Source organism: Pseudophryne corroboree, chromosome 1 (assembly GCF_028390025.1).
Source record: "Pseudophryne corroboree isolate aPseCor3 chromosome 1, aPseCor3.hap2, whole genome shotgun sequence".
In the NCBI taxonomy this organism is placed as follows: Eukaryota; Metazoa; Chordata; class Amphibia; order Anura; family Myobatrachidae; genus Pseudophryne; species Pseudophryne corroboree.
In genome coordinates, this window is record NC_086444.1 from 310,407,417 (window position 1) to 310,673,707 (window position 266,291).

At 46.8% G+C, this 266,291-nt stretch overlaps 1 protein-coding gene across 2 annotated transcripts; it reads right to left on the reverse strand.

The window, feature by feature from the left end:
- Positions 1-21,463: 21,463 nt before the first annotated feature.
- Positions 21,464-132,872, reverse strand: TCTN2 (tectonic family member 2). Of its 2 annotated transcripts, XM_063964484.1 has the most exons (18): positions 132,592-132,871; positions 132,323-132,424; positions 132,119-132,198; positions 122,754-122,949; positions 110,085-110,185; positions 108,801-109,000; positions 90,374-90,506; positions 89,581-89,722; positions 74,708-74,764; positions 74,464-74,595; positions 69,325-69,399; positions 58,397-58,477; positions 58,198-58,306; positions 50,491-50,594; positions 38,718-38,868; positions 24,163-24,273; positions 23,903-23,991; positions 21,464-21,740 (listed from the first exon to the last, which is right to left on the reverse strand). In XM_063964484.1, exons 1-18 carry the CDS (start codon positions 132,674-132,676, stop codon positions 21,619-21,621), a joined length of 2,070 nt encoding a protein of 689 aa, XP_063820554.1. In that variant the 5' UTR covers positions 132,677-132,871; the 3' UTR covers positions 21,464-21,618. The 2 variants fall into 2 exon arrangements, with proteins under 2 accessions (XP_063820554.1, XP_063820555.1); XM_063964485.1 differs by lacking the exon at positions 69,325-69,399 and having other exon boundaries at positions 132,592-132,872.
- Between the last annotated feature and the right edge of the window lie 133,419 nt (positions 132,873-266,291).

Consider the following 266,291-nt stretch of genomic DNA (forward strand, 5'->3'; position numbering starts at 1 on the left):
CGGTGGGGGGTCGCCTCAAGAATTTCAGCGCACAGTGGGCTCACTCGCAGGTGGACCCCTGGATCCTGCAGGTAGTATCTCAGGGTTACAGGTTGGAATTCGAGAAGTCTCCCCCTCGCCGGTTCCTAAAATCTGCTTTGCCAACGTCTCCCTCAGACAGGGCGACGGTATTGGAAGCCATTCACAAGCTGTATTCTCAGCAGGTGATAATCAAGGTACCCCTTCTACAACAGGGAAAGGGGTATTACTCCACGCTAATTGTGGTACCGAAGCCGGACGGCTCGGTAAGACCTATTCTAAATCTGAAATCTCTGAACCTGTACATACAAAAATTCAAGTTCAAGATGGAGTCACTCAGAGCAGTGATAGCGAATCTGGAAGAAGGGGATTTTATGGTGTCCTTGGACATCAAGGATGCTTACCTTCATGTCCCAATTTGCCCTTCACACCAAGGGTACCTCAGGTTCGTGGTACAAAACTGTCATTATCAGTTTCAGACGCTGCCGTTTGGATTGTCCACGGTACCCAGGGTCTTTACCAAGGTAATGGCCGAAATGATGATCCTTCTTCTAAGAGAAGGCGTATTAATTATCCCTTACTTGGACGATCTCCTGATAAGGGCAAGATCCAGAGAACAGCTGGAGGTCGGAGTAGCACTAACTCAAGTAGTGCTCCAACAGCACGGGTGGATTCTGAATTTTCCAAAATCCCAACTGATCCCGACGACACGTCTGCTGTTCCTAGGGATGATTCTGGATATTTCTTCCGGAGGAGAAAGCCAGGGAGTTATCCGAACTCGTCAGGAACCTCCTAAAACCAGGGACAGTGTCTGTGCATCAATGCACAAGAGTCCTGGGAAAAATGGTGGCTTCTTACGAAGCGATTCCATTCGGCAGATTCCATGCACAAATTTTTCAGTGGGATCTGCTAGACAAATGGTCCGGATCGCATCTGCAGATGCATCAGCGGATAAAATTGTCGACAAGGACAAGGGTCTCTCTACTATGGTGGTTGCAGAGTGCTCATCTGTTAGAGGGCCGCAGATTCGGCATACAGAACTGGGTCCTAGTGACCACGGATGCCAGCCTGAGAGGCTGGGGAGCGGTCACACAAGGAAGAAACTCCCAGGGCGTGTGGTCAAGCCTGGAAACGTCTCTTCACATAAATATACTGGAACTAAGAGCAATCTACAATGCTCTAAGCCTGGCAAAACCTCTGCTTCAGGGTCAGCCGGTGTTGATCCAGTCGGACAACATCATGGCAGTCGCCCACGTAAACAGACAGGGCGGCACAAGAAGCAGGAGGGCAATGGCAGAAGCTGCAAGGATTCTTCGCTGGGCGGAAAATCATGTGATAGCACTGTCAGCAGTGTTCACCACATGATTGTAGTCCATTGGGAAAGACCAATGGTGGACATGATGGCGTCCCGCCTCAACAAAAAACTGGACAGGTATTGCGCCAGGTCAAGAGACCCTCAGGCAATAGCTGTGGACGCTCTGGTAACACCATGGGTGTACCAGTCAGTGTATGTGTTCCCTCCTCTGCCTCTCATACCCAAGGTACTGAGAATTATACGGCAAGGGGAGTAAGAACGATACTAGTGGCTCCGGACTGGCCAAGAAGGACTTGGTACCCGGAACTTCAGGAGATGCTCGCGGAAGATCCATGGCCTCTACCTCTAAGAAGGGATCTGCTTCAGCAGAGACCGTGTCTATTCCAAGACTTACCGCGGCTGCGTTTGACGGCATGGCGGTTGAACGCCGGATCCTAAGGGAAAAAGGCATTCCGGAAGAGGTCATCCCTACCCTGGTCAAAGCCAGGAAGGAGGTGACTGCACAACATTATCACCGCATTTGGAGAAAATATGTTGCATGGTGTGAGGCCAGGAAGGCCCCGACAGAGGAATTTCAACTGGGTCGATTCCTACATTTCCTGCAAACAGGATTATCTATGGGCCTCAAATTAGGGTCCATTAAGGTTCAAATTTCGGCCCTGTCGATTTTCTTCCAGAAAGAATTGGCTTCAGTTCCTGAAGTCCAGACTTTTGTAAAAGGAGTACTACATATACAGCCCCCGGTTGTGCCCCCAGTGGCACCGTGGGATCTCAATGTAGTTTTGGATTTTCTCAAATCCCATTGGTTTGAGCCACTCAAATCGGTAGATTTGAAATATCTTACATGGAAAGTAACCATGCTACTGGCCCTGGCTTCAGCCAGGAGAGTGTCGGAATTGGCGGCTTTATCGTATAAAAGCCCATATCTGATTTTCCATTCGGACAGGGCAGAATTGAGGACGCGTCCTCATTTTCTGCCTAAGGTGGTATCAGCGTTTCACCTGAACCAGCCTATTGTGGTGCCTGCGGCTACTAGCGATTTGGAGGATTCCAAGTTGCTGGACGTTGTCAGAGCATTGAAAATATATATTTCAAGGACGGCTGGAGTCAGAAAATCTGACTCGCTGTTTATACTGTATGCACCCAACAAGCTGGGTGCTCCTGCTTCTAAGCAGACGATTGCTCGTTGGATTTGTAGCACAATTCAACTGGCACATTCTGTGGCAGGCCTGCCACAGCCTAAATCTGTCAATGCCCACTCCACAAGGAAGGTGGGCTCATCTTGGGCGGCTGCCCGAGGGGTCTCGGCATTACAACTCTGCCGAGCAGCTACGTGGTTAGGGGAGAACACGTTTGTAAAATTCTACTGGTTTGGTGCCCTGGCTGGGGAGGACCTGGAGTTCTCTCATTCGGTGCTGCAGAGTCATCCGCACTCTCCCGCCCGTTTGGGAGCTTTGGTATAATCCCCATGGTCCTGACGAAGTCCCCAGCATCCACTAGGACGTCAGAGAAAATAAGAATTTACTCACCGGTAATTCTATTTCTCGTAGTCCGTAGTGGATGCTGGGCGCCCATCCCAAGTGCGGATTGTCTGCAATACTTGTACATAGTTATTGTTACAAAAAAATCGGGTTGTTTATTTTTGTGAGCCATCTTTTCAGAGGCTCCTACGTTATCATACTGTTAACTGGGTTCAGATCACAAGTTGTACGGTGTGATTGGTGTGGCTGGTATGAGTCTTACCCGGGATTCAAAATCCTTCCTTATTGTGTACGCTCGTCCGGGCACAGTATCCTAACTGAGGCTTGGAGGAGGGTCATAGGGGGAGGAGCCAGTACACACCACCTAGTGGTCAAACTTTTAAATTTTGTGCCCTGTCTCCTGCGGAGCCGCTATCCCCCCCATGGTCCTGACGGAGTCCCCAGCATCCACTACGGACTACGAGAAATAGAATTACCGGTGAGTAAATTCTTATTTTTTCCCCGCATTTTTAGAACCAGGACCAGCTCGAAGAGCCCGAGGCTGGATATGCTTTGGAGGGGGGACCCCACGCCATTTTTTTCCGGGTTTTTCCCATTTTTCCCCATTTTTTTTAATTCGCGGCAAAATCCGGCAAATCGGACGTTTTTCGCCCGCGGGACTGTCGAATCCGTTTTTCATTGAATATGGTGAATTCCGGCAGCCACCTGCCGAAATTCACCTGTCGAATTGTGTCGAATTAAAAAACGGCGATAATTTGCCGCGATTCGCCGTGAATTGCATATACCCCTATGCCTGATATCTATTTTGAGACTGTAACATCTTATGCATTATGATATATGTTTGATGCCATCCCATCTGGTTTGCGCTTACTGGGACCATCATTTGTTTTTCAACAAGACAATGACCCCAAACACACCTCCAGTCTATGTAAGGGCTACTTGACCAAGAAGGAAAGTGATGCAGTGCTGCGTCAGATGACTTGGCCTCCACAATCACCCGACCTAAACCCAATTGAGATGGTTTGGTATGAGTTGGACTGCAGAGTGAAGGAAAAGAATCCAAGTGCTCAGCACCTCTGGGAACTCCTTCAAGAATGTTGGAAAACCATTCCAGGAGACTACCTCATGAAGCCGAGAGAATGCCAAGAGCGTGCAAAGCTGTCATCAAAGTAAAAGGGGGCTACTTTGAGGTTTCTAAAATATAAAACATATTTTGAATTGTTCAACACTTTTTTGTTTACAACATAATTCCATGTGTTCTTTCATAGTTTTGATGTCTTCAGTATTAATCTACAATGTCAAAAATAATTAAAATAAATAAAAACCATTGAATGTGGTTTATATATGTGTGTGTGTGTGTATATATATATATATATATATATATATATATATATACCCCAATAGTGAGTTGGCGCCCCTCTGGTATTAGTGAAATTTATACCACTATAATAATTTGTTAAATGTGGTACACTAATATGGTACCATTTCATACATAAAAAAACATGTTTATAATCACATACATTTATTAAAAATGTTAGCTTATAAAAAAACAATACAGTGTCCGTTAAATACAGGAGTTCCTTTTCATATCCTCCTTTTTTCGAAGATCAGAGATCACAGTAAAAGCAATAACCCCAACGGGTTTCGTCTCGTATAGAGACTTCATTGGGGGTATATCTCTAATCATTCAACCAAATGTGAAATTTTGATTAAATGGGCTCAGAGTTATTTGATATGTAGCCCAATTACCTGGTTCAAAAGAATGACCCGCAAACAAACCAGATAATTGAATTAGGGGGGAAATCCGCAATGGAGCCAACCCTCCTAATAGATAGTAAGAGTCCTCTCACAGATCCAATCAGTCTGGTAACATATCTATCTATCTATCTGTCTGTCTGTCTGTGTGTCTCTCTCTCTCTCTCTCTCTCTCTCTATATATATATATATATCTATCTATCTATCTATATCCACAACGGATCTTGACTGTCTCAATATTCATTTATTTTCAGGCACAGCGTATATTTCGTATATTGATCAACACACTACATAGCTATTCAGATTGGTTTATCAATTCTGACAGTCATGTTGACAACTGTTGTTTTATAGATCCTTCCGTCAGTTGCAGTATTACTGTGTGTTCGCATGGATTAATCCTAGGGATAAACTGATGGGACATTTGTCAACTGTTGTGGTTGAAAAGTTTTTTGGACAAGATGTGGTTAATTTACTTACTTAGGCCAAGGTTTCCTTATCTACAGAGGAACAAATTTCCAAGTATGAGCAGCTTTGGTTAATGAAACATATAATCATGAATGTTTTGTTGACACCAGTAGATATGGGGATTCCAAGTTCTGATTCTCTGCACGTTCAGCTCTGTACTTCATAGGGGTATATCAGTTTGCCGATCCGACAGCATTCAACTGTTGAATCCCTCCTTCCCGATCACTGAATTAGACATATTCAATTTGAAATGGATTCAACACGCCTCCTGTCGGAAAATGACCAATGCTTGGATTGTGGGCGGCCGTGATTCGACTTCCCGCACTCCTTGACAGCTTAAAAGGCTTGTTTGCTGCGTGCTCAGCAGCCATTTTGGGGACCTGCATTATTGTAGTCAGTGTAAAAAAAATATTAAATATATGTTAAAAACGCAGATTGCCCTAAAAACATGATTCCACAAGACAGCTGACTGTAATGGCTGCTCTTCTCCCTGAAGTCTCAAGCATAGGAGTGGCTTTGGTGAAGTATAACCCGGGTAAAAATGTGTAATCATGGGTACATTCCTTCACTCAGCCCAGTAAAGAAAAAAATATTTGGAAAAAAATCAAAATTATATAATTACTTAAAATATAAATATATTTGCTAGGAGAAATAAAAAAAAATTAAATTCAAGTATTTAAAATTCCTTGTCAGCTCAAGACAGAAAAACTTGTCGGAGTAAAATTGTCGAAAGTCGCATCGAAAACCACCGACACCGATTCGACAATCTTCAGTTGAATATGGTTTTGTCGAAAATCTGTTTTTTTACCATTACAGACACTCAACTGTCGTAAAGTCAAAAGTCGGAACGGATCAGACAGTAATTTTGTCGAAAAGTGGCGTATTGAATTGTCGAATGCAATTCAACGGGTTTTTTTGGTCGGAAAAGGCCCATTTTCTGACAAAATGAGGGATTCCACACCAATTGAATATACGTCACAAGGCTCTGTCTTTCTAAAGATTATACTTGCTTACTCTTCCGGATGGTGCAGAGGACTCCCGATTTTTCGGGGTCATCCTTCACACCCCAAGAAGAGTGGGTGGATATGTGCATCCCACCCACACACTAGTGAAGTGAGCAGGATGGGGAGATAATACCTGAATTCAGATACATAGCTGTAGATTCATCCACACTGACCACCAAGATGTCGCCATACTATTGGATTTTGTCCAAGATTAAGGGTACTGTTGTTCTGGGATTAATTGAATATAATAGATCTTCAGTGAAGGTTATGATTTTGACCTGTCATGCACCCAGGTCGGTAGTGGGGGGTGGGGCTAAAATGAAGCAAATCTAATTTTTAGCTCCACCCCCTCACCTCAGACTCTCACAATTTGCTGAATTTTTCCGTGATGGGGCCTAATGACTTGAAGCCCGGTGCCAACCCCCAAAGTAATGAAATGCAACTCCTCTCTGGGCTTCTCTCAGCAAAGGGGGAAATCAAAGTGGGCAAGTATGCTATAGATAAGCAATTCAAATAATTGCTGGTTACCAGTGGCAGAGTTTCATTACTGAATACCTTGAACATTTGTTATGATAGAGAAGCATGCAGAATTATATACCCTTTTGCATTATACTTTACGCTGTTTGGCTCCTTATCTTGCTCCTCCCGATGGTAGTTTAACCTGCTTGCTCATTCTCCTGGAGTCATTGTGTCAGTTTGTGATAACACTTGATAAAAGGCTTTCTTGCATATATTTTTATTTGGTCTACTTTAAAAAAATATATATATATTTGTCTATTTAGGAGCCACAAGTATTATTTAATATATTTTTTAAAATAATTTTTTTTTTTACTGACTAAAATAATATGGAGAGATCAGTGCATGTTTTTTGGTGGGAATGGGTTAAAATTTCAGAAAAAAAATGCACGGGGTCCCCCCTCCTAAGCATAACCAGCCTCGGGCTCTTTGAGCCGGTCCTGGTTGTAAAAATACGGGGGGGGGGGGGGGAATGACATGGGATCCCCCGTATTTTAACAACCAGCACTGGGCACTGCGTCCGGTCCTGGTGCCAAAAATACGGGGGACAAAACACGCAGGGGTCCCCTGTATTTTTCACACCTGCACCGGGCTCCACTAATTAGAGAGAAAATGCCACAGCCGGGGGACACTTTTATATATGTCCCTGCGGCTCTGGCATTAAATCACTAACTAGTCACCCCTGGCCGTGGTACCCTGGAGGAGTGGGGACCCCTTAGATCAAGGGGTCCCCCCCTCCAGCCACCCAAGGGCCAGGGGTGAAGCCCGAGGCTGTCCCCCCCATCCAAGGGTGGCGGAAAAAATAGGATTTTAATACCTACCGGTAAATCCTTTTCTCCTAGCCCGTAGAGGATGCTGGGGACTCCAAAAGGACCATGGGGTATAGACGGGATCCGCAGGAGACATGGGCACACTAAAAAGACTTTGACTGGGTGTGAACTGGCTCCTCCCTCTATGCCCCTCCTCCAGACCTCAGTTATAGGAACTGTGCCCAGGGGAGACGGACATTTCAAGGAAAGGATTTATGTTAAACTAAGGGCGAGAGACATACCAGCTCACACCCCAAACACACCGTACAACTGGGTCAGCAGGAAACCAGATAACAGTATGAACTAACAACAGCAACAAGCTGAATATAACTGATACACAAAACTTGTGTAACCGAAAATAACCAGTATCAATACATCTGAAAGTAACAGTCCGCACTGGGATGGGCGCCCGGCATCCTCTACGGACTAGGAGAAAAGGATTTACCGGTAGGTATTAAAATCCTATTTCTCGAACATCCTAAGTGGATGCTGGGGACTCCGTAAGGACCATGGGGATTAGCGGCTCCGCAGGAGACTGGGCACAACTATAAAGAAAGCTTTTAGACTACTGGTGTGCACTGGCTCCTCCCACTAAGACCCTCCTCCAGACCTCAGTTAGATTCTTGTGCCCGGCTGAGCTGGATGCACACTAGGGGCTCTCCTGAGCACCTAGAAAGAAAGTATATTTAGGTTTTTTATTTTCAGTGAGATCTGCTGGCAACAGACTCACTGCAGCGAGGGACTAAGGGGAGAAGAAGCGAACCTACCTAACAGGTGGTAGTTTGGGCTTCTTAGGCTACTGGACACCATTAGCTCCAGAGGGATCGACCGCAGGACCCGACCTTGGTGTTCGTTCCCGGAGCCGCGCCGCCGTCCCCCTTACAGAGCCAGAAGCACGAAGCAGGTCCGGAAAATCGGCGGCAGAAGACTTCGGTCTTCACCAAGGTAGCGCACAGCACTGCAGCTGTGCGCCATTGCTCCTCATGTACACCTCACACTTCGGTCACTGATGGGTGCAGGGCGCTGGGGGGGGGGGGGGGGCGCCCTGAGGGCAATAAATAACACCTTGGCTGGCAAAATATACATCATATATAGTCCTAGAGGCTATATAGATGTAAAATTACCCCTGCCAGTATTACAGAAAAAGCGGGAGAAAGTCCGCCGAAAAGGGGGCGGGGCTTCTCCCTCAGCACACTGGCGCCATTTTTCCCTCACAGTTCCGCTGGAAGGAAGCTCCCTGGCTCTCCCCTGCAGTCTGAGAATACTACAGAAGGGTAAAAAAGAGAGGGGGGCACTAAATTTAGGCGCAGTATAGATATTATAAGCAGCTATAGGGAAAACACTCATTGATAGTGGGATCCCAGTGTTATATAGCGCTCTGGTGTGTGCTGGCATACTCTCTCTCTGTCTCCCCAAAGGGCTTTGTGGGGTCCTGTCCTCTGTCAGAGCATTCCCTGTGTGTTTGCGGTGTGTCGGTACGGCTGTGTCGACATGTTTGATGAGGAGGCTTATGTGGAGGCGGAGCAGATGCCTGTAAATGTGATGTCACCCCCTGCGGGGTCGACACCTGAGTGGATGATGCTGTGGAAGGAAGTACGTGATAGTGTCGACTCCTTACATAAAAGGTTCGACGACATACCAACTGTGGGACAGCCGGCTTCTCAGCCTGTGCCTGCCCAAGCGTCTCAAAAACCATCAGGGGCTCTGAAACGCCCGCTACCTCAGATGGTTGACACAGATGTCGACACGGATACTGACTCCAGTGTCGACGACGATGAGACTAATGTAACTTCCAGTAGGGCCACACGTTACATGATTGAGGCAATGAAAAATGTGTTGCACATTTCTGATGTTACCCCCGGTACCACAAAAAAGGGTATAATGTTTGGAGAGAAAAAACTACCAGTAGCTTTTCCTCCATCTGAAGAATTAAATGAAGTGTGTGAAGAAGCGTGGGCTTCCCCTTATAAAAAGCTGGTAACTTCTAAGAGGTTACTAATGGCATACCCTTTCCCGCCAGAGGATAGGTCACACTGGGAAATATCCCCTAGGGTGGATAAAGCGCTCACACGCTTGTCAAAGAAGGTGGCACTACCGTCTCCGGATACGGCCGCCCTGAAGGAATCTGCTGATAGAAAACAGGAGGCTATCCTGAAATCTATATATACACACACACAGGTGTTATACTGAGACCGGCTATAGCTTCAGCCTGGATGTGCAGTGCTGCTGCTGCGTGGTCAGATTCCCTGTCAGAAAATATAGATACCCTAGACAGGGACACTATTTTGCTAAACGTAGAGCATATAAAAGCACTTTTATACATGAGGGATGCACAGAGGGATATTTGCCGGCTGGCATCCAAAATTAGTGCAATGTCCATTTCTGCAGGAGAGGGTTAGGGACTCGGCAGTGGACAGGTGATGCAGATTCCAAACGTCACATGGAAGTTCTGCCTTATAGGGGTGAGGAATTGTTCAGGGATGGTCTCTTGGACCTCGTTTCCACAGCAACAGCTGGGAAGTCTACATTTTTACCCCATGTTCCCTCACAACCAAAGAAAGCACCGTATTATCAGGTACAGTCCTTTCGGCCCAATAGGGGCAAGCGGGTTAAAGGCGCGTCCTTTCTGCCCAGAGGCAGAGGTAGAGGGAAAAAGCTGCAGCATACAGCCAGTTCCCAGGAGCAAAAGTCCTCCCCCGCTTCCTCTAAGTCCACAGCATGATGCTGGGGCTCCACAGGCGGAGCCAGGTGCGGTGGGGGCCCGTCTCAAACATTTCAGCAATCAGTGGGCTCGCTCACGGGTGGATCCCTGGATCCTTCAAGTAGTATCTCAGGGGTACAAACTGGAATTCGAGACGTCTCCCCCCCGCCGTTTCCTCAAATCTGCCTTGCCAACCACTCCCTCAGGCAGGGAGGCAGTGTTACAGGCAATTCAAAAGCTGTATTCACAACAAGTGATAGTAAAGGTGCCCCTACTTCAACAAGGAAGGGGTTACTATTCCACAATGTTTGTGGTACCGAAACCGGACGGTTCGGTGAGACCCATTTTAAATTTGAAATCCTTGAACACATATATAAAAAAATTAAAGTTCAAGATGGAATCGCTCAGGGCGGTTATTTCAAGCCTGGACGAGGGAGATTACATGGTATCGCTGGACATCAAGGATGTTTACCTACATGTCCCCATTTACCATCCTCACCAGGAGTACCTCAGGTTTGTGGTACAGGATTGTCATTACCAATTCCAGATGTTGCCGTTCGGTCTCTCCACGGCTCCGAGGGTCTTTACCAAGGTAATGGCGGAAATGATGATACTCCTTCGAAGGAAGGGAGTTTTAATTATCCCGTACTTGGACGATCTCCTGATAAAGGCGAGGTCCAGAGAGCAGTTGTTGGTAGGGGTAGCACTATCTCGGGAAGTGCTACAACAGCACGGCTGGATTCTGAACATTCCAAAGTCACAGCTGGTCCCTACGACATGCCTGCAGTTCCTAGGGATGGTTCTGGACACAGAACAGAGAAAAGTGTTTCTCCCGGAGGAAAAGGCCAAGGAGCTGTCATCTCTAGTCAGAGGCCTCCTAAAACCAAAACAGGTGTCGGTGCATCATTGCACGCGGATCCTGGGAAAAATGGTAGCTTCCTACGAAGCGATTCCATTCGGCAGGTTTCATGCAAGAACTTTTCAGTGGGACCTGTTGGACAAGTGGTCCGGATCGCATCTTCAGATGCATCATCTGATAACCCTGTCTCCGAGGACAAGGGTGTCTCTGCTGTGGTGGCTGCAGAGTGCTCATCTTCAGGAGGGCCGCAGATTCGGCATACAGGACTGGGTCCTGGTGACCACGGATGCCAGCCTTCGAGGCTGGGGAGCAGTCACACAGGGAAGAAACTTCCAAGGACTATGGTCAAGTCAGGAGACTTCCCTGCACATAAATATTCTGGAACTAAGGGCCATCTACAATGCCCTAAGTCAGGCAAAACCCCTGCTTCAAAACCAGCCGGTACTGATCCAGTCAGACAACATCACGGCGGTCGCCCATGTAAATCGACAAGGCGGCACGAGAAGCAGGACGGCGATGGCAGAAGCCACGAGGATTCTCCGATGGGCGGAAAATCACGTGTTAGCACTGTCAGCAGTGTTCATTCCGGGAGTGGACAACTGGGAAGCAGACTTCCTCAGCAGGCACGACCTCCACCCGGGAGAGTGGGGACTTCATCCAGAAGTCTTTCAAATGATTGTAAACCAGTGGGAAAAACCACAGGTGGACATGATGGCGTCCCGCCTAAACAAAAAGCTAGAAAAATATTGCGCCAGGTCGAGAGACCCGCAGGCGATAGCTGTGGACGCTCTGGTAACACCGTGGGTCTACCGATCGGTTTATGTGTTCCCTCCTCTTCCTCTCATACCAAAGGTACTGAGGATAATAAGGGGAAGAGGAGTAAGAACTATACTCATTGTTCCGGATTGGCCAAGAAGAGCGTGGTATCCGGAACTTCAAGAAATGATGTCAGAGGACCCATGGCCTCTTCCGCTCAGACAGGACCTGCTGCAGCAGGGGCCCTGTCTGTTCCAAGACTTACCGCGGCTGCGTTTGACGGCATGGCGGTTGAACACCGGATCCTGAAGGAAAAGGGCATTCCGGAGGAAGTCATTCCTACGCTGATAAAAGCTAGGAAAGAAGTAACCGCGAACCATTATCACCGCATATGGCGAAAATATGTTGCGTGGTGTGAGGCCAGGAAGGCTCCAACGGAAGAATTTCAGCTGGGCCGATTCCTGCACTTCCTACAGTCAGGGGTGACTATGGGCCTTAAATTGGGTTCCATTAAGGTCCAGATTTCGGCTCTATCGATTTTCTTCCAGAGAGAATTGGCTTCACTACCTGAAGTTCAGACTTTTGTTGAGGGAGTGCTGCATATTCAGCCCCCTTTTGTGCCTCCAGTGGCACCTTGGGATCTCAACGTGGTGTTGGATTTCCTAGTCACATTGGTTTGAGCCACTGAAAACCGTGGATTTGAAATATCTCACGTGGAAAGTGGTCATGTTGTTGGCCTTGGCTTCGGCCAGGCGTGTTTCAGAATTGGCGGCTTTGTCATGTAAAAGCCCTTATCTGATTTTCCATATGGATAGGGTAGAATTGAGGACTCGGCCCCAGTTTCTCCCCAAAGTGGTATCAGCTTTTCATCTGAACCAACCTATCGTGGTGCCTGCGGCTACAAATGACTTGGAGGCTTCCAAGTTGTTGGATGTAGTCAGGGCCCTGAAAATCTATGTTTCCAGGACAGCTGGAGTCAGGAAGACTGACTCGCTCTTTATCCTGTATGCGCCCAACAAGTTGGGTGCACCTGCTTCTAAGCAGACTATTGCTCGCTGGATCTGTAGTACGATTCAGCTTGCACATTCTGCGGCTGGTCTGCCGCATCCTAAATCAGTGAAAGCCCATTCCACGAGGAAAGTGGGCTCTTCTTGGGCGGCTGCCCGAGGGGTCTCGGCTCTTCAACTTTGCCGAGCTGCAACTTGGTCAGGGGCAAACACGTTTGCAAAATTCTACAAATTTGATACCCTGGCTGAGGAGGACCTTGAGTTCTCTCATTCGGTGCTGCAGAGTCATCCGCACTCTCCCGCCCGTTTGGGAGCATTGGTATAATCCCCATGGTCCTTACGGAGTCCCCAGCATCCACTTAGGACGTTAGAGAAAATAAGAATTTACTCACCGGTAATTCTATTTCTCATAGTCCGTAGTGGATGCTGGGCGCCCGTCCCAAGTGCGGATTGTCTGCAATACTTGTATATAGTTATTGCTTAACTAAAGGGTTATTGTTGAGCTATCTGTTGAGAGGCTCAGATGTTATCATGCTGTTAACTGGGTATTGTATCACGAGTTATACGGTGTGATTGGTGTGGCTGGTATGAGTCTTACCCGGGATTCAAAATCCTTCCTAATTGTGTCAGCTCTTCCGGGCACAGTATCCTAACTGAGGTCTGGAGGAGGGTCTTAGTGGGAGGAGCCAGTGCAAACCAGTAGTCTAAAAGCTTTCTTTATAGTTGTGCCCAGTCTCCTGCGGAGCCACTAATCCCCATGGTCCTTACGGAGTCCCCAGCATCCACTACGGTTTATGAGAAATAGAATTACCGGTGAGTAAATTCTTATTTTTCTCTTACGTCATAGAGGATGCTGGGGACTCCAAAAGGACCATGGGGTCTATACCAAAGCTCCAGAGCGGGCGGGAGAGTGCGGACGACTCTGCAGCACCGATTGAGCAAACATAAGGTCCTCCTCAGCCAGGGTATCAAACTTATAGAACTTAGCAAAAGTGTTTGAACCCGACCAAGTAGCTGCCCGGCAAAGTTGAAGTGCCGAGACCCCTCGGGCAGCCGCCCAAGAAGAGCCCACCTTCCTGGTAGAATGGGCCTTTACTGACTTCGGCAGCCCAGCCGAAGAATGAGCATGCTGAATCGTATTACAAATCCAGCGTGCAATAGTCTGCTTGGAAGCAGGATTTCCAATCTTGTTGGAAGCATACAGTACAAACAGAGCCTCTGTTTTCCTAGTAAGAGCCGTTCTGGCGACATAAATTTTCAAAGCTCTTATGACATCAAGAGATTTTGGAACTGCCACAGCATCCCTAGCCACAGGTACCACAATAGGTTGATTTATGTGAAAATGAAGAAACCACCTTCGGCAGAAATTGTGGACGAGTCCTCAATTCCGCTCTATCCACATGAAAAATTAAATATGGGCTCTTGTGAGACAAAGCCGCCAATTCTGACACTCGTCTGGCAGACGCCAAGGCCAAAAGCATGACCACTTTCCAAGTGAGAAACTTTAACTCAACCTTACGCAAAGGTTCAAACCAGTGAGACATAAGAAACTGCAACACTACTTCAAGATCCCACGGTGCCACAAATGGAGGATGGATATGCAGCACTCCCTTCACGAAAGTCTGAACCTCAGGAAGAACGGCCAATTCTTTTTGAAAGAAAATAGATAAAGCCGAAATCTGCACTTTTATGGAACCCAATTTCAGGCCTGCATCCACGCCTGCATGCAAAAACTGGAAGAACCGACCCAAGTGAAACTCCTCCGCAGGAGCTGCTTTGGTTTCACACCACGACACATACTTTTTCCAAATACGGTGATAATATTTTGTCGTGACCTCCTTCCTAGCCTTAAGGAGAGTGGGGATGACCTCCCCGGGAATACCTTTCCGAGCTAGGATTTGGCGTTCAACTTCCACGCCGTCAAACGCAGCCGCGGTAAGTCCGGAAACACGCAGGGCCCCTGCAGTAGCAGGTCCTCTCTTAGAGGAAGCGGCCAAGGATCTTCTACTAGTAATTCCTGAAGATCCAGATACCAGGCCCTCCGTTGCCAATCTGGAACGACGAGTATTGCCTGAACCCTTGTTCGTCTTATGATCCTCAACACCTTTGGAATGAGAGGAAGCGGAGGGAACACATACACCGACTGAAACACCCACGGAGTTACCAGGGCGTCCACTGCACAGGCTTGGGGGTCCCTTGACCTGAAACAATACATCGGAAGCTTCTTGTTGAGGCGAGACGCCATCATGTCTATCTGAGGAATTCCCCAACGCCTTGTCACTTCTGCAAATACCTCTTGATGAAGAGCCCACTCTCCTGGATGGAGATCGTGTCTGCTGAAGAAGTCTGCTTCCCAGTTGTCCACGCCCGGGAGGAAGACTGCTGACAGAGCGCTCACGTGCTGTTCCACCCAGCAGAGAATTCTTGTGGCCTCCGCCATTGCCGCCCTGCTCCTTGTTCCGCCTTGGCGGTTTACATACACCACCGCTGTTATGTTGTCCGACTGGATCAGGACAGGGAGACCCTGAAGAAGGTTCTTTGCCGTTGTAAATGGCTCTTAACGCGAGAACATTTATGTGGAGACAAGATTCCTGGCTTGACCATTTTCCCTGGAAACTTCTTCCTTGCGTGACTGCACCCCAGCCTCGGAGACTTGCATCTGTGGTCAGCAGGACCCAGTCCTGGATTCCAAATCGGCGTCCGTCTAGTAGGTGAGAACCTTGCAGCCACCACAGGAGAGAAATCCTGGCCCTGGAAGATAGACTTATTTTCCGGTGCATGTGCAGGTGAGACCTGGACCATTTGTTCAGCAGATCCCACTGAAACACCCGGGCATGAAACCTGCCAAACGGAATGGCTTCGTAAGCCGCAACGATCTTCCCTAGCACTAGAGTGCATTGAAGAATCAACACTCTTGTCGGCCTCAGAAGCTCCTTGACCATGGACTGTATTTCCAGAGCTTTGTCCGCCAGAAGAAACACTCTCTGAAGCTCCGTGCCTAGGAAGGGCAGCCGTGTTGTTGGGATCAACTGAGACTTTGGCAAATTTAGAATCCAACCGTGAAAGCCCAAACGGCAACGTCTGAAATTGGTCATGACAATCCTGCACCGCAAATCTCAGGAAGGTCTGATGAGGATATATCGGGACATGTAAGTAGGCATCCTTTATGTCGACTGACGCCATAACCCCCCCCCCTCCCCCTCTAGGCTGGAGATCACAGCTCGAAGAGACTCTATCTTGAACTTAAAAGTTTTCAAGTATGGATTGAGGGATTTTAGGTTCAGAATCGGTCTGACCGAGCCGTCCGGCTTCGGCACGACAAAGAGGCTCGAATAGAACCCTTCCCCCCGTTGGGACGGGGGAACCGGCACAATGACCCTCTGTTGACACAGCTTTTGTATCGCAGCATTTACTACTACTCTTTCTGGAAGAGAAACTGGTAGGGCCCACTTGAAAAAGCGGCGGGGGCGGGGGGTGTAACTCCTGAAACTCCAGTTTGTACCCTTGGGATACTATGTCTAAGACCCAAGGATCCAGGGCCGATTGAAACCAGACCTGACTGAAGAATCGGAAACGGCCCCCCACCGGCACGGACTCCCACAGGGGAGCCCCAGCGTCATGCGGTGGACTTGGTAGAGGCGGGGAAGGACTTTTGGTCCTGGGTCCCTGACACGGCAGGCGACCTCTTTCCCCTTCCTCTACCCTTTGAAGCGAGGAAGGACGAGCCCCTTCCTTTTTTGTATTTATTAGGCCTAAATGACTGCATCTGATGGGGCGCCTTTTTCTGTTGTGTGGGAACATAAGGAAGAAAAGATGACTTACCCGCAGTAGTGGTAGACACCAGGTCAGCAAGGCCGTCACCAAACAAGACACTACCTTTAAAAGGGAGAGCTTCCATATTCTTCTTGGAGTCGGCATCAGCATTCCATTGATGAATCCACAGCGCCCTCCTGGCCGAGACCGCCATGGCATTGGCTCTCGATCCCAACGACGTGGCGCTCCCTGATTGGCTGAGGGGACCCTCTTTGACAGCAGTCAAGGGGGTTCCCGGCAGTCGGGGAAAGGTCCCATGTGTTTACACATGGGACCCCTTTCAGTGCGTGGTCCGTGGTTTCCGTTTTTTTATTTTGCCAAGTATGTGGATTACAAACTAAGAAGAGGACCGATCTACCCCGGATTGTTGGGAGTATAATTTTATTTACAGGTACCCCGTGGATTCTACGTGGAGAAGGGGACCGACACTTCGTGTCAACATAGGTAAGTATGTGTGTATGTTGGTGTGCATGTATGTAATAAAGTTATACTGTCACGGTGTGTGTGTGTACTGTTTTTATTTGAGTATTTTTTTTGTAGTAGAACTACAGGTACAAGCGGGCCCATTCCCCCCCCGCATGCTGGTACTTGTGGTTCTCCAAGTACCAGCTTGCGGGGGAGGCTTGCTGGGACTTGTAGTTCTGCTACAAAAAACATTTATTCTTTTTTTCTGACACATGGCTATCAGCCCCCCATCCGCCGCCCTTGGATGGGGGGGGACAGCCTTGGGCTTCACCCCTGGCCCTTGGGTGGCTGGAGGGGGGGACCCCTTGATTTAAGGGGTCCCCACCCCTCCAGGGTACCCCGGCCAGGGGTGACTAGTTGGGGATTTAATGCCAGGGCCACAGCGACCTATATAAAAGTGTCCCCCAGCTGTGGCATTATCTCTCTGACTAGTGGAGCCCGGTGCTGGTGTGAAATATACGGGGGACCCCTACGTGTTTTGTCCCCCGTATTTTTGGCACCAGGACCGGACGCAGAGCCCGGCGCTGGTTGTTAAAATACGGGGGATCCCATGTCATTCCCCCCCCCCCCCCCCCCGTATTTTTACAACCAGGACCGGCTCAAAGAGCCCAAGGCTGGTTATGCTTAGGAGGGGGGACCCCACACATTTTTTTTTCAAGATTAATGAACACTTTTGTGCCGTCCATGAAGTCGAATCCAGGACGCACACTATTCGTCAATTGGTCCGTTTTTCGACAGCGGGACTGTCGAATCCTTTTTTTATTGAATATGTCGAATTCGGGTACCGGTGGGCGGGATTCGACTGTCGAATTGTGTCGAATCCAAAAACCATCGAATTCCAGCCGGAATTCGACCGCAATTGCATATACCCCTTAATGGCCCTCATTCCGAGTTGTTCGCTCGCTAGCTGCTTTTAGCAGCATTGCACACGCTAAGCCGCCGCCCTCTGGGAGTGTATCTTAGCTTAGCAGAATTGCGAACGAAAGCTTCGCAGAATTGCAAATAGAAATTTCTTAGCAGTTTCTGAGTAGCTCCAGACGTACTCAGCCATTGCGATCAGTTCAGTCAGTTTCGTTCCTGATTTGACGTCACAAACACACCCAGCGTTCGCCCAGACACTCTCCCGTTTCTTCAGACACTCCCGCGTTTTTCCCAGAAACGCCAGCGTTTTTACGCACACGCCCAGAAAACGGACAGTTTCCGCCCAGAAACACCCACTTCCTGTCAATCACACTACGATCACCAGAACGATGAAAAATCCTTGTTATGCCGTGAGTAAAATACCTAACTTTTGTGTAAAATAACTAAGCGCATGCGCTCTGCGAACCTTGCGCATGCGCAGTAAGCGACTAATCGCAATATAGCGAAAATCGGCAACGAGCGAACAACTCGGAATGACCACCAATGTTACAATAACATCTTGTACGACCATGAATAAAAAATAAAAAAAAGGATTATTACACCATAGGAGGTCTCAATCTCAAATAAAGTAAGGGGAGAATTCAATAAGCCCTGATAATTTAAAAGTGGCATAAAACGAGGGTAGCCTCAAGCTTTTTTGCTTTGGGCTATTCAGTTACAGCCTATTTGTTTTCCCGTTAAATTATCTGTTTTCGGGTGTTAACTTATGGATTTATGTGTTGACACTGCCGCAGCTCGTGATCACAGCCTATTTAACGCAGGTCTGTTTGTTTTTCAAGCCTGGACCGTTAAGTGCACCCTGCGTGCTGACTTTATGAAGAATTGAATAGGCCCTGGGGATCAATTATCCCATGGAAAATTGCCGTTGCTATACAAAGAAAATTTATTGAAAGCGCTGTCTAGTTTTAAGGAAACTTTTATTTAAAACATTAAATCACCAAAACTATATGCATTCACAATTAAAAACCAATCCTAAGGTTCAATATATATATAAGAGATCCAGCTAACCGATAGACATCATAGTATTCCAAAGCATTTATGTCTTTGTAATACTTAGTTGCAACACAGCTGTGCACAGTGGATACAATTCAAATGTAGCAGATGCACCTTATTATACAGCAACAGCTTTATCAATAGCTCATATATGGGTAATTATGTAAATTTTCTCCCACACTGGGCATCAATACACAATCAACAGCCTTTAAATATAAAAGACAACCCCTTAAGGGTTATGTAATTAATAAAACACAATCCCAGACATATCTAGAAAAATATATATTAACTTAAATCCTCCTGCTGGGATAGTAGTATAAAACAAGTTTTAGCACTTTCACTGGAGATAAGCACTCTGCATTTATGAATGGAACAGTTACTCCGCCAGTTAATTATTCTCCTCACCGGGAGTGCTCAAAACCGGATAATTAGGATAGTCTCTCACGGGCGTCCCCGTGTATAATTTTTAGCAGAGTATATAATTCGGCTCCTTTAGTATTTATTCACGTGCTCCCCAGTGTCAGTGATACTCAGTATTTGGGCTGTATGACAGTTAGGATCAAATTGTATCTCACCACTAGTATCCGCGGTTGCGCCTCCTGCCAGGCGTTGGACTCTGTCCTGTAAATCACTCTGCCGCCTCACTGCCGTTGATGGTCCGGCAACTACCTCACGATACCCGGCAGGATAGTAGCGGCGGCTATGCCTCCCGTTTGATGTTAGCCTCCGTTCTTTGCGGCACCTTGCTGCCGCTTGAGATCTTATTAGCCCGCCTTCCGCTGTTCGAATCACATTACCAGCATTTGGCTGTGGTGGCTGTAATAGGCCTCTTCTGAGGAAACAGCCGCTGCTATTTGGCTGAGAAACGCGTCAAGAGTTACTCCGAAACAGCGTGGACACTAGTATCCAGAAGCTGCACACAAGTCCATATTACGGGCAACGTTCCTGATAATATAAGCGGACCAGCTATCATTAGCCCAGCTGAGAGTGAAGCCGACGGCCCCGAGGGCCTATTACAGCCACCACAGCCAAACGCTGGTAATGTGATTCGAACAGCGGGAGGCGGGCTAATAAGATCTCAAGCGGCAGCAAGGTGCCGCAAAGAACGGAGGCTAACATCAGACGGGAGGCATAGCCGCCGCTCCTATCCTGCCGGGTATCGTGAGGTGGTTGCCGGACCATCAACGGCAGTGAGGCGGCAGAGTGATTTACAGGACCGAGTCCAACGCCTGGCAGGAGGCGCAACTGCGGATACTAGTGGTGAGATACAATTTGATCCTAACTGTCATACAGCCCAAATACTGAGTATCACTGACACTGGGGAGCACGTGAGTTAATACTAAAGGAGCCAAATTATATAGTCTGCTAAAAATTATACACGGGGACGCCCGTGAGACTATCCTAATTATCCGGTTTTGAGCACGCCCGGTGAGGAGAATAATTAACTGGCGGAGTAACTGTTCCATTCATAAATGCAGAGTGCTCATCTCCAGTGAAAGTGCTAAAACTTGTTTTATACTACTATCCCAGCAGGAGGATTTAAGTTAATATATATTTTTCTAGATATGTCTGGGATTGTGTTTTATTAATTACATAACCCTTAAGGGGTTGTCTTTTATATTTAAAGGCTGTTGATTGTGTATTGATGCCCAGTGTGGGAGAAAATTTACACAATTACCCATATATGAGCTATTGATATAGCTGTTGCTGTATAATAAGGTGCATCTGCTACATTTGAATTGTATCCACTGTGCACAGCTGTGTTGCAACTAAGTATTACAAAGACATGAAAGCTTTGGAATACTATGATGTCTATCGGTTAGCTGGATCTCTTATATATAGAGAACCTTAGGATTGGTTTTTAATTGTGAATGCATATAGTTTTGGTGATTTAATGTTTTAAATAAAAGTTTCCTTAAAACTGGACAGCGCTTTCAATAAATTTTCTTTGTATTGCTATTAATTATTGGGAATCAACACCCCAAGTATTTGAGAACAGCAGTTCGTTTTAAGAGGAATTAAATTAAATTAATGGTAAAAAGTTTTGTGGGAACTGGATAACTGACACATACAATTTAGCCTAGCGCTTTCTTATATTTTGGTATTCTAAATTGCCGTGGCTAACTGAATCCCCCCCCCCCCCCCAAGAGATTGTAGCTAGTTATTACAAAATTGTGGAGTTGCGTTGACTGCTGAAATATTGGCTCAGTTACTGACCTATTCTCTATGTGCGGTTCAATGTGATTAATTAATTTTGCACTCAGCAATTTAACTGAATGTCTTGAAAGATCATAAATTCTTTAATTCTTGAAAAGCAAACACTGCTGCCACAAAACAGTGGCAAATGAGGCCAGAGCAGTATCTTGTGACACTGATCGTATTCCCCTATAACAGGCCTTGCCAACCTATGGCTCTACAGCTGTTGTGAAACTACAAATCCCAGCATGCCCTTCCACAGTTTTGCACTTAGGGAATGCAAAGGTTGTGGAAGGGCATGCTGGGATGTGTAGTTTTACAACATCTGGAGAGCCACAGGTTGTCCAGGCCTGCCCTATAAAATTAAATAAAAGCGTAACATCATATAATTTAGGAAAGAAATCTAAAATATTTCATTGTAAGCTGTGAAAATGCACTTTATAAAAGTATCCAAAACATTACAAATATTTACACCATTACATTCCAGAAAGAGAACGCACACCAATATTTGCAAAAAATAATAATAATTAGGAGTCAACTTCATTTAAAGTGTAGTTCTATTCCATGCTTTACGTATTCTGTTCCATGGATCTCCCAACACAGCAGCGCTGATAAAGAAAAAGACTAGGATCATTCCTTTAGCCAGAGTCAAATGATACGGTTCTCCTAAAGACAAAAATTGGAGAGGTGCATAAACAACTTAATATAATACATGTTATCATTGCAGCACATATAGGATTTATATGGAAACACACTAGTTTTACCCTCTGCCTTTTTATGCTGAGAAATTTGAAAATGGAAGAGTTTAAAAATCAGACTAATACAGAGATAAGCTGGGAATTTGCTGGGATTATTACAGTGAGGTAAGATGCAGTCTTTTGTAGGTACAGTTTTCAGACATTAGGGCCCGGATTCAGAGGTGGATGCTTTTGCATCTGCTCTACAGTCTATTGGCGGAATAGCAAATGGTAGTTTCAGCCTACACCTGGGCTGGTGTCCAAGCACTGAGATGCCCACTTTTTACATCTCTGCACGCTGCAACATCACCGGTAATCTATACCACACCACCATTGGCACACCTTCGACACTTGCACCTGTCCTTTGGCAAATGCAGTTTCTCTGTCTGAGCAAGATCTCTGCGTGTCTGAGAACGCAGCCAAGGTCACTTACACGCCCACAAGACAGACTATTTTTGCATTCACTTCACCCGCATCCCTGTCACCACCCAGAAACGCCTGTCACTTTGCCGCTCCATTTCTGATACCATTTGACCAGATTGCAGCATCTTTGTGCGTACACTATGTAACACATGCGCCATAGGCGTTTTCTAACTTTGTCATACAGTACACAGTAGCAAATAATCGCTCAACTACGTGATCATCAGCATTGCGTGTGCACCTGTGCATCAGGCCCTAGATCTCACTGCACATACTTCATTCTACGGGTCCAGGTAATAAACTTTCTTGCAAAGATTACAAAATATAAATCTCTATTGTCTACCAATAATGATCTAAAACATCCTTATACATGGTGGCAGATTTTACCCATGCAGCCCCCGCAGTAAAAACCTGCCACCTGCAAGCAGTGGCAGTGACTTCCCATTGAAGCACTCCCTACTAATCACAGTCAGACAGGCAGTCCCAGGGGGAGGCGTTTTCTCCCCCTGGGACTGCCAGTCCAGACTGCAATTAGCAGAGAACACTTCCCATGGCAATCAACTCCTCTGCTATTACGGCAGCCCTATCTGGTTTCAAGGGGCTGCAGCTGATACAGGCCCTAGAAGGGAGACTGTTTGCTATGTGCGCCAGACTTAAGTCCCACCCCTGATTTAACTCGGCCTCTCACTGTCCTCATACATCTTTGTTGCAGTCATGCCCAACAGCCCCTTTCGGCACACCAGGATGAATGAGAATCTTCCAGCACTGGGCACCTTTTTTTGCTAAAAATGCACCTAGGACGCACGAGGAGACTATGCTGATTAATTTGTATATCTGTGTGACTGAGTCTCTTAATGTGTAAATGAAGTGCTATAATGTAGCAGCTGCAGCTTTTTTCCAATTCAAGTTCTGTTCTGCTCCATATACAGACTCATCCAATATACAAGTGTCATATCAAATTAATCAGCAAAGTCTTCTTGTACGTCCTAGCCACATTGCGTTGTGTTTAAGACGCACTTTTGTAATAAAAAGATTTCAGATGTTAGCAATGTTACACAGGACCTGGTGCCCAAGTCACGCTGGGCATCTTGTACTGCATGGCGTACTGAGGCTAGATGTATGAGGACGCATTTGTATATGAAATGTGCAAGAAAATAGCACTTTCAATTGTGCAAAATTTGCACAAATATTTGTGTAAAAGTAGCATAATATTCGGGGAAAAGTAGCAAAGACAGAGAAGACTAATCATTGTCGTCTAGACAGAAGATTGACAATGCGGCTAAAATCTCCCTTAAAACCCAAAAAGTGAGAAGGACCATGAGGTTCCATTTTCAGGGTCTGTATTTATACTGACACACACGACTTGCTTCCAGATTTGTTAAATACAATACCCAGTAATCACTTGCCAAGAAATTAGTTTGTGTCACTAACGGTGAAGACTTAACTTGATGTATAAAGTAAGAAAGCTTGGAATTCCTGTACATATCCTGCTAGATCATGTCTAATATAACCTGGCATGTCTTCAGTAAAGTAAATGGTTAACCAAAGTTATAAAGCTGAATGCTTACCAAGTTATTGATAGGCTTTTTTGGTCATTCCTATCAAGTTCCAAAGTCTTAAGACTTCAGGTTTAGTAGTTCACAAAGCTGCCAGGACTACAAACATATGTACCTGTGTAGTACTTTGTCAGGGGATAAGCGAGTTTCTGCCAGCACACGTCATTCTTCTCACAATCATATTCTGTGTATGTCATCTGGAATCTAGAAGCACAAGCTAAATGAGCAACGTTGCGACACAGGAATGGCAGTTTTTAGGACACAAGTATTTTGAACAGTAATATCTGTTACAATATCATTTATGAATAGGGTGAAAAGTACTGTAAATGTTTTTAAGTAGACATACTGTATGAACTTGCTAGTTTGCCTGTTTACCTTGTGATGGCAGGAGGCGGCTGAGCTGGAACTTTGATAAACTGAACGGAGGTTGTCAATGGAAGTGACAAGTTACAGGCAGACACACAATTTATGTTAATAGTTGAGAAACTGAAAGAAAAAAAAACATTACCATACCATCATATATAACATACAGTTTAAAAATAAATGGGATTATGTTGTTATCTGTTAAATCCTTTTCTCTGAGTGGAGGACACTGGAATCATGGGTATAGGTGAATCTGGAGGGGTCTGGACAACAAAGGGTTAATGTTTAAAGCAGCACAGGCTCCTCCTCCCCTCTCCCTGCAAGAGCCAGTTAATACTAACAAAGCCCAAGGACACAGAGTAGTAGGAGAGGAGGAAAAGATTAGGCACACAGAAGACAGCCATACAAGAGAGGTTGGTGAACCTGAATTTCAGCTTGTCCTGGAAAATAACCCCCTGTTAGCCACGGGCATAATGGAGGGCATCCAGTGTCCCTCATGGTCTCAGAGAACAAGATTTAACAGGCAAGAAACAAAATCCTATTTTCCGGAATAAGTATAATCTTGCACTGGAACAAGACCAAAAGTGCAGTGACTTGTACTTTCAGAGAAGTGAGACAGACCTAAATCTAATCCAGCTTTTAAAAAAGATAAGACCCGGGACAGCCGGAAGGCATGCTGGATCTAGTTTCTATACTGAGCACCGGTCAAAACAGGCACCCCTCACTCGATAATAGGCTCTCGCTAACACCGGTTTTCTTTTGCAAATCACCATACACACCACCACATCCGGAAAAAAAACTAGGTTTTTGGAGGGTTGCTTTAACAACCACCCCGCCAAAACCAGTCGGGTGAGATGTGAGTGTAGGCATGGACCCTAGGACAGAACATCCAAACGGAGAGGAAGATGCCAAGGCAACAATTCAATCCTTGGCAACAATTCACCAAAGATCTGCATACCATGTCCCATGTGGTCAGTCCAGAGCAACCAGAATGGACAATTCACCAGCTTGCGGAAGATTCAAGCTACTACAACACTGAAAGCAGAGGGAAGAGCTAAATGAGATGACAGTTTCATGGAAATGACAAAGCGTCTCCCAGCCGTGCTGCCGGATCTCGAGTTTGTAAGCGGTTTTGTGGAAGTTGTGATTGTGACAGGAGGCCAATATGGTCTGGATGAACCCGGCAGTCCACCAACATCTGGAACATGCTTCACAATTTTGGAGCCTGGGTTGTAAATTGCCAAGAGAGTGGGGAGAAATCATTCTGTCTAATGGAGAGTCCTGCTCATGTATCGCATGGGCTGGACTTAGGTTGCCCCCTTGATGGTTGATACACTCCACAGTGGTCGTGTTGTTTGACTGGATGTTTACTGCCTAGTCCTGAAGAATTGGCTTCGCCTGGCTAAGAGCTCGGTAGACTGCTGGAGCTCCAGAATGTTGATTGGAAGTAGGGATTCCTGTGCTGTACATCTATCCTGGAAAGTGTGATGGGAAGACACGGCAGTGTCATGAGTAGGATTCAGTCCTGAATTAGAAAGGGTCACCCCTTGTCCAAGTGGGAGGACTCAAGCCACCATAGCAGGGAATGGCATACTCCATGGGACAAAGAGAGAAGATGAGACAGCAGATGAAGGTGGGAGCAGTTTCACTTTGAAATTCTGACTGGAGAGGCCTGGAGTGAAACTGGGTATACTCTACCAAGTCAAAGCTGGATACTAATTTGCCCAGCACTCGCATGCATAGGTGGACCAACACCAAGTGCATCCAGAATAGAGACCGTACCCAGTTTTGTAAAGACACAAACTTGTCTCTGGGTAGAAACACTCACTGGGACTTGGAATCCAGCAAAACTCCCAAATGATACATCTGTTGACTAGATGGACACACATGTCTAATATGGCTGGTTGGAATGGAAAAATTGGTAATGTCTGGGAGCAAATGACAATCAACCATTTGTTCCTAAAGTCATAAAATGGACAAAAATGGTAATTTGGATAAAATGGCTAGGTTAAAAGGGTTAAGCCAATTTGTGTGAATGACCATTTCTGTCTGATTTCCAGTGTTTGAGGTCAAATGTTCAATTGTCATTTGCTCCCATAAATTACCAGATTTTCATTCCAACCAGAAAGGTTGGACAGATAATCTTATAGTGTATATCCAGTTTAACAGAAACAGGATGGACTGGAGCCAACCTTGATACTGAAGATCCTGCATCACCAGGAGGTGTTCCTTAAGGATGACAGGGAACTGGGCTGCAATAAGTATGTTATTCAGGTAATGGATGATCCAGATCCCTTGAAGATGAAAGTTGGGTGTCATCACATATATGCCTTTCGTGAAAACACGGGGAGTCATCAATAGACCAAACGGTAAGGGTCAAAATTGGAAATGATTGGAACTGCAAACCAGATAAACTGCTTATAGTCCTCTTGAATGGAAATATGTAAATAGGCATCCTTGCTATCCAGGGATGCCATGAAATCTCCCAGCTTCAAGGTGTGTATAATAGACTGGAGAGATTCCATACTGAAACTGGGAATTCTGAAAAATAGGATTTTAATTAACTACTGGTAAATCCTTTTCTCGTAGTCCGTAGAGGATACTGGGGTCCGTTTAGTACCATGGGGTATAGACAGGTCCACTAGGAGCCTTGGGCACTTTAAGAAATAAATAGTGTGCGCTGGCTTCTCCATCTATGCCCCACCTACCATACTCAGTCTAGAAACTGTGCCCGAGAAGATGGACATACCTTGAGAGAAGGCTTTAAAGGACAGTGGTGAGATTCGAACCAGCACACACAAACAAGAGGAAAGCCATGCTAACCAAACTTGACGAGGAACAGCAACAGCTGAACCAACAACAACACTTAACCAAGTAACCGTGCAGGAACACACGAAGCACTGGGCGGGCACCCAGTATCCTCTACGGACTGCGAGAAAAGGATTTACCGGTAGGTAATTAAAATCCTATTTTCTCTTACGTCCTAGAGGATACTGGGGTCCATTTAGTACCATGGGGATGTACCAAAGCTCCCAATCCGGGTGGGAGAGTGCTGAGGTTCCTGCAGAACTCATTGACCAAACTGAAGGTCCTCAGAGGCCAAAGTATCGAACTTGTAGAACTTAGCAAACGTGTTCGAACCTGACCAAGTAGCCGCTCAGCAGAGCTGTAAAGCCGAGACACCCCGGGCAGCCGCCCAGGAAGAACCCACCGACCTAGTAGAGTGGGCCTGTACAAATTTAGGAATCAGCAAACCTGCCGTAGAGTAAGCATGCTGGACAGTAAGCCTGATCCAGCGAGCAATAGACTTCTTTGAAGCAGGACACCCAGTTTTATTGGGATCATAGAGCACAAACAGCGAGTCTGATTTTCTATGACGCGCTGTCCGCTTCACATCGATTTTCAAAGCCCTCACAACATCCAAGGACTTTGAAGTAGTAGAGGTGTCGGTAACCACCGGGACCACAATAGGTTGGTTGATGTGAAACGCAGACACCACCTTTGGAAGAAAATGTTCTGAGTTCAGCTCTATCTTCAGAAAAAATTAAATAGGGGCTCTTGTGAGACAATGCCCCCAATTCCGACAAACGTCTTGCAGAAGCCAAGGCCAGCGGTGTGACGGTCTTCTACGTAAGAAACTTAACGTCGACCTCCTGTAAAGGCTCAAACCATTCCGATAGTAGGAACTGCAACACCACGTTGAGATCCCAAGGTGCCGTAGGAGGCACAAAGGGCGGTTAGATGTGCAGAACACCCTTCTAAAAATGTCTAAACCTCAGGGAGAGAAGCCAATTGTTTCTGGAAGAAAATGGATAAGGCCGAAATCTGGACTTTTATGGAGCCCAGGCGTAGGCCCACATCCACATTTGACTGCAGAAAAAGTCCCAGTTGAAACTCCACCGCAGGAAATTTCCTGTTTTCACACCAAGAGACGTATTTTCTCCAAATACAGTGGTGACATTTAGACGTTACCCCTTTTCTGGCTTGGATCAAGGTAGGAATTACCCTGTCCGGAATGCGTTTCCGGGCTAGAATTTGACGCTCAACCTGCATGCCATCAAAAGTAGCCACGGTAAGTCTTGATAGACGAACGGCCCCTGTTGCAGAAGATCCTCTTAAAGAGGTAGAGGCCACGGATCCTCCAGGAGCATTTCCAGGAGCAGTGAGAATTGCTTGAACCTTTTTCCCTTTTTATTCTTTTGAGAATTCTTGGGATCAATGGAAGTGGTGGAAACACATACACCATCTGATAGACCCATGGAGTCACCAGAGCATCCACCGCTACTGCCTGTGGCTCTCTCGACCTGGAACAATACCGCCTAAGCTTCTTGTTGAGACGAGAGGCCATCATGTCGATCTGTGGAATTCCCCACTGACGTGTCAAGCACCCGAACACCTCTGGGTGAAGGCCCCACTCTCTTGGGTGGAAGTCGTGTTTGCTTCCCAGTTGTCTACTCCTGGAATGAAGAGTGCGGACAATGCCACAGCATGTCTTTCTGCCCAGAGGAGAATCCTTGTTACCTCTGACATTGCAGCTCTGCTCTTCGTTCCGCCCTGTCAATTTATGAACGTTACCGCCGTCACATTGTCCGACTGAACCTGGATGGCCTGATCTTGAAGAAGATGTGATGCCTGTAGAAGGGCGTTGTATATGGCCTTTAGTTCCAGAATGTTGTATGGAAGAATGGTTTCCCGACTTGACCATTTTCCTTGGAAGTGTTCCCCCTGGGTGACTGCTCCCCAACCTCTGAGGCTGTGGTTAGCAGAATCCAATTTTGAATCCCGAACCTTCGGCCCTCTGTCAGGTGAGAAGTCTGAAGCCACCACAAAAGAGAAATCCTGGCTCTTGGCGACAGACGTATCCTCTGGTGCATGTGGAGATGCGATCCGGACCATTTGTCCAACAGATCCAGCTGGAAGGGCCTTGCGTGAATCCTTCCGAACTGCTACAATCTTTCCCAGAAGGCGAATGCATAGATGCACCGATATCCGGGTTGGTTTTAGAACATTCTGCATCATCGACTGGATTACCAATGCCTTTTCCAATGGAAGGAATACCTTGTGTGCCTCCGTATCCAGTATCATCCCCAGGAACGGAAACCTCCGTGTTGGTTCCAGGTGAGATTTTGGTAGGTTCAGAATACACCCGTGATCCCGGAGTAGTCGAGCTGAGAGGGCAATGTTGTCCAACAACCGCTCAGTGGATGGTGATTTTATCAGCAGATCGTCCAGTACCGGTACGGAATTATGTTCACTCCCTGTTTGCGGAGGAGAAACATCATCTCTGCCATCACCTTGGTGAACATCCTGGATGCCGTGGAGTGACCAAATGGCAGGGCCTGGAACTGGTAGTGACAGTCCTGTAATGTAAACCTTAGATAAGCCTGATGAGGCGGCCAGATTGGGATATGAAGGTACGCATCCTTGATATCCAGAGACACCAAGAATTCCCCTTCCTCCAGACCTGAGATCACCGCTCCCAGACACTCCACCTTGAATTTGAACACCCGTATATATGGGTTCAGTGACTTGAGGTTTAAAATGGGTCTTACCGAACCATCCGGTTTCGGTACCACAAACAGGTTGGAATAATAACCTTTGTTCTGTAGCTGAGGTAGAACTGGAACAATGATCTGAGTCTGTACCAGTTTTTGAATTGCATCCTGTAAAATTATACTTGCCTCCTGAGAAGCTGGTAAACCTGATTTGAAGAATCTGTGAGGTGGGAGTTCCTGAAACTCCAGTCTGTACCCCTGGGCAATGAGCTCTTTGACCCAGGGATCCTGGCATGATGTCGCCCATATGTGACTGAAATCTCTTAATCGGACTCCCACCTGCCTGTCTTCCAGGCAGTGCGGTCCACCGTCATGCTGAAGGCTTTGTGGAAACAGAACCTGAGTTCTGTTCTTGTGAACCTGCAGTTGCTTGTTTTCTGAGTTTACGTCTATTGCCTTTAAAGGCTGTAGAAGAATCTTTGGTTTTATTTTTAAATTTTGCTGTCTGAAAGGACTGCAGAGTCGGAGCAGAGTAGGTTTTCCTAGCTGGGGGGGGGGCTGCGGAAGGAAGGTATGTAGACTTACCCGCCGTAGCCTTGGATATCCACGTATCCAGTTCATCTCCAAACAGGGCCTCGCCTGTAAATGGTAGGCTTTCCACACCTTTTCTGGAATCCGCATCCGCAGTCCACTGATGTAGCCAAGGCCCCTGCGTGCTGACACTGCCATGGCCGTGGTGCGTGCATGGAGCAAGCCTATCTCTTTTATGATCTCCACCATAAAATTTGCAGAGTCCTGTATATGCTGTAGGAGTAAAACTATCTCCCCTCTGGGTAAGGAGTCTAACCCCTCAGTTAGGTTACCTGACCATTTTGCAATGGCCCTAGTGATCCATGCACAAGCTATAGTGGGTCTTTGGGCCACCCCCGAAGCTGTGTACAGAGATTTGAGAGTGGTCTCAATCTTGCGGTCAGCCGTGTCCTTTAAGGAGGCTGCCCCCGGGACAGGTAAGATTATCTTACGTGACAACCTAGATACCGATGCATCAACAATCGGTGGGTTTTCCCATTTTTTTTCTATCATCCTGAGGAAAAGGGAAGGATGCCAGTAACCTTTTAGGGATCTGAAACTTCAGGATTAATCAAAGTTTCTTCAAATACGGAATTTAATTCCTTAGATGCAGGGAAAGCAGCAGATTTCTCTGTCACTTTGTCAGGAATGTGCAGGACGTCTCTAATAGCTTCCATCAGGGCCTGTATTCCTTGTGACAGAGCTGCATCCCCCCTCCCAAGTCCACCTCACCCTCTTCTGCGTCTGATACATAATCATCAGTGTCAGCCTGCAGGATTTGGGCCAGTGTACGCTCTTGTGGACAAATGGTAGCGGTCTGAGACGCTGGTATGGACACTGAATCTCTATTCATCAGGTCATCCACAGACTGTCTTAAGTATTGCATCTCTTTCTCATTTTGGGACAATTTATGTGAAATATTTGAGATCATCCCTTTTAATGAATCCAACCATACTGGTTCGGACCCACTAGCCTGAGAATGTGTACTAACCTGAGTACACTGTAGTGATCCCCGTGGGGAAGATAAACACTCTGCCATGCATGAGACACACTCCTTTGACTTTGTAAAATGTGAAGAACACACCTACATAGGAGAAAGGTTAAAAGCACAGTTAACCCATACCGAGCCCTCTAGGGAGACACAGTGTATGATGGAGCCAGCCACACCGCGACCTTATAGCTATTCCCAAGCTTAGCTGGGTCGCAACTAAGAACCCTTAATAGGGGCTTAGTATTCTAATATTGCTCCCCCCCCCTTGCTATGGCACCCTGGGTCCTAGAGGAGGGCTGAACTCTTGGTTTGCTCAGAGAGTGAAAATATTGAAAGAAGAAGTCCTGAGCTTAGGAGCCTTTGAAGGAAAAGAAAAGTGGTTTTGGAGGCAGTCACTGCAATAATGATCTTATCTAATTCAGGACCAAACAGATTATCTCCATTAGAAGGAAGAGATTCCAGGGCCTTCTTGAATTCCGAATCTGCAAGTCTGGAACGAAGCCAGAGGGCTCACCTGGTGGTAACAGCTGAAGCCGAAAGCTTAGAGGAGAGGATGCTGGAGTCAATAGTTGCTTCTCCATACTGTATATTATGGACATGATTCAGAGACGTACGCTAATGATGCCACATGTGCAAATGGGGTTTAGTATTGTACTGGCGCTGGAATCCCGACCGCCGGCATACCAACAGCGTGGCGAGCGCAAATGAGCTCCTTGCGTGCTCGCCATGCTATTTATTCTCCCTCCAGGGGGGTCGTGGACCCCCAAGAGGGAGATAAAGTGTCGGTATGCCGGCTGTCGGGATTCCGGGGCCAGTTTACTGTGCGCCGGGATGCCGGCAAACTGAAGACCACCCGTGCAAATGTGTATGGAGGGACTGTGCGAAAATATGCAAATGCCGCGGCCACCTGGAAAAGTAATTATGTAACCACCGGTAGATTTAAGAGTCCCAGCAGTTTACAATGACGCAGTGTCGCTCACAGATCCGTGGATTATCGAACTTCTGAATAACACTATAGTAGTTGCACAGAATAGCTGCAGGAAGTAAGACACTGGAGGCATTGCAGCTGCATACGGGTTCACAGTCACAGGCTGAGATATGCCACCAAAATGGTAACGACACAACAGCGTTTCTCCTGCCACTCTCCGTAACTGCCATCCAAACAATTCCTGTCAATCACTTTGAGTATAAATTCTCTCTGCAACTGCTGTAGCAAGACCACTGGGACACGTGCGTAGTACGACTTAGACACATGCACAACCGAACTATAATCGCCCAATGGGAGAACAGAGAACTGGGCCGCCACTGAGCCCTCCCTGTGAACAACCACTGTGTTTCAGCTCCCACGGTGTGGTGGACCTGCTTACCTGTTGCCCCGATGGTCTGGCTGTGTGCATCGGTCACGGGAGCAGAGTCCCGGTGGAACGGCCGGAGAGAGTGCTGCGTCTGCAGCGGCACTGCTGGTCACTCAGTAGGTAAGAGTTAGAAGAAACAAAAACAATAAATGAAAAGCACAGCTGCATATTGCAGTACGAAAATCATGCCCAGCTCCTTTGGCACCAAAGAAAAAATAAGATTTTACTTACCGATAAATCTATTTCTCGTAGTCCGTAGTGGATGCTGGGGACTCCGTCAGGACCATGGGATTAGCGGCTCCGCAGGAGACAGGGCACAAAAATAAAGCTTTAGGATCAGGTGGTGTGCACTGGCTCCTCCCCCTATGACCCTCCTCCAAGCCTCAGTTAGGATACTGTGCCCGGACGAGCGTACACAATAAGGAAGGATTTTGAATCCCGGGTAAGACTCATACCAGCCACACCAATCACACCGTACAACTTGTTATCTGAACCCAGTTAACAGTATGACAACGTAGGAGCCTCTGAACAGACGGCTCACAACAATAACAACCCGATTTTTTTGTAACAATAACTATGTACAAGTATTGCAGACAATCCGCACTTGGGATGGGCGCCCAGCATCCACTACGGACTACGAGAAATAGATTTATCGGTAAGTAAAATCTTATTTTCTCTAACGTCCTAGTGGATGCTGGGGACTCCGTCAGGACCATGGGGATTATACCAAAGCTCCCAAACGGGCGGGAGAGTGCGGATGACTCTGCAGCACCGAATGAGAGAACTCCAGGTCCTCTTTAGCCAGGGTATCAAATTTGTAGAATTTTACAAACGTGTTCTCCCCCGACCACGTAGCTGCTCGGCAGAGTTGTAATGCCGAGACCCCTCGGGCAGCCGCCCAGGATGAGCCCACCTTCCTTGTGGAATGGGCCTTGACAGATTTAGGCTGTGGCAGGCCTGCCAAAGAATGTGCAAGTTGAATTGTGCTACAGATCCAACGAGCAATCGTCTGCTTAGAAGCAGGAGCACCCAGCTTGTTGGGTGCATACAGTATAAACAGCGAGTCAGATTTTCTGACTCCAGCCGTCCTTGAAATATATATTTTCAATGCCCTGACAACGTCCAGCAACTTGGAATCCTCCAAATCGCTAGTAGCCGCAGGCACCACAATAGGCTGGTTCAGGTGAAACGCTGACACCACCTTAGGCAGAAAATGAGGACGCGTCCGCAGTTCTGCCCTGTCCGAATGGAAAATCAGATATGGGCTTTTATATGATAAAGCCGCCAATTCTGACACTCTCCTGGCTGAAGCCAGGGCCAGTAGCATGGTTACTTTCCATGTAAGATATTTCAAATCCGCCGATTTGAGTGGCTCAAACCAATGGGATTTAAGAAAATCCAAAACTACATTAAGGTCCCACGGAGCCACTGGGGGCACAACCGGGGGCTGTATATGTAGTACTCCTTTTACAAAAGTCTGGACTTCAGGAACTGAAGCCAATTCTTTCTGGAAGAAAATCGACAGGGCCGAAATTTGAACCTTAATGGACCCCAACTTGAGGCCCATAGACAATCCTGTTTGCAGGAAATGTAGGAATCGACCCAATTGAAATTCCTCCGTGGGGGCCTTCCTGGCCTCACACCACGCAACATATTTTCTCCAAATGCGGTGATAATGTTGTGCAGTCACCTCCTTCCTGGCTTTTACCAGTGTAGGAATGACCTCTTCCGGAATGCCTTTTTCCTTTAGAATTCGGCGTTCAACCGCCATGCCGTCAAACGCAGCCGCGGTAAGTCTTGGAATAGACACGGTCCCTGCTGAAGCAGGTCCCGTCTTAGAGGTAGAGGCCACGGATCTTCCGTGAGCATCTCCTGAAGTTCCGGGTACCAAGTTCTTCTTGGCCAATCCGGAGCCACGAGTATCGTTCTTACTCCCCTTTGCCGTATAATTCTCAGTACTTTTGGTATGAGAGGCAGAGGAGGAAACACATACACTGACTGGAACACCCACGGCGTTACCAGAGCGTCCACAGCTATTGCCTGAGGGTCTCTTGACCTGGCGCAATACCTGTCCAGTTTTTTGTTGAGGCGAGACGCCATCATGTCCACCTTTGGTTTTTCCCAACGGTTCACAATCATGTGGAAGACTTCTGGATGAAGTCCCCACTCTCCCGGGTGTAGATCGTGTCTGCTGAGGAAGTCTGCTTCCCAGTTGTCCACTCCCGGAATGAACACTGCTGACAGTGCTATCACATGATCTTCCGCCCAGCGAAGAATCCTTGCAGCTTCTGCCATTGCTCTCCTGCTTCTTGTGCCGCCCTGTCTGTTTACGTGGGCGACTGCCGTGATGTTGTCCGACTGGATCAACACCGGCTGACCCTGAAGCAGGGGTTTTGCCAGGCTTAGAGCATTGTAAATCGCTCTTAGCTCCAGTATATTTATGTGAAGAGACATCTCCAGGTTTGACCATACTCCCTGGAAGTTTCTTCCCTGTGTGACCGCTCCCCAGCCTCTCAGACTGGCATCCGTGGTCACCAGGACCCAGTCCTGTATGCCGAATCTGCGGCCCTCTAACAGATGAGCACTCTGCAACCACCACAGAAGAGACACCCTTGTCCGTGGCGACAAGGTTATCCGCTGATGCATCTGCAGATGCGATCCGGACCATTTGTCCAGCAGATCCCACTGAAAAGTTCGTGCGTGGAATCTGCCGAATGGAATCGCTTCGTAAGAAGCCACCATCTTTCCCAGGACTCTTGTGCATTGATGCACAGACACTTTTCCTGGTTTTAGGAGGTTCCTGACAAGTTCGGATAACTCCTTGGCTTTCTCCTCCGGAAGAAACACCTTTTTCTGAACCGTGTCCAGAATCATTCCCAGGAACAGCAGACGTGTCGTCGGGGTCAATTGAGATTTTGGAAAATTCAGAATCCACCCGTGCTGTTGCAGCACTATTTGGGTTAGTGCTACTACGTCCCCCAGCTGTTCCCTGGACCTTGCCCTTATCAGGAGATCGTCCAAGTAAGGGATAATTAATACGCCTTTTCTTCGTAGAAGAAACATCATTTCGGCCATTACCTTGGTAAAGACCCGAGGTGCCGTGGACAATCCAAACGGCAGCGTCTGAAACTGATAATGACAGTTTTGCACCACGAACCTGAGGTACCCTTGATGTGAAGGGCAAATTGGGACATGCAGGTAAGCATCCTTGATGTCCAGGGACACCATAAAGTCCCCTTCTTCCAGATTCGCTATCACTGCTCTGAGTGACTCCATCTTGAACTTGAATTTTTGTATGTACAGGTTCAAAGATTTCAGATTTAGAATAGGTCTTACCGAGCCGTCCGGCTTCGGTACCACAAATAGTGTGGAATAATACCCCTTTCCCTGTTGTAGGAGGGGTACCTTGACTATCACCTGCTGAGAATACAGCTTGTGAATGGCTTCCAATACCGTCGCCCTGTCTGAGGGAGACGTTGGCAGAGCAGACTTTAGGAACCGGCGAGGGGGAGACTTCTCGAATTCCAACCTGTAACCCTGAGATATTATCTGCAGGATCCAGGGGTCCACCTGTGAGCAAGCCCACTGCGCGCTGAAATTCTTGAGTCGACCCCCCACCGTTTCTGAGTCCGCTTGTAAAGCCCCAGCGTCATGCTGAGGACTTTGCAGAACCCGCGGAGGGCTTCTGTTCCTGGGAAGGAGCTGCTTGCTGCCCTCTCTTACCCTTTCCTCTGCCTCGGGGCAGATATGACTGTCCTTTTGCCCGCTTGTTCTTATAGGACCGAAAGGACTGCGGCTGAAAAGACGGTGTCTTTTTCTGTTGGGAGGGGGTCTGAGGTAAAAAGGTGGATTTCCCGGCCGTTGCCGTGGCCACCAGATCCGATAGACCGACGCCAAATAATTCCTCCCCTTTATACGGCAATACTTCCATATGCCGTTTGGAATCCGCATCACCTGACCACTGTCGTGTCCATAAACTTCTTCTGGCAGATATGGACATCGCACTTACTCTCGATGCCAGAGTGCAAATATCCCTCTGAGCATCTCGCATATAAAGAAAAGCATCCTTTAATTGCTCTAAAGTCTGTAAAATACTGTCCCTATCCAGGGTATCAATATTTTCAGTCAGGGAATCCGACCAGACCACCCCAGCACTGCACATCCAGGCTGAGGCGATGGCTGGTCGCAGTATAACACCAGTATGTGTGTATATACTTTTTAGGGTAGTTTCCAGCCTGCTATCAGCTGGATCCTTGAGGGCGGCCGTATCAGGAGACGGTAACGCCACTTGTTTTGATAAGCGTGTGAGCGCCTTATCCACCTTAGGGGGAGTTTCCCAGCGCGCCCTAACCTCTGGCGGGAAAGGGTATAATGCCAATAACTTTTTTGAAATTAGCCCTTTTCTATCTGGGTTAACCCACGCTTCATCACATACATCATTCAATTCCTCTGATTCAGGAAAAACTACAGGTAGTTTTTTCACCCCCCACATAATACCCCTTTTTGTGGTACTTGTAGTATCAGAGATATGCAAAGCCTCCTTCATTGCCGTGATCATATAACGTGTGGCCCTACTGGAAAATACGTTTGTTTCTTCACCGTCGACACTAGATTCAGTGTCCGTGTCTGGGTCTGTATCGACCGACTGAGGTAAAGGGCGTTTTACAGCCCCTGACGGTGTCTGAGACGCCTGGGCAGGTACTAACTGGTTTGACGGGCGTCTCATGTCGTCAACTGATTTTTGTAATGTGCTGACATTATCACGTAATTCCATAAACAAAGCCATCCATTCCGGTGTCGACTCCCTAGGGGGTGACATCACCATTATCGGCAATTGCTCTGCCTCCACACCAACATCGTCCTCATACATGTCGACACACACGTACCGACACACAGCAGACACACAGGGAATGCTCTATTGAAGACAGGACCCCACTAGCCCTTTGGGGAGACAGAGGGAGAGTTTGCCAGCACACACCCAAGCGCTATAATATATATGGGAACAACCCTATATAAGTGTTGTATCCTTATAGCAGCTTAAATATAGTAATATCGCCAAAAAAAGTGCCCCCCCTCTCTGTTTTACCCTGTTTCTGTAGTGCAGTGCAGGGGAGAGTCCTGGGAGCCTTCCTCACAGCGGAGCTGAGCAGGAAAATGGCGCTGTGTGCTGAGGAGAATAAGCCCCGCCCCCTATTTCGGCGGGCTCTTCTCCGGAGATTGTGAGATCTGGCAGGGGTTAAATACATCCATATAGCCTCAAGGGCTATATGTGATGTATTTTTAGTCATAAAAAAAGGTATTATACATTGCTGCCCAGGGCGCCCCCCCAGCGCCCTGCACCCTCCGTGACCGCTGTGTGAAGTGTGCTGACAACAATGGCGCACAGCTGCAGTGCTGTGCGCTACCTCAGGAAGACTGAAAAGTCTTCTGCCGCCTGCTTCTGGACCTCTTCCATCTTCGGCATCTGCAAGGGGGGTCGGCGGCGCGGCTCCGGGACGAACCCCAGGGTGAGACCTGTGTTCCGACTCCCTCTGGAGCTAATGGTGTCCAGTAGCCTAAGAAGCCAATCCATCCTGCACGCAGGTGAGTTCACTTCTCTCCCCTAAGTCCCTCGATGCAGTGAGCCTGTTGCCAGCAGGACTCACTGAAAATAAAAAACCTAAAAACTTTTTCTAAGCAGCTCTTTAGGAGAGCCACCTAGATTGCACCCTGCTCGGACGGGCACAAAAACCTAACTGAGGCTTGGAGGAGGGTCATAGGGGGAGGAGCCAGTGCACACCACCTGATCCTAAAGCTTTATTTTTGTGCCCTGTCTCCTGCGGAGCCGCTAATCCCATGGTCCTGACGGAGTCCCCAGCATCCACTAGGACGTTAGAGAAACAGTTATAGGCAGAGGGTGGGGTGGAGGATTCTGTGATGTTTCGGACATTAACACTTTGGTGCCAGACTCCTCCAGCTCCACCTATATACATGGGTCCAGTGTCTCCCATGGATGAAAGAGAAGTGTAATTATATTGTAGAGTAAATGTAAGAAAGACCAGGCAAATAGACAAATTGGAGTACCATAACAGTTGGAGAATGAATAAAATGCAGCCTTAATACTTTAAATAGATTAGCAACATATACTGCAGACAACAATAACTCATAGATACTCACTTAACTTTGGCTGCTAGAACCTCTTCCTGAGGAATTCCCTCCACCACACCCGTCACAGCGGTTATGATCTGAATGTTCATGTTAGCTGGAACCTTTAAGCATACTGCATTTTCTATGACACAGTCCCCTGTACATGTTGTATTGGATTCAACTAAATAAAAAATAAAAAAAATTATTAGAAGAATATGGCATAATCAAAGAGTCCCTCCACAGTGGATGTGCAGCATGGCGCACCTGGTAGCAAGGGGAGTGGGTTTACAACACACATGTAATGGAGAGACACAGGCCCATGACGAGCATTGGTGCTGCTCTCCTCCAGTTATACAGCTGCAGAGCAGTAGAAGGTGCTGGTGACCACTGCCCGTGACACAAAACCCTTGAAGCAGCACTGGTGCAGGGACCGACAGGATAAATGAGTGGACCCCAGGAACGGGCGAGAAGCAGTGACTCAGGAGTCATTGTGAAGGGACTTTTTCAACTGTATACAGTTGCAAGAAAAAGTATGTGAACCTTTTGGAATTTCCTGGATTTGTGCATAAATTGGTCATAAAATGTGTTCTGATCTTCATCTAAGTCACAACAATACACAAACACAGTCTGCTGAAACTAATACCACACAAACAATTATATGTTCTCATGTTTTTATTTAACACACCATGTAAAACATTCACCGTGCAGGGTGGACAAAGTATGTGAACCCTTGGATTTAATAACTGGTTGACCCTCCTTTGGCAGCAATAACCTCAACCAAATGTTTCCTATAGTTGCATATCAGACCTGCACAATGGACAGGGGGAATTTTGGACCACTCCTCTTTACAAAACTGTTTCAGTTCAGCAATATTCTTGGGTTGTCTGGTGTGAATCGCTCTCTTGAGGTCATGCCACAGCATCTCAATCGGGTTGAGGTCAAGACTGGGCCACTCCAGAAGGCGTATTTTCTTCTGTTGAAGCCATTCTGTTGTTGAGCTACTTCTGTGCTTTGGGTCGTTGTCCTGTTGCATCACCCATCTTCTGTTGAGCTTCAATTGGTGGACAGATGGCCTTAAGTTCTGCAAAATGTCTTGATAAACTTGGGAATTCATTTTTCCGTTGATGATAGCAATCTGTCCAGGCCCTGAGGCAGCAAAGCAGCCCCAAACCATGGTGTCCCCTCCACCATACTTCACAGTTAAAATGAGGTTTTGATGTTGGTGTGCTGTGCCTTTTTTTTCTCCACACATAGTGTTGTATGTTCCTTACAAACAACTCTTTCATCTGTACACAGAATATTTTGCCAGTAGTGATGTGGAACATTCAGGTGCTCTTTTGCAAACTTCAAACGTGCAGCAATGTTTTTTTTGGACAGCAGGGGCTTCCTCCGTGGTATCCTCCCATGAACTCCACTCTTGTTCAGTGTTTTATGTATGGTAGATTCGTCAAAAGAGATGTTAGCATGTGCCAGAGATTTCTGTAAGTCTTAGCTGACACTCTAGGATTCCTCTTCACCTCATTGAGCATTCTGCGCTGTGCTCTTGCAGTCATCTTTACAGGACGCCCACTCCTAGAAAGAGTAGCAACAGTGCTGAACTTTCTCCATTTATAGACAATTTGTTTTACCGTGGACTGATGAACATCAAGGCTTCTAGAGATACTTTTGTAACCCTTTCCAGCTTTATGCAAGTCAACAATTCTTAATCGTAGGTCTTCTGAGAGCTCTTTTCTGCGAGGCATGGTTCACATCAGGCAATGCTTCTTGAGAATTGCAAACTCAAAACTGGTGTGTGTTTTTTATAGGGCAGGGCGGCTTTAACCAACACCTCCAATCTCGTCTCATTGATTGGACTCCAGGTTGTCCGACTCCTGACTCAAATTAGCTCTTGGAGAAGTCATTAGCCTAGGGGTTCACATACTTTGTCCACCCTGCACTGTGAATGTTTACATGGTGTGTTCAATAAAAACATGAGAACATATAATTGTTTGTGTGGTATTAGTTTCAGCAGACTGTGTTTGTCTATTGTGACTTAGATGAAGATCAGAACACATTTTATGACCAATTTATGCACAAATACAGGAAATTCCAAAGGGTTCACATCATTTTTCTTGCAACTGTATATTATAAACAATGGTGCTTATTTTACATTATGTTTATATTTGACTATATTTTATTCAATTACTTTTAGAATATTTCCCAAAATGTACATCTATCTATCTATCAGGTTTCACAATGAATCAGTTGGATCCAGCGCAATGTTATAATCTAATGGAGACATTCTTCAAAGGAAAAGAAGTATTAGAACATGAAGATACATGCTGAAACTGAGAGGTGGCAGGTTCAAAGGAAACTTGAAGAAAAAAAGACTTTGCAGAAAGGGTAGTGGATAGGTGGAATAGCCTCCCATCAGAGGGGGTAGAGGCTAAGACAATAGAGCAATTTAAACATGCCTGAGATAGACATAAGGATATCATTACAAAGAACTATGGTTTAAATAGGGTTGAAATTACCAAAAGGTAAAAAAGGGTTCAGACTAGATGAGCCAAGTGGTTCTTATCTGCCATCAAATTCTATGTTTCTACGAGACATTCCCTGGCCACATACACTACTGTTACAGAATCTGGTCCACAATGCTTTATTCTCCCTAGATCCACTTTGCCTACTCTGCTATCCACAGAAGCTTTTCTGTACTCCACCATAAGTACTGTATACATTAATTTAATGTGCATATTGTTTTTGTAATGTTATATTATTTGAATTTCATTTACACTAAACTGTATTTACACATACATGTGTGTAATATGTTGTATTGCTGCAGTTGTAACTGTGTTTCAAAAAGTAAAATAAATATGTTTTTGTGAAACAAAAAAACCCCCACATATACAGATTATAATGCTGGGTTACCGGGACAGTGATCCATTTGAAAGTTGTGCAACTAGCATGATTTGTTTATATTTAATGTTTTTGTTGTTTTTAAATCTCTTTATAGTCAAAAACAGGCAAAAAAATGCATATCGTATTAAAATATAAAGCAGAGAGGGTAAGGAAAACCTTGTGTATCAACAATAATAACAAAGTACAACAATCAGTGATCATAAAAAATAAGGAAGACAAGCACTAACAATACAACCAGGAGTAACAAGTAACTGGTTGGAAGTTAGCGGGGGCTGGAGTGATTAACATGAAGACGGTGGAAGGGGTATTAAGGGCAGGAGGTAGAGGGTAGGGAGGAGGGGGAGTTTGGGAGAGGGGTAAGTGGAGCAAGCCAAGGCGAGGAGAGAGCAAGGAAGGGATTAGCCAGGCAGGAATTTCCCATGGTGTGCAAACTACGGGGCCCAAACTGCATTAAACTTGTCAATGGTGTTGTCAATAGATTCCATTCAGGACATGAACCACACCTGATTCACTGCCTCTTGATTAGAGGAGGTGGGGTTAGGCAACTCCTGTATTAAATGTTGTTTCTTTATGATTCTAATATGTTAAGAACTTTTGGTCTCAGACTAATACCCCTTTTACACTGACAATTTTATCCTGGGATTTTGCACATGAACGCGCATCATCCCGGGATTTTTGTCAGTGTAAAAGGGTACACTTACAATTTCCCGGGATGAGCATCCCAGGATTTCAACCCAGGTCTCGACCTGGAATGAATCTGGGACCATCCTGGGAAGCTGTGCAGTGTGGACGGGTATACCGGGTCAAGGCGACCCGGCACCCGTTCTCTGCATAGGAGGAGGCGGTGCTTGGAGTAGATTATCTCCAAGCACCACCTCCGGTAGAGTCAGCGGTGACGTCACCGACCCGGCAATATGCCGGATCGGGCCACTAATGTAAAAGGGTCATTCCCGGGAAATATCCCGGGACACATTCCCGGTAATGACCCGAGCCTGCGAGTGTAAAAGGGGTATAAGGGGCATATTTACTAAGCAGTGGATTTTCACTTGATTTTTATATAACAGATATAAAAAGGGTAATAATACTTAGGCGGTAATTCAGACCTGATTGCTGCTGTGCGTTTTCACTTAGCGGGCAATCAGATCTGAACTGCGCATGCGTATGCACCGTAGTGCGCCGTCGCGTCAGACGACTGCACCAGGCATCCGTGCCTAGCGACGGGATGGTGCGAAAAAAGCGATCACACGGGTGATCGCAAGGTGATTGACAGGAAGAGGCCGTTTGTGGGTGGCAAGTGACCATTTTACAGGAGTGCCCGGAAAAATGCAGGAGGGACCAAGTGTTTGGAGGGAGGGTGTCTGACGTCAGCTCTGGCCCCGATCAACAGGAAACCATTGCAAAGGCTAAGTAAGTCCTGGGCTGAGCAGAGACTGCACAAACTAATGTTTGCGCAGCTCTGCTACAAATGCGAACGCACGCCTGCACACACCATATACTCTCCCCCTGTAGACGGCGACTGATTGCAGGCAGAGGTGCCGATTTATGTTTTTGCTGGTGGATACTCAAGCCTGTTACGCCTGTCGGTGAGGGGGCCTGGCCTCGCAGGAAAATACTTCCTTACACCCGTTTATGACCCTGCACCAACAGACTTTGGCCACCACAGGGAAAATAAGAATTTACTTACCGGTAATTCTATTTCTCGTAGTCCGTAGTGGATGCTGGGGACTCCGTAAGGACCATGGGGAATAGCGGGCTCCGCAGGAGACTGTGCACTCTAAAGAAAGATTTAGTACTATCTGGTGTGCACTGGCTCCTCCCTCTATGCCCCTCCTCCAGACCTCAGTTAAGGAAACTGTGCCCGGAAGAGCTGACATTACAAGGAAAGGATTTTGGAATCCCGGGTAAGACTCATACCAGCCACACCAATCACACCGTATAGCTTGTGATAAACTTACCCAGTTAACAGTATGAATAACCAACAGAGCATCAACCAATGGATGCCAACATAACATAACCCTTTATTAAGCAATAACTATATACACGTATTGCAGAAAGTCCGCACTTGGGACGGGCGCCCAGCATCCACTACGGACTACGAGAAATAGAATTACCGGTAAGTAAATTCTTATTTTCTCTAACGTCCTAGTGGATGCTGGGGACTCCGTAAGGACCATGGGGATTATACCAAAGCTCCCAAACGGGCGGGAGAGTGCGGATGACTCTGCAGCACCGAATGGGCAAACACCAAGTCCTCCTCAGCCAGGGTATCAAACTTGTAGAACTTTGCAAATGTGTTTGAACCCGACCAAGTAGCAGCTCGGCAAAGCTGTAATGCCGAGACCCCTCGGGCAGCCGCCCAAGAAGAGCCCCCCTTCCTTGTGGAATGGGCTTTTACTGATTTTGGATGCGGCAATCCAGCCGCAGAATGAGCCTGCTGAATCGTGTTACAGATCCAGCGAGCAATGGTTTGCTTTGAAGCAGGAGCACCCAGCTTGTTGGATGCATACAGGATAAACAGCGAGTCAGTCTTCCTGACTCCAGCCGTCCTGGCAACATAGATCTTCAAAGCCCTGACTACATCAAGCAACTTGGAATCCTCCAAGTCACGAGTAGCCGCAGGCACCACAATGGGTTGGTTCAGATGAAAAGATGACACCACCTTTGGCAGAAACTGCGGACGAGTTCGCAATTCTGCCCTGTCCATATGGAAAACCAGATAGGGGCTTTTACATGACAAAGCCGCCAATTCTGACACACGCCTAGCTGAGGCTAGGGCCAAACAGCATGACCACTTTCCACGTGAGATACTTTAGCTCCACCGTCTTAAGTGGCTCAAACCAGTGGGATTTCAGGAAAGCCAAGATCACGTTAAGATCCCAAGGTGCCACTGGTGGCACAAAAGGAGGCTGAATATGCAGCACTCCCTTAACAAACGTCTGAACCTCAGGCAGTGAAGCCAGTTCTTTTTTAAAGAAAATGGATAGGGCCGAAATCTGGACCTTTATGGACCCTAATTTTAGGCCCATAGTCACACCTGACTGTAGGAAGTGCAGGAATCGACCCAGCTGGAATTCCTCTGTAGGGGCCTTCCTGGCCTCACACCAAGCAACATATTTTCGCCATATACGGTGATAATGTTTTGCTGTCACGTCCTTCCTAGCCTTTATCAGCGTAGGAATAACTGCTTCCGGAATGCCCTTTTCTGCTAGGATCCGGTGTTCAACCGCCATGCCGTCAAACGCAGCCGCGGTAAGTCTTGGAACAGACAGGGCCCTTGTTGTAACAGGTCCTGTCTAAGAGGCAGAGGCCATGGGTCCTCTGTGAGCATTTCTTGCAATTCCGGGTACCAAGTCCTTCTTGGCCAATCCGGAACAATGAGTATTGTTCTCACTCCTCTTTTTCTTACAATTCTCAGCACCTTTGGTATGAGAGGAAGAGGAGGAAACACGTAGACCGACTGGAACACCCACGGTGTTACTAGTGCGTCCACAGCTATCGCCTGAGGGTCCCTTGACTTGGCGCAATATCTTTTTAGCTTTTAGTTGAGACGGGACGCCATCATGTCTACCTGTGGCAGTGCCATTGCCACCCTGCTTCTTGTGCCGCCCTGGCGGTTTACATGGGCCACTGCCGTGATGTTGTCTGACTGAATCAGCACTGGTTGGTTTCGAAGCAGAGGCTCCGCTTGACTCAGGGCGTTGTATATGGCCCTTAGTTCCAGGATATTGATGTGCAGACAAGTCTCCTGACTTGACCACAACCCTTGGAAGTTTCTTCCTTGAGTGACTGCCCCCCACCCTCGGAGGCTTGCATCCGTGGTCACCAGGACCCAGTCCTGTATTCCGAATATGCGGCCCTCGAGGAGGTGAGCACCTTGTAGCCACCACAGATGAGACACCCTGGCCCTGTGGGACAGGGTGATCATCCGATGCATCTGAAGATGCGATCCGGACCACTTGTCCAGCAGATCCCACTGAAAGATCCTCGCGTGGAACCTGCCGAAGGGAATGGCTTCGTATGACGCCACCATCTTTCCCAGGACTCGCGTGCAGCGATGCACCGACACCTGTTTTGGCTTTAGGAGGTCTCTGACCAGAGTCACGAGCTCCTGAGCCTTCTCTTCCGGGAGAAACACCTTCTTCTGGTCTGTGTCCAGAATCATGCCCAGGAAGGGCAGACGCGTCGCAGGAATCAGCTGCGACTTTGGAATGTTCAGAGTCCAGCCGTGCTGACGCAACACTTCCTGAGAGTGTGCTACGCTGATCAGCAACTGCTCCCTGGACCTCGCCCCTTTATGAGGAGATCGTCCAAGTATGGGATAATTGTAACCCCTTGCTTCCGAAGGAGCACCATCATTTCCGCCATCACTTTGGTAAAAACTCTCGGTGCCGTGGACAGGCCAAACGGCAACGTCTGGAATTGGTAATGACAGTCCCGTACCACAAACCTGAGGTACTCCTGATGAGGCGGATAAATGGGGACGTGCAAGTAAGCATCCTTGATGTCCAGAGACACCATAAAATCCCCTTCCTCCAGGCTTGCAATGACCGCTCTGAGCGATTCCATTTTGAACTTGAATTTCTTCAGATAAATGTTCAGGGATTTTAAATTTAAAATGGGTCTGACCGAACCGTCCGGTTTCGGTACCACAAACATAGTAGAATAGTAGCCCCTTCCCCTTTGAAGGGGGGGGGGGGGACCTCTACCACCACCTGCTGGAGAAAAAGTTTGTGAATTGCCTCCAACACTATCTCCCTTTCCATGGGGGAAGTTGGTAAGGCCGATTTTAGGTAACGGTGAGGGGGCATCACCTCGAATTCCAGCCTGTATCCCTGAGACACAATTTGTATAGCCCAAGGATCCACCTGTGAGCGAACCCACTGGTGGCTGAAAAGTCGGAGACGCGCCCCCACGGCTCCTGGCTCCGCTTGTGGAGCCCCAGCGTCATGCGGTGGATTTAGTGGAAGCCAGGGAAGACTTTTGTTCCTGGGAACTAACTGCATGGTGCAGCTTTTTTCCTCTACCCCTGCCTCTGGCAAGAAAGGACGCACCTCTGACCTTCTTGCTCCTCTGAGAACGAAAGGACTGCATTTGGTAATACGGTGCTTTCTTAGGTTGTGGAGGGACATAAGGCAAGAAATTTGACTTCCCAGCCGTAGCTGTGGAAACTAGGTCCGAGAGACCGTCCCCAACAATTCCTCACCCTTATAAGGTAAAACCTCCATGTGTTTTTTAGAGTCGGTATCCCCTGTCCATTGCCGATAAGACCCTTCTGGCAGAAATGGACATTGCGTTAACTCTAGAGCCCAGCAGGCAAATGTCCCTCTGGGCATCCCGCATATATAGGACCGCGTCCTTGATATGTGCCAGGGTCAGTAGAACAGTGTCCCTGTCCAGGGTATCTAACTCCTCAGACAGAGAATCCGTCCATGCAGCTACCGCACTACACATCCAGGCCGAAGAAATTGCTGGCCTCAGCAGTGTGCCAGAATGTGTATAAACCGACTTCAGGATAGCTTCCTGCTTTCTATCTGCAGGATCCTTTAGGGCGGCCGTATCCAGAGACGGCAGGGCCACCTTCTTGGACAAGCGTGTCAACGCCTTGTCTACCCTAGGGGAGGATTCCCAGCGTAACCTGTCCGTTGGCGGGAAAGGATACGCCATAAGTAATCTCTTGGAAACTATCACCTTCCTGTCAGGGGAATCCCACGCTTTTTCACATAATTCATTTAATTCATGTGAAGGGGGAAAAGTCACTTCATGCTTTTTCTCCCCATACATATAAATCCTCGTCAGGGACAGGATTTTCCTCAGAAATGTGTAAAACATCCTTCATTGCTACAATCATGTAGCGAATGGCTTTAGTCATTTTAGGTTGCAACTTTGCCTCATCGTCATCGACACTGGAGTCAGATTCTGTGTCGACATCTGTGTCAACTATCTGGGATAGTGTGCGCTTTTGAGACCCTGACGGCCTCTGCGCTGTAGGATCAGGCATGGGTTGAGACCCTGACTGTCCCCCGGTTACAGTTTTATCCAATCTGTTATGCAAGGAGTTTACATTATCATTTAACACCTTCCACATATCCATCCAATCAGGTGTCGGCACCGTCGGCGGCGACACCACACTCAGCTGCACTTGTTCTGCCTCCACGTATCCTTCCTCATCAAACATGTCGACACAGGTTTCGTACCGACACACCGCACACACACACAGGGAATGCTCTGACTGAGGACAGGACCCCACAAAGGCTTTTGGGGAGACAGAGAGAGAGTATGCCAGCACACACCCCAGCGCTATATAACCCAGGGATTACACTGTACCTTAGTGTTTACCCTGTAGCTGCTGTTAATATATATATATACTGCGCCTAAATTTATGTGCCCCCCCTCTCTTTTTTACCCTTTAATGCACCTGTATACTGCAGGGGAGAGCCTGGGGAGCGTCCTTCCAGCGGAGCTGTGAAGAGAAAATGGCGCTGGTGTGCTGAGGAAGAAGGCCCCGCCCCCTCAGCGGCGGGCTTCTGTCCCGCTTTAATGTGTAAAAATTGGCGGGGCTCGGGCATATATACAGTCCCAGACTGTATATATGCCTCTTTTTGCCAAAAAGGTACTTAATTGCTGACCAGGGCGCCCCCCCCTGCGCCCTGCACCCTACAGTGACCGGAGTGTGCGGTGTGCTGTGGGAGCAATGGCGCACAGCTGCAGTGCTGTGCGCTACCTTAAGTAAAGACAGGAGTCTTCAGCCGCCGATTTCGATGTCTTCTTGCTTCTGCTGCTTCTGTTCTTCTGGCTCTGCGAGGGGGACGGCGGCGCGGCTCCGGGAACGGACGATCAAGGTTAGGTACCTGTGTTCGATCCCTCTGGAGCTAATGGTGTCCAGTAGCCTAAGAAGCGCTACCTAGCTGCCATGAGTAGGTTTGCTTCTCTCCCCTCAGTCCCTCGTAGCAGAGAGTCAGAAGCTCTCTGAAAATAAAAAACCTAACAAAATACTTTCTTTTCTAGCAAGCTCAGGAGAGCCCACTAGGAGCACCCAGCTCGGCCGGGCACAGATTCTAACTGAGGTCTGGAGGAGGGGCATAGAGGGAGGAGCCAGTGCACACCCGATAGTACTAAATCTTTCTTTATAGTGCCCAGTCTCCTGCGGAGCCCGCTATTCCCCATGGTCCTTACGGAATCCCCAGCATCCACTAGGACGTTAGAGAAAAAAATTAATTACACCATATTAAGCCCTACACAGTAATGCCCCTTGCACCATATTATGCCACACACCGCAATACCCGTGATACATTATGCCCTACATTAAAGTTTCTAATTATTTTTAAAATACCTACTCGTTGCCAAGGGTTTCACGTGCTGGGTGTCATGCTCGTTGCCAGGGATTTCATGGGCAGGGTGTCCTGCTCGTTGCCAGGGGTTTCATGCACTGGGACAGCTATCATGCTTGTTGCCAGGGGTATGTAATGCTAGTAGCCAGGGTTAATGCTAGTTGCCAGGGGTAACGCTAGTTGCATTATAGACGAGTTTAATGTCAGCTATGGATTCATGTGTATAAATTAAATTAACTGTAACTTTCCTAATGAGCAGAAACCGATTTATTTTTAATATAGATGATTTTAATAAGGCTAACTGCTTATGTCACATAAGAAGTTAAAAGCATTATTAAGATCATCTGTTTTAAAAATAAGTTGTGTATTTCCTTTTAACATAAATATGCCCTTACATAAGCTCCAGCAGACAGCAGTCCCTTCAGCAGCAAAAAGTCCTGAGGACAGCGCAAGACAGGCGGACGCGGGCAGCACAGGAAGGACAGCGCAGGGCGGCGGCATAACAGCACAGGGCAGGCGGTGGGAGCGCGGTGTGATGTCAGCATGTCACATCGCGAGCCAGCCCACCAGTGGATGGGGGAACAGCGCACGGCGGACGGGAGGGAGTGTGGTGTGACATCAGCACGTCACATCCCGAGCCGGCCAGAGGGTTACGGGTGGGCAGGCTGTGCGGCCAGCCACCCACACAAGTAAGTGCCTGGACCTGGTGGGAGCTTGAAATTTTCTGTGGGTGCTCGGGCCCGGGAACACCCTCGGAATCGGCGCCCATGATCGCAGGGATGCAGAAAACGCACCCTAGCGATCAGGTCTGAATTACCCACTTGATGCAAAGCAAGCCTGATATTTGCATTTACTATGATTGTCCTTATAAATATGGCTAAAATCTATAAAAATCAAGGATTTGAAAAACCCACTGCTTAGACAAAAATAATAAACCTGATGACACATGTATCTACAGATCACAACCCAACATGAAAGAGTCAAGAGCTCAAAATCCCAATTACCCTCTTCCTTCACTGATATATATCCAATAAGTGCAAGGTGTGTGGTGCACACCGGCCCATACACCGCACATCCTGCACCCATTTCATTATATTTACTGCTCTGCTGGCCTACTGCTGGCTACAGAGCTGCAAATATCATGGGGAAAATAGCCACCACGGCCATTTTCCAGTGATTCGCACATGCACAATAGAGGTGTCCCCAGGAACGCAGCGCGGGCGCCATGTTCCCGGAGACCTGCTCATGCACAGTAGACTCTGGTACCGTCGTAGAGGAGGGGGCCCGATCGGAGCCTGCACAGGGGCCTCCTCCGCTCTTAAAGCACTTCTGTCTTCCATGTATATTCAAGAAGTATAAATAGTACAGAATGTTTTCTTGCATTGGCAAGTACACTTACTACCTCTACACTACATACAAAATAAAACAAATACAGATTTTTGTTCAATGGACTTTAGTTTTCACAGCATTAAAACTACACCGTAAAACTGCCATCCACTATTTCAACATGATTACAGCTAAACTGCATAGCCTATATTAGCCCAATTGATGTTCTGCTGTAATACAAGATTACTTACATATGATAGATACCCATTCACTTGGATCACTGACGTTAGAATTGCCTCTCATTGATACATGATCAACAGTAAGCAGTGACTTCAGAAAGGCAGCTACATTCTCCCTATAATAAGGAAGACAAGCTGATGAGTGTCCTGAAGTTACCATGCTACAAGAAGTTGCTTGCTACAAGTGCACAAAACAAGTCATTATTATTTTTATACAGTACATTCCTGATGTATACCGTCGTAATCATGTATGTGAGTGATATCATGGTATGCATGCATAATAGAGTAATACACAATGTAATTGTGTGACAAAGTATACACAGCAAAGTATATTCAAGAAAATAAAGGCACAATATACATTTGTGAGATTGTACCTAGAAAATGCAAGAAACCGTCTTGAAGCCTCCATTTACACTCTGTTTACCATTTTCTTTTTCCAGGGCTTTGTCTTTCATTGCAGACATTAGTAGCATTGAGATGAATCAGCATAAATAAACTAAGGGCCTGATTCATCTTTATAAGTAAAGCAAAAAAGCAAGCAACTGGGCAAAACCATGATGCACTACAGGTGGGGCAGAGACAACATGCACAGAGAGATTTAGATTTGAGTGGGGTGTGTTCAAACTGAAATCTAAATTGCAGTGTTAAAAAAGCAGTCTAACATTTGTTAGCTACATGCAGAAGCAGCCAGTATTTACCCTGCACAGAAAAATATATAACCCACCACATTCTAAATGTCTTTGCACATGTTACATCTCCCCACCTGCAGTGCAACGTGGTTTTTCCCAGTTGCTTTCTTTTTTGCTTTACTTACAAACATGAATCAGAACTTAAGTACCTTACTCCAAAGAACAATACTGATAGAAAATAAGAATTTACTTACCGATAATTCTATTTCTCGTAGTCCGTAGTGGATGCTGGGAACTCCGTAAGGACCATGGGGAATAGCGGCTCCGCAGGAGACAGGGCACATCTAAAGAAAGCTTTAGGATCACCTGGTGTGCACTGGCTCCTCCCCCTATGACCCTCCTCCAAGCCTCAGTTAGGATACTGTGCCCGGACGAGCGTACACAATAAGGAAGGATTTTGAATCCCGGGTAAGACTCATACCAGCCACACCAATCACACTGTACAACTTGTGATCTGAACCCAGTTAACAGCATGATAATAGAGAAGCCTCTATAAAAGATGGCTCACTACAACAATAACCCGAATTTTTTGGTAACAATAATTATGTACCAGTATTGCAGACAATCCGCACTTGGGATGGGCGCCCAGCATCCACTACGGACTACGAGAAATAGAATTATCGGTAAGTAAATTCTTATTTTCTCTGACGTCCTAGTGGATGCTGGGAACTCCGTAAGGACCATGGGGATTATACCAAAGCTCCCAAACGGGCGGGAGAGTGCGGATGACTCTGCAGCACCGAATGAGAGAACTCCAGGTCCTCCTCAGCCAGGGTATCAAATTTGTAGAAGTTTACAAACGTATTTGCTCCTGACCAAGTAACTGCTCGGCAAAGTTGTAAAGCCGAGACCCCTCGGGCAGCTGCCCAAGATGAGCCCACCTTCCTTGTGGAGTGGGCATTTTAAGATTTTTGGCTGTGGCAGGCCTGCCACAGAATGTGCAAGCTGAATTGTACTACAAATCCAACGAGCAATCGTCTGCTTAGAAGCAGGAGCACCCAGTTTGTTGGGTGCATACAGGATAAATAGCGAGTCAGATTTTCTGACTCCAGCCGTCCTGGAAACATATATTTTCAGGGCCCTGACCACGTCAAGCAACTTGGAATCCTCCAAGTCCTTAGTAGCCGCAGGTACCACAATAGGTTGCTTCATGTGAAATGCAGAAACCACCTTAGGTAGAAATTGAGGACAAGTCCTCAATTCTGCCCTGTCAGAATGAAATATTAAATAAGGGCTTTTATATGATAAAGCCGCCAGTTCTGACACACGCCTGGCTGAAGCCAGGGCTAACAGCATCGTCACCTTCCATGTGAGATATTTTAAGTCCACAGTGGTGAGTGGTTCAAACCAATGTGACTTTAGGAAACTCAACACAACATTGAGATCCCAAGGTGCCACTGGAGGCACAAAAGGAGGCTGTATATGCAGTACCCCTTTTACAAATGTCTGAACTTCAGGCACTGAAGCCAGTTCCTTTTGGAAGAAAATCGACAGGGCCGAAATTTGAACCTTAATGGACCCTAATTTTAGGCCCATAGACAGTCCTGTTTGCAGGAAATGGAGGAAACGACCCAGTTGAAATTCCTCTGTAGGGGCCTTCTTGGCCTCCCACCACGCAACATATTTTCGCCAAATGCGGTGATAATGTTTTGCGGTTACGTCCTTCCTGGCCTTGACCAGGGTAGGGATGACTTCATCTGGAATGCCTTTTTCCTTCAGGATCCGGCGTTCAACCGCCAAGCCGTCAAACGCAGCCGCGGTAAGTCTTGGAACAGACAAGGCCCCTGCTGGAGCAGGTCCTTTCTTAGAGGTAGAGGCCACGGTTCGTCCGTGAGCATCTCTTGAAGTTCCGGATACCAAGTCCTTCTTGGCCAATCCGGAACCACGAGTATAGTTCTTACTCCTCTCCTTCTTATGATTCTCAGTACTTTTGGTATGAGAGGCAGAGGAGGGAACACATACACTGACTGGTACACCCACGGTGTTACCAGAGCGTCCACCGCTATTGCCTGAGGGTCCCCTGACCTGGCGCAATATCTGTCTAGTTTTTTTTTTTAGACGGGACGCCATTATGTCCACCTTTGGTTTTTCCCAACGGTTTACAATCAGGTGGAAGACTTCTGGGTGAAGTCCCCACTCTCCCGGGTGAAGGTCGTGTCTGCTGAGGAAGTCTGCTTCCCAGTTGTCCACTCCCGGAATGAACACTGCTGACAGTGCTATCACATGATTTTCCGCCCAGCGAAGAATCCTTGCAGCTTCTGCCATTGCTCCCCTGCTTCCCGTGCCGCCCTGTCTGTTTACGTGGGCGACTGACGTGATGTTGTCCGATTGGATCAATACCGCCTGACCCTGAAGCAGGGGTATCGCTTGACTTAGGGCATTGTAAATGGCCCTTAGTTCCAGAATGTTTATATGAAGAGATGTCTCCAGGCTTGACCATAAGCCCTGGAAATTCCTTCCCTGTGTGACTGCTCCCCAGCCTCGCAGGCTGGCATCCGTGGCCACCAGGACCCAGTCCCGAATGCCGAATCTGCGGCCCTCTAGAAGATGAGCACTCTGCAACCACCACAGGAGGGATACCCTTGTCCCCGGTGACAGGGTTATCCGCTGAAGCATCTGAAGATGCGACCCGGACCATTTGTCCAGTAGGTTCCACTGGAAAGTCTTGCGTGGAATCTGCCGAATGGGATTGCTTCGTAGGAAGCCACCATTTTTACCCAGAACCCTTGTGCATTGATGCACTGAGACTTGGTTCGGTTTTAGGAGGTTCCTGACTAGCTCGGATAACTCCCTGGCTTTCTCCTCCGGGAGAAACACCTTCTTTCTGGACTGTGTCCAGGATCATCCCTAGGAACAGAAGACAAGTCGTCGGAACCAGCTGCGATTTTGGAATATTGAGAATCCAATCGTGCTGCCGCAACACTACCTGATATAGTGCTACACCGATCTCCAACTGTTCCCTGGATCTTACCCTTATCAGGGAATCGTCCAAGTAACGGATAACTAAAATTCCCTTCCTTCGAAGGAATATCATCATTACGGTCATTACTTCAGTAAAGACCCGGGGTGCCGTGGACCATCCCTACGGCAGCGTCCGAACTGATAGTGACAGTTCTGTACCATAACCTGAAATACCCTTGGTGAGAAGGGTAAATTTTGACATGAAGGTAAGCATCCTTGATGTCCCGAGACATCATGTAGTCCCCTTCTTCCAGGTTTGCAATCACTGCTCTGAGTGACTCAATTTTGAATTTGAACCTCTGTATGCAAGTGTTCAAAGATTTTAGATTTTAAAATCGGTCTCACCGAGCCGTCTGGCTTCGGTACCACAATAGTGTGGAATAATACCCCGTTCCCTGTTGCAGGAGGGGTACCTTGATTATCACCTGCTGGGAATACAGCTTGTGAATGGTTTCCAAAACTGCCTCCCTGTCAGCGGGAGACGTCGGTAAAACAGACCTTTGGAAACGGCGAGGGGGATACGTCTCGAATTCCAATTTGTACCCCTGAAATATTACCTGAAGGATCCAGGGGTCTACTTGCGAGTGAGCCCACTGCGCACTGAAATTCATTGAGAACGGGACCCCACCGTGCCTGAACTTGTAAAGCCCTAGCGTCATACTGAGGGCTTGGCAGAGGCGGAAAAGAGTTTCTGTTCCTTGGAACTGGCTGATCTCTGCAGCCATTTTCCTCTCCCTCTGTCACGAGCAGAAAAGAGGAACCCTTTTGTCCGCTTGCCAACCAGGCCTGCGCCTGATAATACGGCGTCTTATTTTGAGAGGCGACCTGGGGTACATCCCCTCTTTTAAGGCAATACTTCCAAATGCCGTTTGGAATCCGCATCACCTGACCACTTTACTGGTATAATTGGACAACGCACTTATACTTGATGCCAGTCGGCAAATATTCCGCTGTGCATCATGCATATATAGAAATGCATCTTTTAATTGCTCTATAGGCAATAATATACTGTCCTTATCTAGGATATCATATTTCCAGTCAGGGAATCCGACCACGCCAACCCAGCACTGCACATCCAGGCTGAGGCGATTGCTGGTCGCAGTATAACACCAGTATGTGTGTAAATACATTTTAGGATACCCTCCTGCTTTCTATCAGCAGGATCCTTAAGGGCGGCCATCTCAAGAGAGGGTAGAGCCCTTGTTCTTACAAGCGTGTGAGCGCCTTATCCCCCCTAGGGGGTGTTTCCCAACGCACCCTAACCTCTGGCGGGAAAAGGTATACTGCCAATAACTTTTTAGAAATTATCAATTGTTATCGGGGGGAAACCCACGCATTTTATTTCTCAGATTCAGGAAAACTACAGGAAGTTTTTCCTCACCAACATAATACCCCTTTTTTTTTTGGTGGTATTCATATTATCAGAAAAGTGTAAACTTTTTTCATTGCCTCAATCATGCAATGTGTGGCCCTATTTGGAAATCACGGTTGTCTCTTCACCGTCGACACAGGAGTCAGTATCCGTGTCGGCGTCTGTATCTGAGGTAACGGGCGCTTTAGAGCCCCTATATGAGACGTCTGGACATGCACAAGCTGAGTAGCCGGCTGTCTCATGTCAACCACTGTCTTTTATACAAAGCTGACACTGTCACGCAATTTCCACAGTACATCCACTCAGGTGTCGACCCCCCAGGGGGTGACAACACTATTACAGACACTCTACTCCGTCTCCTCATCATTTTTCTCCTCATACATGTCGACACAAACGTACCGACACACAGCACACACACAGGGAATGCTCTGATAGAGGACAGGACCCCACTAGCCCTTTGGGGAGACAGAGGGAGAGTTTGCCAGCACACACCAGAGCGCTATATATATACAGGGATAACCTTATATAAGTGTTTTTCCCTTTATAGCTGCTGTATTGTTTATACTGCGCCTAATTTGTGCCCCCCTCTCTTTTTTAACCCCTTTCTGTAGTGTAGTGACTGCAGGGGAGAGCCAGGGAGCTTCCCTCCAACTGAGCTGTGAGGGAAAATGGCGCCAGTGTGCTGAGGAGATAGGCTCCGCCCCTTTCTCGGCGTCCTTATCATCCGTTTTCTTGTATGTTTTGGCAGGGGTTAAATGCATCCATATAGCCCAGGAGTTATATGTGATGCATTTATTTTAGCCATAAAAGGTTTTCTAACGATTTATTGCATCTCAGGGCGCTGCCCCCCCAGCGCCCTGCACCCTCAGTGACCGGAGTGTGAAGTGTGCTGAGAGCAATGGCGCACAGCTGCGGTGCTGTGCGCCTACCTTTATCTGAAGACAGGAAAGTCTTCTGCCGCCGATTTTTCCGGACCTCTTCGCTCTTCTGGCTCTGTAAGGGGGCCGGCGGCGCGGCTCCGGTGACCCATCCAGGCTGAACCTGTGATCGTCCCTCTGGAGCTAATGTCCAGTAGCCTAAGAAGCCCAATCCACTCTGCACGCAGGTGAGTTCGCTTCTTCTCCCCTTAGTCCCTCGATGCAGTGAGCCTGTTGCCAGCAGGTCTCACTGAAAATAATAAACCTAAACTAAAACTTTCACAAAGAGCTCAGGAGAGCCCCTAGTGTGCACCCTTCTCGTCGGGCACAGAAATCTAACTGAGGCTTGGAGGAGGGTCATAGGGGGAGGAGCCAGTGCACACCAGGTGATCCTAAAGCTTTCTTTAGATGTGCCCTGTCTCCTGCGGAGCCGCTATTCCCCATGGTCCTTACGGAGTTCCCAGCATCCACTAGGACGTCAGAGAAAAGTGTAAATTTCACCTCAATGGGCTACTAACAACATATAAAAGATAACTGCGGATTATACTCACTGATAATTCTGTTTCTTCAAAATACTCCAAGGCAGCCATTGTTATGGGATAGTAAGGTTTAGACAGGAATTTTTGTTCCCAAAGGACCACCCAACTGGTGTATATACTGTAGCCCAGCTTGTCCTCTTCCTCTTCCTGGTTAAAGCTGTCTGATTTAACAAATTTCTCAGAACAATCATTTTTGTCCATTATCCAATGTTTGGGAGCAAATGGTTGATTGTCATTTGCTCTCATACATAGCAGGCACCATTAATAACCCCTCACCCTGCGTCAGCATGGGCTATTGCTCCTTAGGCTTGTTCCTTTGAACCGGGGCCATGGATAATATCGGTGCCTTAGATTGCTGGTGCCACCTCTGTACAGAACCATTCTAATTTTTGTTTCTTATTAATTGCATTTGCACTGCAGCCTGCACTAGCAATGCCCCGGGAGCCACCCAACCACAGACAGCGAATACAGGAGGCACACTGCTGGGCAATTGCACATAAGGTTAACCCTGAGCAGAAAATAACAAACTTTCCCTACACTAGTCTTACTAGGAGCTGAGCTATATACACCAGGTAGGTGGTCCCTTGGGAAAAGCTTCCTGTCTAAACCTAGGAGGATGGGTTACCAACCCATAGTAATGGCTGCCATGGAGGAGTGAAGAAGAAAGAAGGCTGTAGATTTATTTTTGTAGTCCAACAGAACACTTCTAAAAGTCTCTAGGAAAGACATCTGCAGCAAAGCAATGTGTAATATGGTGCAGTCAGAACTGAATAATAATGTGAATCCTAATTCTTCCCACCATACTGGTGTAAGAATGGCATTGCTACAAGGTGAGCATTTCTTAGGCTTGTATAAATGGGCAGTCATAGCGTGCATAACCATTCTTTTGGTTTAGCAGGTAGAGCTCAGCATTGTCAGTACATGGCTTGGCAATTAGCAAAAGTCAGAAATGTGAGCTCCAAAAATGCAGTAAAAAAAAACAATCAACTCATTAAAACAGCAGGTGGATAGGTGAAATATATATCACACCCTGGTTTGGTTTATTGGTTTATTATGGTGTGACATAGCATAACTCTTGATAGATTACATTTGGGATTGCTTTTTTTAGTTTGAAAACCTATTACTTTTGTTCCCAAAAAAATAATACATTGTAAATATGACTCCTTTACAAGTTGATACACAAAAGTTTTATAATAGTCAATCACATCACAAAGAGCTTGTAAAATGACAAGAATAGTGACCTTAGCTGTGTGCAATTCTCGTTGACCACATTTAAGAGACATCCAGAAAATGAGTTTTGTCCAAACAAAACAGGTGTCTGAGTAACTGCAGAACAAGAGCTATCCCCACCTGGAACACAAGCACATCCTTTACAACATGTTACTTGCAAGTTAAGAAAATCAGCAAAAATCAATTAGTTCTATAAAAACTCCATTTTACCAGGTTTCCAGACTTCCAAAGTACTTCTAACAAATGGTACACTACCATTGGCGGCTATTACAGGCTTGCCAACTTGGTAACCTGAAAGAGAGGGAAAAAAATTATTTAGTAAATTTAACAAGATGATTACTGGCTAAATGTGAATTTTCTGAACTCTGCGACGGCTAGCTGAGCTCTAATGCTTTTACAGACGAAAAGAAAGGGAACCGGAGTCCACATGTAGGGATCTTCAACTGGCCTATTTAAGCAATGGGTTGGAATCTTCTCACAATATTTATTTGACTTCCCAGAGGGCTTGGATGGACCATGTCTGTGATATGGCTAGATGTAGGCTGCTGTTTGCAACAACACTCTCACTACACCTACACTGATAGGACGGGTAGTTACTTGGCTCACCTTGTAAATGCTAACAGACTCTCTGTTACTGTAGCTCAACTTGTAGGCTATGCAGAACAGCTGCCATCAAGACAGCTCCTTTGTTGCTTTACACACTATGCTGGTTTCCCAGGCAGTCCCTGGTCACACTCCTCTTCAGGCCTTATCAAATGGTAGGGATATATGGTCACACAGACAGTTAAGGTTTGAAGATTTGGAATTTACTTACCAGGCTGTTACACTCCTCTGTGGAACGCTAGGTTCCTGTCGGAACTCTCCTCTCCCCCACCTAGGGGGATGTGGGGAGCAAGGAGGAGGTAAGGGGGAGGGGGGGGGGGGGGGGAGAGATCTATAGGGCAGCTCTATGGCAATGCAATATTAAAATAATTTGCTAAAATTTGTTTAGAATTTAAGTTACTTTCTACCCAGTTCTATAGATACTAGCAGCTCAATTCTTCAGACACAGCAGTAGATCACAGAAGCCATCAGGAGGTGTCTATTTACACAAGACACCTCCTGCGGCATTAGCATATTATCGTACAAAGACACAGCGGGTGTGCAATACTGTCCATCTATGAACCAGGCCCTATGACAAATATTTACCCAGAGATGATATCGGCTTCATTTACTGAGCTGCACACCCTACTATTACAGTATATTTTACTGTATGTAAAAAAAGTATTATCTTTACTTTTTATTGTTCAGTGTTGCAAAATTCAATAAAAAAAATACTCAATTTAAAACAAAGTGAAAGTTCCTGTAATAAGCCAGGCCTCATGGTTTTATACTTACTCACTTATACTCTGTACTTATTTATCAGCATTTACTCTTAAACCGGGTACACACTAGACGATATATCGCTCAAACACGGATTGGAACGATATCTCAGGTACATCGTCTAGTGTGTACCCTTGATATGCGCACTCCCTGCTTGTTGCTAACAGTTATATGCTGCAGAATGCAGCATTTCACGCGTATCCCTAGTCGGACTCGCCATCCGCAAGTGTGTACCCAGCATAAAATATGTAAAAACCATCAACTTGTTGTACACTACCAGTCAAAAGTAATCGTTTTTAACTGAAATGTATGCAGCTTAATGTCTCTATGTACTCTAAAAATAAAGCATAGAACAAATAAATAATTGTAAATAAAAAATAAATCCTAGAATCATGTTAACAAAATGTTTTTTATATTTTTGACTCAAAGTGACTAACATTTGCAAATATAACCGCTAAACACACTCACTGCATTCTATCTGCAATCAAAATCAAACAGGGAGAGGTACAAGAAACAGGGGGAAGAAGCTTAACAGATAGTATGAATATAATAGAGTACAGAAATGCTGGGCATAATAAAGAGGTTTAGCTCTGTATGGAATACAGAGGCCATGGAGATAATACAAAGGGTGTCAGCCATTTTGTGTCACCAGTTGCAAGGATTATTTATCCTACCCACAAAGGATCCTGGTGAGCCATTTTTGTGCAGAAAAGGCAATGCTTGGAACTGGTGACACATAATGGGAGAACCATAAAGACTAGATGAGATCCTTCCAAGTTCATCAGAACAATGATTTTTTTCATTCTACATAGGGCACCAGGCAAGGCAGCCATGTTGGGTGCACTATAGGTATGGGGACAGAGATGTGATACTGGAAGATTGAGGGGTGAGTGGGACTGAAGTGAGAGACAGGGACAATATTGCTGTGTTCTAAAACTTTTGACAGGTAGTCTATAAACACTTAAATAAGAGTATTAAAAGATTTTTTTCCTTATTAAGGAAAATAAATAACGCTTCCCAAATGGCTTAATTTGTTTTGATATACAGATTCCCAGACTACAGCATCTAGACCACAAAAGCCTTTCTAGGGCCTGAGAGACCTTAGATGCCCACCTTATAAAAGCAGCGGATATCCTAGATTTCCAATCGGGTGATTTGCATTGCTTTTAATATTGCTGTTGTTCGGGCCTAATTCAGGTGGTCATTCCGAGTTGTTCGCTCGGTAATTTTCTTCGCATCGCAGCGATTTTCCGCTATTTGCGCATGCGCAATGTTCGCACTGCGACTGCGCCAAGTAAATTTGCTATGAAGATTGGTATTTTACTCACGGCATTACGAGGTTTTTTCTTCGTTCTGGAGATCGGAGTGTGATTGACAGGAAGTGGGTGTTTCTGGGCAGAAACTGGCCGTTTTATGGGAGTGTTTGAAAAAACGCTACCGTTTCTGGGAAAAACGCGGGAGTGGCTGGAGAAACGGAGGAGTGTCTGGGCGAACGCTGGGTGTGTTTGTGACGTCAAACCAGGAACGACAAGCACTGAACTGATCGCACTGGAAGAGTAAGTCTCGAGCTACTCAGAAACTGCACAGAGAAGTCTTTTCGCAATATTGCGAATCTTTCGTTCGCAATTTTGATAAGCTAAGATTCACTCCCAGTAGGCGGCGGCTTAGCGTGTGCAAAGCTGCTAAAAGCAGCTTGCGAGCGAACAACTCGGAATGAGGGCCTCAGACCTGATCGCTGCAGCAAAATTGTTCTCTAACGGGCAAAACCATGTGCAGTGCAGGTGGGGCAAATATAACATGTGCAGAGAGAGAGAGAGATTTGGGTGGGGGTGTGTTTAAACTGAAATCTAAATTGCAGTGTAAAAATAAAGCAGCCAGTATTTACCCTGCACAGAAACAAAATAACCCACCCAAATCTAACTCTCTCTGCAAATGCTATATCTGCCCCACCTGCAGTGCACATGGGCCCTCATTCCGAGTTGTTCGCTCGTTCTTTTCCTTCGCATCGGTGCGATTTTCCGCTAACTGCGCATGCGCAATGTTCGCACTGCGACTGCGCCAAGTAAATTTGCTATGAAGATTGGTATTTTACTCACGGCATTACGAGGTTTTTTCTTCGTTCTGGAGATCGGAGTGTGATTGACAGGAAGTGGGTGTTTCTGGGCAGAAACTGGCCGTTTTATGGGAGTGTTTGAAAAAACGCTACCGTTTCTGGGAAAAACGCGGGAGTGGCTGGAGAAACGGAGGAGTGTCTGGGCGAACGCTGGGTGTGTTTGTGACGTCAAACCAGGAACGACAAGCACTGAACTGATCGCACTGGAAGAGTAAGTCTCGAGCTACTCAGAAACTGCACAGAGAAGTCTTTTCGCAATATTGCGAATCTTTCGTTCGCAATTTTGATAAGCTAAGATTCACTCCCAGTAGGCGGCGGCTTAGCGTGTGCAAAGCTGCTAAAAGCAGCTTGCGAGCGAACAACTCGGAATGAGGGCCTCAGACCTGATCGCTGCAGCAAAATTGTTCTCTAACGGGCAAAACCATGTGCAGTGCAGGTGGGGCAAATATAACATGTGCAGAGAGAGAGAGAGATTTGGGTGGGGGTGTGTTTAAACTGAAATCTAAATTGCAGTGTAAAAATAAAGCAGCCAGTATTTACCCTGCACAGAAACAAAATAACCCACCCAAATCTAACTCTCTCTGCAAATGCTATATCTGCCCCACCTGCAGTGCACATGGGCCCTCATTCCGAGTTGTTCGCTCGTTCTTTTCCTTCGCATCGGTGCGATTTTCCGCTAACTGCGCATGCGCAATGTTCGCACTGCGGCTGCGTCAAGTAAATTTACTAAGAAGTTTGGTATTTTACTCACGGCAGTACAAGGTTTTTTCTTCGTTCTGGTGATCGGAGTGTGATTGACAGGAAGTGGGTGTTTCTGGGCGGAAACTGGCCGTTTTATGGGAGTGTGTGAAAAAACGCTGCCGTTTCTGGGAAAAACGCGGGAGTGGCTGGAGAAACGGGGGAGTGTCTGGGCGAACGCTGGGTGTGTTTGTGACGTCAAACCAGGAACGACAAGCACTGAACTGATCGCACTGGAAGAGTAAGTCTCGAGCTACTCAGAAACTGCACAGAGAAATCTTTTCGCAATATTGCAAATCTGTCGTTCGCAATTCTGCTAAGCTAAGATTCACTCCCAGCAGGCGGCGGCTTAGCGTGTGCAATGCTGCTAAAAGCAGCTTGCGAGCGAACAACTCGGAATGAGGGCCATGGTTCTGCCCATTAGAGAACAATTTTGCTGCTGCAATCAGGTCTGAATTAGGCCCTTAGTCGCCATAAAGTGAGCACACCCATTGGCGTTCGGCTTCCTGGTGGCTGTTCTCTCTTCTACTATATTTTCACTTATGTATTTTCTCTAACGTCCTAGTGGATGCTGGGGACTCCGTCAGGACCATGGGGAATAGCGGCTCCGCAGGAGACAGGGCACAAAAGCAAGCTTTTAGGATCACATGGTGTGTACTGGCTCCTCCCCCTATGACCCTCCTCCAAGCCTCAGTTAGGTTTTTGTGCCCGGCCGAGAAGGGTGCAATCTAGGTGGCTCTCTTAAAGAGTTACTTAGAAAAAGTTTTTAGGTTCTTTATTTTCAGTGAGTCCTGCTGGCAACAGGCTCACTGCATCGAGGGACTTAGGGGAGAGATTTTCAACTCACCTGCGTGCAGGATGGATTGGATTCTTAGGCTACTGGACATAGCTCCAGAGGGAGTCGGAACACAGGGCTCGCCCTGGGGTTCGTCCCGGAGCCGCGCCGCCGACCCCCCTTGCAGACGCTGAAGATGAAGAGGTCCGGAACCAGGCGGCAGAAGACTCTCAGTCTTCATCAGGTAGCGCACAGCACTGCAGCTGTGCGCCATTGTTGTCAGCACACTTCACACAGCGGTCACAGAGGGTGCAGGGCGCTGGGGGGGGGGCGCCCTGGGCAGCAATGTATAATACCTGTATGGCGAAAAATACATCACATATAGCCCTTGAGGCTATATGGATGTATTTAACCCCTGCCAGATATCTAAAACTCCGGAGAAGAAGCCCGCCGAAAAGGGGGCGGGGCCTATTCTCCTCAGCACACAGCGCCATTTTCCCTCACAGAAAGGCTGGTGGGAAGGCTCCCATGCTCTCCCCTGCACTGCACTACAGAAACAGGGTTAAAACAGAGAGGGGGGGCACTGATTTGGCGATATGTATATATATTAAAATGCTATAAGGGAGGAACACTTATATAAAGGTTGTCCCTGGATAATTATAGCGTTTTGGTGTGTGCTGGCAAACTCTCCCTCTGTCTCCCCAAAGGGCTAGTGGGTCCTGTCCTCTATCAGAGCATTCCCTATGTGTGTGCTGTATGTCGGTACGTGTGTGTCGACATGTATGAGGAAAATATTGGTGAGGAGGCGGAGCAAATTGCCTGTAATGGTGATGTCACTCTCTAGGGAGTCGACACCGGAATGGATGGCTTATTTATGGAAATTACGTGACAATGTCAACACGCTGCAAGCCGGTTGACGACATGAGAGGGCCGGCGAACAAATTAGTATCTGTCCAGGCGTCTCAAACACCGTCAGGGGCTGTAAAATGCCCATTTACCTCAGTCGGTCGACACAGACCCAGACACGGACACTGATTTCAGTGTCGACGGTGAAGAAACAAACGTATTTTCTTTTAGGGCCACACGTTAAGGGCAATGAAGGAGGTGTTACATATTTCTGATACTCCAAGTACCACAAAAAAGGGTATTATGTGTGAGGTGAAAAAACTACCTGTAGTTTTTCCTGAATCAGATAAATTAAATGAAGTGTGTGATGATGCGTGGGTTTCCCCCGATAGAAAATTATTGGCGGTATACCTTTTCCCGCCAGAAGTTAAGGCGCGGTGGGAAACACCCCTCAGGGTGGATAAGGCGCTCACACGCTTATCAGAACAAGTGGCGGTACCATCTACGGATAGGGCCGTACTTAAGGAGCCAGCTGATAGGAGGCTGAAAAATATCCTAAAAAGTATACACACACATGCTGGTGTTATACTGCGACCAGCGATCGCCTCAGCCTGGATGTGCAGAGCTGAGGTGGCTTGGTCGGATTCCCTGACTAAAAATATTGATACCTTTGACAGGGACAGTATTTTATTGACTATAGAGCATTTAAAGGATGCATTTCTATATATGCGAGATGCGCAGAGGGATATTTGCACTCTGGCATCAAGAGTAAATGCGATGTCCATATCTGCAAGAAGATGTTTATGGACACGACAGTGGTCAGGTGATGCAGATTCCAAACGGCACAAAGATGTATTGCCGTATAAAGGGGAGGAGTTATTTGGGGTCGGTCCATGGGACCTGGTGGCCAGGGCAACTGCTGGAAAATCCACCGTTTTTTACCCTAAGTCACATCTCTGCAGAAAAAGACACCGTCTTTTCAGCCTCAGTCCTTTCGTCCCTATAAGAGTCATATCTGCCCAGGGATAGAGGAAAGGGAAGAAGACTGCAGCAGGCAGCCCATTCCCAGGAACAGAAGCCCTCCACCGCTTCTACCAAGTTCTCAGCATGACGCTGGGACCGTACAGGACCCCTGGATCCTACAAGTAGTATCCAAGGGGTACAGATTGGAATGTCGAGAGGTTTCCCCCCTCGCAGGTTCCTGTAGTCTGCTGTACCAATGTCTCCCTCCGACAGGGAGGCAGTATTGAAAACAATTCACAAGCTGTATTCCCAGCAGGTGATAATAAAATTACCCCTCCGACAACAAGGAAAGGGGTATTACTCCACACTATATGGTGGTACTGAAGGCTAGGTGAGACCTATTCTAAATCTGAAAAATTTGAACACTTACAAGGGTTCAAATCCAGATGGAGTCACTCAGAGCAGTGATAGCAAAGAACAAGGGGACTATATGGTGTCCCGGGACATCAGGGATGCTTACCTCCATGTCCCAAAATTTGCCTTTTCTCACCAAGGGTACCTCAGGTTCGTGGTACAGAACTGTCACTATCAGTTTCAAGACGATGCCGTTGGATTGTCCAAGGCACCCCGGGTCCTTACCAAGGTAATGACCGAAAGGAGGATTCGTCTTCAAAGAAAATGGACGACCTCCTGATAAGAACAAGGTCCAGAGAACAGTTGGAGGTCGGAGTAGCACTATCTCAAGTAGTTCTACGACAGCACGGGTGGATTCTAAATATTCCAAAACCGCAGTTGTTCCGACGACACGTCTGCTGGTCCTAGGGATGATTCTGGACACAGTCCAGGAAAAGGTGTTTCTCCCAGAGGAGAAAGCCAGGGAGTTATCCGAGCTAATCGGGATCCTCCTAAAACCAGGAAAAGTGTCAGTGCATCATTGCACAAGAGTCCTGGTAAAAATGGTGGCTTATTACGAAGCGCTTCCATTCGGCAGATTTCACGCAAGAACTCTTCAGTGGGATCTGCTGGACAAATGGTCCGGATCGCATCTTCAGATGCATCAGCGGATAACCCTATATCCAAGGACAAGGGTGTCTCTCCTGTGGTGATTACAGAGTGCTCATCTTCTAGAGGGCCGCAGATTCGGCATTCAGGATTGGATGCTCGTGACCACGGAGGCCAGCCTGAGAGGCTGGGGAGCAGTCACACAAGGAGTGTGATCAAGTCTGGAGAATTCTCTCCACATAAATATACTGGAGCTAAGAGCAAATTTATAATGCTCTAAGCTTAGCAAGACCTCTGCTTCAAGGTCAGCCGGTATTGATCCAGTGGGATAACATCACGGCAGTCGCCCACGTAAACAGAAAGGGCGGCACAAGAAGCAGGAGGGCAGTGGCAAAACTGCAAGGATTTTTCGCTAGGCGGAAAATCATGTGATAGCACTGTCAGCAGTGTTCATTCCGGGAGTGGACGACTGGGAAGCAGACTTCCTCAGCAGGCACGACCTCCACCCGGGAGAGTGGGAACTTCATCGGGAAGTTTTCCGCATGATTGTGAACCGTTGGGAAAGACCAAAGGTGGACATGATGGCGTCCCGCCCGAACAAAAAATGGGACAGGTATTGCGCCAGGTCACGAGACCTTCAGGCGATAGCTGTGGACGTCCTGGTAACACCGTGGGTGTAACAGTCGGTGTATGTGTTCCCTCCTCTGCTTCTCATAACCAAGGTATTGAGAATTATAAGAATAGAGGAGTAAGAACTATACTCGTGGCTCCGGATTGGCCAAGAGGGACTTGGTAACCGGAACTTCAAGAGATGCTCACAGAGGACTAATGGCCTCGGGAGCTAAGAAGGGATTTGCTTTCAGCAAGTACCATGTCTGTTCCAAGAGGAACCGTGGCATCGGCCTTTAAGAAAGGACCTGCTCCAGCAGGGACCTTGTCTGTTCCAAGACTTACCGCGACTGCGTTTGACGGCATGGCGGTTTGAACGCCGGATCCTAAGGGAAAAGGCATTCCGGAAGAGGTCATACCTACCCTGGTCAAAGCCAGGAAGGAGGTGACCGCACAACGTTATCACCACATGTGGTAAAAATATGTTGCGTGGGTGAGGCCAGGAAGGCCCCACGAAAAAATTTCAACTAGGTCGATTTCTGCACTTCCTGCAAACAGGAGTGTCTATGAGCCTCAAATTGGGGTCCATTAAGGTTCAAGTTTCGGCCCTATAGATTTTCTTCCAGAAAGAATTGGCTTCAGTTCCCGAAGTCCAGACGTTTGTCAAGGGAGTATTGCATATACAGCCCTTGTGTGCCTCCAGTGGCACCGTGGGATCTCAACGTAGTGTTGGGATTCCTCAAATCATATTGGTTTGAACCACTCAAATCTGTGGATTTGAAATATCTCACATGGAAAGTGACCATGCTGTTGGCCCTGGCCTCGGCCAGGCGATTGTCAAAATTGGCGGCTTTGTCTTACAAAAGCCCATATTTGATTTTCCATTCGGGACAGGGCAGAACTGCGGACTCGTCCCCAGTTTCTTCCTAAGGTGGTGTCAGCGTTTCACCTGAAACAACCTATTGTGGTGCCTGCGGCTACTAGGGACTTGGAGGACTCCAAGTTGCTAGACGTTGTCAGGGCCCTGAAAATATATATATATATATAATTCCAGGACGGCTGGAGTCAGAAAGTCTGACTTGCTGTTTATATTGTAGGCACCCAAAAAGCTGGGTGCTCCTGCTTCTAAGCAGACTATTGCTCGTTGGATTTGTAGTACAATTCAGCTTGCACATTCTGTGGCAGGCCTGCCAAAGCCAAAATCTGTAAATGCCCATTCCACAAGGAAGGTGGGCTCATCTTGGGCGGCTGCCCGAGGGGTCTCGGCTTTACAACTTTGCCGAGCAGCTACTTGGTCAGGGGCAAACACGTTTGCTAAATTCTACAAATTTGATACCCTGGCTGAGGAGGACCTGGAGTTCTCTCATTCGGTGCTGCAGAGTCATCCGCACTCTCCCGCCCGTTTGGGAGCTTTGGTATAATCCCCATGGTCCTGACGGAGTCCCCAGCATCCACTAGGACGTTAGAGAAAATAAGATTTTACTTACCGATAAATCTATTTCTCATAGTCCGTAGTGGATGCTGGGCGCCCATCCCAAGTGCGGATTGTCTGCATTACTTGTACATAGGCCCTCATTCCGAGTTGTTCGCTCGGTATTTTTCATCGCATCGCAGTGAAAATCCGCTTAGTACGCATGCGCAATGTTCGCACTGCGACTGCGCCAAGTAACTTTACTATGAAGAAAGTATTTTTACTCACGGCTTTTTCATCGCTCCGGCGATCGTAATGTGATTGACAGGAAATGGGTGTTACTGGGCGGAAACACGGCGTTTCTGGGGCGTGTGGCTGAAAACGCTACCGTTTCCGGAAAAAACGCAGGAGTGGCCGGAGAAACGGTGGGAGTGCCTGGGCGAACGCTGGGTGTGTTTGTGACGTCAACCAGGAACGACAAGCACTGAAATGATCGCACAGGCAGAGTAAGTCTGGAGCTACTCTGAAACTGCTAAGTAGTTAGTAATCGCATTATTGCGAATACATCGGTCGCAATTTTAAGAAGCTAAGATTCACTCCCAGTAGGCGGCGGCTTAGCGTGTGTAACTCTGCTAAATTCGCCTTGCGACCGATCAACTCGGAATGAGGGCCATAGTTATTGTTACAAAAAAATCGGGTTATTATTGTTGTGAGCCATCTTTTTTAGAGGCTACTTCATTGTTATCATACTGTTAACTGGGTTCAAATCACAAGTTGTACGGTGTGATTGGTGTGGCTGGTATGAGTCTTACCCGGGATTCATGATCCTTCCTTATTGTGTACGCTCGTCCGGGCACAGTACCTAACTGAGGCTTGGAGGAGGGTCATAGGGGGAGGAGCCAGTACACACCATGTGATCCTAAAAGCTTGCTTTTGTGCCCTGTCTCCTGCGGAGCCGCTATTCCCCATGGTCCTGACGGAGTCCCCAGCATCCACTACGGACTATGAGAAATAGATTTATCGGTAAGTAAAATCTTATTATTTATGCTAAAGGGAGGTCTATTAAAGAGGGAGGACGTCTGTTGTATTGGGAAGTAGGAGAATTACCTGAAATGAATGTGGATTCATTTGGACAGGAGGGGGAAAAAAATTCACAGTTGGTACAGTTTTCAATTTATTTCTCTTGAACCACATTTCAAAGACCATTTTCAGCACCTAGGGGCACTACTGGTTAAATGCACTCACTTTCCCAGTAGAGGGTAGGGACAGACATAAAAATAAACAGCTACAAAAAAATAACAGGGGTTGCTATTTCCTACCTGGATTTCCAGAGAGGACATCTGATGAACTGTTGTTGCTGAGAAATGTAGCAGAAAATCTTTGTGATAGTTTTGCTGTGAGAGCAAACAGAGAAAATAAAAATCACTATTTTTTTTTCTAGATAATGGAGGGTAATTAACTAACATAGGCACAAAAATATTTGCTGTACTTTGCAACGTTCATTCCTGATTAGTAGAGGCCAGTGGTTCCCCAGCTGAGTGAATCCAGGCACTTGCAGGTGTGCCTCGGGTTGGTGGTCCAGGACCAAATCAAATTATTTATGGTCAATGTAATAAGCAAAACCAGTGCTGGTGGCTGCCAATCACAAAATATGGGGACAAACAGAAGCAAATCCTGTCCCTCACAACATAACCGAGCCTAAGGATGACATATAAAAAATGTACTTTTATTTAATACGTTTTTCACCCCCCGAATTTCTCAATAAGTAACCTTAGGCCTAGGGGTGCCGCAAAAAAAATTTGAGTGACTACGGCACTGTGACTCAAAAAAAGCTTGTGAATAACTGGAATCGGCTCCAGACCTCAGTTTTAGAAATGTGCCCAGGCAGACTGGATGCACTCTAGCGGAGCTCTACTGAGCTTCTCTGAAAAGACTTATGTTAGGTTTTTTGTTTTCAGGAAGAACTGCTGGCAACAGTCTCCCTGCTTCGTGGGACTGAGGGGGCAGAAGTAGGAACCAACTTCTTGAAGAGTTTCATGGCTCTGCTTCTGGCTGACAGGACACCATTAGCTCCTAAAGGGTACTCAATGCTAGCCGTGTCTAGATGCTCACTCCCACAGCACGCCGTCACCCCCCCTCACAGAGCCAGAAGACAGGTGAGTAGAAGAAGACAGATCGTCTATCAAGAAAAGTGACGGCTGAGGTACAGCGCGGCTGGCGGGAGCGCAGCGTGCCATTGCTGCCCACACACACAGGCACTGCATGGTGCAGGACGCGGGGGGGGGGGCGCCCTGGGCAGCAAAAACACCTCTAGAAACTGGCAAAAAGGGGGCATAAGATGCCCAGGCACAGCCCTACCACCGCCAGTATAAATATTATGAAAAGTTTCTGAGGTAAAAAGAGCGGAACATCTTCCTCAGGCAGCCAGCACACTGCTCAGTGCCATTTTCTCTCTCCTCAGGCTGCAGAGACATCGCTGGTCCCCCTTCACTTCTGACTACAAGTATCAGGGTGCAAAACGGGGGGGGGGGGGGGGGCACAAGCGAATTTGGTGCTTTACAAGTGTGTTTTACTGTGTAAAAAGTGCTGCATGTCACTGGGCATTCTGTGTTCTCAGGCATTATATACTGGCGCTGGGGTTGTGAACTGGCTGCTCCTAAACTGTGTCCCTCTGACAGATTTTACTGTGGGTCTGTCCCCTATAAGTCCCAGTGTGTCTGTGTGTGTGTGTTGTACACGTGTGTAAGACATGTCAGAGGCAGGGAGTTCCTCCCCGGAGGAAACCATTTTAGGGACACAGAAGTGTAATGTGGTGGCGCTGCCGGAACACCAAGAGCCTGCATGGGTGAAAGAAATACGTGATAGTATGCATCATATCAATAGGAGATTAGATAAGTCTGAATCTCATGCTGAGTGATGGAGAAAATCTGTGGAGGATGTGGTTTTTCAGGGCTCTGTTCTTCCATCCGCAGGCGACCCCTCTTGGTCACATAAGAGACCATTTGAGAATATTATGAATACTGATACATACCACATCTATTATAACAAATGAGTGCTCCCAAACAAGGTTTTTTTGTCTTTTCTCTCCTCTCCAATTGTAGTCTAATCTACAAAGTTCCTGGGAGCACCGCCAATCATTAGCAGTTTAAGATTTACTTGATAACTGCATGTATATTGGTATTTCATCTGTAAACTTCATTTTCTGTACCTCAGTAAAATTGTCAGACTAGTGCGGATCCACACTAAATACATTCCAGAGTTGAGAACTCGTCAACGTTTTCTTCCAAAGGTGGTTTCATCTTTCCACATAAACCAACCTATTGTGGTGCCAGTAGTTACTGACACGTTCACTGAGTCAAAGTCTCTAGATGTGGTTAGAGCTTTGAAGATTTATGTCGCTAGAACAGCTCGAATACGGAAAACAGAGTCTTTGTTTGTCCTGTATGCTTTCAACAAGATTGGGTGTCCTGCTTCCAAGCAGACTATTACGCGTTGGATCAGAAGTACGATTCAGCACGCTCATACGACGTCGGTGAAGGCCCATTCCACTAGGAAGGTGGGCTCATCCTGGGCGGCTGCCCGGGGGGTCTCGGCATTGCAACTTTGCCGACCAGCTACTTGGTCGGGGTCAAACACATTTGCAAAATTCTACAAGTTTGACACCTTGGCCGATGAAGACCTTAAGTTCGGTCAATCGGTGCTGCAGGGTCATCCGCACTCTCCCGCCCTTACTGGAGCTTTGATATAAACCCCATGGTCATGAAGTGGACCCCAGCATCCTCTAGGACGTATGAGAAAACAGGATTTTGATACCTACCGGTAAATCCTTTTCTCCTAGTCCGTAGAGGATGCTGGGCGCCCGTCCCAGTGCGTACTTTACCTGCAGTTTTGTTTATTAGAGTTACACATGTTGTGTTTTATTAGTTTCAGCATGTTTGCTGTAATTGGTTCATACCTGTTGGCGTGTGTTATGTTGAATGCCATGTTGTGCGGCATGGTTGAGGTGTGAGCTGGTATGTATCTCACCATTAGTATTAAAGTAAATCCTTTCCTCGAAATGTCCATCTCCCTGGGCACAGTTCCTATAACTGAGGTCTGGAGGAGGGGCATAGAGGGAGGAGCCAGTTCACACCCACTGAAAAGTCTTAAGAGTGCCCATGGCTCCTGCGGAACCGTCTATACCCCATGGTCATGAAGTGGACCCCAACATCCTCTACGGACTAGGAGAAAAGGATTTACCGGTAGGTATCAAAATCCTGTTATCTAATGGGCAAAACCATGTGCACTGCAGGTGGCGCAGATATAACATGTGCAGAGAGAGTTAGATTTGGGTGGGTTATATTGTTTCTGTGCAGGGTAAATACTGGCTGCTTTATTTTTACACTGCAATTTAGATTTCAGTTTGAACACATCCCACCCAAATCTAACTCTCTCTGCACATTATATCTGCCCCACCTGCAGTGCACATGGTTTTGCCCATTCGAGAAAATTTTTGCTGCAGCGATCAGGTTTGAATTAGGTCCTATATCAGAAGCAGCGGAGCTTCAAATGTTCCCTGCAGTATGACCTCCAACTCTGCATGGAACCTGATCCATGGTAAAGAAAACTAATTTTCCCTGACTGTCTAAGCAGGGAGTGCATACAGTGTGTAAAAATGGAATGTTATTAATTTTATGTCTGGCTGATGGGGGAGGGGGAGATAAGACTATTAAATATGGATGCTAAGACCGAGGATTTATTAAATCTGGGCACTACTGATTCAACATTGCTTTTGGTTGGGGAGGGAGACAAAGTTTTCTCATTGCTCCACTTTCCATGAGCCGAACAGTACCTACTAATTTTTTGAAAGGGGGCCCAAATATTCCAGAATTTAGGCAGGCAGCAACTGATCTTAATACACCTCCACCAATATAGGTAATAAAAGCTGCAGTCTGATTCTGGTGAGAGTGCTGATCTTGGGAGGCTGTGGCTGGTTTCACGGGCAATCTAAAACAACGGTTCTCAATCTTTTTCCACCTGGGTATTCCCTGGCAGTGTTATTTGTACACCCAACATTTGCAAAACAATACATTTCTAATTAATAGAATTGCTATCAGATCAAATATTTAGGCACCGTTATACATAAAAGCAATAAATGTTCTATAAAGATTTTGAAAAATGACAGAAGACCAGACGGACTTGTACATATATATATTTCTCACATATTTGGGATTTCTAAAATATTAAAAGCGGACAATAAAACTAAAATACACATGATTTCTTTTACTAGGACAAATGGATACTTTTTAATTTCATTATCAGGGTCCTTCTGTGGTCAGAGATCCCGAGGACAGTGCTTTTCTCATGTGTCTAATTATCACTTGGATGTCCAGCCCCATTCAGCCATTGCAAGATATTTTTCAAGTACCCCAGAACATCACAGCAAGTTCCCCAGGTTGAGAACGGCACTAGTCTAAAGCAATAACCACACCAGCCTGTCAAACTGACCTCACCTACTATTCATTTAGCCACTTTCAGAATCTTTCCCAGGGCTACTTTAAATTTCCAATTCGTTTCTAATTGGCATGGAGTATATGCCCAGGTTGAGATCCTTGTGATCTGCAGTACAAAACCATGTTATTTAATATATTATATGTGTGGCAACATCTCCTTAAAATTGAATGTTCTAATCCTCTTACTATCTTGGAATGGTTGAAGAGAATTGAACTCTATGGGGCTGATTCAGTTACAGACCGTGTGTAGGCTGAACACTCTGCAGTGTTCGGCTGCGTTCATTTACTACTACTACTACTACTACTACGTTAATGTTTGAGGGATTGGTGCTTATCGAATGGTATTGGTAAAGTTATGCTTCATCATTTAATAAGCTTAACTTTACCTCAGTCATAGGATAGACGTAAGCTAACTGACTGCAAACCCTACTAAATTTACAACAAAATGTCTATAATTAGGCATCTAAAATTCACAGAACACACATAGTTAAAAGAAAAATATTTGCAAACAGAAGGCAAGAAGAGTGATCAGGGGCCAAAGGAAATGGGCCTCTATTGCAAAGTTGCATAAAAGTCCGTTATCTATATACTATTGCCACAATATAATCTTTAATATGATGGGAAAAGTAGGTTCTATGTTATTTGTACCATTATGAATGTAGTAGTATAACACTGTATTACTTGAATAAAAGTCAGTGACTAATGACACCTACTTCTTAAAATCTAATATTCACAGTAACTGCTAGAACAGATTATCAACCTCAGGATATGTACCCAAACCTAGAACTGTTCTACTCTGCACAACGCATGTTCCCAACGGCACAGAACCTTTAGTCATCCAGTATTTTGGGAGAAAATACCATCTGTTACATAAGAGGGCGATGAATTTCCCAATTGGGCACACAAAGTAATAATTATGTGAGAAAACAACCCAACTACAAGCAGAGAGTAATACAATATTGTTACCTTGATGCGTGAGACTGATGTTTGCAGTTACAATGGTGACCTGTATTTCTTTTATGCCGGTGGCTTCCCAAATAACTACGTAGTCAGCTGACACAATCACGTCACACTGCACACTTTGAGGCAGGGCGGCCCCTGCAGTGATACAAGTGTTGCAAAATAACAGTCATGAAAACATATTACTTAGGTTTTTACTCAATAGTAATGAATCAAATAGATTGTCTAGAATAAAGCAATAATAGCAAACCTGTAGCAGGGATGTCCATGGTAATATTTTGCATGTGTACTATGAGAGAAACAGTACCTAAAATAAATAAAATTGTGGTTTTAAACATCCAGCAAATATAAAACAATACAATATGAAAACGGCAGCCGCTCAAATGTGTGTTAGCATTTTAAAAGTGAGCATGCGCAAAGGCTAAATTGCGATTGCAATTTAGTGAAATGCAGGTAGTGATCGTTTGTGGATGTTAACATGGCGTTTGTGGGGAGTGGTTAGAAAAACGCAGGCGGATCATGGCCGTTTTCGGGGCGTGAATCTGATGTCAGTTGCAATGGATTGCGACTAAAAATATGGTGCCAGTGTGACTGCATTCTCATTATTCTGAGTAGCCCTGGGTCAACCGCAATTGTCGATGGTACTCGATTTCTCCGTATGCATCATAATTTTGCAATTGTATATGCAATTTTGCGATTGCATCGGTGGGAGACTTTTACTTTGCTGGGCGGCTCTTTACATGTGATTTTTAGTAGACACAGGAATGAGAAAAATCGCACTTTCTGTCTCAATAGCGATCAAAGCTGAATTAGGCCCTCAGACTGGATAATGAGTAATTGCCTGATTCTGAGTCGCACTTAACGCGGTTGCAGTTCTGGGCACCTACTGCAATTGTACGCCCTATACAACTATTCACCCGTATTCTGAGCAGCATAACTCTATGTGATCGCACTGCTCAAGCCCCTACCACCCCCGCCATGAGAGCAGCAGTCATCACTATCAATGTTTACGTACACATTCCTCATGCAAAGTGCAGATTATAATGGAGTATACTGAGTATACGCACAACTTGGAACAGGTCGACTGACCCATTCTCTTACAGACTACCACCCAGATAAAATGCAGTAAAGCCCATTCAGTTCTTGCAGAGAAGAGACATATCTGTGTACAAGTCTGACTTGCTAGTAAGTACCTAAAGATGCAGATGCAGCCCCCAACACATGTGCAGGTTGTTGAAAAAAAAATATCTCTAAGGGCCTAATTCAGATCTGTTCGCTCGCTAGCGTTTTTCGCTGCGTAACGATCAGGTAACTACTGCGCATGCGTATGCACCGCAATGCGCAGGCGCGTCATACAGGTACAAAGCGGATCGTTGCTGTGCACTGGTTCTAGCGAAGAATCCAATCGCACAGCCAATCGCAAGGAGATTGACAGGAAGAGGGCGTTTGTGGGTGTCAACTGTCCATTTTCTGGGAGTGTTTGGATAAACGCAGGCGTGTCGAGGTGTTTGCAGGGCAGGTGTCAGACGTCAATTCCGGGCTAGAATAGGCTGAAGTGATCGCAGCGGCTGAGTAAGGTCAGAGCTACACAGAAACTGCACAAACTGTTTTTGTACTGCTCGGCTGCACATGCGTTCGCACACTTGCAAAGCTAAAATACACTCCCCTATAGGTGGCGTCCATCTGTTCGCAGCGCTGCAAAAAATAGCTAGCGAGCGAACAGATCTGAATTAGGCACTAAGTGCGGCCGCATGAGCGCATTCAGAATTGTATGCAACTCAGTAACAGTGTTAACAATAGAAGTTTAATTCATATACCTTTTTCACATTTTATGTTAATAGTCAGGCTAAAGTCTATGAGAATTACCCCCCAAAAATCCCTATTCTGTATAATCAGAGTCAGATATAAGAGATCTCATAATGTTTAATGTGATAAAGTTCAAAATATAGGATTTTAATACCTACCAGTAAATCCTTTTCTCATAGTCCGTAGAGGATACTGGGAATCCATTTAGTACCATGTGGTATAGATGGGTCCACTAGGAGCCTTGGGCACTTTAAGAATTTGATAGTGTGCGCTGGCTCCTCCCCCTATGCCCCTCCTACCAGACTCAGTCTAGGAAACTGTGCCCGAGGAGACGGACATACTTTGAGAGAAGGATAGATCAGGAAAGTGCTGAGATTACGAACCAGCACACACAGAACAATAGGAAAGCTATGCTAACCAAACTTGAAACATGAACAGCAACAGCTGAACCAATACTTAACTAAGTAACAGTGCAGGAAGAACGAAGCACCGGGCGGTCGCCCAGTATCCCCTATGAACTACGAGAAAAGGATTTACCGGTAGGTAATTAAAATCCGATTTTCCCTTACGTCCTAGAGGATACTGGGGTTCCATTTAGTACCATGGGGAAGAAACAAAGCTCCCAAACCGGGTGGGAGAGTGCTGAGGTTCCTGCAGAACAGACTGACAAAACTGAAGGTCCTCAGAGGCCAAAGTATCGAACTTCTAAAACTTTGCAAATGTGTTCGAACCTCACCAAGTAGCTGCTCGGCAGAGCTGTAAGGCCGAGACACCCCGGGCAGCCGCCCAAGAAGAACCCGCCAACCTAGTAGAGTGGGCCTGTACAGATTTAGGAACCGGCAATCCTGCCTGGAATAAGCATGCTGTATAGTGAGCCTGATCCAGCGTGCAATAGACTGCTTTGAAGCAGGACACCCAATTTTATTGGGATCATAGAGAACGAATAGCAAGGCAGATTTCCTGAGATGAGCTGTCCTCTTTATGAACACCTTCAAAGCTCTCACAACATCCAAAGACTTTGAAGTAGCAGAAGTGCCGGTAAAAACAGGAACCACAATAGCTTGGTTGTGAAACGCAGACACCACTTTAGGAAGAAAGTGCTGACAAGTTCTGAGTTCAGCTCTGTCTTCATGGAAAATTAAATAGGGGCTCTTGTGAGACAACGCCCCCTGCTCTGACACGCGTCTTGCTGAAGCCAAGGCCAACAATGTGACGGTCTTCCACGTAAGGTACTTAACGTCAACCTCCTGTAACGGTTCAAACCAGTCCGATTGGAGGAACTGCAGCACCAAATTGAGATCCCAAGGTGCCGTGGGAGGCACAAAAGGAGGTTGGATGTGCAGAACACCTTTCAAGAACGTCTGGACCTCAGGGAGAGAAGCCAATTGTTTGTGAAAGAAAAGGGACAAGGCCGAAATCTGGACTTTAATGGAGCCTAGGCGTAGGCCCACATCTACATGCAAAAAAAGCAGGAGACGTTCCAGATGAAATTCCACCGCAGAATATTGTCTGCTCTCACACCAAGAGACATAGGTCTTCCATATACGGTGGTAATGTTTAGACGTTACCCCCTTCCTGGCTTTGATCATAGTCGGGATGACCTTGTCAGGAATCCCTCTCCTGGCTAGAATCAGCCGTTCAACTTCCATGCCGTTAAATGAAGCCGCAGTAAGTCTTGATAGACGAACGGGCCCTGTTACAGGCACTTCGAGGCCAGTCCGGAGCAATGATGATTGCTTGAACCTTTTCCCTTTTTATTCTCTTTAGAATTCTTGGGATCAAAGGAAGTGGAGGAAACACCTACACCAGCTGGTAGACCCATGGAGTTGTCACAGCACCTACCGCCACTGCTTGTGGGTCTCTCAACCTGGAACAATACCGCTTGAGCTTCTTTTTGAATCGAGAGGCCATCATGTCGATCTGGGGATATCCCCACCGACGTGTCAACTACCAGAACACCTCCGGGTGCAGGCCCCACTCCCCGGGTGCAGGTCGTGTCTGCTGAGGAAGTCTGCTTCCCACCTGTCTACTCCCGGAATGAAGACCGCCGACAACGCCACGTCGTTTTTTTCTGCCCAGAGGAGAATTCTTGACACCTCTGACATTGCTGCTCTGCATTTCGTTCCGCCCTGTCAGTTTATGTACGTTACCGCTGTTCCATTGTCTGAATGGACTTGAATGGCCTGATTCCGAAGTAGAGATGAGGCCTGCAGAAGGGCGTTGTACAGTGCCCTGAGTTTCAAGATGTCTATTGGAAGGACAGATCGTAATGTGAAGGTACGCATCCTTGATATCCAGAGACACTAGGAATTCCCCTCCTCCAGACCTGAGATCACCGCTCTCAGAGACTCCATTTTGAATTTGAACACTCGTAAGTACGGGTTCAACGACTTGAGGTTCAAAATCGGTCTTACGGAACCGTCCGGTTTCGGTACTACAAACAAGTTGGAATAATATCCCTTGTTGTGCAGATGAGGTGGAACTGGAACAATGACCTGAGTCTGTACCAGTTTTTGAATGGCGTCCTGTAAGGTTATACTTGCTTCTTGTGAAACGGGTAAGCCAGATTTGAAGAATATGTGAGGTGGAAGTTCCTGAAAGATCTATGACCCAGGGATCCTGGCACGAACCTGTCCAGATGTGACTGAAAATTTTTAGTCGGGCTCCCACCTGCCAGTCTTCCAGGCATCGCTGTCAACCGTCATGCTGAAGGCCTTGAGGAAGCAGAGCTTGAGCTCTGTTCCTGTGAACCGGCAGTTGCTGGTTTACCTCTAGGGCCTCTGGTGGCTGTAGAAGAACCTCTGGTTATGCCCTTAAACTTGGCAGTCCGAAAGGACTGCAGATTAGGTCCTGAGTAGGCCTTCCTGGCTGGGAGATCTGCAGAAGGAAGATATGTGGACTTACTCACAGTAGCTTTGGAGATCCATTTGTCTAATTCATCTCCAAATAAGGCCTCTCCTGTGAAGGGTAGGCCTTCCACACCTTTCCTGGAGTCTGCGTCAGTAGTCCACTTGCATAGCCATAAGCCTCTGCATGCCGACACTGCCATAGCAGTGGTGCGTGCATTAAGCAAGCCTATTTCTTTTATGGCTTCCACCATAAAATTCGCAGAGTCCTGTATATGTTGCAGGAGTGAAATAATCTGCCCCTGAGGCAAGGTATCTAACCCCTCAAGTAGGTTACCCGACCATTTGGCGATGGCCTTAGTAATCCATCCACATCCTATAGTGGGTCTCTGCGTCACCCCAGCAGCTGTATACAAAGATTTGAGTGTAGTCTCAATTCTACGATCAGCCATGTCTTTTAGGAAGGCTGCACCCGGGACAGGCAATACAATTTTTTGTGACAGCCTGGATACTGAGTCATCCACTATCTGTGGATTTTCCCATTTTTTCCTATCCTCGGGAGGAAAAGGAAAAGATGATATCAACCTTTCAGGGATCTGAAATTTCCTATCGGGATTAAACCATGGTTCATCAAACAGGGTATTTAGTTCCTTTACACAGGAAAAGTGGCTGAGGATTTCTTTTAATATTAAAATTAGATTCCTCAGTCTCCTCTGTCACCTTATCAGGGATATTTAGAACTTCTCTGATAGCTTCTATGAGAGCCTCTATTCCCTGTGACAGAGTAGCCTCCCCCACCTCTGAGTCCACTTCCCCCTACTCCATGTCTGACCCCTCATCAGAGTCAGACTGCAGGATATGGGCCAAAGGACGTTTTTGCGGACAAATGGCAGGGGACTGAGACACCGGTTTGGGTACTGAGTCTCTTTTCATAAACTCAGTCATCAATTGTCTTAAGTATTGTGTCTCTTTCTCATTGCGGGACAATTTAGAAGAGATATTGGAAATGATTCCCCTTAATGGAGTCCAGCCAAGCTGGCTCAGCCCCGCTAGTCTGGGAGGGTACACTGCAGTGAACCCCCTGGAGAAGAGGAACACTGTGCCTTACATGAAACACACTCTTTGCCTGACATACTGTGACAGTGACAGCACACACACACACACACACACACACACACACACACAGGAACAGGTTAAATGCACACTGGCCCTCATTCCGAGTTGTTCGCTCGCAAGCTGCTTTTAGCAGCATTGCACACACTAAGCCGCCGCCTACTGGGAGTGAATCTTAGCTTATCAAAATTGCGAACGAAAGATTAGCAGAATTGCGAATAGACACTTCTTAGCAGTTTCTGAGTAGCTCCACACTTACTCGGCAACTGCGATCAGTTCAGTTAGTTTCGTTCCTGGTTTGACGTCACAAACACACCCAGCGTTCGCCCAGACACTCCCCCGTTTCTTCAGACACTCCCGCGTTTTTCCCAGAAACGGCAGCGTTTTTTCACACACTCCCATAAAACGGCCAGTTTCCGCCCAGAAACACCCACTTCCTGTCAATCACATTACGATCACCAGAACGAAGTAAAAACCTCGTAATGCCGTGAGTAAAAAAACCTTACTGCATAGCAAATTTACTTGGCGCAGTCGCACTGCGGACATTGCGCATGCGCATTAGCGACTAATCGCTCCATTGCGAGAAAAAAAATAAGATTTTACTTACCGATAAATCTATTTCTCGTAGTCCGTAGTGGATGCTGGGACTCCGTCAGGACCATGGGGATTAGCGGCTCCGCAGGAGACAGGGCACAAAAATAAAAGCTTTAGGACTAGGTGGTGTGCACTGGCTCCTCCCCCTATGACCCTCCTCCAAGCCTCAGTTAGGATACTGTGCCCGGACGAGCGTACACAATAAGGAAGGATTTTGAATCCCGGGTAAGACTCATACCAGCCACACCAATCACACCGTACAACTTGTGATCTGAACCCAGTTAACAGTATGACAAACGTAGGAGCCTCTGAACAGACGGCTCACAACAATAACAACCCGATTTTTTTGTAACAATAACTATGTACAAGTATTGCAGACAATCCGCACTTGGGATGGGCGCCCAGCATCCACTACGGACTACAAGAAATAGATTTATCGGTAAGTAAAATCTTATTTTCTCTGACGTCCTAGTGGATGCTGGGACTCCGTCAGGACCATGGGGATTATACCAAAGCTCCCAAACGGGCGGGAGAGTGCGGGTGACTCTGCAGCACCGAATGAGAGAACTCCAGGTCCTCTTTAGCCAGGGTATCAAATTTGTAGAATTTTACAAACGTGTTCTCCCCCGACCACGTAGCTGCTCGGCAGAGTTGTAATGCCGAGACCCCTCGGGCAGCCGCCCAAGATGAGCCCACCTTCCTTGTGGAATGGGCCTTGATAGATTTAGGCTGTGGCAGGCCTGCCACAGAATGTGCAAGTTGAATTGTGCTACAAATCCAACGAGCAATCGTCTGCTTAGAAGCAGGAGCACCCAGCTTGTTGGGTGCATACAGTATAAACAGCGAGTCAGATTTTCTGACTCCAGCCGTCCTTGAAATATATATTTTCAATGCCCTGACAACGTCCAGCAACTTGGAATCCTCCAAATCGCTAGTAGCCGCAGGCACCACAATAGGCTGGTTCAGGTGAAACGCTGAAACCACCTTAGGCAGAAACTGAGGACGCGTCCGCAGTTCTGCCCTGTCCGAATGGAAAATCAGATATGGGCTTTTATACGATAAAGCCGCCAATTCTGACACTCTCCTGGCTGAAGCCAGGGCCAGTAGCATGGTTACTTTCCATGTAAGATATTTCAAATCCACCGATTTGAGTGGCTCAAACCAATGGGATTTGAGAAAATCCAAAACTACATTAAGATCCCACGGAGCCACTGGGGGCACAACCGGGGGCTGTATATGTAGTACTCCTTTTACAAAAGTCTGGACTTCAGGAACTGAAGCCAATTCTTTCTGGAAGAAAATCGACAGGGCCGAAATTTGAACCTTAATGGACCCTAATTTGAGGCCCATAGACAATCCTGTTTGCAGGAATTGTAGGAATCGACCCAGTTGAAATTCCTCCGTCGGGGCCTTCCTGGCCTCACACCACGCAACATATTTTCTCCAAATGCGGTGATAATGTTGTGCAGTCACCTCCTTCCTGGCTTTTACCAGGGTAGGGATGACCTCTTCCGGAATGCCTTTTTCCCTTAGAATTCGGCGTTCAACCGCCATGCCGTCAAACGCAGCCGCGGTAAGTCTTGGAATAGACACGGTCCCTGCTGAAGCAGGTCCCGTCTTAGAGGTAGAGGCCACGGATCTTCCGTGAGCATCTCCTGAAGTTCCGGGTACCAAGTTCTTCTTGGCCAATCCGGAGCCACGAGTATCGTTCTTACTCCCCTTTGCCGTATAATTCTCAGTACTTTTGGTATGAGAGGCAGAGGAGGAAACGCATACACTGACTGGAACACCCACGGTGTTACCAGAGCGTCCACAGCTATTGCCTGAGGGTCTCTTGACCTGGCGCAATACCTGTCCAGTTTTTTGTTGAGGCGGGACGCCATCATATCCACCTTTGGTTTTTCCCAACGGTTCACAATCATGTGGAAGACTTCTGGATGAAGTCCCCACTCTCCCGGGTGTAGATCGTGTCTGCTGAGGAAGTCCGCTTCCCAGTTGTCCACTCCCGGAATGAACACTGCTGACAGTGCTATCACATGATCTTCCGCCCAGCGAAGAATCCTTGCAGCTTCTGCCATTGCCCTCCTGCTTCTTGTGCCGCCCTGTCTGTTTACGTGGGCGACTGCCGTGATGTTGTCCGACTGGATCAACACCGGCTGACCCTGAAGCAGGGGTTTTGCCAGGCTTAGAGCATTGTAAATCACTCTTAGCTCCAGTATATTTATGTGAAGAGACATCTCCAGGCTTGACCACACTCCCTGGAAGTTTCTTCCCTGTGTGACCGCTCCCCAGCCTCTCAGACTGGCATCCGTGGTCACCAGGACCCAGTCCTGTATGCCGAATCTGCGGCCCTCTAACAGATGAGCACTCTGCAACCACCACAGAAGAGACACCCTTGTCCGTGGAGACAAAGTTATCCGCTGATGCATCTGCAGATGCGATCCGGACCATTTGTCCAGCAGATCCCACTGAAAAGTTCGTGCGTGGAATCTGCCGAATGGAATCGCTTCGTAAGAAGCCACCATTTTTCCCAGGACTCTTGTGCATTGATGCACAGACACTTTTCCTGGTTTTAGGAGGTTCCTGACAAGTTCGGATAACTCCCTGGCTTTCTCCTCCGGAAGAAACACCTTTTTCTGAACCGTGTCCAGAATAATTCCCAGGAACAGCAGACGTGTCGTCGGGGTCAATTGAGATTTTGGAAAATTCAGAATCCACCCGTGCTGTTGCAGCACTACTTGGGTTAGTGCTACTACGTCCCCCAGCTGTTCTCTGGACCTTGCCCTTATCAGGAGATCGTCCAAGTAAGGGATAATTAATACGCCTTTTCTTCGCAGAAGAAACATCATTTCGGCCATTACCTTGGTAAAGACCCGAGGTGCCGTGGACAATCCAAACGGCAGCGTCTGAAACTGATAATGACAGTTTTGCACCACGAACCTGAGGTACCCTTGATGTGAAGGGCAAATTGGGACATGCAGGTAAGCATCCTTGATGTCCAGGGACACCATAAAGTCCCCTTCTTCCGGATTCGCTATCACTGCTCTGAGTGACTCCATCTTGAACTTGAATTTTTGTATGTACAGGTTCAAAGATTTCAGATTTAGAATAGGTCTTACCGAGCCGTCCGGCTTCGGTACCACAAATAGTGTGGAATAATACCCCTTTCCCTGTTGTAGGAGGGGTACCTTGACTATCACCTGCTGAGAATACAGCTTGTGAATGGCTTCCAATACCGTCGCCCTGTCTGAGGGAGACGTTGGCAGAGCAGACTTTAGGAACCGGCGAGGGGGAGACTTCTCGAATTCCAACCTGTAACCCTGAGATACTACCTGCAGGATCCAGGGGTCCACCTGTGAGTGAGCCCACTGTGCGCTGAAATTCTTGAGTCGACCCCCCACCGCCCCTGAGTCCGCTTGTAAAGCCCCAACGTCATGCTGAGGGCTTTGCAGAAGCCGGGGAGGGCTTCTGCTCCTGGGAGGGAGCTGCTTGGTGCACTCTCTTACCCTTTCCTTTGCCTCGGGGCAGATAGGACTGTCCTTTTGCCCGCTTGTTCTTATAGGAACGAAAGGACTGCGGCTGAAAAGACGGTGTCTTTTTCTGTTGGGAGGGGACCTGAGGTAAAAAGGTGGATTTCCCGGCTGTTGCCGTGGCCACCAAATCCGATAGACCGACCCCAAATAATTCCTCCCCTTTATACGGCAATACTTCCATATGCCGTTTGGAATCCGCATCACCTGACCACTGTCGCGTCCATAAACTTCTTCTGGCAGATATGGACATCGCACTTACTCTCGATGCCAGAGTGCAAATATCCCTCTGAGCATCTCGCATATAAAGAAAAGCATCCTTTAATTGCTCTATAGTCAATAAAATACTGTCCCTATCCAGGGTATCAATATTTTCAGTCAGGGAATCCGACCAAACCACCCCAGCACTGCACATCCATGCAGAGGCGATGGCTGGTCGCAGTATAACACCAGTATGAGTGTATATACTTTTCAGGGTAGTTTCCAGCCTCCTATCAGCTGGATCCTTGAGGGCGGCCGTTTCAGGAGACGGTAACGCCACTTGTTTTGATAAGCGTGTGAGTGCCTTATCCACCCTAGGGGGTGTTTCCCAGCGCACCCTAACCTCTGGCGGGAAAGGATATAATGCCAATAACTTCTTTGAAATTAGCAGTTTTCTATCGGGGTTAACCCACGCTTCATCACACACTTCATTCAATTCCTCTGATTCAGGAAAAACTACAGGTAGTTTTTTCAGACCCCACATAATACCCCTTTTTGTGGTACTTGCAGTATCAGAGATATGCAAAGCCTCCTTCATTGCCGTGATCATATAACGTGTGGCCCTACTGAAAAATACGTTTGTTTCTTCACCGTCGACACTAGATTCGGTGTCCGTGTCTGGGTCGACCGACTGAGGTAAAGGGCGTTTTACAGCCCCTGACGGTGTCTGAGACGCCTGGACAGGTACTAACTGGTTTGCCGGCCGTCTCATGTCGTCAACTGATTTTTGTAACGTGCTGACATTATCACGTAATTCCATAAACAAAGCCATCCATTCCGGTGTCGACTCCCTAGGGGGTGACATCACCATTACCGGCAATTGATCCGCCTCCACACCAACATCGTCCTCATACATGTCGACACACACATACCGACACACAGCAGACACACAGGGAATGCTCTTATCGAAGACAGGACCCCACTAGCCCTTTGGGGAGACAGAGGGAGAGTTTGCCAGCACACACCCAAGCGCTATAAATATATAGGAACAACCCTACAGAAGTGTTGTTTCCTTTATAGCAGCTTAATTAATATATCAATATCGCCAAAAAAGTGCCCCCCCTCTCTGTTTTTTTACCCTGTTTCTGTAGTGCAGTGCAGGGGAGAGTCCTGGGAGCCTTCCTCGCAGCGGAGCTGTGCAGGAAAATGGCGCTGTGTGCTGAGGAGATAGGCCCCGCCCCCTATTTCGGCGGGCTCTTCTCCCGGTGTTTGTGAGACCTGGCAGGGGTTAAATACATCCATATAGCCCCAGGGGCTATATGTGATGTATTTTTATCCAGAACAAGGTATTATCATTGCTGCCCAGGGCGCCCCCCCCCCCAGCGCCCTGCACCCTCAGTGACCGCTGGTGTGAAGTGTGCTGACAACAATGGCGCACAGCTGCAGTGCTGTGCGCTACCTCATGAAGACTGAAAAGTCTTCTGCCGCCGGTTTCTGGACCTCTTCACTTTTCGGCATCTGCAAGGGGGTCGGCGGCGCGGCTCCGGGACCGGACTCCATGGCTGGGCCTGTGTTCGATCCCTCTGGAGCTAATGGTGTCCAGTAGCCTAAGAAGCCAATCCATCCTGCACGCAGGTGAGTTCACTTCTTCTCCCCTAAGTCCCTCGTTGCAGTGAGCCTGTTGCCAGCAGGACTCACTGAAAATAAAAAACCTAATAACTTTTTCTAAGCAGCTCTTTAGGAGAGCCACCTAGATTGCACCCTGCTCGGACGGGCACAAAAACCTAACTGAGGCTTGGAGGAGGGTCATAGGGGGAGGAGCCAGTGCACACCACCTAGTCCTAAAGCTTTTATTTTTGTGCCCTGTCTCCTGCGGAGCCGCTAATCCCCATGGTCCTGACGGAGTCCCAGCATCCACTAGGACGTCAGAGAAAATAACGAGCGAACAACTCGGAATGACCCCCACTGTGCCTTACATGAAACACACTCTTTGCCTGACATACTGTGACAGTGACAGCACACACACACACACACACACACACACACACACACACACACACACACACACACACACACACGAACAGGTTAAATGCACAATTAACCCACAAAGAGCCCTTCCAGGGAGACACAGAGATAGTATGGAGCCAGCACACAGCGCCTTTACTGGTAATGCCAAGCTTAGCTGGGTCACAGACTAAGTGCCGAGAATGGGGACTTAGTACACTAGTAAGCTCTCCCCCTCCCCCCTCGCTATGATCCCCTGGTACCGCTGAGGTAATCTGGAGTCTCTCCGGAGGAGCTGCGCGTCCCTGTCAGTCAGCGTCTGTGTCCACTGCAGAGGGAAAATGGCGCTGGTGAGCTGCTAGATCCGCTCATAGTTAAGCCCCGCCCCTTCAATGGCGCGCGGTCTCTCCACACTTTTTTATACTGGCTGAGGTAATTTGTTCCTAAAATGGAGTCAGCCCCCTTTTAAGTCTCTAATGCCAGTCTAGGTACTGTGTACACATATAGTGAACTGAGACTCAGTTCACCCCCTCAGAAGCCGTGCGTCTGCACTGTGTACTGAGTCTGGAGGCCCAGCCACCCCATGTAGAAGCCGCGCATCTCCGTACCCTCATGCCGCCATAATGGCCGGCGACCCACTAACCGGGACGCCGGCTGTGTACTCACCACTCTTCTTTCTTCTGGCTCTGTTAGGGGTGGCGGCGTGCTGCGGGAATGTATGCTCGCCGTGGTGTGGCTTGCGAATAGTTCCCTCAGGAGCTACAGTCCTGTCAGCGGGGAACGGGACCATTAACCCTTTAAGAGGCTGGGCTGTTCCTTCCCCAAGTCCCACGAAGCAGGCAGGCTGGTGCCACCCAGTCCTGCCTGAAAATAACAAACAGATAAAATAAATGCAGAAAACTCTTCAGGAGCTTCAGCGACATGACCGGCTCCTCCGGGCACATTTTCTAAACTGAGTCTGGTAGGAGGGGCATAGAGGGAGAAGCCAGCGCACAATATCAATTTCTTAAAGTGCCCAAGGCTCCTAGTGGACCCGTCTATACCCCATGGTACTAAACGGATTCCTAGTATCTCCAAGGACGCAAGAGAAACAATATATTTGTACTGTAAGTAACAAATAAACTGGAAAAAACAACAATTCTTGAGTGTACAGACATAGCAAAGCGTTTAATTCCAACAGTGAAAAAATGCAATTAATACTCCATGTTTTTCAGTCTTTCTAAAATTTCCGTTGCCACTCAGTACATAATCTCTTGTGACATGAACTGTCAAACATGGAGAAAGAAGCAAAATGGTCTGGGGATCTTTTTCTGAATCAAGTAAATTTTAAAAGTCAAATGAATAACATTGATTATCTTATTACAATGGCAACTGCCAAGGGGTGGGATATACTGTACTAGGCAGCAAGTGAACAATCAGTTCTTGAAGTTGATGTGTCGGAAGCAGGAAAAATGTGTGACCTTGACAAGGGCCAAATTATGACGGGTAAACAACTGGCTCAGAGCATCTCCAAAACGGCAGGTCTTGTGGGGTGTCCTGCTATGCAGCCACAACTTTTAAATCAACTGCCTAATACTGTGTAGGTCCTGCTGATCTTGCCGCCAAAACAGCTCTAACCCTGTTGAGGCATGGACTCTACAAGACTTCTAAAAGTGTCCTGTGGTGGCACCAAGTCTTGCCACAGATTGTGTAGACAGTCCCGGATTTGGTTTTCACGAGTGAAGTGGGCAGTTAAGTGTGTTTATTTATACAGGTTGAGTATCCCTTATCCAAAATGCTTGGGACCAGAGGTATTTTGGATATCGGATTTTTCCGTATTTTGGAATAATTAGATACCATAATGAGATATCATGGTGATGGGACCTAAATCTAAGCACAGAATGCATTTATGTTACATATACACCTTGTACACACAGCCTGAAAGTCATTTTAGCCAATATTTTTTATAACTTTGTGCATTAAACAAAGTGTGTCTACATTCACACAATTCATTTATGTTTCATATACACCTTATATACACAGCCTGAAGGTCATTTAATACAATATTATTAATAACTTTGTGTATTAAACAAAGTTTGTGTACATTGAGCCATCAGAAAACAAAGGTTTCACTATCTCACTCTCACTCAAAAAAGTCCGTATTTCGGAATATTCCGTATTTCGGAATATTTGGATATGGGATACTCAACCTGTATTGTATTTGAGTCATCAAGGCAATGTCACTTGCTGTAAGATGCCACAAACCCTACTGTTCCCATTTGTGGACTCCTTCCCTGGCTTCACTTATGCTCCTCCTCTGCTCCCCCCATTCACTCTCTTCCTGCTGACTCAAGAGGGTAAATTTACAAAAGATCGGTTCTGCAGGGGTTGGCAAACCAATGGGGGTCAGCTGGGGTCTGATGGAGGTTTCCAGGACCGTACTGGCCACCTGCCACTTCTGGAAAATGCCAGACGTGCCATAGAATAATGGTCCACTCTGGCCTGGAAACTTGGCCAAGCAGCTCCTCCTCCTGGTGCTCTGCTTGGCTGGGATGCAGGAAGAAGGGGGCATGATGTGAGGCCATGCTCCAGTGACTCACGTGCACATGCTAATCTATGCTCAAATGCAACCTCCAATGTATTGTATGTTAGATACACCCTGTAGCAAACAGGTGTCTGAAAATAGTATGATGTGAACATAAGTAAATATTCTTCTCTCCTCAGCGTAGTGGTTGTTAAATCTCAAGCACTCTAGGGATTGAACAATACAGATGATGAGGCAAGGAGGGCTTAATGTATTACAGAGACCAGATGATGAGGCCAGGAGGGCTGAATGTATTACAGAGACCTGTTAGTACAAATAGTACTATTCTGCTGTGGTGTAGACCAAGCCAACAAAATAACTTAGAAGGCACTCCTACTGACAAAATGATCTGTTAAACTGATAAAATACAATTTAGAGGAAAACATCAAAATTGATGATTGTTTTCTGGATTTTGTTCCCTGCTTGGATGAAATAAAATGAGATACATAGTAAATTCAGAACTTACCTCCATTTCCATTTGTTATCACTGGATTCAAGTCAAGAGTCAGAACATCTGAGCATGTCGTTATATACGAAACACATGTAGTGTTGAAATCCTGTAGATAAGTCACAGGGGCGTAGCCCACACATGTCCCAATCCCAGATTGCTGAAACAGACAGATGCTTTGTTTGGTCTGGATTTCGATTCTCACAGAGCAGAATGGGGACCAACTGAGAGTCACTGAGCATGCGCAAGCTATAGGCTTCAGTAACACCTCCTTTACTAGCAACAGCTTTTATTGCAAACTTAAATGTTTTACACAACAAGATCAGGCTTATCTTTTATTATTAAAAGCAAAAAGCGCAAATATGCTGTAGTCCATAATGACCAATTCAGTCTGGATACTGGTCATTTCCTATGATCACAGCACATTTGTAGTAAGGTAAAAAATCACATATGTGTATAATACAGTATATGGTCAAGAAGTGATGGGGAAATATGGGTTGTTCTGTCACAAATATAAGCATTATATGATATACTGCAGAAATAACTGATGCAAAGTTATATCTAGAAAAGCATTTACAGGCATCTTTGTCCATTATATAACTTTTTCACAAATATGGATATGTTAAATCAGTGATGTTTCTCACACCCTTACTTAACCAGAAATCTCTCACCAATTAAAGAACATTGCCATAGCAATTCAAGTTTAAATGGCCAAATTATCAGCAAGTGTATTTTTCTGCTAACACTAGGGTCTTTGCGCCAAACGCAACAGGATCAATAGTGTATTGAGGTGCTACAGGACATACGGTACCTGAGGGATTGTAAAGTAGTCACTGAAACCATTAAGATTTATTAAAATGGCATCCCCTTGTTTATAAGTGCCGAGAGTGCTTTCATAAATAGACTGGAAGCTCAGATTGAAAGATGGCGCCTGGGAGGGGATCCTGTGCACAGAAAGGAACAACAAATTGGTCAAAAAGTGTTAATAAATAGGGCAATTTAGGTAAAATATTTGAAGACAGTCTGTATAATAACAATGAATAGCATGCCCTGACACTGACGTGAGCAGTCTGAGCGGCGGCATGCACATTCCCATGGCCCAATATACTAGTAAATAAGTAAAATCAACTAAAGACGCCAAACACACCTAACATACCAATACGAGAAAGCATTGTGTAGCAATCCAGCGTATATGAAAAAGTTCCCATACCATGATGGATTTTAACATATCTGACAATTTAAAGCTGATACTTAATAACGGATTGTACTAAAGTTCCACCTCCCCTAACCGCCACCATTTGAAGGATGACAATAATTTGCCGAGCAGCAATACAGAATAGGCAGAAAGGGGAAAAAAACAACTGAATGTAGACGGTAACAAAGCTCAAGCTAGAAAAAAATAAGATTTTAAACCTACCGGTAAATCTTTTTCTCCTAGTCCGTAGAGGATGCTGGGGACTCCGTAAGGACCATGGGGTATAGACGGGCTCCGCAGGAGACATGGGCACTCTAAGACTTTAGAATGGGTGTGCACCGGCTCCTCCCTCTATGCCCCTCCTCCAGACCTCAGTTAGGACTGTGCCCAGAGGAGACGGACAGTACGAAGAAAGGATTTTTTGTTAATCTAAGGACGAGATACATACCAGCCCACACCATACATACCGTACAACCTGGCATACACTAAACCAGTTAACCGCATGAACAAAACAGCATCAGCCAGAGACTGACCACAACTGTACCATAACCCTTATGTAAGCAACAACTATATACAAGTCTTGCAGATGTAGTCCGCACTGGGACAGGCGCCCCGCATCCTCTACGGACTAGGAGAAAAAGATTTACCGGTAGGTTTAAAATCTTATTTTCTCTTACGTCCTAGAGGATGCTGGGGACTCCGTAAGGACCATGGGGATTATACCAAAGCTCCAGACCGGGCGGGAGAGTGCGGATGACTCTGCAGCACCGACTGAGCAAACATGAGGTCCTCCTCAGCCAGGGTATCAAACTTGTAGAATTTTGCAAAAGTGTTTGAACCCGACCAAGTAGCTGGCCGGCAAAGCTGTAATGCCGAGACGCCTCGGGCAGCCGCCCAAGAAGAGCCCACCTTCCTAGTGGAATGGGCCTTTACCAAATTAGGTAACGGCAATCCAGCCGTAGAATGAGCCTGCTGAATCGTGTTACAGATCCAGCGAGCAATAGTCTGCTTAGAAGCAGGAGCGCCAACCTTGTTGGCCGCATATAGGACAAACAGGGCCTCTGTTTTCCTAACTCGAGCCGTCCTGGCTACATACATTTTTAAGGCCCTGACTACATCAAGGGACTTGGAATCCTCCAAGTCCCCCGTAGCCACAGGCACCACAATAGGTTGGTTCATATGAAACGACGAAACCACCTTAGGTAGAAATTGAGGACGAGTTCTCAACTCCGCTCGATCCACATGGAAAATCAGATAGGGGCTCTTGTGAGACAAGGCCGCCAATTCGGACACCCGCCTCGCAGATGCCAAGGCCAACAACATGACCACTTTCCAAGTGAGAAATTTTAATTCAACCGTTTGAAGAGGTTCAAACCAGTGTGACTTAAGGAACTGTAACACCACATTAAGGTCCCACGGTGCCACTGGGGGCACAAAAGGAGGTTGGATGTGCAGCACTCCCTTTACAAAAGTCTGGACTTCTGGGAGAGAAGCCAATTCCTTCTGAAAGAATATAGATAAGGCCGAAATCTGCACCTTAATGGAGCCTAACTTTAGGCCCATATCCACTCCTGTCTGTAGAAAATGGAGAAAACGACCCAGCTGAAAATCTTCCGTCGGAGCATTCTTGGTTTCACACCAAGACTTATATTTCCTCCAGATACGGTGATAATGCCTCGCCATTACCTCCTTCCTAGCTTTGATCAGAGTAGGGATGACTTCCCCCGGAATACCTTTCCTAGCTAGGATTTGGTGTTCAACCGCCATACCGTCAAAAGTAACCGCGGTAAGTCTTGGAACACACAAGGCCCCTGTTGCAACAGGTCCTCCCTGGGAGGAAGAGGCCACGGATCTTCTACGATCATTTCCTGAAGATCTGAATACCAGGCCCTTCGAGGCCAATCTGGAACAATGAGTATTGTCTGCACTCTTGTTCGTCTTATGATTCTCAATATTTTTGAGATGAGCGGAAGAGGAGGGAACACATATACCGACTGAAAAACCCATGGTGTCACCAGGGCGTCCACCGCTACTGCCTGAGGGTCCCTCGACCTGGAACAATACATCCGAAGTTTCTTGTTGAGGCGTGACGCCATCATGTCTATTTGAGGAAGTCCCCAACAACTTGTTATCTCTGCGAAAACGTCTTGATGAAGACCCCACTCTCCTGGATGGAGATCGTGTCTGCTGAGGAAGTCTGCTTCCCAGTTGTCTACTCCCGGAATGAAGACTGCTGACAGAGCGCTTACGTGATTTTCCGCCCAGCGAAGAATCCTGGTGGCTTCCGCCATTGCCACTCTGCCCCTTGTCCCGCCTTGGCGGTTTACATGCGCCACGGCTGTGACATTGTCTGACTGAATCAGAACGGGTAGGTCGCAAAGAAGATTCTCCGCTTGTCGTAGGGCGTTGTATATGGCCCTTAATTCCAGCACGTTGATGTGTAGACAAGCCTCCTCGCTTGACCACAGTCCCTGAAAATTTCTTCCTTGTGTGACTGCTCCCCATCCTCGGAGGCTCATGTCCGTGGTCACTAGAACCCAGTCTTGAATGCCGAACCTGCGACCCTCTAGGAGGTGAGCACTCTGAAGCCATCACAGGAGAGACACCCTGGCCCTGGGGTACAGGCTTATTTTCTGATGTATTTGTAGATGGGACCCCGACCACTTGTCCAGAAGGTCCCACTGAAACGTTCTCGCATAGAACCTGCCGAAGGGGATGGCCTCGTAGGCCGCCACCATTTTTCCCAATACTCGAGTGCATTGATGAACTGACACTCTTTTTGGTTTTAGCAGGTCCCTGACCATGTTCTGGACTTCCTGGGCTTTTTCCGTTGGGAGAAAATCCCTCTTCATTTCCGTGTCCAGAATCATACCCAAAAATGATAGCCGAGTTGTTGGAATCAACTGCGACTTTGGTAGATTTAGGATCCAGCCGTGTTGCTGCAGCACTCTCATGAAGAGCGACATGCTTTTCGGTAATTGATCTCTCGATCTCGCTTTTATCAGGAGATTGTCCAAGTATGGGATAATTGTGACTCCTTGCCTGCGCAGGAGCACCATCATTTCCGCCATTACCTTGGTGAAAATCCTCGGGGCCGTGGAAAGCCCAAACGGCAACGTCTGAAAGTGGTAATGACTATCCTGTACAGCGAATCGCAGGTACGCCTGATGAGGGGGATAAATGGGGACATGAAGGTATGCATCCTTTATGTCTAGTGATACCATAAAATCCCCCCCTTCCAGGCTGGAGATCACTGCCCGGAGAGATTCCATCTTGAATTTGAACCTTTTCAAATACAGGTTCAGAGATTTTAGATTCAGAATGGGTCTGACCGAGCCATCCGGTTTCGGGACCACAAACAGGGTTGAATCGTACCCTTTTCCCTGTTGCATTAGGGGAACTTTGATAATCACTTGCTGTTGACACAGCTTTTGAATGGCAGCTAAAACTATTTCCCTCTCTGGGGGAGAAGCTGGCAAAGCCGATTTGAAAAATCAGCGAGGAGGCACTTCTTCGAACTCCAGCTTGTAGCCTTGGGATACAATTTCGATCGCCCAAGGATCCAAATCCAACTGAACCCAGACCTGGCTGAAGAGTCGAAGACGTGCCCCCACCGGTGCGGACTCCCTCAGCGGAGCACCAGCGTCATGCGGTGGATTTTGTAGAGGCCGGGGAGGACTTTTGTTCCTGGGAACTAGCCGTAGCAGGCGTTCTTTTCCCTCTACCTTCACTTCTGGCGATGAAGGAAGAGCCCCGACCCTTTCTGAACTTATGCGACCGAAAGGACTGCATCTGATATTGAGGTGTTTTCTTTTGCTGTGGGGGTAGCCGTGGAAACCAGGTCCGCGAGGCCCTCCCCAAATAAAACCTCACCTTTGTAAGGTAAAGTTTCCATATGTCTTTTTGAATCGGCATCACCCGTCCATTGGCGGGTCCACAGGGACCGTCTAGCAGAAATTGCCATGGCATTGGCTGTTGAGCCCAACAGCCCAATGTACCTCGCAGCCTCTCTCATATATAACGCTGCGTCTTTAATGTGATCCAAGGTCAACAAAATGCTATCCTTATCTAGGGTGTCAATGTCAGATGACAAGTTATCTGCCCATGCTGCAATTGCGCTACCCACGCATGCCGACGCTACTGCCGGTCTGAGCAAGGCTCCCGTATGCGTATAAATTGATTTTAAGGTAGTTTCCTGTCTGCGATCAGCAGGATCCTTGAGGGCTTCCGTGTCTGGAGATGGTAGCGCAACCTTTTTGGACAAGCACGTTAAAGCCTTGTCCACCGTGGGTGAGGATTCCCATCGTAACCTGTCCTGTGAGGGTAAAGGATACGCCATAATAATTCTCTTGGGAATCTGCAGTTTCTTGTTTGGAGTTTGCCAAGCTTTTTCAAATAAGGCGTTCAGCTCATGAGATGGGGGAAACGTTACCTCAGGTTTCTTTTCCTTAAACATGCAGATCTTCGTGTCAGAGACAGAGGGGTCCTCTGTGATATGCAAAACATCTTTTATTGCAATAATCATATAATGAATGCTCTTGGCCACCCTTGGGTGTAACCTCGCATCATCATAGTCGACACTGGAGTCAGAATCCGTGTCGGTATCAGTGTCTGCTATCTGGGAAAGGGGACGTTTATGAGACCCCGAAGGGCCTTGTGACACAGTCAAAGCCATGGATTGACTCCCAGCTTTTTCCCTGGACTCTGCTTTGTCCAATCTTTTATGTAATAAAGTCACATTTGCATTTAAAACATTCCACATATCCAACCAATCAGGTGTCGGCGGTGCCGACGGAGACACCACAATCATCTGCTCTGCCTCCTCCCTAGACGAGCCTTCCGCTTCAGACATGCCGACACACACGTACTGACACCCCCACACACACTGGGATATACAAATATGGGGACAGCCCCCCAATAAGGCCCCTTGGAGAGACAGAGAGAGAGTATGCCAGCACACACCCAGCGCCACTGGACACTGGAACAAAGTCCCAGTCTGTACAGCGCTTTTATAGATATATAATACACTTACTGCGCCAATTAAATGTGCCCTCCCCTCGTTTTTGCCCTCTGTACTTGTGTTCAGCAGGGGAGAGTCCGGGGAGCAGCTTCTCTGCAGCTTGCTGTGGAGAAAATGGCGCTGGTTAGTGCTGGAGGATCAAGCTCCGCCCCCTCAACGGCGGGCTTCGGTCCCGCTCAAATTATTTATACTGGTGGGGGTTTTGTAATATACTGCCTCCGCAGTATCTATTATGCTGGCCAGTGTCCCTTGAGGTTATTATTGCTGCCCAGGGCGCCCCCCCCTTTCCCCTGCGCCCTGCACCCTTACAGTGCCTTATGTGTGTGTGAGTGTGGGAGCAATGGCGCGCAGCGTGACCGCTGCGCGGTACCTCAGTGAAGATCTGAAGTCTTCTGCCACCTGTGAAGTCTTCTTTCTTCTTATACTCACCCGGCTTCTATTTTCCGGCTCTGTGAGGAGGACGGCGGCGCGGCTCCGGGACGAACAGCGAGGACGACACCTGTGTTCCGACCCTCTGGAGCTAATGGTGTCCACTAGCCTAAGAAACAGAGCCTATCACTTAAGTAGGTCTGCTTCTGTCCCCTCTGTCCCACGATGCAGGGAGCCTGTTGCCAACAGTGCTTCCTGAAAATAAAAAACCTAACAAAAGTCTTTTCAGAGAAACTCAGTAGAGCTCCCCTGCAGTGCATCCAGTCTCCTCTGGGCACAGGATCTAACTGAGGTCTGGAGGAGGGGCATAGAGGGAGGAGCCAGTGCACACCGATTCTAAAGTCTTAGCGTGCCCATGTCTCCTGCGGAGCCCGTCTATACCCCATGGTCCTTACGGAGTCCCCAGCATCCTCTAGGACAAAAGAGAAAAAATAAGAATTTACTTACCGATAATTCTATTTCTCGTAGTCCGTAGTGGATGCTGGGGACTCCGTAAGGACCATGGGGAATAGCGGCTCCGCAGGAGACAGGGCACAAAAGTAAAAGCTTTAGGATCAGGTGGTGTGCACTGGCTCCTCCCCCTATGACCCTCCTCCAAGCCTCAGTTAGGATACTGTGCCCGGACGAGCGTACACAATAAGGAAGGATTTTGAATCCCGGGTAAGACTCATACCAGCCACACCAATCACACTGTACAACCTGTGATCTGAACCCAGTTAACAGCATGATAACAGCGGAGCCTCTGAAAAGATGGCTCACAACAATAATAACCCGATTTTTGTAACAATAACTATGTACAAGTATTGCAGACAATCCGCACTTGGGATGGGCGCCCAGCATCCACTACGGACTACGAGAAATAGAATTATCGGTAAGTAAATTCTTATTTTCTCTGACGTCCTAAGTGGATGCTGGGGACTCCGTAAGGACCATGGGGATTATACCAAAGCTCCCAAACGGGCGGGAGAGTACGGATGACTCTGCAGCACCGAATGAGAGAACTCCAGGTCCTCCTCAGCCAGGGTATCAAATTTGTAGAATTTTGCAAACGTGTTTGCCCCTGACCAAGTAGCAGCTCGGCAAAGTTGTAAAGCCGAGACCCCTCGGGCAGCCGCCCAAGATGAGCCCACCTTCCTTGTGGAATGGGCATTTACATATTTTGGCTGTGGCAGGCCTGCCACAGAATGTGCAAGCTGAATTGTACTACACATCCAACTAGCAATCGTCTGCTTAGAAGCAAGAGCACCCCGTTTGTTGGGTGCATACAGGATAACAGCAAGTCAGTTTTCCTGACTCCAGCCGTCCTGGAAACATATATTTTCAGGGCCCTGACAACATCTAGCAACTTGGAGTCCTCCAAGTCCCTAGTAGCCGCAGGTACCACAATAAGCTGGTTCAGGTGAAACGCTGACACCACCTTAGGGAGAAACTGGGGACGAGTCCGCAGCTCTGCCCTGTCCGAATGGACAATCAGATATGGGCTTTTGTGAGACAAAGCCGCCAATTCTGACACTCGCCTGGCCGAGGCCAGGGCCAACAGCATGGTCACTTTCCATGTGAGATATTTCAAATCCACAGATTTGAGCGGTTTAAACCAATGTGATTTGAGGAATCCCAGAACTACGTTGAGATCCCACAGTGCCACTGGAGGCACAAAAGGGGGTTGTATATGCAGTACTCCCTTGACAAACTTCTGGACTTCAGGAACTGAAGCCAATTCTTTCTGGAAGAAAATCGACAGGGCCGAAATTTGAACCTTAATGGACCCTAATTTGAGGCCCATAGACAGTCCTGTTTTCAGGAAATGCAGGAATCGACCGAGTTGAAATTCCTCCGTGGGGGCCTTCCTGGCCTCACACCATGCAACATATTTTCGCCAAATGCGGTGATAATATTGTGCGGTCACCTCCTTCCTGGCTCTGACCAGGGTAGGGATGACCTCTTCCGGAATGCCTTTTTCCCTTAGGATCCGGCGTTCAACCGCCATGCCGTCAAACGCAGCCGCGATAAGTCTTGGAACAGACATGATCCTTGCTGAAGCAAGTCCCTTCTTAGTATCTCTTGAAGTTCCGGGTACCAAGTCCTTCTTGGCCAATCCGGAGCCACGAGTATAGTTCTTACTCCTCTCCGTCTTATAATTCTCAGTACCTTGGGTATGAGAGGCAGAGGAGGGAACACATACACCGACTGGTACACCCACGGTGTTACCAGAGCGTCCCAGCTATTGCCTGAGGGTCTCTTGACCTGGCGCAATACCTGTCCAGTTTTTTGTTCAGACGGGACGCCATCATGTCCACCTTTGGTCTTTCCCAACGGTTCACAATCATGTGGAAGACTTCCAGATGAAGTCCCCACTCTCCCGGGTGGAGGTTGTGCCTGCTGAGGAAGTCTGCTTCCCAGTTGTCCACTCCTGGAATGAACACCGCTGACAGTGTTATCACATGATTTTTCGCCCAGCGAAGAATCCTTGCTGCCATTGCCCTCCTGCTTCTTGTGCCGCCCTGTCTGTTTACGTGGGCGACTGCCGTGATGTTGTCCGACTGGATCAGCACCAGTTGACTTTGAAGCAGAGGTCTTCCTAGGCTCAGAGCATTGTAACTTGCCCTTAGCTCCAGTATATTTATTTGGAGAGAAGTCTCCAGACTTGACCACACTCCTTGGAAATTTCTTCCCTGTGTGACTGCTCCCCAGCCTCTCAGGCTGGCATCCGTGGTCACCAGGACCCAGTCCTGAATGCCGAATCTGCTGCCCTCTAGTAGATGAGCACTCTGCAGCCACCACAGAAGAGACACCCTTGTCCTTGGAGACAGGATTATCCGCTGATGCATCTGAAAATGCGATCCGGACCATTCGTCCAGCAGATCCCACTGAAAAATTCTTGCGTGAAATCTGCCGAATGGAATCGCTTTGTAAGAAGCCACCATTTTTCCCAGGACTCTTGTGCATTGATGCACTGACACTTGGCCTGGTTCTAGGAGGTTCCTAACTAGCTCGGATAACTCCCTGGCTTTCTCCTCCGGGAGAAACACCTTTTTCTGGACTGTGTCCAGAATCATCCCTAGGAACAGCAGACGTGTCGTCGGAATCAGCTGCGATTTTGGAATATTTAGAATCCATCCGTGCTGTCGTAGAAATACTTGAGATAGTGCTACTCCGACCTCCAACTGTTCTCTGGACCTTGCCCTTATCAGGAGATCGTCCAAGTAAGGGATAATTAAGACGCCTTTTCTTTGAAGAAGAATCATCATTTCGGCCATTACCTTGGTAAAGACCCGTGGTGCCGTGGACAATCCAAACGGCAGCATCTGAAACTGATAGTGACAGTTCTGTACCACGAACCTGAGGTACCCTTGGTGAGAAGGGCAATTTGGGACATGGAGGTAAGCATCCTTGATGTCCAGGGACACCATATAGTCCCCTTCTTCCTGGTTCGCTATCACTGCTCTGAGTGACTCCATCTTGATTTGAACCTTTGTATGTAAGTGTTCAAAGATTTCAGATTTAGAATAGATCTCACCGAGCCGTCTGGCTTCAGTACCACAAATAGTGTGGAATAATACCCCTTTCCTTGTTGTAGGAGGGGTACTTTGATTATCACCTGCTGGGAATACAGCTTGTGAATTGTTTCCAATACTGCCTCCCTGTCGGAGGGAGACGTTGGTACAGCAGACTTCAGGAACCTGCGAGGGGGAGACGTCTCGAATTTCCAATCTGTACCCCTGGGATACTACTTCTAGGATCCAGGGGTCCACTTGCGAGTGAGCCCACTGCGCGCTGAAACTCTTGAGACGACCCCCCACCGCCTTTGAGTCCGCTTGTACGGCCCCAGCGTCATGCTGAGGACTTGGCAGAAGCGGTGGAGGGCTTCTGTTCCTGGGAAGGGGCTGCCTGCTGCAGTCTTCTTCCCTTTCCTCTACCCCTGGGCAGATATGACTGGCCTTTTGCCCACTTGCCCTTATGGGGACGAAAGGACTGAGGCTGAAAGACGGTGTCTTTTTCTTTATACGGCAATACTTCCATGTGCCGTTTGGAATCTGCATCCCCTGACCACTGTCGTGTCCATAAACATCTTCTGGCAGACATGGACATTGCATTTACTCTTGATGCCAGAGTGCAAATATCCCTCTGTGCATCTCTCATATATAGTAATGCATCCTTTAAATGCTCTATAGTCAATAAAATACTGTCCCTGTCAAGGGTATCAATATTTTCAGTCAGGGAATCCGACCAAGCCACCCCAGCGCTGCACATCCAGGCTGAGGCGATCGCTGGTCGCAGTATAACACCAGTATGTGTGTATATACTTTTTAGGATATTTTCCAGCCTCCTATTAGCTGGCTCCTTGAGGGCGGCCGTATCTGGAGACGGTAACGCCACTTGTTTTGATAAGCGTGTGAGCGCCTTATCCACCCTAGGGGGTGTTTCCCAACGCGCCCTAACTTCTGGCGGAAAAGGGTATAACGCCAATAATTTTCTATCGGGGGAAACCCACGCATCATCACACACTTCATTTAATTTATCTGATTCAGGAAAAACTACAGGTAGTTTTTTCACACCCCACATAATACCCTTTTTTGTGGTACTTGTAGTATCAGAAATATGTAACACCTCCTTCATTGCCCTTAACATGTAACGTGTGGCCCTAATGGAAAATACGTTTGTTTCTTCACCGTCGACACTGGAGTCAGTGTCCGTGTCTGTGTCGACCGACTGAGGTAATGGGCGTTTTAAAGCCCCTGACGGTGTTTGAGACGCCTGGACAGGTACTAATTGGTTTGCCGGCCGTCTCATGTCGTCAACCGACCTTGCAGCGTGTTGACATTATCACGTAATTCCCTAAATAAGCCATCCATTCCGGTGTCGACTCCCTAGAGAGTGACATCACCATTACAGGCAATTGCTCCGCCTCCTCACCAACATCGTCCTCATACATGTCGACACACACGTACCGACACACAGCACACACACAGGGAATGCTCTGATAGAGGACAGGACCCCACTAGCCCTTTGGGGAGACAGAGGGAGAGTTTGCCAGCACACACCAAAACGCTATAATTTTACAGGGACAACCTTATATAAGTGTTTTCCCTTATAGCATCTTAATATGTAATAATATCGCCACAAAAATGCCCCCCCTCTCTGTTTTAACCCTGTTTCTGTAGTGCAGTGCAGGGGAGAGCCTGGGAGCCTTCCCACCAGCAGTTCTGTGAGGGAAAATGGCGCTGTGTGCTGAGGAGAATAGGCCCCGCCCCCTTTTCGGCGGGCTTCTTCTCCCGTTTTTCTGACAACCTGGCAGGGGTTAAATACATCCATATAGCCCCAGAGGCTATATGTGATGTATATTTAGCCAGCATAGGTACTTTCATTGCTGCCCAGGGCGCCCCCCCCAGCCAGGGCCGGCAACAGACATCTTGGGGCCCGGTACAGTGATATCTCTGGGGCCCCCTCAGAGCGACGGAATTTGCTGCGCTATATAATAATAAGAATTTACTTACCGATAATTCTATTTCTCGTAGTCCGTAGTGGATGCTGGGGACTCCGTCAGGACCATGGGGTTTAGCGGCTCCGCAGGAGACAGGGCACAATAATAAAAGCTTTAGGATCAGGTGGTGTGCACTGGCTCCTCCCCCTATGACCCTCCTCCAAGCCTCAGTTAGGATACTGTGCCCGGACGAGCGTGCATAATAAGGAAGGATATTGAATCCCGGGTAAGACTCATACCAGCCACACCAATCACACCGTACAACCTGTGATCTGAACCCAGTTAACAGTATGATCACAACGAAGGAGCCTCTGAAAAGATGGCTCACAACAAGAATAACCCAATTTTTGTAACAATAACTATGTACAAGTATTGCAGACAATCCGCACTTGGGATGGGCGCCCAGCATCCACTACGGACTACGAGAAATAGAATTATCGGTAAGTAAATTCTTATTTTCTCTAACGTCCTAAGTGGATGCTGGGGACTCCGTCAGGACCATGGGGATTATACCAAAGCTCCCAAACGGGCGGGAGAGTGCGGATGACTCTGCAGCACCGAATGAGAGAACTCCAGGTCCTCCTCAGTCAGGGTGTGCCCCTGACCAAGTAGCAGCTCGGCAAAGTTGTAAAGCCGAGACACCTCGGGCAGCCGCCCAAGATGAGCCCACTTCCTTGTGGAATGGGCTTTTACTGATTTTGGCTGTGGCAAGCCTGCCACAGAATGTGCAAGCTGAATTGTACCACAAATCCAGCGAGCAATCGTCTGCTTAGAAGCAGGAACACCCATCTTGTTGGGTGCATACAGGCTAAACAGCGAGTCAGATTTTCTGACTCCAGTCGTCCTGGAAACATATATTTTCAGGGCCCTGACAACGTCAAGTAACTTGGAGTCCTCCAAGTCCCTAGTAGCCGCAGGTACCACAATAGGTTGGTTCATGTGAAAAACAGAAAACACCTTAAGGAGAAATTGAGGACGAGTCCTCAATTCTGCCCTGTCAGAATGAAAAATTAAGTAAGGGCTTTTATATGATAAAGCCGCCCATTCTGACACACGCCTGGCTGAAGCCAGGGCTAATAGAATCTTCACCTTCCATGTGAAATATTTTAATTCCACAGTGGTGAGTGGATTACCAATGTGACTTTAGGAAACTCAAAACAACATTGAGATCCCAAGGTGCCACTGGGGGCACAAAAGGAGGCTGTATATGCAGTACCCCTTTTACAAACGTCTGAACTTCAGGCACTGAAGCCAGTTCTTTCTGGAAGAAATTTGACAGGGTCGAAATTTGAACCTTAATGGACCCTAATTTTAGGCCCATAGACAGTCCTGTTTTCAGGAAATGTAGGAAACGACCCAGTTGGAAATCCTCTGTAGGGACCTTCTTGGCCTCACACCACGCAAAATATTTTCGCCAAATGCGGTGAAAATGTTTTGCGGTTACATCCTTCCTGGCTTCGACCAGGGTAGGGATGACTTCATCTGGAATGCCCTTTCAGGATCCGGCGTTCAACTGCCATGCCGTCAAACGCAGCCGCGGTAAGTCTTGGAACAGACAAGGCCCCTGCTGGAGCAGGTCCTTTCTTAAAGGTAGAGGCCACGGTTCTTCCGTGAGCATCTCTTGAAGTTCCGGGTACCAAGTCCTTCTTGACCCATCCGGAACCACGAGTATCGTTCTTACTCATCTCCTTCTTATGATTCTCAGTACTTTTGGTATGAGATGCATAGGAGGGAACACATACCCTGACTGGTACACCCACAGTGTTACCAGAGCGTCCACCGCTATTGCCTGAGGGTCCCTTGACCTGGCGCAATATTTGTCTAGTTTTTTGTTCAGGCGGGACGCCATCATGTCCACCTTTGGTTTTTCCCAACGGTTTACAATCATGTGGAAGACTTCCCGCTGAAGTCCCCACTCTCCCGGGTGGAGGTTATGCCTGCTGAGGAAGTTTGCTTCCCAGTTTTCCACTCCCGGAATTAACACTGCTGAGAGTGTTATCACATGATTTTTCGCCCAGCGAAGAATCCTTGTAGTTTCTGCCATTTCCCTCCTGCTTCATGTGCCGCCCTGTCTGTTTACGTGGGCGACTGCCGTGATGTTGTCCCACTGGATCAATACCGGCTGACCTTGAAGCAGAGGTCTTGCTAAGCTTAGAGCCTTGTAAATTGCCCTTAGCTCCAGTATATTTATGTGGAGAGAAGTCTCCAGACTTGATCACACTCCCTGGAAATTTTTTCCTTGTGTGACTGCTCCCCAGCCACTCAGGCTGGCATCCGTGGTCACCAGGACCCAGTCCTGAATGTCGAATCTGCGGCCCTTTCATAGATGAGCACTCTGCAGCCACCGCAGAAGAAAACACCCTTGTCCTTGGAGACAGGGTTGTCCGCTGATGCATCTGAAGATGCGATCCGGACCATTTTCCCAGCAGATTCCACTGAAAGGTTCTTGCGTGAAATCTACCGAATGGGATCGCTTTGTAAGAAACCACCATTTTTCACAGGACCCTTGTGCAATGATGCACTGATACTTTTCCTGGTTTTAGGAGGTTCCTGACTAGCTCGGATAACTCCCTGGTCTTCTTCTCCGGGAGAAAACATCCTTTTCTGGACTGTGTCCAGAATCATTCCTAGGAACATTAGACGTGTCGTCGGAAAAAGCTGCGATTTTGGAATATTTAGAATCCACTCGTGCTGTCGTAGAACTACTTGAGATAGTGCTACTCCGACCGCCAACTGTTCTCTGGACCTTGCCCTTATCAGGAAAGCGTCCATATTTCTTTTAGGAAGAATCATCATTTCGGCCATTACCATGGTAAAGACCCGGGGTGCCGTGGGCAATCCAAACGGCAGCGTCTGAACTGATAGTGACAGTTCTGTACCACGAACCTGAGATACCCTTGGTGAGAAGGGCAAAATTTGGACATGTAGGTAAGCGTCCCTGATATCCAGTGACACCATATCGTCCTGGTTCGCTATCACTGCTCTGAGTGACTCCATCTTGATTTGAACCCTTGTATGTAATTGTTCAAATCTTTTAGATCTCACCGAGCCGTTTGGCTTCAGTACCACAATATAGTGTGGAATAATACCCCTTCCCTTGTTGTAGGAGGGGTACTTTGATTATCACCTGCTGGGAATACAGCCTGTGAATTTTTTTCCAATACTCCCTCCCTGTCGGAGGGAGACGTTGGTAAAGCAGACTTCAGGAACTTGTGAGGGGAAGACGTCTCGAATTTCCAATGTACACCTGGGATACTACGTGTAGGATCCAGGAGTCCACTTGCGAGTGAGCCCACTGCGTGCTGAAACTCTTGAGATGACCCCCCACCGCACCTGAGTCCGCTTGTATGGCCCCAGCGTCATGCTGCGGACTTGGCAGAAGCTGTGGAGGACTTCTGTTCCTGGGAATGGGCTGCCTGCTGCAGTCTTCTTCCCTTTCCTCTAACCCTGGGCAGATATGACTGGCCTTTTGCCCGCCTGCCTTTATGGGTACGAAAGGACTGAGACTGAAAAGACTGTGTCCTTTTCTGCTGAGATGTGACTTGGGGTAACAAAAGTGGATTTTCCAGCTGTTGCCATGGCCACCAGGTCTGATGGACCGCCCCTTTATACGGCAATACTTCCATGTGCCGTCTGGAATCTGCATCACCTGACCACTGTCGTGTCTATAAACATCGTCTGGCAGATATGGACATCACATCTACTCTTGATGCCAGAATGCAAATATCCCTCTGCGCATCTCGCATATATAGAAATGCATCCTTAAAATGCTCTATAGTCAATAAAATATTGTTCCTGTCAAGGGTATCAATATTTTCAGTCAGGAAATCCGACCAAGCCCCCCCAGCGCTGCACATCCAGGCTGAGGCGATTGCTGGTCGTAGTATAACACCAGTATGTGTGTATATACTTTTTAGGATATTTTTCAGCTTCCTATCAGCTGGCTCTTTGAGGGCGGCCGTATCTGGAGACGGTAACGCCACTTGTTTTTATAAGCGTGTGAGCGCCTTATCCACCCTAAGGTGTGTTTCCCAACTCGCCCTCACTTCTGGCGGGAAAAGGTATACCTCCAATAATTTTCTATCGGAGGAAACCCACGTATCATCACACACTTTAATTTATCTGATTCAGGAAAAACTACAAGTAGATTATTCCCACCCTACATAATACCCTTATTTGTGGTACTTGTAGTATCAGAAATATGTAACACCTCCTTCATTGCCCTTAACATGTAACGTGTGGCCCTAAAGGAAAATACGTTTGTTTCTTCACCGTCGACACTGAAGTCAGTGTCCGTGTCTGTGTCGACCAACTGAGGTAAATGGGCGTCTTTTACAAGCCCCTGACGGTGTCTGAGACGCCTGGACAGGTACTAATTTGTTTGCCGGCCGTCTCATGTCGTCAACCGACCTTGCATCGTGTTGACATTATCACGTAATTCCTAAATAAGCCATCCATTCCGGTGTCGACTCCCTAGAGAGTGACATCACCAATACAGGCAATTTGCTCCGCCTCCTCACCAACATCGTCCTCCTACATGTCGACACACACGTACCGACACACAGCACACACACAGGGAATGCTCTGATAGAGGACAGGACCCCACTAGCCCTTTGGGGAGACAGAGGGAGAGTTTGCCAGCACACACCAAAAACGCTATAATTATACAGGGACAACCCCTTATACAAGTGTTTTCCCTTATAGCATTTTCACATATGTAATCATATCGCCAAATAAGTGCCCCCCCTCTCTGTTTTAACCCTGTTTCTGTAGTGCAGTGCAAGGGAGAGCCTGGGAGCCTTCCTCACAGCAGAGCTGAGCAGGAAAATGGCGCCGTGTGCTGAGGAGAATAGGCCCCGCCCCCTAAAACGGCGGGCTCTTCTCCCGGAGTTTGTGAGATCTGGCAGGGGTTAAATACATCCATATAGCCTCAAGGGCTATATGTGATGTATTTTAGCCATAAAAAAGGTATAATACATTGCTGCCCAGGGCGCCCCCCCCAGCGCCCTGCACCCTCAGTGACCGCTGGTATGAAGTGTGCTGACAACAATGGCGCACAGCTGCAGTGCTGTGCGCTACCTTATGAAGACTGAAAGTCTTCTGCCGCCTGTTTCCGGACCTCTGGACCTCTTCAACTTCGGCATCTGCAAGGGGGGTCGGCGGCACGGCTCCGGGACGAACCCCAGGGTGAGACCTGTGTTCCGACTCCCTCTGGAGCTAATGGTGTCCAGTAGCCTAAGAAGCAAATCCATCCTGCACGCAGGTGAGTTTACTTCTCTCCCCTAAGTCCCTCGTAGCAGTGCGCCTGTTGCCAGCAGGACTCACTGAAAATAAAAAACCTAACTTAAACTTTTATTCTAAGCAGCTCAGGAGAGCCACCTAGATTGCACCCTTCTCGGCCGGGCACAAAGATCTAACTGAGGCTTGGAGGAGGGTCATAGGGGGAGGAGCCAGTGCACACCACCTGATCCTAAAGCTTTTATTATTGTGCCCTGTCTCCTGCGGAGCCGCTAAACCCCATGGTCCTGACGGAGTCCCCAGCATCCACTTAGGACGTTAGAGAAAAACTGTTATTAAATAAGTATATCTATTTTTATTTATCTACAGTATACAGAGATATAAATATGTATATCTCTCCTTCCTCCCCCACACACACCACGGTCTGTCTCTCCCCAATAACTCCATGATGATTCCCTGCTGGACACTAAGTGGCATATACTTGGGGCCCCTCTGATCCTTGGGGCCCGATACAGGTGTCCCCTTTGACCCCCCCTGTCGCCGGCCCTGCCCCCAGCGCCCTGCACCCTCAGTGACCGTTGGTGTGAAGTGTGCTGAGAGCAATGGCGCACAGCTGCAGTGCTGTGCGCTACCTTAAGAAGACTGGGAAGTCTTCAGCCGCCGATTTCTGGACCTCTTCTCTCTTCAGCATCTGCAAGGGGGTCGGCGGCGCGGCTCCGGTGACCCATCCAGGCTGTACCTGTGATCGTCCCTCTGGAGCTAGTGTCCAGTAGCCTAAGAAGCCAATCCATCCTGCAGCAGGTGAGTTCACTTCTTCTCCCCTAAGTCCCTCGTTGCAGTGAGCCTGTTGCCAGCAGGACTCACTGAAAATAAAAAACCTAATAAAACTTTTACTCTAAGCAGCTCTTTAGGAGAGCCACCTAGATTGCACCCTTCTCGGCCGGGCACAAAAACCTAACTGAGGCTTGGAGGAGGGTCATAGGGGGACGAGCCAGTGCACACCACCTGATCCTAAAGCTTTTACTTTTGTGCCCTGTCTCCTGCGGAGCCGCTATTCCCCATGGTCCTTACGGAGTCCCCAGCATCCACTTAGGACGTCAGAGAAAGTATGTTACCATTTTTTTTTTGTAAACTTCCTATAAACTAAGGTGTATGGAACAATCATCTTTAATACTTGTATAACTTGTATCAAGCAGGTGGTGACAAAGTTCTAGAATAATAATGATGCCTGCAATAGTACTGCGTCCTCTGCACATCTGGGCAGGGGCGTTTTAAGAGAGGAGGAGGCCCGGGTGCAGCCTCCTCCGTTCGGGCCCCCTCCTCTCTGCCGGCAGCGCTGAGAGTGAGCACTAGAGCGCTTAGACTCTACTGCGCATGCGCAGACCTCCGGGAAAATGGTGTGGCGGACATATTCCCTGAGATTTCTCTACTGCGCATGCGCAGAACTCCACCGTGGACGTTGCCGCGGGACTTCGGAGGGGTGAGTATTCAGAAAATGTGTGCGTGTGCGGTGGGGGCCCCCTCTGGACTCAGGGGCCCGTGTGCACCACACACACTGCACCCATTATAGAAACGCCAGTGCTTCTGGGGGTATATTTACTAAAGTGCGGGTTTACAGAGCAACCAATCAGATTCTATATATTATATTTTAGAAGGTGTTAGATAATTAAGTAGAATCTGATTGGTTGCTATGGGCAACATCTTCACTTCTGTAAACCTACACTTTAGTAAATATACTCCCATGTCTCTTTCTCTAATAACAAGCAAATATAAACAGCAGTCAAGTAAATATTGCATCTCTGCGTCACCCAGATCCGTACCCTGCTTCTGTATGCATCATGGCAAAATGTGCACAGCAACATATTAATGCTTACTCTGTATATCCCTGGTAGAAATAGCCTAGAAATGGTGAATTGTCCATGGAGGACTGGACACACAGGAAAGGAAACCAGTCAGGAGCGTGGTTCTTTTCTTGGACGCTACAGAGCTGGTCAAAAGGTGGGGAGACATTTCCACCAAAAATACCCGAGTAACAGGATCCGTTAAACAGATTTCTCATGCTTGCGTTGCATTCCTTTAAAAGATTGAGAGTTAAGCAGAAATTGTAAAGTTAAACAATTAAGGGGGACATTTACTAAGCAGTGATAAGAGCGGAGAAGTGAGCCAGTGGAGAAGTTTCCCCATCAACCAATCAGCAGCCCTGTATAATTTTATAGTATGCAAATTATAGATGTTACTTCAGTGCTGATTGGTTGCCATGGGCAACTTCTCCACTGGCTCACTTCTCTGCTCTTATCACTGCTTAGTAAATGTCAACCTTAATGTAAAATACCCCAGGCCCTTGTACACTTTAAACATCACCACAACAAACTGCATAAATTGACAAAGGTTTTGCAGCATGTTACACAATAGGTAAATAAACTAAAATGAATGAGCAATTCATACACTGTTGATTACAATATGATGTAAGTTAAATGCACAAAGGTGTAACTACAAGATGCCACCGAACACTTAGTTACCCCCTTTCCCAGTGCCAGAGAAAGGGAATACACTGCAATGATTAGGGATTGCTACCATGCATATAAGTAGATGTGTAGTGAGTAGGCACAAGATGCAAAAATGCAATCTGGGACTTCAGAACAGTTTTCAGTTGCACATCACTGAAGATGATGACGAAGATGGCTTTGACAAGTTTTAACTTCCAGGACTCAACAGGTTACCGGCCCACTGCAACATGTGGAACAACACGGTCACTACCAACAAAGAAAGGGATTTTTAAGCGAGGGTGGTAAAACCGTGGACTTCCATACAATTATCTCGCCCCGAAGAGGAAGTGCGGCTGTATGTCACACTTACAGTAGCCCTGGACTTGCTGATTTAGGTTAGCAGTCCCATAGGCATGCATACAAAAATCTGCAAATCCGGGGTGAAGTCGGGTCGTGGGACTGGCGAGATGAGGTGCTGTTGCAATGGCTACTTGCTTCCCTTGTGGCTAATTGAATTGATCCCTAATAGTAACTGAAATGGCAGAATCACTGGATGGATTTAAAAATGGACCTGATCTCTTATACAAAGGCATGATATCAATAGGTATAACATGAAAGTAAGATGCTGGGGTGAAGAATATGTGACCTCATTACAATGTACATAGGCATTACCTGATCACAGCAGCAGAGGATATCACACGCCCCACTTGTTAGGTTACACGGACATGATCCTAGAGGTTGGTATATCTGATTGGGAATCACTGTTTTATTATCTGTAAAATAAACGTTTAGTTTTGGGCTTTTGGTAAAATGTATGTGTCCTTCACAATTTGAATACAGGTTGAGTATCCCATATCCAAATATTCCGAAATACGGAATATTCCGAAATACTGACTTTTTTGAGTGAGAGTGAAATGGTGAAACCTTTGTTTTTTGATGGCTCAATGTACACAAACTTTGTTTAATACACAAAGTTATAAAAAATATTGTATTAAATGACCTTCAGGCTGTGTGTATAAGGTGTATATGAAACATAAATGAATTGTGTGAATGTTACACACACTTTGTTTAATGCACAAAGTTATAAAAAATATTGGCTAAAATGACCTTCAGGCTGTGTGTATAAGGTGTATATGACACATAAATACATTCTGTGCTTAGATTTAGGTCCCATCACCATGATATCTCATTATGGTATGCAATTATTCCAAAATACGGAAAAATCCGATATCCAAAATACCTCTGGTCCCAAGCATTTTGGATAAGGGATACTCAACCTGTATATAGTTTAGATTTTAATGACAAATTGAAATTAGGTTTGGATGTCACTGTGATGATTAGGAATATCCAGCCCACATATTGCTCACTCCAGACCTCTTTACTGCCTCAAGACAAAAACAAAATCTGTATTGCATAACCTTCGCTGTCTTTTACGTATTTCAGTCAGCAGATATATTTATAGCAATTATTGGGCAGATGGAGACTTGGTAGCATAGCGGGTATAAATTAATCAGAAAACACAAGCAGAGCAATGCACATCTCTAGATGTCAGCATACGCAGCTACTTAGCTACCAGTCATCTCTAGAGGTCAGCATATGCAGCTACTTAGCTACCAGTCATCTCTAGATGTCAGCATACGCAGCTACTTAGCTACCAGTCATCTCTGGATGTCAGCATACGCAGCTACTTAGCTACCAGTCATCTCTGGATGTCAGCATACGCAGCTACTTAGCTACCAGTCATCTCTAGATGTCGGCATACGCAGCTACTTAGCTACCAGTCATCTCTAGATGTCAGCATACGCAGCTACTTAGCTACCAGCCATCTCTGGATGTCAGCATACGCAGCTACTTAGCTACCAGTCATCTCTAGATGTCAGCATATGCAGCTACTTAGCTACCAGCCATCTCTAGATGTCAGCATACACAGCTACTTAGCTACAAGTCATCTCTGGATGTCAGCATACGCAGCTACTTAGCTACCAGTCATCTCTAGATGTCAGCATATGCAGCTACTTAGCTACCAGCCATCTCTAGATGTCAGCATACGCAGCTACTTAGCTACAAGTCATCTCTGGATGTCAGCATACGCAGCTACTTAGCTACCAGTCATCTCTGGATGTCAGCATACGCAGCTACTTAGCTATCAGTCATCTCTAGATGTCAGCATATGCAGCTACTTAGGTACCAGTCATCTCTAGATGTCAGCATACGCAGCTACTTAGCTACCAGTCATCTCTGGATGTCGGCATACACAGCTACTTAGCTACCAGTCATCTCTGGATGTCAGCATACGCAGCTACTTAGCTACCAGTCATCTCTAGATGTCAGCATACGCAGCTACTTAGCTACCAGCCATCTCTGGATGTCGGCATACTGTCAAAGTCAAAAATATTACATAGAGAGACCATATAAACTGCACACATATAAGTCGCTATACTTGCAAATATGCGCAGCGAGCACAGCAATATATGGAAACACACGCATTTGCTCGGACATGGCACAGAGATGGATTCGGCACTTGTTTCATACAGTACATGGTTATAATAATGAACAGCACCAGACATCATGGAGATTTAGAATTGGCTAATGAATTAATGTCATGGATGTGTATCATTCGAACCGAACCAGATAAACACATCATGTTTGGTATTGAAGCAAGCAGAATGAGGTGTGGGTTAGTTTGAGGCCTGTTGTGTTGTTGTGGGACATTGCAGCGGATAGATATGATTATATGTATAAAAGCTAAGATCATATTGTTAGAACAATGGATGCTCAAGACAACCTTTTACTAAGTTTTCAGGGCTGAACCTGATTAGCATATACAAAGGAGAAAGAAAGACCCCTCCCCCAGGTACTGGTCAAACAGGAAGGTAGTGGTCAGGTGTGGCCTCAGAGAACAGATGTAATGTAGCTACACTCACAGACACACACACAGCTACCTGGCACAAAGCAGCATGGCAGCTAAATCCCCAGGACATCTTCCAAACTAAAGGCTAAGTATTGAACTTCACATGGCTAGATAAGGAAACAGACAGATTGCTTTCTGGTTTAAATAGGATATTGTAACTTGGTTGTGTGATTGTTGGGTGTTTGTGGATACTCTGTGAAGTCTGTGATAAATTGGAACAGTATACAATCTGTAGCATAGTATTTGTGGTATTTGTTTGCCTATGGAGATTTAAAATAGATTGTGCTGGTTAGTTATAATATATATCCTGTTAATCATAAATACCACCATGCAGTTACGTTTGTGTTAATTACATTGTGATCTGGTCTTGTGATGAATATGCTCTGGTTATTGAGATACTGAAGTTGTTTGGGATGTGAAATTATGAGATGGTTCTAGGAAGTTGGATTACATTGTGAAAGGTGTTTTAGATGGTTTGGAATTGTAAAATCAGAACATATGCATTGTTTTGAGGCTTGGACATTTTGGAAGAAAATGGAGTCTTGTGTTTTCTGCTATGTGATTGTGGTTTAGTATAGAGTGCCATGTGTTTGGACCTGCAAATCTAAAATGGCTGCTGCTGGATGTCTTCCCCTCCCCCTTTCAGGCATGTGGTGCAGTCTTTGGAATTATGGGAGTTTTCTCAAAATGGAGTCTAGCTTCCATCCCATGCTGTATTCAGCATTGACTAACTGCGCAGCGATTGTCTCTCACATGTGTAGTTTTATCTGCAACCATGTTGTCTCTTATTTAATGTTATCATGAGCCATTTCTCTCTATCTCTCTCTTCTTCTCTTCCCCTTCCATTTTCCCATAAATAGTAATTGTATTGTATTGTATTTCTAGTGTAGCTATTTTGGTTAGGAAGTCTTTGTTATATTGTAGTGTATCATTTGTACTGTTATCCCCTTTTTACTAGTATATTAGATATAATACAGATAATAGGCTTTGGACCCTAAACCAGTATCTGTGTATTTCCTATAGTGTTAAGTGTTCACTTGAGCGTCGGTGACGCTCAAGCAGCTTTGTAGTTAGTCAGGTTACACAAGGTTGCACTTACACCCTGTATTCACATTAAGGTATTCTGTGTATTTCATTGTTAAAAGGTTTAGACATAAAGGTATAGCGTTGTGAGCGTCTGCGCTGCTGGTGATCTCCTCGTGGTCTCGAGCGTCTGCTACGCCATAGCGAATCATTACGTTAGTCAACAGCCAATAACGTGTCCTGTGATCACTGGGCCGTGAGCGAACGTGACGCTTGAGCGTCTCGCCTACGGCTGAGCGATCGTTACGCAACCAGCGTACCCGTACGGTACTTCTTAAGTAAACAGCGTACAGTGTTCTTAGACTTCATAAAGGGTTGGTTATACGACAAAGGAATTTAGCATTGTCAATTGGGGGACTCGTCCTATCCTTCACATATCTCTGCTAGGTAATATCAGCAGACATTATCCATCAGCAAAGGGCGGGATCATATTCCTTGCAGTGCTGATTGGATAAGCGTCTGTTTCGCTTAGTAAAGGGTGCTGAGGGAATCCGGGACCGGAGGTAAGAACAGTACGCTATTGTCTTTGAAAATCTGGTTTTTATTTCAATTTGGTGCCAACTACACACTCAGGCCTAGAATAACTTTAGGAGTTTTGAATGATGACTTTCTTTGAGACAAGAGGCCGCATGGTCTGTCTACCATTTTGTGTGACCCTCATGGAGGTGGAAGGGGGAGGAGCTGCGGCCATTTTGGGAAGGTCAAATTTTTTTTTTTTTTCTGAGCGGCTGGTTTTCAGTTGACTCAGGAAACAATCAGCCATCCACTGTCAAAAAGAAATCATCATTTAATGAGTTTTTTTTTATGCATTTATTTAATCTATATCATAGTCAATCATAAGTAATAGTGATTGGTACTTATATGTAATTTCATATGCGTGTGCTTACATCAATGTATGTTATTAGATTAAATTTAGAATTGCATTTTCATCTGTGTAAGTTTCACATCTCACCTTCCTGTTTGCCATTTGCATTGATAACGTGCTGAGAAAAAACAAGCACACAGCATAGAAGATACTGTGTGGTGTTTGGTAAGCGTTTATATAGTGAAATATCGCTTATAGTAAGGCGATACAGAAGCCACAAGACAATAGCACACATTTGTTCAGTTTCCAAAATTTAGTTTAAATACCTTACTTTACTGTAACGCCTCTGGGGAGAGCTATCAGACTACGGGAAATGATTTTTCTGATCAGAAAACTATAAGAATGATAGTGGGTTGAAAACGGTATGAGTGTATTGAATCCCGCTTTGTGGACTTTGTGATCTATGTGATAAAACGGTATTGAATTCCGCTTTGTGGACTTTGTGATCTGTGTGATCTATGTGGAACGTGATGAGCACGATCTGAGTGAAAACGTGCAACAGAGTGTGATAAAGTTTTCGTTGTATTACGCTCTGGCTGTTTTGGAGCACAGTAGGGAGACTCCAATGATCCTACCATTTATGGGCAACAAGTGTCTATAAGTGGTACGATTGGACCGCACGGTTGTATGTGTGACCAATAACGCAACGTGATATGAGGTCGTATATCCATGCGTAAATCTTGCCCTCATACGTGTTGTAGGGAGCACATGCAAGCGTGATTTGTGTAAAAGAAAAAGGAAGGGAATTTTCTCAGGAAAATCTCTAGAGATAGGGCCTGCAACGGCTACACGTGTCTGCTAGAAGGCGGAACGGGGATACCCGGAGCAGAAGAAGTTCAGTGGAAGAGCTTTAAGGATTTCCAACGAAGTTCTGTGTTTGGTGCATTTTAGGAAGTTTTTCTGTGTTAAAAAGGTCCACAATGGCAGCCAAGTGCACAACACAGAGACGGTCGGAGGTCAGGATTCAGACTCCAGAGGCTTGCAGACCCCGAGGGTCTGCTCGGTTAGTAATGTGGGGGAAATATGGTCCCCACACTGAGACCTTTTGTGATGAATGGACACGAATGACTGCGGGGGATAAGGCACCATTTCCCGGGATAGGTAGTTTTGACTTAGAGGTGTTGCATAATTTAAGGCAAAGGATCAGTCTCATAAAATCCTGGAAACAACGAGTTAAACATGATGATTGTTTGCAGTTATGGCAACAGGAAAGTGAAATGCAAAGAAATGTAACTTACATATCTAACTTTCATCTTGAGAGGAGAGACATGGCATTGAAGAGGATTATGGTTGCAGAGAAATGGCACAATGTTGTACGATAAAAATGCACTTAGTAACTGTATTAAGAATGAAAGTGTTAAATGTAATAATGTTTATGAAAATGAAAGTGTAAAAATTACAAATGTTAACCTGTGCAAGTCGCACCCCATGTTAAACTTCCCTCAGGATTACCAACAAGAAAGTGAGCCCAGAACGATGTCGGCACCTCTTCCAGAAGCCATCCTACAAGACATCCAGGTGGACGCGACCAAATTGGTAAAGGCAATAATCAAACCCCCTAACGGAGGGTCAGGTGAGGTCGTGTCCACAGGTACGTACAATGTTTTATATCACGCACAAACAAATGTACCCCATATTATAAGACCAAAACAAGGTGATGTGATTGAGTTTAGTCCTGTCAGGGTGATCACAGTCCCCAATGGGAAGACTGATGATCAGGGAACCATTCCCGTCAAGGACAGTGCAATGCGCCATCCCTGGTCCCGGACAGAATTGAGATCAATCATGTCTGATTACCCAGATCCTAGGAAAGATCTAACTGTATGATCAAAGATTCACAGAAGGCATACCAACCCCCTAGACAACGACATAATCATGGTATCCAAGGAATCAGGTAGGTACAGGGAAAGCGGTTGATGGTGATGAGCATCCAAGCGTTTGAGGAGGCATCAAATCAACCAAAACCCCAGGCCATTGGCACATGGAGGAACTTAAGGATTTGTGATCTGTGCAAAAGAGAAGGGCATTATGCCAGTAACTGCAACAGCCCACATAAAATCAGACCCCCTAGACATGAAAATGAGCAAAAGTTATGACACACCAAATTATAATCAGGGATCATATAGGAAGAATTTTGGGCCACACCCATAATATATAGTCAGGAAAGGTGATCATTAGGACTGATGGTAAGCCTGAGGTAACGGTTAATAAATTGGGAGGTCATTCACTGAAAGACACAGGAATGACCAGGTGAAACGTTGTAAATGTATCAGTGAAATGTTTTTTTTCTCTCTCTCTCTCTCTCTATCCCCATCTCTGACGAGTATTGGTAAGAATTCACACATTGCATACCCACTTGGTCCTTGCAGAAGTCTACCAAACCCCAGCATGACCTCCGCCACAATGTATTTCTGGCCAGATACAGACAGTGGAGTAATGCAGGTGCTGGTGGGGAGCGACTGCTCAAGGAGACCAGTAGACACATAGATATGACAGCCTAATAAGTCTGACAATGTTTTTCTAATGCTAACAATGTTTTCTTAATGTTGACAATGTTTAAAAATGTTTTGTTTCTCTTTTCTCATTGGTGGTTATTGTCGAGTTATGTAATGTATATATGCACATGAATTGTTCTCTATCTCTTTTGTTTTTTTGTTGTCTCTCTCTTCCCACTCATGTTTCCATGGTTTAAAGATGGTATGTCACCCCTCAGTTGGACCAATGGTAATGCCAGATTTTTTCTCCTTACAGAAAGATCGCCGGTTAGGAAGGAATATTGCATCACCAGAATGTTCGTTTGGAAGACTGAGAGACAGCACCTTTGAGAGGACAGCAGAACAAGAAGAACAACAAGACGAGAGAACTTATTATCGTAACAAGTTCTCTCCCCCCTCAAACTGTTTTCTTATACCCCCTTTACAAATTTCTTCTTTTCTCCTCCTGTAAGATGGACTTGCCCCAAGAGACTGTGATATGGATTTTCCCGTTAACCATGATGTTGACCAGAGCAGTCTGTTTCGGTGAGAGTACCAGTGAGGTCGAGAAAGGATCCAGAAAGGTCCTGATGACTGAGACGGAGGTGTAAATTTCCAATAGCAACCCAATCACCAAGCAAAGGCGAGTACCGGGCACGATCTAACAACCATGTTATCTGTAAACATTTTCTTTGAAGGATTGTTAGTTCAAAAAGAAAAACTGTATCTGTAGGCTCTGTGACAATGGTTGAGGATGGATGCATAAAGAAATGCCAATCCAGTTTTAATACCCATATGGACCGGCATCCATTGAGTGACTATCACTCCTTAGTGGGTAGTGTGTTAAATAAAACAGATTGTTGGGTATGCTCTCAAGTACCTCAGGGTCATAGTAAATCAGGGCTAGTACCATTTCCTTTAACGGTAGGGGAGGTACTTGAGCTAAAGGGTGGGAGACCGGTGGACAGGAGGTTTAATATCTCCAGCCCTCCTAGTTTGAAGCTCCACCAATACCATGTGGATAGGTCCCTATTATGTTTTAACATCTCCAATCCCCGAAAGCCGGGAAATTGGGAAGTGTCATGGAGCAACCTAACCATGACCTTTTCGCATAGAGCAGATAGGATGCCTACAGATACAGAGCTTGTACGCCACATAGCCAGTAGAGGAAAATCTTTCCGGTATAGGTATACCTTAGGAAATAGGATTACGAGAGTTGGAGAAGTATCACCAGGATACTGTGCACATATCGTACAAACTGATACGTGCATTAAGCAGATGGAAGAATTAGGGTCAGGAGATTTCACCTGGAAGGTTTGTAATATGGTCATGTCCTTCTCCGTCCCTTACGTTCTCCCCGATGACGCATATTTCATATGCGGGAGAAAGGCGTATGAGCGGCTTGCCCCAAACTCTGAAGGATTGTGTTGTATTGGAAAAGTACTACCTGAGGTAATGAGTCTAAGGAGTGAGGAAACTGTAATTAACCTGGATTTGGTATATGACCCAATGATAGAAACCATGATGTGATGAAAATGCGATTATACGGTCCGTTTCTTTCACCTGTTTTTCTGCTTTTCTCCAAGATACAAAGACCCCTTGGACGAGGAAGTTAACGAGACGCTATACAGACAACAGACAAGAACCAAAGATGAAGTTTTGACGACCTATGATATGGACACTTGATGAACTTTGCCATGGATCCCCAGTTTCCCTAGTATTTTAAACTCACGCTAGCCCAACATTTTTTGTAAATCTGATGGCACTGACAAAGCTATTTGCTCATGCCCAAAGAGCAATACAGCGCAAAGAAGACGACTCTCAACAGATACCGAACAAAACTTCAACAACAGATGTACATTTCCCTGACATAGAATATCATTGCATTTTCCATAAGTGTTCTTTATCTTCATCTCTACAACCCTCAGGTAATGACACACATAGTCGATAGGGAATACAGGCACAGATATCAGCAACCACATACCTCCCCCATTCATGTATCATCAACTAAAATGTGCTCCCCCATTTTGTTACAACCACAGCCGAAATGAGCTCGGTAAAGTTTGACAGCCCATCCACAGACCCTTAGTACGGGATAAGAAGGAATTCAAATGTATACTTCGCAATACCTCGAAGCTTGATGTACAACACGTACGGCACGATGATACATGACCCCCCAAACATGGATTCATACACACATGCTTCTGCTATCTCACTAGGTCATACCCTCTTCACACCTTCTCCTCTCTCCTCCCTTACCCAACCATGGAAATGTATTAACCCCTGACATATATTTTTCTCTTTTTGAAATGTTTTAGGAAGTGGCAGTTATTGGTGACTGCCAAAGGGTGGACTGTCAAAGTCAAAAATATTACATAGAGAGACCATATAAACTGCACACATATAAGTCGCTATACTTGCAAATATGCGCAGCGAGCACAGCAATATATGGAAACACACGCATTTGCTCGGACATGGCACAGAGATGGATTCGGCACTTGTTTCATACAGTACATGGTTATAATAATGAACAGCACCAGACATCATGGAGATTTAGAATTGGCTAATGAATTAATGTCATGGATGTGTATCATTCGAACCGAACCAGATAAACACATCATGTTTGGTATTGAAGCAAGCAGAATGAGGTGTGGGTTAGTTTGAGGCCTGTTGTGTTGTTGTGGGACATTGCAGCGGATAGATATGATTATATGTATAAAAGCTAAGATCATATTGTTAGAACAATGGATGCTCAAGACAACCTTTTACTAAGTTTTCAGGGCTGAACCTGATTAGCATATACAAAGGAGAAAGAAAGACCCCTCCCCCAGGTACTGGTCAAACAGGAAGGTAGTGGTCAGGTGTGGCCTCAGAACAGATGTAATGTAGCTACACTCACAGACACACACACAGCTACCTGGCACAAAGCAGCATGGCAGCTAAATCCCCAGGACATCTTCCAAACTAAAGGCTAAGTATTGAACTTCACATGGCTAGATAAGGAAACAGACAGATTGCTTTCTGGTTTAAATAGGATATTGTAACTTGGTTGTGTGATTGTTGGGTGTTTGTGGATACTCTGTGAAGTCTGTGATAAATTGGAACAGTATACAATCTGTAGCATAGTATTTGTGGTATTTGTTTGCCTATGGAGATTTAAAATAGATTGTGCTGGTTAGTTATAATATATATCCTGTTAATCATAAATACCACCATGCAGTTACGTTTGTGTTAATTACATTGTGATCTGGTCTTGTGATGAATATGCTCTGGTTATTGAGATACTGAAGTTGTTTGGGATGTGAAATTATGAGATGGTTCTAGGAAGTTGGATTACATTGTGAAAGGTGTTTTAGATGGTTTGGAATTGTAAAATCAGAACATATGCATTGTTTTGAGGCTTGTACATTTTGGAAGAAAATGGAGTCTTGTGTTTTCTGCTATGTGATTGTGGTTTAGTATAGAGTGCCATGTGTTTGGACCTGCAAATCTAAAATGGCTGCTGCTGGATGTCTTCCCCTCCCCCTTTCAGGCATGTGGTGCAGTCTTTGGAATTATGGGAGTTTTCTCAAAATGGAGTCTAGCTTCCATCCCATGCTGTATTCAGCATTGACTAACTGCGCAGCGATTGTCTCTCACATGTGTAGTTTTATCTGCAACCATGTTGTCTCTTATTTAATGTTATCATGAGCCATTTCTCTCTATCTCTCTCTTCTTCTCTTCCCCTTCCATTTTCCCATAAATAGTAATTGTATTGTATTGTATTTCTAGTGTAGCTATTTTGGTTAGGAAGTCTTTGTTATATTGTAGTGTATCATTTGTACTGTTATCCCCTTTTTACCAGTATATTAGATATAATACAGATAATAGGCTTTGGACCCTAAACCAGTATCTGTGTATTTCCTATAGTGTTAAGTGTTCACTTGAGCGTCGGTGACGCTCAAGCAGCTTTGTAGTTAGTCAGGTTACACAAGGTTGCACTTACACCCTGTATTCACATTAAGGTATTCTGTGTATTTCATTGTTAAAAGGTTTAGACATAAAGGTATAGCGTTGTGAGCGTCTGCGCTGCTGGTGATCTCCTCGTGGTCTCGAGCGTCTGCTACGCCATAGCGAATCATTACGTTAGTCAACAGCCAATAACGTGTCCTGTGATCACTGGGCCGTGAGCGAACGTGACGCTTGAGCGTCTCGCCTACGGCTGAGCGATCGTTACGCAACCAGCGTACCCGTACGGTACTTCTTAAGTAAACAGCGTACAGTGTTCTTAGACTTCATAAAGGGTTGGTTATACGACAAAGGAATTTAGCATTGTCAATACACAGCTACTTAGCTATCAGTCATCTCTGGATGTCAGCATACGCAGCTACTTAGCTATCAGTCATCTCTAGATGTCAGCATACGCAGCTACTAACCTACCAGTCATCATCAGTGTATACTTACAACTGCGGTCTAGAATTAGTAAAAGATACGCCTCCTAACAGGCATATATGCACCCACTTGCTGGTCTATGCCGTCATAACACCCCTTCTCTCCCCTGTTTTTTCTCTCCAGTTGTAAGGTTTGATAAGTGCAAAATGCAGGCAGATCTGCATAGCCCCATGTGCGTGCATTTGCTATCTGAGCATTTGCAGCGCTAATTCACACAAGATATGTTACAGACTGACGAATCAGCCCCTGTATGTCCATCACATGAAAAGCTTCATACTTTGACACAAATGGTAAATAACATTACTAAAACAAAAGGAAATATAATATTGATTAGGTTGCTCTTTTAAATTATATATATTATCATTAAACTAATATAACATGCCCTTTACAAAATGGTGTGAGATGATGCTCTAACAGGTTTCCCTCTTTTGCTATAAAGCCCAATAATGTTAAATTAGGTCTAGAGCAGTATGAATGTCCAGTTGAGAATAATTTCTCCTTATTTATTATTTCTTAAATTCTGGACAGTTCAGCAGCTAGTGGTAGAGAAATTAAAATTCTGGCCATTCTGGAAATCTTAGACATCAAAGCTCCACTTTATTTAATGACCAAACCTGTTCAACCAGCTTTAAAGTGCTCATAGATGGGCAGATTAGGACATCCAACCCAAGCTCCAAATTACCAAATCTGTGTCCATATTGGCTTTTGTGCCAAAACAGCCAGATTCTGCTGGTCAGTGAGTGACCAGAGCCGCCGAATTCTATGGGTCAGATGGACAATGGCTTCCTCGACATGGTCAGATCTCAATCATAAGATGAGTGCATTTACTGTCAGCTAAACAACTGATAGATTGCAATCAGATGTGGGGTCATCTTTCGTAATGAGTATAAACATCAGTTTGTGGCAAAAATGGTCTAAAATTAACTAAATGACTTACAGCATCACAGTATGTATGGGCGGGATGTAGTTATGTGAATGGCGGTCAGGAGACCGCCAGTCACATTACCTCCCCCTACATCCCGCCACTTCACAATCCCGACGGACGGCATGCCGACCAACTGGGACTATTCCCACTCGTCCACGACACCCAAGAGGCTTCATGCACTAGCCCCCTCCTGTCGGCATTCTGCGTCCGGGATCCCAGCGTCGGGATGCTGACCGCTGGAATCCCGGCCGCCGGTAAAACGATACACACCCGTATGGGCACCTTTATATTCTTCCTTGGTACATAATTATCTAAATTAACAGAAAGTGTCCAGAAAAATGTAAGAACAAAAAAGACCCCTCTTTAGACAACAATGTATAAATGCTTTACCTACAACTAGTCATAGGTATACCCGACTGTGTTAATAGTTTACAATAGGCTAAGAGGCATATCTGAAGTTTGAGTCAATGTGAATGATTATTTTGCATAATTTATGTTTCTACTTGCTCGACTAATTAAAAGTTATTAAGAAACTCACAATATCTGATGCACAGGAACAAACACTTCCCATAAAATAAAAAATATGTGGCCTACAAACGATTTTCTTTGTGCAAAGAAGCCCCAACAACACAAAGGTTAATGCCCCACTTACCCGACACTGTCCCAACAAACGTAGTATTGACATAAATTTCTGCGTGAATTAGTTGCGAGGCGATGGGTGTGTTATTCTCACAGGCAGTGACTTGAAGAGTTTCCACAACACACAGAACCTCAGTGCAACAATTTGTTTCATTCACTGAACACAGAGTCAGATTCTTGTTAGAAATCACCATGACTTTAGATACATTCTGCCAATAAAATGCAAGTTGTGAGGGCAGTATTCATGTTTCTTTACATATGTGAGTCATCTTATTATTATTTTTATTTTTTTATAGGTAATCAGTGTCTAATCATTATCAAACATGCACTTAAAACAAAGGTGTATATTACAAACAAGGTTAGGAATACATCATTTCAAATGACAAAAAAAAAGACTGTATGAAGACAAACAGGCTGACCAAATAAATAAAAAAATAAAATCAGTGTAAAAAAATAGGATTTTAATACCTACCGATAAATCCTTAGTTCGTACAGGATGCTGGGGATGCTTCAAGAACCATGGGGTATAGACGGGATCCGGAGGAGACATGGGCACACTATAAGACTTTGAATGGGTGTGAACTGGCTCCTCCCTCTATGCCCCTCCTCCAGACCCCAGTTATAGGAACTGTGCCCAGGGAGACGGACATTTTGAGGAAAAGGAATTATTTAATTATTTTAAAACTAAGGTGAGATCCATACCAGCTCACACCTCAAACACGCCGTACAACATGGCATTCAACAACAACGCATGCAACGGCATGACCAACAACGGTCACAGATTGACTGAACTCAACGCAACACGAGCGTAACTATAACCAAACTGCAGATACAGCCCGCACTGGGACGGGCGCCCAGCATTCTCTACGGACTAAGAGAAAAGGATTTACCGGTAGGTATTAAAATCCTATTTTCTCATACGTCCTAGAGGATGCTGGGATGCTTCAAGAACCATGGGGTTTATACCAAAGCTCTAGAATGGGCGGGAGAGTGCGGATGACTCTGCAGCACCGATTGACCAAACAAGAGGTCCTCCTCAGCCAGGGTATCAAACTTGTAAAACTTCGCAAAGGTGTTTGATCCCGACCAAGTAGCAGCTCGACAAAGTTGTAACGCTGAGACTCCTCGGGCAGCCGTCCAGGATGAGCCCACCTTTCTGGTAGAATGGGCTTTCACTGATTTCGGTAACGGCAATCCTGCCGTAGAATGAGCTTGCTGAATCGTATTACAAATCCAGCGCACAATAGTCTGCTTAGAAGCAGGAGCCCCAATCTTGTTGGGAGCCCACAGGACAAACAGAGCCTCTGTTTTCCTAATCTGAGCCGTTCTGGCGACATAGATCTTCAAAGCTCTGACCACATCGAGAGACTTTGATTCCGCCAAGGCATCAGTAGCCACTGGCACCACAATAGGCTGGTTCACGTGAAATGATGAAACCACTTTTGGTAGAAATTGCTGAAGAGTTCTCAACTCCGCTCTATCAGCATGGAAGATTAAATAGGGGCTTTTGTGAGACAAAGCCGCCAACTCAGACACCTGCCTTGCGGACGCCAAGGCCAACAACATGACTACTTTCCAAGTAAGGAATTTTAACTCAACCTTGCGCAAAGGTTCAAACCAATGCGATTGCAGGAACTGCAACACCACATTAGGATTCCACGGTGCCACAGGAGGCACAAATGGAGGCTGGATGTGTAGCACGCCTTTCACGAAGGTCTGAACTTCTGGAAGGGAGGCCAATTCTTTCTGAAAAAAGATCGACAAGGCCGAAATCTGTACTTTAATGGAGCCTAACTTCAGGCCCGCATCCATACCTGCTTGCAAAAAATGGAGTAAACGCCCCAGGTGAAATTCTTCCATAGGAGCCTTCTTGGATTCACACCAAGACACACATTTTCTCCAAATACAGTGGTAATGCTTTGCCGTTACTTCTTTTCTAGCCTGAAGAAGTGTGGGAATGACTTCACTGGGAATACCCTTTCGGGCTAGAATTTGGCGTTCAACCGCCACGCCGTCAAACGCAGCCGTGGTAAGTCTTGATACACGCACGGCCCCTGTTGCATCAGGTCCTCCCGAAGAGGAAGAGGCCAGGGATCTTCTGTGAGCAACTCCTGAAGATCTGGATACCAGGCCCTTCTTGGCCAATCCAGAACAATGAGTATCGCCTGAACCTTTGTTCTTCTTATAATTTGTATCACCTTTGGAATGAGTGGAAGTGGAGGGAACACATATACCGACAGAAACACCCACAGTGTTACTAGGGCGTCCACCGCTATCGCTTGAGGGTCCCTTGACCTGGAGCAATATCTCTGAAGTTTCTTGTTGAGGCGGGACGCCATCATGTCTACTTGAGGAATTCCCCAACGACTTGTCACTTCTGCAAAGACCTCTCGATGAAGACCCCACTCTCCTGGATGGAGATCGTGTCTGCTGAGGAAGTCTGCTTCCCAGTTGTCCACTTCTGGAATGAAGACTGCTGACAGAGCGCTGGAATGTCTTTCCGCCCAGCGAAGAATCTTCGTGGCCTCGGCCATCGCCGCTCTGCTCCTTGTTCCGCCCTGGCGGTTTATGTACGCCACTGCTGTCACGTTGTCTGACTGAATCAAGACAGGCAGACCTCGAAGAAGATGTTCTGCTTGCAGAATGCCGTTGTAAATGTCCCTTAATTCCAGAATGTTTATATGTAGACTAGCTTCCTGGCTTGACCACTTTCCCTGAAAATTTCTTCCCTGTGTGACTGCTGACTGCTCCCCAGCCTTGGAGGCTTGCATCTGTGGTCACCAGGATCCAATTCTGAATCCCAAACCTGCGTCCCTTCAGAAGGTGAGAACTGTGCAGCCACCACAGGAGAGAGATTCTGGTCCTGGAAGATAGAATTATTTTCCGGTGCATGTCCAGGTGAGATCCGGACCACTTGTCCAACAGGTCCCACTGAAACACCCTGGCATGGAACCTGCCATACGGAATGGCCTCGTAGGCCGCCACCATCTTCCCCAGCAACCGAGTGCATTGAAGAACTGACACCTTTTCTGGTTTCAGAATCTGTTTTACCATGTTCTGTATTTCCAGAGCCTTTTCCACTGGAAGAAAAACTCTCTGCAATTCTGTATCCAGAATCATACCCAGGAACGACAGCCGTGTCGTCGGAACCAACTGTGATTTTGGCAAATTTAGGAGCCAACCATGTTGCTGCAGAATCGTCAGTGAAAGGGCAACATTTCTCAGCAATTGCTCCTTGGATCTCGCCTTTATGAGGAGATCGTCCAAGTACGGGATAATTGTGATTCCCTGCTTGCGCAGGAGAACCATCATTTCCGCCATTACTTTGGTGAAAATCCTCGGAGCCGTGGACAGACCAAACGGCAACGTCTGAAATTGGTAGTGACAATCCTGAACAGCAAATCTCAGGTAAGCCTGATGTGGTGGATATATGGGGACATGCAAGTAGGCATCCTTTATGTCGACCGACACCATAAAATCCCCCTCCTCCAGACTGGAGAACACTGCTCGGAGAGATTCCATCTTGAATTTGATTTTTTTTTAAAGAAATTGAGGGATTTTAGGTTCAGAATCGGACTGACTGAGCCATCCGGCTTCGGGACCACGAACAGGCTCGAATAAAAGCCTTCCCCCTGTTGTGACGGGGGTACCCTGACAATTACTTGATTTTGACACAACTTTAGTATCGCAGCGCATACTACCTCCTTTTCTATAAGAGAAGCTGGCAAGGCCGATTTGAAAAATCGGTGAGGGGTACGTCTTGAAACTCTAATCTGTATCCTTGGGTTACTATTTCTACTATCGAAGGATCCAGGTCCGAGTGCACCCAGACCTGACTGAAAAGTCTGAGACGTGCCCCCACCGGTGCAGACTCCCGCAGAGGAGCCCCAGCCTCATGCGGTGGATTTGGTAGAAGCCGGAGAGGACTTCTGCTCTTGGGAACTTGACACAGCCTGTGACCTTTTTCCCCTTCCCCTTCCTCTCGCAGCAAGCAACTTTTTGAATCCTGATACGATCATTCACTAAGCTGCCGACTTTTCCAAATTCGTATTTTCCGATGTCTATGTGATTCGTAATGTTAGGCAGTGTTTTACGGGAGTGATGAGTAAAACACTGCCTGACAAAACACAAGGAATCCCGGCCGGATCTGTGAGATCCGTGCAGGGCTTCATTGTGTACCTTAAAAAGGTGTTTAAAGTCGTAAAAAAGCAGAAAAAAATTGCGTGGGGTCCCCCCTCCTAAGCACAACCAGCCTCGGGCTCTTTGAGCCGGTCCTGGTTGACAAAATATGGGGGGGGAAATGACAGGGGTTCCCCCATATTTCATCAACCAGCACCGGGCTCTGCGCCTGGTCCTGGTTCCAAAAATACGGGGGACAAAAAGCGTAGGGGTCCCCCGTATTTTTGAAAGCAGCACCGGGCTCCACTAGCCAGGTACATAATGCCACAGCTGGGGGACACTTTTATACTGGTCCCTGCGGCCCTGGCATTACATACCCAACTAGTCACCCCTGGCCGGGTACCCTGGAGGAGTGGGAACCCCTTAAATCAAGGGGTCCCCCCCCTCCAGCCACCCAAGGGCCAGGGGTGAAGCCCGAGGCTGTCCCCCACATACAAGGGCGGCGAATGGGGGGCTGATAGCCATGTGTAAAAAATTTGAATATTGTTTTTAGTAGCAGTACTAAAGTCCCAGCAAGCCTCCCCCGCAAGCTGGTACTTGGAGAACCACAAGTACCAGCATCCGGTGGAAAACCTGGCCCGCTGGTACCTGTAGTACTACTACTAAAAAATACCCCCAAAAAAACAGGACACACACACCGTGAAAGTATAAGTTTATTACATACATGCACACCTCCATACATACATACTTACCTATGTTCCCACGAGGCTCGTCGTCTTCTCCCTGAAGAATCCTTGGGGTACCTGTGAAAAAAATTATACTCACATAATCCAGTGTAGATTGTGTCCAATATATAATCCACGTACTTGGCAAAACAAAAAAACGGAAACCCGACCACGCACTGAAAGGGGTCCCATGTTTACACATGGGACCCCTTTCCCCGACTGCCAGGACCCCCCCTGACTCCTGTCAAAGAGGGTCCCTTCAGCCAATCAGGGAGCGCCACGTCGTGGCACTCTCCTGATTGGCTGTGTGCTCCTGTAGTGTCTGTGAGGCAGCACACGGCAGAGATACAATGTAGCGCCTATGCGCTCCATTGTAGCCAATGGTGGGAACTTTGCGGTCAGCGGTGAGGTTTATTTCGGTCAACCGCTGACCGCAAAGTTCCCACCATTGGCTACAATGGAGCGCATAGGCGCTACATTGTATCTCTGCCGTGTGCTGCCTCACAGACACTACAGGAGCACACAGCCAATCAGGAGAGTGCCACGACGTGGCGCTCCCTGATTGGCTGAAGGGACCCTCTTTGACAGGAGTAAGGGGGGGTCCTGGCAGTCGGGGAAAGGGGTCCCATGTGTAAACAAGGGACCCGTTTCAGTGCGTGGTCGGGTTTCCGTTTTTTTGTTTTGCCAAGTACGTGGATTATACATTGGACACAACCTACACTGGATTATGTGAGTATAATTTTTTTCACAGGTACCCCAAGGATTCTTCAGGGAGAAGACGACCGAGCCTCGTGGGAACATAGGTAAGTATGTATGTATGGAGGTGTGCATGTATGTAATAAACTTATACTTTCACGGTGTGTGTGTCCTGTTTTTTTGGGGTATTTTTTTAGTAGTAGTACTACAGGTACCAACGGGCCAGGTTTTCCACCGCATGCTGGTACTTGTGGTTCTCCAAGTACCAGCTTGCGGGGGAGGCTTGCTGGGACTTGTAGTACTGCTACTAAAAACAATATTCACATTTTTTACACATGGCTATCAGCCCCCCATCCGCCGCCCTTGGATGGGGGGGGGGACAGCCTCGGGCTTCACCCCTGGCCCTTGGGTGGCTGGAGGGGGGGGACCCCTTGATTTAAGGGGTTCCCACTCCTCCAGGGTACCCTGGCCAGGGGTGACTATTTGGGTATGTAATGCCAGGGCCGCAGGGACCAGTATAAAAGTGTCCCCCGGCTGTGGCATTATGTACCTGGCTAGTGGAGCCCGGTGCTGGTTTCAAAAATACGGGGGACCCCTACGCTTTTTGTCCCACGTATTTTTGGAACCAGGACCAGGCGCAGAGCCCGGTGCTGGTTGATGAAATATGGGGGAACCCCTGTCATTTTCCCCCCCATATTTTGTCAACCAGGACCGGCTCAAAGAGCCCGAGGCTGGTTATGCTTAGGAGGGGGGACCCCACGCAATTTTTTTTTCTGTTTTTACACTAAATAGACCCTTTCCCATAGATAACCATGCACAGATCTCACTGATCCATGCATGGTTATCCAAACTCGACTGGAAAAAGCAGGTCTATTTTTTTGCTGCTTTTTTTAACGAATCGAAAAAAAACAGACCCGCACTTGGGCACTCAGAGACTAACACCCAAATACGAATGAATAGTGAATGCCCGTATTGTATGAAATAACAGCCGCGTTTGACCGATGGTCTATTCATTCGTATTTCTGAACTTTGCCAATCAAACCATTGCAAATAGACCAGACACTGCCGAGTTTTCTGCTTAGTGAATTCCCGGATTGGGACTTAGAAAAAAAAACACAAATCGTCAAAACTCAGATTTTTAGTAAATACTGGCCCAGGTCCGTGAGGCCGTCACCAAACAGGACACTACCGTTAAACAGTAACGACTCCATCGCCTTCTTAGAGTCAGCGTCAGCATTCCATTGATGAATCTACAATGCTCTCCTTGCTGAGACTGCCATGGCATTGGCCCTTGATCCCAAAAGGCCAATATCCCTCACAGCTTCTTTTAAATATGCTGCAGCGTCCCTGATATGACCCAGAGTCAAAAGCACGCTATCCCTGTCTAGGGAATCTATCTCAGATGACAAGTTATCTGCCCACTTTTCAATAGCGCTACTCACCCATGCCGAAGCCTGAGTAGCGACCCTGTAGTGACATAAATGGATTTTAGTGTATTTTCCTGCTTACGATTGCAGGATCCTTTCGGGCTGCCGTGTCAGGAGACGGAAGTGCCACCTTTTTGGATAGACGCGATAAAGCTTTGTCTACCGTGGGGGTTGACTCCCACTTTTCCCTGTCTCCAAATGGAAACGGATATGCCACTGGAATTCTTTTGGGAACCTGTATCTTCTTGTCAGGATTTTCCAAAGCCTTTTCAAAAAGCGCGTTCAGTTCATGAGAGGGAGGAAACGTTACCTCCGGTTTCTTTCCTTTATACATACAGACCTTTGTATCAGGGACAGCAGTATCCTCTGTTATATGCAACACTTCTTTTATTGCCACAATCATGTACTGAATGCTCTTAGCCAGTTTGGGATTTAATCTGGCATCACTATAGTCGACACTGGAATCAGAGTCCGTGTCGGTATCTGTATCAGCTATCTGGGTAAATGCACGTTTCTGTGACCCCAAAGGGATCTGAGCTTGTGACAAAGCATCCTCCATGGATTTCCTCCATGTCTGGTTCTTAGACTCAGATCTATCAAATCTCTTAGTCAACCGAGTCACATTTGCATTTAAAACACTCAACATATTTACCCAATCATCCGTCGGCGGTGCCGACCCGGTCACTCTCACAGTATTTTCTGTCCCCACTCCAGCCTCCTCCTGGGAAGAGCACTCAGCCTCAAACATGTCGACACACACGTACCGACACCCACAACCACACTGGGGCTATAGGAGACAGACCCACAACAAAGACTGTAAGAGAGACACAGAGGGAGTTCTGCCAGCTCACAACCCAGCGCCTATCCCGGTACTGAAGCGAGTAAAAAGACTGCCCAGACCTATTAGCGCTTTATATATAAACAATTAGCACCAAATCACTTGTGCCCCCCCGTTTTGCACCGTTACTTGTACAGCAGTGTGGAGGTCAGAGACAGCGTCTCTGCAGCTTCTGTGAAGAGAAAATGGCGCTGGTCAGAGCTGTGAGGGCTAAGCCACGCCCCCTACATGGCGCGCTTCAGTCCCGCTTAAATTACATATTTATACTGGCGGGGGTCCCGTAACTAGTTTTTACTGTTTTTACTTCTGACAGTGCTATTTGAGGGTCCAATGCTGCCCAGGGAGCCCCCCCCCTGCGCCCTGCAGTGCCGTTCATATGTGGGAGCATGGCGCGCAGCAGGACCGCTGCACGGTACCTCAAACGCTGTCTTCTGCCGTCACTGAAGTCTTCTGATCTTCCTTTACTCACCCGGCTTCTGTCTTCTGGCTCTGTGAGGGGGGTGACGGCGCGGCTGCGGGAACAAGCAGCTAGGCGCACCAAGTGATCGAACCCTCTGGAGCTAATGGTGTCCAGTAGCCTAAGAAGCAGAGCCTTTGAACTCAGAGAAGTAGGTCTGCTTCTCTCCCCTCAGTCCCACGATGCAGGGAGCCTGTTGCCAGCAGGTCTCCCTGAAAACAATAAACCTAACTAAGGGGGTAATTCCAAGTTGATCGCAGCAGGAAATTTTTTAACAGTTGGGCAAAACCATGTGCACTGCAGGGGGGGCAGATATAACATGTGCAGAGAGAGCTAGATTTTTATATTGGAATTACCCCCTAAGTCTTTTTTTCTGAGAAACTCTGGAGAGCTCCTCAGTGTGCATCCAGTATCACTGGGCACAGAATCTAACTGGGGTCTGGAGGAGGGGCATAGAGGGAGGAGCCAGTTCACACCCATTCAAAGTCTTATAGTGTGCCCTTGTCTCCTGCGGATCCCGTCTATACCCCATGGTTCTTGAAGCATCCCCAGCATCCTCTAGGACGTATGAGAAACAGATGAAAATATTCAGTCAGACAAGTTTGTTAAATCAAATGGATGTAACCAACTTGTCTGAATGACCTTATTAGTCTGTTGTTCTGTTGGAATCACATCAGTGATTGTCATTTGTTCCCATACATTACCAGATTTTTGTTCCAACCAGCCAACTAATTGGATGGTTGGAGGAATGCTGGTCTGGTTTATGGCCAGCTTTAGACATTCGGATCATTGACGTGAATGCCGGCCATCTAAGAAACCCTCAGGTTACTCCTGATGGTGGGGAAATTCACGCTGCTGAAGTTGTATCCACTGGTCCCAGCATGCCCAGACAACAAGGCAGACACACCGTTTTCTAGAACCCAGTCCCATCACCGCCAGCAGCACGTCAATCATGCTGCGTTTTGATCCCTGCTAGCAACATCGCAGCCCCAGTTCTGCACAAGTGCAGATCTAAAATCATTGGGGTTACTTACATATCTGAATGAGGCCCTGTAAGCACTATTGCTATATGGAAGTTGCCTAAGCAAAGGTAATTTATGGACAATTAATACTCACTGGCAGCATCACAACAACCAATGTCGAGGACCAGTTCTCTGTACTGTCTGTCCCACTACAAGTTTGCACCGCTGCTGAAGCTGAAATCATAAATGCAATAAGAAGCCATGCAACTATATACAGAAACTACATAAAATAAAGAGGTAATCATTCTCGTAGTTATAGATTTACAATCATGGCAGATTATACAGGACACTAACTTACTGGAGTTTGTAATGACAGTAAGGGATAAGCGCAGGGTTGAGTTTGTAACAAGGTATGATGTCACTCTTGGTCCAGACATAAAGATTGTGGAAGGGTAGAAACCTGAAAACAGATACAACGTGAAACATTTCTGAGGACTGAATATCAAGAAGTGCAGTCATAGAGAACTCTGCGTTGTACAGTACAGAATAATGCGCGGGCACTGGAGAGAGAATCACACATATAGGCCTCACCGCCCACTCCCACCATGTCCTTTATACACCACTTACCCACTGATGTCTGTGCCTTTGTCACGGCCACCACCACCGCCACTGCTATGACTGTAAGACCAGGGGCCCCACGAGAAGGAGACATTCTCCCGGCCCTTCTCAGCAGCACGGAGACACACTCACGTTGCTAAGACGCCATGTCAGTAACAGCTTTGCGTTCCATGGTAACCAGGGGGAGGGGGGGAGTCATTACCCAATCAGAGAATGAACAGTAATCACGTGTGTTATACTGCGGCACTATGTACACCACACGATATTTGGCTGTCTTCTCTTCCCCGGTCGTCCCCCAGTTCCGCCTGTAGAAGCAGAGCTGGGTGCGTGCGTGTATGTGGTGCTGTTGTGTGGGCTTGGGTGACTGTACGTTAGCACTACGTGCATATCATCTAGATCTAGAGGCGAGAAAGCGGCATACGAAGATCGCGTACAGAGAATAATATTGAATGTATTCAAAAGGAAGTTCTGATTGTCGTGTGCGGGGTTTTCTTTTTATTGCACTCACTGGGGGATATTCAATTGTTTGGAAAGTCAGTTGGGTGTCTGTTTTTTCCTATCTAAAAGACAGGAAAAAACACACCCAACCGACTTTTCAAACATTTGAATTCCCCCCAATATCTCCCCCACAAACCTATATATTAGTTGCTACCAAACTCGGGGGTAGATTTATTAAAATGCTGATAAGATTCTTTATATGCAGGATCCTGCTTCACCGCATTATCGTGGTGAAGCGGGACCTCTTTTCCGGTGCATTTATTAAGGCTGCTTTGTTCATTATGGGAGCGTGGTATCTCACCCCTCTGATGATCTGCGTCTTCCTATAATGACTGTCATCCTCGGTTCCATCATCTACATCCGCGCCTGCGCCGTCCCGTAACTCCCAGCCTGCATTTCGGGAGTTATGCGGGCGCATGCGCGTTTAGATAGCGTGGACGCATCGTATTGGTACAAAGCGGATTGTTGCTGAGCAATGGATTTTATGAAGAATCCATTCGCACAGACGATAGCACAGTGATTGACAGGAAGAAGGCGTTTGTGGGTGTCAACTGACCGTTTTCTGGGAGTGGTTGGAAAAACGCAGGCGTGTCTAAGCGTTTGCAGGGCGGGTGTCTGACGTCAATTCCGGGCTGAAGTGATCGCAGCGGCTGAGTAAATTCTGGGCTACTCAGAAACTGCACAACATTTTTTTGTACCGCTCGGCTGTACATGCATTCGCACACTTACAAAGCGAACATACACTCCCCTATAGGCAGCACTGCAAAAAATAGCTAGCGAGCGAGCAACTCGGAATGACCCCCAATGTCGATTCTTTGCACCTCTTAAGCACACTTAAAGGGACACTTGCCTTGTTGGACCTTACTACAGTAACCAGCAAGCATAAGTTAACTTTCTTTACCTTACAGATCCTCTTCTATACATACTGAATAAATGATAGGAATTGCATCTAAGAGGACAAATTAGTTACCTGCTAGTTACTTCACAACATATGTTTCTCTATCATCCATAAGGGATACTGGGGACACTCAGTACGATGGGGTATAGATGGGATCCAAAGGAGCCGGTGCACTTTAAATTTTCTTCAAACAGGGTGCGCTGGCCCCAGAGGTGTAGCTAGATGCTATGGTGCCTGGAGCAAGAGTATGTTTCGGCGCCCCCTCCCCTGTACTGAATTGAGTGCATGTTACATTTGAAAAGAAAAAATATTTAAAAATACTAAATCGGTGACAGGGCCAGTTCTAGACCTTGTGGAGCTCAGGATAAAAGTTTTCTTTGGACGCCCCCATGTTTAAAATAGGGACAGTGCACAAGAAAGGCGCACAACAAAAATATAGGGGCATGGCTTCATGAGGAAGAGGTGTGTCCACAGAATGGTACAAACTCACATTACCCTGCACAGAATTGTCTGTTATTCACATTACACCACACAGTATTGTCTATTATTCACATTACACCACACAGTAGTACCCCTTATCCACTTTACGCCACAGTGGAGCCGCTTATACTCTTTATGCCACACAGTACAACAATACATTTCTCTGACGTCCTAGTGGATGCTGGGTACTCCGTAAGGACCATGGGGAATAGACGGGCTCCGCAGGAGACTGGGCACTCTAAAAGAAAGATTAGGTACTATCTGGTGTGCACTGGCTCCTCCCTCTATGCCCCTCCTCCAGACCTCAGTTAGAATCTGTGCCCGGCCCGAGCTGGTTGCACACTAGGGGCTCTCCTGAGCTTCTAGAAAAGAAAGTATTTGTTAGGTTTTTTATTTTCAGTGAGATCTGCTGGCAACAGACTCACTGCTACGAGGGACTGAGGGGAGAGAAGCGAACCTACCTGCTTGCAGCTAGCTTGGGCTTCTAAGGCTACTGGACACCATTAACTCCAGAGGGATTGAACACAGGGCCCGACCTCGATCGTCCGGTCCCGGAGCCGCGCCGCCGTCCCCCTTGCAGAGCCGGAAGACAGAAGAGAATCCTGAAAATCGGCGGCTGAAGACTCCGGTCTTCATTAAGGTAGCGCACAGCACTGCAGCTGTGCGCCATTGCTCCCTATGCACACCACACACTCCGGTCACTGATGGGTGCAGGGCGCTGGGGGGGGGGGGGGGGGGCGCCCTGGGCAGCAATTAGAGTACCTTACATGGCTATTTGACACATAATACGGCTTTTAAGCTGTATATGTGCATAATCCCCCGCCATTATACAGATAAAAAAGCGGGAGAAGTCCGCCGAGAAGGGGGCGGGGCTATCTTCCTCAGCACACCGGTGCCATTTTCTCTTCACAGCTCCGCTGGAAGGCAGCTCCCCAGGCTCTCCCCTGCAGTTTCCAGGCTTCAAGGGTAAAAAAGAGAGGGGGGGCACTAAATTTAGGCGCAAACTGTGTATAAAAGCAGCTATAGGGAAAATCGCTTTTGTTAGTGTAAATCCCTGATTATATAGCGCGGTGGTGTGTGCTGGCATACTCTCTCTCTGTCTCCCGAAAGGACTTTGTGGGGTCCTGTCCTCAGTCAGAGCATTCCCTGTGTGTTTGCGGTGTGTCGGTACGGCTGTGTCGACATGTTTGATGAGGAGGGTTACGTGGAGGCGGAGCAGGAGCCGATAAGTGTGATGTCGCCCCCTGCGGGGCAGACACCGGAGTGGATGGATATATGGAAGGTTTTAACCGACAGTGTCAACTCCTTACATAAAAGGTTTGACGACGTGACAGCCATGGGACAGTCGGCATCTCAGCCCGCACCTGCCCAGGCGTCTCAGAGGCCATCAGGGGCTCAAAAACGCCCGCTGACTCAGATGGCAGACACAGATGTCGACACGGAGTCTGACTCCAGTGTCGACGAGGATGAGATAAATGTACAGTCCACAAGGGCCATCCGATGTATGACTACGGCTATGAAAGATGTTTTACACATTGCTGACATAAACCCGGTTACCACAAAAAAGGGTATTATGTTTGGGGAGAAAAAGCAGCCAGTGACTTTTCCCCCATCTGATGAGTTGAATGAACTGTGTGAAGAAGCGTGGTGTTCCCCTGATAAGAAACTGGTGATTTCTAAGAGGTTACTGACGGCGTACCCTTTCCCGCCAACGGATAGGTTACGTTGGGAAACATCCCCTAGGGTGGACAAGGCGCTCACACGTTTATCTAAAAAGGTGGCACTACCCTCTCAGGATACGGCCGCCTTAAAGGAGCCTGCAGATAGAAAGCAGGAGGCTATCCTGAAGTCTGTATATACACACTCAGGTACTATACTGAGACCTGCAATTGCTCCGGCATGGATGTGTAGTGCTGCAGCAGCATGGTCTGATACCCTGTCAGACAACATTGATACCCTCGACAGGGATACTATTTTGCTAACTATAGAGCATATTAAGGATGTAGTCCTATATATGAGGGATGCACAGAGGGACATTTGCCGACTGGCATCCAGAATAAATGCGATGTCCATTTCTGCCAGGAGAGTATTATGGACTCGGCAGTGGACAGGTGATGCCGACTCTAAAAGGCACATGGAGGTTTTGCCTTATAAGGGTGAGGAATTGTTTGGGGACGGTCTCTCGGACCTTGTATCCACAGCGACAGCTGGGAAGTCGACTTTTTTACCTCACGTTCCCTCACAGCCTAAGAAAGCACCGTATTATCAAGTACAGTCCTTTCGGCCTCAGAAAGGCAAGCGTGTCAGAGGCGCATCCTTTCTGCCCAGAGGCAGGGGAAAAGGAAAGAAGCTGCATCAGACAGCCAGTTCCCAGGAACAAAAATCCTCCCCTGCTTCCACTAAATCGACCGCATGACGCTGGGGCTCCACAGGTGGAGCCAGGTGCGGTGGGGGCGCGTCTCCGGAACTTCAGCGACCAGTGGGTTCGCTCACGGATGGATCTCTGGGTCCTACAAGTGGTATCTCAGGGATACAAGCTGGAGTTCGAGGCGACTCCCCCTCGCCGTTACCTCAAATCGGCCTTGCCAACTACTCCCAAGGAAAGGGAGGTAATACTGGCGGCTATTCACAAGCTGTACCTCCAGCAGGTGATAATCAAGGTTCCCCTCCTTCAACAGGGATGGGGTTACTATTCAACTATGTTTGTGGTACCGAAACCGGACGGTTCGGTGAGGCCCATTCTAAATTTAAAATCCTTGAACACTTACATAAGGAAGTTCAAGTTCAAAATGGAATCGCTCAGGGCGGTTATTGCAAACCTGGAAGAGGGGGATTTTATGGTATCGCTGGATATCAAAGATGCTTACCTACATGTCCCCATTTACCCACCTCACCAGGAGTACCTCAGGCTCGTGGTACAGGACTGTCATTACCAATTCCAGACGTTGCCGTTTGGTCTGTCCACGGCACCGAGGGTATTTACCAAGGTAATGGCCGAAATGATGATACTCCTTCGGAAGCAGGGAGTTATAATTATCCCATACTTGGACGATCTCCTTATAAAGGCGAGGTCCAGAGAGCAGTTGTTGGTCAGTGTAGCACTCTCTCAGGAAGTGTTGCAACAGCACGGCTGGATTCTGAATATTCCAAAGTCGCAGCTGATTCCTACGACACGTCTGCTGTTCTTGGGCATGGTTCTGGACACAGAACAGAAGAAGGTGTTTCTCCCGGAGGAGAAGGCCCAGGAATTGTCAGCTCTGGTCAGGGACCTCCTGAAACCAAACCAGGTGTCGGTGCACCACTGCACGCGAGTCCTGGGGAAGATGGTGGCTTCTTACGAAGCGATTCCCTTCGGCAGGTTCCATTCAAGGATCTTTCAGTGGGATCTGTTAGACAAGTGGTCCGGATCGCATCTTCAGATGCATCGGCTGATCACCCTGTCCCCGAGGGCCAGGGTGTCTCTCCTGTGGTGGCTGCAGAGTGCTCATCTTCTCGAGGGCCGCAGATTCGGCATACAGGACTGGATCCTGGTGACCACGGATGCAAGCCTCCGAGGATGGGGGGCAGTCACGCAGGGAAGAAATTTCCAAGGTCAGTGGTCAAGTCAGGAGACTTCACTGCACATAAATATACTGGAACTAAGGGCCATTTACAACGCCCTAAGTCAAGCGGAGCCTCTGCTTCAAAACCAACCGGTGCTGATTCAGTCAGACAACATCACAGCGGTCGCCCATGTAAACCGCCAGGGCGGCACAAGAAGCAGGATGGCGATGGCAGAAGCCACAAGGATTCTTCGATGGGCAGAGAATCATGTACTAGCACTGTCAGCAGTGTTCATTCCGGGAGTGTACAACTGGGAAGCAGACTTCCTCAGCAGACACGATCTCCACCCGGGAGAGTGGGAACTTCATCCAGAAGTCTTCAAGCTGATTGTAAATCGTTGGGAAAGGCCACAGGTGGACATGATGGCGTCCCGCCTCAACAAAAAGCTAAAAAGATATTGCGCCAGGTCAAGGGACCCTCAGGCGATAGCTGTGGACGCACTAGTGACACCGTGGGTGTACCAGTCGGTTTATGTGTTCCCTCCTCTTCCTCTCATACCCAAGGTACTGAGGATAATAAGAAGGAGTGGAGTAAGAACTATACTCATCGTTCCGGATTGGCCAAGAAGAACTTGGTACCCGAAACTACAAGAAATGATCTCAGAGGACCCATGGCCTCTGCCTCTACGACAGGACCTGCTGCAGCAGGGGCCCTGTCTGTTCCAAGACTTACCGCGGCTGCGTTTGACGGCATGGCGGTTGAACGCCGGATCCTAACGGAAAAGGGCATTCCAGATGAAGTAATTCCTACGCTGATTAAAGCTAGGAAGGATGTGACAGCAAAACATTATCACCGCATTTGGCGAAAGTATGTTGCGTGGTGTGAGGCCAGGAAGGCCCCACCAGAGGAATTTCAGCTGGGTCGATTTCTGCACTTCCTCCAGTCAGGAGTGACTTTGGGCCTAAAATTGGGTTACATAAAAGTCCAGATTTCGGCCTTGTCTATTTTCTTTCAGAAAGAACTGGCTTCACTGCCTGAGGTTCAGACGTTTGTTAAGGGAGTGCTGCATATTCAGCCCCCTTTTGTGCCCCCAGTGGCACCTTGGGATCTCAACGTAGTGTTGGATTTCCTAAAATCCCATTGGTTTGAGCCACTTAAAACCGTGGAGTTAAAGTATCTCATGTGGAAGGTGGTCATGCTGTTGGCTTCGGCTAGGCGGGTGTCAGAATTGGCGGCTTTGTCATGTAAAAGCCCTTATCTGATTTTCCATATGGATAGGGCAGAATTGAGGACTCGTCCCCAATTTCTCCCAAAGGTGGTATCTGCGTTTCATTTGAACCAACCTATTGTGGTGCCTGTGGCTACTAGGGACTTGGAGGATTCCAAGTTGCTGGACGTAGTCCGGGCCCTGAAAATCTACGTTTCCAGGACGGCTAGAGTCAGAAAGACTGACTCGCTATTTATCCTGCATGCACCCAACAAGCTGGGTGCTCCTGCTTCAAAGCAGACTATTGCTCGCTGGATCTGTAGCACAATTCAGCTTGCGCATTCTGTGAATCGGTGAAAGCCCATTCCACGAGGAAGGTGGGCTCTTCTTGGGCGGCTGCCCGAGGGGTCTCGGTCTTACAACTTTGCCGAGCTGCTACTTGGTCAGGGTCTAACACTTTTGCAAAATTCTACAAATTTGATATCCTGGCTGAGGAGGACCTTGAGTTTGCTCATTCAGTGCTGCAGAGTCATCCGCACTCTCCCGCCCGTTTGGGAGCTTTGGTATAATCCCCATGGTCCTTACGGAGTACCCAGCATCCACTAGGACGTCAGAGAAAATAAGAATTTACTCACCGGTAATTCTATTTCTCGTAGTCCGTAGTGGATGCTGGGAGCCCGTCCCAAGTGCGGACTTTCTGCAATACGTGTATATAGTTATTGCTTAACTAAAGGGTTATTGTTATGAGCCATCTGTTCAGTGAGGCTCAGTTGTTATACATACTGTTAACTGGGTATAGTTATCACGAGTTGTACGGTGTGATTGGTGTGGCTGGTATGAGTCTTACCCTGGATTCCAAATCCTTTCCTTGTAGTGTCAGCTCTTCCGGGCACAGTTTCCCTAACTGAGGTCTGGAGGAGGGGCATAGAGGGAGGAGCCAGTGCACACCAGATAGTACCTAATCTTTCTTTTAGAGTGCCCAGTCTCCTGCGGAGCCCGTCTATTCCCCATGGTCCTTACGGAGTACCCAGCATCCACTACGGACTACGAGAAATAGAATTACCGGTGAGTAAATTCTTATTATTACTCTGCAGCTACTAATGCAGAGAGAGGTGCTGTAGCAGCAGCTGGGGCAGAGAGAGGTGCTGAAGCATCAATTTAGAGAGAGGTGCTGTTGCAGCCGGGGCAGGAGGGGTGCTACGACAGCCAGGTTAGAGAGAGGTGCTGCAGCAGCTAGGCTAGAAAGAGGTGCTGCAGCAGCTGGGGCAGAAAGAAAAAGGTCATGCAGCAGCAGGGGCAGAGAGTGGTGTAGCAGGATAGACGTAACCCTGCTTCACAGCTACAAGCAGGCAGACACATAAAGAGGGCGGGCAGATCTGCGGCATGTGCCGGCTGTCAGTGTCTCCTGCCCTGTTCCCTACCTAGACTCCGAGTCCAAGTCAGTGTGTGCCCCCTCTGCTTCTCCTGCTCTGCGGCTGCCTGTACAACGGCCCGTGGTTTAGCAGGTAGAGGGAGGGGGCAGGCAGCGGCGCGCTCTCTAACTTTTCTGGCGCCCGGAGCTCGCGCTCCACTGGAGCCACCCTCGCTACACCCCTGGCTGGCTCCTCCCCTCTATGCCCTCCCCCACAGCCCAGTTTAGAAAAATGTGCCCTCAGGAGAGGGTGCACGCTCTGGATCTCCAGAGATTTTTTTTTCAGATTATTTTAAATGTTTATTTCTCTTACGTCCTAGAGGATGCTGGGGTTCACATTAGTACCATGGGGTATAGAGGGTCCACCAGGAGCCATTGTCACTTTAAGAGTTTGAGAGTGGGCTGGCTCCTCCCTCTATGCTCCTCCTACCAGACTCAGTTTAGAAAATGTTCCTGGACGAGCCGGTCACAGCTAGGGGAGCTCTCCAGAGTTTCTCTAGTAAAGTTTATTTTTAGAGTTTATTATTTTACAGGGAGGCTGCTGGCAACAGCCTCCCTGCTTCGTGGGACTAAGGGGGGGAGTAGTGTCTGCCCTGCGGGCACTGAGCCACTATCTCCGCTGACTGGACACTGAGCTCCAGAGGGGATAGATCGTTCCCCGCCACAGGGGATCTCTCACCCCGGCAGCATGCCGCCACCCTCTTACAGAGCTGAAGGTCTGTGGCGAGTGAGTCACCGACCCCCCCTAGCAAGCGGGGGGCCGGTGTGAAGATGGCGGCATAAGGGTAGGAGCGCAGTACTAACTGCGCTCCGGAAGCTCAGCGGAACATAGTGCGGTGCTGTGAGGGGCACCCTGAGCCAGCGCCTACACCCTCCACTGGTCACACAGCCTGTCGGGGTCCCCGGATCTCAGCCAGCACAAATCCTCAGGACAGTATAATCCTATGAAAAGCGGGAAGACAGCGCCATTTTGGGGGCGGAGCTTCTCAGAGCGGACCCAGCAGCTTTCAGCGCCATTTTCCTGCCTGCACAACGCTGCCAGTGAAGAGCAAGTCCCTCCACAGCATATCCAGCTACCTATCACGGTACCAGGGGGTTGTAGATGGGGGGGGGGGGGGGGGGGGGAGGGTGCAGATCAACTGTGTAACCTATTAGGGTGCACAGTCAGCGCTGATAGGGGGTCTCCCTTTATATTAAAAGCGCTGTGTGTGGGTTAGCTGCAATGTGTCTCTCTTGCCATTCTTGGGGGTGAAACTCTGTCTGCCCTCCCGTGTGTGGGGTGTGTGTAGTGTGTGTGTGTGTAGTGTCTGTGGTCTCCATTTAGCCATGTCCAGGGACTCTGTGTCATATGCTGCAGAGGATATGTCCTCTCAGGATGATCCCATTCCATGTAATCAGGATTGCACTGGTTTAGCACAGATTCCAGCAAAGGAGCCTGAGTGGTTATCCTCTATCAAATCTATGATTTCTCAGATTTCAAATAGGGTTGCACAAAATGAATCTGCAACTCAGGCTTTACAGAACTCTATCAGTGAAGTGCGGTGGGATGAGGCAGGTGAGGCAGAGCCATTCCTGTCATACTATCGTTTGTGCCACAGTTTTGACTGTATAAAGTATATGAAAAATACAAATAATTTGTTTGAAATATATTCTCTGTATTATTCTAATGATGTTTATAGCCAAAACTCTGGAGTAAAAAGTCTATGGCAGTGCCTCACCTGTGTATCTTTTCCGAACATCTCTGATCAAAACTCACCAAATTTCCAGGAGTTTATACTGCACCTGTGTATAATGCCCAAATGTACACTTTGGCTCATATATTGCGTGTAAATCTGTCACTGGGGCTTGCCAGTGCCTCCTGAGCCATTTAGCTCACTGCACGTCCCTGAACTCTATGGCAGTCTGACCCAGTTCTGGTACATCAGTGCTCCCCGCTGATATTCACATAAACGTGCTCTTGCACAGATCATGCAGGATGATACCAATACCGATTCTGATACTGCAGACGGTGGGGTATATTTACTAAGCTCCCGATTTTGACCGATTTGGTGTTTTTTCTTCAAAGTGTCATCTCGGGAATTTACTAAGCACAAATCTCAGGAGTGATGAGGGCATTCGTATTTTTATTACGGCTGTGTAGTAAAAATACGAATGAATACACCATCGGTCAAACGCGGCTGTTTAGGTATAGAACTCGGTCATTTACTAAGCATTCGTATTTGAAATCTCTTCCGTGAAAATGCATGTGCGGCCGTGAAAAAAAATACTAATCGTACAAAAAGCCTAAAAAAAAGTAGACCTGCTTTTGAGAAGCGTGTTTACATGTGTTGCCAATTCTACATTACTCACACCTGACTTTTTGGGCCTTTAAAAGGGGCCCAAACACATTTTTCTCCTCTCTCACTCTGAAATGGCTGCTACCGTGTGTAGTACTGCTGTCTTGTTTGCTGGGGGATACCTGACAGTGCTCCATGAGGCTACAATAAACCAAGGCCAGGAAAAGGAACATGGTCGGTCAGCAGGTTGTACAGGTTCCGCGTAAGCTGGGCATGGCTGTTTTTTTTAGTGGTCGTTTAAACTTTATCAAATTTGCTGATGAACATGTTATACAGATGCTCCAACTAAATGTAAATTAAATTTTCCCTCTGTATGACGTTGTCAAACTGAACCTAGACCCTGAGACAGCACGCTCTCGCTCTGTCTCAGGCCTGCACAAACTGCTGCCTGTGTTGCACTTTATGGCTACTGGCAGCTTCCAGCCTGTGACTAGCGATGTCATTAGTATCTCACCTTTTAGAAATATGTAATTCAGGTGACTTAAAACATACATACACACACGTCTATGTCTAAGTGGTGCTTCTGTAATGTAATAGAACACAGTATTGTATTGATTACAGGTCATGACACTCACCTTTAATTTTGGAATGTCCACTCAGGTTTTGGATGTCTTGGATGGCCACATAGATGCCTCTCTCTGCTTCCCTACCCTGGAGTTGCAGTGGCATGCAGTCAGGGTAGCTTTATGTGATCTTGCGGCCATGGCCAATGTGCTGGGTGCCATAGATTAGACACACGTTGAGCTGAGGACACCTAGGGGCAGGCAATATATTTATACCAATACACATCTGGCCCAATACACTAATGTGGAGGTGGTTTGTGGAGCGAATTAAACAATACACATATTCCGTGTTAACAATTTATTTTTTTGAACACACCAATTTATGATCCAAAAAAAACAAACATTTTAATGGTCACCATATTCTGTGCATGCATTATCATTTGTTATTTTTTTGTGTGCTGGGTGCCGAGGATTGTGCTGGCTCGTTGGTGCGGGTTCGACTTGAGCGTCGAACTGGGGTGTGGCTTGGTGTAGTTGTCCCCGAGCTCGATGTCACATGGTGTACTGCCAACACACTTAGGCTTTGACTAAGATTGTTCAAGCTTGCTGTGAGCTGCGTATTAGCAGCAGTGTTGTTGGATATAATTCGTGATAGGTTCTCATTTATCATTTGGTTATGTTGGATGATCTGGATGAGTGTTTGTCGCTGCCGCTGCTGTTCATCCAAGATGCGTTGGAGGTTTGATTGCATTTGACTGTTGTCTGCCCTCATCTGCTCCATGGAGTTTGCGATTCTGCCCACCTGCACTATAAGTTTGCCTGAGTTGCGACTCAGTCTAGGCAGATGATGGGGCAGACTTGACAGGTATTGGCTGTGAGTGTTGAGGCACGCATAGTGGTACGCCTGTTGTGTGCCCATTTGTGTGTGGACTTGTGTTGTGCTCAATTGGGGGCTGGGGGATGTTTGTGGTGGTTGAGGTATGTCCTGCGCCATGGTTCGCTGTGTAGGATCGATGGGCTGCAGGTGGACTGTGAAGGACTCCTGGTCACGTTCCTGCTGGGCATCCTCGGTGCTGATGGCTGGGTCTGTATGGGGTTGAAGACAGCCACTATTTAGTAAATATGTAGCATTGGTCTTACTATAGCTTTACGTCAGCATGCATTACTTCTTAATATTAATGTTGTAATTGCTAAATAGATTGGGGCCTAAACTTAACTATGTTGTTCACCTTTTTAAAAAAATATGTGGCTTCTAACGTTCACTACTCAGTTGTTAAAAGTTTGTGGGATTAGTTGGATTCACAGCCATAATTACTGTTTAAACACGAAGAACTCTAACAAATACAAAGTACTACATTTACATATTGGGTATGAAGCTTCCTTTGTAACAACAACACACAATACAATAAATGTGTTGACCAATACACTCATATATTGTTCAAGGTAGTCAGTGGTCTGCCCAAAACGTTTACAAATAGAGTGGTCTAAAATGTACACATTAACAATGGTTGAAAAAGTATAAAGGTGCCCTATGTTTAGAACTGGTGTTGTTGGCCATACAAAACAATTGGATGAGACTTAACATTTATGTTGTTGTTTTTTGCCAAAAATTTATGTTACAAAAATATGTTGATACGGCCAACATCACATCTGACACTAAACCATCGAAAAATACCTTAACACCATCTGCTTGTTGTTGTTGATTATTGATCAGTGATCATTTGTGTCATTTTTTAAAATCTGTACTAACAGTGGTGCAGATGTATAAACCTGGAGAAGGCATAAGGAAGTTAAAAACCAGTGATATGTGCAAGGTGATAAAGGCACAAGGCAAACAGCTCCAATATGTACATTCACAGTTGTGTTTATTTTGTACTGCTGCCTTTATCACTTTGCACATATCATTGATTTTTCACTTCCTTATGCCTTCTCCAGGTTAATAAATCTACACCACTGTTTTTTAACTTATTTACACGTAATTGTTATGTTTACTCACCAGACAACTGAGGGGATTGTGGATCCTCACTTTGTGGACTGGCCAAAAGAGCTAGTGGTGGCAGGGCTGACACTGCGGAGATGCGCCGTTGAGGTGGTGATGCTGGTGCTGGAGCTTCAGCCTCAAGACGGCGTCTCTTGGGTGGCCTCGTAGCCACAGTAACCGAGCCCTGTGATGGCCGCCTTAGGGGAGGGGGATTTGCAGAAGAAGAACCTATGTGACAAGATAATATGTGTTTACAGTTAAATCTTACCTGCATTGCCACCATCTGCATCTCTTGGCAGTGTTGGATGTGGCCTGGCTGTGCTGCTTCTCTGGCGTACTGTAGAAATATGAAGATTGTCCTTATGAACATACTTTGTTTAAGAATATGTTTATGCAAATTCACTATTGTGATGTAAACATATGTGGTACCTGATGAGAAGTAAACTAAACGATGCTTATGCTTTTCTGCCTGACTTCATTGGGTGTGTATACTTTAAATTTAAAAAAAATTGGCAAAATAATCCATACACAAAGGCGCATAATGCAAACAATTATACTACTTAAAACCAAAACGTCGTAGCTTGACACAACCACAATCTTGCACGCTAAGGTCCCAAATTTTGATGCTAAGAATCAAACACTAGCCACAAATATCTGCTAAAACTTGGAAACATCACAACCAAATATGCATGAAAAAACATATCAAGCACACAAAGGACAACCCAGAACAACACACAATAAACAAATGCTATGAAATGTATCTAAAAAAAACCATTGAAAAAAACATATTCATCACTCTTCTTTAAAATACACCTACAAACATTTACTTTTGACATAAAACACCAGAAAAAGGCCAAGGCAACCAGAAAAAATAAACCAGACAAAGGATAAAAAGATACATAATTGAGAATAACACTACATCAGGCCTGGCCAACCTGTGGCTCTCCAGATGCAGTGAAACTACACATCCCAGCATGCCCTGCCACAGTTTTAGCATTCCCTAATAGCAAAACTGTGGCAAGGCATGATGGGACTTGTAGTTTTTGTCAGGAATCTGCATTCTCCGTCGCATCACTACTGTGGAACTACAGGTTCCAGCAGTTCAGTTCTGTTCCAGTTCCAGTTTTCAGTCTACTGCAGCCTGGAGTACACAGTGCTTCAGCTAACCCACAGCTGATCTGAACACCTAATCCAACAGGGTGTGTTCTCACAGATGCAACATCCAATCATCACAGACCAAGGGGTATAAACTCCAGTTCCTGGCTCAGTCTCATCGCCTTGGACAACATGTCACATTCTGTGAACAGGCGTCTCCTGTTTGCAGTCCTCTGTCTGCAGAGATACCCCTGTGTATTGGACCTATGGAACTACAGGTCCCAGTCATTCCAGTTCCGTTCCAGTTCCAGGTTCCAGACTTTAATCCTTTGTTTCCAGCAATCCCCTATTTCTGGCATCTCCAAGTTGTTTCCCTGTTCCAGTGTTCCTGTGGAACTACAAGTACCAGCAACCACTCCAGCTCTCCTGCGAGTCACATTCAGTGTGCAAGTTCCTGTGTTCCAGTCTCCAGTCTTCATGGTTCCAGTTTGCTACAAACTCCAGTACAGTCTGCACACCAACTTGCAGTAATGGGCCCTACTCATTTCCCGATGCGCCGCTGAGGTGCCCGACGGCCGATACGAGCGACCCGGCGGCGGGGGGGGGGGCAGTGACGGGGGGAGTGAAGTTTCTTCACTCCCCCCGTCACGCGGCTGCCTTGAAGTGCAGGCAAATATGGACGAGATCGTCCATATTGGCCTGCATGCACAGCCGACGGGAGACCAGCGATGAACGAGCGCGGGGACGCGCATCGTTCATCGCTGGAGTCTCCACACTGAAAGATATGAACGAGTTCTCGTTCATTTATGAACGAGATCGTTCATATCTTTCTGAAAATCGGCCAGTGTGTAGGGCCTATAAGAGACTTTCTTCAGGTGTTCTTCCATTACTCAGCCTGTGCACCTGATTACCAGCATCTAGCATTGTGTATTGCATTCAGCACTTAACAACTTGCTGTGTTAGAACTGTCTCCTGCTAGGGCCTTGCTTGGCTTAAAGACGTGTGCTTCTACAGAGACTGTGTGCTTTGATTGCTATTTGTTATATATCGGAGTTTCGTTTGCTTCATCTGATTTCATTATTGCCTTATCATTTATATCAAGTTACAAGTTCATCTTCATTGCTCATTTGTTACCAGTGACTTTTGAAATATTCATTTATCGGATTAAGTTATTATTCATTGTTCCTGTCATCCGTTATCCCTGTGTGATAATAAATATCAAGCGCACATGCGCAGAACTTTTCGTCAGTTTCCCCGTTTCCTCTATCACTCCTACACTGACCCACTAGTGCCCCCTCCGGGGACAGACAAAGTTACAGAATCCTGACAGTTTGTCCAAGGCCCATGGACCTGGATGGTGGTCAGAGTGTGGGGTCAGGGTCACTCCAAAGTTCAGTGTCACGACTCAATGATCAAGAGTCAAGTATCAATGGACCTAACCCGGTTCCAGCCGTCGGTCCAAAGACTCCACTGGTTCCAGCCAGCCCGAGTAGCTTTGTTTCAGATGATGAGCTACCTCCTTCGGTTCCAGCCGATTCCAGTAAGACTCCACCGGTTCCAGCCGGTTCAAGCTCTTCCGGTCCCATCCGTCTGTCCGGATCAGCCTCCTTCGGTTCAGCCGATTCCAGTAAGCCTACTTCGGTTCGAGCCGATTCCAGTAAACCTCCTTCGGTTCCAGCCGATTCCAGTAAGCCTCCTTCGGTTCCAGCCGATTCCAGTAAGCCTCCTTCGGTTCCAGCTGATTCCAGTAAGCCTCCTTCGGTTCCAGCTGATTCCAGTAAGCCTCCTTTGGTTCCAGCCGATTCCAGTAAGCCTCCTTCGGTTCCAGCCGATTCCAGTAAGCCTCCTTTGGTTCCAGCCGATTCCAGTAAGCATCCTTCAGTTCCAGCCGATTCCAGCATCCTCGGATCAAATCCGGTCCTATCCGTCAGTCCGAGGACTCCTCCGGTTCCAGCCGGTTCAAGCTTTTCTGCACCCAATCCGGTCCCATCCGTCTGTCCGGATCAGCCTCCTTCGGTTCCAGCCGATTCCAGTAAGCCTCCTTCGGTTCCAGCCGATTTCAGCATCCTCAGATCAAATCCAGTCCTATCCGTCAGTCCGAGAACTCCGCCGGTTCAAGCTTTTCTGGACCCAATCCGATTCCATCCATCTGTCCAAAGTTGCCGTCGGTTCCTACCGATTCCAGTTCCTCCGAACCTGGTGTGGTTCTCTCCAGTGTGTCAAGTAATGAACTCCTGTCAGTCAGTTTTGGAGATGACGTCCTCTCTCCATCCTAGAATATTTCAAGTTGATTCTACTCCTGCTTATGAATGCTTATTCCAGTCCTCTACTCTCAAGTGTCCTACAATGTCTTCTGAGACTTCAATTAACATTCAGCCTTCCAAGTTCCAGCGTGGGTGTTCGGTGCCCACCCATAAAAGGGGGGGTACTGTCAGGAATCTGCATTCTCCGTCGCATCACTACTGTGGAACTACAGGTTCCAGCAGTTCAGTTCTGTTCCAGTTCCAGTTTTCAGTCTACTGCAGCCTGGAGTACACAGTGCTTCCGCTAACCCACAGCTGATCTGAACACCTAATCCAACAGGGTGTGTTCTCACAGATGCAACATCCAATCATCACAGACCAAGGGGTATAAACTCCAGTTCCTGGCTCAGTCTCATCGCCTTGGACAACATGTCACATTCTGTGAACAGGCATCTCCTGTTTGCAGAGATACCCCTGTGTATTGGACCTATGGAACTACAGGTCCCAGTCGTTCCAGTTCCAGGTTCCAGACTTCAATCCTTTGTTTCCAGCAATCTCCTATTTCTGGCATCTCCAAGTTGTTTCCCTGTTCCAGTGTTCCTGTGGAACTACAAGTACCAGCAACCACTCCAGCTCTCCTGCGAGTCACATTCAGTGTGCAAGTTCCTGTGTTCCAGTCTTCATGGCTCCAGTTTGCTACAAACTCCAGTACAGTCTGCACACCAACTTGCAGTAAGAGACTTTCTTCAGGTGTTCTTCCATTACTCAGCCTGTGCACCTGATTACCAGCATCTAGCATTGTGCATTGCATTCAGCACTTAACAACTTGCTGTGTTAGAACTGTCTCCTGCTAGGGCCTTGCTTGGCTTAAAGACGTGTGCTTCTACAGAGACTGTGTGCTTTGATTGCTATTTGTTATATATCGGAGTTTCGTTTGCTTCATCTGATTTCATTATTGCCTTATCATTTATATCAAGTTACAAGTTCATCTTCATTGCTCATTTGTTACCAGTGACTTTTGAAATATTCATTTATCGGATTAAGTTATTATTCATTGTTCCTGTCATCCGTTATCCCTGTGTGATAATTAATATCAAGCGCACATGCGCAGAACTTTTCGTCAGTTTCCCCGTTTCCTCTATCACTCCTACACTGACCCACTAGTGCCCCCTCCGGGGACAGACAAAGTTACAGAATCCTGACAGTTTTACAACAACTGGAGAGCCACAGGTTGGGCAGGCCTGCACTACATCACCAACACATTAGAAGAATGAACAAACTGACACTCACAATTAGATAGAAGACATTTCAGACAACTAAGGACAAAGCACAGATGTTAAAATTTAATAAAAAAATTAAAAACACTCACCATCCTGCCTTGGCCGATCCGAATCCCGGACATGAGTGTCACCAACCACTTCTGGCGGAATGAGTACACGCACAGGCTCCTCCCAATCACGGTAAGATGCACGGAAGGGGTGTCCACCCCCGGTTTGGCGGGCTGATTTAGCCTCCTTGGCCATCTTCGCCTTGACACGGCACTTTATGTTGTAGAAACGCTTACGACACGTGTCCTCGGTCCGCCTCACCACACCATCACTATTCACAGCCGCCACGACCTTCCCCCACAGAACAGTCTTCCTGCGTGACGACACCTTTGCCTCATCATGGCCAAACAACTGCTGATGATGCCTCATCAGCTCCTGCACCAAAGCCATATTTTCTGCGTAACTGAATTTTACATTGCGGCCAATCTTTGTAGTGGTGCGTGGCTGCGGAGCCACAACACCATCACTATCACTGGAGGCCGCAGCAACAACCTCCCCCTCCTCCTCACTAACCTCCTCCACCTCACTCACCTCTGACTGGGACATAATCAGGACAAACAACAAATAACACTGAGAAAAAAAATACAGTAAACACACTCCTCCACTACCCCTACACACCACACACCAAACACACACACACTCACTCACAAACAATGACAATAGACGTGAAAAAAACAATGACAAAAAACTAGACAGACTTTTTAATAACTACACAACAAGTATGACAAGACTACTTACACACACAGTACAGCACTCAACAATCACAAAGAACCTCCTCAAAACCGCCAAAAACTCCAAACAACTCACCAACTCCTAACACACCTTCCTCTCACCTCTCCACTAGCTAAACCCACGAAGTTCGGACGGTTTAGGGCATTTTTATAGTAATGTGCACAGACACTCCTCCATCACGAATCAAACCAATCACGGACGAGTAACAAAAACGAAACTTAGGAAAAAAACGCGTCCGTGAACGGACAAACACTGCCGAAACCAAAATGTGACGCAGTCGTAAAAAAAACCTCATAACACGGCCGCAAAAACAATAAATCGGCTGCATTCTACCTCACAAAAACACGAATGACATCGACATCGGAAAACACAAAAAATACAAATACGACAGCTTAGTAAATGAGGCGTATCAAATTCAAAAAGTTGCAAATTTACACATTCGATGTCATTCGTGATGAATCTCACTCCAAATCGGTACAAATACGAATTTTAGTAAATATACCCTGGTGACGGGGATGTGTTGGGGGGGGGGGGGGGGGGGGGGGGGGGGGGCAGCATCTCTTGCTAAAAGGGTGCAGTTGATGATAGAGGCTATTAGGGATGTGTTGAATATTGCTGATACAGCACCCGAGCAGGTTGTGGAGGCTTTCGTCACTGAAAATAAGAAAGCCTCGCTAACCTTCCCTGCGTCAAAGCCCGGATAAAAAATTCCAGATACCTAAAAGGGTTCTGGTAGCGTCTCCATTCCCGGTAGAGGATAGGAAAAAATGGGAAAACCCGCCTATTGTTGACGTGTCAGTATCCAGAAAAGGTGGTTTCTTTTACGTCCTAGAGGATGCTGGGGACTCCGTAAGGACCATGGGGTATAGACGGGCTCCGCAGGAGACATGGGCACTCTAAAGACTTTAGAATGGGTGTGCACTGGCTCCTCCCTCTATGCCCCTTATCCAGACCTCAGTTAGATCCTGTGCCCAGAGGAGACTGGGTGCATTACAGGGGAGCTCTTCTGAGTTTCTCTGAAAAAGACTTTTGTTAGGTTTTTTATCTTCAGGGAGCACTGCTGGCAACAAGCTCCCTGCATCGTGGGACTGAGGGGAGAGAAGCAGACCTACTTAAATGATAGGCTCTGCTTCTTAGGCTACTGGACACCATTAGCTCCAGAGGGTCGGAACGCAGGTTTCACCCTCGCCGTTCGTCCCAGAGCCGCGCTGCCATCCACCTCACAGAGCCGGAAGATAGAAGCCGGGTGAGTATAAGAAGAAAGAAGACTTCAAAGGCGGCAGAAGACTTCAGATCTTCACTGAGGTAACGCGCTGCGGTAACGCTGCGCGCCATTGCTCCCACAATTACACACACAGCAGGCACTGTAAGGGTGCAGGGCGCAGGGGGGGGACCCTGGCAGCAATATTAACCTCAAAGGGACACTGGTAGATGAATTGGGTACTGCTGAGGCGGTATATTAATAAACCCCCGCCAGTATAAATAATTTGAGCGGGACCGAAGCCCGCCGGTGAGGGGGCGGAGCTTGATCCTCCAGCTCTAACCAGCGCCATTTTCTCCACAGCACACTGCAGAGAAGCTGGCTCCCCGGACTCTCCCCTGCTGAACACGGTTACAGAGGGCAAAAAAGAGGGGGGGGGGCACATTTAATTGGCGCAGTGAGTGTATTTATATATTTTTATAAAAGCGCTGTACTAACTGGGATTTTATTCCAGTGTCCAGTGGCGCTGGGTGTGTGCTAGCATACTCTCTCTCTGTCTCTCCAAAGGGCCTTATTGGGGGGACTGTCTCCATATAGATATATCCCTGAGTGTGTGGGGGTGTCGGTACGTGTGTGTCGGCATGTCTGAAGTGGAAGGCTCATCTAAGGAGGAGGTGGAGCAGATGATTGTGGTGTCTCCGTCGGCAACGCCGACACCTGATTGGTTGGACATGTGGAATGTTTAAAATGCAAATGTGGCTTTGTTACATAAGAGATTAGACAAAGCAGAGTCCAGGGATAATTCAGGGAGTCAATCAATGGCTTTGACGGTGTCACAGGGCCCTTCAGGGTCTCAAAAACGTCCCCTATCCCAAATAGCAGACACTGATACCGACACGGATTCTGACTCCAGTGTCGACTACGATGATGCGAGGTTACACCCAAGGGTGGCCAAAAGTATTCATTATATGATTATTGCAATAAAAGATGTTTTGCATATCACAGATGACCACTGTGTCCCTGACACGAGGGTATGCATGTTTAAGGAAAAGAAACCCGAGGTTACCTTTCCCCCATCTCATGAGCTGAACGCGTTATTTGAAAAAGCTTGGGAAACTCCAGACAAAAAACTGCAGATTCCCAAGAGGATTCTTATGGCGTATCCTTTCCCTGCACAGGACAGGGTACGGTGGGAATCCTCACCCAGGGTGGACAAGGCTCTAACGCGCTTATCCAAGAAGGTGGCACTACCGTCGTCAGACACGGCAGCCCTCAAGGATCCTGCTGATCGCAGACAGGAAACTACCTTAAAATCAATTTATACACATACGGGTGCTTTACTCAGACCGGCGATAGCATCGGCTTGGGTTTGTAGGGCAGTAGCAGCTTGGACAGATACCTTGTCAGCTGACATTGATACCCTAGATAGGGATACCATTTTATTGACCTTAGGTCACATTAAAGACGCAGTCTTATATATGAGAGATGCTCAGAGAGACGTTGGGCTGCTAGGTTCGAGAGCCTGTGGATCCGCCAATGGACGGGTGATGCCGACTCAAAGAGGCATATGGAAGTTTTGCCTTACAAGGGTGAGGTTTTATCGGGGAAGGTCTCGCGGACCTGGTTTCCACAGCTACTGCAGGTAAATCTACTTTTTTGCCTTATGTTCCCCCACAGCAAAAGAAAACTCCACAATATCAGATGCAGTCCTTTCGGTCACATAAGTCCAGGAGAGGTCGGGGATCTTCCTTCCTCACCAGAGGTAAGGGTAAAGGGAAAAGAATGCCTGCTATGGCTAGTTCTCAGGAACAGAAGTCCTCCCCGGCTTCTACTAAATCCACCGCATGACGCTGGGGCTCCACTGAGGGAGTCCGCGCCGGTGGGGGCACGTCTTCGACTCTTCAGCCACGTCTGGGTTCAGTCAGATGTGGATCCTTGGGCGATGGAAATTGTATCCCAAGGCTACAAGCTGGAATTCGAAGACGTGCCTCCTCACTGATTTTTCAAATCGGCTTTACCAGCTTCTCCCCCAGAGAGGGAGATAGTCTTAGCTGCAATTCAAAAGCTGTGTCAACAGCAAGTGATTATCAAGGTTCCCATAATGCAACAGGGGAAAGGGTACTATTCAACCCTATTTGTGGTCCCGAAACTGGATGGCTCGGTCAGACCCATTCTAAATTTAAAATCCCTAAACCTGTACTTGAAAAAGTTCAAGTTCAAGATGGAATCGCTCAGGGCAGTGATCTCCAGCCTGGAAGGGGGGGATTTTATGGTGTCACTAGACATAAAGGATGCATACCTTCATGTCCTCATATATCCTCCTCATCAGACGTACCTGAGATTCGCTGTAAAGGACTGTCATTACCAGTTTTAGACGTTGCCGTTTGGGCTTTCCACGGCCCTGAGGGTTTTCACCAAGGTAATGGCGGAAATTATGGTGCTCCTGCGCAGGCAGGGAGTCACAATTATCCCGTACTTGGACAATCTCCTGATAAGAGCGAGATCAAAAGAACAGTTGCAGAAGAGCGTGTCGCTCTCCCTGAGAGTGCTGCAGCAGCATGGCTGGATTCTAAATCTACCAAAGTCACAGTTGGTTCCAACGACTCGGCTATCTTTCTTAGGCATGATTCTGGACACGGAACTAAAGAGGGTTTTTCTCCCGATGGAAAAAGCCCAGGAACTCCAGAACATGGTCAGAGACCTGTTAAAACCGAAAAGAGTGTCAGTCCATCAATGCACTCGAGTACTGGGAAAAATGGTGGCGACCTACGAGGCCAACCCCTTCGGCAGGTTTCATGCGAGGACATTTCAGTGGGACCTTCTGGCCAAGTGGTCCGGGTCCCATCTTCAAATTCATCAGAGAAAATAAGCCTGTCCCCCAGGGCCAGGGTGTCTCTCCTGTGGTGGCTGCACAGTGCTCACCTTCTAGAGGGTCGCAGGTTCGGCATTCAAGACTGGGTTCTGGTGACCACGGACGCGAGCCTCCGAGGATGGGGAGCAGTCACACAAGGAAGAAATTTTCAGGGACTATGGTCAAGCCAGGAGGCTTGTCTACACATCAACATACTGGAATTGAGGGCCATATACAACGGCCTACGACAAGTGGAGAATCTTCTTCGCGACCTACCGGTTCTGATTCAATCAGACAACGTCACAGCCGTGGCGCATGTAAACCGCCAAGGCGGGATAAGGAGCAGAGTGGCAATGGCGGAAGCCACCAGGATTCTTCGCTGGGTGGAAAATCACGTAAGCGCTCTGTCAGCAGTCTTCATTCCGGGAGTGGACAACTGGGAAGCAGATTTCCTCAGCAGACACGATCTCCATTCAGGAGAGTGGGGACTTCATCAAGAAGTTTTTGCAGAGATAACAAGGCTTTGGGGACTTCCTCAAATAGACATGATGGCGTCGTGCCTCAACAAGAAACTTCGGAGGTATTGTGCCAGGTCAAGGGACCCTCAGGCAGTAGCGGTAGACGCCCTGGTGACACCATGGGTGTTTCAGTCGATCTATGTGTTCCTTCCTCTTCCTCTCATCTCAAAAATATTGAGAATCATAAGACGAAAAAGAGTGCAGACAATACTCATTGTTCCAGATTGGCCTCGAAGGGCCTGGTATTCAGATCTTCAGGAGATGCTCACAGAATGGCCTCTTCCTCTCATGGAGGACCTGTTGCAGCAGGGGCCCTGCGTGTTCCAAGACTTACCGCGGTTACGTTTGACGGCATGGCGGTTGAACACCGAATCCTAGCTGGGAAAGGTATTCCGGAGGAAGTCATCCCTACTCTGATAAAGGCTAGGAAGGAGGTGACGGCGAAACATTATCACCGTATCTGGAGGAAGTATGTATCTTGGTGTGAAGCCAAGAATGCTCCTATGGAAGATTTCCCCCTGGGCCGTTTTCTCCACTTTCTACAGACAGGAGTGGATATGGGCCTGAAGTTAGGCTCCATTAAGGTACAGATTTCGGCCCTATCTATATTCTTTCAGAAGGAATTGGCTTCTCTCCCAGAAGTCCAGACTTTTGTAAAGGGAGTGCTACACATCCAGCCTCCTTTTGTGCCCCCAGTGGCACCATGGGACCTTAACGTGGTGTTACAGTTCCTAAAATCTCACTGGTTTGAGCCTCTTCAAACAGTTGAATTAAAATTTCACACTTGGAAAGTGGTCATGTTGTTGGCCTTGGCATCTGCAAGGCGGGTGTCCGAATTGGCGGCTTTGTCTCACAAAAGCCCCTATCTGATTTTCCATGTGGACAGAGCAGAGTTGAGGACTCGTCCTCAATTTTTGCCTAAGGTGGTTTCATCATTTCATATGAACCAACCTATAGTGGTGCCTGTGGCTACGGGAGACTTGGAGGATTCCAAGTCCCTGGATGTAGTCAGGGCCTTAAAACGGAGGCACTGTTTGTCCTGTATGCAGCCAACAAGGTTGGCGCCCCTGCTTCTAAGCAGACTATTGCTCACTGGATCTGTCACACGATTCAGAAGGCTCATTCTACGGCTGGATTGCCGTTACCAAATTCTGTAAAGGCCCATTCCACTAGGAAGGTGGGCTCTTCTTGGGCGGCTGCCCGAGGCGTCTCTGCATTACAGCTTTGCCGAGCAGCTACTTGGTTGGGTTCAAACACTTTTGCAAAATTCTACAAGTTTGATACCCTGGCTGATGAGGACCTCATGTTTGCTCAATCGGTGCTGCAGAGTCATCCGCACTCTCCCGCCCAGTTTGGAGCTTTGGTATAATCCCCATGGTCCTTACGGAGTCCCCAGCATCCTCTAGGACGTAAGAGAAAACAAGAATTTAAACCTACCGGTAAATGGTTTTTCTCCTAGTCCGTAGAGGATGCTGGGCGCCCGTCCCAGTGCGGACATATTTCTGCAAGATTTGTATATAGTTGTTGCTTACATAAGGGTTATGTTACAGTTAAGATCAGTCTTTGGCTGATGCTGTTTTGTTTATACTGTTAACTGGTGGCGTATATTCCATGTTATACGGTGTGGATGGTGTGGGCTGGTATGAATCTTGCCCTTAGATTAACAAAAATCCTTTCCTCGTACTGTCCGTCTCCTCTGGGTACAGTTTCTCTAACTGAGGTCTGGAGGAGGGGCATAGAGGGAGGAGCCAGTGCACACCCATTCTAAAGTCTTTAGAGTGCCCATGTCTTCTGCGGAGCCCGTCTATACCCTATGGTCCTTACGGAGTCCCTAGCATCCTCTACGGACTAGGAGAAAAAGATTTACCGTAGGTTTAAAATCTTATTTTTTACCTGTTCCAGGATCTACCGCCTTGAAAGAGCTAGCTGATCGTAAAACTGATAATTCGCTCAAATCCATGTACACGGCTTCTGGGGCAATACTACGTCCCATTATTGCCAGTGCTTGGATTGCCAAAGCTATAGTAAAGTGGTCAGGCACGTTACTTGAGGACTTGGATAATATGGAGAAATGTGATGTTGAATTGTTTTTACGTAACATTCAGGATTCGGCAGGATTTCTGGTAGAATCTATGAGACCTGGGTTCCATGGCTGCGGGAATTCCTTCCATGTCAGTATCAGCTCGTCGAGGACTGTGGTTGCACAAGTGGTCTGCCGACACGGAATCCAGGAGAAGTGTGGAGACCATACCCTACACAGGTCAGGCTCTCTTTGGGGAAGCGTTAGATGCGTGGCTCTCTACAGCTATGGCTGGTAAGTCACCCTTTCTACCCTCAGCTACACTTGCTCCGAAGAAACCCTTTTCTTCAGTTACATCACAGCCCTTTTGGTCTAACAAGCCCAGAAAGGCCAAGCCATCCAACACCTTCTTTCGGGGAGGTCGGCCCAAGTTCAAGAAACCTGCGGCATCAGGTTCCAAGGAACAGAAACCTGCTTCAGGTACACCAAAGTCCTCCGCATGATGGTGCACTGCACACCCCCGGTGGTGCGGCCGGTGGGAGCGAGACTCACACATTTCACTCATGTCTGGGTGTCCTTCGGCCTGGACCCCTGGGTGCAAGATATTGTGACTCGGGGGTACAGGCTGGAATTCCAAAATCTCCCTCCTCACCGATTTTTCAGATCAGGCTTGCCAGCTCTGCTGGCAGACAGGATTGTCCTGCAAGAAGCCGTTCAGAAGTTGGTGGAGGCACAGGTTATTGCAGGAAAGCAATGCAACAAAGCAATGAGAAAGGCAAGTCAGATGCTTGGTTGCATAGGGAGAGGAATCAGTAGTAGGGAAAAAGAAGTGATAATGCCACTGTATAGGTCATTGGTGCGGCCCCATCTGGAATACTGTGTCCAGTTCTGGAGACCATATCTCCAGAAGGATATAAATACATTAGAGAGTGTACAAAGAAGGGCAACTAAAATGGTGCATGGCCTACATCACAAAACGTACCCGGAAAGGCTAAAAGATCTTAACATGTATAGTTTGGAGGAGAGAAGGGAAAGGGGGGACATGATAGAAACTTTCAAATATATCAAGGGTCTTAACAGAGCCGAAACTAGGGAGGGGCTAGGGGGGCATGTGACCCAGGCGCTGGATTGGATAGGGCGCTGGGATCAGCTGCATCTTACACAGCAGAAAAGGTAGTGTAGAAAAATGGGATTTATAGTCATGTGTGCTACTGCTTAAACGTTATGCAGTAACATAGAGACTACAAATCCCATGATGCATTGCACCGCTGCTAGAGCTGCAGTAATCAGGAGAGCGTGTGTAGTTTCCCTTCCTCAGCGGCAAGCCGAAAAAGTATACCTGCCGCCCGCCCTAGCTATGAATGTGTTGATGCTGCTGACCTTTCTCTGGCCCCACACAGAACTGCAGTGCATTCAGCGCTGAGTCGCTGACAGCACAGTGATGGATGTAAGCAGGACGCAGCCTTCACCTCCAAGTTAGTAAAGAGAGACACTGTGACTGGTGTTAACCCCTGCAGTTCATTTATACTGTAGTTTTCTTAAGCTTATATGCAGTATAATGACCTAATCTTTAATGCTGAGACTGCTTATTTTCACCACAGTGACAGCTACAGATTATATATATATATATATATATGTGTGTATGTGGGTGTGTACATATATATTATACCGAGGGATATCTGTTTTGAATATTGTTGTTTGTTTCTCACTTAATTTTTTTTTTTATATATTCTATTTTATTTTTCTATGTAATTTTTTTTAAATTTAATATATTTCCCTTTTTTTTTTATGGAGGGTGGGTGGGGGCGCTAAATTACTGTCTTGCCCCGGGTGCCGTTAGTCCTAGTTTCGGCCCTGGTCTTAACAAAGTTCAGGAGGGAAACATTCTTCAAAGGAAGAGAAATATTAGAACTCGAGGACATAGGACATACACTGAAACTGGAGGGGGGGGGGGGGGGGGGTTCAGGTGAAATTTAAGGAAAAATTACTTCACAGAAAGGGTAGTGGATAAGTGGAATAGTCTCCCATCAGAGGTGGTAGAGGCTAAGACTGTAGAGCAATTTAAACATGCTTGGGATAGGCATATGAATATCCTTACAAAGAATTAAGGTTCAAAAAAGGGTTGAGATTACCTAAAGGATAAAAAAAAAGGGGCAGACTAGATGGGCCAAGTGGTTCTTATCTGCCGTCAAATACTATGTTACCTCCTCATATGCAAAACAAAGGTTACTATTTGAACCTTTTTGTGGTACCGAAACCGGATGGTTTAGTCAGGCCCATTCTGAACTTAAAAACACTAAACCTCTTTCTGAGGGAGTTCAAGTTCAAAATGGAGTCTCTAAGGTCAGTGATATCAGGTCTGGAGAATGGGGAATTCCTAGTATCCCTGGATATCAAGGATGCATACCTCCACATTCCGATTTGGCTGCGGCATCAAGCTTATCTTCGATTCACATTGTTGGACTGTCACTTTCAGTTCCAGGCCCTCCCATTTGGGCTCTCCACAGCACCGAGGGTATTCACCAAGGTGATGGCGGAAATTATGATTCTCCTCCGCAGACAGGGGGTGTACATAATTCCGTATCTGGACGATCTACTGATGAAGGCATCGTCCAAGGAGTAGCTGTTACGGTCCATAACACTAACAACCCAGCTTCTCAGGGAACATGGTTGGATCCTGAATCTTCCAAAATCACAATTGGAACCAACCAGGAGGTTGTCCTTTCTGGGAATGATCCTTGACACGGAGGTGCAGAAGGTGTTTCTCCCAGAGGAAAAGGCGTTGGTGATTCAAACGATGGTCCGGGATGTCCTGAAGCCAGCCCGGGTGTCAGTTCATCAGTGCATTCGCCTTCTGGGGAAGATGGTGGCCTCTTACGAGGCTCTGCAGTACGGGAGGTTTCATGCTCGGTCCTTCCAACTGGATCTCCTGGACAAGTGGTCGGGATCCCATCTACACATGCACCAGAGAATACGTCTGTCGCCAAAGGCCAGGATTTCACTCCTCTGGTGGCTGCAATTACCTCACCTTCTGGAGGGCCGCAGGTTCGGGATTCAGGACTGGATCCTTCTAACCACGGATGCAAGTCTCCGGGGCTGGGGCGCAGTCACTCAAGGGGAAACCTTCCAAGGAAGGTGGTCAATAAACATTCTGGAACTAGGAGCCATCTACAACGGTCTTCTCCAAGTGGCCCATCTTCTGATAAATCGGGCCATTCAAGTGCAGTCGGACAATCTGACAACGGTGGCTTACATAAACCGACAGGGCGGAACGAAGAGCAGAGCTGCAATGGCAGAGGTAACAAGAATCATCCTCTGGGCAGAAAAGCACGCGTTGGCGCTGTCAGCAATCTTCATTCCGGGAGCAGACAACTGGGAAACGGACTTCCTCAGCAGACACGATCTCCATCCAGGGGAGTGCAGCAGACACGATTCTCCATCCAGGGGAGTGGGGCCTCCATCCGGAGGTGTTCAAGAAAGTAACAGATCTTTGGGGCATACCCCAGATCAACATGATGGCCTCTCGTCTCAACAAGAAGCTTCAGCGGTATTGTTCCAGGGCGAGGGACCCGCAAGCAGTGGCGGTGGACGCCCTAGTGACTCCGTGGGTGTTCCAGTCGGTGTACGTGTTTCCTCCACTTCCACTCATCCCAAGAGTTCTAAAGCTCATAAGGAGAACAAGGGTTCAAGCGATCCTCATTACTCCAGACTGGCCAAGAAGGGCTTGGTACGTGGATCTTCTAAATCTACTGCAAGAAGAGCCGAGGCCTCCTCCTCTTCGGGAGGACCTGCTGCAGTAAGGGCCGTTCACCTATCAAGACTTACCATGGCTACGCTTGACGGCATGGAGGTTGAACGCCTGATACTAGCTCGGAAGGGCATTCCGAACAAGGTTATTCCTACAGGCTAGGAAAGGAGTAACGTCTAAACATTACCATCGAATTTGGAAAAAATATGTATCTTGGTGTGAGTCCAAGAAATTTCCTGCGGTGGTTTCAACTGGGCCGGTTTCTCCTCTTCCTTCAAGCTTGGGTGGATATGGGCCTGAGGTTGGGATCTGTGAAGGTCCAGATTTCGGCCCTATCCATTTTCTTCCAAAAACAATTGGCTATCCTCCCTGAGGTTCAGACCTTTTTGAAGGGAGTTCTGCACATCCAACCTCCCTTTGTACCGCCTGCGGCACCTTGGGACCTTAACTTGGTGTTGCAGTTCCTCCAATCGGACTGTTTCGAGCCTCTACAGGAGGTTGAGGTAAAATTTCTTAAATGGACGGCTGTCACGTTGTTGGCTTTAGCTTCTGTTAGACGTGTGTCGGAGTTGGGGGCTTTGTCCTGTAAAAGCCCATACTTGATCTTCCACGAAGATAGAGCTGAGCTCCAGACATGTCAACAGTTTCTTCCGAAGGTTGTGTCGGCATTTCATCTCAACCAACCTATTGTGATGCCAGTGGCTACTGACTCCTCGATTCCATTAAAGTCCTTGGATGTTGTAATGGCTCTAAAAATATATGTGAAGAGGACTGCTCGTCACAGGAAATCGGACTCTCTGTTTGTCCTGTGTGATCCCAAGAAAATTGGGTACCCTGCTTCTAAGCAGACGATCTCTCACTGGATCAGGTTCACTATCCAGCATGCGTATTCTACGGCAGGCTTGCTGTGTCCTACGTCTGTCAAGGCCCACTCTACTCGTAAGGCTGCCCGGGGTGTCTTGGCGTTACAACTTTGCCGAGCTGCTACTTGGTCTGAGTCGAACATGTTTGCAAAGTTTTACAAGTTCGTTACTTTGGCGTCTGATGATCTAAAGTTCAGTCAATCAGTTCTGCAGGAACCTCCGCGCTCTCCCTCCCATTCTGGGAGCTTTGGTACATCCCTATGGTACTAATGTGGACCTCAGCATCCTCTAGGACGTAAGAGAAAATAGGATTTCGGTTACCTACCGGTAAATCCTTTTCTCGTACTCCGTAGAGGATGCTGGGTGTCCGCCCAGTGCTTCGTTTTCCTGCAATTGTTATCTGGTTCAGTACAATTTTGTTTTTAGTTAAGTACTGCATTGTTACTTGGTAAGTAATGTTTTCAGCGGTTGCTGAGTTTTCAAGCTAAGTTAGCTTGATGTGCCTTGTATGTGTGAGCTGGTATGAATCTCACCACTATCTGTGTTAAACCCTTCTCTCGAAGATGTCCGTTTCTTCGTGCACAGTTTCTAGTCTGAGTCTGGTAGCATAGAGGGAGGAGCCAGCCCACTCTCAAACTCTTAAAGTGCCAATGGCTTCTGGTGGACCCATCTATACCGCATGGTACTAATGTGGACCCCAGCATCCTCTACAGACTACGAGCAAAGGATTTACCGGCAGGTAACCAAAATCCTATTTATTTTCAGGTAGGCTGTTGGGCAATAGCCTACCTGCACCGAGGGACGCTGGGGGTAGGGACAGACACCAGCCTCCTGGAGGTGCTGAGTCGGATCCCGCTGACAGGACAACGGTCCTGAGGGTCAGTGACAAGCAGGCATTGTGCTCTTGCGCACACACCCACAGCACGCTGCACACCAGCACAGAGCCTGGAGACAGAAGAGTGGTGAGTGTTGCTGGGTTGCTGGGTGTCTCCCTAGCAGGGTCCCCCCCGGTTCTTGGTGCAGATGCGAGGTGGGCATACGGACTCCCTCTAGGGGGGTGATCCCATAGCCCCTACCCCATGCAGACTGGCATTGGTAGTGTAAATAGTTGCTGGGACCTCCGTTAACACAAAATTGGGTTCTTTGCCAGTATAAATAAGCCTATAGCTCCAGTGATATTGCTACCTCAGAGCAGGACCACCGGCATCCTGGTGCCATTTCCTGGACTCTCAGCGTTGCAGCAGGACAGCCAGCTCCTCCAGAGGATACTCCACAGCGAGACATTGGTACAGAGGTGTAGTTAAGGGGGAGAGCCTGCTGTGGGACCCTTATATTTGGCTCCTCACGCACTGTGCAACAAATTGACTCTCTTCTAGCTTCTGCATTGTTAGTTTTCAGGCTGTGTACTGGTCCCTCCTCTCTGAGTCCACATATACTGGGCTGGGCAGGCTTGCTTGTACCTGTGTCTCTGTGTATGTGTGTGTATCTAAATGTTCCCTGTCAGCATGGTGAAAAAGGTTGTCTGTAATATTTGTCACACCAGGTTTTCTCCCTTCCCTGTAGATTCTCATGTGAGCAATGTAGTCAGCCTTCACAGGATGGTGGGGCTTCTGTGGGTAAATTGCAGGAACCAGCTTGGCTGAGTTCTATTAAAACTATGATGGCTGACATGTCCAATTAATTAACTAGGCAGCAGTTACAATAGTCTATGGCTGCTCTGACTAAAGATAGGACAGAAGGCAGACGTGTATCTCCTCTATCAAACCCATTACCCCAAAAAAGAGGGTTACCTGACATCCTTTCGAAATCTGATGAGGTGCCAGAGGTGGAAGAGGGGGAGGAGTTGGAATCTACTACTGAAGTGGATGATTCCTCTCTTGCACATGGTGTAGAGTCACTTATTCTTTCTATAAGGAATGTCCTACATATTCCTGGGAATGAAGCTGCGTAGAAAAAAGTGCTGGTCACATTTTCTGATTCAAAGGAACTGGATTATCTTTTCAGGGAGCCATGGGCTACTACTGACAAGAAATTCCAGGTAACAAAGAAATTGGTTGCCGTATTTCCTTTTGCTCATGAGGGGTGGAAGATCTGGGAGATTCCCCCTGCTGTTGATGCTTCAGTATCATGCCTGTCTAAAAAGACAGTGCTTCCTGTTCCAGGGGCTACTGCCTTAAAGGAACCAGTGGACAGGAAAATAGAGACAGCTTTGATATCTATTTATGTTGCAGCAGGGGCCTCCCAAATACCTGTTATTGTGGGATGTTGGGTTACTCACACCATACATACCTGGGCAGGTAACCTTCAAGAAGGCCTCACTGGGTATAAGTCCCTGGCTGAAATGGTGATGCTAATTCAGCATATCCAGGAGTCTGCCTGTTTCCTCTCTGAGACAATCAAAGGGATTGGCATTATAAATGCTCGTACCTCTGCCATGGCGGTTTCTGCACACAGGGCGTTGTGGCTACATCAGTGGGTGGCGGACACAGAGTCTAAATGGAGTGTGGAGGCCTTGCCCTTCACAGGAGATTGGCTGTTTGGAGGTGAGTTAGACACTTGGTTTTCGAAGGCTACTGCTGGAAATTCCACATACCTTCCGCCTGCAGCTCCACCGGCTAGACGTCCTTACACAGGGCCTTTACTGCAGACCTTTCAGGCAGCATGGTTTAAAGGAAAGGCCAGAGGTGCCTCAAATGTGGCACGGGGCTCCAGAGGTGTCACGTAAGTCTGCCACCACACAGTCTTAGGACCAGGGCGCCAGCTCTGTCTTCTCAAAACCCTCTGCATAACGGTGTCCCTCCGCCCATGGGGGATCTCATGGTGGGAGCTCGTCTGAAATTCTTCAGCCCTGTTTGGAGCAGCTCCTGCCAGGATGCTTGAGTAAAAGACATGATCTCCCAGGGCTACAAACTGGAAATCGTAAGTTCTCCGCCTCACCGGTTTTTCAAAATGGGATTACCGGCTACAGAAGACATGCACCTCTCACTACAGGAGGCCATTCAAAAATTGGCTTATTTTTCCAGTGCCACTTCAACAACGGGGCAAAGGATATTATTCCAGCCTTTTTGTGGTACCAAACCAGACGGTTCAGTGAGGCCCAGTTTGAACGTAAAATCGTTAAATCCATATCTGTGGGTTTTCCAGTTCAAAATGGAGCCTCTAAGAGCAGTGATCTCAGGTCTGGTCATCTGGAGGAAGGGGAGTTCTTAGTCTCTCTGGCCATAAAGGACACATTCCTCCATATTCTATATGGTCGCCTCATCAGGCCTACCTCAGGTTTGCTCTGCTGGAGGATCTTCACCAAAGTGATGGTAGAAATGATGTTCCAACTCAGGATTAAGGGTGTAAACATTGTCACCTACCTGGACGATCTGCTGATAAAAGTGAGATCAAAGGAACTACTGCTGGACAGCATCTGCCGCATGACATCCCTGCTGTCACACCGGTATCCGTTCCCATAGTCGACCATGTTATGGTCGACAGTCATTAGGTCGACCACTATTGGTCGACATTGACATGGTCGACATGGATACATGGTCGACACATGGAAATGGCCGACACATGAAAGGTCGACACATGAAAATGTCGACATGAGTTTTTTTTTTTCTTTTGGGGAACTTTTCCATACTTTACGATCCACGTGGACTACGATTGGAACGGTAATCTGTGCCGAGCGAAGCGGTAGCGGAGCGAAGGCACCATGCCCGAAGCAATTGGGGTTCCCAGTCACTTTACGCAAAAAACGACAAAAAAAAGTTAAACTCGTGTCGACCTTTTCATGTGTTGACCTTTCATGTGTCGACCATGTGTCCATGTCAATGTCGACCAATAGTGGTCGACCTAATGACTGTCGACCATAACATGGTCGACCATTCATACCGGAACCTGTCACACCACGGTTGGATTCTAAACTTCCAAAAATCCCACCTCGAGCTGACAGTGTCTCCAGTTCCTCAGCATAATCCTGGACACTGTGGCTCGGAAGGTCTTCCTTCCTGCGGACAAGGCACGGGCGCTTCAGGAGTTAGTTCGAGCGGTTCTGCATCCAAACCGGGTCTCGGTACATCTTTGCACCTGTTTGTTGGGAAAGATGGTGGCCTCCTTCGAGGCCATTCAATTTGTCAGATTCCATGCATGGACATTCCAACTAGATCTCCTGAAGAAATGGTCGGGTTCACATCTGCAGATGCACCAGGTCATACGTCTCTCACCGCAGGCCAAGGTTTCTCTCCTGTGGTGGTTGCAACCCTCCAACCTCTTCGGGATCCAGGACTGGATTCTCTTGATCACGGACGCGAGCCTTCGCGGCTGGGGAGCTTTCAACCAAGGGGCACAGTTTCAAGGCAGGTGGTCAAGTCTTAAAGCCAGTCTTAATATAAACATACTAGAACTCAGAGCGAATGCTCTGCTACAGGCGTCTCTTCTGCTTCAAGGTCGAGCCATTCAGGTTCAGTCGGACAACACCACGGCTGTGGCATACATCAATCGGCAGGGAAGAACAAAAAGCAGGGAGGTTTTCAAGCTACTTCTCTGGGTAGAAAGGAATGCAAAGGCAGTCTCAGCCATATTCATTATGGGAGTGGACAACTGGAAGGCAGACTTCCTCAGTCATCATGACCTATATCCAGGAGAGTGTGGTCTTCATCTGCAGGTATTTTGACAAATAACAGATCTGTAGGGCTGTCCGCAGATCGATCTGATGGCCTCTCGACTCAACAACAAGCTTCAGTGCTATTGTTCCAGGATGAGGGACACTCTGGCAGCGGCATTGGATGCGTTGACAACACTGTGGGTTTCCGTTACTCCCCAGGGTTCTAAAAAGAATCAGAAGAGAGGGAGTTTAGGCAAGTCACATTGCCCCTGATAGGCCTCGAAGAGTTTGGTACACGGATCTTCTGGCCATGGCAATAGAAGCCCCTTGGCCTCCATCAGTCAGTGAGGATCTTCTTCAACAAGGACCGTTCATGTACCCGGACTTATGTCAGCTTCGTTTAACAGCATGGTGGTTGAGTGGACCCTTCTAGCTGAGAAGGGACTTCTGAGTAAGGTTATTACCACCATGATTCAAGCCAGGATAGCTGTCACGTCAAAGCATTACCGCCATATCTGGAAACGATACGTCTCCTGGTGTGAGGACCGAAAGTATCCGACCACGGATTTCAACCTGGGGTGTATTTTGCAAGCTGGTGTGGATATATGCCTACGATTGGGCTCCATAAAAGTTCAGATCTTGGGCTTGTCCATTTTCTTTCAGAAGAAGTTGGCTGCTTTGCCTGAAGTCCAGACATTCCTGCAGGGTGTTCTTCGCATCCAGCCTCCTTTTGTGGCGCCCACGGCACCTTGGCATCTAAACGTGGTTTTGACCTTTCTACAATCCTCTTTGTTTGTACCTCTGATGTCGGTTGAAGACAAGTACATTACGTGGAAGGAAGACGATCATGCTCTTGGCTCTGGCTTCTGCCAGGTGTGTTTCGGAACTTGGAGCTTGGTCCTGCAGAAGTCACTACCTAGTCTTTCATGCGGACAGAGCGGAGCTCTGGACTCGACAGCAGTTCCTGTCTAAGGTGGTTTCTGCGTTCCACCTGATTCAGCCTATTGTGATTTCGGGCGGCTTCAGCCACTTCCTCATTTCCTGAGTCCTTGGATGTAATGCGAGCCCTGAAGGTTTATGTCAAGAGGACAGCTGCTGTCCAGAAGTCAGATTCCCTCTTTGTGCTCCAAAATCACAAAAACGAGGGGGCGCTAGTAGGCTGGCTATGAGACAACTAATCGAGAATGACTGCTGCTTCACAAATTGAGGTGCTGAGCCTCAAAAAACAGAAACTGAATATCAAACGAAATGAAGCGCTATCATTATCGATATAATAATTTATTTTTAAAAAATTCAAAATGTATTATTAAACATCCTGTGACTAAAACCATGTGAAATTTCGTTGAAACGTGCACAAAACACGGTAACAATTTACTATAACTTACTAGCAAAATGCTCCTACTAATAATGTATTCATTTAATGTTTAGAATAACATAATGTGACACTCTACAATGGACCAATTAATTCAGCATAAATCTCCACCCGTATATCCACTAGACATAAAAGTCCATATATTGCTTCTATAGGTGTACGTGAGAGTCCCTCAATAGTGGAACAATTAGCAAAGTCCACGATTAATAATTCCACTTTTCCAGTGCTCCGGTAATATTAAACACAACTTGAGCGGCTTAGCAGGGGGTATTTAATTTTGTATATTTGTTGTATATAGCACATTAACAGTTTTAAGCAGGAATGCTATTTGGCAGTCTGTTAATTATGCTTACCCCAGCCACTAACGGTACAGATGGTCGTGTGATGATTTGTGGGCGCCGGCTACCCACTTGACGGCACTGAAGCCGAAACCGATCTACCAGAGCTGTGGATAACTGAAGAGTCTTTATTCCATATTGTGGACGAAGCTGACCGCTCTCTCACTGTGGTTATAAAGCGGCTGAAGCTGACCGCTCTCTCACTGTGGTTATGAAGCGGCTGAGGCTGACCGCTCTTTCCCTGTGATTATGAAGCGGCTGTCGGAAGCAGCCTATATCTTGTATCTCCGTGGCGGTCAGCAGTATGCCGTGCAGAGTGCCGGGCAATGCAATTGCCGTGGAAGACGTCCGAGCCGTGCTGCTGGATGTAAGCCGTGCATCTACCGGTGGTCAGCAGGATGACGGGCAAATTGCCAGGCGGGGAGCTTGACGCGTTTCTCAGCCTCAATCCCGGGGCTGTTTCATCAAAAGTACCGCCTCCAAAGCCTTTGGGCTCTTTTATACACCTTTTTTCCTAATTACTATTGCAGCTGTCAATTAACTAACAAACGAACAAAGAGTGATCCTAGCCCTTGATTAATAGTACATTAATATGCACATAAAAAGCATTTTATAATCTTAAAAACAATCTAAAAAATTGTTTCAATTTATTACAAAGAGTAGTATCAATTTACAACGTATATTATATATATATGAATACAGCTGCCTTTTAGCAGGGCATAGGGCTAATAGCAAGGTTAAAAATCAGTGTCTCATAGCCAGACCTTACCACATACAATCAATTAAGCCTATTATTTCAAAATACGTTAAAAGCTGAAACAACCTTTTAATCATCATTTTTTAATTGTTAAGACTCTATGGTAAAAGGTTTCAAATACCAATAGAACATAAACAGAGCAGAGATGATAAAAATAAAAGAATATTAAAAATTAATTATTTTAGGTAATTGATCTGTTTCCAGAAAACAATAGACACACCACTAATATAGAGACATAAAGATATAAAGATGGAAAAATATCTGATAGTAGCTTGATCAATATATTATGATTTTGGACCAGATACTGTATGTAATAACATGTACTATCAGGAAATATATATAAATATTCAAGAAAAATAAATACTTAATAAATAATAATGTAAAAGAATCCTTGTTTTAATTTATTACTAACACTAGTACAGTGAATGATATATAGAGGCATGTATTTCTTTTCACTGGTGAATCCTAAAGTCCACCCTACCTCTCTAAATAGAGACAAAAACCAATCTCAATGCACAAGCCAGAAGTATATTCGTATCTGGAAACTACAGGGTTAGGGCAACAAACCATAATGCAATAAATGGCCACTAAAGTGTCTAATAACCTATAGAGGAAAAATGGAATTGGGAAGAGAACAAGGAAGGAAAGGACGACAAAGGGGGAGGGGAATTGGTATATTCATATATTGAAAAAGGGAAAAATGAAAGAACAAATACTTAGATGTTATTGAGTTCGATGGTATCGTTAAGGCCTGCAGGAACCATGGTTCCAAGTTTGTAGATCCAAAATGCCTCCTTACGGCAGAGCTTCTTGAACCTATCTCCTCCTCTGATTGAGGGGGGGATCTGTTCAATGGCTTGAACTTTCACATCTTTAAGGATCCCCTTGTAACATGTTTCAAAATGATGTGGTAAACTATGTGTTCTATTACCTTTAATAAGGAATCTCCTGTGTTCTAGAAACCGAACATTCAATGTTCTTGTGGTGCGGCCCACATATTGGATGTCGCACCCGCAGGTGACTACATATATGACATAACGGGACTGGCAGTTAAGGAAAAATCCTAATTCAAACATTTCTTTATTGCTGAATGATGTGATGGTACTGCAGCGATGTGCTGCATGATCACAAGTATGGCACCTGGGTTTACCACACTTGAAAAAACCTTTTGGTTTAGGATTTACATCTAGCCAATTCGTTGTATTGATTGTCTTACTAAAACCAGGTCTCAACATACTTGGTGCTAGTTTAGATTTTAGACTATCAGCCTTTCTAAAGACAACTTTCTGTGAGTCACAAATGTCATTTGATAAAAATTTATCAAGCTTCAACAAACTGTAGTTTTTGTTGATAATGCGTTTGATCTCAGTGGCTGATGTATTATATTTCGTTACGAAAGTGATTGAATGTTTGGAACTCATTTCTAGTGGGTTCTTCTTATTTTTCTTAGGCGCAAGAAGTTCTTCTCTATCCATTGAATTCACCTCTGTACGCATCTTTTCTAATAGATTTTTAGGGTACCCTTGTTTTAAAAAAGATGCAATTAAGGCTTCTATCTGTGTGTTGTAATCTGTATCATTCGAACAATTTCTACGAATTCGCATAAATTGACCCTTTGGGATATTGGTTTTCCAACTCTTGTGATGGCAACTATCAAAGTGAAGATATTTATTGGTATCTACATCCTTAGTAAATGTGACCGTGTGAAGTTGTTTATCAATTATTTTTACTGTAATATTCAAAAAATTAAGAGAAGTATCACTTACATTATGCGTGAACTTCAAATTAAATTCATTATTATTAAAACTCTGAATTAAATCTGTGACTGTGGTATAATCCCCATCCCAAATTATAAATAAATCATCTATATAACGCCCGAAGAAGACCAAGTTCGCCCTGTGTCCGCCACCCCAAATATGGCGCTCCTCGAAACGTCCCATATAGAGGTTGGCAAAACTCGGAGCGAACTTGGTCCCCATGGCTGTGCCCAGTGACTGCAAAAAAAATTGTGATTCAAACAAAAAATAGTTGTGTGGATGATAATAGAAAGCTGCGTAACGACTCAGAAATAGTGGGATCATTCTGTAGATAATATTGTACAGCCAATATCCCTTTGTTGTGTGGGATGTTCGTATATAATGCTTGAACATCGCATGTTATGAGCTTATAAGTATCTTTCCAGACAATTTTATTTATTTTGTTCAAAAAATCTGATGTGTCTCTTAAATAAGACTGCAGTGACATTACATAACCTTGAAGATGTGCATCAACAAAAGAAGATAAATTAGTGGTTAATGAGCCAACACCAGAAATAATAGGCCGACCGGGTGGAGCTGTGATGTGTTTGTGAATTTTAGGTAAATGGTAATATATAGGAGTGACAGGGTGCAAAGAAAACAAAAAGTGCCATGTGTCTTTAGATATAGTGCCATTCACAAGAGCTGAATCCAAAAGGGTTTTTAATTCAATCTGATAAGTAGCCGTGGGGTCAGTTTTTAATTTCGTATAGAAAGAACCGTTATTTAATTGTCTTTCAGCTTCAAAAATTTAATCTCTTCTATTCTGTATCACAAGACCCCCCACCTTTATCTGCCTGTCTAAATATAAGATCAGTATCAGCCATAAGTTTTTTAAGGGCCATTCTCTCTTTTTTGGTAAGGTTATCTTTACAGATAACCATAAAAGTTCAGATCTTGGGCTTGTCCATTTTCTTTCAGAAGAAGTTGGCTGCTTTGCCTGAAGTCCAGACATTCCTGCAGGGTGTTCTTCGCATCCAGCCTCCTTTTGTGGCGCCCACGGCACCTTGGCATCTAAACGTGGTTTTGACCTTTCTACAATCCTCTTTGTTTGTACCTCTGATGTCGGTTGAAGACAAGTACATTACGTGGAAGGAAGACGATCATGCTCTTGGCTCTGGCTTCTGCCAGGTGTGTTTCGGAACTTGGAGCTTGGTCCTGCAGAAGTCACTACCTAGTCTTTCATGCGGACAGAGCGGAGCTCTGGACTCGACAGCAGTTCCTGTCTAAGGTGGTTTCTGCGTTCCACCTGATTCAGCCTATTGTGGTTTCGGGCGGCTTCAGCCACTTCCTCATTTCCTGAGTCCTTGGATGTATTGCGAGCCCTGAAGGTTTATGTCAAGAGGACAGCTGCTGTCCAGAAGTCAGATTCCCTCTTTGTGCTGTATGATGCTCAAAAGAAGGGTTGTCCTGCTTCGAAGCAGTCGATTGCCCGTTGGATTAGGCTTACTATTCAACAGACCTACACTTCGGCGGCCTTGCCTATTCCTCGGTCTATCAAGGCCCACTCTACCAGGTCGGTGGGTTCTTCCTGGGAGGCTGCCCATGGTGTCTCGGCCTTGCAACTATGCCGGGCTGCTACCTGGTCAGGGACAAACACGTTTGTCAAGTTCTACAGGTTTGATACCCTGGCTACAGAGGATGTCCACTTTGGACATACGGTGCTGCAGGCATCTCAGCATGTTCCCACCCGTTCTGGGAGCTTTGGGTTTTTTGTACTGCTGCGAACAGATAGTTGCACCCCATAGGGGAGTGTATTTTAGCTTTGCAAGTGTGCAATCGCATGTGTGGCAGAGCTGTACTAAAAGATCTTGTGCAGTCTCTGCACAGCTCAGGACTTACACAGCCGCTGCGATCACATCAGCCTGTTCGGGAATTGATGTCAGGAACCCTCCCTGCAAACGCTTGGACACGCCTGCGTTTTTCCAACCACTCCCTGAAAACGGTCAGTTGCCACCCACAAACGCCTTCTTCCTGTCAATCTCCTTGCGAACGGCAGTGCGAATGGATTCTTCGCACAAACCCATCGCTGAGCGGCGATCAGCTTTGTACCCATGTGACGCACCTGCCCATTGTGGAGCATACGCATGCGCAGTTTTCACCTGATCGCAGCGCTGCAAAAAATGCTAGCGAGCGGTCGGGTCTGAATTACCCCTTAAGTGTCCCCAGTATCCCTTATGGATGATAGAGAAAATAGGATTTTAATTACCTACCAGTAAATCCTTTTCTCGTAGTCCATAAGGGATACTGGGCGCCCGCCTCTGTGCTTCCCCTTTTCATGCAAGTTATTGATCTTGTTTGAAGTTGTTTACATCAGCTGTTGCTGTTTTGGTTTCACTAGCTGTTGCTAGTATGTATGTTCTGCTGTGTGCTGGTTAGTTAATCTCGCCACCTATTGTCTTGTCATGTTTCCTCCCAGCTGCGTTTCTAGAGAGAAGGGGACCCGTGTGCAGACTCCGTGTGTGGGCCCCCTCCTCTCCCGTCGCCGTCACCGCCGCTGTCTGCGCTGAGACTCTGGCACAGCGCCATTTTTCTGGAGTCCTGCGCATGCGTTGTAGACTCTGGCACTGTGCCAGAGTCTCTAGCGCTCAGTGCGCTAGCAGCGGCGGTGATGGCTACAGGAGAGGAGGGGGCCCACACACCTCACCAATGGACGCCGGAAAGGTAAGTATAGAAAAAATGGGTACAATGTCTGCGGTGTGGGCCCCCTCTGGACTCAGGGGCCCATATGCACCGCACACACTGCACCCATTATAGATACGCCAGTGCTAAAGCCACTGCCTTAATGCCATATGTACACTGAGGCTGGGCAGGGTACTGTTGGTTAGACTGACCTTTGGTTATAAAGTGTGAATAATTGTTGGAATGTGGCTTGTGCAACTTGATTACGTAAATTTGCCCCACCATTAGAGATGCTCACCATTGTTTTAATATATAACTTTGCAGTTACTGTTGTGGTAGATGTTTAGGATTGCATAAACCACTAGTAAATTTATCTTTGTCGGCAGTAATACTGTATGTTTGTTTGCATTGACTCAATGCCCCAACCTTTTATGACTTAATGTTTTGTAAGGAAAGTCTAAATTACTTCTGTATAATTGCAACTTAAAATGTATTTGTCATGCAGTCTTGGAAAAAAATAGTGTACTGTAGCCTAACTACTGTACTCTAGTAATTGCACCTTTTATCTAATAAACTGACTGTTTGCCCTAGAAACACTGGTCCTGGTTTCTTTAACTAGTTTTAAAATGCAATTCTAGTAGTTGGAAGTGTAGTGATCAATGCAGGGATGGGGTGTGACAATTGATCAATCACAATGACAGAATAAACTGGTGTTTGGCTTTGTGGTTCCATCTAAAATGGACAAGATGTCACACTATCTAGCTGGCATGGGTTTGAAACCCTCTATCAATGATCCTGTAGTATGTAAAGCTAAAAAGCTGATCTGCCCTGTCTATAATCCTTAAAATTACAAATGTACATATATAGTTTGGCAGATGCTCAATTAGCTTAGTGATATCATTCAGGTGCTTGAAAGGGAGGAGTATTTCTGAGCAAGAAAAAATAAGAATTTACTTACCGATAATTCTATTTCTCGTAGTCCGTAGTGGATGCTGGGGACTCCGTCAGGACCATGGGGTTTAGCGGCTCCGCAGGAGACAGGGCACAATAATAAAAGCTTTAGGATCAGGTGGTGTGCACTGGCTCCTCCCCCTATGACCCTCCTCCAAGCCTCAGTTAGGATACTGTGCCCGGACGAGCGTGCATAATAAGGAAGGATATTGAATCCCGGGTAAGACTCATACCAGCCACACCAATCACACCGTACAACCTGTGATCTGAACCCAGTTAACAGTATGATAACAACGAAGGAGCCTCTGAAAAGATGGCTCACAACAATAATAACCCGATTTTTGTAACAATAACTATGTACAAGTATTGCAGACAATCCGCACTTGGGATGGGCGCCCAGCATCCACTACGGACTACGAGAAATAGAATTATCGGTAAGTAAATTCTTATTTTCTCTAACGTCCTAAGTGGATGCTGGGGACTCCGTCAGGACCATGGGGATTATACCAAAGCTCCCAAACGGGCGGGAGAGTGCGGATGACTCTGCAGCACCGAATGAGAGAACTCCAGGTCCTCCTCAGTCAGGGTGTGCCCCTGACCAAGTAGCAGCTCGGCAAAGTTGTAAAGCCGAGACCCCTCGGGCAGCCGCCCAAGATGAGCCCACTTCCTTGTGGAATGGGCTTTTACTGATTTTGGCTGTGGCAAGCCTGCCACAGAATGTGCAAGCTGAATTGTACTACAAATCCAGCGAGCAATCGTCTGCTTAGAAGCAGGAACACCCATCTTGTTGGGTGCATACAGGCTAAACAGCGAGTCAGATTTTCTGACTCCAGTCGTCCTGGAAACATATATTTTCAGGGCCCTGACAACGTCAAGTAACTTGGAGTCCTCCAAGTCCCTAGTAGCCGCAGGTACCACAATAGGTTGGTTCATGTGAAAAACAGAAAACACCTTAAGGAGAAATTGAGGACGAGTCCTCAATTCTGCCCTGTCAGAATGAAAAATTAAGTAAGGGCTTTTATATGATAAAGCCGCCCATTCTGACACACGCCTGGCTGAAGCCAGGGCTAATAGAATCTTCACCTTCCATGTGAAATATTTTAATTCCACAGTGGTGAGTGGATCAAACCAATGTGACTTTAGGAAACTCAAAACAACATTGAGATCCCAAGGTGCCACTGGGGGCACAAAAGGAGGCTGTATATGCAGTACCCCTTTTACAAACGTCTGAACTTCAGGCACTGAAGCCAGTTCTTTCTGGAAGAAATTCGACAGGGTCGAAATTTGAACCTTAATGGACCCTAATTTTAGGCCCATAGACAGTCCTGTTTTCAGGAAATGTAGGAAACGACCCAGTTGGAATTCCTCTGTAGGGACCTTCTTGGCCTCACACCACGCAACATATTTTCGCCAAATGCGGTGAAAATGTTTTGCGGTTACATCCTTCCTGGCTTCGACCAGGGTAGGGATGACTTCATCTGGAATGCCCTTTCAGGATCCGGCGTTCAACTGCCATGCCGTCAAACGCAGCCGCGGTAAGTCTTGGAACAGACAAGGCCCCTGCTGGAGCAGGTCCTCTCTTAAAGGTAGAGGCCACGGTTCTTCCGTGAGCATCTCTTGAAGTTCCGGGTACCAAGTCCTTCTTGACCCATCCGGAATCACGAGTATCGTTCTTACTCATCTCCTTCTTATGATTCTCAGTACTTTTGGTATGAGATGCATAGGAGGGAACACATACCCTGACTGGTACACCCACAGTGTTACCAGAGCGTCCACCGCTATTGCCTGAGGGTCCCTTGACCTGGCGCAATATCTGTCTAGTTTTTTGTTCAGGCGGGACGCCATCATGTCCACCTTTGGTTTTTCCCAACGGTTTACAATCATGTGGAAGACTTCCCGCTGAAGTCCCCACTCTCCCGGGTGGAGGTTATGCCTGCTGAGGAAGTCTGCTTCCCAGTTTTCCACTCCCGGAATTAACACTGCTGAGAGTGTTATCACATGATTTTTCGCCCAGCGAAGAATCCTTGCAGTTTCTGCCATTTCCCTCCTGCTTCATGTGCCGCCCTGTCTGTTTACGTGGGCGACTGCCGTGATGTTGTCCCACTGGATCAATACCGGCTGACCTTGAAGCAGAGGTCTTGCTAAGCTTAGAGCCTTGTAAATTGCCCTTAGCTCCAGTATATTTATGTGGAGAGAAGTCTCCAGACTTGATCACACTCCCTGGAAATTTTTTTCCTTGTGTGACTGCTCCCCAGCCACTCAGGCTGGCATCCGTGGTCACCAGGACCCAGTCCTGAATGTCGAATCTGCGGCCCTTTCATAGATGAGCACTCTGCAGCCACCGCAGAAGAAAACACCCTTGTCCTTAGAGACAGGGTTATCCGCTAATGCATCTGAAGATGCGATCCGGACCATTTTCCCAGCAGATTCCACTGAAAGGTTCTTGCGTGAAATCTACCGAATGGGATCGCTTTGTAAGAAAACCACCATTTTTCACAGGACCCTTGTGCAATGATGCACTGATACTTTTCCTGGTTTTAGGAGGTTCCTGACTAGCTCGGATAACTCCCTGGCCTTCTTCTCCGGGAGAAAACATCCTTTTCTGGACTGTGTCCAGAATCATTCCTAGGAACATTAGACGTGTCGTCGGAAAAAGCTGCGATTTTGGAATATTTAGAATCCACTCGTGCTGTCGTAGAACTACTTGAGATAGTGCTACTCCGACCGCCAACTGTTCTCTGGACCTTGCCCTTATCAGGAAAGCGTCCATATTTCTTTTAGGAAGAATCATCATTTCGGCCATTACCATGGTAAAGACCCGGGGTGCCGTGGACAATCCAAACGGCAGCGTCTGAACTGATAGTGACAGTTCTGTACCACGAACCTGAGATACCCTTGGTGAGAAGGGCAAATTTTTGGACATGTAGGTAAGCGTCCCTGATATCCAGTGACACCATATCGTCCTGGTTCGCTATCACTGCTCTGAGTGACTCCATCTTGATTTGAACCCTTGTATGTAATTGTTCAAATCTTTTAGATCTCACCGAGCCGTTTGGCTTCAGTACCACAATATAGTGTGGAATAATACCCCTTCCCTTGTTGTAGGAGGGGTACTTTGATTATCACCTGCTGGGAATGCAGCCTGTGAATTTTTTCCCAATACTGCCTCCCTGTCGGAGGGAGACGTTGGTAAAGCAGACTTCAGGAACTTGTGAGGGGAAGACGTCTCGAATTTCCAATGTACACCTGGGATACTACGTGTAGGATCCAGGAGTCCACTTGCGAGTGAGCCCACTGCGTGCTGAAACTCTTGAGATGACCCCCCACCGCACCTGAGTCCGCTTGTATGGCCCCAGCGTCATGCTGCGGACTTGGCAGAAGCTGTGGAGGACTTCTGTTCCTGGGAATGGGCTGCCTGCTGCAGTCTTCTTCCCTTTCCTCTAACCCTGGGCAGATATGACTGGCCTTTTGCCCGCCTGCCTTTATGGGTACGAAAGGACTGAGACTGAAAAGACTGTGTCCTTTTCTGCTGAGATGTGACTTGGGGTAACAAAAGTGGATTTTCCAGCTGTTGCCATGGCCACCAGGTCCGATGGACCGCCCCTTTATACGGCAATACTTCCATGTGCCGTCTGGAATCTGCATCACCTGACCACTGTCGTGTCTATAAACATCGTCTGGCAGATATGGACATCACATCTACTCTTGATGCCAGAATGCAAATATCCCTCTGCGCATCTCGCATATATAGAAATGCATCCTTAAAATGCTCTATAGTCAATAAAATATTGTTCCTGTCAAGGGTATCAATATTTTCAGTCAGGAAATCCGACCAAGCCCCCCAAGCGCTGCACATCCAGGCTGAGGCGATTGCTGGTCGTAGTATAACACCAGTATGTGTGTATATACTTTTTAGGATATTTTTCAGCTTCCTATCAGCTGGCTCCCTGAGGGCGGCCGTATCTGGAGACGGTAACGCCACTTGTTTTTATAAGCGTGTGAGCGCCTTATCCACCCTAAGGTGCGTTTCCCAACTCGCCCTCACTTCTGGCGGGAAAGGGTATACCTCCAATAATTTTCTATCGGAGGAAACCCACGTATCATCACACACTTTAATTTATCTGATTCAGGAAAAACTACAAGTAGATTATTCCCACCCTACATAATACCCTTATTTGTGGTACTTGTAGTATCAGAAATATATAACACCTCCTTCATTGCCCTTAACATGTAACGTGTGGCCCTAAAGGAAAATACGTTTGTTTCTTCACCGTCGACACTGAAGTCAGTGTCCGTGTCTGTGTCGACCAACTGAGGTAAATGGGCGTTTTTACAAGCCCCTGACGGTGTCTGAGACGCCTGGACAGGTACTAATTTGTTTGCCGGCCGTCTCATGTCGTCAACCGACCTTGCATCGTGTTGACATTATCACGTAATTCCTAAATAAGCCATCCATTCCGGTGTCGACTCCCTAGAGAGTGACATCACCAAAACAGGCAATTTGCTCCGCCTCCTCACCAACATCGTCCTCCTACATGTCGACACACACGTACCGACACACAGCACACACACAGGGAATGCTCTGATAGAGGACAGGACCCCACTAGCCCTTTGGGGAGACAGAGGGAGAGTTTGCCAGCACACACCAAAAACGCTATAATTATACAGGGACAACCCCTTATACAAGTGTTTTCCCTTATAGCATTTTTATATATGTAATCATATCGCCAAATAAGTGCCCCCCCTCTCTGTTTTAACCCTGTTTCTGTAGTGCAGTGCAGGGGAGAGCCTGGGAGCTTTCCTCACAGCAGAGCTGAGCAGGAAAATGGCGCCGTGTGCTGAGGAGAATAGGCCCCGCCCCCTTTTCGGCGGGCTCTTCTCCCGGAGTTTGTGAGATCTGGCAGGGGTTAAATACATCCATATAGCCTCAAGGGCTATATGTGATGTATTTTAGCCATAAAAAGGTATTATACATTGCTGCCCAGGGCGCCCCCCCCCAGCGCCCTGCACCCTCAGTGACAGTTGGTGACTGTTGGTGAAGTGTGCTGACAACAATGGCGCACAGCTGCAGTGCTGTGCGCTACCTTATGAAGACTGAAAGTCTTCTGCCGCCTGTTTCTGGACCTCTTCAACTTCGGCATCTGCAAGGGGGGTCGGCGGCACGGCTCCGGGACGAACCCCAGGGTGAGACCTGTGTTCCGACTCCCTCTGGAGCTAATGGTGTCCAGTAGCCTAAGAAGCAAATCCATCCTGCACGCAGGTGAGTTTACTTCTCTCCCCTAAGTCCCTCGTAGCAGTGAGCCTGTTGCCAGCAGGTCTCACTGAAAGAAAAAAACCTAACTTAAACTTTTATTCTAAGCAGCTCAGGAGAGCCACCTAGATTGCACCCTTCTCGGCCGGGCACAAAAATCTAACTGAGGCTTGGAGGAGGGTCATAGGGGGAGGAGCCAGTGCACACCACCTGATCCTAAAGCTTTTATTATTGTGCCCTGTCTCCTGCGGAGCCGCTAAACCCCATGGTCCTGACGGAGTCCCCAGCATCCACTTAGGACGTTAGAGAAAAAGGCATTTTGTTTCCCCCAGCACACTGAATGATAACAGTAACCAGATGTAAATCCCACATAATAATAGAATTCAGAGATATTCGTTACATATATTTGCGCAAATGTATGGTTAAGCCCCAATGCCGCATCAAGGCGTCTCTGTATATTTGGGGTCCCTAGCGCTATATCTAGGTGCAGGGTGTGGCACCCCAAAATACCAGCATAAGCCAGAAGGCCCATGGCAGCACACCAGTGAAAAAACTATAGTGTTAATAAATTAATGTTAGGAAGTCAAAGCTATGAAGAGGGTGATACAAAAATGAGATGTAATTAAAATGGAGAAATAGTGTTAAAGTAATTAGTGTGTGAAAAGTGTTAATAGAATGTAAAGGTATCAGCCAGTCCAGAGGCACCACACCTCACACCTCTATTACCCCAATCTGGGTCTATGATCAACCAGCTGGGAGCCACATGATAATGGCTCCCTACCAGAGGAGTATCTAGGGGTCCGAGCGCCCCTGGCAAAGTAAGGGACTGCGCCCCCCCATTTGAAATAGGGAAGGCTGAAAAAGGCACGTGGCCACACAATAGTACCCCCAATTCAAATTATAACACACAGTGTTGCCCCTTATGCACGTTACACTGCACAGTAGTCGTGTCTGTTATTCATGATACGCATCACTGTAATATCCCTTATACCGGGTACGCTACACAGTAGTATCCCTTATACATGTTACGCATCACTGTAGTATCCCTTATACCGGTTACGCTACACAGTAGTATCCCTTATACATGTTACGCTTCACTGTAGTATCCTTTATACTGGTTACGCTACACAGTAGTATCCCTTATACATGTTACGCATCAGTGTAGTATCCCTTATACCAGTTACGCTACACAGTAGTATCCCTTATACATGTTACGCATCACTGTAGTATCCCTTATACTGGTTACGCTACACAGTAGTATCCCTTATACATGTTACGCATCACTGTAGTATCCCTTATACCGATTACGCTACACAGTAGTATCCCTTATACATGTTACGCATCACTGTAGTATCCCTTATGCATGTTACGCTACACAGTAGTATCCCTTATACATGTTACGCATCACTGTAGTATCCCTTATACCGGTTATGCAACACAGTAGTATCCCTTATACATGTTACGCATCACTGTAGTATCCCTTATACCGGTTACGCTACACAGTAGAGCGCTTACTAACATTATGCTACACAACAATGCCCCTTACACACTATGGGGGTAATTCCAAGTTCATCGCAGCAGGAAATTTTTTAGCAGTTGGGCAAAACTATGTGCACGGCAGGGGAGGCAGATATAACATTTGCAGAGAGAGTTAGATTTGGGTGGGTTATTTTGTTTCTGTGCAGGGTAAATACTGGAAAGTGTATACTCCGCGCTATATGTACACTGTATCAAATTAAACTATAGTGTGCAGTCTGTCATGTAGAATAATTGACTTAGTAGAACTTACAAGATACGTATAAATCAATTTATATCCAATAATCTTTAAAAATGACACAATTTAAACGAACAAGCAGCATATAGTTAGCAACAAATAATTATTGAGTATTAATAATAATTGCCACACTAAAGCCATCCAGCTCAGCCAGTCCAGAGGCACCACACCTCACACCTCAATTACCCCATTCTGGGTCTAATATTAACCAGCAAGGAGCCACATGATAATGGCTCCTTACTAAAATATGTCTAAGCTGAGAGCTACCTACCTTGGAGCAACCCCATAAATGGGGTAATTGAGGTGTGAGGTGTGGTGCCTCTGGACTGGGTGAGCTGGATGGCTTTAGTGTGGCATACCTTTACATTCTATTAACACTTTTCACTTATTAATTTTCTAACACTATTTCTCTATTTTAATTACATTTCATGTTTGTATCACCCTCTCTATAGCTTCGGCTTCCTAAATACTAATTTATTAACACTATAGTTTTTTAAAATGGTATGCCGCGCTGGGCTTTCTGGCTCATTCTGGTGTTTTGGGGTGCCACACCCTGCACCTAGATATAGCGCTAGGGACCCCAAATATACAGAGAGGCCTTGATGCGGCTTTGGGGCTTAACCACACATTTGCGCAAATATGTGTAACGAAGATCTCTGAATTCTATTATCATGTGGGATTTATATCTGGTTACTGTTATCATCCAGGGTGCTGGGGAATCCAATTCCTTTTTTCTTGCTCAAAAATACCCCTTCCTTTCGAGCACCTGAATGATATCACTAAGCTAATTGAGCATTTACCAATCTATATGTCTGTTGTGAGAGGCAGAGAGGTCCTGCATTAGGAGGAGGTGCAGGCCCTGACATGCCACATGGAGCATTATGGGGTTGCTCCAAGGTAGGTAGCTCTTAGCTTAGACATATTTTAGTAAGGAGCCATTATCATGTGGCTCCTTGCTGGTTAATATTAGACCCAGAATGGGGTAATTGAGGTGTGAGGTGTGGCGCCTCTGGACTGGCTGAGCTGGATGGCTTTAGTGTGGCATACCTTTACATTCTATTAACACTTTTCACTTATTAATTTTCTAACACTATTTCTCTATTTTAATTACATTTCATGTTTGTATCACCCTCTCTATAGCTTCGGCTTCCTAAATACTAATTTATTAACACTATAGTTTTTTACACTGGTATGCCGCGCTGGGCTTTCTGGCTCATTCTGGTGTTTTGGGGTGCCACACCCTGCACCTAGATATAGCGCTAGGGACTCCAAATATACAGAGAGGCCTTGATGCGGCTTTGGGGCTTAACCACACATTTGCGCAAATATGTGTAACGAAGATCTCTGAATTCTATTATCATGTGGGATTTATATCTGGTTACTGTTATCATCCAGGGTGCTGGGGAATCCAATTCCTTTTTTCTTGCTCAGAAATACCCCTTCCTTTCGAGCACCTGAATGATATCACTAAGCTAATTGAGCATTTACCAATCTATATGTCAGCTACTTTCCTGGGGCCAGCTAATAGAAGCACATCAATTCATTTTTATGTGACTTGTGGGTTCCCTTACAATAACCCCAAAGGGCATACAAATCTGCTAATTAGTAGAAATGTCCTTATGCAATCTATAGTAGATACTGGGTCTTACACAACTGAAATGGAATACATACTGATGGTGGTTGGGATCCGGGCGGTCACATGACCAACTGCGGCATCCCGACACTGAAAATGCAGACATTGGAGGTGGTAAGTGTTTCTAACCCCCGCTCTCTACCCTAACCCTCTGGGGGTGGTAGCTATGGCTAACAACCCCCCCCCCCCCCTCCCCCAGTGTCTAATTCTGAAAACCACACACACACACACACCCGGGCCCTAACCTCGATACTCACCTTCGGGATGTCGGCTGTTGGTGCTCCAGCGCCAGTCTCCTGAGTAGTTTCCAGTGAACGCATCCCATTGAAAACGAGTTTTATGGTAAGAACTTACCCTTGTTAAAACTCTTTCTGCGAGGTACACTGGGCTCCACAAGTCTGGACAATGGGGTGTAGAGTAGGATCTTGATCCGAGGCACCAACAGGCTCAAAGCTTTGACTGTTCCCAGAATGCACAGCGCCGCCTCTTATATCACCCTGCCTCCCAGCACAGGAGCTCAGTTTAGTTAACCAGCCCAATGCAGTAGCAGGAAAAGAGACGACAACGGTTAGTAGCCACATACACCACACTCTCACGACAAGAGAAGTGTCAGCGGCTAATGCCATATCAACCCAAAGAAAATAAGGGCGTCAGGGTGGGCGCCTTGTGGAGCCCAGTGTACCTCGCAGAAAGAGTTTTAACAAGGGTAAGTTCTTACCATAAAACTAGTTTTCTGCTGCGGGGTACACTGGGCTCCACAAGTCTGCACAATGGGGATGTCCTAAAGCAGTTCCTTATGGGAGGGGACGCACTGTAGCGGGCACAAGAACCCGGCGTCCAAAGGAAGCATCCTGGGAAGCGGCAGTATCGAAGGCATAGAACCTTATGAACGTGTTCCCGGAGGACCACGTAGCCGCCTTGCACAATTGATCAAGGGTCGCACCACGTTGGGCCGCCCAAGAAGGTCCAACAGACCGAGTAGAATGGGCCGTAATGTGAACAGGAGCTGACAGACCAGCCTTCACATAAGCATGCGTAAATCACCATTCTAATCCACCTGACCAGGGTCTGCTTGTAAGCAGGCCAGCCACATTTGTGAAATCCAAACAAAAACAAAGAGAGAATTAGACTTTCGAATAAAAGCAGTTCTCTTCACATAGATAAGGAGAGCCCATACCACATCCAAAGAATGCTCTTTGGGAGACAAATCAGGAGAGACAAAAGCTGGAACCACAATCTCCTGATTAAGGTGGAACGAAGAAACCACCTTAGGTAAATATCCGGGACGAGTCCTAAGAACCGCCCGGTCACGGTGAAAAATCAGATATGGGGAACTACAAGACAAGGCACCCAAATCCGACACTCTTCTAGCAGAGGCAATAGCCAGCAAGAACACCACCTTAAGGGAAAGCCACTTAAGGTCAGCTGAACCAAGAGGTTCAAATGGAGGCTCCTGCAACGCCTCCAAAACCACCGACAAGTCCCAAGGAGCCACAGGCGGGACATAGGGAGGTTGGATACGCAACACAACCTGAGTGAAAGTATGAACATCAGGTAAAGTCACAATTTTTATCTGAAACCACACCGACAAGGCAGAAATATGAACCTTGAGGGAGGCCAGACACAGGCCTAAATCTAGGCCCTGCTGTAGAAAAGCCAAAAGTTTGGCTGTACTAAACTTGGAAGCGTCATAATGGTTAGATGCGCACCAAACAAAGTAGGAATGCTAGACCCGATGTTAAAGTACCTCCAGGGTTTTTCTAGAGTCCAGATCCACAGACCAGGATCTAAGCCACAATATCCTGCGAGCCAGGACTGACGTAGTAGAGGCCTTGGCTGCTAGGATACCGGCATCAGAAGCCGCCTCTTTAATATAGCGAGAAGCTGTGACAATATATGACAAGCATTGTCTAGCATGGTCAGAGGAGATTTCAGCTTCTAACTCCAAGGCCCATGCTTCAATAGCCTCTGCCGCCCATGTAGCTTTAATAGTGGGCCTTTGTGCAGCACCCATGAGGGTGTAAATCGCTTTTAGACAACCCTCGACATGTTTATCCGTAGGTTCTTTTAGAGACGTGACGGTAGTGACAGGTAGAGCTGAGGAAACCACCATCCTAGACACATGTGAGTCTACTGGAGGAGGCGTTTCCCAATTCTTAGACAGCTCTGGCGCGAGGGGATAGCGAGCCAGCATCTTCTTTTGAGGCACAAACTTCGTACCCGGGCTTTGCCAGGGTTCCTGACGTATATCCACTAGGTGGTCAGAGTGAGGTAAAACTTGTTTAATCACCTTCTGACCCTTGAACCTCTCTGGTTTTTTAGGAGGAACGGATGGCTCGGGATCATCCGTAATCTGCAGAATTAACTTAATAGCCTCCAAAAGATCAGGAACATCCACATGTGAACTACCCTCCCCATCAGCCGTATCTGAGTCAGAACCTGTGGGGTCAGTGTATGTGCTGTCTTCATCAGACGAGGTGTCAGTGACAGCAGTGGATTGTGAGAAGACGAGCGCTCGCTTAGAGGACCTCTTGGACTTAGGCGAGCGATGGTCAGACTTTTTAGTAGTCAGGGACTGGTTCAACTTCTTTAATTGAGCAGATAAATCGTCCGCCAACGGCAGGTTAGCTGCAGGGACCACATACGGTTGTACGGGCATTGGGGGTCTCATAGGGGGTGTTAGTTTATGAACTAGCGTATGCAGAAGCATGGAAAAAGCGGCCCACGGAGGGTCAGTATGTGCCTCCGTTGCCACAGTCCCACTGGGGGGCAAGGAGCCCCCAGAACAGAGCCCACAGCTGCTATATTCTCCCCATATGTGCCTGTGGCTTCAGCAACACCAGCAATGTGTTCCGCCCCAGAACCGTTACCCTCAGAAGCAGACATGATATAACTTGCAGTATGAGGTAACACAGTACAATTATTAGCAGCACTATGGCCCTCATTCCGAGTTGATCGGTCGCAAGGCGAATTTAGCAGAGTTACACACGCTAAGCCGCCGCCTACTGGGAGTGTATCTTAGCATCTTAAAATTGCGACCGATGTATTCGCAATATTGCGATCACAAACTACTTAGCAGTTTTAGAGTAGCTCCACACTTACTCTGCCTGTGCGATCAGTTCAGTGCTTGTCGTTCCTGGATTGACGTCACAAACACACCCAGCGTTCGCCCAACCACTCCCCCGTTTCTCCGGCCACTCCTGCGTTTTTTCCGGAAACGGTAGCGTTTTCAGCCACACGCCCATAAAACGCTGTGTTTCCGCCCAGTAACACCCATTTCCTGTCAATCACATTACGATCGCCGGAGCGATGAAAAAGCCGTGAGTAAAAATACTATCTTCATAGCAAAGATACTTGGCGCAGTCGCAGTGCGAATATTGCGCATGCGCACTATGCGGAATTTCACTGCGATGCGATGAAAAATACCGAGCGACCGACTCGGAATGAGGGCCTATATTCCTAAACCCAAACCCCTGTGCAGTGTAGTCAGCACCAGCAGAGATAAAGGAGATATGGGCCCTCATTCCGAGTTGATCGGTCGCAAGGCGAATTTAGCAGAGTTACACACGCTAAGCCGCCGCCTACTGGGAGTGAATCTTAGCTTCTTAAAATTGCGACCGATGTATTCGCAATATTGCGATTACTAACTACTTAGCAGTTTCAGAGTAGCTCCAGACTTACTCTGCCTGTGCGATCAGTTCAGTGCTTGTCGTTCCTGGTTGACGTCACAAACACACCCAGCGTTCGCCCAGGCACTCCCACCGTTTCCCCGGCCACTCCTGCGTTTTTTCCGGAAACGGTAGCGTTTTCAGCCACACGCCCCTGAAACGCCGTGTTTCCGCCCAGTAACACCCATTTCCTGTCAATCACATTACGATCGCCGGAGCGATGAAAAAGCCGTGAGTAAAATTACTTTCTACATAGTAAAGTTACTTGGCGCAGTCGCAGTGCGAACATTGCGCATGCGTACTAAGCGGATTTTCACTGCGATGCGATGAAAAATACCGAGCGAACAACTCGGAATGAGGGCCATGGTGACTAAATCACAGAGAAAAATACGTAATACAGTATATCTTTGTGAAAATCCTATATTACATAATACCTGACGCACCAAGCCCCCTCAGGTTATAGAATATAGGGATAACAAGTTGAGTGAAAGACACGAGATGGACACCACTCAGCTATCAATGCACACACACATAGTCACAGTTTGTACAATGCAGAGGTTATTACAGACAATAATACTGCACTGGACTAGCTTACACAGCTATATAGTCAATAGATATAACACTACACAGTAAGAAACTGGATGTATATCACAGGGTAATTGTACTATAAACCCCTGACTAAATGCAGTCTTTCTTACTAACACTGAGGGGTAAATTTACTAAGCTCCCGATTTTGACCGAGATGCCGTTTTTTCATCAAAGTGTCATCTCGGTAATTTACTAAGCACTAATCACGGCAGTGATGAGGGCATTCGTAATTTTTTGCAAGTTCAGGTAAAAAATTACGAATGAATACACCATCGGTCAAAACGCGGCTGTTTAAGTATGAATCTCGGTCATTTACTAAGAAGTGCAAAGCAAAAAACAAACAAACACTGCCGTGAAAAATTACAACTCGTAAAAAAGTGCTAAAAAAAAACAGACCTACTTTTTTTTTCCGTGATTGGATAGGCATGCAGGGATCCATGAGATCCGTGCATGTATATCAGTGGGAAGGGGTGGGAAAGTTGTTATTTTATTAAAAAAAATTGCGTGGGGTCCCCCCTCCTAAGCATAACCAGCCTCGGGCTCTTTGAGCCGATCCTGGTTGCAGAAATATGGGGAAAAAATTGACAGGGGTTCCCCCATATTTAAGCAACCAGCATCGGGCTCTGCGCCTGGTCCTGGTTCCAAAAATACGGGGGACAAAAAGAGTAGGGGTCCCCCGTATTTTTAAAACCAGCACCGGGCTCCACTAGCTGGACAGATAATGCCACAGCCGGGGGTCACTTTGATATAGTGCCCTGCGGCCGTGGCATCAAAAATCCAACTAGTCACCCCTGGCCGGGGTACCCTGGGGGAGTGGGGACCCCTTCAATCAAGGGGTCCCCCCCCCCAGCCACCCAAGGGCCAGGGGTGAAGCCCGAGGCTGTCCCCCCCCATCCAATGGGCTGCGGATGGGGAGGCTGATAGCCTTTGTTGTAAAAGAAAAGATATTGTTTTTAGTAGCAGTACTACAAGGCCCAGCAAGCCTCCCCCGCATGCTGGTACTTGGAGAACCACAAGTACCAGCATGCGACGGAAAAACGGGCCCGCTGGTACCTGTAGTACTACTACTAAAAAAATACCCAAAAAAAGACAAGACACACACACCGTGAAAGTATAATTTTATTACATACATACACACATACATACATACTTACCTTAAGTTCCCACGCAGGTCGGTCCTCTTCTCCAGTAGAATCCAAGGGGTACCTGTTGAAGAAATTATACTCACGAGATCCAGGGGTCCAGGCTCCTCGGGAAATCCAGGGGTAATCCACATACTTGACAAAAAAAAAAAAAACGGTGTCCCGACCACGAACTGAAAGGGGACCCATGTTTGCACATGGGTCACCTTTCCACGAATGCCAGAAACCCACTTTGACTTCTGTCTAAGTGGGTTTCTTCAGCCAATCAGGGAGCGCCACGTTGTAGCACTCTCCTGATCAGCTGTGTGGTCCTGTCCTCACTGACAGGCAGCACACGGCAGTGTTACAATGTAGCGCCTATGCGCTACATTGTAACCAATGATGGGAACTTTCTGCTCAGCGGTGACGTCACTTTAGGTCAACCGCAGGGCAGAAAGTTCCCATCATTGGTTACAATGTAGCGCATAGGCGCTACATTGTAACACTGCCGTGTGCTGCCTGTCAGTGAGGACAGGAGCTCACAGCCGATCAGGAGAGTGCTACAACGTGGCACTCCCTGATTGGCTGAAGAAACCCACTTAGACATCAGTCAGAGTGGGTTTCTGGCATTCGTGGAAAGGAGTCCCATGTGAAAACATGGGGCCCCTTTCAGTTCGTGGCTCGGCTTTCCGTTTTCTTATTTTATGCAAGTACGTGGATTACCCCTGGATTTCCCGAGGAGCCTGGACCCCTGGATCTCGTGAGTATAATTTCTTCAACAGGTACCCCTTGGATTCTACTGGAGAAGAGGACCGACCTGCGTGGGAACTTAAGGTAAGTATGTATGTATGTGTGTATGTATGTAATAAAATTATACTTTCACGGTGTGTGTGTCTTGTCTTTTTTTGGGTATTTTTTTAGTAGTAGTACTACAGGTACCAGCGGGCCCGTTTTTCCGTCGCATGCTGGTACTTGTGGTTCTCCAAGTACCAGCATGCGGGGGAGGCTTGCTGGGCCTTGTAGTACTGCTACTAAAAACAATATCTTTTCTTTTACAACAAAGGCTATCAGCCTCCCCATCCGCAGCCCATTGGATGGGGGGGGGACAGCCTCGGGCTTCACTCCTGGCCCTTGGGTGGCTGGGGGGGGGGGGACCCCTTGATTGAAGGGGTCCCCACTCCCCCAGGGTACCCCGGCCAGGAGTGACTAGTTGGATTTTTGATGCCACGGCCGCAGGGCACTATATCAAAGTGACCCCCGGCTGTGGCATTATCTGTCCAGCTAGTGGAGCCCGGTGCTGGTTTTAAAAATACGGGGGACCCCTACTCTTTTTGTCCCCCGTATTTTTGGAACCAGGACCAGGCGCAGAGCCCGATGCTGGTTGCTTAAATATGGGGGAACCCCTGTCATTTTTTCCCCCATATTTTTGCAACCAGGATCGGCTCAAAGAGCCCGAGGCTGGTTATGCTTAGGAGGGGGGACCCCACGCATTTTTTTTAATGATTTTACAGTGTTTAATTTAATAAAAAAAAAAAAAAAACCCCAGCACGGATCACACAGATCCGGCCGAGATTGATTGTAAAAAAAGTCGGCAGTGTTTTGCTAATCACTGCCGTAAAAATAGGTAAAAAACCACGAATGACATCGACATCGGAACAAAAGAAAAACCCGAATACGACAGCTTAGTAAATCCATCGTAATCAATTCAAAAAGTTGCAATTTTACACTGTCGATGTCATTCGTGATTGAACTTGGACATGATTCTGGAAAATACGAATCTTAGTAAATGTACCCCTGACTAAAAAGGCAGGTAGAATACTTAAGTGTCATGTAAAGGTACAGCGCTGACAACCAGGCGGCTTTACATAGGAGGATTTGCCCAAGCAGTCCCAGGAACAGTGAGCTGAGGAGTAATGGCGCCGCAGACACTGACAGGGAGTGAGGAAAAGACAGAGATGCAGCTCCAGGGTGGGAACACTTGCTGGAAATGGCGCCCTGGGGCTGGGGGAGGGGCTTCAGTTCTAAGCCTTATCCCCCTTGCTGGCAAAACCACCGGGTACTGTCGGCGATATTAAAATCTGTTTTAAGAGAAAACCTGACCTGCGCCCATGCCCTGGTGATCTAGTGGGATCGCCTGTATCCACAGTGTCCACCGCCAGCGCGCGTGGCCCGCCTCCCACTGAACGCGCCGGATCGCGATAAAAACCGGGTCCCGCGAGCGGGACCCACTTACCACCTCTTGAAGCGCGGCCACGCGATCCTGGAGAGCCCCAGCCGTGTGTGTCTAACATGAAGAAAACCGGAGCCTCCGCTGTAGGTACCTGGCAACCAGGGCTCGGGAGTGTACAGCGCCGCTGGGGAGAGCTGGAGCTGCAGCAGTGAATGTCACAAGACATTTACCACCGCTGCTGCCCTTGAAGTCTTCACCTTTTACCTCATAAAAAGATTTTGTCAGGGCTGCTTGGAGCAGCCCCTCTGTTAAGTGCCTGCTTACTGCAGCACCAACTGACAAACTGAGCTCCTGTGCTGGGAGGCGGGGTGATATAGGAGGTGGCGCTGTGCATTCTGGGAACAGTCAAAGCTTTGAGCCTGTTGGTGCCTCGGATCAAGATCCTACTCTACACCCCATTGTCCAGACTTGTGGAGCCCAGTGTACCCCGCAGCAGAAATATGTAAATTGTTGGCAAATTTTCCTCCTTAATGTACAGCACTACATAACATGATGGTGCTTCAGATACAATTCTAATACATAGGGCACATACTGATTGATAAATCCTGTCAAAAGTCAATCAACCGTAGTGTGTTTTTATGGGGTAAGTGTATTAAGGGGTATATTTATTATAGGGTCTTTTTTTCATGTATTTTTTTCATGAATCTGCAACTGGAAGTCCTAAATGTAGCTGGCAAAGCCAATTCATGCATGCATATAAAGGACCAGTGCTGATTCAGAGTTGTCCACTAATGCAATTGCAAGTGCGATTTTCTAGGCTATGGACTGCTAATGTTAGCAAGTAAAGCTGCCGCCCAGAAATGAAAATAGACGCCCACCAGAGCCATCACAAATCCATGCAGATTGGACGTGACCGTAGCGACGCAGGTGCCATGTTTCTCTGCGTACATGATTGCAGCTGATGTCAGATACACACCCCAAAAATGTCTGTGACACGCCTGCATTTTTACCACCACTCCTTGTTACCTCCCATAAGTGGTCCCTTCCTGTCAATCACTCTGCACTGAAATCCTCACTGCAGGCGTGCTCACAAAGGCGCCTTTACACATGCGCAGTCTGTTGATCATTTCTAAATTGTGGAAATGTCGACGTATCGTACAACTTTGAATGAGGCCCAAAATAACATACTTAAACCATTCAAAATATTATATGGGTGAGTGCTATTAAAGTAGGAAGTAAGTAGATGATTTTGGAGCCAATAACGGTTTATATTTACTGTATAGAAATGTTTACATTTCATTGCGGATTTTACCTATGGGAGCAGGACTGCAGCCCCCCCAATAAAATTAGCTCAGTGAGCCAGATGCAGTCACCAGCAGGACAGGCAGTCCCATTGGGAGGTGTTTCCTTCCTCCGGGACTGCCAGACTGGACTGCTAATAGCAGAGCGCATGCTTCCTGTAGGAAGTCTCTCCCTGCCTTTCAGCCCACAAAAGCCAGGGTTTTGCACATGCACAGTACTGCTGCCGCTACTGCACATGCACTGGTCCCGGTACCTGTCAGCTACATTGTGCAGGTGCTGGGACCCGGGCAGCGGCAGGAGCGGAGGATGGGGACAATGCGACAGGGACCGGGCAACACGGCCAACGGCAGACCCCTCCTCCATCCAGGTAGGATCTGCCACTGTTTACATTAGACCTAAAAGATTGACAATCTAAAGGAAGACAGGACAGAAGAATTTGAGTATGACGATTCCCACCATTTATGAGTACAATCTACTGGATTTCAGGAACTAATATCAATTTACCAGTCAAGAAAAAAAAAAAAAAACTACTGTACGCATGCTCATTTTGCATGAACCATCCTCACACCTCTATAAGGATGGTAAAGATAGTAAAGCAGAGAATCGGAATAAAGGGCCTAATTCTGAGTTGATCGCAGCAGGAAATTTGTTAGCCGTTGGGCAAAACCATGTGCACTGCAGGGGGGACAGATATGTGCAGAGTTAGATTTGGGTGGGGTGTGTTCAAACTGAAATCTAAATTGCAGTGTATAATTAAAGCAGCCAGTATTTACCCTGCACAGAAACTAAATAACCCACCCAAATCTAACTCTCTCTGCAAATGTTATATCTGCCCCCCCCCCCCCCTGCAGTGCACATGGTTTTGCTCAATTGCTAACAAACTTGCTGCTGCGATCAACTCAGAATTACCCCCAAAGTAAGAACTATTGGTGGTCATTCCGAGTTGTTCGCTCGCAAGCTGCTTTTAGCAGCTTTCCACACGCTAAGCCGCCGCCTACTGGGAGTGAATCTTAGCATAGTAAAATTGCGAACGAAAGATTAGCTAAATTGCGAATAGACACTTCTTAGCAGTTTCTGAGTAGCTCCACACTTACTCGGCATCTGCGATCAGTTCAGTGCTTGTCGTTCCTGGTTTGACGTCACAAACACACCCAGCGTTCGGCCAGACACTCCTCCGTTTCTCCGGCCACTCCCGCGTTTTTCCCAGAAACGGTAGCGTTTTTTCGCACACGCCCATAAAACGACCAGTTTCCGCCCAGAAACACCCACTTCCTGTCAATCACATCACGATCACCAGAACGAAGAAAAAACCTTGTAATGCCGTGAGTAAAATACCTAACTGTATAGCAAATTTACTTGGCGCAGTCGCACTGCGGACATTGCGCATGCACATTAGCGAATAATCGCTCCGTTGCGATAAAAAAATAACGAGCGAACAACTCGGAATGAGGGCCATTGTACTTAAAACAAGAGACATCCATTCAGTAATAATATAGTGCAAAATACTGTACCTGCCCTGTCCATCCTGTGCTACGTATAAGCAGCTCCGCCTTTGCATTGCTAATTCTAATAATTTCTAACTGCTAACAAATTCTAATTGTTGGTTTATTACTGTGAATGTTTACATGGTGTGTTCAATAAAAACATGAGAACATATAATTGTTTGTGTGGTACCAGTTTCAGCAGACTGTGTTTGTCTATTGGCCCTCATTCCGAGTTGTTCGCTCGCTAGCAGATTTTAGCAGCATTGCACACGCTAGGCTGCCGCCCTCTGGGAGTGTATCTTAGCATAGCAGAATTGCGAACGAAAGATTAGCAGAATTGCGAATAGAAAATTCTTAGCAGTTTCTGAGTAGCTCGAGACTTACTACTACACTGCGATCAGCTCAGCCAGTTTCGTTCCTGGTTTGACGTCACAAACACGCCCTGCGTTCGGCCAGCCACTCCCCCGTTTCTCCAGACGCTCCCGCGTTTTATCCTGGCGCGCCTGCCTTTTTCCGCACACTCCCAGAAAACGGCCAGTTTCCGCCCAGAAACACCCACTTCCTGTCAGTCACACTCCGATCACTTCAACGATGGAAATTCTTTGTTCGGACGTGAGTAAATTTACTAAGTTTTGAGCTAAAATACTTAGCGCATGCGCACTGCGTACCATGCGCATGCGCATTTTCGCCTTAATCGCTCCTTTGCGAAAATCGGCAACGAGCTAACAACTCGGAATGACCACCATTGTTGTGACTTAGATGAAGATCAGAACATATTTTATGACCAATTTATGCACAAATCCAGGAAATTCCGAAGGGTTCACATACTTTTTCTTGCAAATAAATATATATATATATATATATATATATATATATAAGCAAGAAAAAAAGCCATTTGTTTCCCCCAGCACCCTGAATCATAACCATAACCAGATATAAATTCCACATGATAACAGAATTCAGAGATCTTCGTTACACATATTTGCGCAAATGTGTGAATAAGCCCCAAAGCCGCATCAAGGCGTCTCTGTATATTTGGGGTCCCTAGCGCTATATCTAGGTGCATGGTGTGGCACCCCAAAACACCAGCATAAGCCAGAAAGCCCAGCGTGGCATACCAGTGAAAAAACTATAGTGTTAATAAATTAGTATTTAGGAAGCCGAAGCTATAGAGAAAGTGATACAAAATGAAATGCAATTAAAATAGAGAAATAGTGTTAAGAAATTAATAAGTGAAAAGTGTTAATAGAATGTAAAGGTATGCCACACTAAGCCCATCCAGCTCAGCCAGTCCAGAGGCACCACACCTCACACCTCCATTACCCCAATCTGGGTTTAAGATTAACCAGCAAGGAGCCACATGATAATGGCTCCTTACTACAATATGTGTTTGTTGTGAGAGGCAGAGAGGTTCCTGCATTAGGAGGAGGTGCAGGCCCTGACATGCCACAGGGAGCATTATGGGGTTGCTCCACGGTAGGTAGCTCTTAGCTTAGACATATTGTAGTAAGGAGCCATTATCATGTGGCTCCTTGCTGGTTAATCTTAAACCCAGATTGGGGTAATGGAGGTGTGAGGTGTGGTGCCTCTGGACTGGCTGAGCTGGATGGCCTTAGTGTGGCATACCTTTACATTCTATTAACACTTTTCACTTATTAATTTCTTAACACTATTTCTCTATTTTAATTGCATTTCATTTTGTATCACTTTCTCTATAGCTTCGGCTTCCTAAATACTAATTTATTAACACTATAGTTTTTTCACTGGTATGCCACGCTGGGCTTTCTGGCTTATGCTGGTGTTTTGGGGTGCCACACCATGCACCTAGATATAGCGCTAGGGACCCCAAATATACAGAGACGCCTTGATGCGGCTTTGGGGCTTATTCACACATTTGCGCAAATATGTGTAACGAAGATCTCTGAATTCTGTTATCATGTGGAATTTATATCTGGTTACGGTTATGATTCAGGGTGCTGGGGGAAACAAATGGCTTTTTTTCTTGCTTAGAAATACCCCTCCCTTTCGAGCACCTGAATGATATCACTAAGCTAATTGAGCATCTACCAATATGTGTTGGATATATATATATACACACACACACACACACACACACACACACACACATGCAATTTAAATCATTTCATGGTAGAATAACAAATTACATAAAGCTTATCTAAAGTCTCCATTTTAAAACTGAATTGTTTTTTATGTACAATCCTGTTAATAGTGGGAAGTGTTTTCTCAGTGTTGAGCTATTGTTGCTTTTACTGCTACGAGGATGTGACCTAGTAAATATATCTATATGCTTTATCCTTAGAGCAGTGGTTCCCAAACTTTTTTGAATCACGGCTCCCTGGAGTATCAGAATTTTTTTCACAGCACCCCTAGGCCAAAAGTTTCTATTTGAGAAATTTAGAAAGAAATATTAAATTAAGTGAATTGAGTTTATATATAGATTGTGTGGCGAGGGACAGGATTTGCTTCTGTTTGTCCATTTATTAAATGACTGACATAAACCAGCACTGGTTTTACCTGTTACATTACCATAAATAATTTGAATTGGTCCTGGACCACCAATCCAGGGCACCACTGCAAGTGTTCTGAGGCACTCCAGGGTGCCATGGCACACAGTTTGAGAACCATTGTCTTAGAGGTTGAATTACTGAGCATGTTGGATTGGACCACATTGTGTGTAATTTGGCAGGAGTGCTGTATAATCTATTTAATTATCTAAATTGCTTTTTAGGAGGGTTTAGACCAGAGGTTCTTAAATGCGGTCCTCAAGGCAACCCAACGGTCCAGGTTTTAAGTATATCCATGCTTGGGCACAGGTAACTTACTTAGTACCTCATTCAATTTGATTGAAGTATCTGTGCTTAAAACCTGGGCCGTTGGGGTGCTTTGAGGACTGCGTTTGAGAACCTCTGGTTTAGACATTTATGGGCCCATTTATCATTGAATATTTGTGGCTTATTTCCCTAAAACAACACATTTTCCAGGGTTAACTGCAGATAGTTAGCATCCCCTGAATGTATAACAGAGGGACCACAGCACACATCTCCGATACCTGCTGCAATCTCTCTATTCCCACTGGTAGCAGCACACCCCATAGGTTTCTATTTGCATTGCATTCCGGATATTGACCCCCACAGCTACCCATTGTAGCCTATGGGCAACAGATCATGTAATTAGCCAGCAGCCTCCCAAGCAAAGGCCACCAAGAATCAGCATTTCCTTCATTGCACCCCTATGTCAAAAGTTTATTTTTTAGAAATTATGAAATATTCTTAAAGTAAAGTCAGGGTTACGCTTCTGTTTGTCCATGAATCTTATGACTAGCAGGCACCAGCACTGGTTTTCCCTATAACTTAAATAATTAATTTGATTTGGTAATGGACTACCAACCTATGGCACCCCTGCAAGTGCACTGCGGCACCCCAGGGAGCCATGGTTCCCAACTTGGGAACTTCTGGACTAGGGGTTGAATTGCTAGCCCAGTAATGTGTGGAGAAGTAGGGCAAATGGCAGTATTTGTGATTTGCAATGTATCTGAAAGAAAAATCACTACTGAAAACCATAGAAGAAGGTCCCCTATAAGAGCCAATATCAATTTCAATATATACACCATCTAAAAAACAAAAAAAAAAACTTGCCGAGTAACATTTTCATATGTCTCTAATGCACTCTATAAAAAGCTTCCTTTGTGGCTAAAAAAAAAGCAGAGTAAACTCTTTCTGCTTTATTGTCTTTAATTCTACTGTACTTTGGACCCTGTGGGGGGGAATTCAATTGTTTTGCGTGCCCGATCTCCCGTCTAAAGTTTTATTTTCGCTGATCGCACCCAGAAAGGTCAGGTAAAGCTGCATAAAGTGGCTAAACCTGACCAAACTAATGGGAGCAATGTGAAAAGTCCCATTTGAGCCCTCAAACAGGTCACTTTTTGCGCATTTCAGCTCACATCCCCAGGGGTGCGAGCTGAAAGTCAGGCGCCTGCAGCAGATTGCGTCTGAACGGGGCTACAATTGAATAGCTAAGTTGAGCACCATCTACTGGCTGCCAGTGCTTTACAGCAGTTGAATTACCCCTGGTGAGTACTGACAGATGCCTGATTTCCCATTACAAACCCTACCTGATATATTAATAGTGTGATGATAGGGCTAATACAGTTAGCCACTAATTTAACATACATTGTTATTTCAGAATTTAAGAGGGCAATCTAGCTATACTTTTTACCAGGGACGTGCAGTCAGGGGAGGCAGTGCCTCCCCTGTCATAATGATTAAAATAATAAAAAGAAGATATTTATAACACAGTCTGTTTATAAATATCTTTTTTTATTATTTTAATAATTCTCCCCCCCCCCCCTGTGGCTGCTTGTGAGGGACAGCTGGGAGGCAGCGGGAGAGGTGCCTCCCGCTGCTAACACTAAAAGTCCGGGGGGCGGGCAGGGGGCGGGGCGCAGCAATGGGCTGTGAAAGCCCATTGAAAATGAATGGGGAAGCGGCACCTATACTGGTGCCGCAATGACAGAGGCATGCATTCAGCCCCGATGAATGCACGCCCCTGTCAGTGCCCCAGATGTGACTGGCCCAGTGGATCCAGTGCTGGATCCGCTGTCCAATCACTAGCGAGCCCCCTTACCGGCTGCTGCAGGCGCCGTGGGCTGTGTGGGCGCCTGCTGCAGCCGGCGCCGCTGACTGACACCAGAGGTCATAATTGACCCCTGGTGTCTGAGCGGCGCTACTATGGGAGAGACGTCATGAGTCATGACGTCTCTCCCATAGTACAGCAGAGACGAGCCGGCGGACGGAGACGGAGGACAGCGCTGCAGGAGCGGTAAGTATGTGTGTGTGTTTTTTTTTTTATGTGTTTTTGTTGGGGGCAGAGCAACAGGGGCACAGCAACTGGGGGGCACAACTATAAGGGGCACAGCAACGGGCACAACTATAAGGGGCACAGCAAAAGGGGCACAGCAACAGGGGCACAACTATAAGGGGCACAGCAACTGGGGGGCACAGCAACTGGGGGGCACAACTACAAGGGGCACAGCAACTGGGGGGCACAACTACAAGGGGCACAGCAACTGGGGGGCACAACTACAAGGGGCACAGCAACTGGGGGGCACAACTACAAGGGGCACAGCAACTGGGGGGCACAACAACAAGGGGCACAGCAACTGGGGGGCACAACTACAAGGGGCACAACTACAAGGGGCACAACAACAAGGGGCACAGCAACAGAGGCACAACTATAAGGGGCACAGCAACTGGGGGGGCACAACAACAAAGGGCACAGCAACAGAGGCACAACTATAAGGGGCACAGCAAAAGGCACAACTACAAGGGGCACAGCAACTGGGGGGCACAACTACAAGGGGCACAGCAACTGGGGGGCACAACTGCAAGGGACACAGCAACTGGGGGGCACAACTACAAGGGGCACAGCAACTGGGGGGCACAACTGCAAGGGGCACAGCCTCTAGGGGGCACAACTACAAGGGGCACAGCAACTGGGGGGCACAACTGCAAGGGGCACAGCCTCTAGGGGGCACAATTACAGGGGTCACAGCTACTGGGGTCACAGCTACTGGGGGTAAAGCTACAGGGTGCACAGCGACTGGGGGCAAAGCTACAGAGGGCACAGCGACAGGGGGCACAACTACTCGGGCACAGCTAGGGGGCACAGCTATTGGGGGCAAAGCTACAAGGGGCACAGCGACTGGGGTCACAGCTACTTGGGGCACAGCGACTGGGGTCAAAGCTACAGGGTGCACAGCGACTGGGGTCACAGCTACTGGGGGCACAGCGACAGGGGGCACAACTACTCGGGGCACAGCTAGGGGGCACAGCTATTGGGGCAAAGCTACAAGGGGCACAGCGACTGGGGTCACAACTACTGGGGTCACAGCGACTGGGGGCAAAGCTACAGGGGCCACAGTGACTGGGGGCACAACTACTCAGGGCACTGCTACAAGGGGCACAGCTACAATGGGCACAGCTACAGGGGTCACAACTACTGGGGCACAGCCACAAGGGGCAAAGCTACAGGGGGCACAGCTACAAGGGGCACAGCGACTGGGGGCACAACTACAGGGGTCACAACTACTCTGGGCACTGCTACTGGAGGCACTGCTATAGGGGGCAAAGCTACTAGGGGTATAGCTACTAGGCTCACAACTATCGGGGCGCCTGCTCCATCATCCCAGCTAGTAGCAGTACTCTCCCCTGTCTGTGCTAACGTCTTCCAGCGTCAGCGAGTGCATAATATTCATTAATTTCTCTCTCTCTCTCTCTCTCTCTCTCTCTCTCTCTCGCTCTCATTTTTACAGGAACCACCTATTGGATTCTACATGGACAAGTGGACGTGACCGGCGTGGAATGTAGGTAAGTATGTGTGAGTGTGTAAGTGTGTTTTAATAAATTTTTACTTTCACGGTGTGTGTGTTGTGTTTTTATTTGGGTATTTTTGTTGTTGTAGAACTACAGGTACCAGCGGGCCCGTTATTTCCCCGCATGCTGGTACTTGAGGTTCTCCAAGTACCAGCAAGCGGGGGAGGCATGCTGGGCCTTTTAGTTCCACAACAAAAAAACAATATTCTTTTTTATACACACTTATGACTATCACCCCTGGCCCTTGGGTGCCTGGAGGGGGGGACCTCTTGATTTAAGGGGTCCCCTCTCCTCCAGGGAACCCCGGCCAGGGGTGACTAGTTGGGGGGGTAATGCCACGGCCACAGGGACCTACATAAATGTGTCCCCCGGCTGTGGCATTATGTCCCTGGCTAGTGTAGCCCGGTGCTGGTTTTAAAAATATGGGGGACCCCTACATCTTTTGTCCCCCGTATTTTTGGAACCAGGACCGGTCTAAGAGCCCGGTGCTGGTTGTCTAAATATGGGGAACCCCTGTCCAATTTTTCCCAGTATTTAAACAACCAGGACCGGCTCAAAGAGCCCGAGGCTGGTTATACTTAGGAAGGGGGACCTCACGCATTTTTTTTTAAACATTTTTTAACCCATTCAGACCCTTCTCCATTAAGTTAATGGAAGCCCTGGACAACAAAATTGCATTCATGTCCTCCTTCCACTCCCTTCCCAAACACTAATTTTTATTTTTTTTCTATAAAAATATACAATATATCACAAGTATGATGAGCAGGCAGGCAGCGGGCATTGGCAGCATCGGATTGAGATGCAAATTAGTGGCGGAGGGCTGGGTCAGTTGATGGTGGGCAAGTTTGTAAGCCATTGGCGGTGGCAGCAGGCATCGGCTCAGAGGCAGTAGCGGGCATTGGCTCGGCGGTGGTAGGGGTCATCGGCAGGATTCGGCGGACATTATGGCTGTAGTGCCTCACCAGCCTCTGACCTCACCGCATGCCACTGCTTTTTACAGTAAGCTATCTCTCCGATTTAGGTATGGTAATAATTTGAGAAATTACATTTGTATTTTTTTAAGTAAAAACATAGCAGATTGTCATATTTTATTTGCAACCTGAAAGTTTTTATTTCCTCTAAAAACTGTAAACTATCACAGTAGCTTTTTGCTCAGGCTTAATGGTTGACATTCGTCATTGAAAATCATAAATGAAACTCTTACTTTTTCCTCTTATCAATGACTAACATGGTGTAGCCCTGTGAGTAATGAAATAGTTTCATTCTAATAGTAAGAAATACCACATGCTTGTAGCCCTTCTGTTCAAAGTACAGTGGTTTTAGTTTGTTTTGTTAAGTAGTCATAGTGATTTCTAAATAGGATGACTGAAATGTAATTAGACAATCAGCAGAGGTCAGTTATTTTTAAATGTGTTGAAAAGAGTTAATTAAGGTTACATATAGCCTGCACTAGCGCACACAGGGGGGAGTTTCTAAGTACCCAGAAACCCCCCCTGACATACCAAATGTTTTTTTTACTTGCCCTGGATCCATGGCCGCAATCAGAGCCCCACCTCCTTGCGGCTGTACGTATGTCGCGATTCACTGGTGAGGCGGTGGAGCCAATATAACATGATTCTCATAGCTCCATGTCACATTGGCTCCGCCCCATCTTCACCTACCCACGAATCGTGGCATTTTGATGTGGGGGTGGTGCCTAATGATGAAGCAGTGCCCCTTTGTAATGAATTTCTGCAGCATCCTTTGAGGGCAGGCTCCCGAAGTCAGTGTAAGTTTAAGCTTGTGTGTATTGTATATGTGTGTATATGTTTGTATTCTATGTGTGTGTTCTTGTGCATATGTATGTATGATATGTTTGTGTGTATATATATACTCTGTGTGTGCATATGTATTTGTGTATATGTTCTAAATGAGTGTATATATACATACACACATATACATATACACACACATACATATACACACATACATACATACATACACACACACACACACACACACACACACACACACACAAACAGTAGCGAGTCAGCACCTTAATAAGTAGAATACTTGGCCCAAAGTTTGTTGGTCACCTGAAGCCTAATAAAATATTGCTCCTTAGTTCTCAATTAGACAAATGGTAAAAAGTTACAATTTAGCATATTTATTAAGAGTCCATAAAATCATATACATGATGAACAGTATCCGTTTCTTTGACAGAATTCCCTATCCCCCATTCTTGTCATGAAGTTAGGGGATCACAATTGTAAGAAAAACCGAAGGCGTTTCGTCTCTTGCCGAGACTTCATCAGGGGTACATCTACAAATGCAGAATACACAACTAAAGGCCCATATAGACGGGCCGATGCAGGAAGAGATGTGTGCTGAGCGAACTGCTCAGCACACATCTCTCCCGCCGCTCAGCACAGTGCGATCTGTGCTGAGAGTGCGGGGGGAGACGGGGGGCCGCTCACTTCACCCAGCGGGTGAAGTGAGCGACCCGCTAGATTGGCCTGCATGCAGGCCAACCTAGCAGCAGAGATAGCGATGTGCGGGGCCGCGCATCGCTATCACTGAGGGGGCTACACACAGAGCGATCATGCTGATATTCTAAGCAATCTAGTCAGATTGCTTAGAATATCGCTCCGTGAGTACCCCCCTTTAGACTATTCATTAAAGCATTATTATACAATGTTTCATGGCAACAGAAAACATTTGGAACTAATATTACAAAGCAAGTAAGACAGGCTTATGTACAATCAGGAGTAGTAGGGAACACAGAGTGGGAGATAACAGTGGGCATAGAAGTTCTAGTTTAACTTTATAAAGGCACATACCTTCAAATGAACAAAGATGTGATCAACAATGGTAAATAAGGATAACAAATGGACACTTTGAGAGGATTATAAAGACCTTTGGTTCATTATATGTATCAGTAAGATATAATATACCTTTACTAACACATTATAATGGCACATGTGTTTTTACAAAGACATTTGAACTTAATGAATCCGAGGGTCACATACCTGGTCTCTATTGAAATAGAATAAAAAATAGGACAATCAGATAATTGGACAGTCTGGTTCAAGTGGAGTTGCGAAAAAAAGTGGCTTCAAACCCAATGGATATACCATTAAATAGATGTCAGCAGAATACAGGACTATGGCACTAATCGGTATAAGGGCCTAATTAAGACCTGATCGCAGCAGCTAAATTTTTCTCTAATGGGCAAAACCATGTGCACTGCAGGTGGGGCAGATATAACATGCGCAGAGAGTTAAATTTGAGGGTAAATTCTGGCTGCTTAAATTTTACACTGCAATTTAGATTTCAGTTTGAACACACCCCACCCAAATCTAACTCACTCTGCACATGTTATATCTGCCCCACCTGCAGTGGACATGGTTTTGCCCATTAGAGAAAAATGTAGCTGCTGCGATCAGGTCTGAAGTAGGCCCAAAGGCTTATTATCAGAACAAGAGAAAGACATAGCAAACTATCAATATGACTGGATTTCAATTAGAAGATACAACCAGTGGAACTAATAGGTGCAATTGCAATAGGTAGTATTATTGTAACGACACTAAGCCTAAATGAAGAATTCAATTGGTATGAGGCTGCACCAGTTGAAATAATGGTTTCGTACCAATTGTCAATTATATTTCGTACAACTCCCAGATACTAATGCCAATATATTAAATGCTGTAGCCTTGGATACTTTTTTCAGCTAGATAGCTGTCCAATCTGATTTTGAATGCATTTACAGAGTCCGCCATTATTACTAGAGATGAGCGGGTTCGGTTCCTCGGAATCCGAACCCGCCCGAACTTCAGCTTTTTTTACACGGATCCGAGCGACTCGGATCTTCCCGCCTTGCTCGGTTAACCCGAGCGCGCCCGAACGTCATCATGACGCTGTCGGATTCTCGCGAGACTCGGATTCTATATAAGGAGCCGCGCGTCGCCGCCATTTTCACACGTGCATTGAGATTGATAGGGAGAGGACGTGGCTGGCGTCCTCTCCATTTAGATTAGAAGAGAGAGAGTGAGATTGAGACAGAGACACTTGATTTACTGGAGCTTAGGAGTACTAGAGAGTGCAGAGTTTACTAGTGACTGACCACTGACCACCAGTGCAGTTTTATTTAATATAATCCGTTCTCTGCCTGAAAAAAACGATACACAGTGACTCAGTCACATACCATATCTGTGCTCAGCCCAGTGTGCTGCATCATCTATGTATAATATCTGACTGTGCTCACACAGCTTAATTGTGGGGGAGACTGGGGAGCAGTTATAGGTTATAGCAGGAGCCAGGAGTACATACATATTATTAAAATTAAACAGTGCACACTTTTGCTGCAGGAGTGCCACTGCCAGTGTGACTGACCAGTGACCTGACCACACTGACCACCAGTATAGTATACTATATTGTGATTGCCTGAAAAAGTTAAACACTCGTCGTGTGACTTGTGTGGTGTTTTTTTATTCTATAAAAAACTCATTCTGCTGACAGACAGTGTCCAGCAGGTCCGTCATTATATAATATATACCTGTCCGGCTGCAGTAGTGATATATATATATTTTTTATATCATTATTTATCATCCAGTCGCAGCAGACACAGTACGGTAGTTCACGGCTGTAGCTACCTCTGTGTCGGCACTCGGCAGTCCATCCATAATTGTACACCACCTACCCGTGGTTTTTTTTTTCTTTCTTCTTTATACATACTACATCTCATTATCATCCAGTCTATATTAGCAGCAGACACAGTACAGTACGGTAGTCCACGGCTGTAGCTACCTCTGTGTCGGCACTCGGCAGTCCATCCATAATTGTATACCACCTACCCGTGGTTTTTTTTTTCTTCTTTATACATACTACATCTCATTATCATCCAGTCTATATTAGCAGCAGACACAGTACAGTACGGTAGTCCACGGCTGTAGCTACCTCTGTGTCGGCACTCGGCAGTCCATCCATAATTGTATACCACCTACCCGTGGTTTTTTTTTCTTTCTTCTTTATACATACTACATCTCATTATCAACCAGTCTATATTAGCAGCAGACACAGTACAGTACGGTAGTCCACGGCTGTAGCTACCTCTGTGTCGGCACTCGGCAGTCCATCCATAATTGTATACCACCTACCCGTGGTTTTTTTTTCTTTCTTCTTTATACATACTACATCTCATTATCAACCAGTCTATATTAGCAGCAGACACAGTACAGTACGGTAGTCCACGGCTGTAGCTACCTCTGTGTCGGCACTCGGCAGTCCGTCCATAATTGTATACCACCTACCCGTGGTTTTTTTTCTTTCTTCTTTATACATACTACATCTCATTATCATCCAGTCTATATTAGCAGCAGACACAGTACAGTACGGTAGTCCACGGCTGTAGCTACCTCTGTGTCGGCACTCGGCAGTCCGTCCATAATTGTATACCACCTACCCGTGGTTTTTTTTTTCTTTCTTCTTTATACATACTACATCTCATTATCATCCAGTCTATATTAGCAGCAGACACAGTACAGTACGGTAGTCCACGGCTGTAGCTACCTCTGTGTTGGCACTCGGCAGTCCATCCATAATTGTATACCACCTACCCGTGGTTTTTTTTTCTTTCTTCTTTATACATACTACATCTCATTATCAACCAGTCTATATTAGCAGCAGACACAGTACAGTACGGTAGTCCACGGCTGTAGCTACCTCTGTGTCGGCACTCGGCAGTCCATCCATAATTGTATACCACCTACCCGTGGTTTTTTTTTTCTTTCTTCTTTATACATACTACATCTCATTATCAACCAGTCTATATTAGCAGCAGACACAGTACAGTACGGTAGTCCACGGCTGTAGCTACCTCTGTGTCGGCACTCGGCAGTCCATCCATAATTGTATACTAGTATCCATCCATCTCCATTGTTTACCTGAGGTGCCTTTTAGTTGTGCCTATTAAAATATGGAGAACAAAAATGTTGAGGTTCCAAAATTAGGGAAAGATCAAGATCCACTTCCACCTCGTGCTGAAGCTGCTGCCACTAGTCATGGCCGAGACGATGAAATGCCAGCAACGTCGTCTGCCAAGGCCGATGCCCAATGTCATAGTACAGAGCATGTCAAATCCAAAACACCAAATATCAGTAAAAAAAGGACTCCAAAACCTAAAATAAAATTGTCGGAGGAGAAGCGTAAACTTGCCAATATGCCATTTACCACACGGAGTGGCAAGGAACGGCTGAGGCCCTGGCCTATGTTCATGGCTAGTGGTTCAGCTTCACATGAGGATGGAAGCACTCAGCCTCTCGCTAGAAAAATGAAAAGACTCAAGCTGGAAAAAGCACAGCAAAGAACTGTGCGTTCTTCGAAATCCCAAATCCACAAGGAGAGTCCAATTGTGTCGGGAGGAAATTGACCAGGAGGATTCTGATGGTGAGGTGGTTTGTTTAAGTCAGGCACCTGGGGAGACACCTGTTGTCCGTGGGAGGAATATGGCCGTTGACATGCCTGGTGAAAATACCAAAAAAATCAGCTCTTCGGTGTGGAAGTATTTCACCAGAAATGCGGATAACATTTGTCAAGCCGTGTGTTCCCTTTGTCAAGCTGTAATAAGTAGGGGTAAGGACGTTAACCACCTCGGAACATCCTCCCTTATACGTCACCTGCAGCGCATTCATAATAAGTCAGTGACAAGTTCAAAAACTTTGGCCGACAGCGGAAGCAGTCCACTGACCAGTAAATCCCTTCCTCTTGTAACCAAGCTCACGCAAACCACCCCACCAACTCCCTCAGTGTCAATTTCCTCCTTCCCCAGGAATGCCAATAGTCCTGCAGGCCATGTCACTGGCAATTCTGATGATTCCTCTCCTGCCTGGGATTCCTCCGATGCATCCTTGCGTGTAACGCCTACTGCTGCTGGCGCTGCTGTTGTTGCTGCTGGGAGTCGATGGTCATCCCAGAGGGGAAGTCGTAAGACCACTTTTACTACTTCCACCAAGCAATTGACTGTCCAACAGTCCTTTGCGAGGAAGATGAAATATCACAGCAGTCATCCTACTGCAAAGCGGATAACTGAGGCCTTGGCATCCTGGGTGGTGAGAAACGTGGTTCCGGTATCCATCATTACTGCAGAGCCAACTAGAGACTTGTTGGAGGTACTGTGTCCCCGGTACCAAATACCATCTAGGTTCCATTTCTCTAGGCAGGCGATACCGAAAATGTACACAGACCTCAGAAAAAGAGTCACCAGTGTCCTAAAAAATGCAGCTGTACCCAATGTCCACTTAACCACGGACATGTGGACAAGTGGAGCAGGGCAGGGTCAGGACTATATGACTGTGACAGCCCACTGGGTAGATGTATGGACTCCCGCCGCAAGAACAGCAGCGGCGGCACCAGTAGCAGCATCTCGCAAACGCCAACTCTTTCCTAGGCAGGCTACGCTTTGTATCACCGCTTTCCAGAATACGCACACAGCTGAAAACCTCTTACGGCAACTGAGGAAGATCATCGCGGAATGGCTTACCCCAATTGGACTCTCCTGTGGATTTGTGGCATCGGACAACGCCAGCAATATTGTGTGTGCATTAAATATGGGCAAATTCCAGCACGTCCCATGTTTTGCACATACCTTGAATTTGGTGGTGCAGAATTTTTTAAAAAAACGACAGGGGCGTGCAAGAGATGCTGTCGGTGGCCAGAAGAATTGCGGGACACTTTCGGCGTACAGGCACCACGTACAGAAGACTGGAGCACCACCAAAAACTACTAAACCTGCCCTGCCATCATCTGAAGCAAGAAGTGGTAACGAGGTGGAATTCAACCCTCTATATGCTTCAGAGGTTGGAGGAGCAGCAAAAGGCCATTCAAGCCTATACAATTGAGCACGATATAGGAGGTGGAATGCACCTGTCTCAAGCGCAGTGGAGAATGATTTCAACGTTGTGCAAGGTTCTGATGCCCTTTGAACTTGCCACACGTGAAGTCAGTTCAGACACTGCCAGCCTGAGTCAGGTCATTCCCCTCATCAGGCTTTTGCAGAAGAAGCTGGAGACATTGAAGGAGGAGCTAACACGGAGCGATTCCGCTAGGCATGTGGGACTTGTGGATGGAGCCCTTAATTCGCTTAACAAGGATTCACGGGTGGTCAATCTGTTGAAATCAGAGCACTACATTTTGGCCACCATGCTCGATCCTAGATTTAAAGCCTACCTTGGATCTCTCTTTCCGGCAGACACAAGTCTGCTGGGGTTGAAAGACCTGCTGGTGAGAAAATTGTCAAGTCAAGCGGAACGCGACCTGTCAACATCTCCTCCTTCACATTCTCCCGCAACTGGGGGTGCGAGGAAAAGGCTCAGAATTCCGAGCCCACCCGCTGGCGGTGATGCAGGGCAGTCTGGAGCGACTGCTGATGCTGACATCTGGTCCGGACTGAAGGACCTGACAACGATTACGGACATGTCGTCTACTGTCACTGCATATGATTCTCTCACCATTGAAAGAATGGTGGAGGATTATATGAGTGACCGCATCCAAGTAGGCATGTCACACAGTCCGTACTTATACTGGCAGGAAAAAGAGGCAATTTGGAGGCCCTTGCACAAACTGGCTTTATTCTACCTAAGTTGCCCTCCCACAAGTGTGTACTCCGAAAGAGTGTTTAGTGCCGCCGCTCACCTTGTCAGCAATCGGCGTACGAGGTTACATCCAGAAAATGTGGAGAAGATGATGTTCATTAAAATGAATTATAATCAATTCCTCCGCGGAGACATTGACCAGCAGCAATTGCCTCCACAAAGTACAGAGGGAGCTGAGATGGTGGATTCCAGTGGGGACGAATTGATAATCTGTGAGGAGGGGGATGTACACGGTGATATATCGGAGGATGATGATGAGGTGGACATCTTGCCTCTGTAGAGCCAGTTTGTGCAAGGAGAGATTAATTGCTTCTTTTTTTGGGGGGGTCCAAACCAACCCGTCATATCAGTCACAGTCGTGTGGCAGACCCTGTCACTGAAATGATGGGTTGGTTAAAGTGTGCATGTCCTGTTTTGTTTATACAACATAAGGGTGGGTGGGAGGGCCCAAGGACAATTCCATCTTGCACCTCTTTTTTCTTTTATTTTTCTTTGCGTCATGTGCTGTTTGGGGAGGGTTTTTTGGAAGGGACATCCTGCGTGACACTGCAGTGCCACTCCTAGATGGGCCCGGTGTTTGTGTCGGCCACTAGGGTCGCTTATCTTACTCACACAGTCAGCTACCTCATTGCACCTCTTTTTTTCTTTGCGTCATGTGCTGTTTGGGGAGGGTTTTTTGGAAGGGACATCCTGCGTGACACTGCAGTGCCACTCCTAGATGGGCCCGGTGTTTGTGTCGGCCACTAGGGTCGCTTATCTTACTCACACAGTCAGCTACCTCATTGCGCCTCTTTTTTTCTTTGCGTCATGTGCTGTTTGGGGAGGGTTTTTTGGAAGGGACATCCTGCGTGACACTGCAGTGCCACTCCTAGATGGGCCCGGTGTTTGTGTCGGCCACTAGGGTCGCTTATCTTACTCACACAGCGACCTCGGTGCAAATTTTAGGACTAAAAATAATATTGTGAGGTGTGAGGTATTCAGAATAGACTGAAAATGAGTGGAAATTATGGTTTTTGAGGTTAATAATACTTTGGGATCAAAATGACCCCCAAATTCTATGATTTAAGCTGTTTTTTAGGGTTTTTTGAAAAAAACACCCGAATCCAAAACACACCCGAATCCGACAAAAAAAATTCGGTGAGGTTTTGCCAAAACGCGGTCGAACCCAAAACACGGCCGCGGAACCGAACCCAAAACCAAAACACAAAACCCGAAAAATTTCCGGCGCTCATCTCTAATTATTACCTTCTCCGGCAGGGAGTTCCAAATCTTTATTGCCCTTACCGTGAAGAACCCCTTCCTACGTTTTGTACGGAATTTTCTCTCCTCTAACCTCAGTGAGTGTCCACGTGTCCTATACAGAGTTTTATTAATAAACAAATCCCCTGCTAACTCCTTGTAATGACCCTTTCCATATTTGAAGATATTAATAATATCTCCTCTTAGACGCCTCTTTTCTAGAGTATACATATTTAACATAGTTAGCCTTTCCTCGTACTCCAGTGTCTCTAACCCTTTAATCAGTTTAGTAGCACACCTTTGAACTCTTTCGAGTTCCGCAATATCTTTTTTATAATATGGTGCCAAAAATTGAACACAATATTCCAGGTGCGGACGTACCAATGATTTGTACAGCGGCATGATTACATCCTCGTCCCTGGTCTCAATACCCCGTTTTATGCAAGCAAGGACTTTACTTGTCTTCTTCACTGCATTTTGACACTGTGTACTGTTATTGAGTGTATTATCTATGAGGACACCCAAATCTTTTTCCACTACTGATACCGCTATATTTTCCCCCTTAAGTGAATAGGATGCAAATTTGTTTTTAATCGCAAAATGCATAGCTTTGCATTTTTCAATATTGAACCTCATTCCCCATTTAGACACCTAGAATTCAAGTTTAAATAAGTCATTCTGTAGAGACTCCACATCTATTTCCGAATTAATTACCTTACACAGTTTAGTATCATCTGCCAAGATTGATACTATGCTTCCCAGGCCTATTTCTAGGTCATTAATACATATATTGAACAGTAGCGGACCAAATATGGACCATTGTGGTATACCGCAGACTACTAGTGCCCAGGTGGAGAACATCTCATTGACCACTACTCAGCCAATTACCTATCCATGAATAAACAGTGTATCCTAGGCCAAGTTCCCTTAATTTGATGATCAGTCTCTTGTGAGGCACTGTATTGAAGGCTTTTGCAAAATCTAAATAGACCACATCCACTGCTTTTCCCTGGTTAAGATTATTGCTCACTTCGTCGTAGAAGCTAATTAAGTTAGTTTGACATGATCTGTCCCTCACAAACCCATGCTAACTCCTGCTAATAAACTTAGTATTCCGCAGATAATCCTCTATGCTATCCCTCAAAATTCCTTCCAATATTTTAGCCACTATAGAGGGTTAACTAACTGGTCTATAGTTCCCAGGATGATTTTTAGAACCCTTTTTAAATAATGGCACTACCTCAGCTATACGCCAATCCATCGGTACCATACCCGATTTAATGGAACTATAGAAAATAAAGTATAAGGGTCTTGCAAGCTGTGCCTTAAGCTCCATAATAACCCTTGGATGAAAACCATTTGGTCCCGGTGATTTATTAATCTTTATGTTGCTTAGTTTCTCCAGGACTATTTCCTCACTTAAACAAGCATCTACAGTAGCCAAGAATCATTACCTTCACTGTCATTATGCACTACTAACACCGTCTGATCCTCCCTAGTGAAAAAAAGCTGTTCAGTATATCCGCTTTTATTTTTTCATCGTTTCCAAGGCTCACAGTTCATCTTTTAATGGGCCTATGTTCTCATTTTTTAACCTTTTTAATGTTTATGTATTTATAAAACTCTTTGGGATTGGCTTTACTCTCTATAGCGATTTGTTTTTCGTTTACAATTGTAGCTGCCCTTATTACTTTTTTGCATCTTTTATTGCATTCTTTGTAATACTGGAAAGACTCCTCCCCTCCATTAGTTTTAAATGCTTTAAAAGAACACATCTTTTTAGCCATTGCTTCTTTGACATCGTTATTAAGCCACATTGATTTGAATCTAGTACTCCTGCGTTTACTGCCCAAGGGTATGAATTTGTGAATATTGCTATCAAGCAATGCTTTTAAAGCATCCCACATTTCCGATGTGTCTTTACCATGAAACAAAACTTTCCAGTCAATGTCGTTTAGTGCCTGTCTCAGCATATTGAAGTTAGCTTTTCTAAAGTTGAATGTTTTTGTTGATTCCTTATAGCTATGTTTCTTGAAACTGATGCTGAATGTGATCATATAGTGATCACTGTTTCCCAAGGTCTCCCCAACTGTAATGTTTGATATAATGTCCACATTATTGGTAATAACTAGGTCCAGAACATTATTACCTCTGGTTGGGTCCTCGACTAATTGAGACAAGTATTGATCCTTAAATGTGTTTAGAATCCTGCTGCTCCTAATTTTTACACATGAATCGTTACTCCAGTTTATACCCGGATAGTTAAAAATCCCCTAACACTAGGATGTCCCCCATTCCCGCAGCTTTTTCAATTTGCTGTGAGAGTAGTTTCTCGTCACGTATGCTAATATCTGGTTGCTTGTAGCACGTGCCAATGACTAGTTTCTTTATTTCAGTGCCCCCACTAGTGATCTCAACCCATAGTGATTCCACATTATCACCAGTCCCCTCGTAAATAACATATATTAAGTCTGGTTTTAGAGATGGTTTTACATAGAGACATACCCCTCCTCCCCTTTTGGTAGCCCTGTCCCTCCTGAAAAGTAAATATCCCTCCAAATTAGTAACCCAGTCGTGAGAGTCGTCCCACCATGTTTCCGTAATACCTATAATATCATACTGATTTTTTGATACATGCCATTCCAATTCCCCCATTTTACCTGATAGGCTTCTTGCTTTCGCAAGCATACATTTTATGTTAATATTTCCTTTGCCCTTTTGCTTTAATGGTAACTTACCATTATTTACAAGTGCCTTTCTAGAATTACTCTTACCGACTGTTATTCTATTCTCTACCTTACCCCCCATCAGGGGTTAAAGTGCAATCAGTGAGATTGCTGGACTATTCAGGGAGTTAGGGAGATTGCTTCTATTTCAGGGAGTCTCCTGTAGAATGAGAGAACGTAGGCAAGTATGTTTATACCAACAGAATAATGTACAAAAAGACAGCAAACTACATGTACAGTAGTTTAATTTGGACCACATGGCCTGCCTGGTAGTGGTATCACATCCTATAGCAACAATATAAACACAAGGTCCCAAAGGTCAAAGCGCAACAAAAAAACATTACACTGTTCAACACTTAAGTCACGTAATCGGTCAGGCAGAGATGCACCTCTCTGCCGGTAACCTCAGGGTACCATGTGTAAAATGTGGCACTGGTGCTCAGAGGCGTATCTAGGGTATGGCAAGACTAAGAAATCTCAATATGTATAGTTTGGAGCAGAGAAGGGAAAGGGGGGACATGATAGAAACTTTCCAATATATCAAAAGTCCAGGTGGGAAACATTCTTCAAATGAAGAGAAGCAATAGGACACGAGGTCATGCACTGAGACTGGATGGGGGGAGGTTCAGGGGAAATTTGCGGAAAAAATTATTTCACATAAAGGGTAGTGGACAAGTGGAATAGCCTCCCATCAGAGGTGGTAGAGGCTAAGACAGTAGAGCAATTTAAACATGCATGGGATAGACATAAGGATATCCTTACAAAGAAATAAGGATCAAATAAGGTTAGAGATAAAAATAATGTAAAAAAAAAAAGGGGCAGACTAGATGGGCCAAAGTGGTTCTTATCTGCCGACAAATTCTATGTTTCTATGAAAGCAGGGCACATGCCCTGGACACCGTGACAGGGCTGCCAGAAGGGGGCGCCACTGGTCAGGGCAGTTTAAATGGTGCAATGTCGGCCGCTGATCATCCCGTCCCCACCTCTGCTCCGGACCGTCCAGGAGCGGGTGGGGAGTTGTTTAGTTGCGCCCACAATGATGTGGGAAGGTAGCCACCTCCGGGCCAATAGGAGAAGAGGGGGTGTGGAAGAGCAGCTAAGGCATCGGCATTCGGAGGGCGGGCCAGGCAAAAATGCGGTATTTTTAAATCTCATGTTACTGTATATATAGAATCGGGCCGCCGGCATCCCCACGTAGTAGATTGCGCTGGTGCCAGCTGCCGTCAGTCCAGAGGATACAGGGACCCAGCCAAATCAATACACCCCACCCGCTTCACCTGCACGCGCCATACTTATCAGATTCAGAGTTTCCTGCCCCGCCTCCGGCCATCTCTCACAGCTTCCAGCGCCGCCCGGACACCAGCCTTTCAGCCTGCTGCGAGGAGCGATGGTGTCATACCTCCTCCCAGCAACCCCGCAGCCGGCTGACTTCTCACTGTAACCAGCGGGGCCTCTCCTTCTCCCTGCCGCCCAGTTCCTGGTCATCACCATCCCCTGCCCCAGTCATCTACAGTGCCTGGAAAGGTAGGCAGCTGCGCTGGTGTAGTCTGCCTGGCTAGGGGGGGTCAGTGGTGTTAAGTGAGCCCAGTAAGAGAGGAGGGGGGGGGCAGGACTGGAGGGGGAACAGGTGTTATGTGCACCTAGTAAAGCAGGGGGTGGAAAAAAGGGGAGCATATATTAGGAGGGCCCAGGGAGGGGGGGTGGCAAGAAGGGTAACAGGTATTAGGAGAGCCCAGCTCAGTAAGGGAGGGGGCGTGACAAGAGGGGAAGCAGGTATTAGGTGAGCCCAGGGAGGGGGTGGGGTGGCAAGAGGGGGGACAGGTATTAGGTGAGCACAGTAAGGGAGGGGGGTGACAAGAGGGGGAACAGGTATTAGGTGATACAAGCAAAAAATGAGACAGCGCTACCAACCTTGGTTTTGAGATTTAGGTTTATCTTTTTATAGTATACATGCACAAAGATGACAAAAAATAATATAAACAAAAAGATACCGGCCAGTATCACACTAATATAATTTAACAGAATTAAAATTTAATCATAAAATACAATTCTTAATTAATTGCACCTCTATTTGGAAGAATTATTTTTATAGTAATATCTTATCATTCAATGATGGTGCCAATGATAATACATACATAAAATTGCCCTAGCAAATTAATGACAAGAATATATATAGCTCTGGACTTTATAATAAAGAGTGCTGTACTGACAGTCCCGGTAATTAGCACAATGAATTAATATGCCCCAATGAGCAAGCATATATTCCTTTATCCAGGCAGCATATCAATCATCATATATGGCAGGATTAGTATTATTATGTAGCCACACAAGATTCTCTTAGCCCAAATAGAAGAAGCAGTCCTGTGAGACTTGCAAGAAATAACATCCAATTGCCAGGAATAGAAGCAGAGTTAGTAGATTAGGTTAGCCCCTATTTTGCATTAATCCAGGATTAGAGCACATTTTGCCAAAGCACTCAAAATAGATGTTATCCTTTCTGGCTGCACAAGCTAGCAGCATAAATTTCTTAGGGTCACCAAAGCTTCACAGCACTCATAGCCCTGTGCACTGGGGTATGAGTGATACCAGTTCACCGGTAATTTCTCCGCCTCAAGGTCCGTTCTCAGCGGCTTCATCAGTGTCAGATGACACTGATGAAGCCGCTGAGAATGGACCCTGAGGCGGAGAAACGCGTTTGAGAGGGATAAAAACAAGTACTGTGAGTTAAGAGACAGTCTCTCACCCCCTGCAACATCGGGTGTGTGGCTCACAACTTTCAATTACCGGCCGGTGAACTGGTATCACTCATACCCCAGTGCACAGGGCTATGAGTGCTGTGAAGCTTTGGTGACCCTAAGAAATTTATGCTGCTAGCTTGTGCAGCCAGAAAGGATAACATCTATTTTGAGTGCTTTGGCAAAATGTGCTCTAATCCTGGATTAATGCAAAATAGGGGCTAACCTAATCTACTAACTCTGTTTCTATTCCTGGCAATTGGCTGTTATTTCTTGCAAGTCTCACAGGACTGCTTCTTCTATTTGGGCTAAGAGAATCTTGTGTGGCTACATAATAATACTAATCCTGCCATATATGGATGATTGATATGCTGCCTGGATAAAGGAATATATGCTTGCTCATTGGGGCATATTAATTCATTGTGCTAATTACCGGGACTGTCAGTACAGCACTCTTTATTATAAAGTCCAGAGCTATATATATTCTTGTCATTAATTTGCTAGGGCAATTTTATGTATGTATTATCATTGGCACCATCATTGAATGGTAAGCTATTACTATAAAAATAATTCTTCCAAATAGAGGTGCAATTAATTAAGAATTGTATTTTATGATTAAATTTTAATTCTATTAAATTATATTAGTGTGATACTGGCCGGTATCTTTTTGTTTATATTATTTTTTGTCATCTTTGTGCATGTATACTATAAAAAGATAAACCTAAATCTCAAAACCAAGGTTGGTAGCGCTGTCTCATTTTTTGCATGTATATTCTTCCTTGGAGGGTTTTTGGATCATCCCTCAGAGTTCAGCTGCTCTCACTCTGGTTAGTGATTAGCGCCAGGTGCACTTCCATTTCTAGGTATTAGGTGAGCCCAGTAAGGGAGGGGGGGGGGGGGGGGCAAGAGGATGAACAGGTATTAGGTGAGCCCAGTAAGGGAGGGGGGTGGCAAGAGGGGGAGCAGGTATTAGGAGAGCACAGGGAGGGGGTGGGGTGGCAAGAGGGGGGAAAATTATTAGGTGAGCCCAGTAAGGGAGGGGGTGAGGGTGGTGGCAAGAGGGGGAACAGGTATTAGGTGAGCCCAGTAAGGGAGGGGAGGGGGGTGGCAAGAGGGGGAGCAGGTATTAGGAGAGCCCAGGGAGGGGGTGGGGTGGCAAGAGGGGGGACAAGTATTAGGTGAGCCCAGTAAGGGAGCGGGTGGGGGGTGGTGGTGCAAGAGGGGGATCAGGTATTAGGTGAGCCCAGTAAGGGAGGGGGGGGGGGGCGGCAAGAGGGGGACAGGTATTAGGAGAGCCCAGGGAGGGGCGTGGGGGTGGCAAGAGGGGTAACAGGTATTAGGAGAGCCCAGGGAGGGGGGTGGGGGTGGCAAGAGGGGTAACAGGTATTAGGAGAATTTTAAGCAAATCAGAATGAGAGAGAGAAGAGAGAAAATCGATTGCCTTAAAGTGGTGCACAATATTCAACACTAATAAAACATAACTTTTAATATATTTTTGTCATGACTGAGGTTTTTGTGAACCCGGTGTAGTGAAGTCTGTGCGGGCGACTGGAGGATTATGTGAATACTACCACTGACCTGGTTTGGAAATGCTGTGGACTCTGGGTTTCCTCCGGTGACTGGGAAGAGGAACCGCAGCAGAGATGGCCGAATCTAGGTTCTCCTCATGCAGGATTAGGTCGGCAGACAGGAGGCATGCTGAAGGTCTCCTGAAAGACAGAACTGGAAAGGCACTGATGAATCAGTGAAGAATACCAGGTATAATTGTGCTAAAGGGCACGGGGTGCTTGGAGACACTGAGGTGCTTGCGGACACTGAGGTGCTTGCGGACACTGAGGTGCTTGCGGACACTGAGGTGCGTGGAGGCACTGAGGTGCGTGGAGGCACTGGGGTGCGTAGAGACACTGGGGTGCGTAGAGACACTGGGGTGCGTAGGGGTGCTGAGGCACGGAGGTGCTGGAAGCACGGAGATGCTGTGGCACGGAGGTACTGAGGCACGGAGGTACTGAGGCACGGAGGTGCTGTGGCACGGAGGTACTGAGGCACGGAGGTACTGAGGCACTGAGGTGCTGAGTCACGGAGATGCTGAGGTGCTGGAAGCACGGAGGTACTGAGGCACGGAGGTACTGAGGCACGGAGGTACTGAGGCACGGGGGTGCTGGAAGCACGGAGGTACCGAGGCACGGAGATGCTGGAAGCACGGAGGTGCTGAGGCACGGAGGTACTGAGGCACGAAGATGCTGGAAGCACGGAGGTGCTGAGGCACGGAGGTACTGAGGCACGAAGATGCTGGAAGCACGGAGGTGCTGAGGCACGGAGGTACTGAGGCACGGAGGTGCTGGAAGCACGGAGATGCTGTGGCACGGAGGTGCTGAGGCACGGAGGTACTGAGGCACGAAGATGCTGGAAGCACGGAGGTGCTGAGGCACGGAGATGCTGAGGCACGAGGTACTGAGCCCTGGAGATCCCAACTACAACAGCAGTAAAACTGAAACACGACAGCTGTGGTTTTCAGGGGAGAACACGGAATTCAGTACTGTGCCTTTAAGACGAAACATTGCAGCTGTACCTTTACATTGAGACTCAGGGAAATGGTGAAATCAAATGGCAACACACAAGTAAACCAAACGGTAACAAGGGAGCAGAGTTTCCACAGGAACTTAGGTACAAAGGTTACCTTTAGGGAGCTCAGCTTAAGACCCACACAAGGCTGTATGTGACATAAGGAACTGGCCCTGATTCCAACTCAGCCTCCTGATTTATACTTCCTGGTCCTTGATGATTGGTGGGCAGGATTAGGTGATGTCACTGTCATGTGACTACTCTAGCCAAGGCTGTGATGTAGAATGAGGCCTAGCAGGCCAAGAGAACACTGAAGCCTGGACTTCTGCAAAACACAGGATGCTTGCTTTTAGATTACTGAATTCAGCCTCACACAGGAGATCACCACAGGTGGAGCTGATTACCTATTACCTCTCAGGCAGAGAACTCAGGAAAACTGACAAGCTGTTTAACTCCGTGAGTGAAAAGACACAGGATCCAGGACAGATGGCAGGGGTAAGTCACCAAATATAAAACCTACAGTCAGGATTGTGACAGTATCCCCCTCTTCAAGGGTGGACTCCGGACACCCATCTTGAATCTTAGAGGAACTTAAGAAATTCATACAGAAGAATTTAGGGCCTTCGTTGATGCAGATTCCAAAGGTTTAGGACTAAATTCTTTAACTACAGCGTTACTGAAAGTCTGTAAGTCATGGAACACAGGATCATTACTCTCAAAGAGCATGTTGGCCCACTCCAAAGCTCTTCCTCTGAATGCCAGGAACAGATATCGAGTAACGTTGGAAAGAGTTACTGCACCTGAAGGATCAGACTCCATCCGAGAGAGAAATTGTTCAACCAGAGCAGCATATTGCAATAAATCTCCATCAAAGTAGATAGGTGGAAAACCATCAGACGAAAGCTTAGAGGATGAAACTGAAGAAAGCTTTGGCTGGACGAGTAGGACTGGATTGGATCCAAGGATACTTGAATTGGCTGGAGCCAAAGGAGACGGACCAGGCTGGTCCTGGAGTATTGCTGGACCGGCTGGAACCGGAACGGACTGGCCAAGCTGGGCCTGGAGTATTACTGGACCGGCTGGAACCGGGACGGACTGACCAGGCGGAGCCTGGAGTATAGCTGGACCGGCTGGAACCGGGACGGACTGACCAGGCTGGGCCTGGAGTATTGCTGGACCGGCTGGAACCGGGACGGACTGACCAGGCAGGGCCTGGAGTATTGCTGGACCGGCTGGAACCGGGATGGGCTGAGCCCTTTCTTCACAGGGCTGGGCTGAGGCAAGAGCCCCCACTTCACGGGGCTGGGCTGAGGCAAGAGCCCCCTCTTCACGGGGCTGGGCTGAGGCAAGAGCCCCCTCTTCACGGGGCTGGGCTGAGGCAAGAGCCCCCTCTTCACGGAGCTGGGCAGCACTCTGTAGAATCTCTGGCTGGGCAGCACTCTGTAGAATCTCTGGCTGGGCAGCACTCTGTAGAATCTCTGGCTGGGCAGCACTCTGTAGAATCTCTGGCTGGGCAGCACTCTGTAGAATCTCTGGCTGGGCAGCACTCTGTAGAATCTCTGGCTGGGCAGCACTCTGTAGAATCTCTGGCTGGGCAGCACTCTGTAGAATCTCTGGCTGGGCAGCACTCTGTAGAATCTCTGGCTGGGCAGCACTCTGTAGAATCACTGGCTGGGCAGCACTCTGAAGACTCACTGGCTGGGCAGCACTCTGAAGACTCACTGGCTGGGCAGCACTCTGAAGACTCACTGGCTGGGAAGCACTCTGAAGACTCACTGGGGCTGGACGCTCTGAAGACGCCCCTACTGGGGCTGGACGCTCTGAAGACGCCCCTCCTGGGGCTGGACGCTCTGAAGACGCCCCTCCTGGGGCTGGACGCTCTGAAGACGCCCCTCCTGGGGCTGGACGCTCTGAAGACGCCCCTCCTGGGTCTGTGGACACGGACTCCTCTGTGACTGTAAATGGCTTGAACATTCTTCTCTGGACACCCAACTTGGGATAAGGTCTTTTAACCACCGGACCCCAGTCATAAATTTGAGTCTTTCTCAGAAGAGTAGCCTTCTTGATACCCCCGTCAGCAGCAGAAGAATCGGATACTGTGGATGACTTGTAGACATGAGCACTATGATACTGAGATTTGTCACTATTACCTGGCTTGCGAAGAATGCAGTCTTTAACAAAATGACCAGAATTTCCACAGTAAAGACAGAGATGTAGCTCCTTACGCCGCTGACGTTCAGCTTCAGAGAGCTTGGGCCGTGGATAGCTCTGATGAAAAACTTTCCCTTGCGCAGAGGAAGAGACTCTATTAACTGGATGGGACAAAACAGGATCAACAACGTTGGTAGTATTCCTGAGGAGATCAGGCATCACAGAGAGAATACTAGACAAAAGTTCTTGTAACTGTAGTAACATCTGGTAGAAAATCTGCAGTTGGTCAGGAGTCTTAGAGCAGAAGGTCATAGAATCTCTGGAGGACGAATTCCGCTGCAGACACTGTGCCAATCGATGCTGAGTCGACTCCAGACCTTCCAAGCGTCCTGCAATATTGCTTAGGAGGTCATGCGTCAGACTAACACTTTCGGCCGGGTCCATGTGGCCAGTTCCTACTGTCATGACTGAGGTTTTTGTGAACCCGGTGTAGTGAAGTCTGTGCGGGCGACTGGAGGATTATGTGAATACTACCACTGACCTGGTTTGGAAATGCTGTGGACTCTGGGTTTCCTCCGGTGACTGGGAAGAGGAACCGCAGCAGAGATGGCCGAATCTAGGTTCTCCTCATGCAGGATTAGGTCGGCAGACAGGAGGCATGCTGAAGGTCTCCTGAAAGACAGAACTGGAAAGGCACTGATGAATCAGTGAAGAATACCAGGTATAATTGTGCTAAAGGGCACGGGGTGCTTGGAGACACTGAGGTGCTTGCGGACACTGAGGTGCTTGCGGACACTGAGGTGCTTGCGGACACTGAGGTGCTTGCGGACACTGAGGTGCTTGCGGACACTGAGGTGCGTGGAGGCACTGAGGTGCGTGGAGGCACTGAGGTGCGTGGAGGCACTGGGGTGCGTAGAGACACTGGGGTGCGTAGGGGTGCTGAGGCACGGAGGTGCTGGAAGCACGGAGATGCTGTGGCACGGAGGTACTGAGGCACGGAGGTGCTGTGGCACGGAGGTGCTGTGGCACGGAGGTGCTGTGGCACGGAGGTGCTGTGGCACGGAGGTACTGAGGCACGGAGGTACTGAGGCACGGAGGTGCTGAGTCACGGAGATGCTGAGGTGCTGGAAGCACGGAGGTACTGAGGCACGGAGGTACTGAGGCACGGAGGTACTGAGGCACGGGGGTGCTGGAAGCACGGAGGTACCGAGGCACGGAGATGCTGGAAGCACGGAGGTGCTGAGGCACGGAGGTACTGAGGCACGAAGATGCTGGAAGCACGGAGGTGCTGAGGCACGGAGGTACTGAGGCACGGAGGTGCTGGAAGCACGGAGATGCTGTGGCACGGAGGTGCTGAGGCACGGAGGTACTGAGGCACGAAGATGCTGGAAGCACGGAGGTGCTGAGGCACGGAGATGCTGAGGCACGAGGTACTGAGCCCTGGAGATCCCAACTACAACAGCAGTAAAACTGAAACACGACAGCTGTGGTTTTCAGGGGAGAACACGGAATTCAGTACTGTGCCTTTAAGACGAAACATTGCAGCTGTACCTTTACATTGAGACTCAGGGAAATGGTGAAATCAAATGGCAACACACAAGTAAACCAAACGGTAACAAGGGAGCAGAGTTTCCACAGGAACTTAGGTACAAAGGTTACCTTTAGGGAGCTCAGCTTAAGACCCACACAAGGCTGTATGTGACATAAGGAACTGGCCCTGATTCCAACTCAGCCTCCTGATTTATACTTCCTGGTCCTTGATGATTGGTGGGCAGGATTAGGTGATGTCACTGTCATGTGACTACTCTAGCCAAGGCTGTGATGTAGAATGAGGCCTAGCAGGCCAAGAGAACACTGAAGCCTGGACTTCTGCAAAACACAGGATGCTTGCTTTTAGATTACTGAATTCAGCCTCACACAGGAGATCACCACAGGTGGAGCTGATTACCTATTACCTCTCAGGCAGAGAACTCAGGAAAACTGACAAGCTGTTTAACTCCGTGAGTGAAAAGACACAGGATCCAGGACAGATGGCAGGGGTAAGTCACCAAATATAAAACCTACAGTCAGGATTGTGACAATTTTACATGTGATAAAAACTAGCGAAATACAAGGATAAAATCAAGGTACAGTAAGTGAGAAGAAAAAGAATGTGTGATTAAAATAAGATGCTGCACATTGAGAGCCTCTGTATTATGCACTCATTTAATTACTTTATATGGACCTGTGTCTATTTGCTAATTATCTCTGAATATACACTATTATACTGGCGGCTATTCAGCTTAAATTGATTCACTCGATATAATATAGTAACAGTAACACTATGCATGTACCCGGTTGTTACATATGAATCCGACTGTTAGTCATTTACAGTTGCACTAAATGAATATCGTGTCTACCTTGTGGGACTTATAATTGGTCTCTGTTGTCCTTTAATTCATGCAGTTATTATCCATGGATCTTAAGAAATCTATTTATAGATAGGAGGAATCCTAGATATCATGGATAATCTTCTCTGAGATATATTTTTCACCAATGATGCTATTCTATAATAAATAACTATAATCTCTGAATATAAATACTGTCACACTGTGACAATATTTTATACCTTTTATGTGTGTTTATATCCATACAGTGGAGCATTCCACATACATATCATTAATAGTCACCACCAATGATGTCAATAACATTGGTGAAAGCCTTCAATTCCAGATCACAGATTGTGGTGATATATTACAGTAACGTAAACGATTATCATTTTATGCATGTGTATTGCGTAACTTTCATTCAGGATTATTAATGCACATTCAGTTTCATCTTTATTTGGTGTATGTAGTACTATGTACATATCTCATATATAGAGAGAGAAAAAAAAGATCAGGGTGGTCATTCCGAGTTGTTCGCTCGCAAGCTGCTTTTAGCAGCATTGCACACGCTAAGCCACCGCCTACTGGGAGTGAATCTTAGCATAGTAAAATTGCGAACGAAAGATTCTCAAAATTGCGAATAGACAGTTCTTAGCAGTTTCTGAGTAGCTCCAGACTTACTCGGCATCTGCGATCAGTTCAGTGCTTGTCGTTCCTGGTTTGACGTCACAAACACACCCAGCGTTCGTCCAGACACTCCTCCGTTTCTTCAGCCACTCCCGCGTTTTTCCCAGAAACGGTAGGGTTTTTCCGCACACACCCATAAAACGGCCTGTTTCCGCCCAGAAACACCCACTTCCTGTCAATCACATTACGATCACCAGAACGAAGAAAAAACCTCGCAATGCCGTGAGTAATATTCCTAACTGCATAGCAAATTTACTTGGTGCAGTCGCAGTGCGAACATTGCGCATGCGCAATAAGCGGAAAATCGCTGCGATGCGAAAAAAAAATAACGAGCGAACAACTCGGAATGACCACCCATATGTACAGGAGACGCTGAGAGGTATATCAGCGGTACTGCGCTCCGAGTCCTACCTGAGCATTAATGGACCACCAATGATCTTTTTTCTTTGTTACTATATTATATCGAGTGAATCAATTTAAGCTGAATAGCCAGTATAATAGTGTATATTCAGAGATAATCAGCAAATAGACACAGACACAGGTCCATATAAAGTAATTAAATTAATGCATAATACAGAGGCTCTCAATGTCCAGCATCTTATTTTAATCACACATTCTTTTTCTTCTCACTTACCTTGATTTTATCCTTGTATTTTGCTAGTTTTTATCACATGTAAAATATATTAAAAGTTATGTTTTATTAGTGTTGAATATTGTGCACCACTTTAAGGCAATCGATTTTTCTCTTCTCTTCTCTCTCTTATTTTGATTGACTTAAAATTGATGTATACTTGCTTGTGGTAGCACCCCCCTAATTTGAATACAGAAGAAACCTTGGCAAATAACCATAATGGGGGTTCAGTTAGAGATATAAACCTAAAAAAGACCATTCAACCTATAACCAATATAGTATAGGTACATACCTCCCAACATGACCCTCTCCAGGAGGGACACAATGCTTTGCTCCTGGACTTTTCTCTTCATTTATGGTTGCCGGCACCTGTGCTGAACAGGTTAATGGACAGGAAAGGTGTTTCAGCACAGGTGAGGGCAATCAGATTAAGAGGGAAATCCAGAAGCAGAGCATTCTGTCCCTCCTGGAGAGGGTCATGTTGGGAGGCATGTAGGTATTAGGAGAACCCAGCCCAGTAAGGGAGGGGGTGGGTGGCAAGACGGGGGACAGGTATTAGGTGAGCCCCTTAAGGAGGTAGGGGTGATGAGGGGGAATGGGTATTAGGTGAGTCCAGTAAGGGAAGGGGGGGTGGCAAGACGGGGGACAGGTATTAGGTGAGCCCAGTAAGGGGGCAGGGGTGGCAAGAGGGGGAACAGGTGCTAGGTGAGCCCAGTAGGGGAGGGGTGCTGGTATGCTGAGTCTGTATGACAAGGGGAGGGCAGAGGTGCTAGGTGTGCCCTTAAATTATTTGCTATGAGCGCACAAAGTTTTTGCAATGTCCCTGGATCAGGTGATGGAAGGCGGCAGGGATCCACGGCGGCAGTGTTTTCATTTCAAATGAAGGGAGATGTATATTAGCCCTTCAAGTCAGCACCTGGGTTGTCTTTACTCTGCATCTGCAAAAGAGCCTGAGCGCGCACTGAATGCAGAGACTCTGGAAGCTGGACGAGAAGGAAGCTGTCCGCTGTCAGTGTGTGAATTGGACTGGAGGCATAAGCAGCTGCAGTGAAAAGCCATCCTGCCGTAGCCAGCCAGAGCAAAGCAGGCCACATAGCAAGGTACGTCGCAAAGCTAAAACTATAATTCCCAGATATATACAGTATATACCAGTTTTTAACCAGCCCAGCACTCTGCAGCAGTCTGCTTCCTGTGACCAACCCAACTGACAAAATATCCATACACAATAGCAACTGGCACTCAACGGAGACTTTAAAAACCAGTCTAAACAAATAGTACTGAATGGTCAACGTTTCAGAGGACCTCTTTAATCCTCCTTCGTCAGGACATAAATAATTGTGTTGATGTAATGGTTAGCATTACTGACTCACAGCACTGAGGTCAAGGTTCTGATTTTTTATTTTTTTTGGAGGGGGGGGGGGGGGGGTTCATTTTGCCCTATGCCGCTGCTGGTGCTCCCGAACTGTGCCATGTGGAACGCAAAACTGGATATAAGCAGCTAGCTCCTCCTGTGGAATGCAACAACTTCTAATGCAGGTACCAGTTAGCGAGCAACATCAGTGCACATGTGCAGACCAGTAGGGACCATATGGTAGCACTGATCCCAAGTTTTGAATGACCAGCTAAACTACAGGAATAATTTATTAAACTCAATAAAACAGGAGTTAAAGGGAATGTCTCATATCAGCACATCCCTAGGCATACAATGCTAGCAAACTCAATGTGATATTAGAATATTACTAGAGATGTGCACAGGACCATTTTTGCTGGATTTGGAATTGGCCCTGATTCGTCATCCGGCTTTGTATTTGGTGTTTGCCAAACTGCCGTGACTGGTTTTGTTTTTTTGTTTTCAAAAATTGACAAACAAAACTAAAATCACATAATTTGGGCCTTTTTTTTGTTCCATGGGGGTGATTCAGACCTGTCCTAGATGTGCTAAATTTAGTACATTTATGATCAGATCTCTGACATGCGGGGGGACGCCCAGCACAGGTGAAGACGCCGGAGCCGCTGCCTCACAGGTGAAGACGCCGGAAGCCCTGGGGGGGGCGGCGGCCCCCCAGGTGAAGACGCCGGAAGCCCTGGGGAGGCGGCAGCCATGCAAAAGAGCTTAAAAGCAGCTGCTTCTCAGGTGAAGACGCTGGAAGCCCTGGGGAGGCGCCGGCCCCCCAGGTGAAGGCGTCGGAAGCCCTGGAGAGGCGGCGGCCATGCAAAAAAGGTTAAAGGCCGCCGCCCCCAGGTGAAGACCCTGACTAATAAACTTTTTTTAAAGACGGAGTGGTGTTTTTATTTTAATATTTTCTTTACAGGTGGACTACAAGTGCCAGTGAGTCCTTTATGTCCGTACATGCTGGCACTTGATGTTCTCCAAGTGATATGCAAAAAAGCTTAACAGCCACCGTCCACCAGATGAAGACGCTGGAAGTCCTGGGAAGGCGGCAGCCATGCAAAAGAGCTTAAAGGCCGCTGCCTCCCAGGTGAAGACGCCAGAGAAAGACGACTGAAGCCATGGGGAGGCGGCGGCCCCCCAGGTGAAGACGGCGGAAGCCCCGGAGAGGCAGCGGCCATACAAAATGGCTTAAATGCCACCGCCCCCAGGTGAAGACCCTGACTAATAAACTTTTTTTTAAAGACGGTGTGGTGTTTTTATTTTAATATTTTCTTTACAGGTGCCAGCGGGCCCTTTATGTCCGGACATGCTGGCAATTGTGGTTCTCCAAGTGCTATGCAAAAGAGCTTAACAGCCACCGCCCACCAGGTGAAGAAGCTGGAAGCCCTGGGAAGGCGGCAGCCATGCAAAAGAGCTTAAAGGCCGCCGCCCCCAGGTGAAGACCCTGACTAATAAACTTTTTTTTTTTAAAGACGGTGTGGTGTTTTTAAAGAAGAAGACGAAGACAACGAAGAAGAAGAAGAAGTAGAACAAAAATAGGCTACATTTTACTTAAAATAAAAATAGACATTTTTTTTTTTTATATATTTTGCTTGAAGTTGTCTTAATAAATAAATTCTCTCAAAAGGTGAAGAAATGACACATATTTAAAGAGACAAATATATTAGGAGAGTTTAGAACCATGCATTGTTTCTTCTACACAAGAGAGTACCATGTGAGGCAGCCATTTTGGGTCCACTACATAGATTACACTGTGTAATAATTAAAACATGGCAGTAAGGCATACAAAGGTAAAATGAAAAGCAACTAACAGGACACCTAGTTTGCAGCTTACACAGTAAGGAAAATGGTCTTACTCTATAATTGCTTTTAGATATCTTTCTCCTTTATAACTATTTTAAAGTGATCTGAGGGGAAAATAACAATACAGGGTCCAGTTACATTATAAAATAAAAAATAAAAAATTCACCGCCCAAAAAATAAAAAATAAAAATGTATCATAATTCTCCAACACTCCGAAGATGGTAAGTTCATACTGTGAATTGCATAAAATATTTCTATGAACCCCACTTAATCACTGTTACACACTAGTTCTCACTAAGCGGAGGTTGAGATGAGAGGGGTGTTATTCGGCAGGATCACTGGAAGTGTTGTGGATCTCTGATAATCTTAGGACTCTGAGGAGTTAAGTTAAAAACTACTGTCTCCCACTGTGATGCTCTAAGACATTGTCAAGATGCCGCCGCATTTATGTGCAGGATTTAGGTCAGCAGCCATTTTGGTACAGGGAGTGAAGCCTTCCTGAAGGAACAGTATGGAATCTGCGCAGTAGCGCTTTCCCCTTTCAACACTTTTTACATACAAATAGGATAATAATGATAAAACTCCCACATAGTCATCTAAATGGGATGTAGGCACCATCCTGGCGGTCAGCATACCACCACTGGGATCCCGACCACCGAATGCCATCAGTGGGGCCGAGGACTATTCCCACTAGTTGGTGTCCATGACACCCATAGAGTGGGAATAGAACCTGTGGCGAGCGCAGCAAGCCACCAAGCCCGCAGCGTGAAGCCCGCAGCAAGGGGCTTCATTTCGCTTCCCCTCTCCCGGCATGCTGGCAGTCAGGATCCCGTCATCGGTATGCTGACCGCCAGGATCTCGGCCGCCGGTCAACAAAGCATCTGAATTATTACTTGTTATTTATTGCCTGGTGTAGGATTTTCAAATATGTGTAGTTTACTCAGTAGCGGATCTTGCCACGGGCAAGCAGGACTTTTGCCCGGGGCGCCGCCTTCCAGAGGGCGCCGCACCACGGCAAGATCCGCTGCTGCTGTGCCGCCCGCTGTCCCCGCTGTCTCGCTGTGAAGGGAATCTAGACGCGTAGCGTCTAGTTTCCCTTTGTGGGCTGCCCGCTGTGTACGCGTCTAGTTTCCATTCGTGGAGAGGACCTTTTCTGTAATGATGTGCGGTGCGCGTTGACGTCATCGCGCACCGCACAGCAAAGGTCCTCTCCACGAAGGGGACTAGACGCATAGCGTCTAGTTCTCCTTCGTGCAAAGGACCTTTGCTGTGCGGTGCGCGATGACGTCATCGCGCACCGCACATCGTTTCAGCGGCGCTACTACTGTACAGGGGGCGTAACTGACCACGCCCCCTGTATGAAGCCACACACCCTATGGCCGCCCGGGGCGCTCAAACACCCTGAGCCGGCCCTGAGTTTACTGTATACACGGATATAAAACCTTAAAGGAACTGAGATCTAAGGTGTATTACATGTAGTTATAAAAATAAGTTTATTTTATGGCAGTAGTTTCCAAATGGGGCCGTGAGACCCTGGGGTTCCTCTGGAAAGGTGGGGGGTGGGGGATAAGGGAGGCCTTGCAGTGGTGTCGTAGTTTGGTGGTCCATGAACAATTCAAATTACTTATACTGAATTTAATTGGCAAAACCAGTCCTTCACCACATAACTGAACCTAAGGATGACATATTATAAACACAATTTACTTCATTTTATATTTTTTTCTAACTTTCTCACTAAGAAACTATGGTCTTGGGGTGCCGTGACAGTAATTCTGAAACTCTAGGGCAGGGGTGTCAAACTCACAGCTCCTACTTCATCCTTTTGTGGCCCACGGGCAGGGGTCGGGCAGGGGTCCATTGCGGCCCAACCACCTTGCTTGCAGCGAGGGCAGGAGAGCACAGCGCACACCTCTCTTGCTCCCCAGTGCGGTCTCCGGCGATGGCACAGATATCTTAAATCAGGTGCCGGTCCGTGTTCAAGGACCAGAATCCAATCAGGAGCAGTGCCAGAGTCTTTGCTTTCTATGTGCAGTGCCCTCTTCCCGAAGAGATCACCATGAAGACGGCGCCACTGCCACTGGCTACAGCACAGGCATACTGGGGAGGGGTAGCAAACTGGGGCTTCTGCCAGGCCCCTCCAGCAGCCCCTCTACCAATGCCCGCCAGTTGGCATGCCGAGCAACAGGGACTATTCCCATAGAGTGGGATAGAACCTATGGCAAGCGCAACAAGCCCGCAAGGGTCTTTGTTGTGCTGGCCGAAACCCCCCCTGCTTGCCATCTGACAGACGGAATCCCGGCGTCGGTATGGTGACCACCAGTCTCCCAACCACCGGTCACCCAATACCAACCTGTCCAAAATGACTATACAGTGGAATTATTACACTCACTTAGTGCAGTTGGAATTCCAGCGTATAGCACTGCACTGACAGTTGGTGTTCCGGTCATGCTTCTGCAGACCTTGACTCTGCCCAGGTTATACAACAAAACCCGACTTAAAGCATACTTGCCTACTTTTGAAAAAGCATTTCAGGGAGATGTGAAGTAACAACTATCATTGCGGACGTGTACTGCTCCATCTGGGAGGCGTGTCATAAAAATGACTTACATCCAAATGTAAATGAGCCCCAAAGTTAGTAAGATCTACTTGTTGAAGAAAAACTCTTATATTTTGCAGAATATGTTTGTGTATTGTGCTTTACAAGAGGTTCCATATACTGTAAGTGGCCACGAGAAACTTTATTTAAAATGCATGTAGCCATAGGGAGCACTGTGTCTTATAACTAGAGATGAGCAGGTTCGGTTCGTGGAGATCCGAACCCCCCCGAACTTCACGTGGTTTACATGGGTCGGAGGCAGTCTCAGTTCTTGCCGCCTAACATGCAAAACCCGAATGGAGGAAAACGTCATCATCCCGCTGTCAGATTCTCGCGAGATTCGGATTCCATATAAAGAGCCGCGTATTGCCGCCATTTTCACTCGTGCATTGTCGATTGAGTGGAGAGGATGTGGCTACGTTCTCTGCCTGAAAAGCTGAATATCTGTGCTCAGTGTGCTGCATTGTGGGGACCAGTATATATAGTAGTACAGTGCTGCATTGTGGTGACCACCAGTACATAGTAGTACAGTACAGTTGTCCATTGCTGGATCTTGCAGCTCCATGTCAGACTCAGTTCTACTCTCCGGATCAATGCTCAATATCTGTGCTGCATTATGGGGACCAGTATATAGTAGTACAGTGCTGCATTGTGGTGACCACCAGTATATAGTAGTACAGTACAGTAGGCCATTGCTGTATCTTGTAGCTCCATGTCAGACTCAGTTCTATTCTCCAGATTAGTGCTCAATATCTTTGCTGCATTTTGGGGACCTGTATATAGTAGTACAGTGCTGCATTGTGGTGACCGCCAGTATATAGTAGTACAGTACAGTAGGCCATTGCTGTATCTTGTAGCTCCGTGTGAGACTTAGTTCTATTCTCCGGATCGGTGCTCAATATCTTTGCTGCATTGTGGGGACCAGTCTATAGTAATACAATGCTGCATTGTGGGGACCAGTATATAGTAGTACAGTGCTGCATTGTGGTGACCACCAGTATATAGCAGTACAGTACAGTTGTCCATTGCTGTATCTTGCAGCTCCGTGTCAGACTCAGTTCTATTCTCCGGATCAGTGCTCAATATCTGTGCTCCATTGTGGGGACCTGTATATAGTAGTACAGTGCTGCATTGTGGTGACCACCAGTTTATAGTAGTACAGTACAGTAGGCCATTGCTTTATCTTGCAGCTCCGTGTCAGACTCAGTTCTATTCTCCAGATCAGTGCTCAATATCTGTGCTGCATTGTGGGGACCAGTATATAGTAGTACAGTGCTGCATTGTGGTGACCACCAGTATATAGTAATACAGTACAGTAGGCCATAGCGTTATTTTGCTGCACCCAGAGCCGGCGCTAACCGCTCAGCAAAGGGATGCAGTGCAGAGAGGCGCCAAACTGAAGAGGCGCTTAGCCTCTCCCTGCTCTGCATCCCTGCTGCTGCCAGCTGCCGCTGCACCTGTCACACTGGATGACAGGTAGCGGCGCTGCCAGCTTGCAGCGCGGCTCCCTCCCTCCCCCTCCTCCTCCCCAGAGAGTGCGGGCAGTGCCGGCCCGACCCATATGAGAGTTGGTAGCGAGAGTTTCAGGTTCAGGGAGGGCGGGTGCTAAGGGGTCCATGCTGCCTCTGGGGCCCGACCGGCGGAGGTTTGGGGCACTTTGATGGTGTCTCTCTGCCTCTCTGTTCTAAACTCCACCCACCGCCGCTGCTGCCAGAAGCTGTGTCACCGGCGGAGGACTCCCCTGGTCACACGAAGCTCCTCCTCCTGTTCGTGCTAAGCTCTGCCCCCTAAGCTCTGACACAAGCAGAGGAGCCCCGGTCACATAATACTGTCCCCCAGCTGCGTTAAGCCCCGTCCCTGGTCGCACGAAGCTGTCATTAATGGAGGAGCCCTCCTCCCTTGACCGCCCCTAGTCACAGTAAGCCCCGCCCACAGTCATTAGAGTCTCCAGTGGGCTTGCATGCTCTGGTGGACTGTGCTCAGTGTCCTGCTGCAGTGCAGAGAGCTTCTGTCACTGGGTTCTAGTTTGGTGGCTACCTGGATGAGTGGGCTGCAGTAGCCTGTGATTAGGATCATGCTGCAGGTGACTTGTAGTACACTAGTGACATATCAGGGTGGGTGTCTGTGTTTTGGGGGCTGCTATAAAGGTGGGTTTCTGTGTTTGTGAGAAAACAAGTGTTGGAGTTTGGGTGGACTTCAGTAGGGTTGATTTCATTATATGGGGGCACTGCAAGCTGGTTGGGTGTCATTGTATGGGGGGGGGGGGGGCGCAGGCTTGTTGGGTGTCATTGTATAGGGACTGCAAGCTGGATGGGTGAAGAGCTGTTTATTTGTATGGGCTTTATGGACCCCACCCGTGTTGCGCTTTAGCTGGAACGCAGCTAGCAATGCTGTACTGTGAAGTTGTGTTATGCTGAGTGCAGTGTGGGAGGATGAAGAAGGGTAAAATACTATGCAGCACTGACATTACAATCACACTCCCAACTTGGCCATTGGTACTTCTGCAGGACTTTGGTCTGTGCCCCGCACTCCCCTTGGTGGCTTAACACCCCCCCTCCCTTCCCCCCATGCTCCCCAGCTTGGCCGAATTATACTGTAATTGCGGCAGTTGGGATCGGGCATTTGTTACCTTTTTGCATGCCCTAGGAGGAACCAGCCAACTTATGCCAGCTTACAGCGTGTCTCCCCCTCCTGTTCTTTACTTCAAACCAACCCATAGAGGGAGAAAAGCCTGTGGCAATGGGATTCCGACTTCTGTATTTCATCGCTAGTCAGGATTCCGGTGTCTGCATTGTGACGTCCAGGATCCCGACTAGTATAGTAACCGCTGCCCCTTTATGGAAGCCTTCAACCTCCATGTTGTATCAGTCTCCGCGTCAGGATTTACAAGTGAGCCAGCACCAGCTTCATCAGGCCATCTCTCCAGGACCTTTGAAATCAGGTCTGACGACATGCCCCATGCAGGGACACAAGAGATTAATGTGCTAGCAGCTGTACATCTAATTTTTAATAGTTCACAGTAAAGTTAATATGAAAATTATGTTTACTTAAAAAAAACACATGAATTGGGAGCAACAACTGGCAGCTTTTAGGCAAGCATGCAATATCTGAGGAATATTGACTCATCCCATGAATATTCTGACAGTAAAGGTAAAATTTTGTGTTTTACTTACACATATACTGTACTGTGGACACTACCTATTGTGAATGAGATTTGAGAGTTTTCATTTCCTCCCATCTCTCTTTCCCGACTCCCCCATTCCTCTTCTCTCTCTCTCTCTTTACCATCTCCCCCAATTCCTTCTCTCTCTCTCTCTCTCTCTCTCTCCCTCACTTTCTTCTCCCCCTCCTACTGTCCCCCCCATTCTTCTTTTCTTTCTCTCACTCATCTTCCCCAATTCCTTTTCTTTATCGCTCTCGTCTCCGCCTCCTCCTCTCTTTCCCGACTCCCCCATTCCTCTTCTCTCTCTCTTTACCATCTCCCCCAATTCCTTCCTTCTCTCTCTCTCTCTCTCTCTCTCTCTCTCTCCCTCCCTCACTTTCTTCTCCCCTTCCTACTGCACCCCCCCCCCCTCCCCATTCTTCTTATTTCTCTCACTCATCTTCCCCAATTCATTCTCTCTATTCATTGTCTCCCCTAAGTGCTCCTATCTCTCTCTGGGGGTGATTCAATATTGCATTATATGAATAGCACTGGGAAGGAGGTCAGGGTCTGCGATCTGTGCTGCTAGGGGTGGGGTACTCTGCTGGGGGTGGGGTTCTGTATGATGAGTGCTGGGTGAGGAGTGCTGGATGAGGATTGATGTGGAAGAGGGGTGCTGGGTGTTCCTGGCTGCTGCTGTGATCTGAGCTGCTGGGTGATGGTTTCTGTGCTAGGAGAGAGGTGATGGATCAGCAGCAGAACTAGTGGTGATGCAGCTGGTGCAATGCACCAGCGCCTGCCGCAATGCAGGGTCCCGTACCCGGCAGAAGTATAATGACACTAAGTTTGGTGATGGGATTATCTGCTAGGGGCCACCAACAAAAATCTTGTCTAGGGCATCAAATATGTTAGGGTCGGCTCTGGCTGGGAGGAGGCGTGGCTGAGCCTGCATGAACATCCCCAGACAATGACCATGCCTCCTCCCTGTTTCAGTCAGTGAGGAAAGACTGGGTAAGCCTGGGAGAGCAGAGATGCCTGCACTGCACATAAATAAAACAACAGCCAACGGGACTCTGCAGATGCGCGCCTAGTGGCTCCATCTGCTCTGTCTTCCAGGGGAAGGGGAGCGAGGACAGTTGAGTCAAAAGTGGTCTGCTGATGGGTGATGGGGGGTAGAGAGAGGAATGGGGTGCGGGGATTGAGCTTTAAGTAGTATTGGGGGAGGGGATTTGCTCTGAGGGGGGAGGGGGCCCTGTGGGGTTTGTGCTATGGCCCTCCAAAGGTATAGCTACGCCCCTGTCATCTGCGTTGGGCACCAGACTGCTGAGGGCGCTCCATTCATGCGGTGGGGCTCAGAGCTGCCTCACAGAGCTGAACTTGAAGTAGACAGAGCCGAGGAGGAGGAGGGCGGTATGGGTAATGCGGCCAGGAAGAAGATGGGAGCTCCGCCGGCGCTGTGCTTCTGCTGTCTGCTCCTATCCAAGGTGAGTGCCCGCTGCTGGTTACTGGGAGCTACCGGGTGAACAGTTCACAGTAACTGGATTTATAGTCATATACTGTTCGTGTTACAGAGCTATAATATGAAATCAGTTGAAATTACATTGACAATGACAGATAACTTCCTTACAGTAGATTTCTCATCATGTGTATTAAAGCTGTAACAGTCAATGGTTATTTGATACTGACTTATGTTTTGGCACTTCCTGTATATGGGCAATTTGGACACCTCTGCTTTATGCGCAATACAGCCCCAATCCGGTATAGCCAAGACACCTGGTGTATTGGTAATACTCACTAAATCTGTGCAGCTGTACTATAATCCAAGTGTCAAGTAGCATGGGTGGTCTTCAGGTTGCCGGCGGTCTGGGTCCTGGCGACCACCATACCGGCGCCGGAATCCCGACCGCCGGCATACCGACATCTTTTCTCCTTCTTTGGGGTCCACGACCCCCTTGGAGGGAGAATAGAAAGCGTGGCGTGCGTAGCACGCAACCGTGCCCGCAAGGGGCTCATTCGTGCTCACCCAGCTGTCAGTATGCCGGCGGTCAGGATTCCGGTGCCGGTATGCTGGTCGCCGGGAGCCCGACTGCCGGCAGTGTAATGTGACTGAAGGACACTACTATGCGGCGTAATGTGACTAATGAACACCACTCTGTGTGGTGTAATCTGACTGACGTACACTACTATGCAGTATAATGTGACTAACGGACACTACTGTGTGGTGTAATGTGAATAAGGGACACAACTGTGCAGTGTAATGTGACTGACGGAAACTACTGTGTGGTATAATGTGAATAAGGGACACTACTGTGCAGTGTAATGTGACTGACGGAAACTACTGTGTGGTATAATGTGACTAACGGACACTACTGTGCAATGTAATGTGACTGACGGAAACTACTGTGTGGTATAATGTGAATAAGGGACACTACTGTGCAGTGTAATGTGACTGACGGAAACTACTGTGCAGTGTAATGTGACTAACGGACACTACTGTGCAGTATAATGTGACTAACGGACACTACTGTGCAGTGTAATGTGAATTGGTACTATTCTGTGGCCCCTATATTTTTGGCGCTTACCCCTGCTGGGGGAAGTGGCATGTGTAAAAGGGTGCTCTACCTGGTGCAATATGTAAAAGGGGGCTGTATCTGGCGTAATGTATATAAGGGGCACTACCAGGCGTAATGTATATAAGTGGTAGTACTGTGTGGTGTAATTTTGAATAATGTTGACCACTGTGCGTCATAATTATTTTACGCCCCTATATTTTATGTCATTTTTTTATGACCCTATATTTATGGATCTTGAGGGGGGGGGGGGCACTAAAATGTCTAGTTACAGCTCTGAGGATGAGATCAGTCACATTTGTATTTGTAGGAAGGCGCAAAATTGATAGTTTGCAGGAGGGCGCCGAACACCCTAGCACCGGCCCTAGCTGCACCATGTCACTTCTAGTATCCTGATCAGCGCTTACTATCTGTGCTCAGTGTCAGTGCTGCATTGTGGTGACCAGTATGCTAAAGTACAATAGTCCAGTGCTGTTCTCGCTGCTCAGTGTCAGTTCTCCGTAGTATCATCAGTGATCAGTATAATCAGTTCTCAGTATAATCAGTTTGCTGTTAGACGTGCGCCCGTTTTCCGCTATTAGTGCATTGGGATTTAGACAATTGATGAAGTTATTGTGTCCCTGGTACAAAATCCCATCTAGATTCCACTTCACTAGGCAGGCGATAGCGAGATTTTACCAATTAACATCAGTGATTTATAATTATGAATTACAGTGATCTTGCCAAATAATTCCAGTAATTTTGTCATTTTCTTCCAGTGATTTGGACCAATAATACCATAGATTAGAACGAATAATTCCTGTGATTTTGTCATTTTCTCCCAGTGATTTGGACCAGTAATACCATTGATTAGAACAAAAACAATTCCTGTGATATTGAGGTGTTTGTGTCGCTTAGCTCTGCCATCCAGCGACCACAGTGCACCTCTTTTTCTCTTTTCTTTGCATCATGTGCTGTTTGGGGCCAATTTTTTAAAGTGCCATCCTGTCTGACACTGCAGTGCCACTCCTAAATGGGCCAGGTGTTTGTGCCACTTGGGTCACTTAGCTTAGTCATCCAGCGACCTCGGTGCAAATTTTAGGACTAAAAATAATATTGTGAGGTATGAGGTGTTCAGAATAGACTGTAAAAAAAAGTGGAAATTATGGTTATCGAGGTTAATAATTCTATAGGATCAAAATTACCCCAAAATTCTATGATTTAAGCTGTTTTTGAGGGTTTTTTTGAAAAAAAAAACCCACCCGAATCCAAAACACACCCGAATCCTACAACATTTTTTAAGGGAGGTTTTGCCAAAATGCGTCCGAATCGAAAACACGGCCGCGGATCCGAATCCAAAACCAAAACACAAAACCCAAAAAATTTCCGGTGCACGTCACTACTTATAACCATTACAGGGAAATGGCACTGATGTTCCCATTTGAATGTATGTATCTGTGATTTCTTCCCCCCCCCCCCCCCCCCCCCAAGAATGTAACAGCTGCACAATGGGGTTAACATAGTAACATAGTTGTTGAGGCTGAAAAGAGGTGAAATACCTATCGGGTTCAACCTGTATTCTGTGTTTAGCTGTGCACATTATAATGCACCAGTTGAAATAATGGTTTCGTACCAATTGTCAACTATATTTCGTACAACTCCCAGATACTAATGCCAATATATTAAATGCTGTAGCCTTGGATACTTTTTTCAGCTAGAAAGCTATCCAATCTGATTTTGAATGCATTTACAGAGTACGCCATTATTACCTTCTCCGGCAGGGAGTTCCAAATCTTTATTGCCCTTACCGTGAAGAACCCCTTCCTACGTTTTGTACGGAATTTTCTCTCCTCTAACCTCAGTGAGTGTCCACGTGTCCTATACAGAGTTCTATTAATAAACAAATCCCCTGCTAACTCCTTGTAATGACCCTTTACATATTTGAAGATATTAATAATATCTCCTCTTAGACGCCTCTTTTCTAGAGTATACATATTTAACATAGTTAGCCTTTCCTCGTACTCCAGTGTCTCTAACCCTTTAATCAGTTTAGTAGCACGCCTTTGAACTCTTTCGAGTTCCGCAATATCTTTTTTATAATATGGTGCCAAAAATTGAACACAATATTCCAGGTGCGGACGTACCAATGATTTGTACAGCGGCATGATTACATCCTCGTCCCTGGTCTCAATACCCCGTTTTATGCAAGCAAGGACTTTACTTGTCTTCTTCACTGCATTTTGACACTGTGTACTGTTATTGAGTGTATTATCTATGAGCACCCCCAAATCTTTTTCCACTACTGATACCCCTATATTTTCCCCATTAAGTGAATAGGATGCAAGTTTGTTTTTAATCCCAAAATGCATAGCTTTGCATTTTTCAATATTGAACCTCATTCCCCATTTAGACACCCAGAATTCAAGTTTAAATAAGTCATTATGTAGAGACTCCACATCTATTTCCGAATTAATTACCTTACACAGTTTAGTATAATCTGCAAAGATTGATACTATGCTTCCCAGGCCTATTCCTAGGTCATTAATACATATATTGAACAGTAGCGGACCAAATATGGACCCTTATGGTATACCGCTGACTACTAGTGCCCAGCTGGAGAACATCTCATTGACCACTACTCAACCAATTACCTATCCATGAACAAACAGTGTATCCTAGGCCAAGTTCCCTTAATTTGATGATCAGTCTCTTGTGAGGCACTGTATTGAAGGCTTTTACAAAATCTAAATAGACCACATCCACTGCTTTTCCCTGGTTAAGATTATCGCTCACTTCGTCGTAGAAGCTAATTAAGTTAGTTTGACATGATCTGTCCCTCACAAACCCATGCTAACTCCTGCTAATAAACTTAGTGTTCCGCAGATAATCCTCTATGCTATCCCTCAAAATTCCTTCCAATATTTTAGCCACTATAGAGGTTAAACTAACTGGTCTATAGTTCCCAGGATGATTTTTAGAATCCTTTTTAAATAATGGCACTACCTCAGCTATACGCCAATCCATCGGTACCATACCCGATTTAATGGAACTATAGAAAATAAAGTATAAGGGTCTTGCAAGCTGTGCCTTAAGCTCCATAATAACCCTCGGATGAAAACCATTTGGTCCCGGTGATTTATTAATCTTTATGTTGCTTAGTCTCTCCAGGACTATTTCCTCACTTAAACAAGCATCTAGCCAAGAATCATTACCTTCACTGTCGTTATGCACTACTTACACCGTCTGATCCTCCCTGGTGAAAAAAAGCTGTTCAGTATATCAGCTTTTATTTTGTCATCGTTTCCAAGGCTCACAGTTCATCTTTTAATGGGCCTATGTTCTCATTTTTTAACCCTTTAATGTTTATGTATTTATAAAACTCTTTGGGATTGGCTTTACTCTCTATAGCGATTTGTTTTTCATTTACAATTGTAGCTGCCCTTATTACTTTTTTGCATCTTTTATTGCATTCTTTGTAATACTGGAATGACTCCTCCCCTCCATTAGTTTCAAATGCTTTAAAAGAACACCTCTTTTTAACCATTGCTTCTTTGACATCCTTATTAAGCCACATCGATTTGAGTCTAGTACTCCTGCGTTTACTGACCAAGGGTATTAATTTGTGAATATTGCTATCAAGCAACCCTTTTAAAGCATCCCACATTTCCGATGTGTCTTTACCATGAAACAAAACTTTCCAGTCAATGGCCCTCATTCCGAGTTGTTCGCTCGTTATTTTCCTTCGCATCGGTGCGATTTTCCGCTAACTGTGCATGCGCAATGTTCGCACTGCGGCTGCGCGAAGTAAATTTGCTAAGAAGTTTGGTATTTTACTCACGGCATTACAAGGTTTTTTCTTCGTTCTGGTGATCGTAGTGTGATTGACAGGAAGTGGGTGTTTCTGGGCGGAAACTGGCCGTTTTATGGGAGTGTGTGAAAAAACGCTGCCGTTTCTGGGAAAAACGCGGGAGTGGCTGGAGAAACGGGGGAGTGTCTGGGTGAACGCTGGGTGTGTTTGTGACGTCAAACCAGGAACGACAAGCACTGAACTGATCGCACTGGAAGAGTAAGTCTCGAGCTACTCAGAAACTGCAAAGAAAAATCTTTTCGCAATATTGCGAATACTTCGTTCGCAATTCTGCTAAGCTAAGATTCACTCCCAGAGGGCGGCGGCTTAGCGTGTGCACTGCTGCGAAAAGCGTCTAGCGAGCGAACAACTCGGAATGAGGGCCAATGTCATTTAGTGCCTGTCTCAGCATATTGAAGTTAGCTTTTCTAAAGTTGAATGTTTTTGTTGATTCCTTATAGCTATGTTTCTTGAAACTGATGCTGAATGTGATCATATAGTGATCACTGTTTCCCAAGGTATCCCCAACTGTAATGTTTGATATAATGTCCACATTATTGGTAATAACTTGGTCCAGAACATTATAACCTCTGGTTGGGTCCTCGACTAATTGAGACAAGTATTGGTCCTTTAATGTGTTTAGAATCCTGCTGCTCCTAATTTTTACACATGAATCGTTACTCCAGTTTATACCCGGATAGTTAAAAATCCCCTAACACTAGGATGTCCCCCATTCCCGCAGCTTTTTCAATTTGCTGTGAGAGTAGTTCCTCGTCACGTATGCTAATATCTGGTTGCTTGTAGCACGTGCCAATGACTAGTTTCTTTATTTCAGTGCCCCCACTAGTGATCTCAACCCATAGTGATTCCACATTATCACCAGTCCCCTCGTAAATAACATATATTAAGTTTGGTTTTAGAGATGGTTTTACATAGAGACATACCCCTCCTCCCCTTTTGGTAGCCCTGTCCCTCCTGAAAAGTGAATATCCCTCCAAATTAGTAACCCAGTCGTGAGAGTCGTCCCACCATGTTTCCGTAATACCTATAATATCATACTGATTTTTTGATACATGCCATTCCAATTCCCCCATTTTACCTGATAGGCTTCTTGCTTTTGCAAGCATACATTTTATGTTAATATTTCCTTTGCCCTTTTGCTTTAATGGTAACTTACCATTATTTACAAGTGCCTTTCTAGAATTACTCTTACCGACTGTTATTCTATTCTCTACCTTACCCCCCATCAGGGGTTAAGGTGCAATCAGTGAGAATGCTGGACTATTCAGGGAGTTAGGGAGATTGCTTCTATTTCAGGGAGTCTCCTGTAGAATGAGGGAGCGTAGGCAAGTATGTTTATACCAACAGAATAATGTACAAAAAGACAGCAAACTACATGTACAGTAGTATAATTTGGACCACATGGCCTGCCTGGTAGTGGTATCACATCCTATAGCAACAATATTAACACAAGGTCCCAAAGGTCAAAGCGCAACAAAAAAGCATTACACTGTTCAACACTTAAGTCATGTAATCGGTCAGGCAGAGATGCACCTCTCCGCCGGTAACCTCAGGGTACCATGTGTAAAATGTGGCACTGGTGCTTAGAGGCATATCTAGGGACATGCCCTGGGCGCCGTGACAGGGCTGCCAGAAGGGGGCGCCACTGGTCAGGGCAGTTTAAATGGTGCAATGTCGGCCGCTGATCATCCCGTCCCCACCTCTGCTCCGGACCGTCCAGGAGCGGGTGGAGAGTTGTTTAGTTGCGCCCACAATGATGTGGGAAGGTAGCCACCTCCTGGCCAATAGGAGAAGAGGGTGTGTGGAAGAGCAGCTAAGGTATTGGCATTCGGAGGGCGGGCCAGGCAAAAATGCGGTATTTTTAAATCTCATGTTACTGTATATATAGAGTCGGGCCGCCGGCATCCCTACGTAGTAGATTGCGCTGGTGCCAGCTGCCGTCAGTCCAGAGGATACAGGGACCCAGCCAAATCAATACACCCCTACCGCGGGCAGCCGCCTCACTTGCACGCGCCATACTTATCAGATTCAGTGTTTCCTGCCCCGCCTCCGGCCATCTCTCCCAGCTTCCAGCGCCGTCCGGACACCAGCCTTTTAGCCTGCTGCGAGGAGCGATGGTGTCATACCTCCTCCCAGCAACCCCGCAGCCGGCTGACTTCTCACTGCATCCAGCGGGGCCTCTCCTTCTCCCTGCCGCCCAGTTCCTGGTCATCACCATCCCCTGCCCCAGGCATCTACAGTGCCCGGAAAGGTAGGCAGCTGCGCTGGTGTAGTCTGCCTGGCGAGGTGGGGTCAGTGGTGTTTAGTGAGCCCAGTGAGAGAGGAGGTGGGGCAGGACTGGAGGGGGAACAGGTGTTATGTGCACCTAGTAAAGCAGGGGGTGGAAAAAAGGGGAGTATATATTAGGAGGGCCCAGGGAGGGGGGGTGGCAAGAAGGGTAACGGGTATTAGGAGAGCCCAGCTCAGTAAGGGAGGGGGCGTGACAAGAGGGGAAGCAGTTATTAGGTGAGCCCAGGGAGGGGGTGGGGTGGCAAGAGGGGGGACAGGTATTAGGTGAGCCCAGTAAGGGGGGGGGGGGGTGACAGCCATTATGTGAGCCCAGTAAGGGAGGGGGGGTGACTAGAGGGGGAACAGGTATTATGTGAGCCCAGTAAGGAAGGGGGGGGGGGGGTGGCAAGAGGGGGAGCAGGTATTAGGAGAGAGCCCAGGGAGGGGGTGGGGTGGCAAGAGGGGGGACAAGTATTAGGTGAGCCCAGTAAGGAAGGGGGTGGGGGGTGGTGGCAAGAGGGGGAACAGGTATTAGGTGAGCCCAGTAAGGGAGGGGAGGGGGTGGCAAGAGGGGGAGCAGGTATTAGGAGAGCCCAGGGAGGGGGTGGGGTGGCAAGAGGGGGGACAAGTATTAGGTGAGCCCAGTAAGGTAGGGGGTGGGTGGTGGTGGCAAGAGGGGGAACAGGTATTAGGTAACATAGTAACATAGTAACATAGTATCTGAGGTTGAAAAAAGACAATTGTCCATCGAGTTCAACCTATTTGTGGTGTCCTATGCAAGATGATTTGACTAAAATTTCTGACTGATGCTGCTGTCAGCCATTGCATTTTATCCCTATTTATAGTAACTGTAATGCATGACTATGCACCATACCCCTGGATATCCTTATCCAATAGGAATTTATCTAACCCATTTTTAAAGGTGTTGACAGATTCCGCCATTACAACTCCCTCGGGCAGGGAATTCCAAACACGTATTGTCCTTACCGTGAAAAAGCCTTTACGCCGTATTGTGCGGAATCTCCTCTCCTCTAACCTGAGCGAGTGTCCACGAGTCCTCTGTGTTGATCTAACCAAAAACAGGTCCCGCGCAAGCTCTGTGTATTGTCCCCTTATATATTTGTAGATGTTGATCATATGGTGAGCCCAGTAAGGGAGGGGGGGGGGGGGGGGGTGGCAAGAGGGGGAACAGGTATTAGGTGAGCCAGTAAGGGAGGGGGGGGGGTGGCAAGAGGGGGACAGGTATTAGGAGAGCCCAGGGTGGGGGCTGGGGGTGGCAAGAGGGGTAACAGGTATTAGGAGAGCCCAGGGAGGGGGGTGGGGGTGGCAAGAGGGGTAACAGGTATTAGGAGAATTCTAAGCAAATCAGAATAAGAGAGAGAAGAGAGAAAATTGATTGCCTTAAAGTGGTGCACAATATTCAACACTGATAAAACAAAACTTTTAATATATTTTACATGTGATAAAAACTAGCGAAATACAAGGATAAAATCAAGGTACAGTAAGTGAGAAGAAAAAGAATGTGTGATTAAAATAAGATGCTGGACATTGAGAGCCTCTGTATTATGCACTCATTTAATTACTTTATATGGACCTGTGTCTATTTGCTGATTATCTCTGAATATACACTATTATACTGGCGGCTATTCAGCTTAAATTTATTCACTCGATATAATATAGTAACAGTAACACTATGCATGTACCCGGTTGTTACATATGAATCCGACTGTTAGTCATTTACAGTTGCACTAAATTAATATCGTGTCTACCTTGTTGGATTTAGAATTGGTCTCTGTTGTCCTTTAATTCATGCAGTTATTGTCCATGGATCTTAAGAAATCTATTTATAGATAGGAGGAATCCTAGATATCATGGATAATCTTCTCTGAGATATATTTTTCACCAATGATGTTATTCTATAATAAATAACTATAATCTCTGAATATAAATACTATCACACTGTGACAATATTTTATACCTTTTATGTGTGTTTATATCCATACAGTGGAGCATTCCACATACATATCATTAATAGTCACCACCAATGATGTCAATAACATTGGTGAAAGCCTTCAATTCCAGATCACAGATTGTGGTGATATATTACAGTAACGTAAACGATTATCATTTTATGCATGTGTATTGCGTAACTTTCATTCAGGATTATTAATGCACATTCAGTTTCATCTTTATTTGGTGAATGTACATATCTCATATATAGAGAGAAAAAAAAAAGATCATATGTACAGGAGACGCTGAGAGGTATATCAGCGGTACTGCGCTCCGAGTCCTACCTGAGCATTAATGGACCACCAATGATCTTTTTTCTTTGTTACTATATTATATCGAGTGAATCAATTTAAGCTAAATAGCCAGTATAATAGTGTATATTCAGAGATAATCAGCAAATAGACACAGACACAGGTCCATATAAAGTAATTAAATGAGTGCATAATATAGAGATGAGCGGGTTCGGTTCCTCTGAATCCGAACCCGCCCGAAGTTCAGGTTTTTTAAACGGGTCCGAGCAGGCTCGGATCTTCCCGCCTTGCTCGGCTAACCCGAGCGCGCCCGAACGTCATCATCACGCTGTCGGATTCTCGCGAGGCTCGGATTCTATCGCGAGACTCGGATTCTATATAAGGAGCCGCGCGTCGCCGCAATTTTCACACGTGCATTGAGAGTCATAGGGAGAGGACGTGGCTGGCGTCCTCTCCGTTTAGAGAAGAGAGAGACACAGTATTTTGGGGAGCATTATTAGGAGGAGTACTACTATACTGTATACTACTATACTACTTGCTGAAGTGATATTTATAGATTAGATAGTGTGACTGTAAGTGTATTATCTGACTTGTGGGGGAGACACTGACAGTGGGGAGCAGTTAGAGTCTGAGAGCAGGACTCAGGAGTACATATAACGTACAGTGCACACTTTTGCTGCCAGAGTCAGTGCCACACTGCCATTGTTGTGACCACACTGACCACCAGTATAATAATAATATATTTTGTGATTGTCTGCTTAGGCCTCGGAGTACTAGTTGCAAGTTGCAACGTGACCTGAAGTGACCACCAGTTTAATAATCAATCACCACCAGTTTAATATATATATATATATATATATATATATAAAATTGTATATAATATATATATATATATATATATATATATATAATATTGTATACCACCTACCCGTGTTTTTTTTTTTTTTCATTCTTCTTTATACATACTACTATAGTAGCTTACTGTAGCAGTCTGCGGTGCTGTGCTGACCTGACAGTGTCCAGCAGGTCCGTCATCAGTCATTACATAATAAATATATATAGTACCTGTCCGGCTGCAGTACTAGTGATATTATATTGATTTCATCTCATTATCAATAATTTATCATCCAGTCTAGACTCTATATTAGCAGCAGACACAGTACGTTAGTCCACGGCTGTAGCTACCTCTGTGTCGGCACTCGGCAGTCCATCCATAATTGTATACCACCTACCCGTGGTTTTTTTTTTTCTTTCTTCTTTGTACATACTACTATAGAGTATAGTAGCTTACTGTAGCAGTCTGCGGTGCTGCTGAGCTGACAGTGTCCAGCAGGTCCGTCATCAGTCATCATTACCTAATAAATATATTATCTACCTGTCCGGCTGCAGTACTAGTGATATTATATATACATACATATATATATTGATTTCATCTCATTATCAATCATCCAGTCTATATTAGCAGCAGACACAGTACGTTAGTCCACGGCTGTAGCTACCTCTGTGTCGGCACTCGGCAGTCCATCCATAATTGTATACCACCTACCCGTGGTTTTTTTTTTCTTTCTTCTTTGTACATACTACTATAGTATAGTAGCTTACTGTAGCAGTCTGCGGTGCTGCTGAGCTGACAGTGTCCAGCAGGTCCGTCATCAGTCATCATTACCTAATAAATATATTATCTACCTGTCCGGCTGCAGTACTAGTGATATTATATATACATACATATATATATTGATTTCATCTCATTATCAATCATCCAGTCTATATTAGCAGCAGACACAGTACGTTAGTCCACGGCTGTAGCTACCTCTGTGTCGGCACTCGGCAGTCCATCCATAATTGTATACCACCTACCCGTGGTTTTTTTTTTCTTTCTTCTTTGTACATACTACTATAGTATAGTAGCTTACTGTAGCAGTCTGCGGTGCTGCTGAGCTGACAGTGTCCAGCAGGTCCGTCATCAGTCATCATTACCTAATAAATATATTATCTACCTGTCCGGCTGCAGTACTAGTGATATTATATATACATACATATATATATTGATTTCATCTCATTATCAATCATCCAGTCTATATTAGCAGCAGACACAGTACGTTAGTCCACGGCTGTAGCTACCTCTGTGTCGGCACTCGGCAGTCCATCCATAATTGTATACCACCTACCCGTGGTTTTTTTTTTCTTTCTTCTTTGTACATACTACTATAGAGTATAGTAGCTTACTGTAGCAGTCTGCGGTGCTGCTGAGCTGACAGTGTCCAGCAGGTCCGTCATCAGTCATCATTACCTAATAAATATATTATCTACCTGTCCGGCTGCAGTACTAGTGATATTATATATACATACATATATATATTGATTTCATCTCATTATCAATCATCCAGTCTATATTAGCAGCAGACACAGTACGTTAGTCCACGGCTGTAGCTACCTCTGTGTCGGCACTCGGCAGTCCATCCATAATTGTATACCACCTACCCGTGTTTTTTTTTTTTCTTTCTTCTTTGTACATACTACTATAGTATAGTAGCTTACTGTAGCAGTCTGCGGTGCTGCTGAGCTGACAGTGTCCAGCAGGTCCGTCATCAGTCATCATTACCTAATAAATATATTATCTACCTGTCCGGCTGCAGTACTAGTGATATTATATATACATACATATATATATTGATTTCATCTCATTATCAATCATCCAGTCTATATTAGCAGCAGACACAGTACGTTAGTCCACGGCTGTAGCTACCTCTGTGTCGGCACTCGGCAGTCCATCCATAATTGTATACCACCTACCCGTGGTTTTTTTTTTTTTCTTCTTTGTACATACTACTATAGAGTATAGTAGCTTACTGTAGCAGTCTGCGGTGCTGCTGAGCTGACAGTGTCCAGCAGGTCCGTCATCAGTCATCATTACCTAATAAATATATTATCTACCTGTCCGGCTGCAGTACTAGTGATATTATATATACATACATATATATATTGATTTCATCTCATTATCAATCATCCAGTCTATATTAGCAGCAGACACAGTACGTTAGTCCATGGCTGTAGCTACCTCTGTGTCGGCACTCGGCAGTCCATCCATAATTGTATACCACCTACCCGTGGTTTTTTTTTTTTCTTTCTTCTTTGTACATACTACTATAGTATAGTAGCTTACTGTAGCAGTCTGCGGTGCTGCTGAGCTGACAGTGTCCAGCAGGTCCGTCATCAGTCATCATTACCTAATAAATATATTATCTACCTGTCCGGCTGCAGTACTAGTGATATTATATATACATACACATATATATATTGATTTCATCTCATTATCATCCAGTCTATATTAGCAGCAGACACAGTACGGTAGTCCACGGCTGTAGCTACCTCTGTGTCGGCACTCGGCAGTCCATCCATAAGTATACTAGTATCCATCCATCTCCATTGTTTACCTGAGGTGCCTTTTAGTTGTGCCTATTAAAATATGGAGAACAAAAATGTTGAGGTTCCAAAATTAGGGAAAGATCAAGATCCACTTCCACCTCGTGCTGAAGCTGCTGCCACTAGTCATGGCCGAGACGATGAAATGCCAGCAACGTCGTCTGCCAAGGCCGATGCCCAATGTCATAGTACAGAGCATGTCAAATCCAAAACACCAAATATCAGTAAAAAAAGGACTCCAAAACCTAAAATAAAATTGTCGGAGGAGAAGCGTAAACTTGCCAATATGCCATTTACCACACGGAGTGGCAAGGAACGGCTGAGGCCCTGGCCTATGTTAATGGCTAGTGGTTCAGCTTCACATGAGGATGGAAGCACTCAGCCTCTCGCTAGAAAACTGAAAAGACTCAAGCTGGCAAAAGCACCGCAAAGAACTGTGCGTTCTTCGAAATCCCAAATCCACAAGGAGAGTCCAATTGTGTCGGTTGCGATGCCTGACCTTCCCAACACTGGACGTGAAGAGCATGCGCCTTCCACCATTTGCACGCCCCCTGCAAGTGCTGGAAGGAGCACCCGCAGTCCAGTTCCTGATAGTCAGATTGAAGATGTCAGTGTTGAAGTACACCAGGTTGAGGAGGATATGGGTGTTGCTGGCGCTGGGGAGGAAATTGACCAGGAGGATTCTGATGGTGAGGTGGTTTGTTTAAGTCAGGCACCCGGGGAGACACCTGTTGTCCGTGGGAGGAATATGGCCGTTGACATGCCTGGTGAAAATACCAAAAAAATCAGCTCTTCAGTGTGGAGGTATTTCAACAGAAAAGCGGACAACAGGTGTCAAGCCGTGTGTTGCCTTTGTCAAGCTGTAATAAGTAGGGGTAAGGACGTTAACCACCTCGGAACATCCTCCCTTATACGTCACCTGCAGCGCATTCATAATAAGTCAGTGACAAGTTCAAAAACTTTGGGTGACAGCGGAAGCAGTCCACTGACCAGTAAATCCCTTCCTCTTGTAACCAAGCTCACGCAAACCACCCCACCAACTCCCTCAGTGTCAATTTCCTCCTTCCCCAGGAATGCCAATAGTCCTGCAGGCCATGTCACTGGCAATTTTCTGACGATTCCTCTCCTGCCTGGGATTCCTCCGATGCATCCTTGCGTGTAACGCCTACTGCTGCTGGCGCTGCTGTTGTTGCTGCTGGGAGTCGATGGTCATCCCAGAGGGGAAGTCGGAAGACCACTTGTACTACTTCCAGTAAGCAATTGACTGTCCATCAGTCCTTTGCGAGGAAGATGAAATATCACAGCAGTCATCCTGCTGCAAAGCGGATAACTGAGGCCTTGACAACTATGTTGGTGTTAGACGTGCGTCCGGTATCCGCCGTTAGTTCACAGGGAACTACACAATTTCTTGAGGTAGTGTGCCCCCGTTACCAAATACCATCTAGGTTCCACTTCTCTAGGCAGGCGATACCGAAAATGTACACAGACCTCAGAAAAAGACTCACCAGTGTCCTAAAAAATGCAGCTGTACCCAATGTCCACTTAACCACGGACATGTGGACAAGTGGAGCAGGGCAGGGTCAGGACTATATGACTGTGGCAGCCCACTGGGTAGATGTATGGACTCCCGCCGCAAGAACAGCAGCGGCGGCACCAGTAGCAGCATCTCGCAAACGCCAACTCTTTCCTAGGCAGGCTACGCTTTGTATCACCGCTTTCCAGAATACGCACACAGCTGAAAACCTCTTACGGCAACTGAGGAAGATCATCGCGGAATGGCTTACCCCAATTGGACTCTCCTGTGGATTTGTGGCATCGGACAATGCCAGCAATATTGTGTGTGCATTAAATATGGGCAAATTCCAGCACGTCCCATGTTTTGCACATACCTTGAATTTGGTGGTGCAGAATTTTTTTAAAAACGACAGGGGCGTGCAAGAGATGCTGTCGGTGGCCAGAAGAATTGCGGGACACTTTCGGCGTACAGGCACCACGTACAGAAGACTGGAGCACCACCAAAAACTACTGAACCTGCCCTGCCATCATCTGAAGCAAGAAGTGGTAACGAGGTGGAATTCAACCCTCTATATGCTTCAGAGGTTGGAGGAGCAGCAAAAGGCCATTCAAGCCTATACAATTGAGCACGATATAGAAGGTGGAATGCACCTGTCTCAAGCGCAGTGGAGAATGATTTCAACGTTGTGCAAGGTTCTGATGCCCTTTGAACTTGCCACACGTGAAGTCAGTTCAGACACTGCCAGCCTGAGTCAGGTCATTCCCCTCATCAGGCTTTTGCAGAAGAAGCTGGAGACATTGAAGGAGGAGCTAACACGGAGCGATTCCGCTAGGCATGTGGGACTTGTGGATGGAGCCCTTAATTCGCTTAACAAGGATTCACGGGTGGTCAATCTGTTGAAATCAGAGCACTACATTTTGGCCACCGTGCTCGATCCTAGATTTAAAGCCTACCTTGGATCTCTCTTTCCGGCAGACACAAGTCTGCTGGGGTTGAAAGACCTGCTGGTGAGAAAATTGTCAAGTCAAGCGGAACGCGACCTGTCAACATCTCCTCCTTCACATTCTCCCGCAACTGGGGGTGCGAGGAAAAGGCTCAGAATTCCGAGCCCACCCGCTGGCGGTGATGCAGGGCAGTCTGGAGCGACTGCTGATGCTGACATCTGGTCCGGACTGAAGGACCTGACAACGATTACGGACATGTCGTCTACTGTCACTGCATATGATTCTCTCACCATTGAAAGAATGGTGGAGGATTATATGAGTGACCGCATCCAAGTAGGCACGTCACACAGTCCGTACTTCTACTGGCAGGAAAAAGAGGCAATTTGGAGGCCCTTGCACAAACTGGCTTTATTCTACCTAAGTTGCCCTCCCACAAGTGTGTACTCCGAAAGAGTGTTTAGTAGAGATGAGCGCCGGAAATTTTTCGGGTTTTGTGTTTTGGTTTTGGGTTCGGTTCCGCGGCCGTGTTTTGGGTTCGACCGCGTTTTGGCAAAACCTCACCGAATTTTTTTTGTCGGATTCGGGTGTGTTTTGGATTCGGGTGTTTTTTTCAAAAAACCCTAAAAAACAGCTTAAATCATAGAATTTGGGGGTAATTTTGATCCCAAAGTATTATTAACCTCAAAAAACATAATTTACACTCATTTTCAGCCTATTCTGAACACATCACACCTCACAATATTATTTTTAGTCCTAAAATTTGCACCGAGGTCGCTGTGTGAGTAAGATAAGCGACCCTAGTGGCCGACACAAACACCGGGCCCATCTAGGAGTGGCACTGCAGTGTCACGCAGGATGTCCCTTCCAAAAAACCCTCCCCAAACAGCACATGACGCAAAGAAAAAAAGAGGCGCAATGAGGTAGCTGTGTGAGTAAGATTAGCGACCCTAGTGGCCGACACAAACACCGGGCCCATCTAGGAGTGGCACTGCAGTGTCACGCAGGATGTCCCTTCCAAAAAACCTCCCCAAACAGCACATGACGCAAAGAAAAAAAGAGGCGCAATGAGGTAGCTGACTGTGTGAGAAAGATAAGCGACCCTAGTGGCCGACACAAACACCGGGCCCATCTAGGAGTGGCACTGCAGTGTCACGCAGGATGTCCCTTCCAAAAAACCCTCCCCAAACAGCACATGACGCAAAGAAAAAAAGAGGCGCAATGAGGTAGCTGACTGTGTGAGAAAGATAAGCGACCCTAGTGGCCGACACAAACACCGGGCCCATCTAGGAGTGGCACTGCAGTGTCACGCAGGATGTCCCTTCCAAAAAACCCTCCCCAAACAGCACATGACGCAAAGAAAAAAAGAGGCGCAATGAGGTAGCTGTGTGAGTAAGATTAGCGACCCTAGTGGCCGACACAAACACCGGGCCCATCTAGGAGTGGCACTGCAGTGTCACGCAGGATGTCCCTTCCAAAAAACCCTCCCCAAACAGCACATGACGCAAAGAAAAAAAGAGGCGCAATGAGGTAGCTGACTGTGTGAGAAAGATAAGCGACCCTAGTGGCCGACACAAACACCGGGCCCATCTAGGAGTGGCACTGCAGTGTCACGCAGGATGTCCCTTCCAAAAAACCCTCCCCAAACAGCACATGACGCAAAGAAAAAAAGAGGCGCAATGAGGTAGCTGTGTGAGAAAGATAAGCGACCCTAGTGGCCGACACAAACACCGGGCCCATCTAGGAGTGGCACTGCAGTGTCACGCAGGATGTCCCTTCCAAAAAACCCTCCCCAAACAGCACATGACGCAAAGAAAAATAAAAGAAAAAAGAGGTGCAAGATGGAATTGTCCTTGGGCCCTTCCCACCCACCCTTATGTTGTATAAACAAAACAGGACATGCACACTTTAACCAACCCATCATTTCAGTGACAGGGTCTGCCACACGACTGTGACTGAAATGACGGGTTGGTTTGGACCCCCACCAAAAAAGAAGCAATTAATCTCTCCTTGCACAAACTGGCTCTACAGAGGCAAGATGTCCACCTCATCATCATCCTCCGATATATCACCGTGTACATCCCCCTCCTCACAGATTATCAATTCGTCCCCACTGGAATCCACCATGTCAGCTCCCTGTGTACTTTGTGGAGGCAATTGCTGCTGGTCAATGTCTCCGCGGAGGAATTGATTATAATTCATTTTAATGAACATCATCTTCTCCACATTTTCTGGATGTAACCTCGTACGCCGATTGCTGACAAGGTGAGCGGCGGCACTAAACACTCTTTCGGAGTACACACTTGTGGGAGGGCAACTTAGGTAGAATAAAGCCAGTTTGTGCAAGGGCCTCCAAATTGCCTCTTTTTCCTGCCAGTATAAGTACGGACTGTGTGACGTGCCTACTTGGATGCGGTCACTCATATAATCCTCCACCATTCTATCAATGGTGATAGAATCATATGCAGTGACAGTAGACGACATGTCCGTAATGGTTGTCAGGTCCTTCAGTCTGGACCAGATGTCAGCATCAGCAGTCGCTCCAGACTGCCCTGCATCACCGCCAGCGGGTGGGCTCGGAATTCTGAGCCTTTTCCTCGCACCCCCAGTTGCGGGAGAATGTGAAGGAGGAGATGTTGACAGGTCGCGTTCCGCTTGACTTGACAATTTTCTCACCAGCAGGTCTTTGAAACCCAGCAGACTTGTGTGCGCCGGAAAGAGAGATCCAAGGTAGGTTTTAAATCTAGGATCGAGCACGGTGGCCAAAATGTAGTGCTCTGATTTCAACAGATTGACCACCCGTGAATCCTTGTTAAGCGAATTAAGGGCTCCATCCACAAGTCCCACATGCCTAGCGGAATCGCTCTGTCTTAGCTCCTCCTTCAATGTCTCCAGCTTCTTCTGCAAAAGCCTGATGAGGGGAATGACCTGACTCAGGCTGGCAGTGTCTGAACTGACTTCACGTGTGGCAAGTTCAAAAGGTTGCAGAACCTTGCACAACGTTGAAATCATTCTCCACTGCGCTTGAGACAGGTGCATTCCACCTCCTATATCGTGGTCAGTTGTATAGGCTTGAATGGCCTTTTGCTGCTCCTCCAACCTCTGAAGCATATAGAGGGTTGAATTCCACCTCGTTACCACCTCCTGCTTCAGATGATGGCAGGGCAGGTTCAGGCGTTTTTGGTGGTGCTCCAGTCTTCTGTACGTGCTGCCTGTACGCCGAAAGTGTCCCGCAATTTTTCTGGCCACCGACAGCATCTCTTGCACGCCCCTGTCGTTTTTTAAAAAATTCTGCACCACCAAATTCAAGGTATGTGCAAAACATGGGACGTGCTGGAATTTGCCCAGATGTAATGCACGCACAATATTGCTGGCGTTGTCCGATGCCACAAATCCACAGGAGAGTCCAATTGGGGTAAGCCATTCCGCGATGATCTTCCTCAGTTGCCGTAAGAGGTTTTCAGCTGTGTGCGTATTCTGGAAACCGGTGATACAAAGCGTAGCCTGCCTAGGAACGAGTTGGCGTTTGCGAGATGCTGCTACTGGTGCCGCCGCTGCTGTTCTTGCGGCGGGAGTCCATACATCTACCCAGTGGGCTGTCACAGTCATATAGTCCTGACCCTGCCCTGCTCCACTTGTCCACATGTCCGTGGTTAAGTGGACATTGGGTACAGCTGCATTTTTTAGGACACTGGTGACTCTTTTTCTGAGGTCTGTGTACATTTTCGGTATCGCAACCCTAGAGAAATGGAACCTAGATGGTATTTGGTACCGGGGACACAGTACCTCCAACAAGTCTTTAGTTGGCTCTGCAGTAATGATGGATACCGGAGCCACGTTTCTCACCACCCAGGATGTCAAGGCCTCAGTTATCCGCTTTGCAGTAGGATGACTGCTGTGATATTTAATCTTCCTCGCAAATGACTGTTGGACAGTCAATTGCTTGGTGGAAGTAGTAAAAGTGGTCTTACGACTTCCTCTCTGGGATGACCATCGACTCCCAGCAGCAACAACAGCAGCGCCAGCAGCAGTAGGCGTTACACGCAAGGATGCATCGGAGGAATCCCAGGCAGGAGAGGAATCGTCAGAATTGCCAGTGACATGGCCTGCAGGACTATTGGCATTCCTGGGGAAGTAGGAAATTGACACTGAGGGAGTTGGTGGGGTGGTTTGCGTGAGCTTGGTTACAAGAGGAAGGGATTTACTGGTCAGTGGAGTGCTTCCGCTGTCACCCAAAGTTTTTGAACTTGTCACTGACTTATTATGAATGCGCTGCAGGTGACGTATAAGGGAGGATGTTCCGAGGTGGTTAACGTCCTTACCCCTACTTATTACAGCTTGACAAAGGGAACACACGGCTTGACACCTGTTGTCCGCATTTCTGGTGAAATACCTCCACACCGAAGAGCTGATTTTTTTGGTATTTTCACCTGGCATGTCAACGGCCATATTCGTCCCACGGACAACAGGTGTCTCCCCGGGTGCCTGACTTAAACAAACCACCTCACCATCAGAATCCTCCTTGTCAATTTCCTCCCCAGCGCCAGCAACACCCATATCCTCCTCATCCTGGTGGACTTCAACACTGACATCTTCAATCTCACTATCAGGAACTGGACTGCGGGTGCTCCTTCCAGCACTTGCAGGGGGCGTGCAAATGGTGGAAGGCGCATGCTCTTCACATCCAGTGTTGGGAAGGTCAGGCATCGCAACCGACACAATTGGACTCTCCTTGTGGATTTGGGATTTCGAAGAACGCACAGTTCTTTGCTGTGCTTTTGCCAGCTTGAGTCGTTTCATTTTTCTAGCGAGAGGCTGAGTGCTTCCATCCTCATGTGAAGCTGAACCACTAGCCATGAACATAGGCCAGGGCCTCAGCCGTTCCTTGCCACTCCGTGTGGTAAATGGCATATTGGCAAGTTTACGCTTCTCCTCCGACAATTTTAGTTTAGGTTTTGGAGTCCTTTTTTTTCTGATATTTGGTGTTTTGGATTTGACATGCTCTGTACTATGACATTGGGCATCGGCCTTGGCAGACGACGTTGCTGGCATTTCATCGTCTCGGCCATGACTAGTGGCAGCAGCTTCAGCACGAGGTGGAAGTGGATCTTGATCTTTCCCTAATTTTGGAACCTCAACTTTTTTGTTCTCCATATTTTATAGGCAGAACTAAAAGGCACCTCAGGTAAACAATGGAGATGGATGGATTGGATACTAGTATACAATTATGGACGGACTGCCACGGTTAGGTGGTATAAAAAAACCACGGTTAGGTGGTATATATTATAATAATAATACAATTATGGATGGACGGACTGCCTGCCGACTGCCGACACAGAGGTAGCCACAGCCGTGAACTACCGCACTGTACACTGGTTGATAAAGAGATAGTAGTATACTCGTAACAACTAGTATGACACTATGACGACGGTATAAAGAAAGAAAAAAAAATACCACAGTTAGGTGGTATATATTATAATAATAATACAATTATGGATGGACGGACTGCCTGCCGACTGCCGACACAGAGGTAGCCACAGCCGTGAACTACCGCACTGTATACTGGTTGATAAAGAGATAGTAGTATACTCGTAACAACTAGTATGACACTATGACGACGGTATAAAGAATGAAAAAAAAACCACGGTTAGGTGGTATATATTATAATAATAATACAATTATGGATGGACGGACTGCCTGCCGACTGCCGACACAGAGGTAGCCACAGCCGTGAACTACCGCACTGTACACTGGTTGATAAAGAGATAGTAGTATACTCGTAACAACTAGTATGACACTATGACGACGGTATAAAGAAAGAAAAAAAAATACCACAGTTAGGTGGTATATATTATAATAATAATACAATTATGGATGGACGGACTGCCTGCCGACTGCCGACACAGAGGTAGCCACAGCCGTGAACTACCGCACTGTACACTGGTTGATAAAGAGATAGTAGTATACTCGTAACAACTAGTATGACACTATGACGACGGTATAAAGAATGAAAAAAAAACCACGGTTAGGTGGTATATATTATAATAATAATACAATTATGGATGGACGGACTGCCTGCCGACTGCCGACACAGAGGTAGCCACAGCCGTGAACTACCGCACTGTACACTGGTTGATAAAGAGATAGTAGTATACTCGTAACAACTAGTATGACACTATGACGACGGTATAAAGAATGAAAAAAAAACCACGGTTAGGTGGTATATATTATAATAATAATACAATTATGGATGGACGGACTGCCTGCCGACTGCCGACACAGAGGTAGCCACAGCCGTGAACTACCGCACTGTACACTGGTTGATAAAGAGATAGTAGTATACTCGTAACAACTAGTATGACACTATGACGACGGTATAAAGAATGAAAAAAAAACCACGGTTAGGTGGTATATATTATAATAATAATACAATTATGGATGGACGGACTGCCTGCCGACTGCCGACACAGAGGTAGCCACAGCCGTGAACTACCGCACTGTACACTGGTTGATAAAGAGATAGTAGTATACTCGTAACAACTAGTATGACACTATGACGACGGTATAAAGAATGAAAAAAAACCCACGGTTAGGTGGTATATATTATAATAATAATACAATTATGGATGGACGGACTGCCTGCCGACTGCCGACACAGAGGTAGCCACAGCCGTGAACTACCGCACTGTACACTGGTTGATAAAGAGATAGTAGTATACTCGTAACAACTAGTATGACACTATGACGACGGTATAAAGAAAGAAAAAAAAATACCACGGTTAGGTGGTATATATTGTAATACAATTATGGATGGACGGACTGCCTGCCGAGTTCCGACTGCCGACACAGAGGTAGCCACAGCCGTGAACTACCGCACTGTACTGTGTCTGCTGCTAATATAGACTGGTTGATAAAGAGATAGTATACAATACATACAACAATATACTACTATACTGGTGGTCAGGCACTGGTCACCACTAGTCACACTGGCAGTGGCACTCCTGCAGCAAAAGTGTGCACTGTTTAATTTTAAATTAATATAATATTATGTACTCCTGGGGGCTCCTGCTATAACAACCTGCAGTGCTCCCCAGTCTCCCCCACAATTATTATAAGCTTTGCCTTTTATACATTGATGTGCAGCACACTGGGCTGAGCTGAGTGCACACAGACTGAGTCACACTGTGTGACTGGCTGCTGCTGTGTATCGTTTTTTTTCAGGCAGAGAACGGATATAGCAGAGAACGGATATATTATATTAAAATAAATAAAAGTTAACTAACAACAACTGCACTGGTCACTGTGGTAAACTCTGTCTGACTCTGCACAATCTCTCTCTCTCTTCCAATCTAATTTCTAATGGAGAGGACGCCAGCCACGTCCTCTCCCTATCAATCTCAATGCACGTGTGAAAATGGCGGCGACGCGCGGCTCCTTATATAGAATCCGAGTCTCGCGAGAATCCGACAGCGTCATGATGACGTTCGGGCGCGCTCGGGTTAACCGAGCAAGGCGGGAGGATCCGAGTCTGCTCGGACCCGTGAAAAAAACATGAAGTTCGTGCGGGTTCGGTTTCAGAGAAACCGAACCCGCTCATCTCTAGTGTTTAGTGCCGCCGCTCACCTTGTCAGCAATCGGCGTACGAGGTTACATCCAGAAAATGTGGAGAAGATGATGTTCATTAAAATGAATTATAATCAATTCCTCCGTGGAGACATTGACCAGCAGCAATTGCCTCCACAAAGTACACAGGGAGCTGAGATGGTGGATTCCAGTGGGGACGAATTGATAATCTGTGAGGAGGGGGATGTACACGGTGATATATCGGAGGATGATGATGAGGTGGACATCTTGCCTCTGTAGAGCCAGTTTGTGCAAGGAGAGATTAATTGCTTCTTTTTTGGTGGGGGTCCAAACCAACCCGTCATTTCAGTCACAGTCGTGTGGCAGACCCTTTCACTGAAATGATGGGTTGGTTAAAGTGTGCATGTCCTGTTTATACAACATAAGGGTGGGTGGGAGGGCCCAAGGACAATTCCATCTTGCATCTCTTTTTTATTTTCTTTTTCTTTGCGTCATGTGCTGTTTGGGGAGGGTTTTTTGGAAGGGACATCCTGCGTGACACTGCAGTGCCACTCCTAGATGGGCCCGGTGTTTGTGTCGGCCACTAGGGTCGCTTATCTTACTCACACAGCTACCTCATTGCGCCTCTTTTTTTCTTTGCGTCATGTGCTGTTTGGGGAGGGTTTTTTGGAAGGGACATCCTGCGTGACACTGCAGTGACACTCCTAGATGGGCCCGGTGTTTGTGTCGGCCACTAGGGTCGCTTATCTTACTCACACAGCTACCTCATTGCGCCTCTTTTTTTCTTTGCGTCATATGCTGTTTGGGGAGGGTTTTTTGGAAGGGACATCCTGCGTGACACTGCAGTGACACTCCTAGATGGGCCCGGTGTTTGTGTCGGCCACTAGGGTCGCTTATCTTACTCACACAGCTACCTCATTGCGCCTCTTTTTTTCTTTGCGTCATGTGCTGTTTGGGGAGGGTTTTTTGGAAGGGACATCCTGCGTGACACTGCAGTGACACTCCTAGATGGGCCCGGTGTTTGTGTCGGCCACTAGGGTCGCTTATCTTACTCACACAGCTACCTCATTGCGCCTCTTTTTTTCTTTGCGTCATGTGCTGTTTGGGGAGGGTTTTTTGGAAGGGACATCCTGCGTGACACTGCAGTGACACTCCTAGATGGGCCCGGTGTTTGTGTCGGCCACTAGGGTCGCTTAGCTTAGTCATCCAGCGACCTAGGTGCAAATTTTAGGACTAAAAATAATATTGTGAGGTGTGAGGTATTCAGAATAGACTGAAAATGAGTGTAAATTATGGTTTTTGAGGTTAATAATACTTTGGGATCAAAATGACCCCCAAATTCTATGATTTAAGCTGTTTTTTAGTGTTTTTTGAAAAAAACACCCGAATCCAAAACACACCCGAATCCGACAAAAAAAATTCGGTGAGGTTTTGCCAAAACGCGGTCGAACCCAAAACACGGCCGCGGAACCGAACCAAAAACCAAAACACAAAACCCGAAAAATTTCCGGCGCTCATCTCTAGCATAATACAGAGGCTCTCAATGTCCAGCATCTTATTTTAATCACACATTCTTTTTCTTCTCACTTACCTTGATTTTATCCTTGTATTTCGCTAGTTTTTATCACATGTAAAATATATTAAAAGTTATGTTTTATTAGTGTTGAATATTGTCACCACTTTAAGGCAATCGATTTTTCTCTTCTCTCTCTTATTCTGATTGACTTAAAATTGATGTATACTTGCTTGTGGTAGCACCCCCCTAATTTGAATACAGAAGAAACCTTGGCAAATAACCATAATGGGGGTTCAGTTAGAGATATAAACCTAAAAAAGACCATGCGACCTATAACCAATATAGTATAGGTACATACCTCCCAACATGACCCTCTCCAGGAGGGACACAATGCTTTGCTCCTGGACTTTTCTCTTCATTTATGGTTGCCGGCACCTGTGCTGAACAAGTTAATGGACAGGAAAGGTGTTTCAGCACAGGTGAGGGCAATCATATTAAGAGGGAAATCCAGAAGCAGAGCATTCTGTCCCTCCTGGAGAGGGTCATGTTGGGAGGCATGTAGGTATTAAGAGAACCCAGCCCAGTAAGGGAGGGGGTGGGTGGCAAGACGGGGGACAGGTATTAGGTGAGCCCATTAAGGAGGTGGGGGTGATGAGGGGGAATGGGTATTAGGTGAGTCCAGTAAGGGAAGGGGGGGATGCAAGACGGGGGACAGGTATTAGGTGAGCCCAGTAAGGGGGCGGGGGTGGCAAGAGGGAGAACAGGTGCTAGGTGAGCCCAGTAAGGGGGCGGGGGTGGCAAGAGGGGGAACAAGTGCTAGGTGAGCCCAGTGGGGGAGGGGTGCTGGTGTGCTGAGTCTGTATGACAAGGGGAGGGCAGAGGTACTAGGTGTGCCCTTAAATTATTTGCTATGAGCGCACAAAGTTTTTGCAATGTCCCTGCATCAGGTGATGGAAGGCGGCAGGGATCCACGGCGGCAGTGTTTTCATTTCAAATGAAGGGAGATGTATATTAGCCCTTCAAGTCAGCACCTGGGTTGTCTTTACTCTGCATCTGCACAAGAGCCTGAGCGCGCACTGAATGCAGAGACTCTGGATGCTGGACTGTGGAGGATGGACGAGAAGGAAGCTGTCCGCTGTCAGTGTGTGAACTTGACTGGAGGCATAAGCAGCTGCAGTGAAAAGCCATCCTGCCGTAGCCAGCCAGAGCAAAGCAGGCCACATAGCAAGGGACGTCGCAAAGCTAAAACTATAATTCCCAGATATATACAGTATATACCAGTTTTCAACCAGCCCAGCACTCTGCAGCAGTCTGCTTCCTGTGATCAACCCAACTGACAAAATATCCATACACAATAGCAACTGGCACTCAACGGAGACTTTAAAAACCAGTCTAAACAAATAGTACTGAATGGACAACGTTTCAGAGGACCTCTTTAATCCTCCTTCGTCAGGACATAAATAATTGTGTTGATGTAATGGTTAGCATTACTGGCTCACAGCACTGAGGTCATGGTTTGTTTGTTTGTTTGTTTGTTTTTGGAGGGGGGGGGGGGGGCGTTTTTCATTTTGCCCTATGCCTCTGCTGGTGCTCCCGAACTGTACCATGTGGAACGCAAAACTGGATATAAGCAGCTAGCTCCTCCAGTAGGGACCATATGGTAGAACTGATCCCAAGTTTTGAATGACCAGCTAAACTATAGAGATGAGCGCCGGAAATTTTTCGGGTTTTGTGTTTTGGTTTTGGGTTCGGTTCCGCGGCCGTGTTTTGGGTTCGACCGCGTTTTGGCAAAACCTCACCGAATTTTTTTTGTCGGATTCGGGTGTGTTTTGGATTCGGGTGTTTTTTTCCAAAAAACCTAAAAAACAGCTTAAATCATAGAATTTGGGGGTCATTTTGATCCCAAAGTATTATTAACCTCAAAAACCATAATTTCCACTCATTTTCAGTCTATTCTGAATACCTCACACCTCACAATATTATTTTTAGTCCTAAAATTTGCACCGAGGTCGCTGTGTGAGTAAGATAAGCGACCCTAGTGGCCGACACAAACACCGGGCCCATCTAGGAGTGGCACTGCAGTGTCACGCAGGATGGCCCTTCCAAAAAACCCTCCCCAAACAGCACATGACGCAAAGAAAAAAAGAGGCGCAATGAGGTAGCTGTGTGAGTAAGATTAGCGACCCTAGTGGCCGACACAAACACCGGGCCCATCTAGGAGTGGCACTGCAGTGTCACGCAGGATGTCCCTTCCAAAAAACCCTCCCCAAACAGCACATGACGCAAAGAAAAAAAGAGGCGCAATGAGGTAGCTGTGTGAGTAAGATAAGCGACCCTAGTGGCCGACACAAACACCGGGCCCATCTAGGAGTGTCACTGCAGTGTCACGCAGGATGTCCCTTCCAAAAAACCCTCCCCAAACAGCACATGACGCAAAGAAAAAAAGAGGCGCAATGAGGTAGCTGTGTGAGTAAGATAAGCGACCCTAGTGGCCGACACAAACACCGGGCCCATCTAGGAGTGGCACTGCAGTGTCACGCAGGATGTCCCTTCCAAAAAACCCTCCCCAAACAGCACATGACGCAAAGAAAAAGAAAATAAAAAAGAGGTGCAAGATGGAATTGTCCTTGGGCCCTCCCACCCACCCTTATGTTGTATAAACAAAACAGGACATGCACACTTTAACCAACCCATCATTTCAGTGACAGGGTCTGCCACACGACTGTGACTGATATGACGGGTTGGTTTGGACCCCCCCCAAAAAAGAAGCAATTAATCTCTCCTTGCACAAACTGGCTCTACAGAGGCAAGATGTCCACCTCATCATCACCCTCCGATATATCACCGTGTACATCCCCCTCCTCACAGATTATCAATTCGTCCCCACTGGAATCCACCATCTCAGCTCCCTGTGTACTTTGTGGAGGCAATTGCTGCTGGTCAATGTCTCCGCGGAGGAATTGATTATAATTCATTTTAATGAACATCATCTTCTCCACATTTTCTGGATGTAACCTCGTACGCCGATTGCTGACAAGGTGAGCGGCGGCACTAAACACTCTTTCGGAGTACACACTTGTGGGAGGGCAACTTAGGTAGAATAAAGCCAGTTTGTGCAAGGGCCTCCAAATTGCCTCTTTTTCCTGCCAGTATAAGTACGGACTGTGTGACGTGCCTACTTGGATGCGGTCACTCATATAATCCTCCACCATTCTATCAATGTTGAGAGAATCATATGCAGTGACAGTAGATGACATGTCCGTAATCGTTGTCAGGTCCTTCAGTCCGGACCAGATGTCAGCATCAGCAGTCGCTCCAGACTGCCCTGCATCACCGCCAGCGGGTGGGCTCGGAATTCTGAGCCTTTTCCTCGCACCCCCAGTTGCGGGAGAATGTGAAGGAGGAGATGTTGACAGGTCGCGTTCCGCTTGACTTGACAATTTTGTCACCAGCAGGTCTTTCAACCCCAGCAGACTTGTGTCTGCCGGAAAGAGAGATCCAAGGTAGGCTTTAAATCTAGGATCGAGCACGGTGGCCAAAATGTAGTGCTCTGATTTCAACAGATTGACCACCCGTGAATCCTTGTTAAGCGAATTAAGGGCTCCATCCACAAGTCCCACATGCCTAGCGGAATCGCTCCGTGTTAGCTCCTCCTTCAATGTCTCCAGCTTCTTCTGCAAAAGCCTGATGAGGGGAATGACCTGACTCAGGCTGGCAGTGTCTGAACTGACTTCACGTGTGGCAAGTTCAAAGGGCATCAGAACCTTGCACAACGTTGAAATCATTCTCCACTGCGCTTGAGACAGGTGCATTCCACCTACTATATCGTGCTCAATTGTATAGGCTTGAATGGCCTTTTGCTGCTCCTCCAACCTCTGAAGCATATAGAGGGTTGAATTCCACCTCGTTACCACTTCTTGCTTCAGATGATGGCAGGGCAGGTTCAGTAGTTTTTGGTGGTGCTCCAGTCTTCTGTACGTGGTGCCTGTACGCCGAAAGTGTCCCGCAATTCTTCTGGCCACCGACAGCATCTCTTGCACGCCCCTGTCGTTTTTTAAAAAATTCTGCACCACCAAATTCAAGGTATGTGCAAAACATGGGACGTGCTGGAATTTGCCCATATTTAATGCACACACAATATTGCTGGCGTTGTCCGATGCCACAAATCCACAGGAGAGTCCAATTGGGGTAAGCCATTCCGCGATGATCTTCCTCAGTTGCCGTAAGAGGTTTTCAGCTGTGTGCGTATTCTGGAAAGCGGTGATACAAAGCGTAGCCTGCCTAGGAAAGAGTTGGCGTTTGCGAGATGCTGCTACTGGTGCCGCCGCTGCTGTTCTTGCGGCGGGAGTCCATACATCTACCCAGTGGGCTGTCACAGTCATATAGTCCTGACCCTGCCCTGCTCCACTTGTCCACATGTCCGTGGTTAAGTGGACATTGGGTACAACTGCATTTTTTAGGACACTGGTGAGTCTTTTTCTGACGTCCGTGTACATTCTCGGTATCGCCTGCCTAGAGAAGTGGAACCTAGATGGTATTTGGTAACGGGGGCACACTACCTCAATAAATTGTCTAGTTCCCTGTGAACTAACGGCGGATACCGGACGCACGTCTAACACCAACATAGTTGTCAAGGCCTCAGTTATCCGCTTTGCAGCAGGATGACTGCTGTGATATTTCATCTTCCTCGCAAAGGACTGTTGAACAGTCAATTGCTTACTGGAAGTAGTACAAGTGGGCTTACGACTTCCCCTCTGGGATGACCATCGACTCCCAGCAGCAACAACAGCAGCGCCAGCAGCAGTAGGCGTTACACGCAAGGATGCATCGGAGGAATCCCAGGCAGGAGAGGACTCGTCAGAATTGCCAGTGACATTGCCTGCAGGACTATTGGCATTCCTGGGGAAGGAGGAAATTGACACTGAGGGAGTTGGTGGGGTGGTTTGCGTGAGCTTGGTTACAAGAGGAAGGGATTTACTGGTCAGTGGACTGCTTCCGCTGTCACCCAAAGTTTTTGAACTTGTCACTGACTTATTATGAATGCGCTGCAGGTGACGTATAAGGGAGGATGTTCCGAGGTGGTTAACGTCCTTACCCCTACTTATTACAGCTTGACAAAGGGAACACACGGCTTGACACCTGTTGTCCGCATTTCTGGTGAAATACTTCCACACCGAAGAGCTGATTTTTTTGGTATTTTCACCAGGCATGTCAACGGCCATATTCCTACCACGGACAACAGGTGTCTCCCCGGGTGCCTGACTTAAACAAACCACCTCACCATCAGAATCCTCCTGGTCAATTTCCTCCCCAGCGCCAGCAACACCCATATCCTCCTCATCCTGGTGTACTTCAACACTGACATCTTCAATCTGACTATCAGGAACTGGACTGCGGGTGCTCCTTCCATCACTTGCAGGGGGCGTGCAAATGGTGGAAGGCGCATGCTCTTCACGTCCAGTGTTGGGAAGGTCAGGCATCGCAACCGACACAATTGGAGTCGGACTCTCCTTGTGGATTTGGGATTTCGAAGAACGCACAGTTCTTTGCGGTGCTACTGCTTTTGCCAGCTTTAGTCTTTTCATTTTTCTAGCGAGAGGCTGAGTGCTTCCATCCTCATGTGAAGCTGAACCACTAGCCATGAACATAGGCCAGGGCCTCAGCCGTTCCTTGCCACTCCGTGTGGTAAATGGCATATTGGCAAGTTTACGCTTCTCCTCCGACAATTTTATTTTAGGTTTTGGAGTCCTTTTTTTACTGATATTTGGTGTTTTGGATTTGACATGCTCTGTACTATGACATTGGGCATCGGCCTTGGCAGACGACGTTGCTGGCATTTCATCGTCTCGGCCATGACTAGTGGCAGCAGCTTCAGCACGAGGTGGAAGTGGATCTTGATCTTTCCCTAATTTTGGAACCTCAACATTTTTGTTCTCCATATTTTAATAGGCACAACTAAAAGGCACCTCAGGTAAACAATGGAGATGGATGGATTGGATACTAGTATACAATTATGGACGGGCTGCCGAGTGCCGACACAGAGGTAGCCACAGCCGTGAACTACCGCACTGTACTGTGTCTGCTGCTAATATATAGACTGGTTGATAAAGAGATAGTATACTCGTAACTAGTATGTATGTATAAAGAAAGAAAAAAAAAACACGGTTAGGTGGTATATACAATTATGGACGGGCTGCCGAGTGCCGACACAGAGGTAGCCACAGCCGTGAACTACCGCACTGTACTGTGTCTGCTGCTAATATATAGACTGGTTGATAAAGAGATAGTATACTCGTAACTAGTATGTATGTATAAAGAAAGAAAAAAAAACCACGGTTAGGTGGTATATACAATTATGGACGGGCTGCCGAGTGCCGACACAGAGGTAGCCACAGCCGTGAACTACCGCACTGTACTGTGTCTGCTGCTAATATAGACTGGTTGATAAAGAGATAGTATACTCGTAACTAGTATGTATGTATAAAGAAAGAAAAAAAAACCACGGTTAGGTGGTATATACAATTATGGACGGGCTGCCGAGTGCCGACACAGAGGTAGCCACAGCCGTGAACTACCGCACTGTACTGTGTCTGCTGCTAATATAGACTGGTTGATAAAGAGATAGTATACTCGTAACTAGTATGACTATAAAGAAAGAAAAAAAAACCACGGTTAGGTGGTATATACAATTATGGACGGGCTGCCGAGTGCCGACACAGAGGTAGCCACAGCCGTGAACTACCGCACTGTACTGTGTCTGCTGCTAATATATAGACTGGTTGATAAAGAGATAGTATACTCGTAACTAGTATGTATGTATAAAGAAAGAAAAAAAAACCACGGTTAGGTGGTATATACAATTATGGACGGGCTGCCGAGTGCCGACACAGAGGTAGCCACAGCCGTGAACTACCGCACTGTACTGTGTCTGCTGCTAATATAGACTGGTTGATAAAGAGATAGTATACTCGTAACTAGTATGACTATAAAGAAAGAAAAAAAAACCACGGTTAGGTGGTATATACAATTATGGACGGGCTGCCGAGTGCCGACACAGAGGTAGCCACAGCCGTGAACTACCGCACTGTACTGTGTCTGCTGCTAATATATAGACTGGTTGATAAAGAGATAGTATACTCGTAACTAGTATGTATGTATAAAGAAAGAAAAAAAAACCACGGTTAGGTGGTATATACAATTATGGACGGGCTGCCGAGTGCCGACACAGAGGTAGCCACAGCCGTGAACTACCGCACTGTACTGTGTCTGCTGCTAATATATAGACTGGTTGATAAAGAGATAGTATACTCGTAACTAGTATGTATGTATAAAGAAAGAAAAAAAAACCACGGTTAGGTGGTATATACAATTATGGACGGGCTGCCGAGTGCCGACACAGAGGTAGCCACAGCCGTGAACTACCGCACTGTACTGTGTCTGCTGCTAATATAGACTGGTTGATAAAGAGATAGTATACTCGTAACTAGTATGTATGTATAAAGAAAGAAAAAAAAACCACGGTTAGGTGGTATATACAATTATGGACGGGCTGCCGAGTGCCGACACAGAGGTAGCCACAGCCGTGAACTACCGCACTGTACTGTGTCTGCTGCTAATATAGACTGGTTGATAAAGAGATAGTATACTCGTAACTAGTATGACTATAAAGAAAGAAAAAAAAACCACGGTTAGGTGGTATATACAATTATGGACGGGCTGCCGAGTGCCGACACAGAGGTAGCCACAGCCGTGAACTACCGCACTGTACTGTGTCTGCTGCTAATATATAGACTGGTTGATAAAGAGATAGTATACTCGTAACTAGTATGTATGTATAAAGAAAGAAAAAAAAACCACGG

Excerpts from the sequence above, each read along its gene's own strand:
- TCTN2 (XM_063964484.1), bottom strand. The coding sequence starts at position 132,676 with ATGTCTCCTTCTCGTGGGGCCCCTGGTCTTACAGTCATAGCAGTGGCG. Across the intron at positions 122,950-132,118 it reads TGGTTGTTGTGATGCTGCCA|AATGTATCTAAAGTCATGGT; the intron begins GTGAGTATTAAT and ends TTTTATTGGCAG. Across the intron at positions 74,596-74,707 it reads CATGGACATCCCTGCTACAG|GGGCCGCCCTGCCTCAAAGT; the intron begins GTTTGCTATTAT and ends GTATCACTGCAG.